The following is a 261,821-nucleotide window of genomic DNA, read 5'->3' on the forward strand; positions in this document are numbered from 1 at the left end:
AGGTAAACCTGACCTGCTGGAAAATAAGTGAAAAATACAGCAAATTTCCCCTCCAATGGTTGTCTTTTTTGTAATAAGAATCATGCTAACCACTGCTTTCTGTCATGGGACCATGGTCTGGGCCTAATTTTAACAGCTTCAGTCATTTAGATACAAGAAATGCAGAACACAGGGATGGGGAAGAATGCAAGCACTTCAGCAGACACAGGAGAGCAACACCTTCTTCTGTGAGCTCCCTTGGGGAAACTGCTGAAGGCACATCACCATGGCTACCTGCCTTAACAGACAACCCTTTTTTCCCAGTTATTTTGTGGCAGAAGAAGGGACCCCAGTGCCAGCTTCCTGCTTCTCCTCTCTTCCATGAGGCAATGCCAACAGTGGTTCCTGCTGGCCAGCCCACCTCCTCCCATGGTGTCTGCATTCACCAACCCTCTCAACATCTCCTGTGAGCCTGGGGCTGTCCTGCCTCTACTCTCTGGGAGCTGGCCTGCTGCAGATACCATGAGGATGAGCTGCCAAAACCCCTGCCACAATCCTAGGGGGCTGTCAGGGAAAGGGCCCTGCTGGGGGAAAGTTCAGAAGCGGGAAGCACCATGAGAAGAACCAGAGATAATGGAGGAAGAGCACAGGTTTACTGGGGAGGGGGTTTCTGGAAGGACCAGGGTGCATTTCATGACTGTCAAGTCTATTTTATGATAACCATTTTTTTTCCTTTCTGAACAGCTGTGGTTAGAGTACCATTATTGGCAGTAATGCTGCAGACTGGTCTGGAGCCCATGCAAAGAAATACAAAAATTCCCATTATCTTTGTCTCAGCTTCATGAGGAATAGCCAACTTACATTATTAAACACATCTACAGATTAATTTCTCTCCAGTCAAAATTTTTGCTTCCTCAAAATGTTGTGTCTAACCTCATCAGAAAGAAAAGAAGGAGAAGTAGAGGGTGAGCAGAGAAAGGAAAGGCATTGTATCATAAGCAGCTTGCAATGTTACAAACATGAGAATAATCTTTTTCTAAAAAAGAAAAAAAGCACCACTAACTTTTTCACATTTTAGCAAACTTTTCAATTAGGATTTCTTCCTGGCTATTTAAATATGCTTAAAGTAATGATTTGCTGTAATTTGTCTTTTTCCTTTGGAAACATACCGTGCTATTGTCAGCTTTAAAAAAGAAGCAATTTTCTGACTTTTGAGATTGAGTAGGTCACGGAAAAATTACTACTGTGGGAGCCTATAATTAAATCGAAAATGCAGCTGCACCTATGAAAAAAAAAATAAAATTAAGTTTATTCTATTAATACTTGAGTCTAGAATTGTATTTGAACTCTTCAGACACAGGTCAGCTCAAACTGTACTTTAACTGCAGAACTTCAGTTATCTGCACAGCCACTTTCAAAAGCAGACATGGAATAGTACATACAGACGTATTGTCAAGTATTTGCTGGTATCTGAATTAGAGTCAGTGTAGCATGATTGTCATTTTCACACACAGAGCCTCTCTTTCCTCTTTTCCTAGAAATGGCACTACATCTTTGGGTGTTGGTTTTGTGCTTTTTTTTTTTTTTTTTTTTCTCTTTAAGAAACTCAATTAAAATAAAATCACTAATGTTTATTGTCAATTTACCTAGAAGTACAGAAGGAGGCTTTTGAAGAAAATCATGTAGTACATCTGAATTGAATAAAGATCTTTTCCTAGAATTTGACTAGTCGTGAAATGAAGACAAGATTCTAGACAATACCATGACACAAAATTATTGTGTCATAGCTTTGTGTATTAACAAATAAATTTTATCATAGATCCTGGCTGAATGTTCACATGGTACCAGATACAGGCTTTGAATTAAGTATTAAGTGAAAATATTGAAAAAAAAAATTTTGTGACCCACAAGAGATTTTAAAATACCTAATATATACAAAATTAACAAAAGCCTCATGGAGAAAATAAGATACAGACGTTGTCTAACAACCCACAAGACTTATTCTGATATCTGATGATAAAAAATACTTCCACAGAAACCTTTAAATAAATATAAACAATCAGAAGAAGAACAAATCGGTCTAAAATAATGGTATTGATTTTATTTATTAATAGTAATAAAAATAACTTTTTTAAAATAATTGCAGTATTTTTTTTAAAGATGGTCACCTTTCATTATTTTCAACAGTATTAATAGGTGGGATTCTACAGCTCTTCCATATTGCATGATTTAATATATTACACTATCATTTGTAAAACTACATTTCCTTAGAACCTCCTCTAATTCACTAAGTTTAAGGGTTATTTTTTCCTTTCAACCAACAAGAAGGAAATTATTCTTCTTCTTTTCATCAGTCATACTCACATGTCCAGCTTTCTGTGCTATTATAAAGAACATACCTAAACCCATTCAGTTTATATAAATGTCTATACCCTATTTATTACATATAATAGGCTGAAACCCTTTCTTCGTGTGCAAACTCCACTATTCTAATACACTTACATATCACATCCAGTACAGCTATCCACAGCTACTGTGAGAATTAAAACAGCATATCAGAAAGGGTAAAAGAAAGAAAAACATTTATAAGGAAACATTATACACAACACAGGAAAGATCTCTTTAACCCGTTTCAGAAATGACTTGTGAGCCACAGCACTGTGGCAGAGAGAGCCCACAAAACCCATATCAGCGCATACATGACTTGATTAAGCCCAGAAGTGATCCTGAGAACCAGCAGTTTAATTATTTGATTTCACATCTACAGATCGCTTTCTCCCGGCTGCCTGTTTGGTCAGCAGCATGATTTCTATTTTTTTTTCCGCACTTTTTGTCGTGGAGCTGGATTTTTATTTTCCAGCTGCATATATTCCGTGGAGAAAAAGAAAACTGATCCATGAAGTTCCTATTTGCATAAAGTACAGAAACATCTGTCACAAGATTCTTGATGGTGGATTGAAGCATCAGGAGATAGTGCCACTGATCATCTGCCTTAATACTATTGAATTCAGTTTCTGTCGGCAGGAGCTCTGAGCAAGGGTGTTTGAGGAGGCAGAGAAAAGAGAGTTTGCTCAGAGAAGACATATTCTTACTATTACTTGAAATGAGTGATCGGTTACGTGACGCCGTCTCACACAAACACTCAGGAACGAGCTCTGCCCCAGGATCAGTAAATGCCCTGTTCCATCTGATATCAGGTTTTTTTGCAAATACAGATCTTGTAAAGGTATGTGATGATTTAATCAGCATCCTGCAGTTGCCTACAATACACAGCAGCTTTTTTTTGTTAAACCTCATGCAATGAATGATCCGTGTAGCAGGGCTAACATTAGAAAGTGCTCGCTCTGCAGTGCTGGTTTGAGTTTTGGTTTTGGTTTAGAGAATCAAATAAAAAATCTCAAGGAAAAATTATCTGTGTCTCAGATCAGGAAAAATTTCATTCTGTTTCTGTGTGTATATATAATGCATGACTACAATCATAAATATCAGGTGGAGCAGCCAATTCATTCATACAGAATACATAAATAGAATAGAATCTCAATGAAATATAATAGCAACAATTTAAAAAAACAGAATGACTGTTAGGTCAAGTGTTATTTCTAAAAACACTGAAAGTGCTTCTGTTAATATACAAATTTCATATTTTTACATTGCATTCTGCTCTTTATTATTACAGATGATTTTTAAAATTCACTAGCTCTGTTGATAAAATTGTACAGACAGATTTCAGGCTGGCCTCCTCTCTCGCCACTGAGAGTCAGAAATCAGTCTATGGTATGCAGTGCAAACAAAGTGCTCCTCTCAGCTCCTCTGTTTTGTGGAGTCTAACAGCCAATCTGAGAGGAAAATAAAGTTTCTTCACATTTACTTTCTACTTATGTCAGAAATAGCATTAAGGTGGTCAATACAACACTATTCGCTGTTTTCTGTCAAAAAGCTCGGAGACACTTGGCTTCCTAAGCTGGGTCAGCAGAGATTAATACCACATTAGTAAAATCTCATTTGTCATTGCAAAGCAAAAAGGCTTTAAATATTTCTTATTCATAGCTGATCTCTGTAACATGTATGTGTGCTGCTTTTTTTTTCCCCCTCACTCCTTTACACATTCACAGATACCTCATCTCAACTGCAAATGTCTGAGTGCAGGAAATACCTGCTCTGGAGCACAGCACAATAGACTCAATAGAGTCACAGGAAACTGTGAAACAAACAATTGTAAAAATAATAATAATACTCCAACAACTGCATCAGAAGGGATCTTTGCTCACATACATACATTTTTATTAAAAGTTTATCTGGCAGTGGTTCACCAGCAGGCAATAATCAGCTAAGATACTTCTTTGTAATTTTTTTGTTTCATAAATAATACAGGAGTTTACTAACAGGAAGTTTGTGGAAAGCAACAGTAAACAGTCTAGCAATCCATCTGTTATTGCGGAATGCAAGAAAGCTGAATCAGATTCTGTGCAAGTGGACTATTTTTGCTGTTTGTGCTAGCAAAGATGTGTGGGAAATGGGCATTTAGAGTCATTGTTAACATGAACTCTTGCGGACCTCCTTTCTCCCTCTCCTCGTGGAAAGGGATGCGTGCAATTTCAGCAAGAAGCCTGAGGACTTCCGTGGCTTTAGAGCAGCTCGTAATAAACCTGAGCAAAGCAGACAAGGCATTTGTATCAGATGTGAAATATTCAAGTGACAGTTACAAAGGGACTTCTGCTTCCTCGAAATCAATCTCAGAAAGAATGGCTCCTAAATTAAAACACTCACAAACTCCTGTTAGCGCCTTCCTCAGCATCAAGATATTTATCAGGAAGAAGTTGAAGGGTTGGAGGGAACTGGAGTAGGAGGAAAGGAAACAAGGAAAAATAAGGTAACGATGGAGGTTGTACTGACAGACTTTCTGTGCCAGCACAAGTAGAGAGTCAGGCAAGGGTGAAAAAAAAGCTAGTATCTTTCCTGAAGACAGACTGTTCTGCTGGCATTGGTCCACCCTTGATATATTGCTTATGAATAGAAGGCTAGAAAGAGAGCGGGGGCAGGCGTGTAAATTAGTCACTACTACTACAAAAGCAAGCTTTTCTTGCCAGCGGCAACGCGGTGTCTCACCTCAAAGATTAATTTGTAGCGCTGAAGTGTGTGTCCAAGACAAAAAGTTGTGCTGCGAAATAAATGAGAGCCAGGAGCCTAAGTATAGGATTATACCCTGTGCTTACTGGGAATCACTTAATTTTAACAAGCTAACAAATTCTGCTTATTCACGACGCGTCTGAATATTACGCATCGCACTGAATTCTGTAAATACGCACAAAACCTCAGTCCAAAACAAAACCTGCTAAAAAGATGCATGAAGTTGTCAAGAAGCAAAAACGTCAAATTGCGGGGCATGGTATCAGCTGATGCGCTGAACAACGCCGGGGCAGGGCGCACGGCTGCCCTGCGGGGGGGGGGGGGGGGGGGGGGGCAGTTCCAGCGGGAGGCTCTCCGGCGTTAACACCGGCAAAGCGGCGCTTTTGGCCGCCGGCCCGGCCCCTGGCGGCGCTGCCACACGCCGGGCGGGGCGCGGGGCCGCTGCGCTGGCTGGGGCGGGGGCGGCCGCTCCGGGCAGGGGCCGCCATCGGCCGCCGGCCGCGCTCTGGGGGAGCCGGGCCGCCTGAGGGCCCCGCGCGCCTCCCGCGGCGCTCTGCTCCCCCCTGGCGGCCGCCGCGCGCACCGCGGGCCCCGCGCCCTGAGGGGGCGGAGCGCGCGGCCCGGCCCGCCCGGGGAAAGCCGGGATTCCCCAGGGAAAACGGGAGCGACCCCGGCGGCCGCAGCCCTCCGGCACTCCCCGGGCACAGAGACGCTCCGGAGCGCGGCCCTCATGGACAAGCTGCCCCTTCTCCCCAGATTTACCCCAAGGAACGTCAGGACAGTCAGTGAGGGTTTCAAGGCTGCGCTGTGTGCGCTGGAGTGCAAACTTCGGCAGAAATGGTTTTACACGGCAGCACGGCACCCTTGCCATGGCAGCTGATACTGACGATTCCCTCATTATTCCTCAAAGCGGTAAAAGACATGACCGAACGACTGGCACTGCAGTCCCGGGCTGGAGCGGGGAGTTGGGGCCGGGTGACCCCCGCTGTGGGCCCTGCCAGCCTGACCCGTTCTGCCAGCGTGATTCTGTGAACTGCAGTAGCTGCAAATGCTGCATCCTCTACATCAATTACTCCGTTACAAAGGCCAGTCACCTAATTTTTTTTCAAAAAGGACTAAGTTTTTGATCATTTTCACTCAAACTGGTAAAAAAGCCAGAAAATCCTTGTTTTTAAAAGTCAGCATCTGTGTCTGTTTTGTCAGTGACTGTACAGTGCCCGTCCCTTCCTTGCACGAGCGCCCCAGGGGTAAATGACAAAGCACCACCACTCTACTGCAGGTTTCCTACAGGGGCACACCAAGGCTTTGGGCCACTGATGCAGCAGTAGAAGTGAACTTGTCAAAATGTATGTCAAAAAGCTGTGGCACTGCTTCCTGTGACTCCAGCTGCAGCCTAGCACTGGCAACACTTCTGGCTTCTTGATTTGTTTGGGTTTTGGTTTGGTTTTTTGGGTGTGGTAAAACCTACTGCTCCTGACTGGTTCCTGCCAGCATTCACCTCCAAGTGAGACAGCTCAACTGTATGACTTTTTTGCCTCAAAGACTGAGAAGGATACCTTTTATCTGATCATCTAAATCTCACCCACTTCTGCACAGTTTAAGAGATGCGCCACCGAGCCAGTTCTACACAAAAGAAAAAAAACAACAAAAAAAAACCCAAAAAAGCAAAGCAGCAAGTTGCATGGTAAGAATCAGCGTAATTTTGTAACTTTATTTTTTTTGTACTGCTTGTTTATCTCTGCATCCTGATAGGATTGATTTCAACACACTTCAGTGTACCAGCACAGCCCAGGTAATGAGTGGAGTAGTTATGATGGTCTGGGGCTCCACCTAGGCACACACAGCCTCTCCGCAGCAGCCGCAGCCGCAGCAGCTCACTTGAGCATGGCATGCACAGATGTGCAGTTTTCCTCTTTCTGTAGTCAGAATGAGACACGGCAAGCTTAGCAATCCAGTGTTCTCTGTCAGCAGAAACTGCCATGATGAAGGGTCCTGATGGTACTTCTGGGTATCCACTGATCTGCAATGCTTCTGCAACCCTGGCTACCCAGCAAAACCCATCCAGCAAGTGTTTGGTGTTCCAGACATTTGTGCACCACAGGAGTTACAAACGTGAACTAACTGCAGGCTGGCAAAAGGGTCCCAGCACTGACTAGTCTGGACACAAAGCCTTCCTTCCATCCCTCACTGCCTCCTTCCCAGCTGTGCCAGACACGTCTCCTGTCTGCCAACAGAAGGGTCTAGCATTGGGTACAACTTGTGCCATTACTGAAAGAGATCCAGCAAACCTCATCTCTTTCCCAGTGCTCTAAGGGAGAAAGTGCATGGCAAACCTTCACCTCCAAAGCACTGATCCCTTGGTTCACTGTGGCTGCAATGAGGTGCAATAAAACCAAGGCTGCAGTACTTGGTAGAAAACTGGGATTCTCACCACTTTTGGTTGGCCTGCCTTGACAACACTCTTGGGTCTTTCCTTAGGGCTTGCCTCCAGGTTGGCAAAAATAAGGCTACTTATGTTCTCCTTTTACATGGCAATCCTGTCTTTCATACACCTTTCCTCAAGCTGCCATTCCCCTTGAGAGTCTCTGCTCAGGTTTATTGCCCTGTTCTGAGCTCTCAGGACGCCTTCTCACACTTTCCATAGCAGTCAGTGCTCCTCCCAGCTGTAATTCCTGCAGTGCCTGAAAGCAGGGACTTTCCACAGGGGCCAGAAGCTGTGTTCAGGGCTTTTATGGAGCCCATGAGAGCCAAGCATTTCTCATTAAATGTTCAGAAGTAGATTGGATTCCCTGATGCAAGATCAGTTTGTCATCATAGTTACAGAAACAAATGGTCAAACTCCTCCTTGCCAGAGTTCCTACATCTGATGGAGCTACACTACAGGAGACAGCTTTCCCTAGAGAGATGAAGTTTTTTTCTACATCCAGTTACCTCATTTGGATGAATCAATCCATGTTTAATACCACCCCTGTTCCTGCTATTTCTCTTGCATTCAGAAGTGAACTCATGTTGAAAACCACCAGCCTGTCAATTAAAATTCTTATAGACAGCAACCTTAGAAATTGATCCTAGACTGGAACCTTTACCCAGATTTACTGAGTTGTGGTGGTAATTTATTTCCTCTTTACCAGGGGAGATCCCTGTCTCTATAGTTACCTTTTCTCTTCGCTCCAGTTTTGTGCCCAATGCAGTTACCTGATCCTTATTATTTTCTCTTCTCCTGTTCATGGTGACCAAACCCACTTTATGGGTGGAACAGTATCTCATATGACTTTAAAGCTAGTGAGGATAATTTAAAACATATTTAAAATCACTGGAATTTTTTAAGACATCAAAGACAAACAATCCCAGATAAAAGAACTGGGATGGACAAACTACTGACATACTTGCTGACAAAAAATAAATTTTCTTCAAAAAGAGGAATGCACTGCTTCCAGTTTGATTACTCACAGAAAGTGCTGCTGGGGATATATCAGAAATACACACCTACGTGTTCTTTACTCTCAAATAATGGCAAATACAATTAGCACTACAGGGGATGAGCACTGATGCGAATTTTCTCCTGCTGGTGATATAGCTCGGAAGTAGGAAAAATTACATTGTAAATACAAAGCATCTAAATAGGGGATGCATTCATAGAACTCAGTGCTTAAATGAAGACATTGTTTTTATTTAGAAGAAAAAAATCATTCCTAAAGAACAAGCTTAGGTCATGAGTGTAGTGTCCCTCTGTGTGGTGTGAACACAGTTAAGGACCTGCGATGTGCCCAAAATGTGCAGAACTACCCACAATCTACATGAAAATTGTATGTCCTCAAATAAAGAAAATTACCTAAAAGACTGAAACACAGTAACAATATTTTTAAATGTTCATCTAAGAAATACTTGTAACTAATTTTGCTTTAAAACACTGACATTTCTAATACAGTAGTCCCACACAGAACCTCAGAGCTAGGAGGGAAAAAAAATAAATAAAATTTGCCAGATCTTTACAACTCTGAGTTCTACAAAAGGCCATCATGAGGTCTGGTTTTGTGATGTTCTCTCTGGAGAATTTTTCCAGCCCTAGCACTCTAGACATGTTTTTCTGTCTTTGGATAGTTTTCCTTCACAGCCCCTCTCATTACATGCAATAATACATGCTCTGTGTCAATTTGAGACTATTGTGTAATGTTCCACAAATCACATCTTGGAACTAGAGTGCTCAGCTTTCTTCTTATGCCTATTTATTTATTTATTATGTTCCTGCCTTGCTTTGAGAATATCTCCCTCTGTCTGCAGTTGCAAGTCGTGTTCACCAATAGTTCTGGCATTTCTCGAAATAGTCCCGATTTCCACGTGCTTCATGTTTTCTCTCTCTACATAATAGCAGCAATACCTACATTTCTGGGTGCTGCCCCTCGCTGTACCATCTTACTTCTCCCAAACCTCTGGGAAGCACCAGGTACCAGCTGCTCCTGCGGGTGACCGTGCGTGTCGCTGTAAAACCGAGCGTGTCAGTAAAAGCACCTGTGCCGATGGCGAAAGAACAGCAGACATCCTTGCGCTTGAGAAACGAGTTGTGCGACTTGCCGACCCCGTTCCAGCCTGGAGCACGAGCGACTCCAGCGGGGTCCCCGCAGGGCGCAAGCGGCGGAGCGCGGCTGGGCCGGGCGCGGGGCGCTGCCGCCGCCTCCCGGCGCTCCCGGCACAGCGCGGGGGAAACGGCCCGCAGGAAGGTGCGAGTGACAGCTGGAGCAGCAGGGAGGCTTCCTCAGCAGGAAAAGAAATGAACGGGTGAAAAGGAGTGGACAAGCGGGTGTGCGCTGCACTTACAAATAATCCCCTACATGTTATGGGATGTCAACCGAAACGTGGGCCTTACAAGATGCTGTTCTTCATCTTCATCCCACACAATCCTTGAAAACTCCTGACTTTTCAAGGGACTGATTGAAAATTTTCTGTTAAGAGAACTGCAAGTTTTAAATAAGTCATATTCATTACTTGCAATCCAAATTCCTTTTTAGTATATATGTGGAATCTAGGTATGTGTTTTCTCATTGCTTCAGCCTAAAAAAATGCACCGAACAAATGCTCCAATATTAAAGCTTTATTCGTTCCAGCACTTGGCAATACTGCATAAACCTCAAGTCAATAGCTGTAAGTGAACTGCACATTTTTCTCACAGTACATTTAATCAAGCTCCCAAACATTTTAGTTTTAAAAGATTTCTTTAAAAAATTATATTCTCCTGTTTCTTTCTTAATATAGTCAGAAAGAGTTCTTTGTATGGTCTAATGGGAATATCTATAAGAAAGCATTAGAAACTGCATCTCCAAGCACCTTTCTTTCCCAGCTCAGTTACCAAATGTATTTCCTTCATTGGTGCTCTAACAGCTGCGAAGTCTGAGACATGTGTAATGCATTTTCACCAAAAGTGTCATCTGTGTGGATTTAAAAGTTGTGTGTGTATAAAAACAATAAAATTCAGTGATAATTTGAGGCAACCTAGACAAAAGAAAGTAGACAAGGAAGAATTCAGCAGCTCATCAATGATCCCACTAACTGTTCCCAAGGCTCAGTCACGCTATCGGGAACAGAGGAAACAAATCTACATGGCATGGATTGGTACCCACCACAACTCTGCTTAGTCCCATCACCAGACAAACAATCAGGCAACAGTTACATAGATTTTTATTTTTTTTATGCACAGCACATTTTCCTTCCCCAGGAAACTCATCAGCAGAAGGGACTAAAGCTGCCCCTGCTCCTTTACCTCTCCAGGACCCAGGCTGCAGACGGGGAAAGCAAAAGAACCACTCTGTGGGGTGTGACACAAGCACAAATTGCCTCAATGGGAAACTGATGCAGCTGGGAGATTTCAAAATAATCACAAACATCCACTACTTTCTTGAGGTTGTATTTTCCCAAGGTCACCATGATCAGTGTTTTGCCTCTTAGATTGAAATTTCTTGAGAAAGTACTTAACTTTCAAAGGGCCAAGTTAGCTGTTACTGTTACAGTAACATACAGTGTCATTTTGTAAATAATGATAAATTATTTTGGAATAATTTTTGTGTGAGTAAAAAGCAGCCAGAATGCATGGAATTTGGCTCCTCTGGAAAAGTAGCAAACATTTATTTTATGTTCCACTTTCTTGAGGGGGAGGGGGAAGCCCATTTTGAAAAGGTCAAAATTTACAGGAGGAAAAGGAAGGCTTAAATCCCTAAAATGCAACAGGTTTAACTCTGTCCTTTTGAATCATCCAGGCTGTATAAGATTGATCTTGGCTGACACCAAATTAAGGAAAACTGAAACCAGACGGTGTAGCTGAATATTTCTATACTGATCTTTTAAAGCAGCACTGACACACTTGAAGAGAGATAAAACACAATTATGTGAGGAAAGCACCAACAAACTGCAACCTGTAAGTGAGAAATTTCAAAGCACTGAGGTCTTTGGTGGCTGCATGATAACAGTGGCTGGCAAACACAACATACTCTGAAAATAAATTCCTTTCTCCATTAAATTATCTTGGAGTTTTTCATTCCCATCTCTTCACCTTTCCACCAGCAGGGGTCTCACAGACATCAAGGCACAGTAAGAACTCACAAAGCCATGTTAGGTTGGGTTTCTCTTTCTAGGCAGAGTTAATGAAAAATCTTCTATTGCAAGGCATCATAAAGTTATTCCAGAGATATTTCTCTATCAATAGCAAGTTGGCCCTATTTAATGGAGGCTTGGAAAGTACACTGTCAAGTTAAATTTGTACCCGCATTAAAAAAAAGAAAAAGGAAAAAAGAAAAAAGAAAAAAGTTTAGCAACCCATAAAACTAGTAGAAATGTTTACACAGTTTAAAAACATTCCAGTCAGGACTGTAGCTATTAAACAAATCAGTCTGTTCCAGAGTGTTTGAAGCCCAAGCACTGAAACACTATGTACTCAGTAGTATAATTTGCCTTTAAACACTTCTTTGAAAGGAGATGCTCTTTATTATTAACAGAAGTTCCAGTAAAAATAGTTGGGGGCAAATAGAATACTGAGTGACTACTATAGATAGGGGGTTACAGGTTTGCAGGGCAAGATCCTAAGCAGGAATGGTGCTGGTTGTCATGTCAGCTGAGGACTCAGATTACGATTTGCAGCCACTCCTTTAAGGGCACTTTAGCCCTTTAGGATATGGATCTGGTAAGGAGCCATGGCTCCAGTGAAGTCAACAGCAAAAATTCTTCGGTGCAAATGAAGCAGCCCTACTTCTTTCATTTCAAAACCTGCCACTACTCCTACAGAAAGAGTTTATTAAATTGCTTGCATAGTACAGCCAAACTATGTTCTAATAGGTGATAAATTCCTCTCCTTTTTTGGCAAAATCCCTTTAGAGGGACTTAGCAACTCAGGACTGGCCTGACATGCATGACACTTCTAAGTATTCCTAGCTGCAGGGCACCAAATCCCTCAGCACTGGGCTGATGGTGAGGAATACTTTGAAAAGTGTCTCTCATGCAGTGTCCCTTTTCTTTCTAAAGAAGGAAGCAGGAAGGTTTGCATGGCCATCCTACTGGAGCCTCAAAGTCAGCTTAGATAATTTTTGGGAGCTATTTTAGAGGGAAAATGTGATACCAGTTCTTTTAATGGTACACTGTAAGAGAAGAATACACCTCAGCTTCTCTTAATGTTGTTATAAGATTTATTAAATAGGGCCTTTAAAAGCTTGATTATCCATGTTGCTACCTTAGCCAGCAATCAAGACTTAAGATACATCAGAAGATCATGAAAGAGAGCAAGAGGGTGTCATCTTTAGAGGGGCTTTCATCTATCATAAATATAACCAGCACAGCAGAAATTTTCTTTATCATCTTTCCCAACACAGTGCCAATCCAGAAGGAATGTGGAAAATTGTGCTGTGTCCATTTGTGTTACAAACTCACTTCAATGCAGTTACCAGATTTAATGATTTTCTTTCTGGCTCTTCACAAGTAACTTCTTCAGAGGACAGGGCTCCCATCCAGTTGAAGCTCCTTGTCTTTCTGTCCCTGTATGTAAACTGTATGCAGAGGTAAACTGCCCCACCTCTTCCAGTGCACCACATATAGGGAGGACATCAGCAAGAATGTGAAGGTGCCCTGTAGTAACTTAGAAGAGCCTGTGTATATAAAATAGTAGGTATCATCTGATTAATTGAGACTGATTAATGCAGTCTTGTCATATTGATTTGTTTTGCTAAATGCCAGTGTGGGGTGCGCAGAGGGCTAAAGTACTTCCTACTGATCCCCTGTGGGTACTTAAGGGTAGCTCCAGTGGACACAGCATTTGGAAAGTGGAACTGGAGACATGTGGAGACCACAGGAGTGCACTGAGTTCTATAACCATGGCAGAGGCCGCAAACACCATGAAATGACCACACAAAACATTCTTCTCGTGGGAATTTCAGTTCAAATCTGCAACTGGAAAGTCTGCAGGTGGAACTCCATCCTGGCTGTCCATGAATTCTCCCAATAATTCCACTCCTTCCTTGTCAGAAACATCTTCGATGTCCTTTAAAAAAAAAAGAAAAAGTTGAGAAGAATGGTATTTTCACCACTCCAGAGAGATAAACCATGACAGCAGCCCCAATGGCCATTGCAGGCCCAGTCACAAGTCTCAGGGCTCTGACTGGGTATACAAGCAAAAGGAACCAGCAGTCAAACTAAAGAGGACCAAAAAAGGAGCCTTTCCAAGTGACTCACTTTAAAGGATAAAAAAGGAACTTGCATAGATAGCTAAGCTCTTTGGAGCAGTAATGATCTCCTCTGTGTGCATCCCTGCTTTGGAAATGTGAGCCAGCACCACAGCATGTGGGCAGAGGACTCTGGACAGCTTTCTCATGACATATCCCTGGCAATCCATCCATGTCTCAGCAGTTTCCTTGGTCATTATCCCACTGAAACAAGGCACAACAGGGAACATTGAACCATGTTGCAGATAACAAAATCCAGACTGTATGCAAACTGCTTTGCAACATAAAAATTTTAGGATCCAAGGCCACCAACTAAACGGGAAAGAGACTCCTTGTTTGGCAACCAGATCTTGCCTGGGTTTCGGTGTGGAGGACACAAATCAGATTGAACATGTTCCGGTGCTCTTTAAGACAAAAGCTGTGGAACAGTGCTAGAAATGTGCTCAATGTCCACATAAGAACCTTCATCATGGATATATTTAACACCAGATTAGCATTAGAGGGATTTTTTCCCTACATAATTTTGCTCCTTAGTGGAGATACAGCCAAATAGGGTGAGTCCACAGATCTTTAGCATTCCATACAGATTGTCTCAGATCTTCTGCACATCTAGTGGGCATAACAACCTGTGCCTTTCTGGTAGAGGTATGACCTGGGATCTCCAGTCATACAGCCCATAGCTTTGCAGGCATTAATAGAGGCAAAGCAGCTGTTACAATTCCAGGCTTGAGTTCAGCTGGAGTCCCCACTTGAGCTTGTTCCATCTGCTGCAGAGATGCATTTGTTTCTGGGTAACTCAAGTACACACCCGTCCATCTTGTGCAGTGTGAATGAAATCAAACAGGCCTGCACAAGAGTTCATATTGGCTGGGTCTCAACTACTCAATACTCAAATAATAACCAATTTAAAAAGCAGAGTTCTCATTTTAACATGCAACATAAATAAAATGTCAGCTAATGCTACTAAAAGACAAAAATGTGATTTTCATAACTTCAAAAATCTCAAGCACCTAAAAGTCATAAAATTAATGTCTGAAAACATCAGTTCTCACAAACCCCACATTTTTAAAAGCTATAAAATCACATACTTCGTCAGAACAGTAATGGTATTTGCACACCATTTTACCAAAACTCAGCACTACCTACTTTCTTTGATGTGAAACACCAGCAAACTTTCTCAAGAGGCAGCAATCAGCACTTTCTGAAAAATCATTGGTCAGAGGGTATCACATCCCTAAAAAGTAGCTTGTTAAATCCACTGATCAGAACTGAAGTTGTCAGTAGTCTTATGTCTGAATGATAAGTTTAAGCTGCATGTGAAGTTACACGTCTTGCACTTGATCCCCTATGATTATTTTCTGTGGGGAATATAATAGGGACCACACTGTCTCTTTAGCAGGTAAATTGTTTGGTTTGGAATTATTGATCTACCTCAATTTTGTTCCAATTCAAAGTTGTTCTGGAATTTGTTTCAGCCTTCCTTTTTGACCCCCAAAAGAGCAAGATATTTTCTCTTTATACCTAGCTGCCAAGATCCAAATCTGTAGTTTCTGTGTTTCCCTGGTAACAGCTGGTGATGTCATAAATTTACTAAATGGCAGAGGGAGATGCTAAGCTCTGTGCAGCCATGAAAGTCTGGAAGAGAACAGCACGCTGGCTGCCTGCCCTGCTGCCAGCAGCATTCACCTTCTCTGCCTCTCCAGCTCTGTATCTGGATCAATTCAGAGTTCTCCAGAAGCCTTGATTCCTCTTGGCAATGGGAGTGGAAGTCAGAGAAATTATTTCTACTGTCTAAATCTTGAGTGCTTTGTGAGCTCAACTTGCTGAGAATTGTTTTCTAAGCAGGGTTGGTATCCGAAATGACACTTTGAGTTTTTCGTTTGTCACCAAGGCAGCTCAGAACTGGCAGTGACCTCTTCTGCCACAGTGCCCTGCTGTGAATGGCCACTCCTGAGCCCCTCTGAAGGGCAGAGCAGAGGTTGGCAACTGGTTCCTGATCAGCCCGGGTCACTCAGCCCACTGCTATGTCAGGATGCAGTTGGGAAATGGAGGAACAAAGAGAGTAAGTACAACATTCTGGTGTCTTACCTGGAGAATGACTTCCAGAAAATGTGCTTATTTCCAGCAGAATCCATAACATATACAAATGTACTCCTTCACTGGAAGTTTCATGCTATTTTACAAAGGAGGCAGCTGAAAGCACTATAGCATATGCATGACAGAAAAAAGGCTTTCCCATCATTAAATACTAGGAGGTAAAAGCAACAATCACAGAATGAGATGCATAAAAATTCTGTTCTTTGTGTACTGCAGTCACTTACCTCCTAGTGTGTACAGGCAATGAAACTGGAATTCCAGTCCTGAGATACGGCTTACGACTACATTGGAAAGAAACAGGACTGCATGTTATTGTTACAGATAAAATAAAGCACTATGGATTCTTATTCAGGGCATTTCTCTTTGAGGAAGAGGCCAAAGGATGATAAAGTTAGGTTTGTTACAGAGCTATCAGTGTGATTTGAATCTGATTTATCTAATGCTTTCAAAGCAAGATCCTTCTTGATCCTTCTAGGCACAGTCCCTCATCATGCTTCTTCTGGACACTTTGGAGAAGATAGGAGATAAGGAAATCCCGTACATAAAAAATCAGGAGGCAGCTAGTTGCCCAGGACTGAGAGACAAAAGAGATTTTGTATTTTTTAAGGTCTGTACTCCTTGTAAGCTAAAAACAAATCTACCAAGAGCAGATACAGAATTCCTACGGCAGTTTCACCAGCACTTGACAATGATAATGTGTCTCTCTAGTTTCTGCCTGATTTGGAGTTCTGATGTATCTAGAGTGAGGAAACACCTGTGCCCTGCATTGCAGAGCTCTATGGCCCAGGCACCAGAGCCAAACCCAGCTCAGGTGTCTGTACACAGCTGTGTGACCTCAAAGTTAATCTTGTCATCCAGGGTTTTACTGTGGGAGTTCAGTGTGTGGATAATTGTTCCTGATGTTATTTCCAGAGTCAATGCACTGCCCTTCTTCAGACAAAGCACAGATGTTTCACTGGTGATCCCAGCTCAGCCAGAGCACAAGAGTTACAGGAAAGAGGTGTAGATGAGCAGGAAAATAATGAGAGCTTTTCCTTCTCCATTTCATTGTTCAGATCCAGTTTTGACAACAGCAGAGTAGTGTCTCACAGACTCTTGTCACAGGGGACATCCCAGGAAAGATGAAAGAGCTGCATCTACTCAGAAATACTGTTCTTGTCTACACTGAGTGTTCCTTGAAGTTTGGTCCAAAGGATTTTGGAAAGGCTCTCCATCCGACAGCTGGTGTCTCTTCTTGACCTCCTCCTTCTCCTAAACTGACCAAATAAGGAGTTTGCTTGGGATTTCTTCAGCACAAAAATTATTAAAGAAAAATTACTTTGAGAGAGAAGATCCCCGTAATTTCTGGTTTTGTTTATATATCTTTAGCCTAGGGCTTAGTTCTTGCATGAACCATAAGGAAAACAAAACCCCACAAAACCCAAAGTCCCTAGACAAATAAGAGGAACTTGGAGCACAGTGATGAACTCAACAGCAGTCCCTAAAAAAGATACCTAGGAAGAATACTACTACTAGAAAAGCAATAATCTTCACTACTTGTGCAGAAGGAGAGAAAAGAAAGCTTGAGGCTGAAATCAGTATCAAGCTTATTTTATTAATTTATTTTATTAAATCACAAAATATTTGAAATAATTAAGATGCCAAAGTGGACAGCTGAGACCAATTATTCAGGAAAATAGGACTCTTGGAGAGGAAACCTCTCCTAAATATTAGCAAGAAACATGGGGAACTGCCCAGTTTCAGTCTCAATGGGGATATGGAAGTATTGTCGGTAATTTTAGTGTTTTCAGCAGAAATGGCTAATGGACATCTGCTAACAGAAAGCAATTAAGTATTTAATGCTCCACCAAAATGTTTTGTTAGCTTCTATAATAAACATCAAAGTATACCTGCACCTTAGACCCCAAGGGCCAAATAAATATATAATGATTTTATTATGTCTATGAACAGATAAATTGTATCTGCTAATACAGCATTAAGAGCAATAAAGCATGAAGTGCATCATCACACTAGGCTTAGAACAAGCTAACATCATATTTTAACACCAAGTGTCCTTACAAAAGGTTAATGAAGTCAGATTGTGCTTTTCAAAATAATTGTTAATAGTTTAAATTTTAATGTTTAAATTGTTAATGTTTAACAGTGTGACACTGGTGACACTGGAATGCAAGAACAAAGGGTCACATAACATTAAATAGCTGACTAAGACATGTTAGTTCTAGCATAAGATGTGTGAGCAATGCATAAAATATACAAGCAAGAATTCATATTTTATGTTTTAAGGTGATACTGGCATGGCCCATGGTTTACAGGGAACAAAAGCTGTTAGAAAAATAGATCTCTGTAACTAATTTAGGCTTTTTGCTTCCATCAAGCACAGGAGATTTTAATGATAAGACAGTGAAGAGTGTTATCCTTGAGAAGAAACTTCAGAATAGTTGTATGATTTTAGTATAAATTTAAAGCTTGTGGTTTTACTTGTGCAAACTGCTGGATTTCCAGTGATAACTGCAACTGATGTCTTATGGCTTTTTAGGACACAAGCCTGTCCAAAAATCCCAGATATTAAAGTGTACTGTCTTCACCTTTATGTAAAAGGTAACAGCTTGATAGATGGGGCTGGCTGTATCTTCCTTATCAGCTTCAATATTTGCAGAATATGCAGAACACAGATGTGCTCTTCAATGGCCACAGAGTTTCCAAATGTATTTTTACCTTAGGGGCTCTTTATTTTTCAGCTGTTCTCAGTGAAAGAGATTTTAAAGCTTCACTGGTACTCAAAAAAATGACACTGTTCCTCTGTCCCAAGTAACAGTGAGAAGTGGATGGAGGTCCACTGAAAAATACCATCTTGGTGAATTTCTGAATTGGTCTCTTGAGGTTTCTGAAGCTGAGAGATGCTTCAGATATCCTCTAATCCAAGGGATAAGTGCCAGATGTACTTAAGTTTGAGTTTTCTCATTTTTGCATTTTTCTTCAGTAAGCAGAACTTAACTATTTGCTTTGCCAGCATAAACTAGCTTTTTTCATGCATTGAGCTTGTTATGAAGACTGATACCAGGATGACATATCCTGCCCTCCAGAAGCAGCTGTTCCATACAAAGAGATGCCATTAACAGAGCCAAATGCTGGGATATGAATGGAAATCGGTTCCTGAAGAGGTAGTGCTTGAAGTGACACCACTCCCATTGGGAGCCTCATAGCATCACAAGATCTTTACTCGAAAGAGACTTTGTTATCACCCTCTTATGGTTTGTCTCCTTTTTCCCTCTCTCCGTTCCTTCATCTCAATCACATATCACAATTCTTGATACTTTGAGATCATTTTGTCAGGCACACAATTACCCCATTGTCTATGGGCAGCATGTGCAAGCTCACCTTGCAGGGAACCCCAGGTCCTGCTGCTATGCAGATCAACAGCCAAGTTCACACATGCAGGCAGCGTGAGGCTTTCCATCCTTCAGTGACCTACAAATGAATGCCCATTACTGTAACTCTCATTCATACTCTCTCTCTCACTTAAAATAGCATTAGCCAATGGCAACTCTAAGTGCATTGTAATGTTTTGACATCAAAAGGCTCACTACTACATTGCCAATCCGCTCATGAGCTCACACAGCAACAGGGCAAGTTTATTATATACTTGGAAAAAGATGTTGACTAAGGACAGCACAATTCCCAAAGCAAACTTTTCTTTTTCATTGTGGTCCCAGAAATGGTATCCACATCCAGCAGTTTTTAGAAGAATTGACAGCTGGATCTCTGAGTAAGCATATTTACCACTTCTGTCCAATACTGCATTTCAGCATGATCACATTGTCTAAACTCTGCTGAGATCTCAGATCTCAAATCCACCCCCCAAAATGAAACTGAGACGATTACATCAAATACCACAACAGATTTCCTATATACCTGCGAGTGAAAGCCAGGCAACTGCAGGTACCTCTGCTCCAGGGCAGTAGGTGCACACTGCAGATGTGCAGGAGATTTGGAGTCACCAGCACCAGCAAAAAAATTCAGCTGCTCTCAGCACTGCATTACACAAGCTAACCTTGAAGAACATCTGATAAAGAAGAGGTTAGCCATGGAAATTTTTAAAAACCAAAAATCAAAACAACAGTTAAAACTCAATAATTCCCATTTGTGTCTGAGAAAGTTAATTTTGTTAATTAGCAAATAGCAACTGAGTTACAATGGGAGCCTGTACTTTACCATGTGCTAATACACTGGTTTTTATAAGGTCATGTTACATTTCCCGATATCATCAGTATTTACAGCCACAAGAACATTAATAAACTATGAGTTTGCCCTTATATGTAGATACACAGCTCTGTGTGTATGTATGACATACACACCAACATACATACATTTCTTTAAAACTTGTAAAGTTCCACTCTGAAGCCTCAAAAGTGAAGCCAAATTGCTTTTATTGCACAGAGTAGAAGATACTAGCAGCTCTCTGCTGTAGGGTCATTCATGCTCCAGAAGAGACACTTAACAAACACCAATAGGAAAATGCCAGTAAAGCAAAGCAGGACATTTTTTCTGCTGGAGGAAAGAGTGACTTTCTTCACTAATTGTCAAGTGTGCAAGAAGGAACCAACTCTCAATTATTTCATTTTTAGGTGTTGGGATGCATTCTGCCTTGGATTGTTGCCTGGGATTCTTGTCCTCTCATACCTGCCACCACAAATTGGGATTTACTCCACTCAAGAAAAAACAGGGAAAGAAACTTAAGCCCTCCATTTGGTTTTCATAAAGAATATTTGCAGTCACTCCTTACCCTTTTATGATGATAAAGCAATCTTGGAATTTAACTTGATCAGCTCCTTTATGTTCTTCAAAGAGTGACATTTGGCACAATTACTGTAAGGAAGTTTAAAAAAGAACAGGAGCACCAATAACAACCACACTCTGAACTCACTTCTTTTGATTAGGAAAATGTCTTGTAGCTGTCAACAGCTAAGAATGTCTTGTAGCTTTAACACTTCTTTTAACTGGAGACCTCAAAAGGCCACATACATCACAAAATGAGTCTGACAAACACTTTTGGTAGCAAGGGGCTGAGCAGACTGCCGGCAGAAATACCACCAGTAATACTCTTGAGTGCAGCAGAGTAACTCTCAGGAGCTCACAGCAATATCATGAATATGCCTGTACTGAATGAGATGCTGTCAAGATCCTAAGGCTGTTTTGCAGCAGACAAGGAATGTTATTAAGTCCTGTTTTCAGTTTTATCTTAAATATTATTCACATTACTTTTCCCACAATGATCAAATGATATTGGGATAAAGCTCTAACACTGGCTAAATTATATAAATAGAATATATAATATGAATTGTTGACCCTTGCAGAACAACTTGTGTCTTTTCTAGGTTGCTGGAACTACTGTATGGAAGAGTTTGTTTAAAATAAGTAACAAACCTCTGAGCAACAATGCATTCATGTAACTGGGGGAAAACAAAAAACAAAGTAGGAAAGCAAAAATTGCAAAGTGATAGGTTTGATCAGGTTGCCAGCAATACCCCATCCCAAGATTTCTTACCAGAGACATGTCTATTTTTAACAGCAGCCAGTATCTGACAGGGGCAGATTTCATCCTCCCCTTTCACATACAATAAGGATGAGATGAAGTAAGAGAATAGAAAAAGAATAATAAATAAATAAATAAATAAATAAATAAATAAATAAAAATAAAAATAGCAGCTGATACATCTAGTGTTCTTTTTACCATAGGAAAACTTATCTTAATAGGGTTTGACTGAATTGTCCAGGAAATGATGCATGAGGGGAGGTTTCCAGCCAGTTCTGTTAAGGAACTCAAGATTTCCTGGAGTGTGATGATAAGCTGAAATGATGGGCTATGATAGGAGGCATTGCATATACAGACAGGAAGAACAACCAGCTTCAGCTAAAGACATCCAAAACATATAAGCCTGAAAGTGCACTTAGAAACTATTAGCCTGGAAACACGCCTGCTTCAGCAGGAATGACTTGTCAGGGGAAAGCAGCCACTTTAGGACTTCTTAATCAGTATTTCACAACTGCTGTACTGTAGGCATTCCTCCTGGCAGTATTACTCACTTGGCTGCCCCTACACCTGATTATAATGGTTGTTTCCTGGCTATATTACTTATTACTTCTGTAAGGCAGCTGCCTTCCAGCTGTATGACATATGGAGCCCACAGGCATACACTTTCAGCATATGCTGCATCTTGTCCTTTACACTGTTCCTTATTAAGCCAAGACAAAATGAGGAGGCTGGGACAGCTCTGTCCTCTTAGCAGTCAGTAGGTCCAGGAGCAAGAACTGAGAAGTTCCCAGTGTTGCAAGCCTGGCCTGAAGGGTTAGGAACAGTAAGGATTAAACACTACCATGTGTCTAACCAGACCTTCATGCTGAGTGTTTTTTCCTTGACTTTTCCTTGTAAAATACCTTTTTTATTTTTTTTAACCTACTTTCTCCTTTCAAATAGAGTACTCTGGTAAAACTCATTCTGAATAAATTCTCAAGAACATTTTAAATTAGATCATATCACCATTGAGCCTATGAGACTTACCAGAAAGTGAAGTATAGATGTAAGATTTACGTGAGTTATTTCTGATTTATTCCCATTTAAGTGACAATTAAATCAAAACAGCATTTTCACTACAGTCCGAGTTCAAAGGCTGTGCCTTACCTGGCTGGCTAAAGAACTTGTATCATTCCCTTTGTCATTCATAGTCAGTCTTGAATTTGCAGTTAATCCAGGAGACTTGTATTCTGCTGGATACTGGAAATAAGCGTTTGATTTTGGAAAAACTCTTTGCTACTCCTCCAGTAGTGAGTTGTATAGAAAGCTTCTAATGCCACCAATCCTAGCTTGAGGATAAGCAGTGATACAGATGTCTGTCTAGTTCATAGAAATGAGAAGTGGAGGCAGGTAGATAGTCACCCTTAGCTCCTCTCACTTACATATGCACCATATATATATGTGTAACTACACAACAGAACCTGCTGCATTCAAAACACAGATGGCACAGTGAGACATAGTCCTGTACTGAAACATTTAAAATAAACCATCCCTTTCTGAAAGAGCAGGTCATGAAACATTACTTTGTGCTGGGCATTAAATGGGACGTGGGCAACCTGGCTCTCATGCTACAATGTGTTTCCAAACAGTTTGGGTTTATGGATTAGGTGGGTTTCCACTCATATCTACACATAGTCTGCACAGGAAAGGAAGCAATATCTAGAAGGGGAAATTGCTCTCCTATCTCCTCAACTGTCTTCCCCACAAAGGTGTATGCTCTGATTCTCCATTACATGATAACTTACTCTTGACAGTGTACACAGGCTCAGCATTATTGAGGAGAATCAATCTTGGTAAAAGGGAAGAAAAAAACAGGCTTTCAATAACAAATATTTTTAGCAACTTCAGAAGTTCTGGGAACAAAAAGATCCAGCCTGGCAATACAATTGTAAAACTAGAATGCAGTTTATGAAAGTCTGCTCTCATCAGGAGCTCAGAATCTCCTCTTGAAAGGCTAAAGTCCTCTAAGTGCTGGTGACAAGCAGCTCTTTTACTTTTCCCAATGTCTTTTGGCAGTCTTTACTTCCTATTTGAACCTGGGAGTAATGCCAGGCTGTTTCTGAAATATTCAGACCTGTGGACCATTTATCAAACCTCTAAACCAGAGTACAGCAGAGCGCAGAGAACAGGATAAATTTAGCCCATGCTGAGTCTCACAGCTGGATTCCTCTGTGATATCCACTGCATTTCATTTAAATCTAATTCAGGAACATCTATATTCCACCATGACAGAGGCTGCTTCCCAGAGACACACTGCCTCTGTAAAGGGGAGTCCTGTGCTCCTGGTGAAAAATCATAAAGCAGGAACTATAGATGGCCTTTGCATACACTTTAGCCCAAGTCCTTTCTGGATTAATATTTCTTAGCTGAGGTGGTGGAAGGGGTCATTCTGTGGTGGTGTTTGGAAGGTTGGATACTGTGAATGACAGAGGCAGTGGGTGTTCCCAGGGGGACTGTGGCCAAGGAGCAGGGAAGCCTGTGAGCAGTTCCAGCAACTCCCTGGGCATGGGAACAGGACAAGTCCAGGCCAGGAGGTACCCCCAGGGGTGGGGGTCAGGTTCAGGCTTGGTGCAAGAAATCAGGATCAGCCACAGTCCCAGAATGGCTGGGCAGGGCCTTGGGGATGGAACTGGGCTTGGCAGAGCCATGACTGCACGAAGCTGGGATCAGCTTCCTATGGCAGCACTGGTGCAGGGACTCAGGTGGGGTTCTGGCCCATGGCAGGGCTGAGGAGAGGCCCCAGGGGGGAGCCTGTGTTAGTGCCCCATGGCCCATGGTGGAAGTCACACCGTGTTCTTGGGGCTGTCACAGAGCAGCTGCCTCACACAAGGCTGTAACCAGGTCTGAAAGTTTTCAAACACAAGGAGGAAACAACTGTATGTAAGTCTCCAGCAGGAAATGAAGAGGCACTAGGGTTTGGATTTTTTGCATTTGGCAGGCAGAGGGCATACTCAGCCTAGACCTAAATATAGCCTTCTGTCTGCTTAGAGGCTATTTATTCTTTCTGTCTCCTGACACCAGTACACACAACATTAATCTCACATACAGCAGATGCAGCACTCATACAAAATCATACAACCTGTTTTGGAGAAATCAGTGTGCTGGGAGTGCAGGACTGGTCAGCAAGAAGTCACAGTTCTCCCCCAGAAACCTGGAACTGGTACTGGGTATTGGGAAATAAGATATTCAGAACCAGTTGAGGCAACTGGGATGACTGATCAAGAGTTTTCCACCTGACTGATTTTTCCAATAAAAAGTCACAGACTCTGCTCCTCTCCAAAATTACTTTTCTTTTTCCTGTCAGAAAGTCAGTACCACAGCTCCCTGCCCATCTTCCTCTAAAGCTTTTGCAGTTTTATTCCTGCCTCCAGAAAAATGGTGGTTTTTTGATCTTTGCATGTAAAGTAACTGCATAGAAAAATTAGCAACAATTAATGTGTCAATGCAAAAGCATTATTTTCCACACTGAGAGACTCTGCTGTCAGTGATTAAATTAGCAGCCTTAATCTTAGCTCACATATTCATTAAAAGAATTTTATTATGTATTAAATAGTACAGGACATATATCCTCAATTAAATAACTGTTCATCTGGTGGAAATCTGACAGATCCTTAATTGTTAGAACTGAATTTCACACAAAGACTGTCCATTTGCTGGCAAACCCTGTTACTGAATACAGTGAGCCAATTTAAATATATACTGTATGTGGCACTCAGATAAATATTTACTAAGATGACTTTTTTCTGTGCAATATTGTTTGTCTATAAGCAGACACACATTGAGCCCCCAGAGGTGGATGCCCCAGGGAGTGGGATCCTTAACATCCCCAAATGACTTGGTCCTGGGAGTCTCTGCGGGTCCTCAGTACCCAAGCTGTCAGGGTCCTCACCCTTCCCAGATCCCAGGGCCCTTGCCTGTGGGATGCAGTGGTGGTGCTGGAGATGCTGCCTCAGCCATGGCTGCAGGATGAACCCAGCCCTGATGTCACCTGGCTGTCACTTTGGCTGCACAGGTCACAGAGACACAGAGAGATGGCGGGGTTGGGGCACCAGGTGATGCTGCAGCAATGGCACGAGCGTATCATGAAGGACTCGGGAGATGGGGAGAGAGAGGAACACAGGGACACATAGTGTCTACAGGACCCCTACGTGATTTGTTCTTCCCAAAGCACTACAGTCCTGGAAGATTCCAGGATAGGTTGATGAGTGCAAGCCCAGGTGATTCAAGTGTCTGTCTAATATGCATGGTAACAAAAGGAAAGAAGGAAGATCAGCACAAGCATAGTTTTAGGAGAGTATGCCAGGAACTGTGTGTTTCTCCAACAGAAACATGTCTCTTGTCATGATTTGTGCCAACGTAGGCACAATTCTGAATTAAAACAGAAATCTTCCAGGCTTGTCTGAAACCAGTGGCGTGAGCTGACCTAGCAGACAACACCCTCCAAAGCAAGGAGTCATCAATGGCACATGGGGCATTTTCATTCTACATCAACTTTAAACATGGTTACAGAAGAGCACTAAGCACCAAAAGTGTTACTGTCTGGTGTTACTGGGGAAAATGCAGTAATGGGTACACCTCTGATGGTATACCCAGCTGCATAAATCCCAGATCAAGTCTGCAGGCACTTCTTCAAGAGCCCAAACTACCTATGTTGTCCCTCAAGTAGCTGCTTTTTGCCTGCCAAAAATTAAATCAATTGGTATTTTTAGTCCAAATCTATTCCTAAATCAACGCTTGAATCTGGAGATGGCGTGACTCTGGAAAGCACCCATGCACTTTTCTTATTCCACCCAATAGTTTTAAGATGGTTCCTTTCCAGGAAAAATGTTGTGTTACCTTGAACAGAAGTATAAATATGGAGAGGAAATTCAGATGTGGTGTTTCTTTTTACATGACTGCTCTCTGCTCCAGTAGCAGCACACAGTGGGTGTGTTTCAAGGACTGGGGTCTGCTCCCAACACAGCACTGATACGGGAGTAGCTTTGTGTGCTGCTGCTGAGCAGCAGGTGCACTGATTCTTGAGCAGCATTCACGGCTGGTTGGCACTCATTAATCACATTCCTTCTTTGCTGTTTTCCCAGGTTCCCTCTGTCCATTCGGTAGATGAGTTTGGACTTCACATTGCTGAGTTTGGGTCTATTTGGCTGCAGCTCCTGAAGAGACTGTGGTCTAAGTGCACGGGCTGCACCATGGCATGTGCCTTCTCAACCTCTTCCCCTTCCATTTAAGATCTCAAAACATATCCATGGCAACTGCAGCTTTTGCTTGCAAGAAAATAGAGACATTAAGAAATGCCTAGGCTCTTCCAGAGTTTGCCATCAAAACATAGGACGCAAATTCAATGTCCCTCAGTTCCCTGGGAACCATGACCTTGGTCTCCATGGCCTTCTACAGGGAGTCTGGGCCACAAGAGCACTATAGCTACCCTAAATACACAGCAGCAATCAAGCACAGCACTTGGCTTGAAGAGATCCATTTCCTGCTTAAAGAATTCTACAGAGATGTAGAAAAGGTGAGACAGTAGGAGGAAGACAGTGTAGGAAAAGAATTACCTCATTATAAAGGACGATGATATGAAATAGCAAGCAGCTTGCATTTCATATGGGCAGAAAGGTGAGGTCTAGGAGAAAAAACCCCCACGTGTTGGAACAGACTGTTCCAGCAAAGCACAAAGCTAAATGTGGCACACAGACACGTTATTCACCCACAAGCTCTAAACCTACAGAGCAAGCATACGCCTGTCAACATTTTGACTTACAAAAGAATTAGCATCACATTACAGCAAAACCAAAACAAGGCTTAAAAAGAAGACCCTAAAATGGAAAAGAGAAAATAAGGTATCGAAAGGGCTCGTTATACTCTGCTGAGCATGGCTGATGAGGTACCAAGAACAAAGAGGTGAGAGAGGCTGTATTTCTAAGAGTCTGCCAATCCCCAATATTTGTGTACATCTACAAACCACACCGATCCTTTGGAGGGACAACAGTGACATTGGAATGATGCACACCAGGCAAGAGAGACTCTGCTCTCTGCTGTTTGACTAGTCATCAAAATATCTGCTGTGCCTTTTTCTTTCTTTTTGCTATTCTCTTTTTTTTTGTTGTTTTTTTAAACTGTTGCTCAATCAATGATTCATTTGTAAATGAAGGTCATGTTTCTTTCTTCCCAGGGATACTACATATAAACAAAGAAAAGGGTGTTTCAACACATCCTACTGTAATATGTGTCTTGTTCTGTAAGGTTGCAGTGATTCTATCCAAGGCTGGGGTTTTAGAGAAATTATGTTTCTTATAAAACAAGCTAATATTATGGAGAAGAAACAAAGTTTTCTCAGCCTTCTTGTGTATTCTGTTTTCTTTCACCCAATACCATGCAATTTTGTCTTTACTTTTAATTACATCTCTCTACAAAGCTAGGTAGATCATGCTAGTTATAGCATGTTATGCAGTAGTCATGCTGCTAAATCACAGCAAATTCTGCATGAAAAGACACCACAGGCATTAAAGTTAAATAGAAGGTTTCTGAAAATATTTTATCCCTTTGTGCAGATTTTGGATCAAGCCGTAAGAGCTCAGCATAGATGCTGTAAATTCAGCTGAGAAAAAGGACTCACCAAGAAAAATATAATCCTTCGGTGCCTGAGTTCAGGTAGGAGACAGAAAAAGTATCAACAACATCCCACACAAACAAAATGGTGTCTTTCTTTTTATCCTCACAAATTTGGAATATTTAGCTTTGGTATCTAAAGGATGAAATCATCACTCTTGTTGGATCTTAGCCTCACACTTGGGTCTGATAAGATTGAACACGTATCACAGCTCAGCTTTACCTCCAGCCAAGCGATTCTCTATTGTCATTTCAGTAACAACCAGGCAATAGCTGCTATGGCACAAAAATTGTGACATGCACAGGAACTAAGTATTCCTGCTAAGATATGAGGGAAATACAGAGGGTGACCCCTTGGTATTAACCTTCAGACCATGATTAAGGACTTTGAAATGTGATTTTACTTGTAATTCTCATCACAGAAACATAAAACAGCAGGTAAAGGAGGCCCCAAATGAGGCTGCTCTTCCAAGTGCTACATCACTTTTGGAAGATTAAAAATCAAACTGCTGTTTAAGAAAAATGTATTACGGAGCAAGTCAGAAAAGCACCTGGGATCATTTTTTTCTCTAAAATTAGGTGTCTAGTGTGTATTAGACTGGCAAAATAGGTTGTTTGAAAACAGCTGATGGAAGAACCAAGGGCCAGGAGTAGGAGAACAAACACAAAGCAGGATGCACAAGGCCTCCTAGCAATACACTGCAAGAGCATGCCAAGAGGGAGGGAGGGAGGGAGGGAGGGAGGGAGGGAGGGAGGGAGGGAGGGAGGGAGGGAGGGAGGGAGGGAGGGAGGGAGGGAGGGAGGGAGGGAGGGAGGGAGGGAGGGAGGGAGGAAGGAAGGAAGGAAGGAAGGAAGGAAGGAAGGAAGGAAGGAAGGAAGGAAGGAAGGAAGGAAGGAAGGAAGGAAGGAAGGAAGGAAGGAAGGAAGGAAGGAAGGAAGGAAGGAAGGAAGGAAGGAAGGAAGGAAGGAAGGAAGGAAGGAAGGAAGGAAGGAAGGAAGGAAGGAAGGAAGGAAGGAAGGAAGGAAGGAAGGAAGGAAGGAAGGAAGGAAGGAAGGAAGGAAGGAAGGAAGGAAGGAAGGAAGGAAGGAAGGAAGGAAGGAAGGAAGGAAGGAAGGAAGGAAGGAAGGAAGGAAGGAAGGAAGGAAGGAAGGAAGGAAGGAAGGAAGGAAGGAAGGAAGGAAGGAAGGAAGGAAGGAAGGAAGGAAGGAAGGAAGGAAGGAAGGAAGGAAGGAAGGAAGGAAGGAAGGAAGGAAGGAAGGAAGGAAGGAAGGAAGGAAGGAAGGAAGGAAGGAAGGAAGGAAGGAAGGAAGGAAGGAAGGAAGGAAGGAAGGAAGGAGTTCTTGAAAGCTAGTAGAGGTTCTGAAGAGTTTTTCCACACCACCATAATGACATAGCCTGTTTGTAATGAGCATTCCCAGCTGCACTGTTGCTATAGCTAAGCCTTTGTCACTGGCCTTGGTTTTCATTTCCAAGCAGCAGAAATAGCTCTGGGAAACTCAGCTATCCCAATCCTAAAGGGAAAAGCAAGCAACATTATCTTTCCTGTCTCCCCACATCGTCTGATATCTCTTTACACATCTCTGAAAACAATGACATTTAACAAAGGTGGGCATATTCTCATTTTCACAGGGACCAGTAAAACTCTGCAATCAGTGCACAACAGCATATCACCACAGAGGGACACCAGGGGCATTTGCAGTGGATCCTTCTGTTCCAAAGACAGTTAAGACTGCCAGAGAAGAGTGCCTTTTTGCAGTGATGAGGCTCTGAAGAGGCTGGGGCCTTGACAATTTTCAGACCAGAAATGGGAGGCAAAGAGCAAGAAATGCCAATGATCCTCCACGGTTTATAGATCTTCTGCTCCTATTGAGTGCTGAGAGATTATTTTGCCCTTCACACATCCTGGTCTAGCCTTGTCAGAGCCTAATGGAAACTTGTTAGAGTCTCTGTTTAGCTTGGAATTCCTTCAAGTTAGTCTGGCCTTTTGCTAAGTACATTACACCCCTCTTGTGTGTGCCCCAGCATTGTGAAAGCACTGCATTGCTGATTTATAGATGGCTTTTATTAGGCTTGAGGAACAGAGGGGGATCTGAGCAATGAAAATGTACCTCTGTTACATCAAGTTCTGAGAAAGCCAAAACATAGCATGCACGTGAATAATATAAGATAGTCTATAAACCTAATGAAACCAAGCATGTTTCAGAAAGGAGCTACAGTCCATCTGTATTTACATCAGGAATGGGGGACAGGTGAGTAGTGTGAACCTCTTTGGGTAGCTCCAAATATCTACAGAAGCACAGATACACACAGTGCCTGTGCAAAGGCTCCAGCACTGGTGGGAAAACACTGCAGAACTGCAAGGAGTGCCAGCATGTGCATGGCTCCATTTCAAATCAAACAGGGACAATATTTGTTGTTCTTAGCTCATTTCTTAGCACTCAGGAAATCAAATGCCATGCTATTCTTCCCTTTTATGCTGGGCATTTAGGAGGCTAGCTCTCATTGGACTGCTATCTGTTAGGAAAGTTTAAGAGGGTTTCTTTTCTTAACAAATTTTATCTATTCCAAGAAATAACTTCAATGGTTTAGAATGAGTTGCTGTAAAAGCTTATCTGCTTGATAAATATTTGTGAAGTTTGATAGACCCTGGAAAACTGACAAGCCTATGGAAGCCTTTAGACTGGGTTTCAGTGGGAACATGCTCTGATCCAACACACACTGCCAGATTTCACACCAGACAGCTAAGACTGGATAGAGAAAAACAAAAGTAAAAGAAAAAACTCTCTAATGAAAATAAGCAGCTGTTTGTAACATACAGATGAACTCTGGATTTACCCCTAATCTGCCATCGCTCCTTTAAACTCTTAAATCACAACTAAAATTACTGTGTCATCCCTGTAACCCTTCCATATGTCATGCAGGTCCATTGCCTCTGTGCTGTTTATTTAAGCCTGCTTTGGCATGTCTTTTCCCATGATACAATTTTTATTGAGTGAGCCCAGCATAGCAGGAGTTTTGATTTCCTCGTGCCAGTTACATAATTCCTCTCCCCTTACCAGGAATTTGGGACACAGGCACACACTGCCCCAGATCGGCTTCACAAAGGAGTAACTTGATTCCCTATAGAAAAATGAAAAAACTCCAGTGTTACTGAAGATAAAACATGCAGATGGTTCTGTTCCTCTGAGGATGCTTGACTAGCATCATTAAGGCCCCTTTACTTCGCAACATATAATTAAAATAGACTGGAGGTGAGCAAGTTTCTTTCCTACCCACTGCCTTTCACTGCCTCTGTTGATTTGTGGTTAGACTTTCCTCATGAAACTTTATTTTTGCTAGAGAATTTGCACAGAAGTTTGAGATAGCACTAAGAACAGATGCTGCCTCTGAAGAACCAGCCTCGTATTCAAATCCCAGTGGCCTCAAGACTGAGATTACCCAGCCCTGAGTGGCGAGGCAGGTGCAACATGCCCTTTGCAACTGCAGCCTCCCAGGCCACACCTCTACCCAGCCACCCACCTGGCTGAGAACAAATACTCTCGGGCCTCCAGAGGTCCAGACCTCAGGACAAGGCTTCTCCCTGCTTTAGTGAGGAAGTCTGCCTGAGAGAGAAGGCTTAGACATTGCAGTGACCAACAGACGGCATTGCAAAGCCTAGTGTCAGACATCAAGATTTTATGGATCACTATAATTAAAATAGGTTAATTTCCAGGTACCTTATTGCAATATGCCATTAGAAACTGATAATCCAAACATCTCGGCTTTTGTGGTTAGGTCATACCTCAAGGTGACCAACACCTTGCCTTGGATCTTTTCTGGGAAAAAAGTGCTGACCAGAGCTCCTGAAACAGCGCCAGAACCTACTTATGTAGTGGACATCCAGCTGCTGAGCACATTCCTGTGTGAAAGAAACCACTTCTGACTCAGTGGTCTCAAAATAAGTAAAGGTGTAAGCAATCAGGTCCAAGAGATGACTTGATCCAGCATCTTATTCAGTATGTTTGTTGCAGGAAGCAAGTTATTGTTACAATCAGCATTTGATTACACAGTCTTTTGGGACACAAAACATTGGGCATAAAGGGTCCATTTAACATGAATGCTGAGCCTTGGACACCTGGTCATACAAACCCTTTTATGGGACCTTACATGATACAGAAGCATCACAACTTTTGTGCCCAAGGCAGCCCAGCTCATACTCCTTGGAGTATGACCCAATCTTTTTATTAAAGATGGCTCATTGAGACTCCCTTTGAAGACACTGCAACACAGGCTTTTGCTACAATAGCTTCAATAAAATGGCCTGTGAGATCTGGGAGCAAGTTCAGCGCAAGGGAAGCATCCAAGCTCTTTTTGGGTTTGTCTGCAAAATGCGATGATCTGCTTTCTGGCAGGCAAGCCGAAAGGATTCAGTCATTGTCCAGTAAAGCTTTCAAGCAGAAACAGACAGGAAATCCGTGCAAGAAGGAACAAACAAACACAAAAACTTCCGGGATTCTCCAACCCTAAAGCAAGGCCGACTTTATGCTCAAACCACAACTCTTTATTTTTGGCAAACAGTATCTTGGCAAAGAAGAAGTGGACATTTACAAGCACCTTTGGCTTCACTCAGATGACTTCCACTGAAGTCACCACCTTCTTTCCTTTGTATGTTTGGTTACATACATGTGTTAATATGGGACACATTCATCTCCTTTGCTTTCTGATCTGTCTCTGGAAGAAGCAGATGCTGTGCATGCTAATGCAGCCAGGACAACAGTACCACAGGGCTGTGCTGAGCCCTGTCCATAAACACCACACAGTGGGGACAGTGACACCACAGGCATGACAGCCTACAAAGGCAAGATCATGATGAGTTTCCCAAAACAAGCCCTCAACAAGCTGGTGCTCAGGCTACCCCAGAGACTTCCTAATGCTCATGGCAAGCCAGGTGAGCAGGCAGTGCCTTTGGTATGAGAAGTGAAAAATGCAGTGTCTGCTCCTGACACAGATATACACAGACAGACCTTCATGTGCTCAGACTAGATTTCCCCTTAGGACTGGGGTGTACTGGAGCTGCTGCCCACCTCTGTCTCCTGCTGCTGCCCTGCAGCTTTTTTCAGAATACTGTGGGAGAAGAAATGCAGATGTATTTCTGGAAATTACACAGTGATCAGGACATCTGGAACATCTTTCACAGCCTCTGGCTTCAGCCACTTCAGTTTTATTTCAGCTCCAGCAACATCATTCAGCAGTGCTGTAACAACATTAAACCTGTCACTCCCACCATGGCGCTGCTGCAGCCACCTGGGGAACCAAACAGGCTCTGGAGTCAATGGCTGCTTCCCTGGGAGAACAGGTCAGCCACACCGGAGGGGACGTGCACATGTGCAGCTGCTGGGACCATAAACACAGGGTTTGAGGTTCTGGGGAAAACATCCACATCTGGCTCATCTCAAAACTGTTATCTGTTGGATCTATTTTCTCTAGTCAGCAGGGAGAGAAAGTAGTGACTTGTTTTTTTCACTATTTCATAGTTAAAATCCTGTGGCTCAGAAGTGCTGCTGGGACAGCTTTGAGCCCCAAAACACTCATCCATCAGCCACAGGACAAGCAGCAATCTTCAAAAGCAATAACAGCCTGAAAATCCCGAGGCAGTGACAGTTGTCACGTAGCTGAATAGCCTTGACCCACAATCCAATGTCCTAGAGAGTAATGACAGAAGCCATTTTTATATGAACTACTGTTGTACTTTCCACATCCCACATTTCAATTTTTATAGGTATCCTAGAGGTAAAGCAAGAATTCTCCAGAAAATATCAAGGTATTGTTGTGGCAGGACCTCAAACATACAGTACTGTCACTGCCAGGAAGAACTTGCAACAGCCCAGCCTCGCTAGAAAAATACCATTCAGACTTTTTAAAGAAGAGGACAAGGATTAGGCATGTCCCCAAAACAAGGTGAGATTTCTCAAACTCAGCTTTAGGCTTCAGAGGGCCGAATCAGCGTGCTCTCTACAGGCAATGCTTCCTCTTTTGAAGGACAGAGTCAGATTTTACAAAGTTGAAGCAAAATTTTCTTAGGGTTCTGACTGATTGGTAAAATTGCCCTTCTAGGGGCTGCTCAGCAGGAAAGCAAACATCGCAAATGGGCTGTTTTCCATCCCTTCTGATCTTTTAACATTTTAGTAGCGATGTCAGTAGGGAACAGGAAATCTCAGAAGTACTGAAAATAAAAACCCTACAATTCCTTCACTGCAACACACAACTCTGAGTCATCAGCAGAGTTTGCCCTTAGCTCAGAGTTTTCCCATTCAAATAAGCCCATTGAAACCAGCTGTGATCAGAAGGTCTTTGTCCTGCATCTAATTTACCCTGTCAAAGTGTCTCTTCCATTTGAGTCTCTGCAGGGAAGACAGTCATCTCTCTGTGATTCCACCTCTAGTCAAATCTCCTGTGCCCTACTGAAGGTGACAAAGAGAATATTTTCTGTAACATCCAACAATTAACTGTTGCTGCACATTAGGGGTATCACTCAGTTCATAATCTCCCCCCTTTATTCCAGTGTAGGTGGAAGCAGGATGGGATTTGTCCTGCAGTGCTTGAGAAACTGTTCAAATACACTCCTCCTTCTGTGCTTTTCAAGGTTCTCTGCTGTTCTGTTCATTTTTGCCCTATAAAGACACATTTCCTCTAAATGTCTGCAAACACAGGAGGAAAATACAGGCTCTTCCATACATCTATCTGCACCTGATCAAATCTAGACTCAGTTTGGAGTGGCCATGTTGCTTTTTGTACTGCACTACAAAAGAACAAAACTTCTCTTCTGTCAGAAAATCATCTAGAGGAAGTGTAAGGCAAAATTCCTATCTTGCATACTGCATTCCCAGCAGCCAAGCTTTTGAACAGGAGAAAGTTTAAGGTTTCAGTATAGCTTGAGTGCTCAAATTACTTCAATAATTTGTCAGAATTACTTAGGATAAGCTTCTTGAAGGCATATTGATAATTTTGAACCCAGAACAGCATGCACAAATCTGCCAAGTAAAAGTTATCCTTTCAGATAATCATATTCATGAGGTCAGCAGAGGACACTAACTCTCAGCACTTTGTTTCCACATGATCTCTTCTCCCTGGGGTGTGAGATTAGACTGGGAGAAAAACCAGTTACCTCTCATCTTTCAGCCAGTCATCAGCACTGAATCTCTCAGTGCTGCTATGAGTCAGCTACAGATTGCAGCAACCTGAAGTCATAGCCAGGGCACTGCAAGAGGGAAATGAAAGGACTGACCCTGATCAAGTCCCTTTTCCTTCTTTGCCTCTCTCCTGCATACCCCACCCAACTGGGGTTTATGACACTCCACTACTGTTCACAGACACTGGCACTCTGCTCTGGCCATTGCACACAAGGAGATCAGGGCCCCTGGCAGCTTCAAGGTAGAAAGTGGACTGAGGTTTTTTTTCCATGGAAAATGGCCACAGTTTGTGTCCAGTCCCATGTGGCCAACAATCTCTGCACAAGATTTCAAGGCCCGGAACTGGGAAGAGCCAGTAGAACTCTGGGTCCAGTCCTGCCATGGCACTACTTGGGAGACTCAGTGTCCATCACTACACTGCACCAATCAGTGCAACTTCCTGGGATCCTGAAGTACTATATAGTGGCTCAGGCATCCATCTGGGACAGGGGTACTCAGCTCATCATTCTGCATCACAGCCTGCTCATGTGGCTGGGAACAGGGCAGGCTGGCACGTTTGGGATGATGCAACTGGCTATGCTAGAGGGGCAGAAGAGAAAAGCAGAGGTAAGAGTTTTGTCTCTATGGCAACTGCCAGGGAGCAGCACCGTGCTCACAGTGGAGAAGGGAAAAAAGGGACAGGGGAGAATAAAATGCAGAAAGCAGAGTCAGGAAATTGCTAACTAGGGGAATATGGTGGTGGAAGAGGAGCAGCAAAGCCCACTGTTCTGAAGGGGAAAGCAAAGGGCTCACAGTTTTTGTTTAAGGAGAAGGCTCTTAACTTCCCTGCACAGGTCAGCTCTGCCAGCCTCTCCCTCTGCATCCTACAGGACACATCTGCTGCAGTCAGGCACAACCTTCTGGCAGCCCAGCAAAGTTCCTCATCATCTACTAGGAAATACCAAAAAAGGAGACCCAGGTAACTGCACAGGTCTTTGAACCTGAGGTGCCTTGTGTGAGCCTGTAGGAGGATGGCAAATGGCCTTAATGACGTGTAGCCCAGCTCACAGCACACCACTGCCAGTGCAGAGCCCTTTGCAGGGATGTCCTACCCATGGTGGGAATGTGCTTCAGTTGCAGGAAGCCTTTGTGCTCCCCTTCAGCACAAAACTCCCACCATCAGTGTGATACACAGGCAGTTTTACTGAAGCAAAGTGTAGTCATTGGTCCGCACAGACTCCGCTGACCTGCAGCCTGTGCTCAGGCTATGCAGACTGGGGTTTCCATGTAAAACAATCTCTGAGGAAAAAAAAGTATGTGATCTAGTCCTAAAGGATGAACTCAGATACCATTATATGAAGGGACCAGGAAAATTCTGTAACTGAAGCATTTTTGGGCAACTCTCCATGTAAGCATCAGCACGGCACAAGAGGAGATTTCTCTGTGGCTTCCTCTGAGACAACAGTATGGGCTCCCTTAAATGGTGGAAGCAGTTTAGGCACTGGAAACAGCTCTAAATCCTTCCACATGATAAGTGAAACTCTTGAACTCTCTTGTATAACCTATATTTTTTCCTTCCTAAAAGAAAATTCATTGACTTGAAAGAAGGATTACTAACTGAAAGACTTTAGATTTAGGCTACCAGGCAGAAATCCTTACTAATCTTGGCTAATCTTATGCCTGCTTAAATTCTGCTTTCAGAAGTTTCTTCCAATCGCTCACAAAACAACCTGTATTTGAAAGACAGAGTGATAGCATTAATTACCTTTATCCGTCATCATCTCTCTGTCATCTGTCTTAAAGAAAAGCTTAACCCTGAGGTTAAAAGTTTATCTTGTACTTGGTAGTACACAGAGGACAGGCCTGCATGGGAAAGGCAAAGAGCTGCACTGCATTCCTGGGGAGAAGTTTGGTTCCCTGCTCTGCTACAGACCTCAGGTCCCCATCAGCCAAATTCTGCACTGTCTCCATGTCCCTCGTGTGTCCAGCACACACTGCCCCAACTGATGGATGCAGGATGCACAAACATTGCAGGATACAATACTGTTAAAATAATGACAGTCTCAGCCACAGAAGTCCAGAAGTCCCACAGGAGCTCTTCCAGGAAAAGAGGGCAAAATCTCCCCTCCTTGAATGGGCACTACAAAAATGGTGCTTTTATGGCCTATTCCACTGCCATCTGGCACAAACCAGGCACTCAGCAGGGACCTCACGGGATTGAGGTGCCTTTTCCAAGATGAAGACATTCACTTGCTGAAGTACATGCAAGCTCAGAGGCTGCTCACCCCCCTCTGGCATCCCCCCGGTGCCCGTGCATCATCCCCAGTGCTGAGCAGGGCAGGTGCCAGGCCCCACTGCCCCACTCTGTCTGTGCTCCAGGGCTGACCCTGCACCCTGGCAGGAGGCAGAGGCAGGGCTATGCTCCACACTGAGTCTCTCTGGCAGACATAATCACACAGGCAACGGCCTTAAATCCCTGTCTGACGTCTCAGCCATTCTGGATGCCATTAGAGGCAATTTTCTGTCCAGCCGCCGGTTTTAATGGGATGTGCAGTTAAACAGATTCATCCTTTCAGCTTCACTCTGCAGAGCCTTCACTCTCCAGCTGCTGCTGCTCCTGTCCCAGGGAATTTGAGTGCTCTTGGTGTTTCACTTTTGCAGGCAGGCACATTGCTCAGAGAAGCAGTTCTTGCCAAGAAAAGTGTATAATCTAGGAAGCCACCTGCTTAGCTTTTGTTCTTTGAACTCGTTACAATCAATTTCCCTTTCCCAGGAGAAGGTACAACTGTTTTCAGTGAAGCAGGAAAAATAGAGGATTCATGATATGCTATAAAAGGGAAAAGGTTAATTTGCCTCACTGTGGGGGCTGAAACAAGTTACGTGGGAAAGCAGAGACACCCTAGGACTCCCAGTGCTGACCTCACAAATTTCAGGAAACTGTCCTTGTGCCTACTGCAGTATCTTGCAGGTTATTGTCATGTTCCCATCAGGCCACGTTGCAATGTTAGTACCATACAAAACAAGATGTGGCACTTTAGCTTCCTGACAGGTCTCCATTTCCTCCCTGCGACGTTCTCTGTGATTTGCTACACAGGGTTCTCTCAGCTGGTCACCCCATGGCAGAGCCACAGTCCACCTCAGGCCCCAGTGCCCGAGACAGAGAGTACAAGGGCTGTGGGACTGAAAGCCACCCTTTTTCCCTGTCCTTTGGTTTTGCAGATGTGCAAATTCATTTAATGATTCAATAATTTATAATGACAAAACTGTTCTTTGCAAACAGCAGCCACATGCAGACATCTGCCCCTATGTCTGCAGGGTAACCTGAATCCCCACCAGCTTCCCTGGATTTTCTTGTTCAAAGAACCTGACAAATGACCATAGAGATACACCACCTGACCTTGTACGAGAGTACACCTTGTGGCAAGTTGTCACAGCCAGCTGTCTTTTATGCAGATTAAAGTTTGGTTTCCCTTTAAGGGTTTCCACTATAAATACTTGTAAGATATAGAATGAAACAGGCACTGTTGGGATAAAACTATTCCTCTCCTGAAGTGCACAGCTGAAACAGGTGGGACAAATGGCTGCCTAAAGATATCTATTTCAATAGAGAGGGTTCAGCTGCCCAGGAAAACCTGCCTTGCACATGGCTGCCAGCCTCATGCCCAGAACTGCAGCTCCAGGCAGTGCTCAGGAGACCCCCTGCTCACCCCATCAGGCTGAGATGCTGCTGTTTGTGCAGATTCTCCAAGCAGGAGAAATTGCACAAGCTTGGCCCCCTCTTGAGGAGCTCCCAGTGTTTGGAGGGTATCACACAGGGATGCACCTGAGCCTCTCCAGGACATGGCTCTGAGTATTCTCTGCGCCCTGCTCACCTACCAGAAAAAAGGACAGGTCTTAGAGCTATCTGCTCCCTTAGAAACTAGGGACACATGAGCAGTATTTTCCTTGCTGAACAGCTGGGATCCCAGAGGCTCCAAGATGTAAAGCTACCCCATAAAAATTCCACACCAGGCCTAAGCCTCTTTTCCATACACATCATTAATAAATACTATTCAGTCAATTTTCACATCCAAATTCACACAAATAATAAGAGAAATCAAAACTGATACCATTTTGTCTTCATTAATGCTGTCATCTGACTCCACACTGGAGACTTTCATCTGTCCTTGATTTGATGCCTGGTAGAAACATTTTTCCTGTGGATATTTGTGCTCCTTTGATGGTAATTATGACCTTTAAGCATTAACAAAAAAAAATCTCCAGGCAACAGCCTCCGTGCACACAGTGTGTCACAGACCACGGTGTGAGTTTTCACATATCTCCTCAAGACCTGGAGGGGGCAATTCCAACTGAATCACAGCTACTGGTTAATTGCAATCACCTTGTTAAGAAATATCAAGTTAGAATCAGTAACCAAAAAAGACACACCTGGGTTTGCTGATTCCCCCAGCATGCTGGATTGCAGGCAGTTACACACATGCTGCCTCTGCTCAGACCCTAAACACCAAAGCAGGCTTTTCAGAAACAAAGGATCATCTTCTGCTTGCCCTAAGGGGCATGAGCCTCGAAGGAAGTCCAAGCCAACTTAAACACAGTTTGCAAACCAGTCTCACGGAGTCGGCATTTTTGGTTTACTCTGATGACGATTCAATTCTGTAGTCAATTGCTTCCAAAATGTTTCAGCTGATCTGACAAAGGGGTACCGTGACACATCATCAGCTGCCCGTTTCTGTACACCCCTAGATGGTTTTCTTGGTCAATGCATCAAATCCTTCAGAGTAAGTCTGTTTCCACACCAAAGTCTAAGGGCAGTCCTGAAACAGTGCTGCCACCCCGTCCCTCAGGAGTTGGGACAACATACTGCTTGCCATGGCAAGGCAGTGGGAAGCTGGGATGGGTCTCACCAGGAATCAGCAGAGCAGTTTGCGTGGATAACCAGCTACTTACAGACAAGATACCAGCAAAATGTAGTCACAGCATCAGCAGGTGAAATTAAAGCTTGGCTTTGTAGGAGCTGAGCCCCCTCTTGCTATGGTTGATCTGAGCCTCCTAAAAACAGCCTCACCAGGCAGTCTCTGAGGGAGCAGCCCCACACATCCCAGAGAAGGGCACCTGTGGCCACACACTGGGTTCCCAAAAGCATTTCCTTCTTGCTGCTCAGATTCCATAAAAACTAGAGTCCACAAGGAACACAAAGAGAAGGAGCAAACTAGATGTCCAATGGCTTTGAAAACACCTTGTGGGAGGAAGACTGCTGCAAACCAGCAAAGCATGGCTGAGTAAGGGCTGGTGAATCCTGAAGGCAGAGTAATCAACACCAGCAAGCAATGCACTTGCCAATACCGGTATGCTCTTCAATGCTGTTTCTGCTCCTCCAGCACAATGACTTTCCCCCTTGTGAGGACCCAGCAATGAAGCACAGCAGCAATCCATACTCTGCCCTCTTTGCCAGGTACAGGAGGCAGCAGCAGCACTCGGCTTTTCCCCCATGCAGGGCACACTAATGCTGCAACTGCAAAACTCCCCTCTCCATCCATCAGCATCATAAATAATCACAGCAGTTCCTGCTCTCTGAACCATAATTTCTATCTTGTTTTTAATTGCATTATGTGTAGCTGGTTCACCAGACGCTATCTGAGGAAGCATACAAATAATTCATCTCTATTCTCCATTCTCCCCATATGTGCTTCCAAACAAACCAGATTAATCCTCTTTCTCCTACCTTAGTAGGAGTAATCCTTATAAAAATCCAAGTAATCCTTGGGTCAGGGATGGGACAAATTGCCATCGCACCTCCAGCCCTCACTGAGGTCTGTGCAAACTTCTGCTGGTGCAAACCAACTCTGCCGGTTACCAAATGCTCCCTGGCCAAACAGCCTCTCCTGCCACTGCAGGGGGGCTGATGGCTCCTCCTGGGCTCCCAGTGCTCCCCCATGCACAGCCCCACACTCAACATGCCACCTCCTCTCCAAGCACGCTTTTGGCCTCAAGTATCACATTTGCTTCCCAATTCTACTATATTCATGTCTTTCTAAATGAGTGAGTCTCTGCAGTGAAACTTAACAGGAAAAAGAACTTCTAACATCATCTATAACTCAAACTTGCCTTTGGAATAATTAATTTTTCTTCCAGTTCCCAGAGGAGGATGGTGTGGACTGCGCACAGCAAACAGCTGTCAAACACAACACTGTCTCCCGCTCAAGATTTGTCTGCTGAGAATTTGATGTCTGCACGTTTTCTTGGAATTACTCCATGAATATTTTCTGCAAAAGCAATTTATTCATAAAGTGTTTCAAATAATCAAAAATAGTGTAACATCCTCATTTAGAACATGACCTGTTTGATCAGGGGCATGTTCACACAGTACTCTCTGTTGCGGAGGAACAGCTGGTGAGACGGCACTTGCATCACATTTCTGGCCGGGTCAGTGACATCTTGGTTACTGAACTCACAAAGCCCTCAAGATGATTTCAAAAAGGAAACATTTTTTCAGGGACTTGCTGTGGAAAGCAAATGCAAGACTGCTCTGCCTGAGAATGTTGCAAAGGCAACCTGCCAGGACTGTGGCAGAACAGTCTCAAAGAGCACTCGCACTTTGGACCCATGAAACGCATCCCAGCAGTGCTCCCCAGCTGCCTTTTGCTTGGTGTGGCAATTTGGAGACAGCTTCACTGGTACAATGTTATAGAAACCGATGGATTTGCACGCTTACCTGGGTAGTGAGAGGGGCCAAAAAGAACCAAATCCTGGTTTTATTGGAGGTGTGTTTCATATCTGTATTCCAGACTCCAACACTGTTGAGATATGGGCCAGGGCCATCATGCCCAGCCCCACAGTGAGTGGTGGAGCCTGAAGATCCTGCTCCTGTGACCCCCTCACCTTTTTCTTCTGAAGCTTCCTGAGTTAGTCCCCTGCCCGAGGCTGCTGTTGCCCTGTAGGACTGGGACCGATGCCAAGAAGGCTATGACCTAATGTTTTAGTCTGAACAGAGAGATGGAATATCACACAGGAAAGAGCTCTCTATGCATGCAATTATCTGATAATCTATTTTGGGAGATGAAGCTCAGAAAGAGGAACAAAACTTTCACCTTTTTTGCACTGGGAAGCTGCACTATCCCTTTAAAAACAGGGAACTAAATACATGAAAAATTATACAGAAAGCAGCGGAACAGCACGATGCTTTAAGTCATGCCGAGTTCAGGAAAGGGAGGAGAAAGGGGTCAAGTCCTGCTGGTCATGCCAGCTCATGAAATTTGGTAAAAACTAATCCTGCTGATTTAAGACTAATCAGGTCTGTGAAGAGCTGGACTAATTCAGCCTCTTCCCATGCCTCATGGCTGGATTCCTTCATGCATGTACATAAGCAGCAAAATCCAAGTGAAACCTCTGCATCCATCTTTTTCTCATGGCCCCCAATGTCCCACTCACAAGTACAGGTCACACTGCAGTCCTGTGCTCCATGGAAAGTGCTGCTGGGGCCTCTCTGAGCTGCCTGTCCCATCCTTGCTTGGGAAATCTGCAGGAATTCAACACCTTTGCGGTGGTTGCCCCTCTTCCACCCTTGACCAAAGGTGCACTTTGGTAGGAGTGAGACACAAGCACATGGAATAGACATCCCTGGAGGGACCGAGGCCCTTGGGAGTGGCGATTTCCACTCGTGCTGCCTCACCTCTGCTCACCAGCAGTGGAAGGATTTGGCAGACACTGGTGCTACAGTGCCTGGTTGTTCTCCTGACAGCAAGAGCAAACTCAAAGGTTTTCCAGGAATGTGTAATTAATCTGTGCCTGGGAAGGAAAACATCATCAGTCTTATCTTACAGTTGAGAGAATGACAGAGAGAAAACTAATACTGTAAAGATGAAGGCAGAGAGAACCCCGGTACTCCTGTGCTCCCTTAGGGCAGACAGCTCCCCACACCAGTCCCTGAGAACTTCTCCAATTTCTAGCTGTTCAACTACACTGTAAATAACTACAAATACCTGTAACACCTTCCTGACATAACTTCCATAGATGTGATACAGATAATATCCACCCATTCGCATAGGATATAATGCAAATTGTACCAGCAGAGGGCCCAGAGAAGGAGGCTGTGCCCCTGCAAGAAGCCAGGCACACCATGAAACACTTTCCAAAAAGGCCAGGCACTCAGTCCCGTCTATGTTTGTTGCTGATGCTGGATATGATTTTTCCATGTGTTCTCACTCAAGGCTGAACTTTTATGACACCAGCTGCCACTTTATCATTCACTTCCACTCCCATTGACTTCAAAGGAGCTCAGAGGAAGTCCAGATTAGCTTTTGCTGCCAGCCTCTCTCTTGGTGCAGGAGGAAGGGTGGAGCTGCTTCAGATGCAGGGTTCTGGGTGCCAGCATCACGAACTGTCCCAACTGCCTGGGGCAGTCCAGGGTGCCCCAAACTCTCTACTCCTGTATTTTGGCACAGAATGCATGACCTTGGCATAGGACATGACATGAATGCTAAACATGGCATGAAAGGTGTGTGTGCATGCTATGGGATTTCCATCCAGCCACTCTGGATGCATCCAGAGTGAGAGCTGTGCAGTACCCCCTGTACACAGAGCACAGAAAGAAAGCCCTTCTCTCTGTAATTTCATGTTTGTTTGTTCCTAACATCAGAGAAGGTATTTTGCCAGCAGTTCCTGTTCAGACATTAGGACAGGCTCTTTGACCAAGAAAATCAAGGTATTTCTAGACTTAAATGAAGCACCAAGAGGTAAGCCACCCACCCTTCCTGAAGCAACCTCTCCCTTCCGAGAGGGATCCTTCCAACGGCTGATCCTTCGCAGCTGATGGTGCTGGGGTTATGGTTTCCATCATCCCTAACTGTAACTAGTGAAGGCCAAGTGTTGTTTTTGTACAAACATAATCCAAGAGGGCAAAATTTGAACATGCACACTCTCACCATTTTTGTGGGCTTTATGCCTTGCCTGAAACATGAAAGACACTTCTCCAGACCTCAGTGAAGTCTGAATGCACACTCACAATCTAATTGAGAGATAAACAGAATGTTTAGGGATGAATCTGAACAATACCTTAAATGTATTTAAGGCACCTGAGTTACAACCTTCGCAATAACACAGCTGCTGTTAGAGCAGGACCTTCTCTCAAGAAACTTACCCATTCTAACCAAACTTCATCCAGGATCATGTGTTAAATCACTGCAAAATCATGGGTCAAAGTTGTTTCATAGCTTTACTCTCTCAGTAATGTGCAACATGAACATAATAGTGTTATTAAGAAGTCAAAAATAACTTAACACAATAGCTATATAAGATTTTCCAACAATCAAACTTTCAGCAATTACTTTTTGTTAAGTTCAGAAAATTAGCATATTTGTTAATCAAATTAATTTAAAAAGTAGCTTTTAAAAATAAAAGCAATGCTTTAAATAAATATAGTCTTTTTTATAACCATGAAACACTTAGTCCTGTTAAAGGTAACACAAATACTCCACTCAAGCACAGTACTTAAACGATTGAAATGAATGTTGTGAGCACACGTGGGCCGGACACCGGGAGGGACGAGGATGCATTGCTTCGGGACATTCTCTGTCTCCTTCCCACAGTGGCACAAAGAGGCAGCCAGTTCTCAGAACCACCCCAAACACATGACATGCGTTAGGATATTTGTAGCTGCTGCACAAAAACTCTGGCACCCTGTTTTTCCCCAAGCTATTTCTCTACACTACACCTGTAGCAGATCTTCAGCCCTGCTTTTACATCTCTAGCACAGCATGATTTTAACCACAAAAACATAAGGCCAGAGCCTGCTTGCTTCATCCAGCTGACTCCAACATCTATGCAGAAGGTGGCAAGCTAAGTCTGACCTCTCACACGTCTTGTGCTAAAGCTCACATTTTGTGAAATCTGGAAAATCTTCCTTTTAATACTGGCACCACTGGGTGTTTCAGAACAGCGTGAAGGTCACCTTCAGAGTTCATGACCACCAAAGGGTATTCACAGCTCTCCCCATAATTACAGGGCTGACTAGCTATGATAGTTACTACTCAGGTTAATGCCTATCAGCAAAGACTGTAGCTGTCTTGCAGACCTACAAGGTAGCAATGTTTTTCTGGAATAAACTAAATTAGCTAGTTCTTACGTTAGTATGTGTTGTCTGGGTGTACCCTGAAGAGTAGTTTGCTAATTTCAGCAAAAAATACACCTCAAATCTACTGATAATCTACCTAGCAACTCTGACCATTTAATATACTGTTTACTTGGCTGTAATTGTTTCACTAAAAATCACCTTCAGGGTCTGCAGCAAACCACCGGTTTTATCCTCACAAGAGCAGCTGTCAGTGATATTTGTTGTGTTTTGTTTGTTTGTTTAAACAGCATAACAGTAATGTAACCTGCAAGTAAAATTATAAAAGCTGGAGAGTAAAATAAAGCCCAAAACTGATAGAAGTGCTCTCAATTTGTTTTGATCTTAAGAATGAACAGGCCTATTCAAAGATGACAAAGGAATAAATTAGCAAATGGCTAATGTAATGCATGAAAGGGTGTCAACAGGATTTGCACGTGCGCACACACGCGCACTTGCATACAGACAGCTTGGCTTCATTAGAAATCTCACTACCAGAGTTTAACTTGGATAAATTAACTGCATTGAAATACTGACATTGTGAGGATTTTAATACTATCACACCCTGTAGAGGGCACTCCTGTGTGAATTTTTAAATGCTTTAAAAAAATAGTTTTAGAGTTATTGAAATCTGTGACAAATGCAACAGCTCTGCCTCCCCTCACAGCCTCCCGTTCTCATCTCCAGTATCCTTCTCCTGTATTGCCTCCAGGCACCGTTTTGCCTTGGCATCCGCCTGCCCGCTCCCAGCTTTGCTCAGTCCGCACGACAGGCACGCCAGCTGGATCTGCTTCATGTTCTCCAGGGCTTCATTCTTGGCGTTCTTCAGGAGATCTCCTTGGCCCTGGGGATGCACAGACATGCAGGACAGAGTCAGGGATTGCACACATAGCTAAGGGCCAAAAGCAGCAATACTGCTCTCATGTCCCTACACGTCCCAGGTCCCGTCTCAAATCATCTCTGCCCCCTGGAAATGTGACAAGCCCCTCCTGCAGCTTGGTGCCAGCACAGTGAGGAAGGCCGCAGCCAGCACTGCACAGGGTGGGACAAGTTTCATGACTTCAATGTCACCACCCTTGGGAGATAATTTTAGCCTGAATTGAAGGAGGCAGTGAGAGAAGGCATTTCTTCTTCCACAGTCAACAGCAAGGTCCTGCCAGGGCCAAGGCATGATGGCACATGGCACCCCTCTCCCCATGCCACTGTTCCCTCCCTGCTCCCTGGCACCAGATCCCACATGGCCATGGCTGTGTGTTCCCAGACAGGGGGGGCCCCTTAGGAGCTGAGAGACCCTGATAACCCACCCCTCCCTGCACCTGGATTTGATACCCAGCCTTGGGGCCTCCTTGAGCAGAGCAGGCCAAGCTGTGCCCATATGAAACACATCATCCCATAGCACTCCAGTGAATCCTTCTGAACCGTTTTGTTTGGCACCTTTGGCAAGGCAAACAGGAATGAGACTTCATGAACAACATGCTGCTTCTGTATCTTCTGAGAGCATGTAAACATGAGGTGACTAACAGGATGTCAATCCAATTTGTAACAATCAGGAAAAATGTGTTACATGAAATTTGTATTAAGGAGTTGGGGTTCATAAATACCAAAATGAATATTTATGCAATATTGATATCTCAAGTGCCATGAAGCGACAAGATTCTGGAGCTACAGGATACAAATAAATAAAAGCCAGGAGATGCATCTGATTGCTAAAATTCAGTATTAGTAAGAACTTGAGCTCCTCTTCTCCTAATGTCACCCCAAGTACAGCTTGAAGTACAGCACATGCTGCAGCTGGTTACACTCATAAGGAATACCTTCACTAACTGAAATGTCACATTCAGATGTCTGCAAGCCAACCTGATCTCCTGCAAATCACAGGTACTCTGATGGGCCCCACAGGGTACAAAAGCAGGACACTGGGCTCACTGGAGGGGACTGATCACTTGCCCCTCCTTGGGTTCTCAAAACAGATCAGATGTGTTGGATGAGTCACAGTGTGACACCTTCCAGCAGTGGGAGCATCTCTGCTCTCCCTTTTCCCAGAGCTAAGAGGAAGCATTTATCCTACACTGATGAGCACAGTTCCCTTTTTGCCAGTGCCTGGCACTGGACTCACAGGGCCTGAACCCCTGTACACAATGTTCACAACCAAGAAACAATGGTGGCTTGCAAGGCTGCAGCATTGGTAAACACCACGTGGGTCACCACGTCATCCAGGGACGGCAGCCTGTGCCTGAGAACGTGATTGCCTCATCTCCTGGTGTCATGAATTTGTCCCTGCTGAACGATGCAAATCACCATCCAGATGCTGGGAATACAACTCAGTGTGAGAATAACAAAAAGCACTGGGACTGCGTGAGCAGCTCTGTGCTATTTGCTATGAAGCTCTTTAGAGGGATTTGTGTCTCGGCAGCGTGACAGTTATGGGAATACACAGACAAAGAGCTTGGGATCCAGTCAGCAGGCACGGTGTAAAAAAACAAAACAAGAATAATTTATGCAGCGGATATTTCTCGTAGCTGTGAGCTTGCTTTTATGTCAGAGGCTTTGTTTATGGTTAAAGATAGCAGGCAGGAATTCAAGAGCCCCAGAGCTGCCTGGAGCACCGAGCCCACCTTGGTGTCCCTCCCTGTCTGCAAATGGTACAGGAATAGAGCCAGTGCTGTAGTGACAGGGACAACACCGCTACATAAGCAAAATATGTATCATTAATGACATGATAATGTTATCAGAAAGGGTGTATCTCCTCCATACATCTTCCTTCCCTTCAAACTGCACAAAGGCAGTTTTAAATAGTTTGGGTTTAGAATTAAATACCCCGGCTGCTACTTCTTATGCACACAGGACCAACGACACTAAAGACTTCACCATCAAACAGGGAAAAATCAGTGTGACCATGCTTTGCAGCCTTAACTTCTCCAAGCCAACCTGGCACTGTGTGCTCATGTGCAAGAACAGAAAAATCCCCTTTGTGCAAGAAACAACCCCTCTCCAGGGTGAGGGCAAAGCTTGGAAATGTTTCTCAGGGCAGCCCACAAACCGTGTGTTTGTCCAGGGACTGAGACACACATGGACAGACACTATTTGGGATTAGATGCACCACCTGGAGGATGGCAGCCTGACTCTGCCCTTCCAAGACTCACATCTGAAGCCCCCAGAAGCCAAGGGACTTCACATCCCACGTGAAAATGCCAAGCCACCCGCTCTCCCATATACATATTCTGATTTCACATTTGAGTAACCAGGAAATTCAGATTACAGATTTTGTCTGAGGCAATGAACAACATGTCTTCAGGTTCCAAGAAGAAACACATGCCTCCTGAGCATACTTCCAATATTTTAAAGACATTCTTATTTTACAGTGATCTAAAAACAGAAGTGGACTTACCAAAATAGTGCAATTCCATTCATGTACAGACAAACTGATTTGTCTTAGTCTCCTTGTGGTTTTTATTTTTAAACAGCTGGTTCATTTGAGCAAGACGAAAAAGCAAAAATTATTTTGAATCATCTGTCATGAGAAAATTAACGACAAACTAGCCCTCACTGACAGAGCTGTCACAATTCTAGAGACACCATTAAAAAAAATCTGTGTGCATGCTCCGTTTGAAAAGCCATCTGTTTGCTTTGAAAAACTGGCTGTGAGCATAATCCACTTAAGAAGAATGTCGGTAAAATTGTGTCAACACCTTAACAAACTAAATACTGGATAGAATCTAGAGTAAACTTTACAAGCATGATTGCATTGAAACAACCTTCACAAACCAGTCATTGTGATCATCTCTGTGCACAGAACCATCCTGCTTGCCCTTACAAACAAAGCATCTCTCTTTCAGACAAGGGGAGACCATGAGAGTCCACTTCAGCATCTATCCATCTATCTCCCTTCTGCCACTGGTATCATCGGCCTTTCTGAAAATAAATACTCATGAGAAAGTTTGAACTCAGCATTTGGCAGGACAGTGAATTAAGCCAGAAGAGACCCATCAAGTATTCTAACAAAAACTGATCAAGGGGTCCATTTTCAGTTAGCCTTAGGGAACATTAAAAGTCAGGTTTCATACACCTAACTACACTGAACTGCAGAGCCTCAGCACAAATTAACGTTACAGGACAAATAATGCAGCTTGTCAAGCAACTGCAAGATTATAAGCCTTTACCTTGACAGGTTAATACTGCTAAGAAAACTCATAATCTGACATGGTTTTAAATATTGTTCAGTTCCCGTGACTAGCCATGAAAGGCGTTAAGAAGCACAAGGAGCTCTAGACAGACACTGGCAATGGCTGTAAATGGGAGAAATTCCATATAATTGTAGGTTCAGTTGTTTTTTTCCATATCAAATACCAAAGTTTTTATGAGTCAAGATGACAGCTCTATATCAAACAGCAACCTGCTCTGGGGCTGGGGAAATGAAAGCTGGGTTAGGTGAATGGCACCATTTTGTTTTCAATGTCACAATATTATTTCTTTTATACACACTGCATGTATATTTCACCTAAATATAAATATATGGGCATGTACACTAATAATTACTATTTCTATGCTTTCTAGGAAACACCCTGCAGCACACAGGCCAGGAGGTGGGCACCCCCAGCCCTGGGGACCCCAGTCATGGCACTGGCAGCACCCTCAGCCTCTGTGTTGGCAGCTCCCACGCCGGCACCAGGGGCTGCAGGAGGACCCTGAAGGCCCAGCAGGAGTGAACAGCAGTGACCGGTGCCCCACACGAGCACCTTGCACTGCTCTGGGTGAAGCAGAAAATCCCATGCTGAGCAATGGGGCTTTCCTGGCGTTCCAAACTGGCCGTGTTTCCAGGGAGGCTGAAGCAGTAGCTGTGAAAGCCATTTTCTAATCTACTGCCTGCTAAAGCAGACAGTTGCTTATCTCCTGAGCAGACACATTCTCTGATAGCACATTATGGGAGCTTTTCTTGCCAGTCCTCAAGGGCTGAGTAAATACAAACAAATAACGGAGGTCTTAACACCATCCCACATCATGCTCGTGATATTATTGTTATTTTTTAACTTATTCTCAAGGAATCAAGCTCTCTCATTGCTATTTAATCACAAAGTAAAATCTCCAGAGGCTGCCAGTGGATGCCAGCGGGTGGTTGAAAAAGCCAGACACAGTCAAATAAAACAGCCGCAAGCACCGCGCCACTCCACATTTCAGAGGCAACACAGGCACGGTAACAGCACTGAAAATCTGTGCCAAGGGACTCCAAATGCTGGAGAGCTGCTCTCACATTGGGATACTCTGCATGGAGGCAGCATTTATTGCAAGGGGTGCATTTTCAAAGTAGGACTAATTGTGTTTAATATTAATAAGGAGGCACACAATTAAATGACTGCATATGGCTTTGAAAATGTAATCTTGGGTAGGAAATCATTAATGAAAAGATTACACTGTTATGTTAAACTTATTACAAAAAGCAGGTATTTTTCCATCCCTCCTTCAAAGTTAAATGTGGGAACAATTGATTTGAATTTGATTATGATACATTCACATTTCAGAACAGACAACTCCAAAAACACAGTGTTGCTGAATCAATGCAGACTGTAAAAACCCACCCTTTTCATTATTATTGCAGATAGCTTGTCAACAGTTTTGCTTTATTGTCTGTGACAGAGATCATAATGCACATGTTGGCATGAAAAATTACTGTACACAAAGATTAGACACAAAGCTATAATCACTCCTCACACACTGAAAAATAAAGGATTACAAAAATGATTACACTACAGGAAAAGCAGGGTCCAAATGTTACTTGCCAGTTTATCTTTAAACCCTTGCACAGCAGAAATTCACTTCCTGACAGCAAAATAAAAAGGCCACAAATATAAAAGATGGCACTTATATGGCATTCCTTGTACTACTGGTGTATCATTTAAGGGGCACAGCTTCTCACTTACCCATTGTAAACCAAACACAAGAGCTTGTTTCTACCTGGCTGAAACCAACAATAACTTTGACATTGAGTAAATCAGGCGATCTGACTGAGTGCTCGCTGGGGCCTGAGTCATCACATTTTGCAGGGTGTGCTGGTGATTTCAGATATCAAACTGAGCATCTCCTTTAGGTATATCAGCATGTTACTGACAGCCAGAGACCTTCTCTCCCATTTCCCAAAGTAGGGTCTAGCAAAAATTTGCAAGGAAACAACTGAGAATCAATTATATCACATAGAGAACAGATGCGAGATGTATGGGAAACATCCAGCTAGGGAAAGGCAGTCACCATTATACATAAAGTGCTGAATCTCTGTAAGCAAGAGCAGCAAAGCATAACTACTGCAGAACAGATCATTGTGTGCAGTTTTGATAGAAAAACCAAATGAAATGATTGAAGGTTGTGTCAAGCAACAAGGTCAGAGCTCTAGGGCTGATCTGCTCAGTGCACTGTAGCCAGCAGCTAGAATGCCTAGGAGAACAAGGCTGAGGATGATGACAAAGAGGAGAAGCTGGATAGTTAACAGGAACAGTCTCTTACAAATTCTGTATCTAACCCAAATTATTCCTCAAGTCATCTTTTCTTCATTTACTTCATGAATCAGCCACATGGATGCTGGCTCCAGGCTTTCCTGCCTGTCTCTCACTGCACTGGGGGCTGAGCAAGTAGAAACCCAAGCTTTTCCAGGAAAAGCACTGGGAAGCACATAACCAGTCCTGACTGCTCTGTATGTCCCAACTCCTTACTCAGGGAAAAGAAAAATCCTGTTTGCACCTGATACTTGCATGAGTCTCAAAACCAAAACCACACCTGCAAGAAGCACTCAAGGCCTTGAGGGCATTCACTTCCTTGCCAAGACACTCAGCCCTAAGGTGATGCATCCCAGCCAGCAGCCTCCTGGCAGCAGCAGCTAACCTAAGGACAACTGCTGGGACAAGAGCTAAGGAGCAACCATCTCTGCAGATACCATTTACAAAGCACAGCATCTTCTTCAGTGCATCCAGTTGTAAGGGACAAGAGGACAACATCAGCATTACTTCAGGTGGCTGGGAAAATTCACAAGGCAACTCCAAAACAATCTGGTCCCATATCAAAGCAGGTCTCTTAGTAATTCAAGGGAAAGTGGGCAGGAATCTGGATTATGGCACTTGCACAAAGCCCATTCAGCCATGAATGGCTTGTTCCAGTGGATCAGCCTGGTCCTCTTTGAGACACAAATCTCTCTAGGGGTTCAGATACCATAGCAAAGGGACACAGAGAAAGTTAATAAAAATTAGTAAATACATTATAATAAATAGACTAAATGAATAAATTAACAATGAGCAAAGTCAGCAGAAATTAGAATGGCCCCAAAGTTGTAACTCAGACCAAATGTTCACCTCACTTGTGGCTCAAATGGCATTACACACCATGTGCTGTGCACACCCAGTGGATACGTGACTGCAGGTGGGTAGCCAGACCCAGGGATGGAGCCTGATGTTAACCATGTAAATGTGGTGTGTTAAAAACAACATTCACGTTACCTGAAAACCACTTCTCTCTGATTCAAATTACTTTTATTTAAACTCCTGAACTAGGCCAATCTGACAGTTGTTCAATATTAGGCCATCCCACACAAAACCCAAAACTTTTACTCTGATTTAATTTGCCATTTGCATCCCGCCCCACAGGTCTGCATTGGAGAGGATGACTTAAAGGGATTTACAGAGCTGTTCTGCATGAGCCTGGTTAGTTTTCTAGGAGGCTGGTGACAGTTCACTGAGCAGCCAAGCAGTCAATCCCAGAGCACATGGCATGACAAATGGTTGGGAAGAGGGAACACTGTCCTATCTCTGCTGGTATGGCACTCCCTATTATAAATGCCCACACCATTTCTTGCCTTCTTTTCCAGCTGTTGGAAGGGTGCAGTTAAAATCTAAATGGTTGTGCTGGGTACCAAGAGACAGCCACCACTCCACCACACTGGGCAAGGCTGCCCAGTTATTACAAAACTGCTGGTCCACCACTTTTTATATTCCCAAATTATGTGACACAGCCAAACACAACCCTGAGAGCAGCCTGGGAGGTGGAAATGAACAAACAAGGACAACCTCAATGAGAACAATCAGGCAATTACCAAAGAAGCAAATAGTCAGAAAACCCTCTGATTCTGGCCTTGCCAGCACAAGGATATCACTGCTTTGTGAAGCCATGGCAACTTAGGAAGGAGGGTCTGTATTTGTAATTCTCTTACAGGATTTGCCTAACAAGACAAAGGTGAAGGACATACATGGCTAGCTTGCTCTCAAACTCAGTTGAGTGCCCCACCAAACCCTCGATCAAAGCCTGACAAGGAATTAACACCAAGCACTTGTTTGAACACCTAAGTAGCAAAAGCACTCATGCTACAGCCTTCCCTATTGATCTTTAAAAAGAGCTCTTCACTGAAATCCAGGGGCTCTTGCAAGTCAATTGCACTGTATGGCTACTAATTTATTGCTTTGAGAAGTAATTTTATGTATAAAAAGAGTGGGCTTTTGGTTTTATTTTTTAAATAAATGCCTATGCTTCCATCTCACATGGGCATTTAAATTATATTATGTTATATCAGGCTGTCAAAAGCAATGAATGTGAGCATTGACTGTAACTGTGCTGCAGCAGGAATTTGCTTTCAGAAATAATGCCATTAATTTGATGTTAGCCATGTGCTGAGCAGTTCAGCTGCCTGTGTGTCTCTCAGGCACTACATCAGACAGTTCACAAGCACAGCCACACATGTATGGACTCTTGCTGCCAAACCCTCCATGCTAGAAACCTTTTTTTTCTGGTGATAAGTTTAAAATCACAGGATTGGCTGGAAGCCCAGGAGTGCACAACTAATACTACGGAAACCCCACATCTCTGAAGAAATTTGGGCACTGTTTATTTTTGATACACAGCCATTAAATGAAAATTTAAGCTGTATGTCCGGGCACTCATGTTTTAGTTCTCTTTTCATCACAAAACCCAATTTCTCACACGTACCAGTACCAGCACTAACTGGTAACTCCAGTAAGGTCTAGAGTCCCAGGAAAAGAAAACAAGTGGAAGAAACATGAGGCAGAAAGTGCACAATTTTTTTTGCATTTGATTTTTCTGAGTAAAAGGACCAGCTGCAGGAAAAAAGATGTTTTGCACCTAATGAAAGACCTGTGAAAGGCAGCCCCCAAGCAAAACATTCGGCTGGCACCCCTTGCTCCCTTAGTGCCCTCTGTGCTGGCTCTCAGATCCACAGGCTGCAAGTACACAGTTAACATCAAAATCATGCCTTTCATCGCAGTGCAGCCAGCAAAACATCCCTTAAGTTCATCAGAACCTGGAAAGGGTTTAGTGGCCAACTCTGAGCTGACTCTGCTCTGACTGAAGACAACGTGTACATGTGCTGGTTTGGGTTTTTTTGGAGGGAGGGAGCATTGCCGCAATGTCACACAGTCACTGCTCTCCTTTGAAGTGCTGAAGATACACCAGATAAAAAAAATACCTACAGCTGTGCTTAACGCTAACTGAAATAATCTAATCAGGGTGAAATCAAATTGTGCCAGTCAGAGCAGAGTGTTTGTGGACAGAGCACGCTCAGCATTGCTGCCACATGCAGCTCCTAAGGCTCTGCTCCTTTCTGCCTGCCACAAGCACTAGTGCCTTAGCAAATATATGGTTTGCAAATCCTGCTGCTGCAGTGGCTGCTGGCCAACACCACCAGCTGACTGCACCATGGGAATCTGCAGAAGCCACCCAAGCTCCCTATTCCTACTCCCCCAGGCGGGACATGACACCCCCCTCCCTTCATGCTGGGAGCTGTGGGCAGCCAGTTTCTAACATGTTCACAAGCAGCACAGGCCACAAACAACTTTATGCTGAAGCAGAAAGCTTTAAGCTGAGACCAAAGCCTCCAAATCACACAAAGGGTTAAGTCCCAAAAGGAAAAAATAGCACAAACCGCTATCTAACTAATAGGAGGGAACAGGTTTTTATAGGATCTCTGAGCAAATGCTCTGATTCTCCTCGCTCCTGTCCAGGGATCAGCCCTGTGCATTCTGGTGCCCTGCAGCCAAAGGCAGGTTTTGCTGGTGGGACTGGACAGTGAGCTCAGTAAAAGCAGAGCTGAGCCACCCTGTCTGCTCATGCTCTGCCAGCCAGTGGTCAGAGAGGCTCCTGTGGGCCACGGGGCTCACATGCTAACAGGGATTGTTTCTCCTGGGAGAATCCCAGCCCTGCCTTCCCAGTGCAGATGCAAAATCAAGTACAAGCAGGAGTGGATAGGGTTATTTTTGTAAGCAGAACACTGACTGACCCAGCAGGCAGAGAGCTACTGAAAGGAAGCAACTGAGAGGGGAGGAGAAAATCAGCAGGGGCCAGAAACAGGCCTGGGTGGAAGTGAGAAATCTCTTTTTCTGTTTTTTAGAAGGATGGGAATGGAAATACACAGCAAACTGAGTGAGCCAAGCACAAAAATTAGTGGTGCAGGATAGGGGTAGTGTTCATTTACAAATTCATTGCCCCAAAATGTCAGTGGGGGAAACTGAGCAAGCATAACTTACAACCCATTACAATACTATTCCACAGAAAATACAAGGTTTTTCAGCCAAACTGAACTCAATTTTTATGCCATTATTACAGATGGCTGCAGTAATACCTCCACAGTTAGTGGGGAGGGTTGGAGAAGATGAGTTTAGACTACCCAGCATCACAGCACTGAGCTACCCTCTGAAGGAAACTGTCCTGCTGCTGCTGGCAGCCTCCAGTCTCAGCCCATTTATCCCAGACTGCTAAATTGGGCCGCTCGGGCTGTCCAACTACCACCACCAATGCCTGAAAAGGTAAAAACACTTTTTGGAGTGCTTTTCTGTGCCTACGTGTGGCTCAGCTCCTCCCCACTGCTACATACACCAGCATCCCTAGGTCACCACCCGATGGAGTAGGAACCCAGGGAACAGAGAGAGAACTTAACTGCAATTATCACCTCTATTATTACTATTCAGAGCAATCACAGCCTATCAGTCAGGTTCTTTCTGCCAATACCAGACCTAGGTCTTATCTGTGACACAGAGGGTACTGGAGAAAAGAGCTACTAAATAGGCGTTTTTAACTAACTTCTCTAAGTCCGACTGCTGTCATGTAATAGCCTTTCTGACGTCAGAAATGCCATCTTTTTCTTTTTGTGATCTAAAAATAAATAGCAGCTGCCTCAGCACATGAATCACTGGTTTTGTCTCCACTTTTCTGCACAAATGGATCCCACCTGTACCTGAGACAATGACCCGTAAGAAAGAGTCCTTTATCTCAGGCAGGTTTCATCACCTGACACTTGAATTCATACGACCCAGGTAAAAGAAGGCTGCAGCTGTTAAAAATACAAGACTGCAGTTTCCCAATCCATTGTTCCTACAGTAAAGCTTACTTCCACCCACAAGTACTTGGGCCTCTGATTTCCCTAGCTCCTGTCCAAGGTTTTTGAAATGCCTGCCACATTTAGGGCTTATGGGGTCTGCCATAAGATCCAGGGGAGAATAACTGCAGAGCATATGCCTGGTCTTCCTGAACACCCACAACTTTCACTTAATGCAGTTTGTGGCTTTTCGCTGTTCTAGCCCTCCCTGCAGACCCATATTTCCAATAATCACACATGTAAACACAGAAGTCTTTACTCAACAGCCTTCTACTGCTAGTGGCTCCAGACATCAAAAATGAATCAATACCACCATTGAGTTAAAGAGCATTTTACTTTAACCACAACCCTCAGAATATGCAGTAGTGTGGATGAACACTTTTCAGTGTCAGGAGGCAGTAATGGAATCTAGACTGGCACAATGAAACAGGGAAGGTCGTGCCAGCAAATCACTCCCTGCTGGATTCAGAGTTCGGCTCCCATGACTCATATACTCACACAAGTACAGAAGAAGTCAAAGGTCTCAGCTATTATGCACATTCTGACATGGGGAGAGAGGATTTCTATCAATGCTTGGGAGGGAGAAGGTGAGGACTTGGCATTCACACAGACACACGCCAGCCCCCAGCTTCGACCAAGCACAAGGGCCAGGTACTGCTCCATTATAAAATATATGCCTGGATTTCACCGAGGGCACTGACTGCACCAGGGAAAATCCAAGCACCATCCTAGCAACTGCAGAGGAGGAAGTTCCAATCCAACCAGCAGCTTTCATCGCCTCCTGAGCTCCCCTGAGGAACTATCTTAAATTAGATACCCGTTCCCCGACAGGGAGCAGGTTTTGTATATGCTGGCACATAATTCACACAACAAAAGGGGCAGTCAGCTTGTCATCATTTGTAAGCTCTGGGACATTGTATGTGATCTGCTGACAGGAGCTGTAAGGAGCTCCAAATATACCACAGGAGTAATTTTTAAGATGTTAAACATCTTACCACACACCATTCAAACACAACTGTTTCAGCTGAGTACCAGCTACAGCTCCCAGGGAATGGCACAGCACAGATTTAACAATAAGCAAATGCTGGTAAAAAGTAATATACAAGCAATTCTCTCAAGGTTCTTGCCATGTGCAAATCAATGCCCTGGTCTCTCCCTGACACTCAGCAAATTCAGGAAGTAGCTGTGGATGGAGGCTCCCTCGTGGAAACCCACCATGGATGCCTTAGAAGCGGAGCCCTCTGCTCCCTGAGGCCTTCAGTGGCATGAACAAACATCCAGGCAAGGTAATGTGGGCCACTCACCCAGTGCCACCCAAGGGAGCAAAGGCTCCCAGCCCCACAGCACTGCCTCACTGCCTGAGCCATGTGGGCAGGGCTGGCAGCTTGGCTTGGGTTACACTGCAATCCAGAACACCTGACAGAGGGAACTGGTCCTTTTCTCTTGTTCTTTGTTAGTACAGCCATTGACAGACAGAAGCAAGAAATGTGTGAATTTCTGCAGAAACTCATACTTTCATTACAGCCTTCTTCATTCCTCTGAACAAGGTCATACTGTCAGATTGGCACAAACTAGATTCCCAATTTCCATGTCTTTCAGGTTGTGTTAATTAACTCCGCTGCAAGTACAGCAGCCTTTTGATATCCATGTCTCAGATAAAAACGTCACTGCTGCAGGGGAGGGAGGGCATGGTGGCAGAAGTTGCCCAAGTTCCTATGCCACCTGCAGTTTCTGCCTGCACTGTCTCTTCCTGAGAGAGGTCAGTAAAAACTGACCCAGTTTTTATACTCAAGCAAGCCTTCTTGTTTTGGGGTACCACTTATATCCATCCATGTTTCCTTCACGCCACCCCTCCTCTTTCTGCTGCCTCCCCTTAACAGTGCCAACTTTCCAGCACAGGTCTGCAGTTTTGCCCAAGCACATATATGCAGGAGTAACTACTTTTCCTCAGAAGATGAGGATCTTCAAGAAACTTGTAACCCTATGTGCTGATTTTTCAAATAACCTCTTAGATGATAATCTTGTTGCTGCCCGAAACAGCTTTCAGAGAACAAACTCTCTTTGTATTCCACCTGAACATTAATTACTTTCTAGTTGCAGAGTCTTTGGATGGAATGACACACCCCCTCAGGAGAAGTTGGCCTTTAAACTCTCTTGACAAAATCCCTGCCAGGCTGGTAGAGAAGAGTGATGTGAGCAGCACAGATGGGGCTCAGGCTGTGATGGGTCTGCCCCAAAGGCACAAGCACAGCAGTGCCAGGTCACAAACAGCCACCCCAGGGCAAAGGTGGCACAAAATATGGAGGAATAACTCACAGGAACTGCATCTTGAAGGACAACATTGGAGCCATGCAAAGCTTAGTCTAAATCAAGGTGGGGGGTCACAAGTGGCTTGCTCCCCACACTGGCATGATTTAGATGATACAACTGGGACAATGCAGAGAGAATGGGATTTGAGGCTGAGGAGAAGAAACAGTAAAGACTGAGATGACATGAGGCACAGAGAGGCAATGGAGTTAGGACAGACAACCAAACAGAGGGCGTCACTGAGGTGCCAGCCGACACGAGAGAGAGAGCTGGGCATCTGTTTTGCCCTTCAAACATCCTGACAAGCCTCCACTTGTGAAGTGACACTAAAAGTGGTTTTCTATGCACAGCACCTCAGTGTGCCAAGCCCTTGGCTGGGCTCAAAGCCCATGCTGCTGCGTGGCCCTGGCACAAGGGGTACCAGGCACAGTGACCCCTGTGGGTCACAGACTCTGCCTGATCTGAATGTCTGGACAATCATTCCTTGCCAGTCAGTGAAACCAGTGAGTGAAACACTCCTGCTGTGACACTATTCAACAAAAGCCCAGCAATAAATGATTAACAGGGAACAAAGTCTCTTTTCTTTGTCAGGCTATCCTGGGACTTCATGCCCTTCAGAAACTCACAGGATCATGAAGGAGATCATCAAGATCTGTGAACCCTGGTAATCTTTGCTCTCTACTTATTTGCTGCTATTGCCAGCAGTTGGTACTTGAAGACTTAAGATTGCCTGGGTGGCCTTCATGTGTATTTTAAACACACGCAAATATTTAGCTTGTTCTAAATCCAACTCGTGTCTCAGAATTTTCCTTGGCCGAGAAAACAGAGACCTTGTCAGAAACATCATCAGGGCTTCAAAAACTCGCAGGGAATAGCCAGGTACCCAGAAGGTTATGCTGTACTTGTTGAGACCTCTCACTACATCCTCCCTGGAGCAATGCTCTGGCAGCATGGCTGAGGGCCAAGAATAACAGGATATTCCAGCTGATTAACTAGTACTCCTGATGGACTGGGATTACACTCCTTTTACCCTAATACACAGTGGTGAAGCAACTTGAGAAGTTTCCACGACCAGATACAACTGACCAAATCTACAGAGACTGTTAAAGAGCTCTGGTTCTTGCCATTGGGCTTGGGGAAAACAAACAAAAACCAGTGCATTCACCATTTATGGAAGAGGCCTTTATCAACCAAAGATTGAGTTGAGTATTGAGTTGAGATTGAGTAGAGAACAGCACTCTGCTAGGTACAAGAAAGATCTGCCTATCCTGTCTAATAATCACATGGTTTGGTTCCCTTGGTTTACAAAATAACTAATCAAAACAGCTTGGCATGTGAAGCACAACACTACCACCTTGTTTTGTAACTCAAGATCATTCAAAGGACTCTAAATCCCCTATCCCAGAAAAATCTTGCAACACCTCCACATACAGAAGAGCCCTGGAGCATGTCCTGAGAGCCAGGAGCACAGCCTTTGCCCTGGAACCAGCCCCGAAGCTTGGAGCCTCCACTGTGCTCACCACTGTATTCAGAGTACACAAAGGGTCTGGGAACAAGCTGTGCTTCCATGTGCTCCTCCAGACTCTCAGATTCAATAAAGAAAAACCTAAATCTACCTCCTCTCTCATCTTTCCTTCTACTTTTAAATTAACTGCTTCAAAGTAAGCAGGTTGGTATTTAGGACTAAATGGATGTTGACCTTGATGGCCCCCGTCACCTTGTCTCTAGCACTCTCAGAAAGACAACAATTTTTTATTAATTTTCTCCTTTCTGTCCTTCAGTTCATGTGTAAGAGACCAAGCTGATCTAGTCACTGTGTGAATCATTAGAACAGCTCTGCATTTCCTCACATGTTTGTAAAATCTGCCACTCAATCACAGACTGACTGGCTCAGACAATCTCCACTGTAGCTCAGCACATCTTGACACAAGGCAGCAGATCCTTCAGAAGTAGCCAGGGCACACAGACTGAAGAGGTTTAAAACCTGCTCTTAGTTCGAAAGTTTGAACTGCATTAGCAAAGCAAATGCAAACAATGTGAGAACTCGAGAGCAGGAAAGACATTTAGTCTCTCTGGAAAAAAAGCTTTTGGGGTTAAACACATTCAAAACACATTTATCTAGATCTGGGTATGAGTAGCCACAGGTGAGTTGACAGAGAATAACACAGTGAGCCCAGCACTGAAAGGCAGGCATGAAAACTCCAAGCCACACAAACCACTTCTGCCTACTGCTCTTACTGGACTATCACTGTCAGGAGATGACAGCAAATCACAAGAATTTCTTTCTGTGAATTTCACACTATGGCTTAAATTCCATCTATTTTTGAAGTTTCACAAATTGAGCACCAATGTGCTTATGTCCACAGTGGTATGCTGGGAAGAGGAGGGAAGATATGGTATCAGGAATTTTTGGGTGTCAGAGGAAAGCCTGACACTTACAGTGAATAAAATACATGGTACATAGAATACAGCAGCTTTGTGGGGACACATGAATCCATCATACTCTCACTTGAGATCTAGATAGTGTAAATTGTCATGCAAATCCTTTAGCAACAATCATATAATATGTGGCAGAATATACTGTTACCATTGTGCTTAACTACAAATAAGATTCCTAAGATTCTGTTGTGGTACTCTGTTGTCCACTCTGCAGCATGCCAAGGAACAAAGCCATGCCTCTTGCATGCTTCTAACTGCAGGAAAAAGGACTAATATGAAAAGACCCATATAAATGTCTCGAGATTTTATGATACTGCAGAGTATCCATTCAAAAACACCTCCATAGTGTACTATAATTATCCTCAAATTAAGGCTGGGAATGGACCTAGTTCTTCCAAAGATCATCAGAAACTCTATGTTTAAGGTGCTTTAGAATATCAATCACAGTCTGACAGGCAGTTTTTCTTCATAAAGAAAACTGATACCTTATAGTGATGATAAATTTGTCTCAGTTTAGGTGAGGGCAGGTAGTCTGTATGTACATCTGTCAGAAATCTTGCTTTCATCTGTGCAAGTAGCCTCAAAATGTGCATTTGGGGCTCTGCCACTCGAGTGAGGGGTCTGGATGCTGCAGGTTTCCCAAGCAACTGGAGGCTGATTGTCACAAATGACTATGGTGAAGAAAGAGGTCATTTGTGGACATCATCCTGCAGAAGTGCTATTTCTGCACAGTTTTGCTGCATAAAATCATTTACACCAGAGCTAACATTATGCCCACTGATCACAACCCCATCATAAAATTGTGGATGCCTCCCACAAAGAGAGAACTGCATTAGCAATTTAATAATTGTATGCCTTCTGCATTCAGCAAACTTCTCTTGATATATCTAATCAGCATTAATTTAAATGCAGGATAATTAACAGATACACTCATGGATGAGAGCTGAAATGATCCCTGAAAATGTAACCACTTGATGTCTTGTGGCATGCATTAATAGTTGGAGTCCTAGTAAGACAGAATAGACAGACTTGGGGGAGCAGAGGCAAAATCTTATCATGGGCAGCAAAAACAGATTTAAAAATCCATGTGCATTTCAGAACAGACTAGACTCAAACATTTGAGTGTTTTGCCCTTCAGCAGAAGAACAAAACAGTAAATAACACTTTTATCTTCATTTCCCATATTTTGTCTATAAATAAGCCAGCATGTTGGCATATTAACTCTCCGGATATTTGCCATCAACATACAAGTACCTCTTGGTATTGCTTCTAGACTTCGCATGTGCTGACCCACCAAAACACAAACAGTCCAGAAAAATCTGTCTGCAGACTGTCAAAGCATGTCCACATGAGAGCAACAAATCTGAATCACAGTCAATATACTCAAACTTTGTTTCACTTACTTGCCAGGCTCTTGGGACTCAAGCAGATCCTAACTTCTTTGCTCAAGTAAACACCTCCCGGAAATCTGTGACAGTTTTTCCCCAGAAAGGAGGGTAGGTTTGCAGGCTACAACTTTTTTTCCCCCAAACATTCTCAAAAACTCATATAGCAGTCATTGAATCAGTGGTTTGCACATGTGACAGATGCTAAGAGCACCTCTAAGCTAAGAGCTTAGAGTTACTGCAAAATACTTGGTGTACAAGATCCCATGGGAGAGGCAGATGCAGTGGGCTGAAGAGCCCCAGGAGAGGTGGCAGCTGGCTCTGTCCTGAGCAGAGAAAGCCAGGAGCAGACCTGAGCTGGCTCTGCAAGACATCACCCACATGCAAGCGCACCTGACCTGAAAACCAGCCAGTGCTCTACAGCAGCATCGAGGGCAGGGGTTATGTCCCAGCTCTCAGGACTCATCAGCTCCAGGTCAGAACTGCCCCAAGGAGGCTTCTCAGCTTCTGCCTTCCAGGCTCTGGTGCTCCTCTCTCCCCCAGAGCAGACAGAAGGAGCTCACTGCAAAAGCAGCCACAGGAACCGGAGCAGAGGTGGCCTCGCCAGCCTGGCAGGAGAAGCACCAGCATGTGGGGAGAGACAAGCATGAGGCTACAAAACTACATAAAAGCCTCTGCTCTGGGAAAGGGGGAGTCACCTGCTTTAAAAACAAGAAATACCTCATGAAAATGAATCATGACCTTCTGTGACAAGGGAAGGTGACACCAGAACAATTGACTCAGCTGAGCTGAGCAGCCTTGCGTGCCTGGGAGGGTGAAATGAAGGGTTCCTAACACCATGCCCCCTGTGAGGGGGTTAACACATAATTTCTTTTGCCACCTTTGCATTCTACTGGCACTTAATTAAGTACAGAGAGGAAAACAAAGACACAGGGCTGGTGCTGCATGGAAATAAAAATTGAAGTGACATTAAATTTGGGATCATAGCCATTCCTGTAATCTTGCTGTAAGAGCATAAGTCTTCTGTTTAGTGTACTTAAGTTATGCCTCTCAGTATTATTCTCTGTGAACTTGACAGTGTTCTACACAACATGGAACCAAAGAGGAAGATGTGACATTTCATAAATATTGATGTCAAAGCTGACTTGTTAGACAGTCACCAAGTTATAACATCCATGTTCTTAGTGACATTTTTACCTTCTGGCAAACAGTTTGTCCTTAGAGTGGGTACTTCTAATATGTAATTAGGTTTATATAAACTAAGGAAGAAAATGACATACTATTTTGATTCACCTCTTAAAAATACCCCAGGGCATTTTTAAACATGAAGAATGTCCACAGTTAGGATTATTATAAAATACTTTAATCTTTAATCTTGCACTCTGCAGCTATTCAATGATTTTGCCACTAGCAATTTCTTATTGCATCTCCTCTTTTATTCAAAGCTTACCTACTGCAATGAGTTTTTATAAAGAAACACATTAATTAAATAAGTCTTGGCTTCACTAGCCTAGGAAAAGACTATTAATCATTTCACAGCACAAGAACAACGTAATACCTGCTATTGCTCTCGGGCATCTCTCACAAACTGACTCCCGCCACATGAGGTAATTGCCTCCCACAACCCTGAGCACACAAAGAGGCTTTCTCTCATCAGCTATTCACTCACCTCACCTCATTGTAAAGCAGCTGATGCATTTGTAAGATGTTATAGGATATTTCTGTCCTTTTCTTACAACACTGTAACAACATCTAGTGAAATAAATTTGCAGTGTCCACTGGACACAGGGAAGACACCTATGCCTTGAGTGGGGCGGGGCTGTCGGTCTCTTCCCACCAAATCCTCCTGAGCAGCTCTCACCAGCACTGAGAGGACAGCACTGAAGAGGAGATGGAGGTTTGTTATGGGCAGGGTCACTGAAAGACAGTATTTTTAAGGGGCGAAAAAAAAAAAGACGACAAATTAGAACAGTTAGTCATGATTTCATATCACACAGCCGAGGCACAACTTCATTCCCAGCTTTCTAATGTCATTCCTGAGTTGGACTTCAGTCAGAATGAAAAGATGTTTCATGTGCATTTCATGGACAGTTGTCACAAGCTCTGTTAATATTTTATTGTGTGAGAAAGGTAGAAAATAAATTGTGGCTTACAAATGAAAGAAGTAAATTATTCCTTGACCTTGACTAGATTTTTTAGAATTTCTCCAGTATGTTGACAATATGTGCTAGGCAGCAATTATTTTCCAGGGAAAATGTTCCTTTGATCCCCTACTTGTATGTTCATTAATCATGGGACACCCTCAGATGTGTAAACTTCATATTTGACTAACATCTAAAAAATCAAAACATTTAGAGTGACTCTGATCATTACACATTTATTTTACCTAACACAGCTAAAGGTATTCAGATTAATGTTCAGACCTGCCTAGTGTGCTTTTGGGTGGGACTCTGGCTACTAATCTCAATTGCTCTGTGTGGAATTGGTTATCTATTTAAGTCTGTAACTTTGAACTGGTTGACTTTTCTCCTCATCAGAGGTCCAATTAACTGAGCTGACACTGACTCCATTCCTCACTTTTCCACTCCCTCATGGTGAATCGAGGTATGCAGGAAACCACAGGCATCCCAGGTCTTCTCTAACCCTTCTTTACCACCAATGGCCTCTGCCACACACTTCTGCCATTCAGCCTCTCTGATCCCAACTCCTTTTCCTTCTGCTCAAGACACGTTAAGTGCTCTTTCCAGCACCACAATGCTGACATGTACCTGTCCTACTGCTGTTGCATGCTACATTTAGGGGTGTATTTGATGAAGAACTTAGTAAAAATTCCTATTCATCAACTGGCTTGCTCTGGGATTTCAGAAAGGGAAAAGCACTTTGAGGTCACCGGGAGATGTTGCCAGACAGGGCAACCTGGGAGCTGGAGCAAGGGAGCAGCTGGGACAGAGCGAAGGGAAGTGTGATATATCAGAGCAAGGTGGGAAATGCGCCTGTGAAATGTGTGAGTTGAATGCTAACAACTTGATTGCTTGGCTCAGACCCTCTCCTTGTCTTCTGCTGGGACACCACCAAATCCTCTCCTCTTCCTATCCTTGGTTGTCCCTAGCTGTTTTCACCCTGGCTCAGTCACATAGCTACCATGAAAATTTGTGGCTGGTTGATGCTAAGCCAGTGGCTAAAGCCCAGTGAGTAACAACTTCACCATGTGGTATGTCCCTGCACAGCCACCATAAAGGGCTGAAAATCCCCTTTTAGCTGTTTGGACAGCACTCCACTTTGCAAACATAGTCCTGCAGGATCTACAATATCCCTCATGTGTTTTCTTGACAGCCCCTCCTGCCCCCTGTCCCTTCCCAAAGAGATGCTCCAGTTCTTATTTTACAGAACAAGTACTTGAGACACAGTGACCTCAAACAGGTCACTTTTTTTTTCACAAGAGGCAGAACAGACAACCAAACCCATATCCCTAATCATACAAACCACAACCCACCCATCTTTCCTCTTCTGTTCAAGGCTTAGATAAATTCCCTTCACAGCTCGCAAATCAGAGGTGTAATTGATATATTTGAGAAATATCAGTAAGCAGGGGTAATTGATACATGCCATTAAAAAAGAATGACATGTTTCTTCAGAATTAGTAAGATGTACAAACAGAGGAGCTAAAAGAGCAAAGGTTTACTTATAAAGTTAATATGAGACAGGAAGTGGTACTTTCTGTGCTTACCTTCAGCACTGTGATATTCCATGCAAAACTCTCAATTGCTTTGCTTAATTTTCTTCCTTTCAAACCTTCTTTTGTCCCAAGGTTATGGAGCTCTTCATGGAATTCCATTCCTAAAAACAGATTGCCATATCACTCAATGCACAATTGATTTTCCCTATAAAAATGTTGAGTGAGCATTTTCAGTCTTGCAGGTGGGACTTTCTACAACCTCCTATGTGCTTTCCCCACTTCCTTTTCTTTTTTATCACTCCATCCTGGGAAAAGATTTTCCAGAATAAAGGTGCTGTGTACAGTTTTGGGGCTGTGCTTCCACGTGGTTTGTGGCTCTACTTGCCAGTGCTGGGGTTCCACACAGGCACTCCTCCAGCACTTCTGCCTGTAGCCTGCACTGCTGCCAATACTGCGACAAAAGGCAATGGCTTGTCACTCTCCTTGAGTTGATGACTTTGCACCTTGAAAGTCTGTCTGACACATGTGGAAGATACCTGTTCAGCACAGCAAATGCAGGCTCCAATGCACATCTCCTCATTAATCTTAATCAGTCATACAGAAAAGCCCTTGTACTACTCCACAATGATAAATTACATCAGAAGCACATAATTCTAATCACAGGACTGTGACTCCTGCAGCATGAAGAACAGACTTCCAACCACAGCCCTGTTGCATTTCATTGCTCGTTTCTGTGGCAAACATCTGCAAATCTGTTGTTGGATACAAAAACTCAGGAAATCTGGGAGCAGATTAAAAATCTCCAGGTATACCAATTAACCCATCAATTTCACAAGATCTGCACATTGTACGCACCCATTTCTCTGAGTCTGGTGTGGATTGAGAGACAAAATGCAAAAGAGCTGCCTGTGCTCCCTTAACTTGTACCTTACAAAGGCCAAACTGGCACTAAGTAACTCCAAAGCATCTGAAGCCTATGCTGGTTGAACAAACCAAGCTCCATCTCCAGTTGCTTCATAGCTCTCCCTCCCTTAACACTTTAGGGTAAATGTCACTCACAAATTTGAGCTTCATTGAAATGACATCAAAGAAATGCCAATGGAGAGAACATGTGTGCAGTGTAGGTGCAGAGGCTACTTGGCAGGCTGCTGAAGGACAGTCCAAGGCAGGCTTGTACTCAGCACAGCTCGCCCAAAGCACTCCTGGAAGATTAAAATTGGTTTTCCTTCCTGTGCACCAGCTCCAGGAGCTCAATAACGCTGAGGTATTCAACCCCATACAATGCAAGATTTCTCCCTCTACTCTTTATATTCCAAAACTTCATCCACTCACAGGCTTTGCTTGTCAAGGCTAACAGAGTTCCTGCAGTACATCCTTTGGAAAACTGTCTAAATAACTGCACCCAAGGCAAGATTTCCTTGCAGGTGTGCTTCATCCCAACTGACTCACAAATCATTTCACTTCAATTAGGAAAAGAATATCTTCAAATTACTTGCTTTGTCCTGGAAAAAAATTGGAAGGCTAATGGATCTCAGCTCTACATGGACAGACCTGCCTTCATGCAGCATCCTTTTAGTTATTTTTCCCTCACTTCTCCATCTGCAACTTGGATACAGCACTGCTCCAGAAAGAAGGAGCCACAAGCATTTGTTAGGCTGCAGGTAGCAACACCAGTGAAAGCATTTAGCAGGGTCAGTCCTCCAAGCTGCTGCTGACCTCTGTGCATTGGGCTCAGCCTGCACATTTGAAAAAAAACAACAACAAAACCAGTCACACAAGAACCAGCCTGGGAGAGCCAGCAAGACCCTGAGGCATCTGGAACCTGCACTGAAACAGGCTATGAAGCAGAGGTCTGGTGGAACACACGTTCAAAGGAAGCAGCACTGGGGTGAGGTAAAGGACAATGTCACAGGCAATTGTACCTCTGACACCTCTTAATTCTGAGTGCTTCATCTTGCCACATTAAAAGTGTTACATAAAAATTTGCCTGGGTAACATTTGCAACAAACCAATTGGCAAATGAGCACAGGGAGGGATACCTTACAGTCTTTTCCTCTCTCTAAATCCCATGGCTTCAGAGAAGCAATCGCTTCATACCTCTTCTGATTGAGTTTCCTTCCACAACCAGAAATTTTAAGGCTAATAAAGCAAACAAAAATGAAAATACAAGAGGATGCAGCAGCAAACTGAACATGCTTGAAAAATTTCTCTTTTTCCAGGGGGAAGGAAGGAGAAGGGAACTGCATGAAACTCTGGACATCAGTGTGTTGGCATAATACTGCATGGTATTTCCCATACACGTCTCCTGCGCACAGACTCCAGTGCCCAGGCAAATGCTGTGGGTTCTTCTCTCTGCACAGACCAAGCTGGGCAGAAAGGTGGCTGATGCTGCTGAGAGTTGGCATAGTTTAGAGCAAAGTACTGTTCTTAAATTAGACCTTCTGGACACGCTCCTGGGGATGCATTTCATTGTTATGTTCCTTTCCTAAACCCTCTGTACATGATGAAGGCCTTGGGCAGAGGAATTTTGTGCTGCTTATGCAGATACAAAGAACCCAAGGCATGGCACAACGATGAGGCCCCACAGCCTCCAGCCAGACATGGCCATTTGCCTCTCGTCCCTTTGCTAACCACAATGACAACATGGGCAAAGAGCAGAGACTAGATTCCATCCTGTTCTTGTACCACATGGAATCAGTTAAATGCTACTTTTGAAAAGGCTTCCAGTTTCTCCTAATTAAAAAGATGAACTGAAGTATTTACAAAACAGCAGTTTCATTCATTATTTACATTTAATAGAAGCAAATAACTGTAGCCTGTATCACTTGCCAAATCCAAAAATGCCTATCAGAAACAATAATATTTATAATTGTTGTGGTCCTGTGGGTATAGAAACCTTATGCCTACTCTGTGTTCAAAGGAACAACTGAGCTAGAGAATGCACTCAGCAAAGGCACCATACCTTCTCAACCCCCTCTTTTTAATGCCTTTTAGGTTCATTTGACTAATTTAAATGCTGTCAGACAGTTCAGAGCTGTAGAGCAGATGGAGAAACAACTTCTAAGGTGAAAGCTGAGTATTTTTGTCTGATCCCACACCTGCATTTCTACTGGAAGATGAGCCTTCAGGAGGGTAGAGCATGCCAGAGAAAGATCAGAATGCTCGCTTACATCCAGGTGAAAAAATGCTACATTAGTCACAAACTCTAAGTAAATTATGGCACGTTATTTCCCGTCTTCCACCCAGAACTGCTCAGTATAGATGGATTACCTGCTTTCTGGCACTGAACAATCTTGTCGTGAGTGGTGTCTGCCGTCTCAATAAGAACCCTGCTCTCTTGAATCATCTGTCAAAAAAAAAAAAAAAAAAAGAAAAAATTAGCATTACAAGGGTTTCCTGCAACATCTAACACACAGAAAGTACATAGGTTGAAACTAGAGAGGATGTTTGTCCTGAGAGCAGTATGATAAAAACTGAATCCATCCTTCCTTCCTTCCTTCCTTCCTTCCTTCCTCCCTTCCTCCCTTCCTTCCCTCCTTCCCCAGATCTGTATCAAGCTAAGTATCAGTTGCTCTGAAAATGTTTTGTTCCAAAAGTTAATGAACAGCTGCTTTACAACTGTGAGACAGCAATGCAACCAATATGAAGGAAACACAAGTGATTTAAGAAGAAAACAGATTTATCAGACAAACTTCATCCTATGTTCAGCAAAGCCCTTTCTAACTGCTGTTTTCTTAAAAGGAGAAGTTAGTCCTCAGCATAGGTAGTTATTAAAAATGTTATCAAGTGATGAATAGAGCTAATTTCCAGAGGTATTTAAACCTGGATTTTATTCTATACAACAGCTCAGACACTTATAGTAGTTCTTGAATTTCTCCTCTGAGAAATTAAGATCCAAATCCTATCTTCATTATTTCTGTTGAAGGTTACTAGAAAATGCAACAACACAAAAAAACAAAACAAAACAAAAAATCCACCTAAAAGCAACCAAACCAAAAGCAGTAGTTTCAACAAGCCTACTCACAAGTTTCAAGAGACCTCCCTTAGACATCTTCCTATAATAGCCCATTAATAACAAACAAAGGGTCCATTACCTGCCAGGTTCCTGAGCTTCCCTACATGCAAATACTGTTCTCCTTTGATGGTAACTAACCTCCAAAACCTCTCAGAAGCCCAGGCAAGAAAGAATATTGTTCCATTGTTCTCTTTTGTGAAATTGCAAAAGGTGGTACATACCTCTGTCAGGGAAGGCAAGAACATGCTGTAGAACAAACTGTGCCTGACAATAACTTCACTGTCCTGGGATGTTCACCACAAACCTCAATCAAACAGCACCAAAGCAGTGCCAGCTAGAAATGAAGGAAACTGAAGAGTGACTGCCTAATGTTACACCCTGAAAGTACAGAAGTCACCACCTGAAAGCTTTGCCAAAACTCTGCAACTGCTAAAAGCCTCCCTACTTTCAAGTATGCTAAATATGAAAACCCAAGTAGTAGGTTCTGATGATTTTAGTGGAAGACAGCATAACAGTAATAAATTAACACTTGCAAATTAGCACATCTTATACTGTTTTAATTAGACAGAAGGAATGAGAGACGCTTCCACTTGTCACACTCAAACTTCTAAATTCTGGAGGAATTTAGATCCAAATTTTGCTCCTCATCCCATCTTTATTTCTAATTAAATATACTAAGGCTGTATTTAATAAAAATACTTATGCCTTTCCTTTGATATAAAGAACAACACATGGAAAACAAAATCCATTATCAGCTTCACAGGCAGAGTGAAAAAAGCCTGATATACCTAGAAAGTGGAAAATTATTTTTTAACAGAACATACCCAGTGGATATGCCTGAGATTTAAATTACTTTTGATAGTGTCCTTTGCCTTTCATTCTTATTACTTACTCGTTCATGCATCACATTGATTCTTTTCCTCTTTGATATTTTTACTTGTCATCTAGACACACCCAGTCTCTGGCTTTTCTGTACCCCAGCACATTATCTTTTTGTGCTGAAGGAGCCATTCCGCTGACAACTACAAACGCTGAAGGTTGCTCTGAGCAGCGAAGACAGTCCCAAAAATCCTGCAAGTCACTGAAGAGGCAGCCAGAGGCCAAATGTGCACATGCAGAGCTGGGGCCCATCAGGCCAGCCAGCCCAGCCAGGTGATCCCAGCATCTCTGTGGCTCCTGCACCCCATGTAACCAGCACCCTGGGCTTGGATCCCCACTGAGTCTGTGCCCACACTTCCTACCCAGCAGCAAGGTCTGCCCCGTGAGGTCAGCTGCAGCTAAACTGGTCCAGGACATCCAATGTGTCAGACTCTCCTGTGCTCAGATCCCTCAAGCAGAACATCACTTGTGAGGTTTATATATACACACACATACATACATATATATATATATATTTATACAGCCACAGGAAATTATCCCACCATGCACAAAAAAAAGCAGGCTTGAGAATCATGCAACTACTGGACCCACTCCCAGGAGTTTCTGGTATGCCTGTTTAAAGATTCTCAGACATGAAGGTATTGCATCCATTTTTTAAGAGCAAACTAGCACTAGGATGTCAATTTTCCCTTACTGCAGAGCAGGTAGAGCAACCCTCCATTCCTTTGATGCTGACATCAAAGTCTCACTGCTCCCAGCTCAGCAAGAACAAACAATTAAAACCAGATCATCTAGAAGAATTTAACCTGTTCCCATCTTCTTGCTCAGTAGTAATCTTGACAAAAATAAGCAGCTTTTGTTCCATGACAAATCCTGAGAGTGGTTTCAGAGTTCCTCAGCTCAGTGACTGAGGTTAAGGGACAACCTCAGTTCATCACCTGGCATGCTCCCTCACATGTTCTTCTAGGAAATAGTGCACTAGGCAGAAATAATGAGACCCAAGCCAGTTATGAGATATGATTTTAGCTGGCTTATGGCACCTTTACCATCTCTGATAACACAGTGTGCACAACCCTACACGACAGGCCAGACTCTGCCCCCAACAAGAGCTGCATGTGCAGTTTCAGAGGGCACACGGTCCTGCTTCCTAATGCTGCTGTAAAAGATGGCAACAGGATAGGGCAAGGACAAAGCCTGGGTGTTCACTGGGAAGAGACTGATTCAAACAGACAAGAGTACAACAGGCAAGTAAATGCTATCCGGGAATAAAGTTACAGCATAGGGTCATGGTATTTAGATACACTTTTTCTTTTTTGTCACTAGTTTTAAAATGAGACCATGATTTCCCAGTCTGAATCATTCCCTGCTTTTCCAGCTGCCATCACATCTGAAACCCTGCTGGAGGATGTCACCTACTTCTTCTAGAAGCGACAAGAACCAGAATTCCTAAAAACACAATGTGGAAGGCTGTGAGATTTTCTGCTGGGAAGGTAAATCCATAAATCACAGCACAGCCTGAGATTTTCAAGCCCACTTTTGTAAGTAATATATCAAAACCCACCAACCTATCTCAAAAGTGAAGACTGAGCTTTCTGATGTTTGCAGCACAATTTTCCATGCACCTTTCCTCTGCTCAGATCCACAGTGAGCAGCCCTCCAGGCAGCTGTATAGTCCCAGCCATCTGGCTGGAGCCCATCAGGATGCTGTTTAATGTCATCTCCCAAAGGGCAGCTTGCTTCTGTGAGTGACTCCTGCAGAGCAGGAGATGTCCTGCTCCCTCAGGACTCCTGTGTTCCACCAGAGTGTGTTAACTCCTCAGTGCTGAGCTGCAAGGGATTAAGGTCCAAGTGACATTTACTAAAAAGAAACCTTTAGAGGATGGATGTTGGTATCTGGGTCCACTCAGAGGGAGGAAATTTTTACCAGCTGCTGAAGCTGGAAGGATTTCCTGGGGCAACTTGCATTTCCCATGTCAGAAAGAAAGTGATAAACTCTGCCGATCGATGTGTTTAACATAAGTGGAGGGGTGAGGGGGAAACTGGACAAAAACAAGAATGAAAGCACACAAAACCCAATTCCAGTATAGAGAAGAAGTATAAACTTGATTCTTATCAATCCACCTAAAGCTCTCTGTAACAATCATGGTGGATTCCCAAAAAAAAAAGCATAGGAAGCAGGAGGTGGCCCAAAGCCAGGAGTTCTCGCCTTACCCAGTATATGAGACCCAGAAAGTAAAACAGACCAAGGGTTGAAAACACAACTGACCTATCTCACTTCAGTGTCTAAGAATAGCATGGAATATCAAATTTAAAGAACAATGCTTTACTTTGTCACTTCTGTTAAACTAAATAAATTTTAAGTGAAATTTAAAATATCTTAATACTGATGGCATCATATTATTCACATGAAATTAACAGTGCTATTTATTGCCTGTACTAAGGGCAGTTTAATCACAGGATAAGTACAAACTGAACAAAAGAATGTTCTTTTTACTTTAATGAACTCTTGTGCTAAAGACCAATTTCTTCTTTTCATTGTGAATTATTCTATAAACTGAAGAGAGGAAATTAACACAGCAGTCTCATCAAAAAAAAAGACAAAAAAAGAGAGGAAAAGCTCCTGATGGCAAATTAAAGTACTGCTCCTGCTGGAAAGATAAATGAGAAAAAAGGGACAATTCAAGGAAATCTCTCACAAATATTCCAAAGTTTAGAACAGAAATTGATTGAACATCAGGCTAAAGGGAAGCTTTCTCTTAAGTGTCTCCTCATGGACATTATCCCAACCTTCTCTGCCTTTCATTGACAAGGAAGAGTTTTGCCCGGTTACAAAAACAAAACCACAAAAAAACCTCAAAAACAATCCAAACCCACCATCAATCAAAAATATGAGTTTACAAAAACAAGCCAATTAAAAAAAAACAGCTGAAGAGCAAACTGAGCTCATGAAAATTTGAAGAGCATTGAGTATTTGTTGTACACACCTGGGACAAGAAATAACCAGGCCATCAATTGTGTGTCAGCAAGTTTTGCAAGAAAAGGAAGATGGGTATGCAGTGCCAGGACATATGATGGAATGCTGTGGCCACCATTCTATCCCTCACCTCGTCTCTATCCCAGTGTAGCTCAAGCTGGAATTCAGTATCTGAGTCTTTTCCTGCAACATCCCAGCATCAAAAACAGCTATCAAGGATAGTTACATGAGTTGGAAACATCTGAAATACCTTACTGACACAAACTGGAGAAGAAACTGCACAAAATTCACCTTAAATTTCAACTTCATGTTTTCAGTTAGAAATATTTCTGGGAGAATATGGAATCATTGTGGCAGAATGTGATCTGTGAAGATCAGTCCTCTACAGGACAACACGAGTAATGGAAGAAGAGAGAGAGAGAGAGAGAGAGAGAGAGAGAGAGAGAGAGAGAGAGAGAGAGAGAGAGCGAGAGCGAGAGCGAGAGCGAGAGCGAGAGAGGTCAGTTTTCTATATGCTTATGCTAAAACAGCCTGAAGTATCCAACTGGAACTTCCCTCTCTAAGGGAAGTTCTGATTTGACTCTTTTTCTGGTGCTGTTCTAGAAGTGACTAATGGATATAGACAAACAGAGCAAGAAACTTTGAGAGCAGTGGGTGAGAGAATTGTAAGAAGCAGAGAAAGAAATGGGACTTTCATTAATAAGAAGTGGAAAAATAAACTGACTTTCCCAGTCTATGTCCAATTTTGGATGGAAAATTATTTAAAACAAATACAAATGCAAGACAATGTCCATGGGCTGGACTGTGTTTGACGTCAGTGCATTATGACACTTCTTTGGCAGAGGATGCTCTGCTCTGCAATATCCCTTGTCTTCAGCTGCTTAGAGAATTGTGAAAAATGTTCCTCTGGGGACGACTTGATCCCAGCTGAGGTATGAATTTCAGTGAAAAAGCTCACAAAAATCTACTTAGTCATTTTGCATTTACATAATAACTGGGGAAAAGGACTTGATTCTTGGGAATGTAGTCATGCCTGCACCAAGACAAGCCCAAAATGACTGCACATGAAAGAACACCAGACAAAGAGAAGCTAACCTCACACACACTTCAGCAGACCTCTGCTGGCACGCATGGACCGATAGCCATGTCAACAAAACCACTGCCATTCAACAGCTCTACTTATTTCCCAGCAACCTCACCAATGCTTCTTCTCTTCTCAAAAATCCCCAATCTACCTCCATGTTAGCCAAGATGTTCTTAACTACCCTGCAGTACCTGCAGCCACCCTGTCCTTCCATGTCTGCTTCAACATAGCAAGATCAGGCCTGTATACCGAGAAAAACATTTATGACAACGTGAGTTTATATAACAAATAGCTTCATTCTTCAATCCTTTTTACACTTCTTTTTATTTATGATTTGAAAAGACATAGATAACTTGGACTTCTCATATTTCTTAGAAAAATTTCTGTATGCACATGAACCAGGAGATTGGGTAAAAGCAAGAACATTTATTATCACTTGTTTATTGCTTTTGATTTTCAAATTATTCAATCATTTGAACTTGGAGGAAAATAATGTTTAACCAATAGCTGAAATGCAAAGTGCGCAAGTGTCCCTGAGATCACACATGCTTGCATCACCACATGAATATATCGTGCAGACACAGTAACCACAATCTGTTTCCAAACAATTCTCAACCAAAAAAAAAAATAAAAATCCTAACTTCACAGGATTACTGTTTGCAATGAATAATTCAACCATCTGCCTGGTCCAGCTGGGCCCCATCCCCTCTCTTCATATGGAGTAACTCCTTTTTTTAGGTGTGATCAAAGAACACCAGCGTTAATTTGACAGGTTGTGAGGCACACTGCATGTGCTGCCCACCTGAGCAACCACTGACAAGAGGGAGCACACAGGTAGAGAGGCAGAGTGAGAGCCCTAACTCACAGGAAAGAAAGCTCTGAAGAGCAACTCCAAAAGTGACAGGGTACACTATCCTAGGAGGTGTGTGTGGGAAGCAATGACAGCATGATCGGAATCCATTCATCACGCTCTATGTATGGAATCAACTAAAGCTGTAAATTGAAATTAGCCATTCTACACTGCATTTCTGATCATTGACACACTTTTCAAAAACGTCTGTGTATTGTCAATAGGCCACCTTATTTTTTTGATTTTGGCAAATCCTATTCCCTGCTCTCCTCTGCAGAAACTCCGATACAACCCAGTATTTTCAATGAAGCCTCCTCCTATATGAGATGTGGCCAAGAGTGCAGCTCCACTAAACTGCTGCAATGCCACCATAAAATGAGAAACACAGTCCTGACAAATTGTTCCGGTTCCTTAAACAAAGCACATTAAATTTTATTCTAATAAGGTCTCTCTCAAAAGAAGATATTTAACACAGCAGACAATAGTAAAATTAATTTCCCAGGAAATAAAACAAACAAACTGCACAAACGGGTCTTTGTCTGTCTCACAGCTGACAAAGGCTGAGCAGGAGGGAACAGACAGTTAATTGTTTTCCAGATCATTGTGGCACGTTTCTGAGCATTCACACCTCCATTTCCCTGGACCCTCAGCCCTGTTTATGCCCCATTAAGCAACACAGGCAGAGTCTATTTTACTACTTTCCGTGGTAAAATAAAAAGGTATATATTCCATCGGCAATTTTCTGTAAGGGGAAAAATTCTAACACACTAGGGCTGTTTTTATCAGAAATTATTTTCAAAGCAGGCTTTTTAAAGAATGCGGCACATGTTGTGTTTTCAGAAGTGGTGAGGAAGTGTTTGCCCAGCACTCAAGTTCCCTGTGCTGTGGGGCCCAGTGAGTGAGGCAGAGCTGCAGTCCCACTATGAGATTTAGGGTCAAACATTTTTCCATTTTACTGTAAAAGGAATTAAGAAGTATAGCCTGTTCATACAAGAGACAGGCCAATATAAACAGATTTAATTTTATGCATTTAAAAATGCTCTTAGGCCATTTCATTCGAAAAGTACTTTGAAGTAAAGACACATGCAGCAAGCATAGTGGATCCAGTTCCTTGAAGCCATTATATTTATCAACAATATAAAAGGCTGAACTGTAGTATATCTTGAATTAAAATCAATAAATAAGCTAAAATATTTTATATTGCTTTCCAACAACATCTTCTTGTGCTCCCATTTGCACAAAAAAAAGTATCTAAAATAAATATACCCTGGATTATATGAAGTCATTATACAGCAAGGAGAATCCCCTTGTCAACATTCAAAATGCAAACCCCTTCCCATACTGTGATTTTTAAGTATCAAGATTAATAGAGACAGTTCATTTATTCAAACATAGAAAAGGTGAAAGAGATTTCAATATTCTGCTGCTGGCATTGTCTCAAAAGGCAAACATCCAAAATGCAGCAAAACCACTTATTAAATCCAGCTTTTTTTTTTCAGAGGCGAATAGTTTTAGCAAAGTAAGAGGCATTCACAGCCAAAGTGGGTAAAAAAAATAGTATCACGTTCTCCTTAACAGAATTATATCTCAAGTCAATCCTTATGTAGGCAAGGCACAACTCCTTTCTCTGTCTCTCTGATTTTAAACCATTTACACGCTCTCTTGACATTCAAGTTACATCTTCCCCCACTGGAGACAAATGTGAGAACAACCATTATTTAAAACAGTTATACAAGTGTTTCTGCCTACATCCAAAAGAGGCCTTTCACCTATTCAAATTGAAAAACTGTTTCCAAAGTACAAGGAGGCCTTGAAAAGTCCCATGTGTACTCTTCAGTATATAATTACAAAGATAAGAGATGACACATTCATTTTGGTAAAACTCCATTAAGCAGGCCTCCAAAGACAGAAAAATCTCTTATTTATGTGCTATTTGCTCCTTCAGGAAGACATGGGACCATGTAACAAATCTACCCCAGAAAGGTTCCATCTAAAATAAGGCAATCAACTGGATTTGCAAATCCTTGTTCTGGTACCGTTACAGCTGGCATTTTATTACCATAATTTAATCACTTCCAAGTAATAGAAACTATTCTGGAAGGAACCCGGGGGTTATTTCAGAGTACTTTTACTATTCCTGTTTTAATCAACATCAGTGTCTTCCCCCACCCTACAAGCTGATTTTCCCCTGAAAAGTGTGTTATAAAGGCAAAATTGAGATGGGAAGGAGGTGGGCATTTGGCACATTGAACAGCAGGTCAAAGCTTCAATCACCCTTTGCAACACATCAGGGTCTCTGGAAGCAATTCCATACTCCCAGATTGTTCACCATTTTATTCCTTATGAACTCAAGTTGCAAAAAAACCTGCTGTCCTCTGAACATGAGTCGTGATTCAGTCTGGCTGCCACAGTGCAGTGTTTAAGTCAGGCTTGGCAGAACTGTGCCCCCTGCTATCGGTTGCTGCAGACCGCCAGAAAAGTCGGGAAGCAGCGGGGCACCCCCACGGCCCAAGAGGCACAGTGTGACAGCACCTTCTGCTGCTGGAAGCCACGCACAGCTGTTGCTCAGTCACCCACAGCAGTGACATATGTCATACAATGAGCAGCAGCACTCATCTGGAACGCTTCCAGTTCGTGTCTCTACATTTGTGTAAGCATTCCGGTACCACACTGACCTCTCCTTCCCCAGGCCAGAAGGTGGGCATTTTAACCTTCTCTTCCAACCCTGCCATGCCCGCCCCAAGAGCAACACTTCATCTGACCGGGGCACTGTTTAACAGTGCTGCTGCAAAGCATAGGGACAGGGAGGGCTCAGCTTTGCCTGGGAACTCCCATGCTGCAGCTCCCTACCTACTGTCCTTGTGCTCTGCCGCGGGGAGGCCAGCAAAGGGCAGCACACAAATCCTGCTGCTTCCCAAGGACAAGGACTAACAGTGCCAGACTGAATTGCCACTAGTTTTGTAAATAAAGTCCTTTTCAAATGCCAACCTGCGCTAGCCACGACCATGTTTAAAAAAGGAAACAACAACAAAAAGCCCAGTGTGGAATTGTGGTGATTCAAGGGCAACTTTGCAGAGCCCAAGTCATTTGAAGAGCCTTGTTTATTTAACTGGAACATTTGGGCGTGTGAAAGCCAGCGGGCACAGCCTGTCCCCACTCCCAACAGCGGGGAAAAGCAGAGGTAGCAGTGTGAAGCACTTACCAGGTCATATGCTGCCAGCACCTTTTTCTGCACATCGGGCACGGTCCCCAGAGGCTCCAGGTAAGGAAAGGTGTCCTTCATGCAGAGGGCCACCGAGGGCGTGTTGTCGCTGCTCACGAGGCGCGAGGACAGGGTCAGGATGCACTGCTTGAGGCTGGCGATGGGCGGCAGCCCACATAGCTCCTTCACCGACACCATGGCGTTCTGGGGAAGCGACACAAACACCTCAGCATGTGTGGCCACTCACCACTCAGTCCCCCCTGCCTGCCATTGCCTTGACAGCTCTTTCTTCTTCTCCCCTCTGATGGGAGGCAGTGTTATCTTGCTGTTCACCATCCCCAGGCCCTCCACGGACCACAGGATTCCATCTCCCACAGGAATTCCCCGCTAGTCCCATTCTCTGTCCCGAAGCCTACTGCCAGCTCCAGCTTTCTCCCAGGCTCAGGCATCCCAACTGCTAGCTCTTCAACTACTTTGTATTGCAATTCCAGCCCTAACAGGGACAAGTTCTGGTCCCCAGCATATTAAACCATCAGCTTAAAATGCTATTTCTCTTCCCAACTGCTTAGACTCCAGTCACTTTTGATGCTCTAATCACTTTGTTCTCCCATCATTATCATCTTCCAAGAACAAGTTTGACAGACCTTGCCTTTCCCATGGGAAAGGCAAGCAGGAAAAACCCACTTTGTTTTCAGCCTTACATTATCACATCATAAAGAAACACAAACACTCTCTCCCCTTCATAGGTCACATGTAAGAAAATCAATACCGGATATACAGGTCAAACCAAACTGACATGCCAGGATTTATTTATCAGGTCAGAGGACATACAGTTGACATGCACCCATCGTTTAACTTCTTGAGTTGTACAAGGTGTGACCAAGATGCACAAAACCCAAAGTAAGAGTATTGTAACAACCCATACATTGCAAATGTTCCTCCCACAACTTGCTGTAAAAAAAACAATAATCAGACAACGCCTGGCTAAGTTTTTTTCTCATTAATTAAATATGAGAGCATGCAGTTAAATCCAAAACTGTGTCTTTATACAGCATTCCCCAGAATGTGATTTTTTACTGAACTTTTGCTAGGAAGGCACATTAATACTGTTCCTGAGTCAAATTCAGAGTATTTTCATTTATGCAGTTCATATATAGTGCCTGACCTAGACAGAAGATGGAGTCAGCAGTTCAAACTAGTTACTTTCAAGGCATGAAGGAAAAGGAAAGGCTGGGAAGAGTTTCCCATTCTTAAAAATATGCTGAGACTATTCCTTTGAGAGTGATTTAAAGCTTATGTCATTTTGTAAACTTTTCCAGCTGTCAACATTTCATTTACTTTAGACTCCATCCAGAAGAGTGGGGTCAGTGAAGTGCTGCACGTTTTTCTCCTGTTTTTGAGAGACAAAAATGAACTGTTTCTGTATCTTTACCAAGGAGATAGCTACAGCTGATTCCAGCTATTTATTAAGAAAAACCTCATTGTTTAATGCTACTCAGTTTTGTTTCTAGGCAGTGCCTGAAGCTCTGAGTTGAGCTGTCCTTTAATCAACCTCCAGTCACTCCCACCACAGAGGAGAGCGTTGGGGACGTTCTTGTTTGGTTTTGGTGCCACTTCACACCCTGCCAACCACCAAGATCTAACCCAAGCACTTGTCACAGTGCTGTGCACCTGGGCCCTGATGCTGCTGGCCACATGCAGCAGCACGGGTGCAGGGACAGACTGCCAGGAGACCCTCTGAGCCAAGACATGGCACTGGTATCTGTGCCAGCCCACAACCAGCCAAGACAAAACAGCTATTCAGCAGAGAGGAAACTGCAATCCAAGTGGCATTCAGTGCCTATGTTGAACATCTGCAGCCCCGGGGCAAACAGTGGCAGCACACACTTGGGAAAACATGCTGCTCTTTGCACAGTGGGTTTCTTTGGTGTACACAAGATCTTAATGATACATCCACTGACTGCTTCTTATACTCAACCAAAGAAAATTCAGAGCATAACCCTCACTCAGTTAGCAAACCAAAACCTTGTTGATGTTTTCTAGAACCAATGAGAAAATACAGTACTTAAGACCAGAGGCAGAAGACACAAATGTACCCTCAAATTCTGCTTTCTCAGGAAAAAAAAATCAACCAGTAAAACATATTTGGAGGGAGCATACTGATTTTTAAAACATTTCTGCCTACTGCTATGTTTGCTTGCTAATTAGAACCTGTGACTATCGGCCTGCCAATGTCCATTTAAAGGTTGGCAAGAGCTGTGGGTCTGGAGTTTCACCAGCTTCAGCAAGGCTGCCCTAGCAGCAGCTCACACCAGGATTTTCACTTCCACGTTCAGGACAAAGCAACACACACTATGGAAGTTTCATACCTGCATATTTTCTCTCATGTCAGTAGCCTCTCGCAATGGATGCACTGCCAGCTTGAAGATGTCATCAATAGTCTTGAGACCAGTGTTCCTCAGCATGGTGTACTCCCTTGCTTTCTTCCCTATCCTCACTGAGAGGCTGCGCTTTTGTGCCTTCCCGCCTCCACTTCGGTTGGTTATTGCAATGTGAACAAAGAGGGTTACGTGCTCCATGATATCACCAACAAAAGAGCGCAGTGGGATGTGCCTGTACCCGGGCTGTAAGCACTCCAGTGGGATGGTGTACTGTCCTATGAACTCATCCCCAATGTAGTCATCATCTAAAACAACAAAGCGGATCATGGCCAGTTCCGGTAGATTGATCTGGAACTCAAAGCTTTCATCAAAAATGGGGTTATCACTGTTTTGCTGCACAGTTTTAGTTCTTTGTTCGGTGCAGTCTGCAGGAATCCCATGTATTTCTATGCAGACATAGGGGTCTATGACATCCCCTTTTGCACAAGCACCCTTGGGCTTTGGAAAATTCTGACCACTGATAATTTTGACGTGTAGGACCTGGGGGGAGACCCCCGGAACAATACCCTTGGTATTTGCGCTGAAGTAAGACACTTCGTCACGCATCACTGAAGGCCTGAGAACGTACCCGCATCCCCCGTTCTGTAGAAACCAACCAGTGTGTAGGTCCATCATGGGCCCCGGGGTCTGATAGTTCATTGCCACTATCTGGCAACCACAGTTCCAAAAATCTTGAGGATTTAAGTTACTGGAGTCTATCCTCATAGCACTCGGGTACACCCTGGACAGAAACTTTTTGTTGTAGTTAACAAAATCTTCAGGGTATTCATTTGCAATCCGACTGGCTTCTGCCTCACTGAAGGAGCACATTTCCCAGTAATTCTGAGATTTCATGGAGGTCTCAAAGTCTTTGTACTGGATAGATTTGCATAGGGACACCAAGTCAGACAACTCCCTGCAAAGCCAGATCAGCTTTGGTTCCCTTGAGAAGTCCTCTGACAGTCTTCGGGATATTTCAGCCTCTTCATCTTCATCTGTGACCTCTCCTTCTGATACATCCTGGTCACAGGGCAGTTTCTTCCCCTTCACAATGATCTTCATTTTCAGTTTCTCAGGTGATGGGAGGTAGGCTTCTGAGGATAAAGGTGCCTCTGTGTACAGTTTGTTTCCAAAGATCCTTTTCATGTGTTGCACCACCACCTTCTGCTGCTGTACAGAGCAGTGGTTCCCCAAGCACAGAATGAGAGGGTATTCTGAGGCAAAGAAGGCCAGTTTGTTTATTACTTCGATGACATTTCGAAAGGCAAGTGGCGATGTCACGTTGTTGCGGTTACAAATAATGGGTTCGTTATCTGGGCCGTCACAGACGTCCAGTTCAATACTCCGGCAGCTCATCTTTAAAGCTCTGACATAACCATTGATATCAGCTGGGCCCCTGAGCTGGTCTTCTATTAGATATGTATTGTGGGATGCATTGATGTAGTAATGTGACAAAGGCTGTGTCATGTCTTGGACTACTTTTTTGTGCTCTGGGTCAAAAATATCACATTCTGAGGACAGTAAGTATTGAGTAAATCCATCAATCGCAAGAAAACCTTTCAATCGTCCTTCCTCAGAAAGCTCATACCTGCGAATAATATCTAGACACATATCTTCTGTTATGTGGGTCACTCCTTGCTCAGCCTCTAAAAACAGCATGAGGTCATTGGCATCCAGGTACTCTTTGTTCTTGGAGATCTGCACAAGTAAGAAATACACTTCAGGTCTTGTGCAAAGTTCACTGAACGCTTCACAAAACTCTTCTTTTGTTACTCGTGTTGTCAGTTTCTCCTTGCTCTTCTGAATTTCTTTAAATTTTAATCTAATCTTTGATTCCTTTAAGGTGGGGTTAAGCTTCTTTATTAGCTCCACAGCTGTATCTTCTAACATTATGCCATTGCCATCAACATCTGCTGCTTCAAATACAGTTTTTAACCAGGCAAACCGTGGGGTATTATGGCTGTTTTCCATCAAGTCCAGGGGTTGTTTGCTACGAGAAACTAAGTACCTTAATCCTGATACCCAAATATTGGCCACATCAGCTGAATTGGCAACCAAGTCAAGGGACTCATAGTTCTCACCATGAATGACTGACAGCGCACAGTCCTCAGAAATCTGATCTGCAAGTCCATTATTCCTGAATGTTTCTGTGTTCTTCCCAAGTCTGATTTCTTTTATAGCAGAAATATCAAGCTTGGCTTTGTCCAGATCCTTCTTGGAAGGCTCCCAACGAAGAGCCTGCAGGTCAGGATCCAGAGTAAAAAAACGGTTATAAATCCGAGAATTTGGACGAACTTTCTTCAGTTCACACCCAGCCTGCATAAAGCTGATACAGTCGCTGGCACTGCTTATTTTCTTCTCTGATGGCATGCTGCTGAAGGACACTGTCTTCTTTCTTCCACATTTTTGGTTTGAAGGATCCTGTGGAATAATCACATTTAAAAAAATTAGCATGCTTTTTTTGGCCATTCCACAAGTGCATAAACAATTGAAAAGGTACATTTATGTAAAGATAATTAATGTTCTTCTGAACTTTGAAACACAACATTCTTCTTCCTTCCCATGATTCAGTTCCCTACTGGGCTATAAAGCAACTTGATTGACTGTGGCCATTAGAGAAAGCAAGTTTTCATGAGTGACATTTGTAGCTATTAAACTGTCTTCCAGATCTCAGCAACTTGCTACAACTATGAGGAGGCAGTATCCAGTTGTATATGTTGTGTCCAGTTTCAAAGCAGATATATCACACTCTTGTGTCCCCACTTGACTGGAAAAATAGTTTTTCTGGTCATTTCTGTGTACAACAACTACAAAGCACTGCAGGAAAATGGACAGCCAGACAAGAAATCCAAAGCCTTTGTCTTTAGGATATCTATTCTAACTCCTCTTGAGAAAATACTCAGCCAGACACGTGACTGTCTTTTCAGTATCAACTACTTCTTGCTGCTGGATGTAAACCCAGCTCCCTGCAAAGCTGTCCGTAATGTTAGTGCAGCAACTAAATTTGAACCTTTCCCTGCATATTATCCATTCAAAATATCTCACAATAATTATAAAGTATAAATCATTCTTTTCTCTGCATGATTTACATCTACCCTATTAGTATGTAAACTATCAAACAGCTACCAAAAACACTTTTGAAACATCACTCAAGACTGCAATCAATTGTGAAAGACTTGTTAAAATTTCCCTCCTATTTCCCTAGCCACTAGCAATACTTCCTTAGTTTTCTGCCTTCTGTTCTTGAAGGTACCTCAGCTGCCTGGAATTTGAATGGAAAAGGAGCCCCAAGGCAAGGAAATGCTGGGTCTAAGCACTCAGCCTTCCACCCTGCTGCCTCAGGCCCAGACATCAGATGTGCACCAGGCACCAGCTTCCCCAACAGGCTCTGGGGATCTGCTTTGAGACACCGAAACTCCAGCTCCTAAACCCTCTGCAGCCTGGACCTCCCATCCCTAGCCCAGCAGCTGGCTCCTCTCAGCTGCACTTCATCTGCTGTGTCATTCAGACCCCCCTACCTGATCATATTCCTCTGCAAATCCTACCTATAAGCCCTGCTCTAGCAGGGCCCTCCATCCACCCACCTGTGTGCTTTGATGCTCTGCACTGTCCGAACAGGACCTTGTGTAGCTCCCCAAGCCACAGAGCATCAGTTTTGGTGCTCCTAACCATCTCCACTCCTCATCTGCATGTCTGCATAGATGCTTTCAGCAAATTATTCAGTATGAATGTTTCTACAAAATTGCTGTTGTCATCCACTCACTTCATTTAATAACATCCAAAATATTTCCAAAGCCCCAGGCCCCTAACTACTGAATTTAAAGGCATGGGATCTACTGGGAAGAACAAAATTAAGACCTCTAAACTTCTTATGACAAAGATTTCTCATTAAACTAGTACAGAGGCTTCCACTGACAAAAATAATTACTCTTGCCATTTATTTAGTACTTATTGTGAGAATGGGTCTCAAAGAAACAGGAAGAAAGTCAACAAAGCAAGTGCCTCAGGTCAGCTACTTTTTTAATTACAGTTTTATGCTAAAATATTATGTTCCTGCATTAACATATTGTGTTTTAATACACAGCTTTGGCTAAGAAAATCTTCAGGCAGTAGATGCTAATGAATACAAACAAATGTAGCAGATTACTCCATGGGTTTTAGAAGAGCCTCTTTTTTATTTCCTTATGTTTACAGGGGCAAAATTTAGATTTAAGATTGATGATTAATTAGGATTATTTTTCTCATATAGTTAGGTGTATTAATGGCCTTGGAATCTGCAGTGAATCATTCCTTGACAGAGGTTCCTCAGGGCCAGACCTGGAAATTTCATCAGAGCAGCCTATCTGAGTTATCTACAGGTCTGACATTTTGTCTTAACTAGGGAGGCACAAATGTTATGGAAATACTTTATTTTCTGAAATAAAATAAAGATATTTATTTTTAGCTCCAAGATGCCCATGTCTTTTGATCAAAGTAAGACAGGGAATTAATCAGCCATTTTTCAGGTATTCAGGTGGGAAGAAAATTGACCTCATGGACAAACAACAAAAGTTTCCTTTTAACACTCAGTCTTAACCCCTCAGGGATTTTGGTGGTGATTAGATTATCCTCTGTGTCATCTTTACCTGCTTCTATTTTTGATGGATACTTCTGGTTTTGTATTTAGTGGTATGTAAGGAACATCCAAGAATTGTACAACCTTACTGCATGTCAGAGTAGAACTTCCCCCCTATCTTTCAATCAATTGAAGAGAATTCAAGCCTAATCCACAGACTAATTGCCTACAATTAACAAGATTTATGTAATATTGACACTGATAGGATTACTTTAACTGGTACTAACAATGTCCTCCATCTAATGTATAATACACACAAAGCCCACAAAATTGCAATTCCTAACTGAGCTTATTACTGCATCGGCTTTTCCCCTCTTGGTCTCTCCAGACTAGGAGCTCCATACTCAGTCTTTCAAAGTGAGAGTTTTACTTTAGCTATAATGTGAAAGTTTTCATAATAATCATGAAGCTAATTATCCCAGTCTTGCAAAAAGTCAAAAGGTGTTTCTGTAAGCTCCAATGTTGTCTTCTCAGCCTGACAGCCCAGGCACTTGCCTTTGCATTACCACACTCCTAATGCTTGAACCAGCAATTCTGGATCCTGTCACCATGGTTTAGCCAGGCCACACACCGCCAGATCCCCAGCAACCACTGTAGGGAGCAGAGGAGTATTTTCTTCAAGAATTGTCCTCCCACCACTGAGCCCCACTCACATCAATGCCTGGAGAGGACAATTTGGATACCCTGTGTCTCCCCACTGATCCTATGTTTTTTCAGCTGAGACTCCAGACTTTGTGTTCTAATTTTAGAGCAGCTATTGCTTTCTTTAAATCTCTACCTTAATCAAATTTCAACAGATTCATCTTCTAAAACAAGATATCCAACCAAGAATACTGTGCTGCAGTGTCTCCAGTGGCTAAACTGCTGTTCCATTTTACTGAATACAGTAACAAGTACAGTCACCTGGCAAACTAAAAGCTGCCAACATCTTACATGGATAAATAAGAAACCTGCTCTCTTGTGCTACCTGCCAAAAACATTCCCACTGCAAGTTATCAAAAAACTTCTCCTCAGTGTTCACCCACACAAGAGCACTAGTTCCTCTTCATTAACCAAAGCAATCAGAAAGCACAATGAGATGCAGCCCTGAATCTTGGAGCTGAAAAGACTATCTCCAAGATGCCTTGCCTAGATAACAGGACAGTAACTGGCCTAGGACTGCCCTTTACCCTCAGTCACCTGTACTGATGGAACTGAAGTTATAGTGGCAGTGAAATATGGAAGAAAAAAAAAAAGGATGATATTTGCTAAAAAAGAGAAATCTACATCAATGTGAAAACGAGAAACTAACTTGTAGATTTTCCACTCCAAGATCTTTCCTACCAGAGACACTCAAACTCTTTACAAAGCACTCTTCCTAGAAAAAAACACAATCAGTTTGCATGCAATGTGAAAGTACAAAAAGGAAATGCCCACTTACATGGGAAACCTTGTGTTTCCAAGGTAAGACACTTTTTTCAAAGTGACTCAAAACTAGGGTTTCCTTCAGTTGTTTGATTATCCCCTGTAAGGTGATCTAACAGGATGACTCCATCTCCCTCCTGCTCCTAAGCCTGCATAATATCACTTATATAAAATACCTCAAGTACAAGACCACATCAATATGCACTTAGATTTCAGCATAGGCACCACTGCTCTGAAATCATTAAGGACCAAGGAGGCTTATCTGTGTGCTGGCCTGACTGCATGCTAGCATTTTCTAAATGTTTCTAAAGGAGGGATTCAGAACACCAGTCTAAGCACACTCCCAAAATAGGAGAAGCTCTCCTGTTGAACACATCATCTTCGTCAGAGAGACTGGATACATAAACAGTAGGATCACTATGCCATCAGCAGTTGTGGGAAAACTCCACCCCATTCACCCTGACCTTTGACTGCTCAAACTTCTGCTGTTTAAATCAAAGAGCTAACAGAAATAAATAAGTGGGATTTAAAAAAAAAATTAGTAAACACGCTCTCCACCTCATCCCACCCTCTTTGTCAAAACTATAGGCCATAAATTGCCGATCTAAAGTTAGGAACCAGGGCAGTAATAAGAGTAGATAGCAAACCCGCACACAAAGGTCAAGTTCATGAATTATTATTTGTCTGAAATTAAGCTACCTGAAGGCTCTCTAAAGCATTGACAGTCTTCCAGGATTCTGATGAAGAGGATAAAAAACGCAAAAACCATCACCTACCCAAAGACACCAAAAACCTGTAAAGACCTGCAGAGCTCCTGTGAAAGGATGTGAAATTCAGTAATAAACATGAGAATATACTCTTTAAGTGTGATTAAGAGCTATTTCCCAAAAAAACAATTCGCATTTTCACCAGTTTGATTCTAAACTTTGATATTTCTCCTGAACCTAGCACTAAGTTATCAGTAATCCACAGCTTTGTCTGTCCTCACAAATAGACTGTAATAAACAGTTCTAAAAGCTCTCTGCTCTGGAAACTCTAGATGATCCAATTAAATGGCCAACTGACCACCTGATTTTTTTGTTTTCTAAGAGAAACTAATTAGCTCTATAGGATAATTTTTGGGGGGATGCTTCTGGGTATTTCAGTTACACAAAGAGAGAATCCCGGTCTCTGAATATCTTAAGGCTTTACTGTACTTGCGGTGGGAAAATATACCTTTAAACAAGAAGTAAAGAAGTCAGTGAGTCACTAATGGCACTCAAAGCACTGTGTAGAAGGTTGAAAAATGATAGTGTAATTTCTCTATAATGAAGTAAGCCAGAGCAGGGAAGATTTATATAAACCATCCAAAAAACCACAAAGTCAAAGCCTGAGTCAGGGCTGCAACTGGAGCTCATACACAGGTGAGGCTCAGCCCACTTGATCATATTTGTATCAAGGCTTGAGCACACAGTACCAGCACATGATTAGAACAGGTACCAATGATCACTGGAAGCCAAGGCTCATCATTAGCACACAAAGCTTTCTTATGTAAATCTCAGCCATGTTCTGGCCATCCTCAGAGAGTATCCTTGGACTGCCCATTTTACAGATTTTATCAACTTTGCTCACAGCTCCTGCTATCACACCAAATTAAGGAGCTGAACTCCCTCTAATCTTCTTTGGCAAGACCTGTAGGATCTAAGTATCAGATAGATACCCACTGTGACAACTCACATGTCAACGAAGAAAAGGTTGCCTTACAAATTTCATCCAGACTCACAGCTCACGGCACGAAGCAGGCACGTCTGCACAGGGGCTGAACAGCCAAAACACCTTACTGATGTGAGCAGCTGTGGGGATGCTGCCAGTCAAACCTGGGCTAACACCCCTCTCAGAAGACTGCAAGAGCAGACATTACTGCTGTGAGATCAACCTTGGGCAGCCTCTTCAAGGCAAAATTCCTACTAATTTAGGGATTTTTGTGCACTTGGAGAACAAAGACCAGATCCAAAATTTAACACAAGCGCTGTTAAAAGCTGAGCTATACGTGTAATGGAATAAACAGAAAACTTAAGGCCAACCAAAAATAAAACATGGACACATACATGAGAAACAGCTTCAGAACACAGTGTCCAACAATTCTCCAAATACCAAAACAGTCCCACTGGCATGTCTGCAAATCCAGCAAGTTGTCACTAACCAGCAGCTTAACTCAAGCACAAGCTCCATGTAGAAGCCTCAGCACTACCATAATTCACAGAGAGCAAGGAGTAAGGGAGCTCAGACACAGGAAAGAAGAGTGTCCTGGGGAACAGTGAGTAATATCTGTATTTACAGCAGCCTTTCCTCAACTCCCCAGGATTGCCAGGGCACTGGGTATGGGCACTGGACTGTCACCAAGACCTATAATAATAACTATGGTCAGCTTCTCATGAAAAAGCCACCCTGCAAAATGGGTACTGCAAGGGCAGGAAGACTGAGTGAAGACAATAGCTTAACTATTCTGGGATGCTGAAGAATCCCCACTGGAGAAGCTCAAGAGGAGGCACGACCATAATGGCTTGTCTGATTTCCTCTTTTGCTCCATTACTAAAAAACTCTTTCAAGTACTATTGTGTAAGGCTGGAAGGAGATACAAAAGAATGCCTGGAGCAGATCTTCAGGAAACCAAAATGATTTGCTGCTTAAAAAATGCTTTGTTGTGTACTTCCTTTTTACCTTTTCTTTTTTAAACGACTACCAAATTTATTCAATTTTACCTTGAAGAAGATTTACCTTTGCTGTCTAAATGACAAATTAGAGCAAAAGAAAAAATCAGCAGCACATAAAGACTCCATCTGGAAATGCTTTTTGGAAATGAAAAGCACACAATGCAAGAAGGGTTTCTTTTCTGGCATGATACCATGCTGAAGTTACTACTTTTCCTTTCTTTTTATAAGTAGAGCCATGAAGCCAAGGTTGAAAAGCTTCCAAGAACACAAGAACATGAGAGGCTATAATGAGGCTACCACTTCACAGAGCTTTCTGCCATTGTTGTTAGAGTTTCATCCAACTGTTTCCCACAATTTCAAGTAGCTATCCCTTTATGCATTAAGCAACATCTACAGTGAGAAACAGATTCCTGTATGACACCAATACATAGACACAATGTCTCCATATAAGCCTACAGAAGACACCACCTGATAAAGGTTTTTCATGGATACCGTCCATTCTCCCTGAGGAAAAAGCCCCTTCACTAAGGACACCCCAAGTACCAGATCTACTACCAGCTGGAAGGAGGCTTGTAGTTTGTCAGGGACTGACCTAGCTCACTGGATGTAATATCTCCAACCACTACCACTCCCAAATATTCTGTTATCTTCTAGTGCTTGGGTTGCTCACAGGCTCTAATACTTCTTAGCCTGCAACAGCACCCTGGACATGGATTGAACTCATCTTGCAGGGAATATAAATCTGAGAAAGATGGAAAGACGCTTTCTGTCTTCAAGCAGAAGTAGTAGCAGCAAGGTCTGGAAAAAGGGGAACTCAGCTGCAGCATTCCAGGAGAACTCCACTCTAAAAATCCTCATTCTGTTACATCCTTAAAGGATGTTATCTGAACATCCTTTGAATGCATCTGAGATAAAAATTAAGAGAAAAAAAGAATGCCAGTAGCAACTCAGGAGGAAAAGCCAAATAAGTTTAGAAAGACCTGGCTAAGGAAAAACATGCCCAACTGGTCTCCTCTTCATTACACCTTCAAATACTTGATTGGCACTGCTCTGTGAGTGGGTAATTTTCACTGCCAAAATCATGGAAAAGCTAAAACAATATTTGATTAATACTAAAAAGATGATTAGCATTACCTGTTTCCAACATTATGGAACACAGAGCTTGTCAGACTAACCTGATATTTGTGCTTTTATGATATTAAAAGTTTGGTTGATACTCATGAAGTCATTGTAATAGACTCTAATGTATTATGGTTTCTGCCATGTATTTGACTTGGTAGTAAATAACATTTTGATTAAGAAGATACAGCAATAAAAATAAACTCAGAAGACATTAAATGGACCAAACACAAGATAAATTATAACTTTCAAATGCAATAGTAAATGGGAAACACTTATCAAGAAGCAATGCTTCAAATGGGATCCTGCAGGGACCCATTCTTTAGTCCAGTGCTATTTAGCATTTTTAGAGTGACCTGGAAGAAAGCATAAAATCAATACACATGGAGTCTGGAGATGATAAAAAGCCAAGTTTCAACAGTGATGAATAACAGAATGTGAGTCAGCAGTCAAAAGACTGCTTGACAGGCAATACATTAAAAATTAAGTATTTTCCAAATAAGGACCAAAATACAAGGTCATAATTCTAAAAACACAAGGGCCAGCCCTTATTTACAGGACTCTGATGCAAGAGAATAATTTTGGGTAAAAAAAGCCAACTTTGTCATCGCAGATGATCAGCACAGAACATAACAAAAAGATCACACACAAAAATATACTTGGTTGTATAAACATAGTATCTACTCAGGATAAAAATTTCTCATATCATTGTATTTGTGCATCATGCAATGCTCTCCATTTAGAAATTACCTTGAAAATTAGAAAATTCACAAGTACCACAAGAATCAGGAAGATTTTGGAAAACACATTCAAGTAAGGGATTACAAATTATTTTAGTTTAATACACATATTGTATGTATTAATAATTATTATATTAGTATTAATAAAAATGTGCATTACTATAAGGAAAAACTTAACAGACACCCTATGCCCTAATTAAGGGGTATCTGGGCACTTCTATTCAGAATGTAATGCTTTCAATTGAGTAGCTTAATTAAATCCTTAATCAAAGTACTTTAAGAAGTCTTTCAAATTACATTTCTGTAAAAATTTCCCCTAGAAAATCAAAATGTGGATTAATGTCACAGATTTTTGATTACAGAATATTCTGTGCTGGAAGGGATCCACAAGGATCATTGATTATGAAGATGATTATATAAAGATTATCTGAAGGTCAGTACTATCTGGTGGTACATTCTTTTAAATCCTGGAAATAAACACATTCATAATCAAACCAAACTTTAAACAAGAAAAGCAAAACTGACAATGGTCTCAATCTCCCAAGGATAGCTGGAGAGTCTTCAGCATTTTTTTCATCAGTACCTGACTCCTTCCAAAACGATGTCTCATGAGATGAAAAATTATTTCATTTAAGCCCTATTTAATGGAGAGCAGATGAGACTTCAGTGCTATTTTCTGGACTGATTATTTAAGTATTAACTCAAAAATTAAATCCTGTGTTTTCTCCCAAAAAAATGGTTGAATGGGACTGTGCCTTCTGGTCTGGTATCATGCCACTAGAGATTACCAAACACTGAGGGCCCAAAATAGGGTGACCAATTTAATTTCGTTCTGAATCTTACAGCAGTCCTCCAGGAATAAAATGAGTAATCCAATAAGCCACACAAATCTCAAGAGGCTAATCACATTATTTTAAACCCTTTTTAATCAACTTAAATTATTTCTTCATTAATCACATTTATGCCAATTCAGATCAGCCCCTATACCTAAAATTAGCAATGAAGTTACAAAAATCAATAAAATTAGGTAATGAAACTAGTTTAACGGGTTTTTTCTTAAAAATTCCAACTGTCGGTCATAATTTAATTATTAAATAGGTTGAGATAAAATACATCAAGCAGAATATGAAGTATATGGGCAAGACAGGGCAGTGTTTTATCTGACCTATGATAAAGGGGTAAAATTTTGCTTTGTGCTATCTAAAGGCCCTCATTTTCACTGCTAAAGGAGTTGGCAGGGCTGAGAACAACATACAAGTGAAACAATGATTTCAGTGGTGCACTTAGCAACGGTATGACAAATTAAGCACCTCCCTTACAAGCAAAACACAGATTTCTCCATTAGTAGAAAGGAAAGAAGTATTCAAGAAACAGCTGTGCTAGCCTCATTAAATCTTATTATGTGACTCCCATCAGTAGGCATATTCCAAATTTTTACCAATGCAGACACAGACTGTTTTCATTACTCATCAAAATAAACAGTAAATTAGGCAGGTTACAAGCACCTTGATAAGCTGCAAACTGCAGCATCATAAACATCCAATTTATTTAAAGAATAACTGATTTGCTATGGAGATGTGCTACAGTTTTTAATCACATTCCTTCAAAATTATCCACCTTGAAGGGCAAAATTCTCCTATTTCCCAGAGCCCATATCTTAGGGAGAAAAAAGCCCAGTTGCTCACTGGGTTTTGTGTTTGGTTTTTTGTAACAAATAAAGGAATGTAATTATAATGTAGTTTTATCCTGGTCATATAAATATGTATTTGCTAAATAATAATAAATCTTTTATCTTAGAATTAAACTATGTGCATGCCTGGGTATTACAAATCCTTGGGTTTTATACATGCATTTTTACAGTTTATGTAGATCACCCACCTGGTATAATTGCCACCATCCAGTTAATATTTAAATGTTATGATTTAGTGGCTATAGGGGTTTTAGAAAAAATTTGAACTCTAACCACAGTATAACTACACTTCAGCTGCAACATAACTTAGCACTTATGTGGAGAAAGCAACAGCTCAAATCTCCAATAGTTTCAGACATTTGCAACATTTAGAAAACGTTGAGCAAGAAGAAAAATGTTGGATTAGCAGCCAGAAGAGTGGGAACCTCCTGGCATTCCAGTTCAGCTCAGAAACCCAGGAAGACCCTGAGGAAACACTATCTGATCTGGATTTGTCTCATGGTTTCCACAAGACTCAAAAACGTTTCTGACACACAAATCTCAGTACCTTGGGAGAAAAGGCAGCTTCTGGCAGGGTCTTCATCCAGCCTCTCACCTGGGGTGGACACATGGCAGAAATGGGGGTCTAGCAGTGGGGACAGGAGCAGCTGGGCCAGGGGTTTGGGGGAGCTTTTTGTGTTAAGAGGTCCAAATTTGGTATTTGCTTTCTCGAGGCCAGAATGCCACAGGCCCCATTGCTAAACCACAAGGTTCCCTCATCTTGCACAGTTGTCATTAGCACAGTTTTCATTAACACCAACACGCTCTGCCCAGAACAATTTGAGAGGGTGCTTAATGACCAATAAATACAGGCCACATTTAGTTTTGCAAGCGTGAACAAGTGATAGCAGAAGAGTGACATTAGTGAGCACTGGGAACCACTTTTGTATGGACAAAAATCACCGGTTGCTCATTTTAAGCTTTAATCTTACAAACTGTTATACACATTTAGTCCCCAAGTTCACATTGTTTATTTGTTAATATTCTATTTAGATTAAAATAGGCACGACTATAATAGTGCATTTGTTCATCCAACAGCTCAACTCCTTTTTAAACCACAGCGCTCTACCTTTTCGAGACTTTTAAAGGTAATTCCTCCCACCAGGGAAACAGATTCTAAATTTAGTGGTGTGTTTTTTACATAAGTGGATACAGTGAAAAGACAAATGTTGAAAAAAAGTTCGTTTCTTCTTGAAATATTAACTCCCTCCTTTCTTCTTTCTTGTTATTTTTCATCAGTTCCTTTGGCTGGATTTATGAACAGTGAATGCTCCCGAACCCTTTCCCCCTTTATTCACCTTGGCTGCAGGCGTTGCTAACTCTTGGAAAGAAGAGGCCAAAGGTAAGCAGGAAAGCAGCCTGGCAGAAGGCAGCAGCAGTGAGTGCCCCAGACCCAGGGGAGCACACACCCATTCTCAGGCTGGACTGCTCCGAACCCAGCGTGCTGGGAGAAGCCACTGTCTGAGCTCCATTTTTACAGATGACACTAGTTTTTGGTTGCCTAAGGAAAAATAATATTGCTGTAAATACACCGCTTAAGATTATTTTTTTTTTTAAGTGTCTGACTTTAAATAGAAGACTAAAAAGGACAAAAATTCAAAAATTATAGAAAATTACGGAAATAATTTGCTTTGCTTGTCAGCTTTCCATTTCAAAGCTCTTGATGAAATTTCTCATCTTAACCCTAAAGCAAAGCTTTATGCAATGAAGGGCCAACATATTTTATATCTGTTTAATTATAATAATGAAGACTTTGGTAATGCATTTAGAAGAACTACAGTCTAATCAGGGCTGTAACCAGAGAACTGCTTTGTTATACCCAGGAGAATTTGTCTGTCTTAATTAAGTCTCCTCTCTCAGACACAGAACACAGAGGCCCTTTCATGTGAACTACCTTATGTAATTGCAGAACAGCTCTACTTGCTGCATACAGCATGCATTGTTTGCAGGGCAGTTTCTAACACTATCATCGTGCATCCTAAAGCAAAAATATAGAAAAGATAGAAAATAGTCTAGACAATGTCCTTGGATGTGGTAAATGCTGCACATGCTTCTGTCTTGTAGTTCAGCAGCAGAGGCTGCAGTAAAATATGAATGCACTAATGCTCACATTGATTCCAATCACACTGAATTCCCTTAGTTCACAAAAGGCAAATGTTCTTTACTTAGCTCAATTTAATGAATGCAGAACCTAGCCCACAGGAGCAATGTATAAGATTTGTGGAAATCCCATTCTTAACTGTACCATGTTTTCTGGATATACTATTTTAAGGCATGTTTGGAGTCAGAAGATGAGTACAAAACACTGTAACAGTACCAGGTATTTTACAAATAACACAGATTAACAAAAATTAAATCTTTTTAGAATTACCATAGACACTAAACTCCATACCTTATTAACTTCAGTGGGTTTTGTCTCTGCTCTTTTCTCACCTTGAATCAATATTGAAGCTTATTAAAAATATGTTCCTCCTTATGCCTATACATAAGCCAAATCAATTCCTTTTTCTTCCCCATAGGGTGTTTTCATCTGGGATCATTAGTAAGAGAAAAATATTCAACTCCTTGTATGCAGTAAAGTGGCAAATGTGTTTTTTAATTATGTACTTTGGGAAACAATACATTTCTAACTCATTTTCCAAAGGCAAAAATGACACATTACCTTTCATTGAATTCCTCAGCTCCTAGGTAAATTGAGGCACATCAAATACTCTATAATTGCTAAATTGCTCTGTTGAGCAAAGCACACTCTTGTAGCTCAGCAAACTGAAATAGCATTACTGCCCTCATGAAAAATGAATGCTCTACCCTGCAACCATTTGCTGGTATTTTAAAACTCAAACACTGGTTTCAGAGTTCCTTGTGAAATGTGGTAATTCAACAAGCACTGCACTGTGCACCATCACACCAGGACAGATTTTGGTTGTAAAGTTGGCATAACCCAACCTCAATCTGTGGTTCCTTCCTAAACTCTCACAGAAAACTGTTTTCTCCTATCAATAACACCATGCCCCAGAATAAACTCATGTGCAACACTGGGAAAGTGTATGTAACTATGGAAACTGCACCATCCAGAAAGCACACAAAATACTAAATTACAAAGGACAAATTTTGAAGGGGTCTGAATGTATCCTTTGATTTCAGGGTCAGCATGGCTATCAGAAGTGGGATAAGTGATGTAACTAAACCTGCGAAGAACTTAAGGGTAGAACACTTGTCGAGTGTTCTAGAGTTGAGCTGGGCTGTTACCTTGCACAGTTTAGAGTTTACTTTTGGTGACACACTCATTCTTTATGCTGAGCTTGGAGCAACCTCCTTCTCTGCTGCCTGAAAACACAGCGCTTGAAATCGAATTCTGAAATCTCGTAGGCAAATATACAAGACTACGTATGAAGCAGGTTTTCCTTGCATCCTATTTCAGAAAAACTCAAGTACAGATGTCCCATATATTATACACAGAATGAGAGGTACTTACTGGTATCAACCACTGAAGCTACAGATGTGACTCCAGAGTAGTATCTACATAAGTGCAAGTTCCATTACTTTGTTTTGCATCATCATTGCACTCATCTGATGATACATCCCCAGCTCTTGCTGAGTCAACGAAGCGTTTAGACAGAGATCTACTGTATTCAGTGAACTTAAGAGATATTTTAGTGCTTGCTAATCTCTGAGGCACCCACAATCATGCAGGAAACAGAAGGCAGACAGGCTGTGAATGCTGCTGACATGTTGTAATACCGAGCCGCAAAACCACCCCTCTGTTTTCAGAAACTGCTCGAGCTCTGTATCAAACCTACATGTTTTGTGAATCATATCTTCATGGTAGGAATGTAGCAGCATGCAGCAGAAATAAGTCAAACAGCTGTCTTGGTAAAATAAAATGTTTCTTTGCGAGTGCAGAAAAGACACCACACATCACTCCCAAGTGTTTTTTTAACATGATTGCTTGGAATATCTTCCAGAACAAAGACAGACTACATACCTGAAAAACAACCCTTTTCATTTCTGACCATAATCTGAGGGCAGGTAGCAGACATGGACTTGAAGCCTCTTAACCTAAACTATACTGCTTTCACCATGTTTCCCAGTATTTAGGGTCTAATAAATGGCTCAGTTTGGATAATACCATATACTGGCTTTTTAAAGGTTTCATTTTAATTGTTTTCCTTCTTGTATTTGAGAGCTCTTATTCATGTAATATAGAAAATATACACAAAAGTGCACCACTACCTTCTGCCATTTACTTTTTATAGACTTTTACAGCGCCAACATGAAAAAACATTCATTTCAGCAGACCTTGCATAGAGCTGTTCCTGCACAAACCCAAAATCAGGTTCCGAAGCAGTCCATATGCACAGCCTCACCAAGAAAATTACATGCTGCCCATAGCTTAATCAGAATTTTCAGAAATAGAAAACATTTCTTAAATTCATTAGATGCAGGTGTTTATTCTACAGGGGAAAAAGGTACTTAAGGCCTGGAAAATCATCTTGTGTTTTCTATTTAAGCCTTTGCAAACAGACAATGTTTGGCAAATAGATGTATTTTAAATACACATCCTGGACATGTTTATATTCCATTTGTGACTAGCACATGGAATTGAGAGTAAAGCTGTGCTAAGTCCTGTGGCTTGACACATGAGCATGAGCACACAGGCACACACAACCACCAGCATGCAGCTGTGTAAGAACACATCACACACTGACACACAGCTAAGACAGAGCTATGAAGGGATTCCACCAACACCTTTCTAAATGCAACCTACATATAATAATAAAAACACTTGGCATGTTCTGAGGCGTTGCAAGAGCAAACATTTTCTCCACAAAAATCTCTCCTTGAAGCCTAGAGGGCAATCATGTCTTGCAGGGATGATTACACAGCATCCAGAAGGACACAGAGAAGCAGAACAAGGGAAGAACTCCATCAGGGAGAAACTGGGAAAACCAGCACAAAGCTTCTCTCTCTATAATTATCGTGGTAGAATAATGGCAGAATTATACAAAAAGAGAAACTAGAGCTCCTTCCAGCAAACATTGCTACTGCCTGGATTAATCAGACAGAGCTGTTCTGAAACTGATACATGAATTGACATTAGTTCAGTCTGCATGTATAATACCAATTCAATCTCATTTTTCATACCAAATTATCTTGGATTTTAATTAAAATCTTTTAACTGAAAATTAATATGTCAGTGGTGATGCACAGATGCTGCTGAACAGATTTATCTTCCCCCTAATGCAAAGAAAAGAAAACAATAAGAAGAAACACCTAAGAGCAAGAGTTTCAAGCAAGTCTGCTCAGCCAACATCAGGGACTGGCACCACTAAATTAAGTTTCAGGGGTCTATTTTCTTTCTTAACTCACCTTTCACTGCCAGTAAACATGCCAGCAGGATCAGTGACTGCCCAGCTGAACTCTATTAGTCAAACAGCAGGAAAACAAAAGCAAATAGATCCTAAATGCAGTATAGCAGTAATAATACATGACTCAGGAAACTCCCAACAGCTTTTTCACTCACCAGGCGAAAAATGGCCCCTTAGCAAAAGAGAAGCCTTGAACTCCCCCAGCACCCCACACAAACACACAGTGTGTGCTCATCGGCCTCAGTTTCCCCCAGCATTTGGGTGGGACTCAAATGCAGTGGCTGAACACCACCTTCCAACTCTCCATAAACATTCACCAGGGGAGAAGTGGTGACAGGGGAGCCGTGTGTGCAACACCCATTTTCCAGAGCCACTACTCTAGTGAAAGCTAACCCCATTTCTTCCCTCTGTGAATCGCTTCAAATGGTTTGATACACCAGCATTCACCTATCAATAGCTCCCAGGGAGTGCTCCCCAAAATCCATTTGGGACCTACTCCTAACTTCAAACTCACGATTTTAATCAGACTGTTCAACCTGCATCCAAGATCCACAGGATCACTGTCAGAAGTGAGACCTGCAGCTCTTCTCTCCAAAGCTATGGTTTCTGATGTTTCCAGAGGTTTATCTGTTGGGTTTAAACAAGCCAAAGTAATAAACTTTGCTCTCCTCAAACTAGTCACCAGCTTCAGCCTGAATTTCTAAGCTCACACATGTTTTGGGCCCAGCACCATACACAACCAGGCTCTACTAGATGCTGCTGGTCATTTGCTGAAGCACTTTCTCTGATTCCACAAACAAAGCCCATTCATGACTTAATTTCATTTGCTAGCTATGAAATAAATAAGAGACAATGAAATGTTGCTTACAGCATACTCTTTACAGTGATTGGGGAGCCTTTAAGGGGAGTGGGAACATAAACAAAAATTAAGGAATGAGTCACAGAGTTCAAGTCAAAGAAAAAAAGGGAAAAAGACCAGTGAGAATAGCAATACATGAAGAGGGTGAAAAAATTACAAACAAAGGACAGAAGTAATAAACAAGGGCCCATGTAGAAGTGGCTGTCAGGCAACAGCAGCACACTTCAGAAGGGGACAAGCTAGAGCTTTTGACACCTTGCTCAGTTCAGCTTTCCTCATTAAAAAAGCATCTGAAAAAGAAAACCTTGGTTCTCCTGGAAGCACATTTCCTTCTCAACAAATGTTACTGAGAGTTGCACTATTGACGTCAATAAAAGGAGGGTAGTTTAATCACTAGAGCTGGTTTTGGGTTGCTGATTTGATGATCTGCTGCTCAAGCTGCTAATGGTTTGAGGCTAATTTTGTGGTAATCTGACTGTAATCATCCTTGCTGCTGAGGTATCTAATACCACTCTACCTCTGTCAGGGAGCTGAAAATTATTTCTCTGCAATATTAAAACAGCTGAAAAAAGAAAATTCATATTACTAATGGGCAGCACCAGCACTGATATTCAAAGAAAATATGTCACTTCCACAGAGCTGAATTACATTACATATTGCACAGGGCAATTTGTACAGGAAATGCTCTTCACCTTAACTGAGTCTTGCTGTTAAAACAGACCAGTCTGAAAAAAAGAAATAATAGAGGTCAGAATGGCAGAAAAGCCAGCCTGATCTTTTCAGCTGACTGCAGTGTACCAACACACCCCCATGCAGCCCAGCACAGCAGTCTGGGGATGCAGAAGGCAACCAGCCGTTCTCATCCATATGATTAAAGGTCAAATTGAGCCATCCCTCCCGTGGCAGCAAAGGCACGTGCTTCCAGTGCATGCCCAAAGGTAGAGACGCACCAGGGGCAGCCAGAGACACTCAACATGCCACCACTTTACCAGCAGTGGCTCTGCCCTAACTTGGCAACAAACACAAGCATTTTGTGCGTGACTGTTCCAAGGGCTGGTTTTCCTTCTGCTCATCCTTTGCAGACCTGAGGCAGGTTGGCCAGCTGGGTAAACCCATCAGCCAGCACAGAGGCAGCAAATGCCTGAGACATGCAAGGCACCCCACACTCAGGCATGCACATGGTGACTGACTCACAGCATCCATTTCAGTTGCCCAAACTGTTTAATAAACTACTAGTAGACTTGAGGCTTGAAATTTCACAGGGCTGTTTAGACTGAGAGCTTATACAGCAACAAACTTCTGGCTTTGAAAAAGGCTGTTAAAACCTATCTTTGGTCGCTTACACATCCTCTCCTAGTGCGAGACCTGCCATCTGCCTACTGTGATTTGCCAGTTACGCTGCCGTACCCGCAGCCACCACGCTGCTAAAACACGCAGGCAAAAACCTCTCCTGGTCCTCTTACCCACACACTGCTTTTAGACTCTTGCCTGAGAAGGAGCAAGTGACTTAGGGTAGAGGTAGAGGGACTTGTCATTTCTACCCTAAGCCCTACAGAGAGGCTTTTTCTCTTCAGAAGCAGTGAGAAGCAGTACCACCCCCAAAGTCCATGCAAGGAATCCCAGTGAGCTGACAGCCCTCTACTGCCGGTGCATTGCACTGCCTGACAGCAGCCCCTCCATCACAACTGCACCCACCCCTACAACTCCACCGCCCTGCTTTTTGGACACTAAGCAATGAATGCCAAAAGCTAATAAACTTGCCAGCCCTCCCACAGACCATTCATTCAACCTTAGACACAGTCAAATCCTTCCCTTTTGGATCAGTTCACCTGCAAGATCAAAATCACTCACGTAATTTCCATTCCAGCTCCATCCCACAGCAACTGACCTGAGGGACCAGCACACGGAGCAGCAGCAGTTGTGTGTTCAAACAGGGGACTCATCCACCTGGCATACAGTAAATTCATGTGCCCTGTTCCTTCCTCACCTGCCTGAACCCAAATGCACACAGCACACTGTTTAAGAGACAGGTAATTTGAGTTAAATAGTAGTCCTAGCACATTCCAGGAGCATTCCTGAAAACCAAACATTTGGATGAATTTTCTTCAAAAGCCAATTAACAAACATCCAGCTCTGCTGTAACACTGCTGCTTTCCCCTTACCTTAGTAACTGTGGGAGGTTATTTATCTCATTCCCCTTGCAACATAAAAGCCATTTCTCCAGTCTAGCCTCTGCATTATAGATGGTTGTTTTTTCCTTTATCATGAGCCCACTGATAGTCTGTTTCATAGGGAGGCAAAGCACCCAGCTGAATGATGAAGGTGGCGGCAGAGAAGCAATCATGCTCGCGCAAGGGATCTCTCCCAGGGTTTTATGCTGTTTGCGACGGCCTGACTCCAGTGCCCTGCTGGCTGTATATCACTGTGATTACACTGACTAGGTTATTCTGATTTACAGCAGAGACAGAGAGGCAGGAAATTGGCCCAGCAATGATGTACTAATATCTACTCTTCTCCAGAAGCTCAGTGTCTCAAAATACAAAAATGTTTAAACCACGTTTTTGATAAGCATGACAAGTCATGTAAAGTCATTACAATTTTATTAGAGGAAACATTTTCAAATGCATTGATTAAATTAGGAATAATGACTTGGACCTGAAGTTATAAATCTCTAACCTCATCAGCACTAATGACCTCCTGAAATAAAACGGAGGAAGCCAGCATCCTCATGGCTGAGACAAAGAACGCACAGCATGCGACAACAGCTCTTTATCAGCCACGCTACAATAGATAAAGAGAAGACAAAGACTAAGGAGAGCCAAATCACAACCTATATATTAAAAATAGCTTCAGCTATCTCTGATTTTAAACCCTCTTTCAAACTATTTAATTCTTAAGCTCCAACACCACTGAAACACTGTAGTCAAAAAGCAGTCTGTATAAAAGCAATATCACTCTGTACATATTCACAATAAAGCATATGGAAAAATATGGAATATGTTTGACCTATAATTGTCTTCCCAATGCAAATGGCTTCTAACATGCATATTCCAAAGTGTAAGTTGCATGCAAATATCTCACGCACCAAACTGCTGACTCTGAAGTACATGCAGCAAGGAGCTAGTCACAAGACGACATTCACCTTCCCACTCTTCTCTTCCTCAAAGTCCCCCTCCTCCTTGATACTGACACTGATCTCCCTCCACAGTCTACTGAGACAAGAAAGAAAAGAGAAGGTGTAGACTTCCACTGCACGTAGAGACTGAAGATAGATCCAATTGTCCCTTACCTTCCTGGTGCTGACTGACAAAGTATCATCACTGAACAGGCCTAACCCCCAACCTGTATTTCAAGTGGCCATTGTCAAGATTAGGGAGACACGAGCTTGATAAAGAGCAAGGAAAATGACAGTGCAATTTCTTAAATCTTCCCCTGGGTCCTGGAGGTGTCAGGACTTGCTCTCATCCCTTATGTGATTGAGACTCTCGGGGTCATGTGAAACCTTAATGCGACTCCAAATGCCTGCACACACTCAGCAAAGCAGGGGGAAAGCAAAACAAGGTCATCACGTCCTGCTCCTAGGGTTGCTGCAAAACCTGACAAGTCTCCTCCCTGAGAAGTCTCTTCACACTGAGGGTACCCCCTCCTGGGGTACACAACCAGCTCCAGTTCAGTTTAGCTTCTAGCTAAACTGCTAGTTCACTAGTGTGTGCCTAATTGAGGCCTCCTATGTTGAATCCTCATTTTATCCTCCTCAACAGCAAACTTTATAAAGGATGTTTATCCATCTTCTTTTTTCCCCCCTCAAGTGTTTAGCCCTTTCTCTCTCACTATGAAAATTGGAAGCAAAAGGAAAGATTGGAATGAATGCATGCTATATATGTCAAAATATAATATATGGGGAGAAGGCAAACTGGTCTTCCCTATATTCAACTATTATTAGCTCACATGTCTTCTGAAACACCAGCAAATATAAGAAACTGGTTATGGAAGAAGGATTGTTTCAATGAAGTTTGCGCCTCAAAATTTTACCAGGATAAGAAGAATAAAATCATAAATAAAATAAGAAAAATAAAATAGCAAATAATGCAATGTTGTGGAAAACCAGCAGAATTATCTGAGTGCTTTTCCTCATCTCCACTCATTTATGCAGACTTTAGATTCATATACTTCTCTTTCTTGTAAGGACTACATCACAAGATAATGCATGATTACTTAATTTGTTCATTAAACTTCATCAGCATTGTTTCATCTGGCAGATAAATAGAAAATACTGGTAATGCATAGCTGTACATTAACACTACTTTGCCTGTCTCACCATGAGATGAAATCGAAGATAAGAGCCTCACCTCAGACAGGAAACAATTTGGTTTAACTTCCCTTCAAGACCCTAAAAACTCCTCTTGCCCCTTCTCCCCCCCACCAAAGCAGCCTACATAGTGGAAAACCAAATTTTAGAGCTTTGGATCTGAACCTCTGGGACCTTGCTGGCTATAGACACATTGCTGATTGGTAGAAGCTAGAAAGATGCTCTTTGGTGCACCTTTGGAATTTCCAGGAACACAACACAGAAATAATCTCACTCATGAATCCAGGAACAGGAGGCAATGACTCACCTTGCACATTGTATGCAAATTTGGTCTAAGAGTGCACACAACTAATTACTAGAAGTGGATCACTATGATCAGATTTTTTTCCTTAAACTGAAATTCCAGATTCAAGGTATGAGTTTGCTTGTCTTTTTTTTTACCTTTCCCTTATTACAGGAATAAACTTTCTATTATTAGTCTGTCTCTGTCATTAAATATGTAGTGTGTGGAAACACTGATGAGTGTTTCTTTACCAAATTGTTCTGTTCTAACAATTGAGAACAACATCTTTTACTGCATTACACATAGGAAATATTTAGAACAAACAAAAAGAGAACATTGGCTACTGACATGCATTAAATATCTGATAGTAAAGTGAAAACAATACATGTGGTAGTGCAGCTGCACAACATTAGGATAATTGAGTCTGTTCTCTATCTCTCCAACCACTGAGTTGTGAGCCTTTTTTCAGTATTCTTATCTTTTTTCATTGTAAATAGACTTCATTTCCAAACTCTTCCCATCTTTATTTCTTCCCTTGAACTCACCTCTGAGAGACTTAATGAGGACAGAAAATTGATCAGCAAGTACATTTTATTCCTTATTTGAAAGCACATAATGTTTCTCACAAATCTTCTTCGTAGGAAGATGTGTCTGGAAGTACTTCTCTTCTATAAATATATTAAGAAAGATGAAAGAGGGAGACACAGTAAAACCTAATGACTTGGTTAGCACAGATGTGCTCTTGAGATACCAAGACTGCAATACCCCTTCCAGCTATGCACTGCCAGCCCAGACGGTTTTAGGATTATTTGAGAGATTTTGCTTACTCAGGTCATGAATCTCCAGTACCCCAAGTAATTCACCTATGCTGAAACTTGGATCCCTTTGAGCAGTATGAAGCTCAATCCTATTCTGTCTTTTCTTCTTAATTAAAAAATATTTTTATTAAAAATATAGTCACAAACAATGGTTGGTGTTCAAACACGAAGTTTCATCTGTTTATGGACCATCTTTTATATGTGGGAGTTTTGTCTCCCAGAGCTATCCAATTCAAAATTAATTTATAGCCCTGTCATCAGAAAAATAACAACCACAGCCTGACAAGACCTCAGCATGGGTGATGTAAACAACTTTCAGCAGAACACACTGGGGTGCAAGTTAGCTAACATGCAAGTACAAGAGTAGTAGGAAATAAAACTAGCTAGTTACCCTTAAGAATACCAACACAGTATGCCCACAACATTTTCTTTTCCATTGTTGAGTGCTATAATTAGTGGTTAGTAAACAGTTGATGGCAGCAACCAGATGTTGCAATAGCACGTTGCACAGCACTGGTAGGTGTCTGAAAAAAAGAGGCAACAGTTGGCCTAAAGGACTGACTGTTAACATTGCTTGCATTATTCTAATTTCTAAAAAAAAAATCTTAGAAGGAAATTTAAGACACTCAGAAAATACACTGGCTCATCAGTCAGGCTATTAAAACAGAATAAGTGTGCTAATAATAATTAAAAATAAATACTGTGTTAGCAATAAAGAGAATTACACAGAGCAATAACAATAAGTTATATTGTTTGAGATAAAACCTAACAAGAGCAGTGATGTTCTTCTCTACGTTACTATATATGTTCTGTGCGGTGGAGGGTTTAAGACATTTCCCATGTTATAAAAGAGTAATTTTAAAATTGAAGTGGAAAAGAGTTTGTGAAAAATTAAAGTATATTTAATTGCAGAATGGACTCAAGACCTGCATTAAATGAACTGACTTTATTAGTCTCCATTAATCTACATTCTTCACCCTCAACAAAAATGGAAAGTGGGTGGGGAGGCGTTTCAAGTGCTGTTAAGCTTCCCACTGATGTGAGCAGCTTACTTTAAACAAAAAGTTCAAGGTTTCTGTGGAAAGAGTAACAAACCCATCAGGATTTCAAGGGTGCATTTTCCCATGAATCCCTCTCTGTGCACAGTGCTGTGGGAACACAGTGGCCTGTCTCAGTCATGGCTCCTGTGTTTAACATGACCACATGTAGCACTCTCCCCATTCTCCCCCAGTTCATGCTAAATTTAACACTTGTACTACATTGTTCAAAATCTCCTTTCTAAATGGAAATTTTTATATTCATTTCCAGGATAAGAAAACTAGGGGTTTAAAATGGTTATGACCATTAGCCTGCCGTTGACTTTGCATTTAAATCTTCTCATGCACCTGTTACATTATAGACTAAAACCAAGTCTCGAGCAAGCCGAGCGTGCCCACAGTCAGTCTCTCAGGCAGACAGAAAGTTTTCCCCCAGCCACACAGGGAGGTCAAACAGCACAGCTTAGGCACACACTGTAAATAGGTGCTCAGGGTCAAGGTCAACAAGGTGAATATTTCAAGGAAGGAGATCCAAGCCTCTTTCCCTGCCTGAAGGAGGCCAGGGAAGGAGAAGGGAGCCTATGGACGCAGTGAGGCTAGGGAAGGGAAGGAAGGTCCTTGCTAGCTCATCATGCTGCAGCTCTATAGGGATAAGGGAGCAATTGCAGGAGGACACAGGAAGGTGAAAGGTAAACAAGGATGCACCGTTTCCTTTTATACAAATTAAATGCAGCCAACATGGAAAGCAGTTTCACCAGGCACACTGCCAGCGTGCAGTGAGGGGAAGGCAGCCCACGGCCCACACAAGGGCCTGTGGAACTGAACCTTCAGGAAACACAGGCACAGCTCCCACCCATCTGCCATGGAGTGCACAGGCCTTTCCAAGAGCAGAAGGGGAAGCAGGAGCCCAGCCCCGGCACAGTGCAGCACTCGGGGAACAGCTGCTGCTGGCCTTCCCGGGGGCTGCATCCAGCTGCACACACCGAGACACCCTGCCCTCGGTTCTGCTCGCAGGGAGATTTGCCAAGGGGAAGGCAGCTGGCAAAAGCCAGTAAATCCCTCAGCTCAAACTAGCAGAGATCCTGCTGTGCCCCTGCCAGCTCTGATGGTGGGTCAAATAAAGGCCTCTGCACTCCAGGTAGCTCATAAAAAAAGATTAAAGCTTCACAGTCAATGAGACGGTTTCCTACTATTTGCCCACTCAGGCAGAATGATTTTCCCTCCAGACTAATTTCTGCCTTCCTCCATTCAGTGGAGACACCAGGGTACACAGGTGGGAGACAGAGGAAAGATGCACCAGAAGAGAGAGCGGCACAGCCGGGAGGAGGCCCTGTGTTCCTCCTCACCACTGACTCTCCCAGCAGTGGACCATTCCTATGGGATGAGTGTGCTTCCTCCTGGGGCAGCAACACAGACCCACATAAGCTGCAATGCAAATTAAAGTAAGCCATTACAAAAATCGTTTTAAAAGCATTTAGTTGTCACACAACTAAACAATCATTTCCGTGGCACTTAGAAAGTCCATCCGGACTGACTGGTCTGGGATGGTCCATCAGACTGGGATGCACTCTCTGCTCCTTGCAAATGTGGCTTTAACTGATGAGAAATCACAAGACAAGCATTAGTAACATGCCTTGTTAAAAACTCCAATAATGCAACAAGGAAACCAAAATACGCAGCTAAGGTATGAAAACAACACATGGATAGTCTGCCAAAGCAATACTGCTTTCCTCCAAGGACAGCCATGACCTACCCACAAACTCTGGGGATGGTCATCTATCGTATCAGCATTTCCAGAAAGAGAAAATGTAGCTTCCCCAAGGCTCGAAATCCCTTAAACCTCTCCATCACAAGGGATAAAAGAGAATAAAGCAATTAATGAGTGTACATCAAGTCCATATGAGCTATTCTTTTCCATAAAATTTGCAGAGCACCACCCAAACTGAAGTCTGTATCAACAAAAAGCACTTGGCCATCTGAAGGGAATTCACTGACCAAGTCTCAGGTATGGACCTGCACAAATATTTTTAAAAGATGTCTACACAGGAATATACACATACTTTCACTTCCATGTGCCTAACACCTATTACAGCAGGACAAACACCAACACCCTAGGTTACTGACTGCTTAATAAATCAAAATTTTGTGGTTGTTACATTTCTTGGAAAAGGCAGTGTACTATTGAAAAAGAGTGTTACAGAACGCTCTTCAAAAGCATTTGGTTTGTTCTTCCAAGCTGACTGACATGTTAATACCTCTAATGCACTGAAAATATCTCCTGCATAGTCCCCAAGAACCCCTGCCCCCATCAGCAGAGACTGAGGTTTCTGTTACCGCACCAGGAGCCTCAAGAGAAGAGCAAGATGAAGAATCCACGTTCACCTATCTGCAGCATCTCTACTGTAACTGCTGCTTACCACACCCGGCATGGTGCCTCAACATTCTTACACCTGGGCTTGCATTTACTGTAAGTTCTTCACAGACAGTAAAACTGAACTTTGCTCCCTGTATAGTAACTTTAATCTCTCGATCTGATTCAGGCTTCTACTAATCAACAGTTAAGTACAACATTTGAGGTTTAAGGTCAGATATATTAAAAGCTGTTTCAAAATTGTGTATAACAGAAAGCATCAGCTTTCAACGGGAGCCTATGTGAACAAATAAAAAGACAAAAGAGCCTTTCTCAGCTGTCAAGTGACTATTCACATTTTACTTAGTCTGTTAAGCATATTGCTGTTGTTTTGAAATTGAGATCAACACAATTTGCAGACAAATGTACTTTTATAAAAAATAACTCCTGCTGAGCTGCACAGGTGTGCCAATATTTCTGGCCTCAACCCACAATAATAATGGTCTGCTTTACACTAAGCTCTGCCTAACACCATGGTCTTCTGGTGTGCACTTAATTCAGCTGCACCTTCTGGAAAGAGCCATGGCATTTTTAATATATTCTATATGCTTCAGACTCATTGAAACCAGCCACAGCACCTCCCAAATGGTGCATCTTTCAGGGCTCCACTCCTGTGAGAGACAAAAGCGTTGTGTAAGCTCCCTCTGCCCCAGGTTTGTCTTGAGATACTGCAGTGTTCTCATGGCCACACAATATCCTGGGTACAAGAAGGTCACTTTAATTAGTGGATTACACTGAGATGATTTCAGAAATGGAGAAGTCTTGCTCTCTCATTTTCTATTTCACAGCCTGTCCCCAAGTCTCTAATTATATATATTCACACCTCTACACAGAATTTAATAGGAGTAAAAAGAGATTGGTCATCTGAAGGCAGCACATTTTTCTCCAAAATGTAGAAAGTAAACTGTCACAAGGAAAGAAATTCCATGTGACTTCAGCTTATTTAAATGTCCAGAAAAAGTTTTTGCACATACCTTGAAATGAAAGGTTTCTTTTTATTAAAAAATTACTTTTAAGAGTTTGAAATGAAAAATGCATCAAGAAAATGTTCTGTCTCCAAGCTGGTGCAAATCTGTATAGGTCTGATGATTTCAACACACTGGAGTACAACAAAAATATTTTTAATTGGAAAAAGTCAGCTAAAAATATATGTTCAAGTCCTTTATTTCAAGTTGAGAGAGAATTACTCTTCTCACACTTATCTCTCAGGAGTTTGACTAAAAAAACCCAAAGCAAACACCCAACAAAAAACCAAAACTAAACCAAGGCACGAGGGCAGCACCAGCTCTGGAAAGCCAAAGACAGTCAAAGTTAATCAGAATTGTCTGTTTTGCCTCTAACAAAATAAAATCCATCACTCATTCCTCTAACAAATAATTCTGGTCGGGTTACACACTGATGTTTCTACAACTCAGTACAAATTTATTTTTTCATCTAGAAACACTTAAGGGATGGGACACTCAATGAACTTCCATTTCTTGGTAATCTGCTAAAGAGATCATTTCAGCCAGTTACAGAAGACTAAAGTTCACTTTCTAAACACTTTTCAAATTGGACAGTTTTATGCACATCTGCCATTGCGAGGGAACAAGGCAAGCAAACATCAACATTGCGAGGGAACATCAAGCAAAACAGGAAGTTTTCTTGACCACAAACAAGGTTCTGACATAGGCTATTGAAGAAAAGGGTACAAAGTGGGAAGACTCCGCTGACAAATTTCATTAGTAGGAATTCCCTGAAAGAGAAAAAACCAAGGCTCCAACATCAAACACCAGCATGTTTGAACCTCAAGCTCCACCCGGGACTGGGGAAAGGACGGTCTGAGGGCACTCAGTGAAGCAGGACTCATGGTAGGAGCACTGCCCCGTGTACTTCTCCTACAGCCAGCAGCACCCACTGCCAGACAGGAGCCATCTGCACCCCACTGTGACCCTGCAGCTTCCCATGGGCCATTCCCCACCATGCTCAAGGGTCTGCTTTGGTTTGTAGGACCACAAGCCGCTTCTTCTTCACACAGATGCTCCGGACTGTGTCCAGCCCACTGTGTTTCCTTGGAAAAGGCCACCACAGCCTTGTGAGAAGGATGGTTTCAGCCCACAGCTGAGAATGGCAGGTCCCAGACACCTGCACAGGGTGGATGCAAAACTAACACTTGCCCCCAACCACTTCAACGCTGGGACATTCAAGTGTGATGCATCAACTTCGCAAGTACTGCTTTGTTGATTCTTTGGTTGTGTTTTTTGTTGCAACAGCAGGTTCTGTAGGTCCAGCTTCCCTCAAAAGCTTTTCTAAAAAGAACATGTCTACAATTGAAAGCTGAAAAACAACTGCAGTTACTGTGACTGTTAGGCTATTCAAGTGAATGCATGTTCTAGATGGGACATTCTGAACCCTGCAAGCCAGAAATACATTTCTAGTGCTTTTAGCTTATTTAAAGAAGGTCAACTGCAGTTCTGTACACAGAGTATACCTCCAGCACCAAAGGTCTGAAGTCACAAGCTGAGCTGGAATATCCATCTCCTTACTGCAAATCCCTTAGCAATCTCAAAAACAGGAAGTGAAACAAAAGCCCACAAATAAATTGTATTTTATTTGCTGATCAAAATACCGGACATTTCTTCCCAGAACCTCTGACCCTTCCTCAATATCTCATGGAAAATAAAGATTCAACAGATCTTAGGATCACATTTTCCTCTCCTATGTGTATCTTCAGCCTTCAGGTCAAAGCAACCTTAGGAGCCAGAAAGAAAAGAAACTGAAGTTCCCTCCAGAGCTCAGCTCGCTCACACTGCTCCTCAGCTGCATGGGAAGTGACTCCTTCTCCTACTCTCTCATCAGGGAAGCACCATGTCCTGACCCTGGGGGCTTCTACTCAGCAGGCTGCTGCTGCTCCCCTTCCTCTCCTGATGCTGGCTCAGCAGGATGAAGGCAAAAGGTCACCCAGACACCTGAATCTTCTACCATGTTCATGTCCAGCCACTCCACACCCATATGGCAGACAACAGGGATACCACATCAACTGGAACCTTCTCCAACCAAGTAACATAAACTATTAGAATTATTTCACTTAATTCTTGCCAACATCTACACTGCAAGATGTCACCATACTACTATCAATCCATAGGATCATTTTCCAGATGTTCAGTGATTAAACTGATCTTGCCCCACTAGCCTCCTTAACTGGAGGAGAACACTTCAGCTGAACTTAGTTTGGGCTGTGTCCTCCCTACTCCTTTGACACGTTCTTCCTCTCTTTTAGTTTTTACAGCAAACAACAACCACCAAGTGCTTCCTCTGTGTCAGAACAGTCTCTCTAAATGCTATTAATACTCCAGGTTCCTTCTGTTCATGGCAAGTGCCTTCCAGGACATGTCTGTAGAAGTGAGAGACAAAAGCTTTTCTTTGTGCTAACAGGGTTGGCACCTACTCTTCATGCCACCACTTGCTCACAGCTACACTTCTCAGATTCAGCTCTCTTGCTCTCTTATTCCTTCCCACCATTGCTGACTCTGAGACACATTCCCCTACTTAAATTCTGCTTGAGCTCAAGTTGTGAAGCATTAAAATGTTTTTAATTTCCCAGGAATTGAAGATTTAGACAGACTGTTCTCACTTTTCCAAATCACAAGCACACACAGAGCCTTCCCCTGCTCAGTACATCATTAGTATTTCTTTCCAGGAATTCCACTGCTTGCCAAATATACTATTTTCAGGAAAATGTGCTTGGTGTAAAATCTTGCAGGGAGGTGTTATTAGCCAAATGCTACTCATTTTGCATAGTCTTTTTTTCTAGTTTGGATCCTTAGGAACATCCTGGAAGGCTAACGGATGGATAGGAAAGATTTGTGCAAAATGAGCCACGCATTTGCTATGAAATATAGACAAACGGGCATAAGCACCAGCTGCCAGGGATGGGTGCAGGCAAACATGGACAGGCAGCACATGGAATAAACACGAGGGAAGTGCAGCTCTGAGCAAAAGGTGTATTCAGGAACACCAATCAATGTCCTGCCAGTCACACCCTCCTATGGATGGGACCTCCAGGACAGCTCTCCTTCAGCAGATGAGGAGAAAACAGTCTGTTAGTGGGCAGCTTCTGAAACCAATTAACTCACAGGCACAGGAAAAGAAGATAACTTGAAGAAGCTTTTTCTGCCCTGCTCATTCACATTACCTTCTAAGAAGAAAATAAACTCTCAACCCCATCCATTTAAAAATAAGAAGGAATAAACCCCATGTTTCAAGAAAAGCTATAGTGTTGGCCACAAAGACTCACCTAACTCTTCCTCTGCAGTACTCATATGTAGGTAAGTTGGTAGTTCATTACACAGAACACTGCAGCTTTGGGGGTAAAGATAACAACCCCAAACAACACAACAGGATTAGTTCAGTTTTGCTTTGGTTTTATACAAATGCAAGGGGAAAAGTTAACGTAGATATTTTTGCATTTGGAAAGCCACAGCCATACATCTTAGAGTCCATGTTATATCCCCATATTAAAACCACAGGCTACAGCGGGTGCTGCAAATACCTGAAGCCTTAAAAAAAAATCAGGTCACTTACTCAAATTTTCATGTTCTAAGACTCTTTTTTAAGTGGTTTACCAAACTCACACGACACTTGAGAATTTGTTTTAAAAAACTGCTTGTTTCAGCCAAGATTAGATTTGACTTCAGAATCTGCTCACATACCTAAGACTACAGAACGATTCAAAATTTGTGCATACCATGGCCAATCCACCCACAAACCTGGAATTATCACACTCCAGCATAACACATTTCTTCCAATTTATAAGCCTTATCTGAGATAACATGGTGACTGATGCTAGAATAAACAAGTTCTTCCAAATTTTATTTGAGGTTAAATATCTGATTTTCAGTATATGCAAAAGGGGGAAGAAAAGTGTTCTGGTTGGAACATGAAGCTGACATTTCTGAAATGCCAGCGGACTGGTTTCTAATTTTTGCCAGAGGAAAGACTACTAATATGTCTTTGCTTCTTTCTGCAAAAATTCCTAAATTTTCCTTGTCATGATCTTGAAATGGTGGGAGTCATCCCTCACAGTATAGCAACCCCCAAGTCTCTCTGATACCAAAACTGATAGCTACATAGCAGAAGCTGTGAAAATTGTTTTCTCTCAGGCTAAAAGCAGAACACAGATTCTTAAAGCAGGGCAAAAATCCAGAGATGTTGAAAAGAATTTTGAGCGTCTTGAAAAACACCTGAACCAAACCTTTGAGAACAGCCAACAAATATGCTAGTTCAGATACACTGAGCATGTGACTGAAAATTGAACCTAACCTATAAATCCTCTGAAAATGAATAGCTGCTGTGCTTCACATCCACAGACAGCAGCAGCAAAAAGGCCACACATGTGCCTACAAACCACAACAAGCTGGATGCAATACCAAAGGCAAGGAAAGCCCTCAGTGGAGCTCAGGGAGTCGATGTGACCTATCTTTTCAGTTTACCCAGCTGACAAGTAGTAAGGGCAAACTGTTCATCTCCTGCAGAAATTACATGAAACTGCAGTGTACAAAAGCACTTGAGTTGGATTAAGAGTAACTGAAAGAATCTGGCTGATTAGGAGTGTATGGTGTATTAAGCATGGAGGTATTTAAACAAAGATTAAGAAAGAGTACATGTGTTTCAGTTGGGAGAACTGAAATAATTAAACATCACTAATCCCATTGTGTGGTGCAGCACAGGGAGCAGTGCTGGAACATCAGGCCACAAATGGAGACTGTACTGGGACTAACTGGCACAGAATATAAGCTACTTTCAGGGCAACACAATATATCTGAAATTTTACCTGAAAAAACAGATTAACAGATATTGTGCACAGGTTGAAGAAAATAACCTTCAGGGAACTCTCTTGGGCATTTTTCCATACACACTGGATGAAGTTTAAAACATAAGGTCTCAACAGGTTCCACTGGCTGATATTCCATTTCCTGCTCTAGCACACGAGGTACCTAACACTGCAGCTCCACTCCCCCACATCCATCCCAGCAGCAACCCAGGGCCTTCAGTGGAGGGAGGGAGGTGAAGAAGCAGCAGGGAGAGAAGTGAAGGCAGAATTGGAAGACTGGAAGGAGAGCCACAGTGACACCAGAGAGCCACTGAAGGGCTGCAGTAAAAGGAGAGCGAGCAAGGGAAAAGGACAACCAGCCACTAACTGCATTAAAACACACAAGAATCTCCAGGTTACCAAAAAGGAACATGCAAGTAAAGGAACAATGCTGTGGAGGTTCACCCCATAGCTCCATCTGAGGCTGTCACTTGGGGAAGCCTGACATCTCTGCCAGTATCAGAGACGTGGAAAATACCAAGAGGTTGGAAAACAGCAGGGGTTTTGTTTGTTTGTTTTTCTGAAGGTCAAAATTTACAGTATTTCCATTTATTTGTCCCACAGAAATTTCTCTTTTGTTTTCACCATCAGTATGGAAGATGAGAAAAAACTGAATTTGGAAAAGAAGGAAGATTTAAAAACAAATATATATCAGAGACAGCTAAGGAGCTTAACTTATGAAAACAACAACAGGAAGGCATCTTTCCTATGACCCAAAGCACATCCCTAAAAAGACCTCTTCCATAGGCACAGTGAAGCAACAGTATGCTTTCCAGCATGGAAGCAAAGCTGCTGCCCAGTCTGTTCTAACAGCATAATCACTCTGTTAACCAAAAATCCCTATTGCAACTCTTTGCTGCATAAGCTCTCTTTTTGGGGGGGAGGAAAAAAACAAAAAAGCTTTAGAAATAAAGACCTTTTCCCTTTATCCACATGGTATTCAGCTGAACTGATGAGTTTAGTATTGTAATTCCGACACTCATTAATGCAGCCTACATTCAGAACCAAGACCTCCTCTGGAAGCCATGGTTCCTGTACATCTAGGAGCTGTGTTTGCCACAAGGAAGATGAAAATAAGAAGAAATTCAAACCCTTCTGTGTTCATTAAAACACCTAATGAGAAAATTGTTGCCTAGAGCAGTTAATGGTAACTTGTTATTGCTGACAAAGACAGCAGAGCTCCTTTGTAAATACAGTAAATGCTATTTCAGTTACTCTGGCCCGGAATAAAACAGCCAGCATATTGTATATTCCCAAAGAAAAGTGATGGGATGAGTGTATTGTCTGCAAGTACCTGAACATTGTACTTATTCCACTGAAGTGCAAAGCTGTACAGAACAGGATCCTCTTCGCACTGAAGGCTTCTAGCTTAACTGGGAGCAAATTAAAATTTGGCACCACTAAGCTGGTAGAACCGTCAAGAGGACCTATCATGTCCAGAGATTTAGGAGCAAAGATGAATCAACCTGGCTTGAAAAAGCTTGAGTGAATCACTACCTTGTGAAAGAGCACAGAAAGGAGATGTGTGCCACCATGGCTGAAATGCATCAAATTCAGCTATCAAACTCAGACAGACTTACAGCCTGGCACCATTTTTATTGGTCTCAACTGCTTGAACCAGCTAAACCTCTAAGACAACAGGGAAGTCATGCAGATTTCAATCACAGTTATTTCTGGAACTGCCAAACCCAGAAGGGACTATTCGCTCCGGCACGTTTTTAATCAACTTAGAAGTAAAACACTTGAGTGTTTTCTTAACATCTCATATCACTGAACAGTAACACCTTCATCCCAAAACAAATGATGCTACAGGAAGCTATTCGCCGGGGTGATGGAAAGAAAATATTGCTAAGCTGCTCCTTACTCTATCAGTAGAGCCTGTATGATCGCATTTGGGCTCCACGACACTACACCAGTCCCCCAGGCAGACACAGCACGCATTCACACTATGCCAGTACCCACTCTTGAACAAAACACTCAATACCATATGATGCTTCTTTGTAATTTATGGAACATAAACTTCAACATCTGTGAATGCCGTTACTGCCATGCAAACCACTACAGGCAGTAAAACTGGAACTACCAAGCCCTAACTGGAACTTCAATCTGCTATTCTTTTTGTACAGAAACTTTTCTAGCAAAAAATCTGTTATAACCAGTATGGATAAACTGCAAGTGACAGCAAAGCAAGCTCTGAGGAACATTCATATAAACCTGCTTTAAGACAAAGACATCTATTTCACCATGCTGAGTTTAATACATTGTATTTTATCTGTTACATTAAGCAAGGGCAAGGCAGTTTCCTATACTTGCAGCAGTGGAATTAAATTAAGCCTTCAGAGCTAATTATGTGATGTGCTGTTTAAAGTCAGTCATTATATATCTCAAATAAGGAGAATGCAAAAATGTAACTCCCAGGCAAATAGGAGAGACATGGGACATGTGTGCAAGACAAAGTTCCCCTAAAGGACTGTAATGCCCAGGACACCAGCTGTCTATGTGCACCATCTGGACAGAACTCAGGTGTATGGCAGGGACAATGAAATCCTGATTGTTTTGGCCTCCCAGCTGAGGGTGAGGTATTTTGGCAGATGTGGCTGCCTGATCTCTCCAATTCCAGGTGCTTTCTTAAAGGAGGCATGACTAATGAACCATCTTGCAAGGCAGCATGGCAGGCAGTTTTTCTCCTCTGGTTTTCCTTATTATGCACAGTTTAGTCTGAAAGAACTGCAAAGTTTTGAAATCATGCAGCCCCAAACTTTCAGGGAGACTTACTCTGACACATACCAGGAACAATTATCAGTGACCGATTTGGTTCCCAGCCACCCTCCTGCTCCCCAGGGGCAGCAGGAGCATCCCCACGCAGCCTCTGGAAGCAGCACAGGGAGTCTGCCTGGCAGCCTGCCGGCAGCTGCCACTCCTCTTCCACAAAAGGCTGGCAGGGCTGCGGAGAGCTCTGCTGGGAGGAGCCGGCAAGGAGGAAGTTTTCTATCATAAATACAGCTGTTTCCACAGATGTGTGCCTTTAAACCCACTGCGTCATTCCTCACTCAGACGGGAGTGCAAAATCTGGCTGGTCTTGCACATGCGACCCCTGTGGGTAACCAAGGCCAGAAATTTCAATCAAAGAATGATTCTTTTTTGACCTGGAAGTTTGTCAAGAAGCGATGGCAAAATCAGGCTTCATCTGTATACAAGGGTCATGACTAGCAAAGACTAAATCATAGGATATCCCGAGTTAGAAGGGATCCATGAGGATCATCAAAATCCAACTCCTAAATGAGAATAAAAAAACTCAGGAAAGCCCCCAGGAGCAAGCAGGGACGTGAAGCACAGGACTATCCCTCATGAAAATAGGATTCTGGCAGATAATGCTGTCATGGCTCCTGCTGATGGTTGCTCCTGTCAGACTCCTTGCTGCTCCACCCTAAGCCTCCCAGTCAGCTCACAGTCAGCTGCCCCTCCCCTTCCAGAAACAAGGGAAAGCTGCTCCTGTGGCACAGTGAGCCTGCACCCCCCCAAGAGCCCAGCCTGGAGGCAGGCTTGTCCATCTGCAATGAAGCCACTGCAGCTCCCCTTATTTGCATTAGGACTGACACCAGGCTAAAAAATTGAAGGAAGCCTCAGGATAACAACAAACAAATGGTGTCCTTCAGGGGGATGAAGTTGAACTCCAAAACTCATTTCATCCAAGATAATACCAGTAATTTGTAACAGTCCAAAGGATGTTGTACCTCCAAATCCAGCCTTTTAAAGTTATTTTTAAAAACCGGAAAATGTCTGCTTCTTTGTCACAGTGGATATGAAATGTACTTGATTAAAAAGCTGAGCCACCAGCAGGACACCAGAACTGTTTGCTTTGTGTCCTGGTTTGTGCTGTGGATCCAAACAGCCACAGCCAGTGTGATTATGGATAGCCCAGAGGGTAACAGGCACCATGCAGAGGTAAAACTGCCAAGCAGCAAAAGTAGCCAAGTTCCATTCATCACTGACAAAGTGTCCTGATGCTAAATCCTTCACATCCATCTTTTCCTGAGCTTTCCACTTTGCAGTTTATTACAAACAGAGCTTGGCTCCAGAACTTCAGTACCACACCCCCCCACCCCAAGCCACATTCTTCAAACTGTCATCCCAAGCTGTCCTGCGACTCTCCTGATCGCCCACGAACATTACTCCATATTTACATTAAGAACATTTTTAGTTATTCTTCCAGCCCAACAAATGAGCATTCACAGTAATTTGGACACTGACACTGTCTGCCTGCAGCAGGCAGATGCTACTGTTCTCAGTAGAAGAGGAAGCTATTTCTATTTTAGCATGAGAGCAGTAAAAGCTTCTCAGAACAAGCAGACACAAGTGAAACTGCTGCTTTTTTATTTTTTTTTTGCTGCTCCTTGGCCCTTGCTCTTTGGGAGAACAGCACTGCTCCTGTTCACAGCAGGGAGCTCTCATGGGAAGTTGTAGTGCCAAAGGACAGATGCCTTTTGATGGTCCACACATGTTTATATGAGAAGTATGTATTCCTTATTACATGTGGAAAGCCAGCCAGACTGTACATGTTGTACATTTCAGTATTTTGAAAGCAGCAGTTTTAAAGGATGTCAGGATCCTTTGCTTCTATTAAAGTGTTAGCTATCCTGCAGATCAGCTGCAATTATCTTATGATTCACCTTCCAGTGGTGGTGTGAATTTTGAACAATTACATATTTTAACTAAGTAAGAAGATAAGAAACTTTTCATTTTCCACAGAGCACTATCATTACAACAAAAGCTTAATAGGTTTTTTTATCTTCCTTTCCTCCTCATCACATGATTTGTACCACCCTTTTCCTTAGATCTTACTACTAGATCATTAGGAGATAGACACCAACAAGAACTTAATTCTCTTTGTTCTTCTATCCATGTCTCTCAGTACTCCTCTGCCTTTCCCACATCCATTGGCCTACAGTTACACAGCCTGGCACTCACAGGATTTCACAGAAGGGACCACAGCTTAACATACAGAATCTCCTGTGGGTCCTTGTCAATCACAAATAATGAATGCTCAGACCATTCACCTCACCTGCTTGGGGTTTTCATGTCTGCAAAATGCTCAGCAATTGCTTATATCCAAAGGAACATGCCCAGGAAAACAGGTTTTAAGCTGCTACCAGGGAAAGGGGACCTGGAAAGACCCATGGATGGGATACAAACACCTTGCAGCCCAGATCCCTGGGGCAGATACAAGATGCATTCACCAGCTACTCCTTAAAGGGTATGAAGACAGCCCAGGTGGTCTATACAATAAAAACCCCCCATAACTACAGCACTGCTCAATCAGCTGAGCCATGCAAAGAGGGTTCTTCAAAAGCCACTCAGGTTCCCCATCACCATGTCATTTCTCAGCTCCATACACAGGCTTTACTGAATTACTGTTATTGAATTAACTGGCACAGCCCAACAAGGGCCAAAGATGGCAGATACCCGAGTTGTCAGTAAATGTGGAACTGTAGCCCAGGTGTATCTCTGTTCATTGGAAGTCCTTTCCAATTTGTGATCAATAGGCATGGTAAAATTGGTCCCCAAGGCCCCTGACCTCAAGGAAAAGCTTCCCATTGATACTGGACATATTAAGCCAGATTCCTCCTTTGGGTAACTCTGAACTGCAAAGTGAGAATGAACCAGAGAGAGCCTTACTGTTATCATCCAATTATCTTTATTTTTAGCTACACTTCTCCTTATCCTCTTCCCAAAACTTCATCTCCTCAGTACAGGAGAAGGATGTGAGAGCTGAGAGAACATGAAGTACCTCATGACACATCTGTCTGTACATCTTCACGATGAGAAAGTCTTAAATGCTGGCTGTAACATCAAGAAATTACCAGGGCAGTTCAAAAGAAAAGACATATTCTTGTGCCAGCATTCAGAGGCTGATAGGATGCTGAAAGGTCTCACAATTTTCTTGCCATTCAAATGGAAGCCTCAGCTGTGCAAATTCAAAATCAGCAGACTGCAGCAACTACGGATAAGAGTCAATGTACCTTGGTTTCCAAGTCAGGGCTATTTAAATTCTAACTCAATAAACTACTTGTGCACTCAGCATTTTGAGATTCAGTGGGCTGTTTGCACTCCTAAAAGTTAGTGCTTCCCCAGAAACAGCCTCTGACTTACAGAGTAAAGGGGGAGAAAATCTGTTTGCTCAGCTCCATAGAGGCCAAAAACTTTGTCAGGAGAAGACTCTCCAATAAAAAGACACTGTAACAAGCAACAAAAAAAAATCCCTTTTGAGGACTTCTTATGCCCTAGGGCAGAAATCACCACTGTGCAGAAAAACCTACTGCAAGGCATGTGTAAGTCCCCAGGGACTTAGGTGGTTCTGGTTCACTGTGTTTCTCTACTCTGCCCACAATCAGCAAAGCCTAAAAACCTCTTCAAATAACCAGTATATCTTTATAAAAGTCTTCTTCCAGGCTAAAATACAACCTAAGGCCTTTTAATTGCTCTCTGAACAAACACCACAGGGCAAAGTCCAATGATCGTCTGCTAAAACTCCCAACTGCAGACCACAGACACCTTCCATCAGGGACCACTGAACCCTTCTGCTGGGCTCTGAAGAGACAGTGCATACACTGAATACCTGGGCATTCACGATGCAAAGCGTTTCTCCAGGCTGGAGCTTTAGTGTGTAGTAACAAGCTGTAAAAACATGTCAGCAGAATTTGAGCGGACGTTGCCAAGCGTCAAAATAGGATAGCATTTAAGCATTTGCAAATTTCGGTTATGATACAGCAGCACAAGGCAAACACACCATCATTAGCATTTCAAAAATAGTTTCTGTATAAAAGGAAGCTTTAAAAATAACTTTGCTTTCTCTTGGCATCCCTATGCTAATGGATTCTTCTTTTAATTAAAAAAGTCTCTTGCATGCAAGCACCAGGCGTCATCATCTACTTAGGCAATTCCAAATCCTCTAGCAAAACAAATCAGAATGCGATGCACCTCTTACTTTCCCCCAGCCAACCTGGGAGGTTCTGTGCATAGGCTGGTGTCTCATCCTGCTCCAAATGTCCACGTTCCACTCACGGGTGCCAGCAAACTTGTGGTGATCCCACCAAGAGAGCGCTTTCAAGTAAGCTACATCTCAGCACTGAGAAACATGATTAACATCTCCTACATCCTACATCAGCTGAGCCAGAGACAGGTGGATTTGTTTATCCAAAGCCACCAGATTAATGATTGTACTATCATTAGTATCACAGCAGACAGTAAAGTATTAAAGCAACAGAAATCAACAAAAAATATACGGTTAAAAGTACAAAAAAGTGAGATTTATTCTGAAAGGAAGAGTGAAAGTATGTAAGAAACAAAAGTACCATATTGCCTAACAGCAGAGGTGGTGAGCTCCAGTTACACAGGCCTTCCTTCCCTGGAAAGGATGCTTTGCTGGGCAGTGACAACATTTTTCCAGACCATTTTATGCAAGTGTTGCAAAACACACTGAACTGTTTAATCTACCTTTTGGTACATTGTTTTTCCACTTTGCTCTCATCACCTTCTCAAGTACTGAGTCCAGGTCTGGGGTTTGCAAACACTGGTAACTAATCCAAGAATTATCTACCTGGAAATCTCATTAGCTAAGATACAGAAAGCATTGCTAAAATAAAGATGATTCATTTTGTTTCTGTTAGCTGAAAGGATGCGACAAACAGCTGAGAAAATCTAAAATTACACACTTGAAACAAGACTAAATCTGAGTACAGTACTGAAACAAAAACCATGAACAAGCAAGAATTCTGCAAGCAAGGTCCTCTGGAAAGCAAATTACTAACCTGGATTTTTAATCTGTTTAATCCAGTACAGCTTTGGTGGTAAATATACTCTGTCACTGTTTTCATTCAGGAATTTTATAGACTTCATCATTCCTTTTCCTTAATAGTTATTTGCTATAGATGAAAAGACCCCCATCTTACTAAACAACCCATTACTTCCCAGCTCAAAACAAGCAGACAGACAAAAGCACTGGTAGTAGCCACAGGTAGAGAAGAGACTGCAAAATTTCAGAGTATTTTGGAGCTGGTTGTTTTACAGACTTCTGTGCAACAAAGTTAATCCATCAGATTTCACAGCTGCAGGAAGGAAGTATTTTTCTCTTAATATCTGAAGAAAGTAAGTTGACCAGCAGGAAAGGAAGAGGACTCCGCTGTAAAACCAGAATTAAGCTATCCCCAGGTGACAAGGCACAGCCCTTCCAGGCTATCATTCACCAATTAGCACTACAAACATTGTGCCTAGTTTTATTTTAGCTTTAAGGCTTCTCGTAACAATATATTTATACAGATGTTTAAACATTTTAAGAAGTGGGTCCAAATTAATGTATGCTGATTAAATTCCTTAACTTCAAAAGTGATGGGCAAGTTTGGGCCTTCTATTTCAAGATAGCCTCCCTGCCACACCCTTTTGGGGGGACCTGATTTTCATGAAGCAGCACTCACCCTCTCTCCAGGAGATCCCTTCCTGCCATGACTCAGAAGAGCCAGCCAGAAGTGCAGGTCATGCTGGAGAGCTCAGGGTGAACGATGTAAAACATCACATGCATCCAACACTCATCCTCACATCCTGGCCAACTCCTTTCCTTCTCAAGTGTCTGTTCCAGAGCACAGAGGCTGAATCTCTGTACCATATGACACATATGCCTTGCGCTCCAGAGTGTGGCATTTAGAGTGGTCTCTGCTTTTTGCTGGAGCACTGACACTAAATCCTCAGTGTTCACAAGAAGACATTCCCTTTCCAGGCTGCAGTCTTTTACAGCCGATATCCTGTAGAAAATCCACACCCTGACACAGCACATCTCCAGGTGTTGCAACTCCAGTGCAAAGAGCACTCACCCTGCCCAAGAGTGTATGCTTCTAAAGGAATTGGCTGTACAGATTTGAAACCCTAAGGTTTTATGTTAAATCAAGTGCCTAAGGAAGAAAAACCCAAAAACAAAATAAACAGACAAACAAAACAACAACAAACAAAAAACCCACACAAAGGAAAAAAATCCTCACAAACCCAAAAACAGTCCCAGGAAAGAAACATAACATAAGCAGGAAAACATGACCTTTAGTCAAATCACATGAGCAGACTGTACAGACACAGAGAGGTAAGGAAAACCTACATTTTAGGTACAGTAGGGAAATAGGTCTGGACAGTGGCACCATAGACAGTGCTGGCTGAAGATACAGTATACACCTCAAAACAAGCAGATTAGATTGTACCAGTTCAGGTAATGGAGTAAGCTATGGTAGGAGCAAGACAACTATTTTTTTTCTTGGAAAATATAGCTCCATTCCAGCTAAACTTCTTTTTCTTTAGACAGTTTTGACACTCAAAAAATATCCAAACTAAAACTAAAATAATCACATGCCACCAACAGCTGCAATACAGCAAATCAGTACAGCTTGGGTTTGTACGTCTATATCTTATATAACCAGACTCACATAGTCAAAATCACACAAAGAAATACATCAGCACATACTGCCACTTTTCTATTTCACTCTTAACCTGGGAGCAAGGCAATCAGTTTCAGCTGCCTGTGGTGCTCTGAACTCCAAAGCTGTTCTAGACTCTCCCCAGGCTCTGAACAGCTGGTGGTACCTGACAGAAGTGGTCTCACTGTAGAGGCAGAAGGTGAAATTTCAAGTGTGGCTTAAATCACGTCCCAACCCAAACTCCTCCTGCAGAGCACGTTCTAAACCCCAAACCAAACATTTCCACACATTCACTCTCTTGTGTCAGCAGTACAATCCTAAAACCACACACAGTGATGCAGGAAACTGATCCAGGTGTGTGCTAAAATATATGTAAATATGGATGGTGCATACCTGTACCTAAGAGTCAGCAACATCCCTGAAGGAGTATCAGGGGACTCTTTACCCCCCAAAGCGCACAGAATTTCTCTAGAAGTTTCAGAAATTGTTCATCTGTATTTAAGTTATCTTCCTACATGTTAATACTCACAAAACACCCTGTCAGTATTTACCTATAGATTAGACAGCCCTTCTCTAGAAGTGCCAAATATTGCTGTTGTCATTTTTTAGGAATTAGCAGTGAGGACTATAAAAGCAATTCTGTATAGCACTCTGCACTGTGGCCCTCATTTCAGCAGAACCAGTAGAGAAAGTGCAGGGGGAATGACTTACACTGTTACACAGAGTAAGTGTAACACTATACAGTACTTACATCACACTGCACAACTATTACATAGTAATATATTAGATATTGTTAGAAAATTTATATAGAAATATTGAATAATTGGTACCCTCAACCACAGCCCACCACAGGCTAGGTAAGAAAGTGGGGAAGACAAGGAGAATTTATATGGAAAATACTCTCCATAAAGAAAAAGTCCACTCTGAGCTATATAAAAGATTGATCTTTTTCCTCCTCTCTTTTGCCCAAGAACTGGCCCTGTTGGTCAGGTCAACCACCATCCACCCAGAAAGACACACAGCCAGCTCAAGAGAAGCCTTGGAGGCTGCAGTGCTGAGCCCTGCCAGGCTGGCAGCTTTTAGAAGGACCTGCTGTCTTTAGCCACAGGTCCCGGGCACTGTGCCTGAAGAACCAGCCCAAACAGGGGGCTGCAGTCTTGGCTGGTGCCTTGCAACATGCCCTGTTCAGGAAGCCACAGCCTCAACCCTTCTCCTCCACAGCAGCCTCTCCCCTGGATGGGTGACCAGCACACACCGGCCTCAGAAGCCCCCAGCCAAGCTGCCAGACCGAGCACGAGCTGCTCCCATGGGCAGCAAGGGGCAAAGGGGGTTCTTGGATCCTCACCCTCCACACACTGGATGCGCTGCACCACGAGACAGCGCAGTAACAACAGATGAGATCCAACGTGAGCATTACGGCTCTGCTTTCATGTCTGGTTTTTAAAGGTCCCCAGACAACACCGTAGCAGTGCTGAATTGAGCTCATAAATGTAACTGCTGAACGCATTTTATGGGCATAATTCCCAGGGTCTGTGAAAACAATGTGTTCTGTCTCAATAGCATCTAAACGAAACAGGCTCTTTAACCACCCAACAAAGGCCTGTTTGATGTGCCACATTCCAGGAAGCACAGCTCAGTATGATTTTATCTGTGCCTTGTCAGGCCCCTTGTGCCTTTTGTTGAAAAACTAATACAGCTCCGCAACAGGGGAGAAAATATTCCTCTCAGAGTATGCAGCCAGAACAATAACAACAAAAAAGTTCATATTAAAAAAAAGAACCACCATACCAACTTTCTCTAGTGTCACACTGTTTTCTTCCTCGAATGGTCAAATGCTCACCTCCTAGACGAGGGCCTTTTCTCAGGCCACCTGTAGTGACCAAAACATTTGTACTAGCCCAGCCAGTAAGACAAAAACATAAATGTGTTTTGTTTACAGGCATCCTCTTCAACCCCCAGTATCTGTGCATCACCTAGTTTGCTTGTAAGTCATTAGTCATGATGATCATCTTACTAAAGTCAATGGGAGGGTTCAGCAGAGAGCTGAAAGCTTGCTTTCTCCTGAGGGCAGGATACTTACTGAGGATAAATTTCATTTTTTATATCCATGTAGGCCTACACAAGCAAATAAGCTATGTCCTTCTCTAATGACAATGCATATCCAGGAATGAAAAGTCAATACCAAAGAAAAAGAAGTCCTACCCAACCTCTCAAGCACTCAGAAATCTCTGAATCATCACAATACAATGGCTGAAATAGGTGAACCAGGAACCTGCTATGCCTTCTTTGACAGTTGTGAACATGGGAGACCTACAGGAGAGCATTAGGTGGTGGACACTTTTCTAGTACAGGTCCGCTGGATAAACTTTAAGTATCTGTGACTAAGAGACCTCCCAGGACAGCAGTGACATTTCTAATAACTCCCAAAAAATTTTTTCATTATGATTTTGCTTTTTTGAAACCAGCTCTGCTTTTAACATTCCCATCAAAATATGTCTGACTTAGTATCTAAGTCAGACATGACTAAGCTTAGATATTTCTTGTATAAAAAGAAGTATACTCTTTGAGCCTGAAAGTGCCACCTGACAGTTTCACTCAAGGTATCTTCACTCTATTATGAGCAAAAACAAGCATTTGTTTTCAATCTGTTTTATTCTTACTGCTTCAAGTTCACAGAGTCTGTATCTCCTTTCTGTAGTATTTTTCTGGGATGAAGAACCTTCACCTTGAAAGTCTGTAGTCATTTAGAAGACAACCCATACCTGGGACCATTCCTGTCACCTCACACTGCCCTTCCAGTACCATTTGGACTAGTCCAACCTGAGATGAGCAGCTCTGCTCACTGAGTCACTGCTTCAGTAGATTTTAAAGCATGGTGAGAGCTGACAACTCATTTAACATTTCTCAAGGCAATGTTTACCAAATGCTTTGGGGTTATTACTAATAGCTAAAGGCAATCGGCATCCACCAGCACCTGCCACCCACATTCTCTACCAATTTTAAGTTCCAGCTCAATTAATTAAGACACACCCCTGACAGCCTTGCTTGTTCCTTTTAATGATTTCATAGGAAGGTATTGACTAAAGCTTCATTCCTGCAAACAGTGTGCACTCAGAGCATTTACACATCTCAGCACTTCGATGCCCAATAAAGGTGTCACAAGAGAGTAAAATCATCCTTCTTTTATTTGGCTTTTTTCTTTTTTTTTTTTTTTTAAATTTTAATTTTTATGTCTGGACTGAGTCCAGGAATGGAAAATTGAATTTGCCACTGAGGCTTCCACTGAGCTGCAGCTGCATTCATGGCAGCCCAGCAGCATGCAGGGCTTTGCAGTGTTAAACATGATGAAGCCCCATTGCTGTTGCTGGTGGCATCCAGCTGTGAAAGCAGGCAGACGAGATGGAGGACTGCCGAACGTTTCCCCACTGCCCTGCTGCTGACTGGCACACAGAGCTGTTTTGGAGCAGATGCTGACACAGCCCCTTCACAAACGTGCCCAGCAAATGAGGAGAGCAGATTAAAAAAAAAAAAGGAAAAAAAAGAAAGAAAACATCCAAGACAGTTGTGACCATTTTGTTCCAGGGCAGCAAGCTGAAAATCCCTCATAAGAGAGGCAGAAAATGGGAAAAGAGGGGAAAGGCTGAATTAAAGCTGGCACAAAAGGATGCTGCTCCTTCCAAAAAGCTTAGTACAGCTATCAGGACCTCAGAAATGGCCATTTAAAATAAAAATTCTTTTTTAAACACCTTCCCTCGAGTTTGTGCACAAAAAGAAGCCATTCAACCCATGGGCACGGAATCTGTTGAGCTAAGTAACAGCATGACAACAATTCTGCACTCCCACGTATCTATTTTCTTCACAAAACATGTACATATTAGTCAGCATGCCTTTGGAGCCATGGTGGGGTTGTGAAGCAATCCTGACCTTGTCAGCCACTACTGCACTTCCAACCATTTACTTCTGCCCACAGTGAGACCCCAGTGCCTGCACTGCTCTACCCTTGGCAATTCAGTGGCTGCTCTGACAAGGGAATACAAAATGAAGCCATCTGAACATTAGAATTGACTTTCATGGTTCTCTACACTATTTCATTTCTCTGTGGTAGTGATGTGATCTCTTTTCAAACTCAGCACCTCTCTCCCTGCATTTCAGGTTGCACTTCAGGCTTCACTTGCTAGATTGCTTAGAGCAGATTTTTTATAATAGCTCAAGCTAGGCTTGGTTATGATAGCTAAAACTGGCTTGGTTAATATTACCATTTAACAAATACGTAATTTCTTACCTTATTTTTGTTAAGTGGGGCTCTTAGTTCCTTGCTATATTACCTGATTTTTGGTTGAATGAAAGCAAAAGTGATTTACATCATTCTGTAAGCTGATTTCCTCTCTACTAGCTTGCACTTCCATGTGCAAACTCTACCAACAAAACCTCCACTGTCAACAATAGCTGTGGGAAAGCAGGAACAGGTCTCACTGTTCATGTGTACATGCTAAATTAATTTCAAAAATATTAAGTTTTAAATCCACCTAGCAGGTTAATTCAATATGATGTGAGATCTCTGGATTTTGCTTTTAATCAAAAAGATACATGAATAGGAGTGGTTCAAATGATTTAGAGAAATCCAAGCATATTACATAAAGGCTGCTTTTTTATCATGGAAGTATATAACCCTATCAAAAGAAAAAAAAGAGTTGACAAATCTACCAGTGGTTAAACCATAGGAATTATATTTTTAGCCTTTAATACTTTGGAGTATTAAATTAATATGGAGTCCCAAACAAGCTGGCCCCTTTCAGCCTGTAGCTCATACTAAGCCAACCTGACCTGTGCTGAAGGGTTATGCTTTTCAGCCCTTTTTGCAATACCAGAAGAGCCTTAGAGTCCCATAGGCCTTTGGAATCTTCCAAGTTTTTTCAGATTTTTTGAGGATCAATATTGTTTCAGAGACTGCTGGAACCAGCCTCCCAGACTCTCCTGGACATTACTTCTCAGCACTGAAGGATTTCAAAACACCTGAGCAGACACTGCCTTGTCACCTCTGCTCCCATACAGAATCCCTTTCCATGCACCCCCACAGCACAAGAGGAGACACCCTGACCTTCAGCCTGGCTGATGCTTACACTAAGCACCTTCCCTTACACAGTAATTAGCTCTCTGGAAAGTGACATTTAGCCCATTCTCTCCTGAGGCTGAATGGCTTATAACAAATTCCCACCTCCATCTTGCATTTACTTAAATATACAGCAGACAAAATAGTTTTCAATATGTAATTTTTATAAACACTACCTCAAGATACAGCCACTTGTGTACTGGCACATTATCTTCTTGTGTAGGCACAGTGCATAAATGAACAGGCAATTGTGGCTTCTCACATAAGGATTTGGAAGGAGAGAGAGAAAGCCAGTGCTCGTTAAGGAGGGGACTGCTTTGAAGTACTTCATGAACACACTTAGCATAATGCAGTTTGCTGACTGGGGCTTCCAGCAACAACCAGAATATAAGCAAATTATAAAGATAATGTTTCCAGAAATTATTGCAAGACTCATGTTTTCTGTTTTACACAGCACCAGTATTTTAACCCAATCACTTGGTACCTAATCTTTCCAATATGACATTTAATTAACATTGCTTCCACGCATCACTTCCTCTTGCCACCACATCAGCAAGCTGCTCCCTGCATAAGAGAGCTTTAACCTTCCAGCGTGTGTTGTTTGCATGCAGGATTTGCATGCATTATCCAGGAGCTTGATAAAGGACACTGAGCCACTGCACTTTGATGATGTCTCCCATAGCTGTGGTCTCTTCCTGCTGGCTTGCCAGGTGCTTGGCTAGGGCCCCATGGAGCAGAGCTGACCCAGCGTGGGCAGGGGACTGATGTGCCCTGTGTCACAGGAGACCTTGCCCTGCTAAGTGGGAGCTGTCTGGTCAACTATTATGATTATGCCTCCTCCCCCTGGGTATGGCTGCACCAGCTACTGCAATCTACGCTCACAGATGTTTCTGCCTGATGCCTTTAATGGTTATTTGTGGTCTAAACAAATTTTAAAGGCCACTATAAGGGGCAACAGACATTTGTTAGTTCTACAGAGGAATGGGAATGAATAGGAAATAATGTATCATATTCCAGACCCATCTTTTCCATTATGCAAACATCAAGACTCTTTTCTGGCTCCACAGAACTTTCAGTCCCTCTTCCATGCTCCAAAATAGCAACGAGTCTACAATAAATTTGAAGAGTTGCAGAACAAACGTAAGGATATTTCTATCTATCATTTCCAAGATGGCAAGCAGGCTGCCCCTACTGTTATCATTAGCTAAATCTGTGCCTTCTACTACTTCCCTTCTACAACTACCCTTTCCATCCTCTTTATTATTTTCCTTCCCCTGACTTGGAGAGGCACACTGAAACTCCCTCATGTACTAAAGTAAAGCTGAAAAACAGTCACTATTTAATAAGCAAAACCTTGCCTGTTTTATGTATTTAGGCAGCTTTTGTGAACTCACTGGCTGTATTTGCATGAGTACGCTTCATCTTGACTAGCTGGATTCTATAGGAAAAACCCTCATAAAAAAGTGATATTTCCTGAAAAACATACACTTTGAACTATTCTTCTCCTAGAGACCTTTCCTCTATTTCAATTCTCTTCTTCTTTATTATGAAGGACATTTCTGAGTAACAAGATCAGGGCTTCTTAGTGAACATCTGCTATTAAAAGCTATCCCCCAAGAGAGCCAAATCTTGCTTGCCTTGGCCACACAAATAGTTTTATCAACTTCAATAGAACTATGTGTGCAAAGCAGACAGGACTGACCTCTGCCAAGAACTATGTGCCATGTCCCTGAAGGTTGCTGCTGCTACTTCGGGGAGCTCGCACCCCAAAGTTTTAAACTACAAGTAGTTTAAACAGAAAGACATTAAAGAAAACAATTTCCTGCTATCATATGCAGTTGAAGAGAAGATAATAAAGCGTAAGACCTTTTTCTTACCAAAATGTTTCTATCACATTTCAGTGCCTGCTTCACACAGATAAATTTCTCCCGATGTTTTTCTCCCCAGTGCTTAAAATAGGGAAATGCTACAAACTCAACCCTCCTGTGTGGGGTTTCTGATATCAGTTTGGGGATTAGTGAATTAGTCATCATTGTGCTGTGCTGGGACAGAGTGGAAAGTTACTGCAAAAGGGAAACTAAGGTGAGCCAAATCACAGCTGGCAAATCTGCAGTGTCTTGAAGGCTGCTACAAAACCAGGTTTTACACCAAACCCCCCTGACACTGTGCCTTGCACACATACATGACTTCATACATAGAAGTAACACAAGGCAATTTTTTAAATAACTCAGTTTAAAGCTACACATGTACAACATCTTCCTACAGGCAGCTCAGGCTGCTGCAATGAGCATGCTTGGATGACACTGAATAAATGCAAAGGAAGCGGTAACAATTGGTAAGTGATAAACAGAATGCTTAGGAGCAAAGATTAACCATGCAGTAAAAAGTGCTGAACTACTCCATTCAGCCATTAACCACAGCAGTCCTACATTGACATCTCAGCTGTAATAACACATAATGTCAGTGCTGGACTCCTTTCTATGAATATTTTAAGTCAAAGCCTGCATTTTCTTTAAAGTACTATTGCAAAATGACGCACTACTGCCTATATGGGTCCATACAACATATATATTTCACCTCTGAAAGCCCCCTTCTTGCATGACTGATTCATCCAGAAATTATCCCACGATTCAAGTGTGCTCCAGTCACGAAGAGAGCGGGCTAATTCCTCACAAACTGACAGCAAATCCACTAAACAGCACAGTCTCGTGCTCAGCCTTTCTGTGAAGGAGTGAATCTGTTGCTAATCCTTTTAAGACTATCCATCACACACTGACTAGTAAGGACCAGTGTCAGTGCAATAAAAAGTGTTGTAATCTGCAAAGTATTAGCTGCTTTATTTCTGATAATAATAGCTGTCTTCATACGTGACACATAAAATACACCTTATCTAGGTTTTTAAACCATTCAGAGTTTTCTTTCAAATATGGAAGTTAACACTTACTCTAGAGCCCTTTTTTCTGGTAGTTAAAGCATCTTCAATTTAATTTCCTTAACTGATGAACTGTGTCAGAAAGAGCTATTTAGGACACACAATTTACATTAGGACCCTAATTTGATTGTGTTCTCCCTGGGGACTATTGCACTGACACGACTTGAAAGATGCTGCAACGACAGCAGCAGCATCTTTTACCTACACCCATACATCTTCAGCAATCCACCCATAATAACCCCTGGAGGAACAGGGAAAAACCCTTTCATTCCTAGGATGAGATATCTTATGTGTAAAATCACCACAAGAAGTGGGCTGGGCTCTAGTGGGGCTTCCAAGTGTCACATACCTCCAGCTGCCGGGCTCAGCAGGGCTGTATGGAATTCCCTGGACAAGGGGAGCAGTGGTGGCACCCAGCTCTCCGCAGGCAGCGGCCCAGGCACCTAATGAGAGGAGTTGCAGGAGTTCCAATTATCTCTGCAATCAGTTGACTGCATCTCTCCCAGCTCCTTTTATGGCATTCTACTGTCCAGCTGGTACCAAAAACAGAAAATGAAATAGAAATATCTGGAATACACAAGATATGATGCTGCTAGTGGGAAATAATCAACTCACTGACTGGAATTCCCTATACATCTTTAAGGGGATTACCAGTAGTTCTGCTGGAGTCTAAAAACTGACTAGACATTTGGCTCAGAAAACACGTACTTCCTTGGGAAAAAAATACTATTTATCACTTTCTCATCCATGTCTTTTTTTTCCATATTACTAAGACAGAGAGGCAACATAGCTGCCTGACAATTCAGTTGCTCTACTTTATTGATTTCTCATATGAAGCCATGTTCCCCAGACAGTGATGTCATTTATTTCCATAGCAACTGTATAACATCAGAGGACTACACCTAAGCAGGTGGAGGAAAACCTTTAGGGAACAAGAATATATTATGTCCCTGCAAATCTGCCTACACCACAAAAGAGCTTTTAGAAGATGTCTGAAAGCTGGCTCTGAATGGTCTTGCTTTAAAAGAGTGAGCAGTAACAGTAACAATTATTACCAATGCTTCATTCGCAGTGGTCAAATCAAATTCAGATGGGCAAAGCCTACTATGCTCTGCTCTGCAGAGCACTGTTCTGTATGTGCCACATTCAGAGAAGAGGCAGAAAGACACAGCTTTTCAGCATCCCATTCCCACCACCAAAATTCCCTTTCCTCCTGCTCAGAAAGGCAGTGCTCACCAAGTTACCAATGAACTCAGGCTGGTTACCAGCTTTTCAGATCAATACTTAAAACTCAAGTCATTCAGTGTGTGCCAGCCATCTCTACTGCTCTACGACTTACAGCACAAACTTGTGCAGCAGCTGGCTCCAGCCACACAGTGGGCACTGAAGTGTCTCATTCAGCAGACAAGATAGGGACAGCACCTTTTGATTAAATGAATCACTAATTATACTCATGACCTCTCTCAGAAAGTAATTTTACCCAAAGTACCACCAGGGGTTCTGGTCATCAAAGCCTCCGTGGCTGAACAAAGTCCTAGATCTGGTATTGGCTCATGTTCAGCAGTCACAGTATTTGAGCAAAATCTGACTTTTTCCCTACTAAGTTGGCCCATTTCTCCCAAAAAGGCCCAGCAGCCTCACTCAGAAGCACAAGAAAACAACCCTGCCGGAGCCCTTTCTTCAGCAGCTGCTGCAGTGTGCTGGGGTCAAGAGGAGGCACCTGTCCCAAGGTCAGGGGGCAGAAGCACAGGGCCCTGCCACTCCTGCGAGTTAGCGGTGTACGAAGGAAGAAGGGACACAAAGGGGCTCAGAGATTACCAGAAGGTGACAGCAGCTGCAAAATGCAGAAGCTTCTCAGCAACACTGGGTTGGGCACAAACCTGTTCCCTTCCAGTTTTTCCATGGCAGACACAGGACTTAGGACACTCACACAAATGACTGGATGTCATCAACTCTTCCTAGTATCAGTAAACATCATGTAAGAGACTCTACTTCCTCCACTGTAAAATGCTTCTATAATCTATACTGATCACATATTCCAGGCTGATTTCTGCTTTGTACAGAAAAAGTGAAGCAAGCTGCTTCACATGGAAAATAAAAAGTAAAAAACAACTGCTGTTACACCATTTTTTATCTGTGAAAATCAAGAGATAAACACCTGAAACAACACTCAGCTAATGAATCCCCCGTACAACAAAAGCACTCCATGGTTAACAGCTGCCTATTCAGCAGGTTGCTAAATCTGTTACTGTGAACTCCTGATCCAGTTCATTTCAGCAGAGGATATACCGAGGCTTTTGCTTTTAAAAAATTGCAACAAGAAGCTGGTCCTCTCTTTTCCCATTAGCAAAGCAGATAAACTGAAAAGAGATGCTTTGGGTAAATTCAAGAGTTGAATTATTCATTAGCTTGACTAATTAATCTGCAGTTCAGTACAGTTAATATTTTCTTTAAAGCAGCCTCAGAACTCAGGGAGTTGCAGAGCAACAAATGACAGTGCAAACAGATTTTTCTTTTTTCCTATTACCACCACATTAGACTGTGCATAAAGCTCTCTTTTAACATGCAAATACTTTCCCATTGAGGTAACACAGTGTGGGTTTAGATTATTGCTGCCAGTAACCAGTATTTTCCGTTTTTATGATCTCCATATCCTTCAGAGACTTCCCTCTGCTTTATCGTTCCATTGCCCATCCATTGTCAGTTCTCTCCCGCATCTGCAACCTGTTGTCAACCGTGATTTGATTTACTTTGTCAGTTATGCATCTTCTTGTGCCCTTTGGTCTGTGCTTACACATAAACTATATTGACAGCCAGAAAGACGTGACTGACAGCTCTGTGTGTTTCCCTTTCAGAGTTTAGTCTATACATGCTGGGTATGGTCTGATGAAGGCACAGAGATGAGGGGCTGACATCACTGAAGATGCCTCAGTGGCAGGCAGCCTCTCTCAAATACCCTGTGTATATTCCCCCACTCTCAGATGGACCCCAAAGACAACATGAATATTATTCAGCTGATGGTCCCTGCATGATTGCATTAGGGAACATATAAAAAAAAATTAAATCAACTACTAACTAGTGATACTGTAAAATTCTTCCTGCCGAATAGCTAATTCTCCAGATATACACACGGATCAATTTAATGAGTTGACTGACAGTTTCCTACATTAACTCCTTCTTTTGTATTGAATTATACCAGACATCCCGCACACTGAGGTGTTCAGCCTGTGCTGTACAGCCTTATTGCTACTGTACAGCTACTGCAAGAAGGTTGATGGAAAAGCTTGCAGGGCTGCATCCCCTTCCTCCCTTTTCTGCATACCCCAAGAAGGAGCTGCTCATCTGGGAGCAGAGACTGAGAGAAAGAATATCTTTCTGTAATCTGGAATCTCCTTCTAACCACAACTAATATTGGTATGCACCACCATTACCACTACCACATAATAGTAGTGTCTGCCCAGGTGTTCCAAGGGCAATAATGAATTTTGCAGTCTGATATTTGCTGATAATACCTAGAACTGGAAAGTGGAGCATTTGAGAAGTATTTCCAGTTCTCCATTTAAACTTCATACATGGAAAACTATTTTTGTTCATGCCATAAGCTACTATCCAAATGTTTTCCTACCGAATTCACTGAGCAACAGGGAGAGCTCAGCCCAAAAGGAGCAAAAACAAAGCAAGCTGAAGCAAAACCATTTATGTCTAGTTCTGTTCCTTTGGCTTTTGTGAGCAGAAGGACCACATATGATGGACAGCTACCAGCCTCTTGAAATCAAATCAGTTTCTTTCAAAGAACATTTGTATTTTGTAAACCAATTAAACCACATGAATAGTACAAGCATGAATAGGCTTTTGTTTTATTCAAATTAAGATATTTTGGATTTGTGAAGCTGCAAATAGATATGACAAAAAAGGTAACAAGGATACAATAGAAAATTATGGAGCAGGGAGAAATTTAATTACATGCCTCTTTGATTGAAAGTTCAAGGTTCTTTCTGTATTGTTTCATATTTATAAATTCACAGATCCTGTCTCACTGTTTTCCAAATATGTTCAGGAAAATATGCTGGTTGAGACTGTCCTTCCATGGCTTTTAATTTCAGTTGCATGCTGTTTAGATCCTTTCATTTCTATAAAAATTCAAAAGCAGTTCCATGCCATGAACTAACACGCTTCCTTTTAATGAAGGCTGGATCAAAATCTGCAGTCTTCCCATAAGGGAAAAATCCTGAAGAATTTAACAGTACACAATAACTCTTCTAAACAGAAAGTTAAAAGAAAATCAAAGCCATCCAGGCAGAGTTCTACATCACTGTATTCAGCAACTGAAAGAGAAAGGCACTCAATCAAATAGCTTTTTAGCAAGTTTTTAGAAGAGTATTTAATTTCCATAAGTAAAACCTTCTCACGATACTTAAAAGAGAAACTCCTACTGACACAAGCAATGTGTTCTGTTTACAGCTCAGTTACAGCCTGACCCTGTGGAGCTGACCACCTTCACTTCATCACCTCCCAGTCTCCTTCAGCATCACCCACTCATTCCCATGCATTTGAATTTACTGGGATGTTTGTTTTTTTCTGGATTAAAAAAAAAACTAAACTAAACTAAACCAAGAGGCCAATTTACAAAAATATATGCATGATAATATCCTTCCTCATTTCAGAGATCATACTCAGAATGATGGGAGTAGTCCAGATACGTGAGTTCTGCTGTATGAGTCTTGAACAAGGATTTCAATCATCTGGGCCTAATCATATTCCCATGAAAACCAAGACTTCAGTCAGTTTTACCTGGAGCTGTGTGATGTGCATGGCACTGACAAGGGAACAGGACACCTATAGAAAAAAAAGGATTGATATGGGTCTTTATTAACTTGTATGAAATGCATGGGGTGACTGCTGAGCCCTGTGGGGTAAGTGAGAACAAACATTAGGAACATGACTCCAAAGAATAACCTGGTGTCATGAAACACAGAAAACTGCCCCTTTCTTTCAGCAAAGAAAAACAGACTTTAGCCTTTGGGAGTATCTGTTATCATTCTGCCATCCTTCTGAATTCAATCCACTGCTCTTTGTGGTCCCAGCTGTATAAACAAGCTGCCAGATGACCTAAAGGGATCTGCAGAAGTGGTGGCTCTATCCCTAAAGGTAAACAGCCAAAACATACAGTTTGTCCTGTGCAAGAGGTAAAAAAATCCTGACTGTTACAGGACACGAGCCAAAGAACCCAACAGTGAAAGGTGCCAAATATCTCCAGAAAATTAACTCCCCATGTTATCAGTCCTAAAAAAGGACACAGCAATACAGACTGCGGCTACTCAAGGAAAGTCACATAACACAATTTTTTATCCCTGCACAGGACAGAAAAAAAGTTGTGCAGAGAATTACTTCTATCAAATTATTTACATGAGGCTGATCTGACTGAGAATTCTGCAGAGGTTGCAGGTGACCTGTCTGTACAGTGTACTTGAGTCCAGCTGGCAGCAAGGACACAGTCCTGGTATGCTACCATGTCATCTGGACAGAGATGTTTTCCAGAGAAAAGCTGCACTTGAAATAAACTAAACTAAAGGCAAAGCAAAAGCACTGGGAAGTTATTCCAGCCTGTTGGCCTGCACAAAACAGTAGCTTTATAAGAGCTCCTTCAGGGCAATAAATGTGCTGCAATTAATACAAATAAACCCAGGAGTATAAGCAAAGCACATGTGGAATGAATTGAAGCTGGTGGCACCTATACAGAAGAAAAGATTCAAATAAAGAGAAAATATGTCATAAAAGAAGTGAGGTGAAGTTTGTGTTTTTGGAGCATTTTTTATGGATTGCAGGGTCAGGTTTGAGGGCACTGCTGGCAGTAGTGCATTTGCTTGTGCACAGACCTTATGCTGGGTTTGAGCTGACTGAACAGAGATAGCTGGAGTAAAGCTTAGGATTAGGAGAAGATTGCATGAAAGTCATGTAAATTATATGATTAATTTTCTTCTGGGTTTTCTTTCGCCTATTTAATGGGAAAGCAACAGAGCCCATAATGAAGTCCCAATTTTTAAACTATACCAATCTCATTGTTCACTGCACATTATAAATGGGATTTCATCAGTTTTAGAAGACCTGAAAAGATACAAGCTTCTATGAAAGAGTATCAAATGTAATATAAGCTTTACTAACTGTAGATTAGAGGTCCCAGAACTATGAGGAATTACAATTAAACTCTAGCAGATTCATGTTTCATGAATTCATGATTCATGAATTGTTGTTCATACAGCCTGATATGCATGAAGCCCTACATTTCACATAAACTTTTGCTATAAATTACCTTTTCGTAAACAGTTTCATTCCTGGCAACTGAGGATACAACAGAAGTTTTCTCATAAAAACAATGTTATTACTTATCATATTGCTGTATTGGTTTAAAGTGATTAAAAAGTGAACACATGACATGATTAACTATTTAATTGAGTGTAAAAGACAGCCTGAGCTCTCTAGTTCCCAGCCTCATTGCTGCTTGCTCTTGTGTTTTACAAGGCTTTTTAGCTATTATTACAAAAATCAAATCACCCTATTGTTTTAGCAGCATCCATTAATTTTGCTTTTATGAAAGCTTGAAAAACATCTTGGAGCTTTAATGAATGTGTTTTAAGTGCAATACTGTGAACTGCTTTTACACCAGTATTAAATGTATTAGTCATCCCGGGTTTTTTAAACAAAGCAGATTTTTTTTTAGCATTATTGCACAATGGCTTGAATTCTGTTTATGTAGATACAATATTTATGTGTACATGGTGTCTTATATTCAGCAGGTACCAATGCTTACTTTGAAGGCCTTTTCTTTAACATCTAAGGTATTCAATATCCACAGTGGTGGAAGGTTTCAGAAACAGAAAAGTTGGACCTTCCCCTAACCTTTTATGTCCTTCAGAAACTCTCCTTCAGTGATAACTAGTCTCCTTTCCCAGTTTCTTTGAAAAACTCATGTTGATTTGCGGCAAATGAATTAAGCTCAAAATACTAGAAAAACTGTTTTGGCAAGCGTTTCAAAAATGTCTTACTAACCTGATAAGCTGGGAGTTCCAGTCTTCTTCCCTCAGCTTGGGGAATTCTCTGCTTTATGGTGAACTCAACTGCAGCACCCACGCTTCCTCAGTGTGCTCAGGAAGTTCTTCTGAAACCCACAGATGATGAGAAACCCTACTTGAGCTAAGCTGCAGTGAAACCTGCCAATGCACCTGCCTATGCATTCTCATGCCGTTTTCCAACAGGGAGGGACAACGTTTGTCTCACTTGATGTGGCCAGAACAACGGTTCTCTTTTCCTTCTTTCCCTCACACAAAGTGGGTTTGTAAAATTCAAGACCTTGGTCTGCTTTACAATGTAAATATGTGAAATGGCCTTTCAGCATTCCAGTCTTACAGCATGATACACAGCACAGTACAGAATAAGGGGGACTTTGTCTCTATAGAGCCTTTGGCACCTTTTTTATAATGTAACAGAATCTATGCACTGAATCTGAAAACTGCTAAGCATGATGGCAGTTTTTCCTCTGGCTCTGAGCCATGCCTTTTGGCATCTTCATTGTGAAGGGATATGCAAGTGCTGGCTGAAAATGCAGGAAGATTATCACAACTTATCTTGACAAAATGTGCGAAACCAGAGACTTTCTGGCGGATTCCAGCTGCAGAGTTGAAAGTTCACATGTTCCTGCAGAGCGCAAATATAGTGCCAAAGGTTTATGCCCAGGCATATGGGCTCTTTTGTATATTCAAATTGGTCTGTACAGCAACAGCAGAGCAGGGAAGGTGGGTGTGTACGTGTGCTAGTGCAGCAGATTGGATCGTGACTGCAGGGAGGTAAATTGGATTACTTTGCATCTTCCATGAAGCAATCTATTCTATTCTCTTGCTTGCAAATCTTCTTTCACACGATTTTTGGTAGACATGCTTCAATTTTTGTCTTAGGTGAGATGAAAGAACCAAAGGAGTGTCTGCTCTTGTCACAGCCAAGGCAGAAGAACATTTTTCTAACAGGATGCTGGATTTTGCTGTTGCAGAGTCTGGTGGGCAGAGTCAACTCCAGCAGGACCCTTTATACTCCTCTGCCACTGCTGAGGCGCTGACAGGAAATGAACATCTGTTCATCCAGCAGCTCTTGAAGGTCAGCATGAAGTAACGGGAGAAGAGAGCTATGGGCAGGTGCTTTCTCAAAGAGGCTTAGGCTTTCTGTAGTGGAAGGTGTTAGGTATTTGCCCCTGTGCACACAGCACCCACTGCCTTTCTGCAGCGCCTGCCCCTTAATTCCAGAGAAGCACTAATATATTTTTGCCCATCATTAGTCTCCAAAACAGTAACTGGCAGTCAGAATTTTTGAAAAGGAAGCTTTGGAAGGTCCTTTTGTTCTAGGAAGTATGCATTAGCATTTCTTCTCCTATTAAAGTAGTCTAGGATTGGGGGATCACAATAACACAGCACAGTGTGAATCGATACTTCTTTCTAAACTTTTCTTTGATTGTGAGTCCTCTTCCACAGAGTGGCTCAGCTCTTATATTTGCAAGTTTGTTTTATAAAGCTGGGGGGGGGGGGGGGGGGGGTATGGTATCTTCCTGAAGATACTCTGCTCTCCTACAGTGTGTATGTTTTGGGGCTGTTTTTAAAGAGGATTGTGGATTTTGGAATTTATGGCGTCCAAGTGATGTCTGCTTCTCAGAGGTAAGATAAGCTACTGGCAAATCGGACTGTTACATCTGGCTTCTTAAAAGTCAAGTGTGCTGGAGGCCATAGAAAGAGTTACAGTGTTTAAAAATGGGAATGACTATAAAATGCCAGAGGTACTGGAATGACATGTCATGCTCAGCTTGGGAAGGTCTTTGTCATAATAATTAAAATTTCCAGCCTTCTGTACAAATTATAAATTTGAGCAGTTTTCTGGGGCTGGTGTAGAAGATTTGACTTTAATTGTCTGTTTGAATTCAACAAGCAACAGTGATTGACATTTTCCTAATAAATTCAGCAGGCAAACTGTGAGCACATGAACCATTTGAAGGACTGAAATTCCCTTACAGTGTTGCAAATGCTAATCTTGTTACTGCTTTATTGAATTTCTTCAGCTGGTGTCAGTACTGATGAAAATAGTTATTGTAGGTGTTCCTGAATTATATTTTACCTAAATTATGGTATCTTTTTAAGATACATCCAAGAGATGGCTTAAATGAGGGAAACAGCTGTGTGTGTGACTGGAGACTATAAGAATATGAACAATATGGAAGGTGAAAATGTGTTATGAAATCTGCTTTGGTGCAGGGAAGTCACATAATTTCACTCATTTCCTAGATTATAAATGACAAAATAAAGTAGAAGAAATAATCAATATTTTGCTGACTACCCAGGTATAACAATTCTTATCGAGTGGAAGTGTGTAAAGTCACTGAGCTGGAAACCATACGAAAGTGACAGTGATACCAGAGTTGTCATTATTAGTAAAACTGTTGACTACAACTGCTCTTTTTGATCAGCTGCTCCTTTATCTGAAGAGAAGCTTTTAACTGGGAAGAGTGAAAAGAACTGGAATTTATATGCACAGAAAGCAGAATATCAACAACTTTTGGGCTGGCAGCACTGCCTGTTGCACACACAGCCTGTTTGGGGAATGTAAAGCCATTAAATTCTGCAGTTTCTGCAGAGATTGTTTTGCAGAAGTAATGTTCAGCTTCTACTAGGCATCCATCATGACTAAATTAAATAGGGAAGAAAAAAAAAATTAAAAAGCCATGTTGTCTCCAAGTTATCATGGAAATTGGGTAGGGGAGGGGTTGTGCTGCTGACAAGAGAGCACTAGCCCTTGCTGGACCAAGTCCTGCAGCATTCACTTGGGCAAAGATTACTCCCAAAACAGGATCCCATTGGAGCCAGTGGCAGATTCCCCACTGATGTTGGTGAAGGTAAGATTCCAGTCTGGGGCTACGGGAGAACTACTTAGATATTTCTGCAGGGAAATGTAGGAAGAAGGAAGGAAGGAGCAATGCTTGCAAATATGAAGTTGTACTGTATGGGAAATAGTAAATCTACCCTTTGTCTGTGCAGAAAGTCTGCGGATGTAATTGTAATAAAGGGTTTTTTCAAAACCCTAACAATAATACTTATGTAATAAATGCACAAACTACTAATTGTAGCTGACTTCACAGCAAAGTTTAGCACAACTCTTCTTCTCAATTCAACCTGGATCCTAAAGCCACAGAATAGTTCGCAAGAAACACAAAACCTCACTCATGTTTTCAAAACTTAACCTAAGCAAACTAACTGCAGCCTGAAAGTACTCAGAGCACCAGAAGTTATGTTGAAGATAAACTGGTGCATTCACCTGCCAGCACCAGCTCCCATCCCACCTCAGCAGCTCCTTCAAGATACAGGAAGGGGCTTCTGTTCTTTTCTCACTCTTCTGCTCACCACCACTGCCTCAGTACCCACACCTACAGGAAATCAAAACACCCTCTAGTCCCTCCTGCCAAAATAGCTGTCATGCCACACTAACTGCTCCCAGAGGGATTCAGCAAGAAACCAATTGTTGCCTTCTCCAGGGGAGATAAGGTGGCAGCTCTGACACCAGCCCAGATGGAAAAAGGGGTCCTCACAGAGACTTTGATCAATCTGTCAGTATTTCAGACCTAAAGCAGGCAGCAACCAAGGGATCCTGCCGTGTTGACTGTTCAGAAATGATGTCAATTCTCTGTGCACTTCCACACGCTCCCAGGCCGTAGGAAGGATGATTAATAGCCCTCTCTCACAGCTCTGTGAGCAGAAAGATAACGACAGTGACAGATCTCTGTGGCTCAGACTGTTCCAGCTGCTGCTGGCCTCTGGAAAGTTATAAAATGCTGTGATTTCTTTAACCCGTGGGGGAGGTGTGTCAGCAAACCTCACCCTAGTTAAAACCCACAATTACAGCTTCATGCAGGTAACTCTCAGTTGAGAAAAAAAATCTTTTAACAGTCTAGCAAAGCACTGATCAGGGTGAGACAGCTAAAAGGTCAATCCCCAACTAAGTTATAAATGTTTCATTTAAATTTGAAAAAGTTTAAACAGTTTTTTTTTAAACTCATTTTTAATTTTTCCTTTTTTAACTCTCAAGCCAGGTGGACAGATCTGCCATTTATGAAAGGACGAAGAGTCTGTCACTTTGTCCTGGCACTTTGCCTTCCTGATTATAAAAAGCACTGAACACTACTAAATCTAAGCTCCTAGAGGCATCTTGATAAGCAGTAAAGGCAAATCATTCATGCTATCCTCTAGAAAAATCAACCCTGCTTTTAGATGTCTTCCCTGCTCGGAAATCCTTGCAAATTCAATTTGTACGCTTAATTAGCATCTATGCCCTCATGCCACTCTGTTTACAAGAAGCAGTCCTCATTACACAGCTGTGAATCTGTATTTCCTCTCCTTCTGAGTATACATTGTGCATTTTTATTCTTTAATATGTTCATCGGCTGCTTTGGGTGTGAGACACATTTCAGCACTGAAGTGCCAGCCTACCACCTTTGTATTTGTTTTGCTCAGTTACATTTATGATCCAGTTCTTGAAATTCCTCTCCATAAAGCTTTTCTAAAATACCTGAAATCCATCACAGTTTCACCTGTGAAAAGCCTTTTGATCTTAGAAGTAGAAATTATCCTGGAAGTTCACACAAACTTGAAAAGTAACTCATCAAAAGATGAAGGGCAGGGAAGTTGGAATCTAAGAGCTGTATCAAAATAATAACTTTTTAATGAGCATTTGTACCTGTTGTATATCCTTTTTTTGGGCATGGATTTAGAGCACCTGTCTACTGCAGCTCTGCTCATCTTCCAGTGCCCTTTCTTTCACATGAAGAGGTTCAGCCATGCAAGGCAAATGCCGCCTTACAGACAAGGAATGGGGCAGACACCCACAAAGGTGCTGGAAGAATTAGATATCACATTAGTATTGCAGTAACCTATTGCAAGAAGCAATTAAGAACACCATGAGCATATCCTCCCAGGTACGTATTAGCTGTTTATTTGTGTCCATGATGGATCAACAGAAGTTGTTTGGGAAAGTAATTTAACACAACCTGCAAATAGCCCAGATGCTGCTGCTGAAACACCACTAGAAAATCTTTATGGCAAAATCATCTGAACAAGACTGGCCAAATAAAAAATAATCCTATCCAGTTTATAACCTATGCCTAATAGTTAGCTAATAAGAGACAGTATCATTTTAAGTCTGGGAACAACAGGTTTATGTTCCATCATGATACAGTCCTTGGGTAAAAAAAACTTGGAAAACATTGTGTTAAACTGTATTAAAAATATATTCATTCTTCATCTTCCAATACACAAAGCCACAATATGTGGTTATTTGTGCACTGGAGTGTAAAGTGCATGCTGCTACAGTAAGGGTGAGCTCCATCAGAAATGACCAACCTCAAAATTCTTTGGTGATTAAGCCCAAGTCATGAAGCTGTTTAAAAAAAACGTACAGTATACAAAGCTTGCACTGAACACTCTGTAGTCACTGAAAAAGGGAAATGCCATGGAGGGAGGAGGTTTTCTGGCATTTCCCTTGCCAGAAGAAACACAAGCTCTGTCCGTGGGACACAGCATCAGGGCAATGAATGGGTCAGACTGAATGCCCATCCAGCCCAGACAGTGGGCAGTCAGCAGCACAGAGCTTTGTCTTTCTCTAGTGTACACTTTCAATTTTTAGAAATCCAGGAGTTACAGGCTCCCACACAGATTGGGAAAAATGCTATAGAGACTTAGAGAATTTTATATGCAAAGGTCTATTACCGATGCTCTTGTTCCTCTAGCAACCAACAAAATATATTCCTCACAAGTAGCAGCACTTCATAGACAAATAAAAGGCATGACCTCTGCCTCCAGCAGTTTTCAGTGGATAGAGGAAAACATGGTAAAAGACAGGGAAGTGGAACAAGAGACTTGATACAGCATAGTGTCAGGAGGGCACCTGCTTTCATGGTTCAAGCATCCTGCTGTTTCTAGCTTTTAAAACACTGGCACAAGCCTTCAGGACCATGCCCTACTAGCACTAACATGCCAGCATGGCAAGCCTAACTTTCACAGGAATGATTCTCTTCTCTAAATTCTTTTTCCTTTGCTTGCAATGCTATTGTTCCCATAAGATCTCATTACATATTAATAACCATTCACCCATTCATTCTGATTCCAGAAGGGAAATACCAGCAACATAGCAGCTGAGAGAATGAGATTTTATTAACAGGTTTTAACATTTCACTCATGTTTCCAACTTCACCATGGTTTTTGAAACACTGAGGAAAGAAATTCTGGCACTCAGCCATGCTAACAATCTACTTGACTTTTTCCAGAACTACAATCTAATGCTGTGCCTGCTTAAGTCAACCAAGAGCTTGACTCTTCAACTGTCATTTTGTCCCTTTGCCACCTATGTTTTTCAGCCAGCTATCCTTTCATGCCTTTTTATCTCCACCTGTTTGGTGCTAAAGAGAAAACCACTGCAGTGGGTTTAATCACAACGCAGCCTTCTGAGATGTACAGTCACGAATCTCAAATAAGGATACTGATAGGAAGCATATTAACCACCATGTGAGAATTTTAATCGTTTCATAGTCCTCTGCACCAGAGCTCTGCTTCGCATCTCTCAGTAAAACATAATGACCTCAGACTGCAGCTTTGCAGCCCTGCTGACTTCAGCTGCTTGCAAGAAATGCAAACGTATCCCTGCAATTCTGCATTTTTGCTGCCACCACCCTGCATTGTCACCCTGGTAGTGAATGAAAAGAAACAGTATTTAGAGCTCCAACTCTTTGACCTGAGCATTTTTTATCTGTTGGTAAAATCTCATACTGCCTCATTTCTCTACTCTTTCTACTGTTCTCTCTTTGGAAATGCAATAGTAGTCTATCTTCAACAACACCAAATGTAAATCTGTGTAAAAACAAACAGCCATCTCCATGTCACAAGGCAATTATGGCAGTTTACTGTCTCAGGTCCCCAGGCAAGTTACCCATCCAGTAATAAGCTAATTACTACCCAAGATTTGTCCATACATATATACCTTATCTGCACAAAATGATCATTCTGATTTGGAATGTCCTATTAAAAACCCCTACCCTTTTAAACTTGAAAAAAGTAGTTACTGAGACAAAAGGGTATGTAGCAAATCACACCTTCAATATTATTTTTGTTAAATCTTTTGTTGCTGTGATTTAAAATGGCATCAGGTATACGTGCAAAGAGATCCCACTTATCAGTAAGTGAGATGCACGTGTGGAAACACTGATATAATAAAAAGAAGATTCGGTTACAGATAAATATATTTTCCACATATGATTCACTTTTATCAGCATCTTTTAAAGCTTGAATAGAATGTACTTTGTAAATAAAAGTTAGCACATCCTTTACAACTATTTCCATCCTTTAATGGCCTGCAAGGTTTATTTAACATTTTGTTATTAGGGCGACCACAAAAGCCACCTTCATTCTCACAGGCACTGAACCCACATGGTTCATTCGTTCCCAGAACTGAGTTTGGTTTTTTTGTTGTGCCTCTTGCACACCCCACCTTCAGTCCCAGTAAAGAGGCTGCTTATTCCCCATTTCTTAAAGGCCTGACCAAACTCTTTGCCTTGATATCCAAAGATGCTGATCCATTCGCAAAGCTGTGGGACCAACTCCATTTCATCTGGGAGTCACCGGCATTCAAAACTTACCCTTCTGTACTCAAAGAACTTAATTTCCCACACATACTGTACTGCCTACTGATTTTTTCATAATGCCTTTTCACTCTCCCTGCTCCAAATCAGACCATTTTTTCTGCAACTGGAAGGCAAAACATCTCTCTACCATTGTTTCCAGCTTCCTCTGTATACTTGCCTTGAACCAGGAGAATATGAGAGAATACTGTAGTCGCTATCAAGAAACCAGTTGCCTACATGCTCATACATGCACAGAACAACTTGACAATAAGCAAGCACATCTCTAGAGGTTATCAGTATTTGCAGTTCTAAAGAAATTATTTTCTATCTTTAGGCACCACTAGATCATGCTTTCATGCTTCAGTTCATGAAGATGCCCAGAAAGACAAGGACAATCAATACAGTTATTGACAGGTGATTTCAATTACTGAAACTGTCACTGCCAAGCAACAGTTTGCTGTTAAACTGCAAATATATCTCACACTGAAAATCACACAAGTGCACTACAAAGAAAGAAGTGTTCAAGAAAGCTCCCCTTGAATAGAAGCATTCCTTCGTCATGAAAAAAACCCCAACCAAATAAAACCCACTTTCTCAATTACCTATGCCTGGGAAGTTTCCTTTGGCAAGCCCAAATTCTTTTTTTTATTCCTGCAGAATTTAAACTCTGCCTGCAATCCGTGAGTTAATTATCTTGGGTGGGTAAATGACACGCAGTTTTAAATTGATATCAAATGCAGGGATTCCTCCAGAAACTGATGGTATTTCTGGTACCTCCAAGCACTGCTATCACCCTGTCCATAGAGTAAAAGTGGAATGTCTACAATTCAACCCAGCAGGATCCAGCAACACTGCAGGGGGACCAGAAACACAAAAATAAACACAAACCACATCAACCTGTGAGAACACAGAGCAGCAGCTGAGGGCAGACACACGAAAAATAAAATGTAGGAAGAGCAGGAAGAGCAGCATGTTCTACCAAACCCTAGGACTCTAAACCCACTCCCACTGAAATCAGCACTGCTGTCAGTGTCAGGAGGGGAAGAAGCAAAGTATCTCTGCTTTCCCTCCAGCTCTCTAGCAGAATATTCCCACCCCCTGCACTCTTCCAGCACAAGCATTTATGTAACTGTACAATGAGCCAGAAATAACTCAAATACACAATAACTATGGATGGAGTCCCCAAGGTCAATGAGTAAGAGCAGAAGAAAAAGGGATCATTTCCTCCTCCTCTCCAGTAGCTGAAAGAGGAACTTGAAATGCCTAGGGTGCAATCCCAGGGTGTTCACACTTGGCTAACACATGCCATTTCTCCCTAGAGCTGTAATTCCACAGCATCCTAAGCACTGCTACTCATGAACAGGGGTTATTCATCAACCCTAACAATGCCAAAAATATTGACTAGCCCTTTACATTTAAAGGTTCCGATCTTCAATGCTTTGCATGCAAACATCCTGCTTTCAGCTGAGGTTTCAGTTAAGACTCCTTTGCATTACAATGCATATAAACAGTGATTGCATTTTGAAAGGAGCTGTAAGCAAGCTGGAGATACCCCCCTCTCTCCTGGGGATAACCGAGTTGCCACCAATGGAAAGAAAAAAGCAATGAAAATTCAAAGTGTAATAACATATGTTATTACAGAGGTGAGCTCTTTAACCTCTTTCTGACCAGTCCGTTCCTTCTGACACTTAGCAGGCTGCCAAAGCTTTTAATAGAGGATTAGTGGAAAACAGCTTTTCAGCAGGTATTGACCAACAGGGTTCTGGCACATCAACTTCCATTGCTGTCTCACAAAACAGACAAGCAGGTTTTATACTTAATTCTACTTTATATCATCTGTTTAAACATATCTTCATGTAAAAACTAATAGGTACAGGCAATTTGTGTCTGCTAGTCCCAACAACAGCTTCAAGGTTTCTTCTAAAATATTGTTTCCTTTCAATCACCATTTGTGCTTCTCCCCCACTATGTTACACTTTTCAGAAACTCAAGTCCAGTCATTTACAAGCTTCTACTAAAAATCTACTCTAAGACTAAAATCCACTTTATCTACTTAAAAAAAAAAAATCCAGCTTTAATGACGTGTGCCCAGTCTTCTGTACACTCATGCCAACTTTAAAAAACGGAAGCTGTTTAATACTTAGGTCCATTGGGACTCGTATACAAATAAATCCATCAAAAAGCATCATCCTTATTTTCCTTCTTCCTTATGCTAGGCCATCTGTGCAATCCATTGCACAGCTACAGGGAAAAAAAAGAAAAACCAAACAGCAAGGAGATGCTCTAACATTAAAGGGAAACAGTTATTTGAGAGAAGAGCACTTTTGCTGGTGGCAGTGTCTTCAGCAGATAGCACTTTGGAATTGGAGAAAATAACACTTGTTTTGAGAGAGATTTGTCTTTATCCATAGCCTGATGTAAACCCCCAGCACACATCCAGCTTCAAAACGTTTTCATCACATTTGGCTCTTAACCATCCTAACAGATGTTTAGACCGCTGCTTTGTTTAGAGGGGTTAGACCATGGCCTTGAATCTTCTCTGCACACAGAGCATTGTTTTATATAGAGCACAAGATTTCTCTGCACAACTCACCACTGTAAATCAGCTCCACTTTCTGCCTCAGTTTTGGTGAAACACAGTAAATTGGAGACCATCTTCTCTCTCAGTTAATAAATACTAAATCCAGTTGTTGGGAGACAGCACAGAACATTAAGCTTTATAAGGGTCAGTGAGTCATTCCTGCAAAGGCAGTTTGGGTCCCTCTTCCTCATATCAGTTTTTTTAGGTAATTGTATTTTGGAAGGGAAATAGCATCCTTTAAAATCTTAGCAAATGCACTACAGGAGACAGCCTGCTTGCACTACCTCTCAGGACAGGACAAGGCAGACTTTGCTTGCAGAAGCACATCTCTCCTTTTAAGGAATAACATTGGCATTAACCTGTCCCTCACCCTTCCAGATAGAAAAGTCATCCAGCCCTCCAGCAACCATTTGCTTCAGCTCCCCAGCCCAGCTGTGAGAGAGGCAGAGGCATAAAAGGAACCTGATCCCTGTCTGTTTTGCAGGGAGGAATGGGGTGGAAGAAGAACAACACCCGTTCTCCCTGACACCTCTAGGCTTGGAGGTCAGACACGCACTGAAGATGTGGAGCCTCACTGCAGGATGGAAAATAACTGAACTGCCCAGTGATCAAACAAGGATTTTCTCATCCCTCTCTGCTCATTACATATGGATATACCATAAATATCAAGGATGCCTTATTGGAACTCTTAAAAGATTAGACTCCACATGCTTAATTAAGTGCTTGATAGATCTACACTGTGCCTAAATCACTACATGTGGTATGACAAATAAATTAAATGTAAGAGTAGTATAAATAAGATGGTCCAGGCATTTAAGCCCCTGCTTCCACTTGCAAGCAAAACTGGGACTCTTCAGTCTTGCAGGAATATAAACTGCCACTGTAGAAGCAGTATCTTTTCCACATAAAACAAAACAGCCTTGTTATACACATAAATTATTCCAAGTTTCCACATTGTGTCACATTTGTGAAAGCTTCCACTGAACACATCTTCATTTCAGTATTTAAAGCCACAGAAAATCTGAGAACAGTTTTATATTATTCAAAAGCCAGAAATTTGTGTTTCTTTAGTTTGTAATAAAAGTAAAATTGTTTTTCACTTCTCACTGTCATCAAATTGAGTTGCAGGCTTTATTGGAGTTAGCCCATACCTTATCAGTCTGTTTCAGCTGTTCTGTGTAATAAACACAGATTTCAATTGCCACACAGTCCAGTCTAACAGACTGTGGATCTTGCCCAAGTAACATAGGGCAACGAATAGACAAACTAAAGTGTGTGAGAGAGGCAACTCAGAGGTGACAAAGTCTCCCTGTCAATCTTTATAACCATGCCATTAAATCACTGCTGTTTCTGTGCTCTTTCCCATAGGACACTCCTGCAGTAGATGGGCAGCACTGCAGCCTAAGAAGGGCAACCAGCTCTCCATATGCTCTATTGTGATCCATCCCTAAAAGACATGAAGTGGGCATGAAGCCCAACAGGGGAGTCACCTGCACACACCTGTGGCTTGTGCTCACTGACTCTATTCAACCTTTGTTTGCCACTCTCCCCTGTTTCTTCCCTCCCTGCTTGTCAGCTCAAAAAGACATCTGGAGTTCCATGCCATTTGCAGGTTATGATCAATTATTATGGGACTTGCAATCCAGAAGCATTTGATATGACTTGTACATCCTGCAGAAAGATGAATGTCTCAAGGATTCCACAAGACAACCTGATTCCAGCCTTTCCACTGATATGATAAATGAATCCTGCACATGAAGGTCAGAGCAGCAAACATTTTTGCCTATAGCAAGGTTCTGGCATCTGGCACCACTGTATTCTTTTTATCTGTTGCAACCTCCTCTATCTTTAACAGAAAATTGAAAACAAATTTTAAATCCTGCTTTTAAGAGTTACATGCAACAAAAATGTGCTAGACAGTTCCACATTTCAACTCTAAAATTAAAGCCCAAAGCAGTTAGTTTGATAAGACCCATACTTTACGTTACAGCATGCCAAGGGTCCAGACCTTCACTGTGCCCTGGGAAGACAGGGCTGGCACTCCCAAAACCTGGGAGGCTTCCAGAAAATATAAAAGAACATAAACAGGCCAAGATTTCATCTTTTAAAAATAAATCACAGAGAAGGGGGGAGGAACATTCCCCATACTTTGTAACAGATGGAAATTTTCTCCCATGAACATCTACTCAAACAAAAGGTTATTTGTCTTCTAAAGATGTTCACCCAAAGATTCCCAACCATCTTTCTCAGTCTGTGACCCAGACAGCTTCGCAGATCTTTAGTTCAGTGGTAGCAGTGGTTTACTGAGTCAAAACCAGGTATCTATTGATTTTAAATATCTTACTAGAAAGATATTTCCTTTTTTCATCGTAATTTTTTTTTCAGTTTCATTGTATCCTCTTCCTAATTAATCATCTCATTTACCATGTTTTATTATCCTTAAGTCTTTTAGTAAGTATCCACCAGCTAGACCTACAAGTACTCCCCACGGACAGCTCTCCCTAGAACATTTGCTGACTACCCCTTAATTAATCTCTAGTTCAGTGGCTCAGCAGACATTTTCAGCCTCTACAGAAACAGCCTGCTTTCTATGTTTGGCTCATTCTTCTCAGTACCACTCATAAGAAATAAACAAAAAAACCCCTAAAACTACAACATCTAAACAACATGCAACCTTTTGCACTTCTGATTTCAAACAACAATTAACTTAAGGCATTCCAACAACAAATGCTGTCCTCTTTATACTAAGATGAAAAAAGGAACAGCAGAGCTTTATGTTTTGGCCCATATTTTTCAAACTGCTTTTCAAAACAAGCCAACCATATGGATGCCATTTTAAAAAACTTGAGTCATACTGCCACACGCTCCTCAGCATGACCTACCATTATAAATGAAAATTGCTGTCAATTGAACATGAATTAGCTCTTTTGTTCTAAAAAGTGAGATGACAAATTGTTTGCTCCTAAACTAACATTACTCAAATATCCTCTAGATTGAAATATGGCTATCCCCACTTATCATTACCTAGTAGTGCAAACCCATTATAAAATCATTTTAATTGAGATCTAAAGGGTTCAGGAACAGTAAATAGTAAATTTAAAAAAAACTTATTTGAATAATTACATGAAGTTCATAGATTGTACAATTTTTTCAGCACTTGCAGACTAAACACTGAATGAACATCTGTGCTTTTATGTAGCCTGCCAACCCTGAAGGACCTACGGGCTCAATAAGGCTACTGAACAAGGACTGTCAACCTTGGAATCCGAAAAAAACTTACATCGGCTTCAAAGGAAACCAGACTCAGGTTTGACTTTCAAGAACACAGATCTTCACCCCAGTTGGTGCTACTTTCATTCCCTGGTCAGTGAGAATACATTGACTGGGTCCTCAAGAGCAGCCACATTCTCATGAATGAACTTCTGTAAAACAATTGCCTGCAAATACATCACAGCAAGTCCTTCCAAGCACCCAGGTTCAAAGATGTGGGCAGTTAACCAGCCATCAAGCATCTGTGGGATTAACACTGTGTAAAATATTTATGACTGTTAACCAGATTCTGCAAACCTTCCACAGCATTTTACTTCATGTCCTTTACTACACTGATACTGCATTCATCAACACTTTTTTTTTTTTTTACTTTTAATAGTGGCAAGAAAGGAAAAGTTTCATGCATATCCTCATAAGACGGGTATCATGCAAAAGGGAGTCTTGCTTTCTGAGGCAAGAAAACAAGCCCCTGTATCCTTATCAGTGGTACAGCTGGATGAAATAGTTCAGGTCCTAAGGTACCCAGAAGGTAAAAAATTCAGAGTGAAAATTATCTCCCTGTATTTTAGTATGAGGTACAAGGGACAAAATACAGCACAGCAATAGCAGCTTTTATCAGGGCATATCTGAGGCAGTGCAGTATTTTTGTACACTAGGAGCAAAGTAATTACAATATGCCAGACTTTGCAGTCTGCTCTCTGCTGACACGGTAAACATGGCCTTTTCAAACAGTCTGAGGTTATTCAATCCATTTTACTACTAGTGCTCAATTGCTCTTGACAGGGTTTTTTCCAGTACTTCATCCAGTTTCGTTTCAGATGCCCCTAAATGGAATGTGATTATTTTACTTGGGAGATAATCCCCAAACTGAAAGGGTCTCAGTGTCTAAGAAAAAATTAAGCCCCATGAACCCTAAGAGAAATTCAACTTGGCTTTCCTTTTTTTTTTTTCAATTTCACCTAATCAGTCTTAGTCAGAGCCCCTCATAAGTATAAAGCAATTGTACCTGATGCTTTCATGATAAAAGCCTGTAATCCATTAGAAAGTCATCTGCAACCTCAAAATTTAATTTACGTATGACCTTTTAAGCCATCTGATCAAAATTATTCCAAGTCACTTTGGTTAATGTCAGGTCTGACCTGCAGACTTAGGAAGCTCATTAAGTGCCATACTCAACTGTACATGCTGATGTTTCTCTCTGCAAAGGGAGCACATTTCTCAGAGGTTCCTCTTCAATTCCTATGCGAGTCATGAGCCGTGTCATACGTTTTATCTGGAGCTGTCATCTGCTTTTGAGTTACAGGATCAGAAGAGACAGTCAGGGATACAGGCACAGATGCATTAAAACATTCCCTTAAGCCAATTTGTGGGAAGATCTAAGTCTTCTCTTAAAACTAGCACTTACGGCTTATTGTGAAATGCAAGAATATAATGAGAGGGTGTTGCAAACTAAGTGTGGGATTCATCACAGAAAAAATCCTCAGGACTGGTTTATTACCATCACTGTAAAATTATACACCATCCTACTTACCATCTTTATTTACTTAACTTTACATCAAATACATCAGAGTAATCAATTACCTAACAGTGTTTCTAGATTAATCTCTTTGAAAGATGTAACTGGTCTTCTGAGAGCTCTGGCTCACAACATAATGATTTATACTTCTTTCCCTCAGATAAGAGTCCAAAGCAAACTGCCTTCATATAGCTCAGTTACATAACTGCCTAAAATATTAGCAACTTAAGTGTTTACAGAGGCCATAGGATTCATAACACAACACTATATGTTCTGAGAATGGGTCACTATTTAGCCTGGAAAGAAAGTTATTGCCATTCTGAGGCATTTGCTAAGGAGGGCTCTTCTTTCTGCTTGGCTAGAATCTCTATTGACTCCACTGGACTGCCTAGGAAGAGTCTTACCTCATACAGACACATGCAAGGGACTTCATTATTCTTCAAAGAAAAAAAACCCTCCCAATTAACCAAAAATATCTTCTCAATCAAAGTAAGGATTAAATTCCCAAGGGGAGGTTTTGGTTCTGAAAAACTCACAGCTGGGTTGGAAGCCTAGAGGGGAGCCACAGTCCCCCAGATCCAGATCACCTCCTGCAAGCACAACACCTGAATGAAAATAAAGAACATAAAAGCCTCCACCAGGAAGCCCTGCCCATGCTGTGAGATGAGGAGCCCATGACAATAACCCAAATAGACAGAAAGGTAGGTAACAGGATCTTTGTGCAGACTCTCATTTCTGTTTATCCCTACCTTTGTAAAAGTTAAAACTGAGGCTGAACTATCCTCTCAGTGCCCAGAGCTCACATGTTCTTCTCTGAAGTGCTGTTCACACCCTCAGTTAAGCTGCACTTTCCAGCAGGGTGACACTGGCTCCTGGCCTATACCAGTACAGTCTCAGGTGAGCTGGGTGGGCTGGGCACACCCTGCTACAGTACAGAGGGAAGGGAGTGCTTGCATCCTGAACAGGCATTTTGAACAGGCAAGCTGAAACAGAAGACTGTATGCCCCTGTAGATGTGGAATTGCCAATCTGTACAGCCAGGCCACAAGAGGTAAAGCATAGATTGAATACAACACAAAAATGTGTTTTGCCACACCGGGACTGAAGCACTGCAATCACACACAGCTGCTGATAAAGTCCACTTCACAGCTAAGGACCTCACAAAGGCACTAGAAAACACAAAGTCAGCAGGCTGGAGTGAACTTTGTACACTGCCACTAAACATAAAGAGGAGCCTGCACCATATTCAGTTTTCAAAGAACTGTGAATATTAAAACACAACAGAGCACTTACTTGTAGTTTATGTTAAAAAAAAACCCCACATATTAAATGCAAAGTATTCACATCTCATACTGAGATGGGAATGCAGCAGGCTTTAAACTTGCCAACAGAGTAAGTGTCAATTTGGGTAAAGCACAAGAGGGTACTTTTGATGCTCCCCAGTGTCTGTGGCATCCCTCTCCTGCAGTCCTGCTCTAATAGTCTTCCTGCCACTTATAACTACCTATTTTAAGGCTACAAGGTCAGTCAGAGAGCTGGCCTGAAAAAGGAAGATGTCATCACACCCATCCTCTTTCCAGGTTCCTTTGCCCACAGCCCCTCTGCATGAAGAATGACTTATGTGGCCGAGGATGTAAGGATGTACTGAGCTCAACACAGCAGCTATCATAAGGCAGCTCATCTTTATTAACCAAGAACCTTTTCTCCCTGTTTCCTACCCCACAGTGCTCTGTGCAGCAGCCTTCCACCTCTTTCTAGCACAGGACAAGACAACCTGTCTCAAAAGCCAGAGCCAGCAGACAAGCTCAGCACTGAACTGCCCTGAAACACAGCAACCAGAACCCAAGCTGCAATAGAGATCACTTTCTGCTCTATGTCCCCAGGCAGCTGGGGCCACACTGCAAAATTCAAGGCAGAAAGAGACCAGTGTTGCCAAATGATTGTCCCTACATAGGGGTGTAGATTAACCATAACCAACTAACAACCAGTAGAGTCATGTGTCATGAAAATAGGAAAATGAGGGACACGTATGAGCCAGAAAGAGAAAGAAACTAGGACACAGGAGATAATTAGCAAAACAGTCAGAAAAGCTGGGCTATGGGAAGTCTAATGGCAGAATAGGAATGATCCCTCTCCAACCTGTCTGGGAAGCACCTCCCCTCTCAGTGTAGCATTTGCAGTACTCTTATCTAATTATCACCAACAGGCAGAGCTGGCTGCTGCTTGCATCCTCGCTCTAATGAGCAAACGCAGCAGCCAGCTCTGGCTGGAGCTGGAGAGTCGTATTGTGACTACAGAGATTCTTTTTTCCCCAAGTTCATCAGAAGTACCTGCTCCTCAAGGAGAATCCAGAACTTCTCAAAACTGGGAAAAGGAACATGAAGAAAATGCACCAAAGATATTAAAAAGGAAGAGTTTTAAAAGGAGGCAGTGAGTGAAACATTGACAGATATGCCGAGGGCTAAATGCTAACCACCATTGCTCAAACCACAGAGATACTTTGTAAGGGATCAAAACCAGCAGTTGCCTTTTATTAAGGCTGCCAAATTCAAGCTCAGGGAAATCCATGCACAATACAATCTGAGGTTGTTTTTTCTAGTACTCCACAAGGGAGCTGTATCCTATTTCCAACATAAACATGGGACATGGTGCTCCAATTAGAGGTGTCTCTAGCTCATAATATGACTCTTAAGTGACATTTCTGGTTTACCAGCTTCAACGAAGTCTATTTTAAAAAGCATCACAATGCACAAGGTGCTCTGGGAATAATCTCTCAGTACAGAAGCAAAGAAAAGATGGTAAGATTTGCTCATTCAAAAAATTAGATTTTTAACTTCTTACAAACATGCCTTTTAAAAAATGCAACTGCCTCATGATCTTGTTCAAAATGTACATTGGCACAAGGTTACTTACATCGCTGGAAAAACCAAGTCGTCTCAAAAAAAAAATACTTAGGAGAAACTATTACTGACCCTGACAGAAAGGCACAGATGGTGAATTTAGTTCCAATAAGTCTGATAAAATCCTGCACAGTCAAGAGATGGAATTTCTCTTTCTCCCTTTCATGTCATTTTGGACATCAGCCCTAGACAATAGATATAAAACATTTGTCTCAAAAGAATCACTTGTAAAACACGTTTGCCAATAGTACACAGACTGAGATTTTAGAGTAGGAGAAAAGTATGGGGATTTTATCTTTTATTTCATTATAATAACCTGAGGTATTTCCTCTATGTTTTGAGAAGCTCCTACAGGCCTTCTTAGTAGGAGTTTTAGTCATTCAGTTACCTTGGGTAGGATTTATTCCCGTGCTTATGGGAATTGTCAGTCTCCCTCCAGTAAAATAAATGTTTTCCATGTAATACTTACTAAGTCCTTCATTACCTTCTTTGTGCAAGAGCCTTACAAAACTTGAGCACAAGCACCAATCTGCAATGCTTTGCCTGTATTTATCCCCTTCTAATCATATAACCTAGGGGTACAAAGGTCCACCAACAACGTCAAGGCAGAGCCCTTGGCAGACACACAGAATCTAAACTCTGCAGGTATGAAACTGGGGGAATTGCAGGGCTCTAACAGCTACAGAAGCATCACTACAACACCTGCTCCTACCAAATATAAAAGTATCAAAGGAGACCTCTGGCTGCCCCTTAGCTGGATTTTCACAAATCTTTTTCTCTAAAATTGGAACATGCTGAAGTAGTAGCTATACTTCAGGTACTACTTCCAGTAGTAGGTCCAGTTCCACAGTTACGTGTTTCCATGACTTTGTTGCCAGGAGTAAAATTGCAATGTATTTCCAGCATCAGCACACTGGTTAGCAAAACTGTCATTCATCGATACTTTAGGACACCTTCCTTCTTTGCACCAGCAAGTACAAATGAAAAGCACTCAAAATGCCTCCCTCAGAATGTAACAACCCTCACCCTGCTGTACTGCAGAGCTGTCTAAGTTTAAAAAACCAAACTGACAATATCATACTCACATTGGTAACAGACTTTCCTGTTCTTTTTTTTCTAGTCTGTTCTACCTCCCCAAAATAGAAAAAAAGACTTCTTTTCATTGCTGTGTCTAAAAATGTAGCCTGAAGATGTTTTATACCTTGACTGGAATGTTTGCATAGCATTTCCCTAAAAATGCTCTCAGACTGCATACTCACTCATAAAAGCTGTCAGAGCACGATGAAATAGTTCTAAGTGACAATTCAAGAAAATGCAGAGATATTATCCTTCTTGGGCTGAACCATTCTTTTTCCAAAAACAGATCATGGGGAAGGGACAGATTCTTTCCTGTGAGAAAGAAATGGGGAAAGATTATCCCTCTCTATTCCCAAACGAGGGTGCTTAGGAAGAGCTGGTTCTGTGAGGAAGACCCCTCGCACTCTCTCAGCAGAGCACCAGGCAGTAACTGGTGCAAATATTTGATTTTAGGCTGCTGAACAGAAGTCCTCATCAGTACCAACTTCAAACTTGAACCAATCATACCAGCATGTTGAGAAGGAAGTCTCGCCAAACACTATAAAAATTATGAAAGAAGTACAGGTATTAGCCACTCTCCAGGGACACAACCTGCTTCATAAGCTGAATGAGACTTGAGGAGACTGAAGCAGAAAGAACAGCGTTTTCTGCACAGAGATGCTGGGAGATCAGCACCGCCCCTGCCTCCAAGGACCTGATCCTTGGAAATGCTTTCTGCCAAACACTGGGTAGTAAAGTTACTTACAAAGTGAGGTGCTCATTAAAAGCCTGGGTCCACAAAAATAGTCCTTCCTTGAACAGTGAATACATTCATTGCTTCCCAGTGGCAACAGTTGTGATTGCAGGATTTAAGAAGCGTTCACAATTACAGCTGGATTGCAGCCATGCCCTTTGGATATATTCTTCTCTGTGAAGGGCAAGTCTGCTAATTAGAATGCTACAGCTCTTAAGTAACAAATGTCTTTTAAGAAGAAACTTCTGATGTTTTTAACTTCTTCAAGCTTTTATTTTAATGCCTGTTAACCACTAACCATATAGTATGCAATTTGGGAGCAAAATCACAAGTATTTACTTTTAACCTAGCTGAGACCCTTCTCTCCTCAGACGTTTGAACTCTATAAACCATACATTTCTCCAAATGAAATATTATCTAGTTTAAAAATAAAAACCTAGAAAGTGCTCTGTACTTCATTTGCTAATGGGTCAGCATCTGAACTTTAAAGACCTTAACCACACAGCTCCTCAAACCTACTTACTTGACCAGGATAAAGTTTGGCTGGCGTGCACCAGCTACAGCATCGAAGAGAGTCCACTTAAGACATCTACATTTCCAGCTGCCCAAGTCTGCCTAGTTTCAGCACATATGCTCTACCATTCCTGACATTTTGATTCTGCAACCTAGACACTATCACTTAGAAAACCAAACCAAAACTTTTCATTTTTTAAAAAGTGCTTCTAACAGAGCCAGTTGACATTTTTTTACCAACAGCTCACTCCTTTTAAAAAACACTTTGAAATACACAAAATCCTTATTTTAAAATCATTCCTCCTTGCTAATTTTGGAAAAAGTGTCTGGCTCAGAGGAGGGTCACCCAGAGTCCTGTAAGCAATGTGGCAGAGATGCTGGCATGTCTATTCTATTGCACACTAAGCTCCTACTGCTGTTCCTTCCCATGATCAGTCTCAGGTCTGTATAAATGCATAGAACCTCGTTTTTCACAGGTCCTTTCCAGCACTTACTGTTTTCCAAGGGTCTACTTTCACAGAGTATCTGCATTTTTAATTATTTCCCAAAAAATGTGCCAACTTACATTTTTCTACTCTAACCCTAATTTTATTTCTTGAGTATGTCTTTAAGCTTCCAGAAATTTTCTCCCATTTACATTATTTCTCTGACTTGCCAAGCAGCATGAGCAAATAAATTCCACTGTTGAGTTCAACCACCTCTGCATCTCACTTCTGCCTTTACAGAAGAACAGTGTTAAACAGCACATGCCATTTTATGAAATCACCCTCAGCCCGGGTCAGGACACTCACTGCACACAACACCAGCTACTCAGGCTGGGAAGAAGACCCAAGTCCACATGTCTGACAGCCTCAGTGAAAAATCTGCTTTTGTTCTCCTCAGCTGAGCCCTTACGCAAAACCTGATCCCCGGATACTCCTGCCAGTACCGCTTACTGCTGTTCCCCACTCTTTCCCTGGGCTGCCCTGTTCATCCCACAGCTCAGCAAGAAGCTTCTGCAAGACTAATCCCTTCATTAAAAAGCAGTTTCATCCTTTCCTAGATAGAGCAAGTACTTCATCACCTACTTGTGTAATTTGATCTAAAGTTTTGATCAAATCTGCCTGGCAGAATTTGTCCTTTATAACCTGATGTTGCTTATTGCTCCTTGATCTTCTCCAGACTTCCCTTCCTAGATCAGAGCCAAAAAACTGTCTCATGTTCTACACAGCTATACATAATTTTGTGACTTTGAGGCCTGCTAGTTTTATTTGCCCCAAGATCCTCCTTTTTTGGGGCACCTCTTCCTTTTTTTCATCCAGAAAAGAAGGCTGTGGGTTTACACAGCTTATCTGCCTGCGTATATTAACTTTATATTGTACTTACTAAATTTATATTATACTTATTTTTGTAATTTGGCAGCATAAAGGAATTTTGTTTTCAGATTTCTGAAAGGAGGTGATCCCTAGTCTGTTAGCATTATTGGATTATAGATCATTTAAAAGCCTGTTAACAGCTGCTTTGAAACTCCCTGCATTTAAGGGACAAAACTGACCTTGGCATGTGTCAAGAAGTGAGCAAATGCAGGTTATTATAAATAAAGCTCACTCGAGCTATCTATGCTAAGCCATTGCCAGGCCATGCCCCACTTCTGGGGCTGCCCTTCAGCCCCAGTGGGGACCCATAAAAAGTGCCTGCAGGGCGAAGGATGGCAGCTATCTCCACCAGACCCTCAAGACAGAAGCAATGACCCCAGCCCTGCCTCCCCACCTCATCTCTGTGCCTCCATGCAGGGCAACACCGTGAGCTGCTGCTGGCTCCTGTGGCAGCTAATGACTTTTGTAGGTATTTTTCCACAGCTAGCCCAAATTTCTGTAGAAACACCACTGAAATAGTCCAGAGACTTCTTCCCAACAGTGGGCATCCTTTAAAAACAGACTCATACACTGTTGGCAAAAGGGGGTTTTCTGGTACAGATAAGTTTTTCCCTGGAGTTTTTCTGAGATCAGTTCACAGTGTAGCTGTATCTGGAGACAGTGAAAACTTTTATGATGTTCCACTGCACTGGGGATTTTTTTTTTAAAAAGACACTAAAATGTAAACTTTTACACTCTACAAATTCTGTTCTCTCTGTGCACATAAATCCTCCTGATGATAATGACTGTTATTTTTTTCACATATTTAAAGGAAAAGTGGCCTTGTTTAGAGGGTTAAAAGTGCTCTTATAAAAAAGGACATTAAGCCAATTTAGGCTTAATTAGGCAAATTAGGAACACTGCTAAGGACAATTCCTAAGGAGTAATGTCACAAAATCACAACTTTAGCACTAATTGTGTCTCATTCTGAGTGTCAGGTTAGTATGATATTTTAATCATATTTTTATTTTTCCTGACTAACAAGGTTGATAAAGACTGTTCAATGTCAGTAATACTTTGTGTAAACCACAGGAAGCACCAGTCCATTCTTTCCTTGTCAGTTGTAGCTCTGTTGAAAACAAGAGCCATTTGCATGTGTCTGAGCTCAGCCCCGAATGCTTCCTCTTGCCAAGATTCATTTATCAGTTTAAGTAAACGATAATGTAATTTCAAACAAAAGTTATTTGAACTAGTAGCTGGAATATTTCAACAAATAGCTGTACTGCTTTCCATGAGTATCTTGTAGCAGCTTTCAGGACCAAAATCAGTACAGCATATGTATTTTCTTCATAAAATAGTCATCTTTAAGGAGCTCTACTTTTTTTTTCTGAAATTATTGGCCACATACTCCAGTGCAGAAAGTTGGCATCTTCCCAGTAAAAGCCAGTGGAGCTATACAACTTTACTCCAACTAAAATTCCCACATTAGCTGTGCTGTATGTTTCATTTGTCAGCATACGGTTTTGGATTAATCATACTAGAACAGGATGAACAAATGCATTACCACTGCTAAAAAGAATCACATGCCTTAACTATCTCCTCAATCCTCTCCCATAGCCCTATTGATCATGTTGCTTTCTCTGAGCTTATGTACAGCATCTGTAAGGGTAATTTTCTTCTAAAACTGTGAAAACTACATTTCTTATACTATTCAGCGAAGGGGATCATGTGAAATGTTGCAACTTCCACATAAATACAGTTCTTCCCATATTTTTCCTAGAATATTAACTTTTTCTAATACACACTTATATGAATCACAAGATTCCATCTAACAATTTATGCCTGGTAGCAGTTACTTGGAAAGGAATTATTTCAGCAAAGCCAGCATAATTACTAATGATCTCATGACTAGTTACTCTTTTTAGATGCCCAGTAAACCATCCGTAAATTCATTCCACCTACTATCTGTTTAACTTGTCAGGCAAGCTTACTGACAAGGGAGCAAGAACAGCATTTAAAAGGAAGGAACCAAACCAAACACATACGCCTTTGCCCTGAGGGATAAGTGCAACTACTGAGGCAAACTCCCAAAAAACCATCTTTTAATCTGCTGTTGTAAATGCCTGTCCCAACATCAAACATCAGTCCAAATAAGCGGGCGGCCGCATGCAACGACCACATGACCAGCAGCTTAAGTTCGTGGGTTTTTTCTTTTTTTTTTTTTTCCCCCCACACTTTAATCTCTTCCGACTTTCTGGCCTCTAAGCCACTCCTTGCCCTTTGCAACCTCTTTTTGCTTTACTGTGGCTCAGCAGAGCTGGCAGCAGCTTGGTTCCTCCAGAGCAGAGAACCAGAAGTCACCTGCAATTACGAGCTGCAAGAGCAGCTACTCCCCAGCTTCTGCCGCATGGAGTGGATGAAGCAGACAAAGCAGTTAACAGGGATCTGCTCTTTCCTGATCCATTTAAACATTTTGTCATCTCCTTTAAACTTTCCCACAGCTCTGCTAGAAGATAAAACCCACTTGGACAAATGCAAGGCTGAGGCAGTATTGCTGTCTGCTCAAAAAGCACTGTGAGGTGGCAGAGCAAAGCTCATTCTTCACCAGCCGGGTGCTTCCAGGTTCTGCCCTTCTGACTGGCTCCAGAAGCGTTCAGTGCCGCTGGCTGCCCTTCCAAACACAAGCTTATATACACAAACTAAATTCATCTCCACAGGAGCATGCAGGTTCTGGTAGCAAACAGAAGCTCTTGAACAAGTGTGTTTGCAGTTCAGCTAAGTGAGTATGAGCTAGACTTCTCCACCTCAAAATCAATCCCATGGTAATCATGTTTGCTTTTAAATAGATTTAAGTTTAAGGTTGTATATACTCTTCTCAGCAGAGCTACAACCATCACTTTTCTAATTATTCCATACTCCTCCAGGTTGCCCAAGTTGTAGAGCTATCAAAAGGCCCCTAATCTTTTACTTGTTTAGTTTCCATATTCTTTTGTGTTTGCTTTTTAATAATTCAAAGGAAAATTCTATGGGGTTGGTTTTTGTTTTATTGTTTTGGCTTTTTTTTAAATAACCAATGGTCTTGGGTCCAAGAGTTAGTCACAATGGACTGGTCATTTTTTGGCATGTCTTCTGAGTATTTTTCAGCACATTCTCAATGGCATTATGCAATCCTTTCGTTAGTCTCCACTGTTTCACTTGGCAGTAAGGTGAGTTTTAAAATTATGTCAACTCTTGGAAAAATAGAAAACCCAGGAGTTTCAGGGGTACACAAACCATGAAACCACATCCACCTGGAATTCAGAAATCTCCACTTGTATACCTGTGATCTCTAGTTTTCACTAATAAGCCACATCATCATGTCACAGTTATCCAACACATATGGAGCTACACAGCTACTCCCATCACCACTCCACTACCCACCCCACCCCAACAAAAAAGGGCACATTTGGTCACATTTTTAGAGAACCTTTTGGACAACCAAACGTGAATTCACACCCAGTTCAGTGCACAAGACAAAGCAATGATGTAAAGCCTCCCTCTCTGTGCTCTTCACTGTTGAGGTTTGGTATTATAAGTGTGACTTGAGTCAGCACAAGGTAACAAAGAATAATTTGTCATCACCTTGCCACCTGACAACCCTGCTGAGCAGTTCTTACTCCAGAAATAAAGATGTAACTAGATCTTCCAGACACCTGAATACAGGCAGTCTCTCACAGAAGAGACACAGCATGTTCTTCCCTCAAGTCAGTCAGTGGCTTCTAGCAAGCCAAATGCTTCCAGAACAAACAAAAACAAACATGGAAATGGTGCTGACAGAAAAAAGCTGTTTCTTGAGCAAGGAATCTCCTTCCCCCTGCATCTTCCCAGGACACTGTATGTCAGGTAGAATCATCTCTTCAAGGGCTAGGGAGTTGAAAACTCTGAATGCTCACAATTAAAAACTGTGAAAAACTTGATTTTATGGAAGTGCCATTATCTGAAGACTCTTGGCAAATGCAAGACATGGGAATGGACATGTTTTGCCTCTTATCTCTAGACATCTACAATTAATCAAGTAACACAGTAAAGCTTCCCTCACACATAGACCCCAAAACAATCCAATATTAGTGCTGTTGTTGCAAAACAGGCTGTTCTGAGCATTTGGATCTTTTCCCAACTCCAAAGCAGCTGGCACTGCAGTCTGGGGATCACGTTGCTTCAGTCAGCATCAGGGCTTGTCATTAGCTGTTAGTGCACCAGAGGGGACAGGGTAATCTTCACAGGAGGTAAGGAAAAAAAAGGGCCACTTCAGCCCTCTCAACACAGCCTGACATAATATGGCAAAAGGAAGATGAGGAAAAAGCCTATTGTGAGGGAAACAGTCACCAACTGACAGCCCCCACAAATGCATTGTGCTTTCTGATACAGCAGAGCATGCAATTCTATAAGGAACAATTAGAGCAATGCATAACACCCAGTGGAGCAAAGAACTGCTGACAAAAGCTATTGCACCTACGCATGTTAATATTTTCTAACCAATACCTAGAGAAGTCTCTGTAAACTCCTGTCAGAATGAAATATGCCATAAACAAGAATTCACATTTTTAAACAGTGTCACTGAAATGAAATACCATATATCAAGTGAACAAATAAGAGTCTACAAGTAAAATCTGTGGGGTAAAGGCAGAACAACCAAAACCCTAGCCTCATTTTTTGTAGCTAGAAGAAACTATAGTTCTTTTTTTGGTGACTGCATTCCATTCTTAACACGTGTGAGACCTGAAGAAATGATCCTGAAAGCCTTTAAAAATAAAATTGAGCTAATATTTGTACTTTTCCTCTAAGCCAAGCTCTCCTCTGCCAAGCACTCATGTAAGTATTTAATTGCAGTCTCACATACTAATCAACATCATTGGGAGCACTGAGAAAAAAATCCACAAGTATCTGCAAGGACCTCAAAGTTTCAAACGCACCTTTAAATACCATCAACATGAATACAAAATTTAAAAAAAAGGTTAACTGCATGAAAAGCCAAGAAGATGTAGAAGTTATTTATGGCACTACAATAGTATTCTTTTTTTCTTATTTTAAATACAGAAACAGCACTGGATGAATAGTTTGTGATTACAGTGTCTAGTGCACCATACAAGTCCCTGCCGAATCTGCTATAGCAATGCATTCAGCACATATATGCTGACCCGGATTTTCTTCCTCAAACTTTATCATTTTGCCTTCAGGGCATTTCAATTCAAACACACTTCAGAAAATCACTACTCAGGTAAGCATCTTTCCCTATGTTTTATGTAATACACACTCAAAGGAGAGCAAAATAAGGTCCTGAGCAAGAATAGCCAACAACTTGTACATGCTTAGAGAATCTCAAAAAGAGCCATGATTTGGTGCTTGTAGCACAATTTCAGGGATCACTGTTGCATTAACCAACAAACTTTGCTAGTTTAGAGGCTCTCACTGACTAAATCTACAGGGGATGCCCAACTAAGAGAGACTCAAGTCAGATTGCTCACATGGTGAAGTGCTAAATTCATGGTCCCACTCTAAATTATGGGATTGTGTTTGCTTTATCATGGCATGCCAGTTTCTGTGATGGGCCTCCCACAAAGGTCACAGACAGCTGCAATGCAGGAAGAGGAGACAACAGCCTGAAAAGGAAGCAAAGTGATGATTTGGGGTAAAGCAGAAGTAAGGGAAGGAGGAAACCCCAAAATACTTCTCAGAGACCTTGCTCCTCAGAGCTTTCCAAGCTAGGATTCATCTAAATGGAGTCAGCAGACACTTCTCTGCACCCACAGCTTTGATAAGCTCTCACAGTCTGGTAGCTTCACTAAAGCAGAAACAAAGACTGAGTTTGCCTTTATTATGGCACTATGTGGTACACCACAAGTAACTGCTTAGAAAGAATAACTAGACAAACACTTCAAACTGCATTTGTCAGATAAACTGGGTAGAAAACATTTGGTGATCATATCAGCATTGTTTTTGTACTTACTAATTTGCTTTTAAGTCCAACAAGCAATAGCATCAACAGCATGTCTCTTAGTCATTCATGACGTCTCGTTCTTTTTACTCCTCATCTCCCAGAGGGCTCACTAAAAAGAATGGGGCATTAGAGAGGAAGGCTTGGTTACCCTGCCAAATCCAGGGAATACAGCCCAGCCATCAGAGCTTCATCTCCAGGCCAGGGTAGCAGTGTGCTGGGGGTTCTGGTGCACAGGTACATCTCTGCCTGGCAGAGAGGAGATACCTCCCCCCACCCAACACTCTGCAACTCCTCTGCAAGCACCACCAGGCAAAGCTGGGACTGTGGGGACAGCAGCCACAGGAGGACTTGAACACCCATTGGTAACTTAAGCCCTGGACAGGATTCACCATCTATCAAGAGCAACAGCACAGCCTGTAAAAACTTCAACAAATATAACTACCTGGATGGAGTTGCTGCTTAAAATTATCGGAAAACGTGCAAAAAAAGACTTTCTAACAATCATGTGTGCATAGCTAGGAGTTTATAGGGAATATTCTATGAACAAGACAGCTGTGAACATCTCAAAATTTGATGAGTCCTTTGCATATCAGTTAGCACCACAGTAGTTCTGCACTTCAGCATGAAGTTCACTCAGTATCTACTGGTTTTAAATGTTCTCGTAAGTTTCTGAAAATCATTTTTATAACTTACGCCTTTTTAGAAGAAGTTCAAGAAAACTAAACTTAAGCACCATCACTTTCTAGTAGAAACTCCCCCACCACTTTTGGGTTACCCTGGTAGAGGGGAGGAAAAAAAATGTTTTTCCTAAAATCTGATCCACAATTCTTGATTTTTAAGAGTAGACGTACCCTTGGAAATATGAATAAGGTAACATTCCACCTTTTATCCAAGCAGCCTAGAAAAATTCTCCTTTCCAAAGGAAAAACATAAGCCAAGTCATCTATTACCCCGTATTTCTGAGGTCTCATCTCAGATGGATCTAAGCATTACCTCCTTCCTTTCTGTAGGCTTGCATTTTCCACCCATTCCTGTCAAAACACCATCCCAGCGTGACAGTTTCCAGTCAGTGGCGTTACTTCTTGTGACTGCCTCCTGTTGGTCACAAGTCACCTGGAAAGTAGGGGAAAGAGCTCTTCTCTCTAATTGCTTTTCTATAACTGCCTGGATATAGATCCCTGAGCATAAAAGTGTTCAAAAAAGTGATCAGACAAGTTTATAGAAGAAGTATCTACCACATGATATTGAACATGATGAGAAAGGCTGTGTTTAGCTTAGAGAATCAGAATGCCACAAGAAGACTCATTCCCATCTTATACTTTTTTGACTTGTGAAGTTGTTGCTGTTTCCTGTTCCCACAATCTTCTGGGTAGTGAGTGCACGTTTCTTTCTTTCATACTGCTTAAGTTGCCACATAAGAGAACTGTGCTATCAACAAAACAGACATGTTGTAGCACCATTTTTAAGCTATGTGGCAAATGTGCTGTGCATGTCTAGGATTTTCTTCTATAGTAAAAAGCAGTATTAAACAGGAGGGTGCAAGGGGTTTCCTTTCCACACCAGTGTTTACATAAAAGCAAACGATTTAAGTGACTTATTTAAACATGGAAGTTGCAACCTGATTTAAAGCCTCAGCACTGTTAATTTTTTTTTCTATTGGCATACCCTAACATCTGAAAGTGTGCCAGAGCAAATTGCAATAGAAACTGTCAAACACTCTCTCAAACCTATGCAGTTTAGAAAAAAACATTTCATTACCGTGCATTACTCTCTTTCATGCTAATTTTGTGGGTGAAAAAACTGGTTAACACATCCTCTTCTATGCTGAAAGCAACCCAACTGGATTTTCTCTACTGAGGGAGCAAGGGGCACCCAGAGGACAAGCGGCAGTGTCAGGAGCTGGCACTCCTGGGGTGCAGCTCCCCTGCACAACTGCAGCTCTTAAATGGGTTCAGCTGCACTTGTTTCCACTTTGAAGCCGCTCCTCCATCACTGCGCCACAGCCTGCTTGGAGTAGCAAACAGGCTAAAAAATTAAGCCTCTTCTCACAAAGATGGGATTTCTCCAATACAGGAGAAAATGATGATATTTTCTGATTTTAATGATGGTATTAACAAAGTAACATCTAACCATAGCAATGCCTTGAATGAAAGGGGACATTTGTTTGCTGAGTTTACTCTCTATCAACTGAGTGAGTTTTCAGCCATAGTAACTATTTACTTAGCACCAATCCTTTATATGACTGAAGTCATATTTCTTTTTCAATAATAACTTTGTACTTCATATCCATCTTGTGGAAGGAGTCACCTAACTACACTGAAAGCTCTAATGCTTGGAACAGCTTTACTACCCCCTACACAGCTTTTCTCAAAGCTTAACTAAAGAGATTAGAGCCTCTGTAAACCATCCCAGAGGCATTAATTTTAGTCACTTGAATCTTTTTAAAGGCTCATCAGTACTAATGAGCATCTTTATTACATTTTCAGCAGTAAGTAACTCAAGCAATGGCTCTCAGTTAACTAATTGTATGTGCACTGAGAAAGTAACACTTGAGTTTCTTTTAATAATGCATCGGGGTATTCATTACTAGTAGCCTAATAACTCCATGACTATTATATTCAAAAAAGTTCTTCCTGTCATAAGAGACAACCCGCCTGCATAAAAGAAAATTATCTGGTAACCTCTCTCTTCTAATGGGACTCACAGAAAATCGTATGTCTCCCTGCAAATTCCTACAACTACTTTATTGCTCCCGAAAGAGGAAAACAAAAAATCGCTCACAAAGTTAAACAGCTATCATTTCTGCTTGGCATTTTCAAAACAATAAATATATGAAATAACTGCTCATGCCTTCAGGCCACTGAGCTCTGACTTGATACCACTAACTAAAGCAAACCTGTATCGTAATAAACATCTCAGCAACAAGCTGAAAAATCCAAAATGTGAACTAACAAATTCCCTTTTTTTAAAAAAGGTGCTAATAAATTATCCTTTTATAAAGAAATAGTGCTAATAAATTATCCTTTCTAATCTGGCACTGCAAGCAAGAGATTTTTTGGTGATTTTTAATGCTAACAGTCTGAGCTGAAGGATGGGAAGGGCTAATCCTTAAGCAAATGTTGGAGTTGTCTTGGCCGCTTCCAAGAGCTCCAGAGCATTTAGTGGCATTTAGCCACAGTAAAAACCCTGACAGAGTGCAATGTACTTGGATCCTGCAAATGCCATGGAAAACCTGATCGCCGCTTGGGAGTTCTCTACCCTCAAATGCAGAGTGGTGGGTGGGCTACACTCCATGTGGCTGCATTCAAATAATCTCCTGGGTTGGCACCAATCCCCAGTCCAGCAGATTCCCTCAGCATATGCGTAATTTTAAAACACATTACAACAACATTTAAACTATTGACATGCTTAGTTTATTGGATCAAGGCACGACTATCTGTGCCTGTGGGATTTGCTTTGGGTAAAATTCCTAAGCTTTGGCATTGAAGGGTCTTTTTCCTGCGCTGTCTAAAAACAGTATAAGCAACTGTGAAACAGAGTACATAAACCATTTCGTCCTCATTCCCTTCAATCACCTTGCAAGTCCCAAAAAAGGCCTGAACATAGTCTGTTCCAACAGGCACAAGTTTGGGTTCTTTCCATTATAAATATTTGTTTCGGCAGCCTATCCTGATTTGGTGTAATTTTGATGTGATACAATCCTGTTTACTTCTGGTCTCTGCCAACATTATCTTCCTTTTCTATTTTGGTTCCACTAAACAAAACATTTAAATGAAAAGCACACTAATTTTTTTGTGTTCTAAAATACACACATCTGTTATAAATACCTAAGCTTTCCAGAACCCTCAAAACACACACTTCACACACTCCAACATCCCTAGATTTCCCCTTGGCAATATGCACCAAACCAAATTGAACAAAGCTGATCCTAACATGGGAAGCTGCAGCAAACAAAAATGTTCCAGTTCTTGAATTTATTGTCGGCAGTTTCATCAGTATGAAGTTTTTACACCCACTAAACAAGTTAGAGATTGCCAAGCAGCAACATACAGTGGAAGTCTCAACAGTGTCTTTCAGGGTAAAACAACATCCTGAGGTCATCTAACTGCTCCATTTTTGAGGAATGTGAGGGAAGTTTATGAGCAAGCAACACGAGTATCTCCTGTATAGCACACATATCCTACTTATCTTAAAAATAAAGAAGCAGGGGGGAGGGGGGAACCCAACTCAAACCAATGGTAACTACAATATGAACTCCTTTAACCTGAGCCATTAATAATTCATCTTTTATCAGCACAAATGATATGCAGTTCTGCAAGCTCCTAGTTGTTGAATCTCTGTGTACATCACCATGACTGCAACTGTTAGTTCAAAATAAAGAAACCAAAGAAGTGTTAGACCTTGAGGTCAGAAAAACAAGCAACTTGCAAAAAAGGCCAACTGAGTTCTCCTCTATGCATAAAGGACAAGTAATACCCCAGTGAACTTTATGAACTACAATGACATGCTACATCCAAGACTTCTGCTGGTTTATAAGGACCTAATCCAGCCCAACTCAGAAGTGTTGGCTCTGTTGTGAATCATGAAATGCTGGCAGCAAATGCCACATTCTTAAGATTTTGCCAGTGTTTCCACAAGCAGACTGGAGATGCATGAGACTGACAGCAGCTCCATCCCAATATCCTCAAGGTGCCCTTCCCTTCACTATATTAATCAGAGACGCAGAACAATTCACAGGTTACCTACAGGTGGTTCCCCACAAAACATTCTACAGATCCAAACCACAGCCAGCTGTCCTCAGTAGCTAGTGGCATTTAAATCAATGCAGAGTTCTCAAGGCAGCCCCACTTTTATGATCTGAGGAGGGGGCATTTTGGATCATGACAATCGCTGGGAAGCCTTTCAAAGAGGGTGGGTCTTGAGGCACCATAAATTTTAGGCATAGGTCAGGTTTCCCACAAGCATAGAACCAGCATCTCCTTCACAACCACAGCAATGGAACAGATGTTTGATCCAAGTCAGTAATTCTGCTCCCTTCTTTCCTCAGCCAAATATCCAGAAAAGTCCAGGCAGCAGTAGATTGCACTTCATTTAGTTGAACTGGTAAATATACCATATAAGGTCTCATCTCTACATAAATCTGACAGCCAGTGCATACAGAATCTCAGACTGTGCAGCTGAAGACCCAGTATGGGTGTTCAGATTGATACAGTGCTTCTCTCTGCTTTCCCAAAATGTGTTTTTCCCCATTTCCCTTTATTCTTTACAGATGACAACAGTGCAGGGGCTGTGGCAGACAGACAGACAGGTGTTAGAGTTTGCCCCAAAAATGGAATGGCTTTGATTCAATCTTAGCTAGTAGAGTAGCTTAGCCAAGAGTCATTCCTTTTGATACGAAAGCACTTCAGGCTCTGCTTTCATCAGCTCCATTCCAGCTTTCCTAAGACTTCTTCAAGCCAAGCCACTCATTGTCTTGACCTTGACTCCAAGGGAAGAGATGACTTCTCAGAGCTTCCAATATCGTTCTGGGGAGCAGATCACAGGAGTCTCCATGTGGGGCAGCATTACTCAAGCCCTGTACAGCATTACCAGACCAAAGACTACTGCACTGGTTTAGTTTCTCTGTACAATCAGATAATCAGAAAGAGCCTTGTGTACCATAAACCACAGGTTATCTGAAGATCATGGAGATCTTGCTTCCTCCTCTTTCTCCTCCTGAAGCTGCAGATGCCTTTGCCATATGGGTACAGTGTTAGGGGCTCTGCCAGCCCTGTGCCTTGAGGAAGGATGTATGATGTAGCTGTAACCCAGCTCCATGAAAGGCAGGCAGTCTCGGGGGACCACTGGGTGGATGCAGGCAGAGCCCTGCAGGATTCCCCAGATGCAGCACCAGAAGCCCTTGGCCGTATCCTAGATAAACATCAGCAGCCAACGCAGAGTCTTTGGAGCCAGCAGAAAAGCTTGTTTGCTCTTGAGTTGGATTTCTTAATTTCATTGTTTTGTTAGGAAACAAATAAAACCTTACCAGTGGCAAACTATGCAGAACAGAGGAAACCTCTTGGACGGCCTCAAGACTCACAGTCTCCACAGCAGGAGTTCTAACATCAAAATTACTTGTATTGCTAATTTAAATCAAGATACACTGCAACATAAAACTTTAAAAAAAATATTTAAATCAGTGTGCTATTTTATCAAGTCTGTTTCGTTCCTTAATTACTTTCCTAAGGAAAAGCCCATTCAATCTATGAGAGCACAGCTCAGTTCAGTAATGAAATTGCAGCTCTGTACATCCAATCTAACCCTGTCCATTTTCCAGCTTGTAAATAAAAACAAAACAAAATCAAACAAAAAAACCCCACAAGACAAAACTTTGAAACATTAAAACAACACCAAGTAATATTTTCTATAGCACCATAAGCCATACCTGCTAATGTCTTCATGCAAAAGAATAAAAAGCTAAAGTCTAATCTCCTGCATTTCCAAGTTTCTGCTTTTGGGGGGGGTTTAATCCTCATCTCCTCCATGTAATTTGTCTCTATATTTGGTATATGATCATGCTCCTCTAGCCTAATTCTAAAGCTAAACCATTTTAAACAGTAGAATTACTCTCATTTCAGTCTCTAGCAGCTGGTATTCCCTGAGCTTTGCATCTTGTTTGTTGCCTTCATGACTGTTTGGACTTTGGCTTCATGCAGGCCCTGCTCCTGCAGTTTGATTTCTTCAGGCAGAGCCCTGCAGAGCCAGGCTTACATAGTTCTATCACAGCCACTGGCCAGAACAATGTGCTCACACATACCCAGCAGCAATGATGCACTCCCTTCCTTGCTATTGCACTCAAATGGGTGTAGATTTATAGCTGTCCACAGTCTACACTTTGCCAAACTTAATCTGTACTTGCTTCATTCTTCAGACTCTCCTACAACATTTTAATTATTTATTGCTTTCTTATCTAAACTCCTTCCAGTTCATCTGTGTCTTTCTGACACTGAAAAAGCATAGAAATAAAACAGCATTTTAAATGCAGATACCACAGCTTTATAAAGCAGGCCTATAAGTTTACAAGCAGGCTCTCATTTAACTTTGACCCAAGTCTCCTTCATCACGGTTGCATGTCAAATGTCTCGCCCCATTGAAATGTCTGCTTCAGCTTTCTTCTGTAGAGAACCACACAATACACTTGATTATGTACAAGGCTGAATTTCATTGTGTCTTATTCACATTCCTCATGTCTCAAGCTGTCATATTTTGCTATTTTGCCCATCTTTAAGTGCACTTGCAATACCTGTCAATAGGCTATGATCTGCAAGCTGTCTTGTATCAGCCTGGAAGCCAGGTCTCCATACTTGCCTGGGACTGTGGAAACCTCAGCCAAAGTGAGGACCTGGACAAAGTACACAACAGCTCTCTCCCGCTGCAGATGTCTGTACTTCCAACACAGACCAAGCATCAAATTTGAAGGCTGACAGTCATTATCCATTCAAAACATTTCTCTTGTTATTCCCCCATCAGGCCACCCCGAGTCCAACTGACTGACTTTTGCACAAGTCCTGTACAACAGTAACACTCCTCAGTGGCATCTGTATGATTTACCAAGGAACAGTAGTATTCCAACAATTGGGATTCATCTGCCCTCACCATGATGCTCTTGTATTACTACAGAGAGCTCTGCGCAAGTGCAAGCAGATGAATTCTTCACAACACCGTTACCCAGAAGTCATTAAATCCCCCACAGTCATTCTGCTATGCTTTTCCAGACTTCCTCATTTACCAGTGTTGAAAATCTCAGCCCACACTCAGCACCCATCACTCTGTAGCTCTGCCAGTGCAAGTGAACACCACGGAAGAAAATTTGATGCCTGGAATTCACTGCTGCTCCACACACAGTGCTTCTCAGACCTTCGAGGAGAGAGCCCACATCTACTTCCTGCTAAGACACAGCAATCTCCACAGCCTTTGTTCAGTATCGCTTGCTGGACACTAATCTTGTGTCTGCCACCATCACTCTTCCTCACTTCTTTCAGCATAGCCAGAAATCCCAACCTTCCTCCTGCATGCTCTAAATAATTAGCAACCCATGTGTCACACAATATAACCGGCATTACTTTTCCTCCTCTTTTCTACCATCACTCTTTACTACAGTAGTTGAGTATCTTCCTGTAAAAATCAATGCTAGGGAAGTCCCTAATGTATTGGTGGAAGCCTCTGGCACTTCTGTTTTTGGCAAAAATTACTTCCCAATGTAGGATGCAAAACATCTATATTTTAATAACAGCAGTTTCTCATATCTTGGTTACATTTTATGGGGTTTTTTTGGGTTTTGTTGGGTTTTTTTTCTTCTTAACTCCACAGCGTACTTTTTTAATAAACTTAATGGCAATCCTATGATTTTAATTTCAGTTGGAATATAGCCAAACCACCAAATCTACTCTGAAGGCCTACTAATTTATGGTCATCTTTTAATAAGTTGTATTTGCTCTATTGAAGCACCTCTGGGTGCTATTGCAATGGAGCTATTTGCAACTGCAAATGAACAGTGAGGCAGATTATCTAAGCAGAAGAAATCCAGAGGGCTGCAGAAAATACACACAAGAGATAGAGCTGCGCCTACATGATTGCACGCAATTCAGTGAAATGCTAAATTGCTACATACTGTGATTGAACTAAACTACAACAGCCCTTAGAAAGAAATGTGGTTTTTTTGATTGCTTCTGTAGGTAAACCTGGACAAACCTGCGTCACACAAGATGTATAACAGAATTATAATACATTAATATTTTAACCCCTTAAGATATTTTCAAACAAAAAAGGGATTCAGTACAGCTTTTGAAACTAAATCAGCAGTGCCAGAAAATGAGGCAAACTTCCAAAAACCACTAAAACTAACAAAGAGATGGTGGGTACTCAAGTTTGCATAAAATATACCACAGGTGCTGGCCATGCTATATTTACACCTGCCTTGCAACAATTTAGAGGCAGCTGATAGACCTCTATCAAAGTTGGATCCTTCCTATCCTAGCATCTTCTGTCAAACCACAAGGAGACAATAATAAAGGAAAGAGGAAATAAACCCAGAAAAAATTAGCAAATAAAAAATACACTGCAAATTGATTTGGCCAATTGGGTGTTCCATGGCTTTTGGTTTTGCCTCCTCCTTCACATGATTAATTCTTCTGCAGACATTATTGCATTTTATGTTACAATGGGGAATTTAGAATCGATGACAAACTGTTGTTATAACCAAGTAAACATTGCGTGGGATAACACAATACATTTCATTGTATTTTGAAACTGCAAAATCAAGACTGCAACCAAACTGGCAAGATGATGAGGAGGTCAAACAAATAAGTAGGAAGTAAAAGCTGCAAGCTGTACTATAAACTAACCACCTCAACTAATTTAATTTTCATCCTTCTCTGAAAAGGTTCTGCTTCTCACTTCCCCATTCCTGAAAAAAAGCACTCCAAAATCAAAAGACAAAACTACCAGTCAGCTATAGATGCCTTCAGCTCTTCTGGTACTATGCAGAGAAGGCACTAAAGAAAATTCAGCTTTGCCTTGGGATTCAGGAATGTTACTCAGGATGACAAGAGGGTATTTCAAAAACTTGAAGTAGGATTCCATACAAACAAGCTGCTTCTCAGGAATACTGCTCACTTAAGAGCTACTGGATAATTTCCACCTGCCAATATAAGAAGCCAGGAACTACCTCCAGTGTGACGAGCTGTGCCAGAATCTGTCTCACGAGGATCAAGAGAATTCTCAAAGTAGCTGGCAAATAATTATGACTCCTAGCAAAACTGGAATCTCAAAGGGCATGGAATGTGGGAGAGGGAAATCTATCAGGAACCAAGCTTCAGGTTTTTCAACATTTACTGCAGCATTTGAATGACCTCTCCTGTCCCGCAGGGAAACAAAAACCGTATCAGCAGCTACAACCACATCCACAATCAAGTCACTCTCAGCCTGTGGAACAAGTTAATGCTTGACACAGGTCTTAAAAAATATCCTGAATGCTAAATTAAACAGCACAGAGATTAAGTCTAAATACAAGCTATCACACTGCTTAGAGCATAAACCAGGTGCCTGAAGAGGACAGAGAGTGCAAGCACATCATTAGAAACAAAAGTGCTGAGTCAGACCGATCCCTTATTCCTTTAAGCAAAACCTGATTGCATCTTGGCCTTTGCCCCACTAAAACCTCAGAAGAGTTTTACTCAGATGATCAGCAGGAGAGAGCAGCACAAATGTTATATTCACTTCTCTCCCACAGATGAACGTCTCATGGAAGCAGAATAGAATGATTTTTGGATTGTGATAGTGAAACAGCTATGCATAAATAATGGTTTTCAAGCTTCTTTTAACATCTAGGCTCCTGTATTTTTTCCAGTGGCAGTCTGAAGTGTAAGTCTAACAAAAAAAACCTGCTTTCCTCTCAACAAATCCCATAAAAGTCCATGAACTGGGTGTCTGCACCCATAGACACAGGCTGAAATCAGCTGGCAGGCTCCAACTCCCTGCCCTGCTCAGCTCTAATCACTGCCAACCCCTCAGATCCCTTTTTGCCCCATGGTGCTACTGCCATCACACAAGTTGCAGCCCAGGCTGCTTTTTAGAGGCAGCGAAGCCAGGAAGACTTGCTTTATCCTAAATAGATAATGTTTGACTGTTTCTCTCCTGAGATACATTTACAATGTTTTTAAACAGTCAAGACAAACAAGCACTTGCTCCCCGCAGTAATTTCAGCCAATTCACTCCTGCTTTCCACCAGACCCTGCTCTAGCACTTCTTGCTCACTGCCTAGGACAAAATAAAATAGCTCAGTAATGAGAAAATTTAAAAGCATGATCCATCTCCAGCTAATGAATACATGCCCTACTCACTCTGGGACAACATTTAGAAATGTGTTCTATATAGTTCTCATGAGTTTTATAGCCCTAGGGGTGCTCATCACAGACCTGGCCCCTTTGGATTCATCCAAATTGACAGCATCTCACCAAGCACAACAATGCTGACAGTAAAAGCCTATTTTCTTATTTAAAAGAATAACTTCAGTGGATACAGCACGTTACATAAAGGATTTTAATTTTTATTATAGCTCTTGTAGAAAGGCTTTGAATAATTGCTGCATTCTAATCTTCATAATCTTTAATTTTTGTTTCATAGCAGACTGACTGTTTTGTGGGTAAGGCAGAGAAAGAAGGAGAATGAATAGGAATAAAGAACAAATCAAAATCAAACTGGAAAAGAGACACAAGCAAATCCTACTCTTTCCTATCAGCAGAAGTATTTAAACAGAAACAGAGCTTCCCTTACAGGAAGGGCAAACAAAAAATGAAGTGAAAGAACATAGTAAGATTGTTTAAAAATCCTTTAAGAATTGGTCCCTTCTGATTCAGCATATTCTATGATTCTATGAGCTGACTTGAGTAGTGGCTTGCCCTAGAAAGTGAGACTATCCATTTTTAAGAACTAAAAAACACAATGTAATGTGTCTATATGAGATGTTCCAGAGATGTAAAGCCAGAATGAGACATGCAGATTTCTCCTCAGTCTCCCAGATGAAATGGATCCTAGGTGACAGCTCAGTCTTTATAAGAAAATTCACACATGCCCCAGGCCCTAGGAAAGACTTAAGATACATAGGACTCTGAGTATAACGGTGATTACAAGAGAGTAAACGTGATTTACAATGAGGAGTTAAACCTTTCTTACTTTGTACTGATTTTTATACATCAATCTCCAAGCAGCAAATATTCTAATTAGCTTTTTCTTTTTAGTGCAAAACAAAAGCTAAGTTTATTTTGGAGTGTTCCTGTACCTATTTGTTTGCATAACATTAGCTCAACTTTAAGCCAACTGAACACAGTTTACAGAACACAGGTACAGAGGCAATGCTCCAACAACGTGCTCTGAAAAACAGACATTTCCTCTATTGCTGCTAAGAGAGGAGTTCGAACATGCTCTTAGGCTCAGTGGGAATTGTGGTCTGACAAGCAGGGATAAGTACAAAAATCATGCAGTGCCTGAGGTTATAAACACAGTGTGCAACCCCTGCTTGCAAAGCTTCAGATACACAGGACACTGGCCATTATCACTGTGCTTTATTTTCCCCATATGTCATCTGTGAAGCCAGATAAAACAGTACCAGGCTATAAGAGGAGTGGTATCTTCAAGGACAGGTTAAATCAAACTGTGCCATGAAAACACCGTTTTCACACATGTATTTTTAGCATAATCCCAAGGATACAATTTTATCTTGCTCCCACACAGTGTCTTCTTATCAAGTCCCGCAGTCTGTGTTATAATTCAGGGCAAACAGCCCCAACTGCTGCATGCTGCTGTTGCAAAGAAAAGCCAGGACTGTTTATTGGCTTTCAAGCACCACAAAGTGAGCTGCATTGCTTGCATGAAAAATGTTACAGAAATATTCTTAAACTATTGCCCTTTTATTCCAAACGGGAAAGAAGTCACCTCAAAGAACTATAAATTCAGAGGAGGAGGACCAGATCTAAGCACAGCTCATTAAGTGATGTGATGATGTAAAAAATTAATCATATAGTCACAGAAAGGTTTGGTCTGAAAGAGACCTGAAAAATTATCTAATCCCAACCTCCCTGCCACAGACAGCGACACCTCCCACTAGATCAGGTTGCTTAAAGCCCCATCCAACCTGGCCTTAAAAACTTCCAGGGATAGGGCACCCACAACTTCTCCGGGCAACTTGTTTCAGCACCTTCCCACTCCCATAATTGCAAGTTTTAGTTAGAAAAATAAGGTTGTAGCCCTCAAACTGTGAGATTTGAAAACGTGAACTATTTGAAATATCTACACAATTGTTAGTGCAAGTCCACAGTCACTCCGAAGTTGTTCCAAATAGAGTGAAAGGCGTTGTGTAATTGTACTTCTTTAAGTCAGTAGTCTTGGTGACACAGTGGGAGGGAGTCTCAAAAAACATTAACACTTTTTTTTTTTAATAAACCAAAATTTTACTGGGTAGAATTGCACATCCATTTCTTTCCCTTATGTTTTGGTTTCTACAACTGATAATGAAGTCGGGCCTTTGTGCTAAGCTTGTATAAACCCTTTTACATTGCAAATTCAGAATTACATTGCAAGTGTGACAGATCCAGGACACAAATCACTGTAGCAGAAGGCATTAGTAACATCTGCCTCCCCCCACTTTATTTTTTTAACCAAACGTGAGAAATTTGGATATTTCCATAGTTCTCTCACTGTGGGGAAGTCCCTGCCATTGAAAAAGTAAATAAAAATTGTAATACTTTACAATGAGGTACTGTAATGAACAATCTCAAGGTTAAAACCTTGAAGAAGGAACTGGATGCAAGCTGTGGATTCACTATGACAAGTGACAACTACAGTGCCAGTATTCTCTAGGAAAAAATCTAAAACTTGCTATCATATTTCCTAAGTAAGTTCTATTCCTCTGGAGCGAACTGATGGGACCACAGCACTTTCACTGCTGATTAAAGGTAAAACAGTCTTCTCCCTTAAAACATTAAATATAAAAGCAATTAATAAGCACGTGGGAATAAAAATGACTGGTACATCTGGAGATCAAAGAAGAAAGCAACAGCAATGGAACTTCAAAGTGTTTCCTAACTGCTGAAGTTTTTACAAGGACATTTCCTTTCTCTTTTAATCCCCGATTAAACGTGTGCCAAACGGTCTGGCAGAAACTCCATCACCAAAAATGGAAAAACCATTTGATGCAGGTCTCTGTATACACAAGTGAGTGCACACACATTTCTCAGAAATGTCTCAGTTTTATCTTCTCCCAGAACCAGCAGGGCCGGTCTCACACACGACAAGTTGGCAGATAAAGCACAACAATAATATTGCTTGCAAAACTTCTGTTCTAAGGTCCTCTCCTAGCCGTGCTCCATGGTATTTCAGAGTCCTGGGGCAGCATCAGCAGGGCGTGCACCTTCTCCTGAAGAGGCAGCTCATGGGGCCAGAGAGCTGTAGCTGCAAATCAAGGCTGTCATCCTGCAAAGCAGACTACTGCCTTTGCCTCTAACTGCTTCATCAAAATGGGCAAAGGAATTCTCAGAAATACTTTCCTAACATGATTTTTTGCTAAAGCGGACTTATCCAAGGGATGCTGATGGCCAAGCCCATTTCTGTACTTAGAATAACCAGGCTCTGTGCCAGTCTGTGGGGGGCTGCTGACTGAGACTAGCACTTGAACAGCTTTGCCTGGGCTCTGCACTGAGAGGCCCCTCCAGAAGCTCATCAGCATGGCAATAAATTAAAAAGCAAACGAACACTTATTTGATGTCTGTGAAAAGTCAATAAACCCTTCACTGCAAAACCAGCAGTAGGTAAACTCCTTTTATCTCAACACTACAATTTTACTTCTCTACAACACAGAAAGCCATAGAGCTTTTCTACTTAACAGGCCTCTTGATCTGTGTAAATCCCCGACTCCTTCATTCTCAGTTACTTTAATAGGTACATGCAATTCTAAAGCATCCAAGCCTACACTCTGTGTGTATGGCTCAAGCCACATCTTTTGACTAATCTGGTTTAAAAAAAGCACAAGATACAAGGCTAACATTTTCATTTCATGTTCAAGATATGGGTCTTCTTAAAGTGTTACCAACTACTTTCCTTTTCTCTGGTCTCCACAGCAGAAGTCTCTGGAAACTTTTTGGGGTTTTTGTTCACTTTGGGGTGTTAAGTTGGGTTTTAAGAGTTGAGTGAATGTTTTAGTCTGTCTTGCCCTTTTTGTGCAAAAGCAGAACATAAAGAATGAACACTTTCTATCAATCTGGCACTTCACATTTTTAAAATTTAATATAAATACAAGTATAATGCATTTGGGGGTTTTTTGTTTTGGGTTTTTTTGGGTTTTTTTGTTTGTTTGGTTTAGGTTTTTTTAACAAAATTACTGATTTAGGGGGTATTACTTTTAAAGCAGTTCTCCAGCAGTAAATCCTAGCATGCCTGGTTTCAACAAGATAAACAATAAGATACTCATTAACACTCATAGCATCACATTCACAAAGCATGCATGAATGGAAACCAGTATGTGTTGCATCGGCTATAAAATCTGAAGAAGTTAATTCATTTCTACATGTCAAACTGGTAGTGAAGTGGTACAGGACACGACTGGACTGGTGTCCCAGCATTACTTGAATTAAGTTTTATTTTGAAGGAGATCCTTTGCAAGGGGGAAAAAAAAAAAAGATACTGAACCCTGTAATCACAAGTGTATCACCAAATTTTTGATGGCTCTTATACTTGAGAGACCTAGATTAAAATCTATCAGATGGCAAAACATTCTGAGAAACAACAAAGACTTTCCTTGACCACTGTTTAAGGTCTGAATACTGTAGTATTCTCCATGGCTTGATACTGCTTTATCTTGTCATAATTTGAAGGAAAGTAAGTGTTTATTTCAAATGGCTCTCCCCACTGTTTTAACTATTAATCTGAAAATTAATACTAACAGTGATTTTCTGCCACCTCTAAGTATACTCTTTGCTTCCACACAGATTAATAAATAAATTTGTACCAAAAAACCCAAATATGAGTGGGATCACCACACATACACAAAAAAAAACTTTATCTGGGGAAAAACTAAAAGCATCACGTATGAACATCATACTCTGCCGATTTACTTGAAGAAGGAGGCCCTTAGAAGATTTCATATTTAGACTTTACTTGAAAAATACTTTTTAAATCCTAAAATTAACCTGCAGACTGAAAAGTAGAGCAGTGTAACTGGGAAGGTAAAAGCTATTTTCAGTTATATTTAAAATATCATTTTCCTACTTTATCAAAACAAGGATTGGTGTTTGTCACAACAGAGCCTTTCTCCTCCAGCCACTGTGCTCTGAACTGACAGCCAAGTCACACAGCTACAGCAGTAGGAATTGTTCAAAATGCCATCCCAGTCTCATTTCCAATTCAATATACCCCAAACACAAAGAGGAGCAAAGTATTCAGTGCTCCAGCCACCCTCAGCCCTCACCTGGATGCCTGAGAGCCCTGCTGTAAGTCTAAACCTTAGCCAAATGACAGCATTGGCTTTCTGGTACACCAAATGCTAAAACAGCCTTACAAACTGGTTGAACTTTCAACCTAGAGATAAAAGACTCGCTTCTGAGCTACACTGTCCCTAGGGTTTTCCTCTTTTAAGTAATTCAGTCATGCATACCGTAAGTGGATCGTGAAATCATTAAACAGTGAATTAAACCAAAAGAACAAGCAGTTATGGCTTTTTTTTATACCCTGGCCAAACCAGGAATTACCTACCTGTTGCACAATAGTTTATTCACATTTACCTCTACCTGGCTTCCATTTTCGTGCTAAGATGGTGTTCTGAGAGAAATAAGCTTTCTAAACAGCTATATTCAAATATATTGCATCCAGATTTCAGTGGATGTAGAAGGGGGAGCAAAACCAGAAAAAAACTAATATCCTAAACAAAATTACATCAAGTTCAGCATTCATTCAAAGCATGTGATAAAGAAATGCAACAAACGGCTTGCTGGAGCAGACTCTTTTCACATTTCTACAAAGTTCTTTTTTGGAACAACAAGTCAAGGAGCAAAGTAGGCAGTGCTGGGATTCCTGATCCTGCAGTAACTTTTGTTCCTTAGTGTTTTCAGAGATCACTAGCTCTCACTGCCAGGATATGCACAGGGGACCAGCCAACTACGGTTCACGGTTGAGAGGAGCATGTGTCAGGCTCATTTTTTTCCTCAAAACACAACTAAACTAGTTCTAAAACTCTTTCTTCCTCTCCTAAATGAAAACATCATGAAATTTTATCATCAAATGGAAACCATCTTAAGCCCTTCTCCCACACTGGTAACAAAAAATACCATCCTCAGGGGTGAAGGGGCAACAGCACCCAGAACTGCAACGACCTTGGTGTTGCAGTACATCATACTGGGCTCTGCAGTAGAGGAACTGATCACTGCCCTTCACTGGCAACAAAGGTGTGTTTCTCTGCAAGGTGATGCTGTGTAGATGAGTCACATTAGTTTTATTCAAAGTCAACTAAATAAGGAGCATGTTCAGAACTAGCTCATTAGCTGCCTTCAATAGTACATAAATGGTTTGCCTTTAACTGCAGTTTCACAGTGAAGCTCCTATCATTGCATTTCTTACCTTTTCAGAGGAATTTTTTTTGCAGAAAACCAACTTTTTCCAACTGTTATGCATCAGATATCAAAATTATTACAAATTCACAAGCTAAAAAGGACTGTCTTTGTAGAATACCCCTCCAGGCATTCCCATCATACTAGAATTGTCCTTGGATAGCTGGAAGGATTTTTCTCATGGAGCGATCTTGCAGCTGTTACCTCACTTCCACATTCTCACAAGGTTGAGCTATTTTAGTTGGGACTAGCAATAAAATCTTTTTGTAAATGTCTTTGGCCCAGCAAGAAGAAATTGAACCCCAGGGACTGAAGTCCAGAAATAAAAAATAAAATCTATACGATGAAAGCACAATAAGCAAGCAGTGAATTTTCAGACAAACCGAAGTCCTGCCGGACCCAAGCTTTGTTTGCCTTTACAACAAACAAGCTCCTCATATGAAAACAAGTTCAAACCATTTATCTACAGCAACAGGATCCACTGCACCTTGCCCTAGTAAGAGGTTATGGGACAAGCCAGTACTGGCAGTACCGAGTGTGCAGGTTCAGCTGAAGTGACCCCAGTCCCCATGCTTGCTTCAAACATCTGCTTTGTCTGTTCTCTTGGACTACAAGCTCTCGAGAATAAAATACAATTATCTGCTTTATATAAATACCAGCTTTAAAGGGATGTGGAGGCCTTTGGGCTATAATTAAAACATCAAACCAAAATAGCTACACTAAGGAACACTGCAGGAACATTTTAACGTTTTAGTATTTTTAGGGGTTTGGGTTGGCTTGGGTTTTTGGGGGGGTTTTTTGCTTCTTTTCTCTTTAAAGGACATGTGCCTTCAAAAAAGTACTCATGGCTGTAGAATAGAAAAGTTAACAACAGCTTGATACAGTCTTAACCTTTTTATATCAAAACCCCAAAATCTCCCTAAGATAAGAGTCTAGTTTTTATTTGAGGACTTATCGTGTGTACAAGTTTCCTGCCAAGAAGGACTACCTATCAACAATTTGATCTACTTTCTTTTCCTGCTGTCAAAAAATTAAGTTTTATTATTTTACAAAGATGAGTATCATCACTATGACAACAAACCTATGACCCAGAGGATGCCATGAAATAACATGGCAAGAAAAATAACAAACAGAAAGAAAAAAAAACAGAAGGAAACAAAGAATGAAGAACAGTTTTGGAAGCATTCCTCTCTCTGGGAATGTTCCTTTTGCAACATACTCACTTCAGGAAATGTGCAGGTCCACTTAACAAGGAAAGTTCTCTTCTGTCAAGTAACAAGTGATAGGCCAAGCTGTGTGTCAGAGGAGTTTTATATTGGATATTATGAAACGTATCTTCACCAAAAGGGCTGTCAAGCACTGGAACAGGCTTCCCAAGGAAGGGGGTGCGTTGCCATTCCCCAAGGTATTTAAAATATATAGATGTGGCACTTCTGGACATGGTTTAATGGTGGACTTGGCAGTGCTGGGTTAATGGCTGGACTCAATGATCTTAAAAATCTTTTCCAACCTAAAGGATTCTATGATTCCATAAATTGTCATTAAAGCAGTCAGGTCTTGAAGCAAAAGGTCACCTCCAAGTTATTTTGGTTTCTCAGTTAAAGCATTTTTACGTGTGCTACAGTGGAACAAAGCCTGTCCTTTGCACATGGACATTTTTAAACTCAGAGCACAGGTGCCTTGAAAACATGTGACAAATACGGAAAGAAAGACTTATTCCCATGTCATTCAGAATAGGCTTTGACTCCATTTATGTAAATTAAAAAGAAATATGTGACTCTGCTTTTTATGCTCTAAATACCAATTACCTTTATATTCAATCCTCTTTTACTTTTTATAACTTAAAATCTTTTCATATTTGTTTTATAACTTTTTTTTTAATGGCAGACAAATATTTCCTAAGGCTATCTAGATGTAATAAAGCATCTTTATCATCTTGAGTCATTCCACTTATTAAATCCTAAACCAATGTCAAATTAATATTTATGGAGAAGTAGATTTCCATGAGTATTTCACAGCCAACACTATAAATGTCATTCCTAGTCCATATTTCTAACTCCTCAGTCTCAGCTACTTTGTGAATGATAATCAGTTCACTGTTACTGTTCTATGACTGTTGTGCTGTGTGTACCACAAACAAGGAAAGGCAATGGAAATGAAAAGGTTTTCTTACATTATCACCAAGTTTTATGCTAGCAGACGGTCTTATTTTTAATTCATGTAACCACTGAATTAATTTACAAAATGCATAGCCAGTAGAAAATACAATTGGAATTTCTCTATAAAATGAAAACCAGACAGTATTTTTCAGCTTTTGTTTTAGACAGTTCACTTTGTCAAAATCTGCACTTCAGAGTAACTGAAATAACAGGGTGAATTTTCCCAAACACTTTGGCCATAACAAAAGAAAAAATGTTTTGAAAATGCTTGGCTTATTTGGTTCAGATTCAGCAAAACAGTACACCAAGAAAAAATACCACTTAACAGTTTATCCCAGCAGTTCCAGAATAAACTATAAATATTGCCACATTAAATTTTCCAAGCTCTTGTAATAAATGCTTGCCCACTAACAAATTAATGTTAGATTTGCAAGCCACTGTTCACTTACTGTCAACCCTGGTCCCACCCCAGCTGTGGAGGATCTACATGATCCTGTTTGCACTACTCTCATCCTATATGAAAAAGTTGTGGAAATCCCTGTTTCCATTCCCATTCTAAACCTGCTAAAGGATGATGGCTGTTCATGGCCTGCCATTGGAATGCTGGGAATTGGCTCCACAGCCCCTCCAGAAGGAATGAAAACCCTGAACGCTGCCCTTAGGTCAAGCTTGCAGAAAGGGGGAAGGTAACTTCTGGCCCTGATTTCCAAACTTCACTTTCCCTTGCAAGGGGAAACCAACACACATTTGAAAATGTCAACATAATTAGCTTCATGTACATCAGAATTAATTATTTTGACATATCAAAAACACTGCATATGACCCAAAATTAAAAATTCAGTTTCCCTTGATTTCAATAAAAATAACCTTTCAACTGCTGCTTTTTTCCTCCATCCTGCCATTTTGACCAACAACTAGAAGCATCAGGCATTTGGATAAGTAGATCTTTTTCTGATCCAAAATAAAGAGAAAAGCTGAACAAGAAGAATATCAGTAGTAAAGTAACAGCATAAACACGATGTTAGCGCTTTTCATGGTCAAAGCCATTCAACTAGAGAGGAAAAAAAATCCCTCTTTTTCATTTAGATTACAATAATACTTGGATGACACATCTAACACAAGCTTTCCATTGTGCTCAGTAAACGATACCATCCCAAATAAGAAAAAAACAAGGGCAAAGAGTAGGAGAGGAAACAAAAGCATGAAGATATTAAATAACTCACTCAAGGTCACCTGAACTTACTGGAAGAGTAAAGCCCATGATAAAGCCTGTGTGTCGTGCTTCCCATGCACCAGCGCTTACTGAGCCTAAAAGCCTTCTCTGGGAAGCCATTCTGGAAGAAACATGCCAGATGCTAAAACTACATACAAGAAATTTAGAGAAAAATAAATCAACAGTCCCCCTCCACCAGCACTGCTACCATGGGGCTTGCAGCTTCCAGCAAGGGGGAGCAATGCCAGCAAGTGCCAGGATGCCTTACACACCTCAGAAAAGTAGCTACAACCGAAAATGGTCTCTGTACATACAGCAGCTTCCTCTGCAGTCTCAAACCCATCCTAACATTCAAGTCCTAGATGGCTAAATCTCACCCAAACCCTTAAACCTAAACAACAAAAAAGTGATTTGTCTGTCCAGTTTTCAGAGTGCCTGTAATATAAATCCTGCCCTTCCAAGCTAAACCAGGAAGACATGCCTGGAGACACTTCTTTGGCAATCAGAGTGTATTTTGAGAAGCTAAGAAACATCAAAACATCATATTGTATTCATCAAGGCACTTCCTTCTCTTGCATAGAGCTGTGTTGCTTAAGTAATTACATTTAAATAAAAACTCATGGTCCCTTGGAGAGCAACCTAATTTTGATAATTGAAATGATAACTTTAGAATATCAGCTCAAAACAGGTACAACTTCATTCATTTTGTGTTGCACATTCAAATAAAATAAAGAAGTAGCAAGTCCAGAGTTCAGTTACATGAAAGAAACTAGTGTGCTATTCCAGGCGCCAGCAAAACACAGATCAGTGTTTGTCAGTCTATCACTACAGATCAACAAAACACTTGGAAAGGTGACTTAAAAGCAGTTTTTTATCTTCCTGAACTTTCTGCATGCTCATTTTCATCAAGCCATGATAAGGCTAAGAAAAACATGAATACAAACTGAATTCACTTACAGATAACTGAAGGAGACAATACAAAAAATTCCAGGTTCTCTTTCAGCTCTATTTATCTAGCTTTGAGAAACTGCCATAAATACATTTCACAAAATTAAAGTCATGTTGATTTTACAAGTAAACAGTGCTGCCTACTTACAAATACAACTCTGACTAAAGTAGCAATAACTTGATATTTAACAGGAAGCAACCAATTTTCTCCTCAGCCAGTAAATTCTAATATAGCAGTGAACTTCTTTTATATATAAAGAAATTGATGTTGCTATTAATCATTAGGCACTGACTCCCTAGATGATGAACACATTTTTCCTATTACACTAGTGTGGCATTATTAAGGTCTTCACTGACAACTGTCTTCTCTGAAGATTATAACCAAATGCATCTTGCATTTGTCTCTCTGAAGAGAAAATTGTTTAGAGAATGTGATGTGCATTTATTCATGCTCTTCCTTATGAGTCAATTTGCCTCTGGATTTCCATTTTGCAAGACCTGTGTAACTTAAAGGGACATGAGACAAAAACCTGGGAATCAAACTTCTAAATTCTGCAGTGCTTTCCTTCTATATTCCAAACCACCAAGAGCCCTCACTCTGCAGCTTTCTCCTGTTAGCTCCATCCCTCCAGACTCTCTTGCTATGTATCTTCCTGCATACCCTTTTCTAGGTAGTTCCTTCTTTTTTTTTGGACAGCAGCATCTATTTTCTGGGATTCTGCCTTTTTACCCTAGTCCTCAGATCTCTCTCTGAATCTCCTCTCTCACACTGACTCCGTATTGCAAGTGGTTTTTCCCTTCCAGCTGAACATCTCAGTATTTCAGAAGATAAATGTCTACAGTAAGAGACAAGTTATCCAAAAGTTCTATGTGCTACTCTAGTTGAACTTCTCAGTACATTAACAAAACAAATCCTTATTCAGTTTGCCTCCATTCCCCTGCTTTTCGAGCACCCTCTCAGCACCCTTCCTTCCCTTTTTTGCCCCTTCTTCTGAGGAAAAAAAAAAAAAATACTAAACGTAAGGGTGCTCTAAAATATGTGAAGACAGTTTCCTTGTGCATGGGAACACAGCATGCCTGGGTGGGTGACAGCAGTAGGGCAAAACACACTGCCCATCCTCACTGCTTTCCCACACTGAAAACATGACACATGGCACAGCAGTCTCAGGAATTTCAAACTTTTGCACTACACCGTGTATCTTTTGTGATTTGGGTTCTAGTCTAAAATAGAACAGAAGCAGTGCAAAAACAAGGACGCAAAATCACTCCAGCCAGATAAGCACATTAATCAAAATTTAACTGCAGAGCAATCACTTACCCACATGCAACACCTACAAACCCTAACTGCAAAGAACCGGGGTAATAGAGCAATGAATGAGGGTAATAAATGGCACAGCTACATGCTTTTTGGATCACTTGATTGAGCACACAAAACACTAAAAGCTTGAGGTGTATTATTCCTTACTAAAAAAAAACAAAAACAGAACAGTCTGCATCTCTACTGCATAAAAAGTAACTTAAGAGATTAATTACTGCAAATATTTCCATCTTTATTTCAAAAACACCAGAACGCCCAGCAACAGGACCAACTGTTGACCCACCTGATTAACACACGGTTCTTTAAGAACCAGTTGGTATGACTGAACATCCTTCCCATATACCAGTAGAGGACATTCTAAAAACAATTACAGCTCAAGCCACACTGGAAAACAAGGGTCTGTACTGCACTCACAGAGGGTTTTGATTTAAATCAGAAAAACAGTCAGAACATCTAGTGACTTGAACACCAGCAGGGCAGAGCAGATGTAAAGGCAGTGGGAAACAAGGTCATTTTGGCCTACAGCAGCCTTCCTCTTGAAGGAAGAGCAGCCCTGAGGAGTTTGGCAGAAGGAAGGAAGGACTGGCTGGGTGCATGGCAGGCACAGGGCAGCAGCTCCTGGTGCCTGGCTCCCTGTTAAGCCCATCCAGCCAGCCCTGCTGCCTCCCTGGCCTTCCCAGGGCACAGCATTTCAGAAGGGATTGCCTGGGTGAAGGACAAAGCACTCTTCTGTGTGTGCTTTGTTTTCACACTAGAACCACCAATTGTACTGCTGACATCTCTGGGTATCCTTACCAACAACACAATAAGTAATAAAAAGTGAAACTGAGAAATGGGGAAAAATAGCCTCCTTGGTAAGGGTTATTTTTTCCCTCTATGTAACAAAATATCAAATGAGGTCTAAAGAAGTATTCTTCCCCTACACAGCTACCCATCGGGCTTCAGTTTAAAAAGCATCCATATTCAGAATAGAAAAGGACAACCTGAAATTCAAACAAGGGATTAAATCCAGCTCTTACAGGGTTTAACACCAGGAAAATATTAAAAGGCTTGTCTTGAATAACAATATCCTTAAGATTAATATTGAAGTGCTTTCTTGAACTGGGGCCATGAGGGAACTGTAACCCTGATAATTGGGCAGGTGGAAGGGGGAGTTAGAATAAATAAAAAAATTTAAATTACTATTAACATCAGTAGCTGCAGGAGTCTATGTGTTTTGGTTCATTTTGTTCCATATTTATGTGTCTTGCGATCAGCAAGAGGAGATGGGTTCATGCAAATGAGTGGTTTGACTCACAAAGGTTTCAATCCTGCCTGCTAAGTTACACCATGCTGCAACCAAAAGGGAGCTTACAAAGGAATAGAAAGAATAAATGTCAATGAGTTACAAAAATTGGTACTGAATAAATATATGCTAAGTACACATCCAACACTGTTACACAGGCATGGGTGCTGTGAAATCTTGACACTCAAGCATATAAAGCAAGGAAAGCGGTGAAACAAAATACGTACACCTAATTCCTTTGCTCTCTGAACAGTCTCCCATACCCGCCCAGTCTACATGAAAAATTACACATACATACAAATACCCCCCAACACCCCACATCCTTTGTATTACTGCAATACACATCTCAATTTACTCCCAAGGACACATGCTAATAAACCAATACCACTTGCACTTGCTTTCACAACATGATTCACCGTGAACTATGATTTATGTTTCTGCACTGGACATGTATTATATTGTAGTCAGAAAGCATTCACAACCAGATGAGCTAGATCACTCTGGCCATCACTGTCCTTACACTAAAGCCCTTTATATTCTTCTGGCATCAAAAAATAAAAAAATTAAACCAACTATAAATCTAACTGGTCCCCATTTAACTGCTTTATATTAATATGCAAGCATCCATTTTCACAATGTCACAGACACAAAGATGGACTCAGACACACCCCTCCACTGAGTCCCTAGGCTCTTTTAAAAGAAAAAGCAAAACAAATAACTTCATAAGGAAAAATCCCACAGCCAAATATTATTACCATTTTACCTTGGGTTCCAGGAAAACAATGTAAAAATGCTGATTGGTTGACTGAACTGAGAAGTTAGTATCATATCCCATGGAATAAGATGCAAGTGGATTTCTCCTGCAATGCAATTCACTTCACAGGAACACCAGGCCATGGTGCCATCCCACATCACATGCAGGGACTCCCAAGGCTGCCCAAGAGCTGGGCACACACTCCCACAGCATGGGTTAGCCAGCCTCACTTGGTGTAATGCATTCAAAAAGTCCTGGCAGCTCCAGCAAACAACATGCAGAGGAGGAAAAGGGGGCAGCCTTCTGATGCCACCTGTTAGACTTCAATGCTGCAAGGATTGTAGCTGGTATGGAGGAGGTAGCAACCATCTGCCACTACCACAAGTGAGCGTGCAGAACGTCACTAGCTCAGAGCAGAAACAGCAGGGAAAGAGCAGGCATCTTCCTGATAAAACAGAGACTTAATTGTTGATGGGCCTGATTACTCCTAAGGTTACTTAACACCCTCCACCTTGTGCAAATTAAGTGTTATCTTTCACCAGCTGAATTTCAAATCAGACAGATCTGCAATTTACAAGAAGGACATTAGAGGGGGAAAAAGCCCAGCTCTTCTTCCTTGTCTTCATGTGTCAGAAAAACAAGATGACCCCCTCTTTGATCCATTCTTGCAGCTATATAATACTAAGGACTCTTCAAAACAAAAGTCTTTTAAATCAGCTTCTAAGTAACACTCTTTCTTCCATGTCCCAGTTACTATGCTTATAAAATTAAAGATATGCCCTCAGTTTGTATGCACAAGTAATCATTGCCTGAGCAACACTAATCTACTATACTAATGAGAACCAAGGGAAAGCTCATCAGTTAGTTAATAATCCTATCCTGAAAGCATCACTTCAGCAGCACGTAGGAAATACAGACAAGGATAAGCACACAACAATGACAAAAACAAGTAAGAGATGATCATTAGGTAAAGAGCCACTCCTGTGTACTGGTTAAATAAGAGTCTCAGAGAAAACATTCTGTGCAGCCAATGTAACCACCACAAAGCAGAGCACTAAAACACATATATACATGTGGTAAGCCATAGCATGACCACCCAGGCAATCATCTGCCATATTCTCCCTTCCAAGAGCTGACTTCACCACCACACTGATGATCTTTTGATGCAGGAAAAGCTGCTTGTTTATGGGAGATAAAGGAAAACACAACCCTGCTCAATTATTTAGGTGAGTTTTAAAGAGAAACACCACACATGGCAAAATGCCCCATGTCCAAGCCCTCACGAGGCTGAGAACTGCCTCCCCCAGCAAACAGGAGCTACAGCCCAGCTGGCTCCAAATACAGAGCAGCCCTGAAGGACCCCAGAGGCCAAAGAGAGGGCCTGCTCACAGGCTGGATCAAGGAGCAGTGCTGCTTCCCTGGCCCTCACAAAGCAAACAGAAATTATGTGGAAATAGCGAGGGGAGAAATATCCAGCATGTTCTTCCAAAACAAGTAGGAGAAGAGCCAGAGAAAGTGCATTTGTGGAGAGCTGGAAAGAAAGATGCCAAACAGCTCTGGCACAAGCTTCCAGTACTGCAAGACAGCAGTACCAGCACAGCTCCGGGTAAACAGAAAAATGCCTCGATACCCTATGGTCTGATGTCGGGGAACAGCATCAGACCTACACACCACTACAAGAATGATGGAATATGATCAACAACCAAACCCATTCTGCAAGATTTAAGAGCACACAATGCAGAACAGAGCAATTTTTCAGTGGATTAAACCTCATCTGTACAAAGAGGTCAGAATAAGCTTAGAAAAAAATTAAATTAATCTGAGCATCTAGCAATTCTGACGAGGCAAAAGCAAACCTTATGCAGTAATATTAACTTACTTTAGGCTTTCCCTAAATACTGCTTTTAATTCCTCTTTTTTAATACTTATTTTAAATACCGATAAATGCAAATAAAATAATCCATATTTATCTGCTCCTTCCTGAGAATCAATATTGTTAAATTATAGATTTTCATATTAATTAATAGCTAGGATGTTTAAGTGGTTTTGCCTCAGTCATACAAAACCACTATATAATCATGTTCATGAAACATCCAAGGAAAAAAGATCTACACCTTATAACAGAAATTTAAGGTAAAGTATCTAGGAAGAAGGAATTAATTAAAAATCCAGCCCAAATTAATTCCAGTAAGATTTTGCTGATTGACTTAAATGGACTTTGGATTACGTGTTTACTAGCTGTGCTCTCAGAAACCAGCAATGAACATTAATTAACAAACGTGTTTTGATTCAGAGTACTCTCATTTTCAGTGTACTGTTCGGCTCCATTGCACTCTTCCCCCACAAGTACTTACAACCAATTTTACACTTGAACTTGCCAACAATCAGCGCTTTCCCACTTAGGGGATTTCAAACCTAAGTCTTTTAGCAAGTTAAATATTTTAAATCCTGGGGGAAGGGGAGGGAGGGTAGAAATCAGGAAGCATGCAGTATTCAAATAGTCCATCCAATTTCAAGAGGCAAACAACACAACCACAACAGGATTCTCAGTTTTCCATTCATCTCCCTCACCACCAGGAACCGTCTGGGTCAGTGCCTGCTGACTGCCTCCGCAGCAATTTACAGCACAGTACAGGTTTGAATATGGTCCTTTGTATGCACAGGATGAAGGACTGCAGGGACTGCCGAAGTGACAGTACCACATGATTTGTTTCATTAAAGGCCAAGATAAGAAAGAAAAAGTGTTTACAAATGCTGTTTTCCTTACTCAAGATGAAAAGAAAAAAGTACAAAACAAAACCCAAAAAGCTCTCTGTCCATCATGACTCAAGTTAAATTGGAGAAACAAACAGCAGCTGACAAGGTATCCAGTGATTGCTTTTTTCCTCGGGAATATCAATGTGTGATAGCCACAGATGATGCTTCTTTAGAAGAGACTTGATCTTAAGAGCTACTTTAGTAAACAGGTTGACTATGACTGTACAGGTTCACACAGTGGGCACCCCAGAAGTCTGTTCCTTGTCTTCATCCCGCACCTGCAAATGCTGTGGTGCTTCCAACAGCCCACACAGACAGTAACCACTCCAAGGTGAATCTTTGTGCGGACACTAATGTGCAGCTTGAGGTACCCAGCCAGGTAGGCAGAAGTACAGAAGAAGCCATGATCTCACAGCTGCCTAAGCTTCCCAAGCCTTGGGGGCTCCAAGGTACATCCACAAATACCAGTCATTTGGTCGAGTACTTTGACTTATTTGCTGCTCTCAAGGAAAGGGAAAAAAAACCCAACTACTAGAATTGTAAAGGAACAGAATTGATTTAACAAACACAAAGCTGAAGATGCTTTTGATCTTCAGCTGGGTTTAAACTATGGTCTTACCTCCTGAGCAGAGACACAGTAACCATTTAGCAAGTTACTGCACTTGGTTTTGGAGGCTATACTTTGGTGTATAAACTCCTTCTGCCAGAGTACAAACAAACAAAATACCAATACTACAGTCTCCACAGCCAAGAAGGGTCCCAGAACCAAAACACAGCATGTGTGGTGCTCTCACCAAGTCCCAAAAGCTGGCAGAGCAAGCATCAAGGGCAGAGGAATACATTTGCACAGAACTCCCCATGGCTGTAAGGAGCAAATATCTCCACCTCCCTTCAGGATAATTGTCTCTTCCTACACTGAAAAAGGAAACCACTAAAAAGAGAAGAAAAAAAAGAAAAATAAAAGGGAAGAAAATTCCCTATAGTCTGCCTAAACAGCAGTCTGGATCCCTTCTCTATGCCCAGCCTACTAACCACAGCCAAAGCCTTATGGAGACATGAGGACACTCTCGTCATACAAAAGAAAGTGCTATGTCAGGCAGGAAGAGTTGAACACTGCTGTCCAGAGGGGAAAGCAGCCCCGCTTCCTGAGTAAATTCTCCCAGACCATGCTGCCTCCTACAAGCTTAAGGTGGAGGCTGTAAGAGTAAGAAAATGAAAGACAGGATGACAGTTCAGCACTGATAGGAGACAATGTTGTATTGGCTTTAAACTCCTGCCTCTTTGGGGAAAACTCTCACTTGCTATTATATGGTTTTTCTTCCAATGTTACCATCAAAACATGATTAAGCAGGTAGAAATACTAAATTTTCAGTTTGTTTACATTCTACATTTGACAACACTTTATTCATAGCCAGAACTATTCCCCTGAGGAGCATTAATCAATTTCCTTTGCTGCATATGTATTTTTCACAGTTTGCAGGCAGAGAAAAATATTTTCAAGAGAGAGAATGATTGCAAGAAAACCTACAAAAAAATCAAAGACAATGACTTAGATTTGAGACAGATTAGTCTTGCCTCTTTCTTTGTTTTTTGCCTAGCATTAGGAAAGAAACCTCTGAAAATACATTGCTATATACGATTTTGCTTCTATCCCAGTACTTTTTAAAGGATAAGAAAGTTGTAAAACAGGCTAAGAATAATTGAAGTATTATTTCAAAGGTCTTTTAAAAGCTTTTTTCCATCAAGGATACTCCGAAAGGACTTGATTGAATAGGTTACTTGCCCATGTGTACAATACAAATAACTCAAGAGAAAAAGAGCCTTTCTGCCACATTACTGTTTAACCCACTATAAGAAATTTTTATTTCAATTCTAATGTGATAGAAGCATCACAGAGCACATACACATATGTAATAGACAACTGATATCTGCATCATAGCAGTGAGCTATCTCCTCCCCTTACACACATCAGAACCAAGTTCTCTTCATTAGTTTTGGGATAGTTTTGCTCACTCCACCATCCATCTCTTTGCTCTCTTTGGCAAGTTGACTCAAGGTACCTGCAGGAGTTAACAGTTTCCTGACACTGAAATTAAAATTTCATTCTTTAGAGATCACAAAATAGATTATTGCAGCCATTAGATGAATCTCCTTATCAGTTAACTAGCCACTTCTCAAGAACCGGTCCAAAGACACAAAGCAGGGTAGTGGAGGTGGGACTACGAGGCATCAAAAGAAAAAATCAGCAGAAGAATAGATTGGTTTTTCCTTCTTATAAGAAAAGAAAAAGTAAGGAGAAAAGGGACACTCGGCCATGAACAACAACACTCTTGTACCCTATTCCTCTTTCTGTTTTCAGGGCTCCATGAGGCAGGCAGAGATACAGGCTGCAGCAGAGAAAGCTCTCAGTGCTCCCAGCTGCCTGGCAGGGCACAGCTCAGGAGCAGAATGGACAGCTGAAGTGCTGACTCAGCATGTTTTGGTGTACCCAGCTGCCCAGCCTTATTTCCAGCAAGACAGCCCAACATTGTCACAACTGAACATGCAAAATCCTGTTATACCTCAGCAGAGGAGGACGTGGCACCTATTTCCCCAGAGACCCAGCAGTGAGAACAGTAAACAAGATCAAACTTCTGATGCGCAAGAACTTCTCAAGTTCAGCTCACCCAGTTGCTCAAATTGAGACCTTGGTGACTGTCCAGGACCCAGGGATCAAAACACAGACCAGGAAAGTTGAGCATTTGATTACCCTTTCCCTACTGACTGGTATTTTGGCTTTCCTTCTGCTGCTTCTTTTCAAAACTCTTAACACACAACAGCCATACCCTGACAAGCACTAGAGTCCCCAAGGTATCCTTAACTTCATGCATATGGCTTGTCCAAGATCTCAAGCAATACTGCACTCCAGGATAATTTTATTTTCTATGTTAGCAATTTAATAACTGTTTAATTAGTTGTATTAAGCCAAAGTGAGCAAGCAAATATATTAACTAACACTATTTTAAACTCTGTATAGCTTAGGTTTCTTCATAAAACTTGAACACAACTGAAGAAGAAATTACATTTAAAAGACTCAGTTTGAAAAATGGGCTGTCCAGCAGCACTCCATAAGAAGTGCCTCAGATTTTCATGGTGAGCGAAAAGTGAGATTTAATACTTTAAACACTAGTGATTGTTATGGAGTATCTATGCTGAAAAACAGCCTCTTGCAAATAATCATGCACACATGATCAAAACCCTACCACAAACATCATTTGAAGATTTTGCTACATGTATTATACAGCACAATTCTGTGATGGTTCTGCCCATTTTTCAAACCCTTTCAACATGCAAACACAGGCTGTCCATCAGCAAAGCAGTACGGCCCAAGTGGAAGGGTAAAACTGTTGGCACTGTAGCCTTGCACTGTCCCCCTCCCATTTCCCCCTCACACACACACATCAAGGGCTTTTTGTTGGGACTAGCTCTAACCTGGTCCCAGGCTGGACACTCCGTAGGAAGCACAGCATCCTCATGTCCCTGTTCTCCACAGAGCCTGGCCATGCTCTCCCCCAAAGCCCTCTGCAGGGAGATCCAAGGCTCAGGAACAATCAGGGGCTCGATTCAAGGGCACGCTCTCTCTTCCTATCAGCTGAAACACCGAGACAAATGCACCCAGAAGATGCTGTTAATGGTTTCACCGAACTGCAACAAACTAAGTACATCTATGTGAAGAAATATTGACTAGTTGTCAGGGGGCGTGTAACCAAACCATTAGTGCTTTGGGAAGAAGTAAATGCATTATCCTTCATTTCTTAATCCAATTGCTTATATTTGTAACAAGGCATTAGCACTAAGAAGATGCATTATCTCTGTGTTAATTATCTTTACCACAGACTATGAAAAATTCTGTAAGAATTAATAATACCTCTAATTCACCTAAACAATACATGCTTGTGAAAACACGCTACCCCTGGGGTGTGCTGAGGGGCTAATGACAAGGTATTGTACATGCCATTTTTTTTTCCTGACAAACAATTAAAAAGAAACAGCTCTACAGTCGTTTCTCCTTAAGGGCAAGACAGGCACATGTACAGCATGAACTGCTCTGCTGCAGACAAAGAACTGAGCTTTGCCTTAGCCATCACCTGATTCCCAACAGCCTGCACCACCAGAGCTGCCCAGCTTAGCCCAGCGATGGCCAACCTTTGAGGGACGACACTCCTTTGATCCAGTAAGCCACAGTACACTGGTGACAGAGCCACAGTTCCCAGAAAAGGGCTGGAAGACTAAGATGACTTTACCAGCTCAGCAGAATGCTTTCTTTGAATTTTTCGCAGTTGCAATCTGTCTGCAGTTTGCTGCCTAGAGAATAGGAATCAAATAGCAAAGATTTGTGTGCATGTAAGCAAAATTACAGTCCTGCTCACCCGAAAACTTCAGTAGGAAACAGAATTTTTCAGAAACAATAGGATCGAATGAAGCCACAAATGCTCCCCTAATGCCGAGAAGATGGGAGGGGCTTTATGCATTCGAGTGTAGATGCTTTTTATTTTACCTTCTTTACACCCCATAAAAGCTTTATAATGTTAATGCAAATCCATTACTCGTGTAAGTGAGAATCCGAGGGTATCATCAGTGTGACCTACACAGGCTGTGAACAAACTGAAAAAGCAAAACTGATGCTGACTTTCTTGTGATCTTCAAATTTTTTTTGAAAAATCTTCAAGAGCTTTTCAGCAGATTAGACTGCTGTTAGGTAAACTATGACTAAACAGTGTTGAGAAAATATTTTTAGTTCTCTTTGAACCGTATGTTCAGAAGTCATTCACAGTGAAGGCCAAGCCAATGAAACTATCAATTGATAATTTTGCTCACTAGCAAGAGTTTGCCTTTTTTAGTTGCTTTTATGTTTGCCAGCTTTCAACTCTGAGCTTAAATTTTCCCTATCAGGTACTTGCCTTTAAAGAACAAAAAAATAAAAATACCAAAATAATTCAGCAGGAAAGCTAGGAAAAATAAGTTGCTTTGCAAACGTCTGGAGAAAGTATCTAAGGCATTATTGCACACAAGCACCTACATTCTGAATGCCTTACTACTTTGTGACCTTAGTCTAGGACTATTTGACAGAGATTTTTGTGTGTCATGTACTATTAGATGGGAAGTCATGTACCAGTTGAGCTCACCTCAACCTGTAGTTTAAAGCATATGTAGTGAAAAACATACAATGCTGTTGTTGGAAGTTGTGTTTTCCCAAGAAGGCAGAGATGAGGCAATCACCTGTAGAAAGCTTGTAAGAATCGGGCCATGGAACGTTTGTCTTTGCTCTCTGGAATCTGTTTCTGTTAAAAAAATTATTGTAAAATAGCCAGAGAGTTAATGAACTCCTTAGTCACTTACATTACACAGCTGATACCTACCCTCAACCAGGAAACAAAGCAGAGTCCATCTCTGATGTCAGCCTTCCAAGATAAACAAGATCATGTAACAATATTCAGATCAAGCATGAACAGCAATGCAAGAGACAAGGAAATGAAGAATCATCTCTTGTCATCTTTGTGCTGTAGCAAACCCAGCAGAAGCTGAGTGTGTCAAGAAACAGAATGACTAAGCAGTCAAGTGGGTGGTTCAATATGTTCATTTTCCTCCACTATTTCCATTTTAAGTGTCGGCTTCCCAAAATGTATTTAATTTGTACTATAAATTTTGATTTCCAAACTCTTACCATGCTGTTCAATGAAACAGTCTGTACATACACATGTAAAAGGAAATATTATGCAAAATCATAATGACAGTAAAGGCCTTTCTATGAAATCCATTGCAGCCACATTTCCTTCCAGACCTAAAAAAATGGTAAAAGGCTTTTTGGCTGGATGAATCTAAAGATAAATGAGAAGCAACCCCCTACCATCTCTCCTTCACTATGCAGTCTGCACTGAGCATTCATCCAACAACAGCAGCAGACTGCTGACAGTGTAATTAAAGAGGTTTCTGTAGACTCTTACTCACAATTGCAGCCTCTATTATAACAATATCCTTCTGACTCCTCATTAAAGCACAGCACTATGTTGGAATAGCCACATTCCATCACTCCAGTTATTTAACCTTTGGGATGTCCTGTAAATGCAACAGAATTAATGAAATTGCTATTCTCAAGATAGCTTCATTGTAACATGCAGAACCCAAAGAAGAAATGACCACAGCAGGCGAGTTTGCCCAACTGTGCCCCTGCCAGCCTCATGCCCACCTCAGCAGGCTTCCCAAGACCAGACAGCACCATACTCTAGGGTGCCTGCTGCAGTGCTGTCCTACATCTGAAAACCATAACTATCTGCCTACAGCAACGGAAGCAAACCCACTGCATCTGAATCCCTGCAAAAAATTGAGTATGGTAGGCATTTGCTTCTACCAAACCTCAGGAGGCTGAGGCTGGCGTGGCAGTCGATGAACTCCTTTGATCTCGTAGGTAGATAAAGACAGTTCCCAGACACTTCAGGATGAAGCAGTAAGCAGATTGTTCTCATCTGTGCACCACCTGTACTGACAGAACCACAGGGAGAACATAAAAAGCAGGTTCTCACAAGTAAGAATTCTAACAAGTAAAGAAATATTTAATGAAAGGTAGGAAAACTTACTCCATCTCTGCTTTCTTCCTACTTCTGAAAGGAACTGCACACAAAGTTGGGGGTCCTTTTACTCCTTGCCTATATACACAAAGGCTTTAGATCACAAGGAACACCCTTTATGAATCAGCAACAAAGCAATTTAACTGAATTCACAGATTTATCTGTTGCTCATGGCAAACATCAGAGCTGATTTTACCTGCTTCTAGAATTAGTGACACAAGATTTTACGAAGATGACATATCCAAACCAGGATTTTTGCACACATGAACAACAAATGCAGCACTCAAGAATGATATCTGTATTCAAATGTTGAGTGTGAAGACTGCAAAGATATATCTACTTCAGACATTCAGCAGGATACTGAGAAGGTTCTTCTTTTAACATTAACCGTCACTGGTGAGCCACAGACTTACCAGATGCTTCTAATCCAACATTACAATTGTCAGTAAAACTGCCCAAAGACACTTGAGATGTAAGCAAAGTTGATATTTAATGTGCATGTGGGAAATTGTTTCAATGCCCTCTCTCAGTCTTATTTTAAAAAATGCTTCCATTATTATCTATGAAGTCCCATCCACAAGTATGCAGTGGATTAAAAAAGGCAGTATCTGGCTTAGTCTACTTTTGTAGTGATTTACATCACAGATTCAGTGGGAGGTCATCTGGCTGCCACAGAGGGCAAAGAACAGAGCCAGGCATATAAAAGTGGTGCTTTACAAGTCCATTGCCATTATTAAAACGAATAATCCAAGAGATAAGCCTCTCATTTCTCCAAGTACTATAGTCCATACTGTATCACTCTGCAGCAGAACATACTAAGCTTCTGTTTACATTACATGAATTGCTGGGGTAGGAATAAAAACACTTGTTACTTTAGTATTTAGACTAAGACCTCTGTCTCAGTGACCATGTTTTCTTCTACACCTATCTCTGTGTGACAAATTCTTAACCTATGCAGTACCAACTTCTTCAGCAGAGCAATATCATTTAGGATAATTTTACCATCTTTTTTTTTTTTTCTAACATAGTTCTCTCCCCAAAAAGGTTTGTCTAGTCCAAATTTATCTTTTAAACTTGCTCTTATAGAAACTTACAGAAGAGCAACACAATTTAATAGCCCAATCTTAGTTTTCTTTCCAAGGGTGGACACTGCTGCTACAGCAGGTCCTACAGTCATCTGCAAAAGCAATGAGTACTTTGCTACTCTAGACTATTTCATTTCACACATTGGTAAAGTTGTCAGCTTTATCATTACCAAGAGGCTGCTGAGGACACCAGAAGTCAATCAGAAGCATGCTACAATGAGTACATGCAGCAGTTTAAGCAGCAAGGCTTCCTGAGATTGCTTCAGCACAGCAGCAATTATCTCTCATTGATGCCAGAAAAACCTATCCTTTAAACAATCTCTAATTCATCTTGATCAACATACATAAACATTTTGTAAAAACACTCATAAAGCCTAAATAATCATTTAAAGACCTTCCTAGGATTAACAGCCAAAACCCAAGGTTTTGCTAAATAAGAACATATTAGTACAAAAAATGTCCATAAAAAGCCTCAAGAATTTAATTTATATCCAAGCCTGCAGCTCTCTGCTTCCTACTTTCACAACAAAATTGAAAAAAAAATGAAGACAGGAAGAGGAAACAATAATTTATCCATCAGCTTGGAAAACCTTCTAGGCCTTGGAAGAATCACCAAGACAGTATTTAAAGGAAGGTCCCACCCAGCACAAGAAAAGCTGGCCTCATCAACCTCTCTAAAAACAGAGCTAAAAAAAAGTAGACAATTGGTTTCCATTTATAATTATAAGAAACCAAGAAATAAAACACTTTCTTCATGTTTTCAGTTAATTGGATCTTTGAAATATCTCACTATGAAATAATAAGCTAAATTTTTAGCTTATTACATCAGTTTGCATCTTGCCCAAATCATAACTGTGTAAGAGCTACATTACATCTAAATTAAATTGCATCTAGACCTTTTTTGACCCAATAGTTTCTACAGGAGAAAAAAATTACCAGTAAACTAACCCAAGGGAGGGGGTTTGTTCTACACCATCACATTCTGTTAATTTAATGGTCATGTTAGTCAGCGCATTGGTTTACCATGCTGCTTTAAGGTAGGACCTACATTCAACATCCAAAGTTTTGTAGCTCCCAGATTAAAAAAGGAAAGCTTGTGTCCTGGTTTAGGGCCCAAAACAGCATGTTAGCTTCCTTTATTTGGAACTGAAGGGCTGTCATAACATGCTCTGCAGTAATGTTGCTTAACAAAGATGAAATAAAAATATTTACAGATTCAACTATTACAAGGCTTGGATCTTCAGAAAATAGCTATCATAAAACAAAGCATCTGGAGGAACAGTGAGCAAAAGGACATTCAGTACATGAACTCTGTGGCAGGGCCAAACTTAGCGACTCCAGTGAGGAGAAAACAAGGCAGTTGGGATGGTCATTATAAGCCACTGCAAAACAAATTAACACGAGAAAGATAAGAAATTACACTTCTGAACAAACACCCTCTGAAAATTAGAGGCAGAATAATGTTCTATATGGCTTGTCCCATATCCCCTCAGCTGCACAGCAATATTCTCAGCCTCTGCAGCCTTCTTTGCTTACAATTCCCTACCTGTGAGAGCTTGAGGCTGCTCTTCACATACCTCCAACTCCCTAGCACATCCCCTCCGACTGAGCAGGGCTGACTATCCCAACTGCAGCAGGGAGAGCACCAACAGAGCTCCCTAGACAGTCTCCCCACCCAAACAGGGAGCTACAGGGACTCTGCCAGAAGATACAAACTCCATAGCATCCATCTCCCAGTCAGCAAGTTCAAAAGGATGGCTACAATCAGCATTAGCAACAGGAGCTTGGCAAGGAAATACTGCTTAGAATATTTTTCAATAAGCAAGATGCTTATTGAAATATGCAAGTATTTTTTACACAAACCAAGTATGGCAATTAGAAACAAGAAAACACTTCCCCCAGAAAATACATCCTACAGATTACCTGAAGAGTTGTAATGTCCATGTAAAAAAAATTAATAAATAAATCAACCAGAAATTGCAGAGAATTTCATGGCCTTAAATAACATTCTGATGACAGAAATTAGTAATAGGAAGTTAGTTATGAATAGCACGCTCTCATAAGAAGCACCATAGATACACCGCTGTAACTCAAAGTAACCGTTAAAACATTTTTTATATGCTCTAAAGCTCATACCTCCACCATTTGCTTCTTCAAAGGAAGAAAACTGAGAACTCTATTTGTATTTTTACTAGTTATGTATCATTACTAGAATAGATCTGGAGCAGCTTCTCTGTGGAGGGAGTTGTTTTAGCTGATATTTCTCCATCTTTGGAAAAAAAATTAGAGCTTTTATATGCAAAAATGTTCAGAATAACAAGCATCAGGAAGAAATTATACCAGACTCAACTGCAGCATTTTCAATTGTCACTAGTACCTACACTAAACTACACCTTCTAGAAATGGCTGCAGTAATGCAGATTCTTCCCAGTGCTCTTCATATACTTTGGAATTACATCTTTTAATGAGCTGATTTTTCAATGAGATCTTATTTTAGATTTTACAACCTGCTAAAATAAAGGTTTTTCCATTGAGCAGATCTTCTCATGGATAAAAAAAATCTTTGAAAAATTAACAGGTTACCAGTTCAGAATCTGTATATTCTTATTCTATATATATATGTCCAATACATAATGTGCAATATCCAGAATAACAGCTATTTGGTGCCTAACACCAAGCATGTTTCTCTTGGTAGGTCTCTCTTGTGGGAGAAGGAGGTTTCAACACCCTCAAAATCTAAAGAGTTTTGAGAATGCAATCTACCTTTCCTATAGAAACACAAGTCAAAATGTTTGGCAAAAGCTGCAGAAATAGATATTTTGTAGACAGCAGATTTCTGTTTGCATGGTTGTAACCTTATAAAGCAAGACATATTTGAAAAATAAAGTAGAACTATACAGATTTTAAGTAAAAATAATAACTGCTGACTCCTCGTAACAGTAGCCTCTAGTTTTGATTGGCTACAGAAGCGATCATTCTGAAATCCCTTTCAGTTTGTATCCAAAATAAATGATTAAGGAAAGCTTATTTCCCCTCCTAAAAAGTGCAGGTTGGGATTATTTTCTCCCTTCTCAAACACATGATTAAAGTAACTCATTATTCTGTTCCATCGCTGTAGTTCTTGCCATTGTTTCCTATTAAACTGGTTAGCATAATACTACTTGCATCCTTCAGTTATTTTCTTCATCCACTGAAGTATGGATAATTTCATTCTGAAAATATTTTCAATATAGTATTTTTCTTCATAGTAAAAACTTGTAATTTCTAGGAGCCATAGAATATAAAATTTGTGGGCTTCTTTCCAAAATAATGGAGTTTTAACAGTGCTGGCAAATTCCAAAGGCCATGTAGGATGACAACTGAATTCATCTTTGAGACTACGTTACGGGACAGAGCAGGAAAGAATGAAATATCAGACAGTTCTGATCTGACACTGCAGCAGGTCTTGATTTTAGGAACTGGCAATCAAGGATCCCCAAACAGCCAAGAAATTAAGTTTATAGCAAGGCCTCTGTCAAGAATTATTTATGACCTGCCTGAATTACCACACACTTCCACAACAGCTACAGGAGATGAGAACAAGTCCAAAGGGGAAGTATCCAATCTGGTGAGAACACACAGACTCCAAGAGAATGATCAAATACCAAGGTGAAATTGCCTTGAGCAATTGAAAAATTCAGAAAAATGGTAGAGAACAATGAAGCCAAGAGAATGTCATTATTGCACTGAAAATAAAAATTTCAGGGCTAAAGAGCCTCCATCAGTCTGGAAAAATATGAAGCCTAAATAGTTTCAGGACACATTCCAACAAAAGGTGAATGCTGAATACTAACTAGGACCAGCCTCCAAAAATCTTCAGCTTTTCATGTTGCTTGGGAGAGTAATGTACACAACCTCCACCCTTCTATGCAAAAAGGAAGAACCACGTGCAGAAAGTATGTTTTTGTCATGTTCCCTAAGATTTAAAGCAAACTGCTGCAGGAAGAGTACCTCACAACTTGTCACACAAAGCAGCATTTGTCATATTTGAGACAAAGGTGCCTACTTCAGTAAAAGCTGTTCCAAAGGGAACGGTGATTTCCCCACTTGTACAGCTGTGGTCAGCACGGAGACTGGCTGTGCAGGCTGGGGCTGCAGCCAAACAGCCCAGCACAAGAGATATTGTGTACTCTTTAACCTCACTGAAAACAAACACAAATTATGTACCTGACATCCTCAAAGCCCAATCAAGAAGAAATTAATTTAATTTCTGTTCTCATATAGTGGTTTAAAAGTTCCATCCTTCTACAGAGTGATCACAAGGACTAGCCTGATTTTGAATCAAATAACCTCTTTGCTGTGCTTTCTCATTCATCTCTCTAGCATATTCTTTTCAATCAGCACTGTAGATACACTGCTTTTGGGGAAGAAGCTTATTTAAAAAAACAAACAACCTTTTATTGTGCTGCATAGCATCCTTAGGGAGTGTCTGCCTTTCTTTTCTCTTGCTATCAATCTTAAACACGCATGAAGGATGGGGTTTTCATCTCAGAAACTATAGTTACACACATGAACTAGACTCACCACTATGTTATCATTGCAACAAAAATAGTAAAGCTTTTAACACTACTATGGAGGTAAAAAAATAAACACAGTAACTCCTACATGATCCAAAGTTAGTTTTCAAACAAAAATTATCTAGCTTATTCCATATTCTGTAGTCTTAGGACACTGCAAGGGTCTCCTACAAAAAGAGTAATAATCACAGCACCACACTTTTGTTAAATATAGCAAAAGTCTTTTAAAACATGAAAAAAAAAAACCAAACCCAGAACTTACTGGGATTTAACAAGTCTGCTGATAACCTGATATTGTCACTCTTAGTAGTTCCGTGCTGGCACCACAGCACAACACACTCCTGGGCAAGTCTTGGCAAACCGTACTGTTGTAAAGGTGCTGCAAGGTGATCTTGGGCAGAACTCCAAACACACTGAAAGAACTGGGTCAATACTTGGCTTTGATCTGCTCAGGGACAGCACAGATACAAGAGTGACTAGATAAATGCATCAAGTCAAAATATGTCTCTGAGTTAAGCCCACACGTAGCAGGGAATCATAGTGATAGTGGACTCAATTTTTTTTCCTGATAATCTGGACTTTTATGTGTAGTTTTTACACCTTTAGTCAAATTATCTCTCGTTTCCCAGTATAGGTAAGGCCACAGACCAAGATCAAGGAGCAGATTTTGAGCTGACAGTAACGTGGTTATGGTAGAGAGTGAGTGGAGGCAAAAATAAGAATCTGAGCAAATATTCACAGGTTGAGCACCATCACTGCGGCTTTTCCAGCCGTTTGGAAAACAGTGATCACATTGCAAATTGTTTCAAAGCAGAATACATTTAAATTCAACATACATGGCAAATACCATGATCACATGGAAAAAATATTGCTGATGTACAGTTTTTAACTTGACAATGTAATTAATGATCTTCACCATTAACTGATGACCAACTGCTCTGCAGTAAAACAAAGTGTTCTATTTTTAAGTGGCAAGATAAGATTAGAAAAAAAACCAAAACAGGAAAGAGCAAAGGTATTTAGCCATAAAATAAGGTAAAGTAGCTCTTTAAAAATGGCTAGCAGTCTCTGGCAAAGGCTAGAAATACTTCAGCCACATTAGGTCCTACTGCAAACATTCTGCACTGCTCCCCTGCTCTACACATTCAGCCTATTCCCCCAAGCTGCCAGACACATTCAGACATGCAAGGCTCCTGTGCTCCTGACTTCCAACACCAGGTACTGGCTTCACAGGATGGACAAAGTACAGCTAACCAGGATGAAGCTTTCACACATAAATTACTCTTGCTTACAGAGAAGAAATTACAGGAGAAATTGTGACTGGATTAATGGGACATTTCCCCCCCTTCCCTGCCCCAGTCAAAGGGAAGGATTTTGTAGGTCCATCACAGTCTTTGTTGTCTCTATGAATATATTTCCATACGTATGAATACACTTCCATACCATCTTATATCTCCCTGTATTTTGCCAGTAATAGATACTCCAACACCATCCTGAATATCCTTGTGTTTTGGCTCTAGGCATACAGTAATTAATACAAGCAACAATTTCTGCAGGAGATTCCTTATACAGGATTACATGGGAAAGGTCCTGCAAGCTCTGCTTGCTCTTTTGGCCAAACAGTCCTTCCCCTAAAAGCAACCATTTCACAAGACAGTGCATACTTTAAAGTGAGCAGGAGCGTGGAATTATTTCCTGAGCTGTTCTCTTCCAAGTCTCTGAATGCTCCTGCAGTTATTTGTATACAGTTATACTGTGTTATTTGTACATAGTGTAGTTATTTGGGAGTTAAACTTTTCTTCTTGCTTTTCACACCTCTCAGAACAAAGTACAGTAGTGTCCTCAGGGAAGGAGGCACTCAGACAGATTTGTAAAACCAACTACGAATCCATTACCGTAATGACTCCATTAATTAAGCAGTTAGGCATGGCTGGAAGTGACCTGCTGGGAGAGACAGTGCTAAACTTCTCGTTTAGTATATAAACTACCAAGAAACAAACCCTAGAGCAGTCAACAGCAAAGGAAGCATTAATCATTATTGCCACTGGAAACACCATGAAGCTTATCTTAAAAGTTAAAGAACCACTTGAGAAAAGCAGTATTTCTCCCTGGTGCATTGCCTGGATTATTTTACTGCTATTGAGCGGTAAATCCTCACAGAAAAGTGAGAAGCCTGCCATTCTTTGGTTCTTAGTGGCTCATCTGACACCATTAGAAGCTCATTTATCAGCTGTTATGAGTCCAGCCACCTCAGGTCTTTCCAGAAGGATGCCGAATACCTCCCTGATGTCTTGAGTCTTGAATGCTCCTGAAATTAGCCTCTCCAGCCCTTTTCAAAAGGGATTTAAAATTATAATTGCAATGGAACTGCCACTACCCATACAACTAAGAATGACAGGTACCCCAAACACCTTCCTGATGTAGCAAAATCATTTATACAGCAACCAAAGCATACATCATATATGCAGTAGTAAAACAGTAAAAGCTAAAATGTTAAACTAAAAAAAAAAAACAAAAACCAAACCACCAAAAGAACAAACCCCACAACCAACCAAAACAAAACAGCACCAAACAAAATGAAAAACAAAACTCACTGTATTTTCAGAAACATGAAAGAGGGAGGAAATCTGGTGTAGAGATTAATGAGTGGCCAAGTCACCTGAGAAGCTACTGATAATAAATATCGAGTTACACAAACATGCAGCATGTTTACATCTTTTCTACAACATTACTCTTTCATATAATTTAACTTAATATTTGCATTCATCCAGTAATTACTTTACTGCAGCATAATAAACCCAAAGGGGCAATACAAGGTTATACCCAAATGCTCCCCATGGATTCAGATATCAACTCCTAATTAGAAACATACAAAGTTCATTAAGAGAAAATGCATTTTTAACAACCAGTAAAATCCAGGTAGGCATGACAACCAGCCACAAAAAAAAAAACCCCAACCCAAGACAAACACAAACAAGAAAAAAACAGCACACAAACTATTTTATTAATTCAGCTGTATAGCTGACCTTTTCCATACACAGCCAGGAAGATCAAAGAACAATTTGCCCTGCCCAAACTGCAAGTAACTGCTATTTTTCCACTGGGGGGGCATTCATTGGTTCTACCCTGAAAGATGGCATTCATTCCTAATTCCCATTATTCAGCACTCACAAAGAGAGCACTCATTTGGGATACCAAGCTCTTTACCTGAGGCTCCCAATTAGTATTTTCTACCTAAATACCATACAGATCAAATCCTGCTTTGGATATGGAATCCTGAAGAGCACACAGAACCTCTGGCCTGCAACACCTCTGTTAAAGCAATTCTGTTGGCAGGAGGAGTGCTCAGTATCTCAGTCTGCTAAAGCAGCACAAGTCAGTCTGCACCTCTCTTCCTCCTACATCAGCTTTTTTGCAGAAACCAGCTCAGGCTGTAGGTAAGCACACCAGCTTTGCAGCACACACACTGGTCTATGGATGCCATGCTTGTTATTCTACAGTGTTTGGTTGTTCTCATTCTTATTTTCATCTCCATCTTAGAAGAAATGCACCCATTCCCTTTGTCCACACAGAAAATTGTTTCAGCTAAGACCTAATGCAAATCACTATATAGTCACTCTAGTACTCGCTTTACTTTTAGCTCCCTCCTGATGACGATCAGTTCAAAACCTGAGACTTGTCCATACACATTTTTTTAAAAAAACCTTCCAAATAAACCATTCCGACTTGTATTTATAGTATACCAGAAAGAGCAGGAGATGGAAAGAAATATTTCCAATATATATGCAAGTTATTTAGCAGTGTAAACCATAATTTACCTTCTTATTCATATACTTCTGCTGCAATACTGCATCAGCCTTATCCTCCTTCTGAAAAGAAGTTGTATCTTCCAGTAACTGCCACATTCAGTTCTTGGATTCATGCAAGGAAAAAACACTATAATTTCCCACTACTAAAATTATGCAATAATGCAAAATTTAGTGCATAAAAAGGTCAATTTAACACATTCTATGAATTTCTATTATCATGCAAAGTATGTACCAAAGTATTATATCCACAGATTAAGGGGAATATAACAAACTGAGCAAATGCGAACTATGTTTTTTAGAACATACAGATATCCAGACACAAGCACTTCAGTGTTTTCCTTGAGTAGTATTTGGAGAATTGTGCAATATGTGCTCCTGGCTGCAATATGCCACAACACAAGCTAGAGACATTCTGCAATCCTTGAGTAGGTGTACAGATAAATAAACAAACTAAATGGTATTTCAAATGAAGTATAAAGTACTAGACTATATCCTATCAATGGTGGATTTCAGCATGGTCATATCTTTTGCCTCACAACTGTTCAAAGCTGCTGGAGGCGGCCAAGGCAGAAAATGCTGCACCCTTCTTACGTTAGAAAGCTGATCTTTCTTCTCCTGGTGAACAGAACACTGTGCCCACACTGTTCCTTTCAAATCCTCAAATTTCTAAAAACTATGCCAAATGCACTTGCAGTAGGATATAGCTAGCTGTTTATTCAAGCTGAGAGCTGTGTATCATTGGAGAAGTTAAAAGCTTGTCTGAAGTGAGATAGTTTCCTCTGCAGAGTAGGGCTGTGTGGAAGCCAGGCAACAGCTTTATGCCAATTTTCTTAAGTAAGCTATAAAAAATGCGTTGTCCTCCATACTTGGAAGGCAAGGTACTGCTATACACGGTAAGAGTGTGCTCTTAAGCTCCAGGGTTTTTTATTTGTCATTTAAGTCTTAATAAGGATTTAAGTCCTGATATTTTCAAAAGGAACGAAATTGCTCTCCTCCCCAGACATCACAGGCACTGCCACAAGCAGGTACAAGGTGCAGTTTCCCAACATCTCAGTTCTCTGCTCTGTACTGCCCTGTTTAACATGCTGCCTGTTCCTCTCAGTGTCATCTCTTCTTGGTAAATGGGATCATCCAGCCAGTCCCAGGTCACATCTCAACATGATACTGGCCATTAGTCCTCAGAAAGGTGAGCTCTTTGGGCAAAGTCAGAAGATTTTATCACAAGTGCTTGTTATGTCAGCACTTCACAGCTCATGGGACATCCTTACAGTTTTTACGCTGATCAATGCAAATGAGGATGTTAACCTCATCTCATTAAATCAACTTTTTTTCCTATCACTTAAGCTTTCCCTTCTCCCCACACCCATGCCCCTCCCAGCAGAGCTGCTGAGCATAGGCAAAGCACGATGCTTAACTCACTCACATTTCACTCTCCCAAGTCAAACAATTTACTTATCCTCCCCCCATCTCCTACTGCAACCCAGCTTCTTTGGCAGAAAAAGATACCATTGTCCTTGGACTGGTCTATGTAATCTATGCTCAGCATGAGGATGTAGAATAATTTAAGTAGTTACAATGGTTAAAAAAAAAAAAAGTCTTCCAAGATGGAAGGTGTTGCTGCAGGGAATAACAAGCTTTGGCAACCAGGAGAATGCTCTGAAGTCCACAAATAAGCTCCAATTTGATCTCAAGATCAAACAGAGATTTGAATCAGTCCATTGAAATCACTCACTTCTAAGCACTAGCCCTGTCCATCAGAGCACTGTATCTCACTTATGTATGAGCGTACCCTCCCTTTCATCCATAAAGATATAGCAAAAAGAAGTATTAAATATGAACCAAATTGTAAATCTGCATTCAGCAGCACTGATGCCACAGCATCACTGCCACATACTGTGATGCCACAGCAGCACTGCCAAGCAAACAATAAACAAACGTATTTGCTGCGAGTTAAGTCATCTCTAATTTTTTCTCAGTTCTAATAACAACTTATTCTTTTTTGTGCTTCTAATGAGAACTTATCTAGAAATAATCCTTCAAAATTCATTTTTCAGCAGTATTAGTACTGATATTTAAAGTCATACAGTTTTGCCAAACAAACCTTGCCTAGCTCTAAGTAGAATCAGTGTAACATAATTAACCATATTTTAAGAGTCTGAGAAAGAAAACTATGCCGTAAAATAGCAGGGTTTAGTGATTGGGTATTTGTGTTCAATTCAATCCCTCCTCCATTGATGGCAATGGGAAAATTGCCACTGATTTCAGACTGCAGAAACTATGTTTACACTGAAAATCTGCATTGCTTTAGGGAGTAACTGCCACTGTGAATCATAACACCGAGCACGAAATTCACAAGCTATGTGAATACCATGACTTGCATTTCCAAACCACACACAAATACAACCAATTTTACATAACGCTAGAAGACAAGCCTTCCTTCAGGACACATCCATGTGTACATCCCAGAATGAGACTGTCCTTACTCCTGTGCCAAGGCTTGGGTGTCACCCACAGAGCAAGGCTGGCTCCAGCAGATGAAGGCTCCATCCCCAGTGAAGGCTGTGCAGCTTTCCAGGCAGTCTGGGGGACTGGGCTCCATCTACCACTGAACACAAAATGTTTGCAGGAAGTCTTTCTTCTTATGTTTCATGAATTCCAACATCTATTTTTTATCCAGTGCTCAGAGAATTTTTTATTACAGCATTTACATGAGGTAGCCTGGAGGTGTGTCATACACCACTGGAACACAGTACTTTTATTAAACTATTACATTCACTAAATTCATGTAATAACCTCCTACATAATCTCATTTGGAAAAAGAGGAAGGATCTTACAGTACTCCATTCACAGTGCTTTTTCCTGATAGGTCTTGCTCAAGTGTTCAGCAGACCCTGTAAGTGAGCAAATGCAACTTCTAACCAGATATTCATGGCAGTTGTTGTAAAGTCAACTTAGAAGAATAGCAACAAAAAAAAAAAAAAATCACAGGGGTCTTCCAAGCAAAACTACAGCTTACAGAAAATTAAATGCAAGAACCCAGAACTCATCTACATACAACTCATATGTACAACTCATAAGTGTTGCCCATAATGTATTTTGTGTCCCAAGAGAAAATCTAACATTAGGTAAAAATGATGCTTTTTGTTCTTCTATGCAAATAGGCTACAACTGAGAGAATACACCAAGACCATCTATTTCCTTAAAAAATCATCCCAACAACAAAAACAAAACTAAAACATCACTGCAATATTAATATACAATGGTAAACGTGCCTAAATGCTACCTACAGGGATACGGAAAGCTTAATAGGTGATGCCCAAACAGGCAGCAATCTTCACTTTAGAACAGAGAGATGCAAAGAATCACCACCAAGCTGACAAGAGCAGGACCAAGGCAGCCCTCAATCATCCTCCTCTTGTTCTCTCAACCAGAGCTGCACGTTTGTGGACAAAAAAAACCCCTCTGGCCTCCTGGCAGGCACCTTGTGCCCTTTTCCAGGTTCCTCCCTCCATCCCCAAACCTGACATCATTCAGCTTCCAGTCCCCTTAAACACCTACACACCTCTAGCACAGTACATGCCCAAAAGGCCACAAAACTAGAGCAACCCAGCTCAGGCAACAAACTTATTTTTCTGTCCTGTGTGACTTTCCCTGCAGGGGAGCTCAGCGCTGCATCTGCAGATTTTGAGCACTGAGATCCCCATGGCTGTGCTCAGAATTCTTCCCCAAGTCCTGGTCCTTCACTTCACCCCTGTCCTGCTTGTGCATTCTTGGCTGACTCTTGACCCCAGTGCCCAACCTCCCAGCCAGGCTCCCTGGTTTTATTTCAGCCTTGCCTGCTCCCCATGACAGCCTCCGCTCTCAGCAGCATTCTGATTACATATAATCCAATTTTCTGAATTTCACTGGAGCTTCTAGACACGCTCTCACCCTGCTCTGTCCTGTGGCTTCCCTGGTATACTCAAGCACTAGAATCTGATTCCTGATCGAGGAGTTTTAACTCCTATTGTTATTTACTTCCTGCCTTTTTCTCAAAAGCATGGTGTAGCTGTCATTCTCAGGCAGCCTCCAAAGCACACCTACTCCTCAAAATGCATTGACTGGAGTAGGATCCAATATAACAGAATTTCTTAAATTCATGGAATATTCTTCATCAATACTCCTGGCAGAAGTGTTTGTCTGGCTGCTTGTTCTTCTGGTTTGGCTTTTAAGCAGACACTGTCTCGGAGATGGATCAACACAAAATAGAGAAAAGTCCACCAGTACACATAAAAGCAAAATGGATATTGACACATTTCCATGAGCAGCAAGCATCTCATACCACAAGTGCAGCCTGCATTTTACTTAAACTCCCTTTTTTGTTGTATTTGCCCTCCAAACTATCTGAAAGCATGAAATAGCACAAAAAAATTTCATAGCCTACACTCAAAACAAATTTTTAATCCATCAAACCTATTGAATCGATTAAAAACATGCCGTGTCCACCTATAATACAATACAGGTGATCAGGTCCAAAGTACTCTGTGAGAGTCACCACTCAACTTTAGCTGAACAGACTTTGGGTCCATAAAATAATAAATGAGCACTGCATTTCACCTGATTCTAGACTTAGTCAAAAGGTATGCAATTGAGCAGCCAGCTTCATAATGAATAAATTTCCAACTGAGATTCTTATTGCCCATTCAGAAGTTGTATCCCAGTTACCAAAACAAGCATCCAGTGAACAATGATGATTTGAGTCCTAATTACCAACCACTCTGCTTCTTCTATAGCCATTTACACCCACAGAAATCAATGTATGACATGATAACTTTGAAGTGTTCAAACACATTTCCACTTTGAACAAATCTCTGAACAAGGAACTGGGCAGCAAATACATGCTCCTTTTACCCCTTCAAGAAGTACCAAAACAGCATTACATAGGTCAACCTGAAGGTCAGCCAGGATCCAGCAGGATGGAGAACCTTGGGAAAATTCAGTATGACTCAAATAAATGTTTTCTCTAACTGTTTCAGCTGGGATTATCTAAGACATGGTGTGTCAGTACTCCCCTGAGCAGGCTACTCAGGAAGAGAATCAAATCTTCACAGTTTACATTTACAGCTAGAATATATTTTTTTAATCTCCTTGGTACAGTAATACATTGGTGTCAGTTACCTTTTAGACTGTGATACACCTCTAAATAGGCATGCCACAGTAACATTACCGGATGCATGCTGCCTCAAACAATAATCCCACGGCTAATTTCATTGATATAAGTGGCTCTGGAAGAGAAGGAATATTTTACCTCATTTTGCTTCCAGTTCATTTCAGTTAGGGCCTGTAAAAAGTCTTAATGATCAGAGACTTTCAACTTGAAAAATACACATTCAACAGTGAACCACAACTAAATGACAGCATTACAATAATCTCAGAAATCTGAACACATTTCAGGAAGAGGGTTAGTAATCACTTAAAACTGCAAACTTCGGACATAAGACTCTTCCAGAAAGCAGGATTCTGCATAAGTAGGCTTCAAATCCCAGAATATTTATTATACAGAAAGATTTAAGAACAAGGCTTTGACTGTAAGTACATTTCCAAACTTATACATACAAAGATCTTTTTGAGTCTTCAGAACTCGTTAGTATTTAGTAAAGTTATCTAGCCATGTGAAGCACTTATTTTTTTAACCAAGTCTGAGTAGTTACTGAACTGTCATGCATGTCAAAACCTCCAAGTCACATTATATAAAAAAATAAAATACACATGTTATTAAAAGTAATCATCCTTCCTCATACCTTATAAAAATCCCCCAGTATTACCAGAAATTACACCTACCAGTCAATTATGTTGATTAAGTTTACAAGAATGACCAGCTAAACGTTTCACCACAGCAAATGTATTATTGGTTCTACAGTAACTGCCTGCATTTTCGCATCTACTGTAGGGAAGAACCGAAAAAAAAAATACCATTGACTCAATTAAAACATTTTTGTTACAGATGGTGATGATCTCAGTGGAACTCCAAAATGAATAAAATATTAGCATGAGAAACAGGATTTGCATCTCCACACAGATAGGAAAATTCAGTTTTATTGACAGCTACATATTTGGAAAGCAATAGAAAGCTCTCCTCCTCTGCTATTGCCCTGTCCACCATCCCCATTACTTCATCAGAATATTATTTTTAATCATTATTTACATACTTCTGCACAAAAGTCTTTATGCACATAATTTAAAAACAAATCAACCAGTATCACCAACTTCATCTCTTATTCCTGATCTTAACAGCTCCTACCTCTTACCTAGATAACCTAGCAAACAACTTCCTGAAAAGACCTGCCAGAACTTGTGTTTGCAGACCACTGGACGTGCTGTTATCCTATAGAAAGGTCACCTTTCAGTAATTTCAGTGCAAGACACTCAAATCACCTTGACTATTATGAACTGGTATGGAAAGACATGCCAAATACAATGCTTTATCCATCTGTACCCACATGTTTGCTGAGATCACTGATCATGTGTTACATTATGTGCCAAATGGAACCAAAGAACAAGAAACACGGACTACCAACTCTGGAGTAGTTAGCAGAAAGCTCACTATAAACTTCAAAGGAAGCAATAAGGCCTGGATGTAGGTTGACTGGGTTTGTTTAAAGTTTTTCAAGTAGTAAAGTTCAGACAAGACAGTGTAAAGGGACCCATTGACTTTTAGGAGACTTTTAGCCAGATGAGCCCTTAAGACAGCTTCACAAGACCTGAATGCCCAAATTTTGCACCTGAATCATTTTATATAGATTGGTCTCCATTGCTATGATAATTATTATTGATAGCTGGAAAAAAAAATTCCACAAGACATAAATCTTTCTCACTACAGTGTAACCAACTTAGATAGAGCCATACTGGACCTACTGATGTTGCTTTAAGAACAGAGGAAAGCGATGGAGGTTAAAGCCCAGCGTGAAATGCCTACTGCCCCCCATGAGAATGTATCTTGGTGATAAATTCAACAGTTCAAAGAAAAACTGTCCATCTTCACTGATACTAACTGTTGAATATAAGTCATTTGACACTGACATATAAGCCATTTGACTGGTCTACAACCAGTATTTGTTCTGCCCAAAATTGTCTTGAATATGTGCTTAAGAAAAAACAGTGGTGTATGGAATACAGTTGCAGTGTTATGAAAATATAAACAGCTACGCCACAGCAATCCAAAAAATATCTTCAAACTGCTTCTCTTCTGTAAAGCTGGCAAACATTAATTATAAATAACTAAATTTACAAAGAAGATTCTTTAATTTCTAAGGAAATTTTATACTAGCAATAATGGAAACCAGTTCCCTGGATCTCTTAACAAGTCCTTTAAGTTTTTTTAACAAACAGATACTGGATTAAATGAAGATTAACCAAGGCTGGCATCCCAAGACAAGAACATGCCTGGGGAGATAAGTACATGCACATAAGAAGCAAAGAAGTACAAAGTGATCAATTCTTTGCTGTGGCTTCCCAGAGTTCAAGCACTTGTAGTTTAGGAACTTTCTAAGCCAGATGCTTTTGGTGCATTGCGAAGCTCTCTTCGTCAATTTGTCATTTCAAACCTGCTTAAACCCATTTACATGTCTGACTGCACAGATTTCTGGGGCTGTAAAGTACATGATTTACTCAAATGCTGCCTCAGGAAATACTATCATTTAATTTACACCTGCTCCTAAAGAACTATCACTGGTTTGTTCCCTGACTTCATATTCTATGAAACAGAGCAAATTTCAGTTCCCTGTTTCCTCACAATGTTTGTGAATTTACATACATAAAAATATCTCCCTCCAATTACCTTTTTCCAAATCCATCTGATGAATTTCTCATTTTGAGGCAGTCTTTGCATGGCTAGACGCGTCATTCTTGCTTTCCTAAATACCTTTTTAGGCTCTACCGCATTATTTAACGTAACCTCAACTTAAATATTCTCCTTTTTTTCTCTGGTACATATATGTCAAAGAATGCAATAGTGATAAAATCACCAATGAACTATCAAGTAGTTAATCACCTTTAACAAATCTTACATAGTCAGTTTTAGATTCTAAAGCAGCAGGTGTCTAAATGCAACCTTACACACCAAAAAGCTACATAAAAGCTACTGGAGAGTCATTACAGTCCTGAAAAACCCTTCTTCTGAAAACAAAGTCTTAAATAGTTACATTGCATAGACAGATGTGGTATGTATTTAAAACACTTAAATTCTGTCACCACATATCAAAACACTAACTGAAAGAAACTAAGCCTCATTGCTTTTATTGCCGGTTTGTTTTTTTAAAGCTAAAAATGTCACCAGCAAAAATACAAATCTTGAAATAAGACAGCTGGCTGTCTTGATACACTTCCACTGATTATTGCAATTGCAAAACTCTGAAACTTGCAGTTCTTAGGCTAATAGTGTATTATAAGCAAGGACAACTCAACTGGTCTTTAAAGAAAAAAAAAACCCTCTGCTTGAAGCAGGCAAATAGCCACTGGAAGAACTTCAGTAAAAGGTCTCAGCTCTACTGTGACTGAAGTTAGTCTCTTGAATTAAAGAATCTGCAGCTGCTACTTCAAGTTCATTTCATGGGCACAGTCTGCTGCGTTATCTGCTACAGTATCTTAAAACAAATATCCAGAAAGAAAAACACATGATCCCAAAAGTTTGTCTTGCATGCAAACAAAGCAGAGAGGGAAGCTTGATAAGAACTGACAGAGAAATATTTTGGTAGAAAGTTACGAAGTATTTCAGTAGCATTACATAACAAATTACACAGACTTCCTACTCATTTATTAAAGTACTCATACATGGCAATGGCAGAAGGAACACACCAGAAGGAGAACAACATCCGTTAACTCTGTTTAGAGCCCCCCACACAGGAAGGCTTGCAAAACATCACATGTAAAGAATGCAGAAATCAAGTCTTCTGCTCTCCTGGCCTAAAAGTGGTTGCAATTATTATTTTATTTGTGAATAACTGGCCCTGGATTATTCACAAGCAAAAAGAAAAAAAAAAAGGAAACACTTCGCATATAATTTGGTCAATGCATAGATGCATAGTCCATCTCTAGGCCTCCTAGAAAACAGGCCAAGTTCTACAATCTCTTGGCATTTCTCTAGTTTTATCTCCAAGCATTCTTGTCTGCTGATTTCAGGTTCCTCATGGCAATGCCCCTTGCTTGTTCCAGTTCTGTAGTAAGACCATTTACCTCTTCCTTGCACTAGGGAAAAAAAAAAAAAATCCCACAAAACCAAAATCTAAAAAAAACCCAACTAATGCACATTAGTGAAACAATCTAATGCACAAGAACAGCTACAACTATTTCTCATTAATTTTTTCTTAAATTCACTTCAATCTACAAAGCTGTGAACATCAGCAAAGCAAAGTGGGAATAAATATATTCTGTCTAGACTTTGTTCTTTCTCTATAAATGAGTTTGCTTGTTACTGAAGCCAAATATAGAGCACATGAACGCACTGAAGATTATTTAGAAGGGTTCATATTTTACTTGCAATATATGACAAGTGGAATTCGTTACAGGAAAGGTTTCCAAAGCAAGTCCATGTTCAGTCTTTGTACTTCGCTATTATACTGCGGGTGCCAGAACACTCCAATGTAAGCAAGTCTGGCTTCCACTGGAATTGAACTCTCAGATGCTAACCTTGAGACTTGCAGAGATCCAGAAGATAGCTGGGGAAAAAATGCTGTTAGAAGTGTACTTTAACCATCTAAATTTACAGAATTTTAACTTTTTGCTTAATTGAGCAAGACCACTCATGTTTAAAGTACACGTTTAAATAGTTGGGAGAGAAAACAGAGCAAGTGTGTTCAACTCCTGCAGAGTAAGTGCTTGTCCTTGCTGCACAACTTCCTTTGCTTTCTTAAGTCACATTTTTCAGTAGATAAGATCAGCTCAGAGGAAGCAATAGAATACTATTTTGACTATAGATTTATATGAACATATGGACTTTTTGGAGTAAAATAAATATAATAAATCATTAGAAAATTCATTTCCCTGTAAAACATACAATGCTTGAGCAGAAATCTTACATGTTGAAGTCCTGAAAAATAAAAAAAAAGTAAAGTTGGAGGGTTTTATCTTAATTCCAAATAAAATTTGCATTTAACACCTGATGAATATGTCCTAGGACATTAGACATTCCTGAAAATGCAAGCAAATACATTGTTTAATTTGTACCCCAAGTTAATAGCATTTCCTAGTATAAAGCCAAAGGAAAAAATTTAAAACACTTTTATACACCACTGACACAGCCTTGTGGGAAAATAAATGCAATGCTCTGAATGGGGTCCCAACACTGTGCCTTAGAGATGCACAGCTTGTGAATCCTCAAGTTCAGACACCTGCTATCAGACACAGCCAAGTTATCTAATTTAATCCATCTATTTAAAAATTAAATTTACAATTAACAATGGTACTTTTCATTCCAATCCTATCATAAAACCATTCCAAACCCTTACAGGCCCTGGAATAAATTTCTAGTTTCCAGACTGAATCTATGCATAAGAATCCTTCGCTTTTGTCCAAGAAACCTGTAACTCCCCTCATACAGTACTCAATCCAGAGACCTTATCAGCCCATCCTAGTTATCCTTCTATGCATCTGCTCCAATTTGAATGCATTCCTAATGAATCATTCCTAAGTACAAGAAACTGAGCTTAGTCAGTATTTCAGAGGAGACCTTACCAGCTCCTTGTATAAGAATATTAATACTTTCTTACCTCCATCAGGAATCTTTTTCCTTCTAGACACCATCCTCGGATATGTTTCAAGAAACTTCCTCCAGTCAGAAGAGTGATCATTATCATTATGTGCTAATCATTATCTGATGTGCTAAATTATCATTATCAAGCTATCGACCTGTAGTGAAAATGCTGCTCAGTCATTAACAATTATACACTACTTACGACATGAAAACATATCTACCACATGGAACTGGTAGAGTCTGCAGAATTAATTATACATTTTTTTAACTGAAATCCAAGATCACATATTTTCAATTTTTGAAACCTTCACACTATTCTAAGAGAAAAATATCGTCTCCATACCAATACAGTTACAGAACTTTGGTCCTGATTTTGAAAAAGCATTTACAGTTTATGCAACTTCAGACTGGAAGCATTCCCATCACATTTAGTGGATGTCCTTAGAAAACTAAAACCACCCTTAACACTTTGCTGGACTTAATGAGTTAATATTTCAATGTGAAACCTGCAAAAAACCCTCAAGGCTCTTTTGCATTTAACTACCTCAGTCTCCTCTGAACACTGAAAGCTTTAAATTGCAAAAAATAAGTATTTTGCGTATTTGTTCTCTCTTTGAGTAGGCATACTAAGCTGCAAGAGCTAAGCATGCGTCCTGGGCTTCCGGCATTGAGGTAGAGCTCTGCCCAGTGCCTTCACACATTTACAGATGAGAAGTCTTATTTTCCGCTCTTCTCCCGATGCCTTCCAAGTGCAAATCACTAACAAGAGTGATCACGTGTGACCATATGCTAAATTAAGTTCGCCCAGGAGACTTCATTCATCGGTTCCCCGGAAACTGGCGATTAAGCCTACCTACTTGCAAGGAGATGCCGTTTAATTCAAAACCACAGAGTTTATTTTTAAAAAATGAAACCGGAAAAAAGAATTAACATAATCATAAAGCCATTTTTCTTAGTAGACTACAACAAAGGCGGAGGCTTTAAGATCACGCCCGACCTGTTAATTTCACATTAAAAGTGCTAAACACCCGGTGCTGCTCCGCAGCAACCTGTACTACAGTCCGTCTCCAAACACACCTTCTGTTAATTTGTGACACTGCATATTCTACTGCTCAAGACCTAAGAAAGCCACCGCTGTAGAAGCTATTTATTCTGCCTTCCAGGTACTTCATAAATATTAAATAAGAACAGATATGAGCTGCTACACAGAAACTTTACAACTCGGTGGGAAGCTGCCCCATAGGTCACGCAGGAGCGCGGAGGGGACCCCGATCCTTCTCAGCGGCGGCGGGAGCAGCACCCCATCCCGGATCCCGGAGAGCCGCTCGGCCCGGGCACACGCCTTGCCCCGGGGGCTCCGGCGAGGCAGCGCCGTGGGCCCCCCGTCCTTGCTCGCTGCAGGCAGGGCAGCAGCGCTGCACGGCGGAGCGGCCGCTTCACCTGCGCGGAGGGTGCGCGCAGCCCGACCCCGGAGGACTCCCACCACCGCTCTGCCCACCGCGGCCTCCTCCCACGGGCAGGGGAGCAGCGGAGGGCGGCCTCAGCCTGGGTAACACGGCGGCGGGACCCGCGCAAACTTCCCAGCGGCGCGGCACGCCCTTACCTTGATGATGCTGCTCCTCCGCGGGGTGGCCTTGGCCGCCTCCAGCAGGCAGGCGTCGGGGTCGGGCGCTGCCGCTGGCCCCAGGCTGCCGCCGGGGAAGCGCTCCGCGGTACCCACGGCCGAAACGCCGCTGCGGCGCTCCCGCCTCTTGCCCCCGGCTACCGCCGGAGCGTCCAGCGATGCCACCTCGGGCTCCTCTTCGGCACGGCAAGCGGCGTCGGGAGGAGCACGGCCCGCCGCTGGCTGCTCTCTGCTGCCGGCAGCCTCTGCCATCGCCCCGCTGAGCGGTGTCAACTTCTCCGGGGCGCTGGGAGGGCGGGGGAGTCACACGGACAGAGGAACGGACGGCGTCCCGCGGCGCTCCTCTCACGGCACGGCGGCGGCAGCGCCAACTTTCCCCGGAGGAGCCATGTCCGCCGCCGGGGCGGAAGGTACCACGCAGGGCCCCTCGGTGCTAGAGGAGCGGGGCGAGGGACGCGGAGAACGCGCAGGAAGTGCAGCCACAGCCCCGCGCTGTTGTGACAGGAGCCGGGCTTGTGTTGACGGGCGGCGCTGACGGACGGCGAGCTCGGCCAATCGGCGGCGCGACCGCCCCCCGGCGGCGCAGCGGCAGCCAATGGCCTTGCGGAGGGGCGTGCCCGCGGGACGCCTGGACGAGCGGTCGGGGCGGTGCGCGGGGGGCGGCTGGGGCGGTGTAGGAGGACTTGTAACACCTGGTTGACTACGCCACGACCTTGGCCAGGAGGGCCTGTGGGGGATCGTGCTGTCGGTCGAGAGCTTTCGTGTGCCGGGGCAGCCGCGGAATGCTTCCCCGCGCGTGTTTTAGGCAGGTGTGGGCTGCCGCTGTGCCAGGGTAAAAGCAGCGTGCGGAAGAGGTGACAGGTTAAACCCCCTGCAGCCCGCGTAGCCCTCAAGCGGATCACCGTGGTAGGAGCAGATACGCTGCCAGCGCCGGCCGTGGGCGCTGCGGGCGTAAGGGGTAGCAACCTTAAGTTTCCTGACGGCGGGCCAGCAGAGTGGGTGCGAGGAGTAAGGGAGAGCTTGCAAAAGACGGCGAAGACTCACGGTGGGATTCCTCCGCCTCTTAAAACCGAGCCGAAAGCGAAGAAGGTTGTGTGGGGCTGGGGCTCCGCCGCTCGCTCGGCTCTCGGCCGCCGGCCCGGGGCGGTCCCGCTCCCGCCCTGCCCTCACGGCCCCGGCCCGGCGGGCGCTGGCAGGGCCGACACCGCCCCCTGGCGGCGCGGCCGGGCCCCGCTCGGTGCCGGCGCGGGGCTCCAGCGGGGATCAGGAGCCGCCCGGGAACGGCCGGAGTCATTTGGAAGAGTTCGTGCGAGCGTGGTGCTGTCCCTTGCAATTCCTCAGAGGGTATTTAGTTATAATGAGATTATCCACGTGGAGATCTCGGGAAAGGTGGGGTGAAGGGGAGTGCAGCAAGGGTGAAAGCCCAGGAAAGAGATTATACAGTGAGATGGAAAATAGGACGGGTAGGGCTGGGCAAGCTGGGAGTCACTGGGGATCTAAGACTATTCAAAATTACAGTTAGCGGCTTTAGAGGCAGTAAGAGTCTGTGGGAATATTACTTTCTGATTATTATTCCCTAATTAATGTGTTTGGCAAGTATTGGCAGTCACTTATTATGGAAGAAAATACGAGAGAACTTCCTTACCTAAACCAGTTACTAGCTACTAGCAAATGCCTGGCTACAGGGCATAATTGCTACTTAAAGGATGTGAAATTTATATATGTATACACATAATCAATATATAAATTTAGAATTCCATGTTTAAAAAGGTCTAGAGCTTCTGTCAAGGGTATTGAGGCATTTATCATACCCAACACAAAGAAATCCTAAGTGAGGGACAGATCTAGATACCACCGAGCTTTTTTTCATTAACTTCTTTCTAAATCTTATGCAAAAAATGTCAAAATACATGTATACCACAGTTATTTTGCTTCATTTCGGTGAAAAATGTCACAAAATTAGCAACACTAAAAGCAGATAGAAAATATTCACCTCGAAGAAATGTTTATGTTAAACAATACTGGAGAGAAAAGACTGTAAGGGAATGAAGGGCTTAACCCCAGCCTGCACTGTACAAGAGAGAGAGCATCATACAAAGTCACTGCAACAAAGAGGGGGGAGAAAACCCCAAACCAACAAAAAAATACTTACTACATATCCCCATACTACCACACAGGCTTACCTAAGAAGACTAAATTAAAGACAACAGAGAAGAAAATTACCATGCAGTCTTTTAATAGAGGGAATTACTGCTCCATGTAGAAATATGTTCAAGATCTTTCTTGTATTTTGTAAAATCATACGAAGTTTAATCATTGGTTTAATTATTTGGGAACAACACAGTGCTGTCGTAGCTGAAGTCTATATCTGCCAGAAACTCTGCAGCATGTTGCAAAGACAGATGCGTTATAATGTATTAAAGAACTTTATCCTTTCTGGGATATGTTTTGCACATTTAACATTAGAGAGAGATTTATTGTTAAATGAATTGTCTTCTGACATCAAAGGTTTAAAACTTTTTAATTCTCTCCTTATGTTACAACCTTTGACACCTGAAGTTTTTAACTGGAAAAAGTCTATAGGGAACCTATAAATTTTAAGTTTCATAAACATCAAACCTACAGGGAACACTGAAGAAATTGTATTTTTGGTCTGTTTGTCCACAAGATGCAGAGGTTTTAGAATTATGTATGGTACAGCTAAGTGAGGGTTTAGTTAAGTTCTTCTCTAGAAGAGAATAAAAGGTTGTCTGTTTTTCTGACTGTGCATCTCTAGATGCTTCTGAGGCATATATCTGCTTTTCTTTCTGGAGAACCATGAATTATGAGGGAAAAGAGCAATTTGTTTTGATACTTCCTAATGTCTAACAAAAAAGAGTTGACAAAAGGAAGCTTTACAGTAAAAGTGCTTGCATAGAAAGTTTAAAAAAAAGCAAGATTGGTTGTGATAAGTGCATATAACAGGTTCTGTGTTCAGTTTCAAGAAGGTCTGATGCAGTCCCCTGTGGAAAGACACAGCTGTGTTGTCTGCACCTATTTCAGATAGGAACAGATTTTCGAGAAGTCAAGGAGTTCACTCAAACTAAGAAAGGTATGATAGATAAAAGCATCTCTGTTTGTCTGAACATAAGTCAGCAAGTGCCTGCAATATCTATTTTAATGTGGATTTTTTTTTTTTTTACACACATCTTACTCCATCTCCATCCGTAAGGCAAATGATTGTTCCTCAGTGGGCGTAGTTTGTATCATAAACCAGCTGAAAATACAGTTGTCTTGGAGCTGTGCTGAAGCATAGCTTACATAAGCCAGTACTTGCACCTAGACATTGCATTTTGGGAAGCTCTTAAAATTAAGTGTTCTGCTGGGAGCCAAAAGTGGTTCTCCTGTATCAATTGAACAGAGCTGATGAAGTGTGAAAACTGACGTATTTTCCTGTGTGATGAACATCTAATTCGCAAGGCAAGGAACGCAGTGGGGAAAAAAAGTTTTAATTTCTTCAAGTATGCATTCACACTGATAGCAAATCATAACTAATTTTAGCATTGATGAGACTAAGGCAAAGCTATTGATGAGAATATGTTTTGCTAGGTACATCTTAAAGAAGTAATTTTTTTAAGTCTTAGTGGTTATTGTGTCTGCATTAGTACATCATGAACCTGATATTATAAAACAATAAAAAAATAATTATTTATTTATAAAGATACATACTTGTTGCTAAGTTTCACTCATATTTTGGCAAAGCAACCCCAAGTCATATTTGGCTTTAAAACTATAATGAAGCTTTTAGGCTGGGAAATAAAATGCAAATTCAAATCAGTGTAAAGAAAATGTAGTTAAATCTTGATTTTAAAATATACTGCATATGCGTTCAATTTTGATTTATTTAAATATATTTACACACACATTGATTCAATGCCTCCTTTTGTTTTGTTAATTCTTGTTTTCTCTTACCTCCTACGTCTTTGAGAAAGTTTCACTATACTTACACATCATGTTGTATTTTCTAGGTAGTGTAAATGTTGTGTCTGCTCTAACTTAACAATAGGGACTTCTGTGATATGCCTCTATCTTAATGATGTTCTTGTTCAACTGAAGTCACTGATGAATTCTTTTCACTGTCTGCTGATACTTTCAGGCAAATCCAGTGTTTTTAATAATTAAAATGCTGTGGTTATAGACGATTCCTGCAAATTCCTAGTTCTGAGGAATAATCCTTTCTTTTAGGAGTATTGTTCTCCCTAAACAGATACGCTAATTAAGTGTGAGAAATGGTAAAATCAGGACCTCAAATTAGATCATATTTAATCCTATTTCACAGCCTCTGTTTACTATATAGACACAGGATCAAGCCTGAGTGAAGCCCAGGTTAGGTAAAGCCTAGAATGAAAAGGGGGGTAAAATCTGAGAGAGATTCTGTAAACAGTCACAGCAGGTAGCAACAATTTTGTCGATTTCCTGATATGAAAGTGATTCTTCCACCAAATTTGGCACCAGGTATAAAGAAGAAAGTAACATTAGAATCTTTTTAATGGAGAATGGTAAAATGTGTTATTTAGTTTTGTAAATAACTAAACTTTTTTTTTTCCAATCTGATTTTCAAAGGTAGACGTTTGCCAAGAATTCATTCCACTTACATGAAGATTCACATCGTAAGTACACTCATCTTCAGAATTTTGGCCAAAGTGATTGAAATTCGAGAAGTTAACAGGTAACTGAAAATGAGGTTTTTAATGGGCAGCCTGAGATAATTCCAGAATTCATGCTACAGTCTAGATAAAACAGAGTTTATTCATTTGTTCAACCAGTGAAGCTTTCTCAAGTTGCCCATGTTTAGTTGCTAGTTGCTTTGTTTTTAGGGAGGGAAGAGAAGGCATGTCATATACATTATATTGCAATTGGTTTGAGGATTTAAAGAAGTCTTAAAGATTAATTCTTATTCAAGTCTAATAATAATAATAATAATAATAATAATAATAATAATAATAATAATGACTCTTGTTTAAGGTAGGTGGTAATTCCACTTAATGAGAACATTTACCAATGTCTGTCTTTCACAGAGTTCTTTTTAATTCCTCTGATCATTGCTTTTAGTATTTCTTCAGCTGTGATACATACATAGAAATTTAATTGTAGTTGTTGCTAACTTTCAAGCTATGTGAACTTGTTAACTACTGTTAGAGTATGTTAGAGTTAACTACTAAAGAGTATAATCCAATAGATGTATTTCATTTCCTCCATTCTTTGGTAATTACTTAGGAATAGGTTCAAGTGTACTGTGTACCTTGCTAGCTCAATGGATATATTCAGTGTTAGAAAGGTACATGGCACCATGGCTCCCACACACTTACCTGCAATTTTTTGGGTTCATTTGGCTTATAATGAACTGCACAGTTGCTGGGGAAGCAGCATTAGTTTTAAATGATACCTATTAGCCAGAAATTCTTACTGAGGATGGAAAGTATTCTAGTTCAAAAGCTACTCTTACAGTCTCTAATCTGGCCACCTCAGAAGGAAATTGCTACCAACATCAGCAGGAGTCAAATATTCATATCTACTTTGTAGTTAAAGAGTTTGGAGAAAATCTGGTTGGTACGCCAAGAATGGAAGTTAGGCTATTCTTCTGCCTGTTAATCAGACATACAACCTTCCTCCTAACGTGCTCTGTGAAAGATTTTTGCATTGCTTAACTAGTTTTGGACCTAAATTAATCATGAGCCTCCTGGTCCACTGAGGTGCTATGCAGTAGCCTAACCACCAGGAGAAAAGAATTCATTTAAATTCTTTTTGAGGAGTCCTGACAAGGACGTGAGGGAAAGTATCAAATAATCCAATAGGAGTAGGTCTATGTGGGGAGAGTATTGGTGATGAGACTCGGAAATCCATTCCATTGGCACTTCTAGTGGAGGTACAGGTCCATTCCCATGGATAGAAAAGCTGCACATTGCAGAAGAGAACAATAGCTCATGGTTTCAACTGAGAGGCCAGTTTGCACTCAAAAACTACTCTGTGATGTGAACCAAGTAGGTAAGTTAGGATGATCAGGAGATTTGCTTCAAAACTGCCCCTTGATCAAAAAAAAATGCTAAACCAGATGCACCCAAAGCAAGTAAGTGTTAAAAGTACATTGCTGTCTTTACATTGCCTGTGCCTGACTGGCCTCACAAGGAAAGAGTGGAAAGAGCTATACCCACATTTGCCTCATTTCAAAGAAGGCTGGTTTCCTGTGAAAAAAAAGGCAAGACAGTGTTTCCCAGCAATATTTCTGGCAGCTTCTACACTGACTTAGAGTTAGTATATGCAGAGGACAAGATACCCTGTAAAGTTTTTCTTTTTAAACTGAAACTAAAATTATATGCAAGCTGGTCTAGTCCTTGATACCACTTCTAAGCACAGGGTTACATGAATTTGTAAACTGCTAAAAACATTAATGTTTGGTTCTTTTTCTTGTGTGCAAATTTGGCCCCTCTTTCTCAATTCATTAGAAAAAATAACCTCTAAAAAAAAAAAGCAATCTGATTATAAACACAAGCTAATTCTCAAAATAACTTAAATTCCTCTGGTATTAATTGAACAGGATTTAAAGAAGATGAAAAATATTTTCCATCGGGGATGAAGTATATTTAATCTTTTATTGCAAAAGCTCGTGTTCCTTAATGTCAGGTTAGAAGGATGTGGAAAAACAGTGCCTAATGACTAATCTAAGTAAGCATATTTTCCTGAAATTTGCCACTGTGGGAGTATAACATGCATAAATTGGAAGAATTGTTAACCACTGTTTTTCTGTGTCTTTTCTGAGTGGGGTTATATCATCTGTTGTTTAAAATCTATACCCTATCCTAACTCCCACTGTGCCTTACAGCAGGGTTAGCAAATCTGAAGCATTCTGCAAACACAAGTCCAGGAGTGTTTTATTCCCAAATACAGAAATTTACAGACTAATCAATAATAAAATATGTTGAGCAAACTTAGAAAGTCCCCTGTTTACTTTGTGGTTTGGAATAATCCTTTAATTCTAACCAGCTACTCTCTTTTTAGCTCATCTTACATGCTACAGTCAGACTTGGTAGCAAGATTTGGGAGATTCAAGTGTATAAACGCTTCAGGCTATGCAGATGTCAAAAGGCAGCAGACCTTTACTCATATATACCCTGCAAGTTTGATGTTCAAAGATGCCAAGAATGTTTTATGAGCATTTTATTATACTCAGTGAGCCATACTTGAACACTACACTTTTCAAAGGTTTGTGATTTCAGGGAGGATAGGAAAAAAATATAAGGAAGAATGGAAGAGTGATGTCTCTTGTTTTGTAAATCCCGAGGTCCATAGTGTAGGCCAAAATTTACACTGGATTATTTCCTATGAGCCATTGCAAATAAAACAAATTGAATTTAAATTACATATTTGTCCAAATACTTAAACCCCCTTGATCTGAATGGAAAGCAAAAGGTAAAAAACATTTCAGAGCTCACAGATGCTCTGACTGTATGCTACAAAATGCAGGAAAAAGAGTGAATTGCAAATTGAGCAAAATAAAAGAGAAACAAAGCATAAAAATCCTGTAATCACTCACATAGGCAAGATAAGTAATCTCATAAAGCTGGATTCTAACTGAAACATTAATATGTAAAAACCTCTTCAAATTCAGTGTTAAGTAGGGAAAGATTAGAAATCCATTTTAAAAATCAATGTTTTGAGTTCTTGTTTTTCCTATGTATCTAATAATTGTTTTTAAATAAGGGGGACAGAGACAAGAGGAGGTGAGCAGGAGTGTTGTTAGGGCAACTGGAAACAAAGTAGGAGCTAGAGACAAAGGTTAGAGAGAACAGTGGAAACTGGAGTGAGAAGTCACAGCTCATAGAGAAGAGAGAAGTGCCCAACCCAAGAAAGGAAATGTTGTGGGAAAAGGGTCTGCAATATGGAAATGTCATATAAGAGAATACACCCATTTGAATAAAGGGAAAACTTACCAGAAATTAGTCAATTCCTTCTGCATTTTTCACATAGCACTGACCATAACTCTACACTGAGGAACTTTTTAGGTGACCACCATCAGTGCTTCTAAGCATCGTTAACTCCCTCAAGAGGTCTCCTCCAAGTCCTTGAATACGTAAGAGCTCTTAGGTTTTTCAGTTTGGGCTCAGAGTGTAGAGAACACATTCACAAGCTCATAAGAAAAATTAGTGTGTACATCTTTTTAAGATAGAGATTTTTGTTTTTTCTTTCAATACAGTTGTGTGTGCAACAGAGACAGAAGCCAATCTTCTAGTAACATCCTAAGAGACATTTCTATGAACTTCAGAGCAGGAAGTAATCTTTCATCAGGTACACTTTCTGACAAGGATATATCAATGCATATATTTCCATGAATGGATATTAACAGGCTGGTGGGAAAACTAGCATTGTTTTCCACAGATAAAAATAATAGAAGAAGAAAAGGTAGCATGTCTTTTCAAGGTCAGTGAATCAGTGAAATAGCAATTTGTTTTAAGGCCCATGTATTACTCATAAAATCATACTTGTCTTTTTCTGCCTGGAGAATTCTTTTCCTCCTCCCAATTCATTTTTTCTTCCTATTTTTCTCTCTTGGTTTTTCTTCAGTTTATTTTTCCTCACTTAACCTCTGACTTTATCTGATGCTAAAAAAAGGACAAAAGGCAAAAGCCTACAGGAACCAGCATAGTCAGACTCTTGTCTTTTACTGGCATTTTACTGTCCAGCACTGCCTTTTAATTTGTGGGAGAGAGCAGCATTTCATGCTGTATATATTGCTGACATGTGGAATCAGGAAAAACAGTCACACTCCTGACTTCTTTGAGAGTGGCTCCCTCAGCCAGGAAACAATTCCCTTAATGAAGCAGACATGTAATACCATGGCAGCCCAGTAGCCTTTGTTGTATTCAAATCTTGTATGCATGGCAGTGTTTTTTACCTCTACTCATAACCTTGGTACATTTATAGGTGTGTTGAATTTTCAGGTTTTAAATCATCACAGTAAAAAATAGCTCAATCATTCTTATTTATTGCAAAAGTCCCATTTTTGTCACAGCAATCTTATTTTAAATGTAAATGTCCCAGATTTGGGTTTCTTAGGAAGGAGGAGGTATAATGTAGAAGATACAACAATTAAAACTATATAAAATAGACTTTCATGTCTCTGAGAGTTTGTTTACTCTTTCAGCTGTTCTCACTTTAAATTCACCAAATCAAGATATGAAGCACATGAAAGGCTTGGGCTATTCTGCCTTTCACATCATTAAAATGTAGTGCTGTTCTCAGGATAAGCTTTGTTGCTCTCTGATAAATATTCATAAAAGTCAGTGAATGCAATTCAGCAGAGTTCTGTAATCTCACAAAATAAGTACTTCGAAAAAATCCTATCAGCTCTGCTAAAATTGCCTGTACTTTTATACAGTTTCCTCAGGTAAAAAAAAACCAAAAACCAATAATAAGAGTTAAGCATTATATTACAGGCAATATATTACATTATATCACATATTACAGGCACAGAATTATTAGAGACCTTTCTAGGATTTGGTTTTTTATTCTCTGTGATAACAGTAACATTGCAGAAGCTGATAGGTGTTGAAGCAACACCAAAAAATTAAGGAGCAGTCTAGGGTCCCATAAGGACTGCAGCTCTGGGGTCTGCCTCAAGGAAGAGTTAGATGAGGTGAAGGGCTGTTTGGTTAGGTGGGATGGGTATAATTTGCATAAAGCAAAATACAAATATTTGAATTCAACTAAAATATAATGTAGACATTGTCAACATACTCTTCCTTGAAGTCTTTATTTTAAAGTACCGAAAAAACGCAAACCATGAGAGTAATGATAGTACTGATCCTGACAATTGAGCTGCAGTGACTTAGACTGTACATGTTTGATCACTTTGAAAAACAGTTTTCCCACTGGCATGGTTCTCTCAGCACACACATGCTGCATACCAGCTCCTGCTGTCATCAGTCAAGGATTTTTATCAGACTGTACCTTCATGCCTGCATTGATTATGAGTTTGGCATTTGAATCACTCTTTTTTCTAGACCTGTTTAATACCAGAGATATTCTAAGGGCAAAACGCTTTTGCAGACAGGATGAAATTATGGAACAAGAGAGCAGGTCGTAGTGTTGTTCAGTAAATGACCACAGAAGTACACTTGACACAAACATTATTATTGGTGCTTCTCCTCCAGTTCAGTAAGGGTGGAAAAAAGGGTATTTTGAGTTGGAGTATTTTGGGGAGTGGTCATCAAGGTATTCTTTTCTAGCTCTCTCCAGCAGCCCCCAAATATTATCTCTAAACTCATCTAGGACCCACGGCTGTTCTCAAGCTAATCTGCCTACTCAAGGGTCTTTTGGGAATCCTAGGAAGAGTCTTTGAGTTGAGAGAAGGACTTTTACTTCACATTGATAGCTGTTAAGTCTAAACTATGTTTTGACCCCCATCAAGTATAGCCTGGTGACACAGGTAAATGACTCCCCAGGCATTTTCGTATTTCTCCCACAGAGGCCAGATGAAATGCGTAACCCTATTTTCCTTCCTGTTTCACACCCTAGTTGGGAAGATAAAAACCCAGCTGGGATTTGCCTCCTGCCTCCCCAGGTGATGGGGAAATTGCTGGAGGGAGGTTCCTGGGCTGACTCAGAGCTTCAAAGCACGGTTCCGAAGGGTGGTACCAGCACACTCCTCAGAGCTACTACCCCGGGGAGCCAGCCAGGACCACCCGCTGTTGTTGCGCGGAGGCTGCTGGTGTCACGGTACCCGCGGTACCCCGGGGGAGCGCAGAGCAGTCGGGCCGCCCGACACCCGCTGGGGCATCCGCACAAGGGGCCGGGGCTCCGGGCACTGCAGCGGCCGCGAGCTGCCCGCTCCGGGAGGCGCGGGTGGACCGGCAGCCCCAGGGCCTTGAGGCGGGGAGGCGCCGGGTCAGAAGCACTCCCGGCCGCCCCGCCGCAGCGATCTAGTGAAAGTACTCGGGGGCTGCGGGGAGAGAGATTTCCAAAAGGGGTGATTTCTCCGGGGAAGGCGGGCCGAGGTGTGTGGGGGAAAGGAACGCGGCGGGGCGCTGGGGTCGAGGGAGGGCCTCTCCGTCGCGCTGACCCTTGCGTTCAGCGCCGCCGCCAGGCTGAGGCTCCCCCGCCCGTTGCAGGCCCCTCCCCGCTGGTGCGCGTCAGCCGGGCGCGAGGCGGAGCTGAGGAGCGGGACGCGTGCCGGGAACGTGCCGGGAACGAGGCGGCTGCGAGGACCGATGGATCCCGAGGGCGCGGTGAGGAGCCCGGCGGAGCCGCGGGGCCGGGCAGCCGCCCCGGAGGGCGGGAGGGCGGACGGGCAGCGGGGCCGTCCCGCCGGGGCGCCCCGGCTCGCGCCCGCCCGCGCGGGGCCGCCATTTTGTCTGTGGCGGCCTCAGGCTGTGGAGAAGCCGCTGGCGGCCCCGGGTGTGCGAGACACGGTGCCGGGGCAACGGGGCCTGACTCGGACCTTACAGCACACGGACTGTGAAAAGTAGAGGTGTTTAGGGAGTTAAATGCGCTTAATCGCCAGGCGATCGTGGAGTCAGGTTGTCTGACCGTGGCTGTGTTCAGTGTAAAAATGCACTAAGTAATCCATTAAAATAATGATGAATTTATATGTCCATAATTTTTAGGGAAATTGATAAAAACTAAGTTTTCAAAACAGTAGAAATGAATATTTAGGCAAATGATGTGCAGATGGCACATATTTGGGTTTTAAAATACTGTTATTGCCACACTGATGATAAAGAGGTGGTTATCATGGTACAGATTTTAACATGTAACACTTAAAACTCACTGGGATTTACTGTATTTAGTGTTGTGAGTTCATAAGTGGGGTGTTTAATTCCTTATTTCTTCCCTTGGGGCTTTTGCATTTGTGGCTTTTTTTAATATATCACCTCTTAAAGTGTGTATGGAGAAAATGCAATTTGGGCTCTTTGAGGTAAGGAATACATTTTGGCTGTGCTGTCACCTGTTAATTGTTACAGTTGAATCCAGAAGTTTTCTTACTGAATACAATTGTAAGATGATTGTACAGTTGGAGTGTTGTCTTTGGTGTGAGAGATGCAGAATGTAGCCAGTTTTGTCCCTCAGGAGTTTTTTGCTGCAAAATGAGTTCTCTTGGGGGCTGTAGTGACTGTGTTGGTTCCATGCTTACTAGAGGTGGGGTTTGTTCAGGTTATTACTCTAGGGTAGTATTCCCAGTAGGAGAGATGTGTACTAGATTCTCTTGAACAGATAACAGCCTCAGGTTTTCTTCTGCCCCAAGTGTGTGTGTTTTAGTACATTTGGAAAGGACTTGTATCTTCTCTAAAACTAAAATTGTGTGAATTAAGCTGGATTTATTGTCTTTAAGACATCCACAATAATAGCATTAACCCATTACTAGAATTAGTAGCAGTAACTCTTAGGTAGCTCAAGAAGAATCAAATAATCATTTTGGAGAAGTTAGTGACAATGCTATGTGGCTGCTCTCCAGCTATTATCTTCACAGTTAGGGTTGACTTTGTAAGACACTATTATTTTGTTTTGGAAAGAGTTAGCAATAAAATAGTTTCATGGTTCACAAGTGTAAGCATGCAGGAAGTTAGAAAAGGCAGGCTTCACCAAATAGTGATTTCCATGATATCCCATTGTGTTATGTTCTTTTACTGTGGCAAGAACAATCTGGTTGGTCTTCTGCAGAGGGAATTTCTGTTCAGACCACCATGTGCTGTGTTTGTAGGCCAAGAGGGTGCTGAATTAAAATACCAGTCTTCAATACCTGTTCTCATGAGGTGTATGGAGCTTGTTGATTCATGTGGTGGAACTATAGGTGCTTGGCACTTGGAAAATGAACCAGAGGCTGTTGCAGAGTTGTGTAGATGTGTGAGCACAGCTTGAGTTTAAAATGTCCATTCTATATAGGTTTAAAATAAGGTCTAGTAGATAGAAGATACTTTGTGTAATAGAATTCATAACATGAAATTTATGCAGCTGAACCAAGATTGGTGTCCAGTTTGGAAGAGTGTTTAACATTGGACTTCAAACCATGGTGTATTCACCAAGTTACTGAATTAATTAAGATCAAGCTTGTGTTAAGACACTGAGCTACGTTCTGAATAAAAAATACATGGTTAATGTTCAGTATCTGCTGTGCCTTCCAAAAAATTCTGTATGTATTGTCTGTTGAGAGTTGTTTCATTTACTGACAAATAATGTGTAAGATTTTGAAAATGTTTTCTTTCAATCAGCAGGCCACTGATCAGATGCAAACAGAATCTTTACCTTCATGTCCCAACACTGTGTCACCGGTGAGGTTAAATAATCTGATCGGTTCTCCAAGGTTTGGAACAGTTACTCCAAATCGTGTCTTTGTTGGAGGAATTGATTTTAAGGTATTCTTCCCTCTTTTTGATGCTAAATTATAGTTTGTAGCCATATAGAAATCAACAGAGGAAAAAAGAAAGACACAGTCATGTGTATTTGTTTAATTGGTAAATCCACTTCAATAGCCAAACCTACAGTAGAGAATAACACTTTAAGCCTTGATTTGCATAACTGTCCTACAGAGTTGGCTCTACACCTAGCTGCTAGAAGCTTTAGACACACCATTTATTTAGAGTTTTCTTTTTTCAAAGAAGATAGTTTTTTGCCATCATCTTTGCTGATGGCAGAAAAGCATGTGGAAGGTTTTGTTTATGTATACCATTTATTGTAATTTAATAAACTGTCACAATGTTTCATATGGCCGGTGGAGCAACCGTCAGTGGCTTTTGTTCCTCTAACACTTCTGGTTCACACAAAGGTGTGTGTATTCCTTGCCATAGTAATTTTCTTAAAGGCAAGTTTGTTTTTAAAATAAGTATGTAAGCTTCTCTGGGTATTTTACAGTATGGATCTTAATTCATAGAATGCTTGTGCCTTTGTGTATTCCCTAAAATCTTTAAATAGCAGTGAACACTGGGCCACTCTCACCTTGTTCAGTTGATTTTAACGTTTGTGACAAGGTTAAGGTTTTTTCTCTCTTCCCTCTTTAGATAATTAATTAAGCCATTGACTTTTGCAAAACGTGCTTGGTCTGCTTAGCTGTTGCTTTGTTCCCACCAAGAGTATCTTTCCTGCCTTAATCCTCCTAGGCTGAGACCTTGTGAGTAGTGACTCATTTGAAGAGGAGCAAGAATTGTCAGTTCATGCAGACTATTTTGCATAACAAATGCAAGAAATTCCAGAATCTTCTAGTTTATTTGGCTGAGATAATTCAAATAGAGGTGTTCATATTTTAAGATGTACAAGACCTGCAGTACATTTGGACTTTAATATTAAAGTGGCACAGTAGATTTTTGCACCAACAGTAAGCAAATTACTGAAGCTGTATAAAGACCTCTCTTGCTCTCTTCTGCCTTCTCTGCAGTTTCAAAAGTTAAAATACTTTTCTAACATCAATATTTTTATTAATTATCATACTTGCTGTTCATTTTAAAGGGTCTCTTGACTTGGTTCAGTTGCTGATACTTCAAAATTTATTATTAAATTGGCTTTTCAACAGCAGTTTAAGCATGTTTGTAATCATAAAGAGGATGAAATTATTTTTGAGCAGGGGAGAGGAAATTTAAGGGATGAAAACTCTATAGCCATTTTAGTTGCTCTTCCATTTGGTATTGTTCTTTATATCAAATACAACCTTAAATTTCTGATCTAATCCTTATTGGGTTTATGTGTCAGTCTTGAATTGGTTTCTATTGGCAATCTCATGGCAAAAAGTATGGGGTTTTTTGGGGTACTTTTTTTAAGCCAAAGGTCCATTTAAGTCACTTGGGGTGATGCAAAAGCTATTGACATTATTTTTCTGAAAAAGGGAGACAATTAACAAAATTTTACTTGCTTTCTAACAAGCTCTTTTATGATTTTGCCATTTTGTCTATCACCATGGCAGTGATTCCTGTTTGTAAGAGGAAACACCTCTCTCAAGTTTAGAGAAGCAATTCAATAAGGGAAGTTTCAGTTGGGAATATTTTCATCTTGGTCTCAAGAGCTCTTTCTTTAGTGGTGCAGGCCATGTGTCATTGACATAGGCTAATGATAAGCCTTTACCTTCCTTAAAAGAGTCTGACAAGTACCTTTGTCTTATCATAAGCAGGAAAAGGCAAGTCCTGAATGTGTTTCTCTTAAGTTTCTAAATACCATGTTTGCACAGATGCTTGCAGATTTCACTGTGATCTTAGAACAGCATTTCCTTCTTATTCCCCATCAATGCACTGCTCTGCACATAAACCTTTTTCTTTCCCAATTCATAGACTCATGTAGCAAGCCCTTAGTCCTTGGGTAATACTTAGAGCACCGATCAATTTCAGACTTGGATGAAGTACATAAACCTTTCATGTGCTGGAGAGGATTCCCTAAATTGTATACAAATAATCAAAGTCATTCACTTAGAAGTAAAACAGTACTTGATATACTTTAAATTAAGGAAAAGTATAGATGAATGATGCATGCACATAGCCATGCTTCTCACAGTGTTAGGTGTAGCATTAACTAAGGGCTATGTAGAACAAAACTTAAAATTCAAACGAGGTGGTTACAGCATCATGTGTGATATATACTTACATTGTAAAAAAAGATTGATAGAAGACAGAGGACTGTTCACAAAGCTTAGGTGAGCCTTTATATTAGCAAGTTATTTTATTCCCTGCATGCTTGGAAGGGGGCAGATCCTTACAAGTTGACTTAGACCATTCTAATTTCTCCATTGAAATAACATTTTTCTTACTTACAGTGGGGAGTTCCTATAGTGCACCTGTACCTATTTGCAGACTCTCGTGTTAATACCACTTCAGAAAGAAGGATCCCAGTATATGCAATGGATTTGACCACTAAATCACTGTGGTTTAGGGTTTGTTTTTTTTTGTTTATGTGACCTGTGAATATCTGTATGCTCTGCCATGTTGCAGTTGAAAGTATGGTGGTGATTTTTCATACTGTAAACTGCTCTAGCATGTAATTAACAGAAATTAAAATTCAGATCTAGTACACCTGCTTCAGTGATCTTAACTGTAAAAGGACAGTTGTTACATAAATATGCTAATGAGAAGTTTCTAGAATTATTGTTTAATAATTAATGCAGTAGTTAAATGGGCCCTGAGGCTCATACTTGCTCATTCTTCTGTCTTGATATGCAGGGTTATAATTTGTAGCAAACTTCATCCAAAGTATGTCCATTAGTAGTAGTAGTCCTGTGGTAAACATTGAGCTAATTAATTGAATAACAATGCAAACCAACTTTTCCTTTTTTTTTCCCCTCTTGATTTACTATACTAGACTAATGAAAATGACCTGAAGAAGTTTTTTGCTCAGTATGGCAGTGTGACAGAAGTGAAGATAATAAATGACAGAGCTGGAGTATCAAAGGGGTTGGTATAGTAGAAGTGTATTGTGAAAATTGAAAACAACAGAAAGCTAACCATAATAAATTGAATTGATTTTTATAGCTCATAATATTTTATAATTGATGTTTTATTATTCTATGTATGCAAAAATCTGTTCTTGTCCTTTAATATCTTTATATTAATGTCTCCAATTTGCATAACTAAAACTCTGTTAGTCATGTTTTTATGAGATGAAGCTGTGTGCAGCTAGGACGAAATCAATAGTTTCCATTTCTTCAGGTTTTCATAGTGACTATTACTTAACTATCATTACTTGACTATCAAGTTTATTTAGTTATTAAATATATTTATTCCTATTACTGAAAGCCAGTGTGGAAAGGAGCCTAAAGTCGAGGAAGAGCTGAGATACACCTGGTTGTGCTGGAGTAAATGGCAGTAACAGATTTTTGTGTGAAGATTTTTGGAACAGCAGCACAGGGGACAAGTCTGATAGTAAATCTTGATTGCATAAAATGGAGACTGGAAGTCACCAGTAGCAGAAATAACAACAAATATGGAGGAAGATTAAGATTGCATAGTAAAATTGTTGCTGTAACCCAAAGGATGGTGATGTAAATAAGGTACTGAATTCCACTGCCAGAGAAGAGGAGAGAGAGGGCTGAAGCGAGAAGGAATGTGCATGAGAGTTCAGCTCTAAAGTTCTCTCCTGAGCAGTAAGGACAGTTTTAATGCTGTCAGAGCTTAACATGTGCCAGCAAGTTATGTGCTGAGCTGCAGCTCTTAGCACAGAGAATGCCCTTGCATGACATCAGAGACTTGGTCCCAGATCTGTCAGCAAGCCTCTTGCTCTTTTAGTAAATTCCAAGAAATATCTGAGAACTGCAGTGTGTGTGCGTCCCTATAACCCATAATAATTATGCAGTTGTGATTGCAAGCATACATCTCACAGCAGATATGTTGGATAATAATTACTTTCCATGCTGTTAGGATTTCTATTGAACTCCAAGCAGCCTTCATTGCTTCTACTTCACAAATGATTTTAAAAACTTACCAGTTTGTGATTACATCTATTAGTTTCTTGTCCAGTCTACAGAATGAAAAGTCTGTGTAGGTGAAGTCCCAAGCAGGAAAACACTTTGTCGTCTTTTAACTTGGAACTGTTTCCAGGTTTGTTTAGAGAAGACAATACAAGAAAAGCCCATGAATTTGAAAGTACAGCTGGTCAGATTTACTGAACCTCTGTATTTAAGTTAGTATACAAATGCTCACAAAGAATGATAACCTTTTATTGCAAAATCTGATCTGCTGGCAGGAGGGGCAGAGGCTCGTACGTTCCGTAATCTGACCCTGAGAAATGAAACATGACCTTAACAAATCACGTGTACAGAAATACACATTTCACATTTCAAAGATTTCAGTAATACTTGAAATTTAGGAACTCAGGTTTAATGGAGTGGGGAAGAAGGTTCTTGGATTTTCCTATGTATATGTTGTATACATTCAGATAATTCCTTTGAACTGGCAGTGCCACCAAGATTGCTCTGGGAATGAATTGAGGGGGTTTGGAAAACCAAGAGTTCTGACTGGAAAGCCTGTTTGATTTATTGCAGCAGTTAGAAGAGGTACGGTAAAAGACATACTGTGTCACAAAGTATGAAAATTGCTTCATCCTTGATCTCCACAGAACTCTTTTTAATGCTAATCCCGTTAAGAATTATGAGAGAATTGACAAATAATGGCTGCTTCGCTGGTTTTTTTGAGAACTCAGTTTAAAATAGTGGATTGTGCTTGTGGCAGTGTGGAGCATTTATAGTTGTTGCTGAAGTAGGTGGGGGCTGTAGTATGAATTACAGTATAATATTAACTTTAAAAAAAATCCCAAGTGTTTCATCTTTGGTCACCACAAGTGAAAGGTTTAGATCAAAATCTTTGTTTAATAGCAATGAAGGAATTTAAGACATAGGCTGAGTAGCAAGATCACCATGGTCATTCATGGTGGTATATTTCCACATAATTGAATGTAATAAGGAAGATGCTAGGAGTACAGTTGTGAATTCAATCTTTATTTCTAGGGTTTTTTTTTACCCATTAATTTACCTTGTAATGTTACTTGTACTGTACATCAAGTAATTATGTGCTGTGTTTGTAATTACAAACTCTAGAGGCTTAGCCTCTGTCATTTTTGTTTAGGTATGGCTTTGTTACATTTGAAACCCAAGAAGAGGCACAGAAGATTTTACAAGATGTAAGTGATAGTCCCCATTGTGTTTGTCTCTTCAATGAATTTGTTCATTTTGTACTAGGCCTGAGTAATCTTGTCCTGTGTTTGCCAAGTTGCATTTGAAGTTAAATTTGGTCTGATAGTTAATAAAATGGTTTAAAGAGATCTAAGGTAAGATTTATACTGAGATATTCTGGAGCTGAGGAAGGAAGTTCTGGTTCATAGTGCTGTTTTTGACTTTGACATTGATCATTATTTTCTTAGTCTACAGTACATGTAGAGTTAGGAAAAAATTGTCCTTCACATTCCACTGCTGTCAAGATTTTTGTGTGAAAATTAGTAAGGTGACTGCTGTCATTTGTCATCTTTGTCAGACCTGATTTAATGCTTTTTAGAAACAATTGGGTTCCCTTGAAGCCTTGAGTGATGAAGCTCAAGTCATTTCATTTTTGCTTCTCTTAGCTATGTTACTGTCTTGACACTCCTCGTAGAGCCTCCTTTGAGACATGGTCAGCTCTTCAGTTCATTTGGTTTTGTTTAATTTGTGCTGTTGTATTTTGGTTGGAATGTATTGGAGACATCTGTCAGTCAGGAGTTACTCATTCGTGTGAGGGTATGAAGGTGCAGGAAAAAAAACCAAGTAAATGGCATCTGAGACTTGGCAAATTGCCTTCTCACAATTAGAATGCTGGTTAAAATGTTGTAAATTCCAAACCTTTGAAGTAAGTGGAGCTAAAAAATGCACAAGCAGCAACTTCTTGAGTCAGCTGGCTTTCCTGCCCTGGCTTTTTAAAAATCACTTTATTTCTCTGAGCTAAACACCAATACTGAGTACCTTTTTTCTCCTTTTGTAACTGAAAGGCTGCTCCATGTGAAGTCTTACTGAACTCTTACTTCACCTGCTCTAAGTTCTTTAATTTGGATGTCCTACAATTCTATCACCTTTCTCATCTTCGCACCTTTCTACTATCTCATATTCATCTGAAGCTCATATAGTATCTAGGTCTTTCTCCATCTTAAGCTGTTTCTAGGCTTCAATTTGTGTATGAAATTAATGGGGTTTTGTTTTATACTCTTGAATTTTTTTTGTATGAAACTCTGATCTTCCTCTGATTTTTTTTTATTTTTTTTATTTTTTTTTGTCCTATTTTGAGTAATGTCTCCAGAACTTCCTTTTATTTTGTCTACTAACCATGTGTTAGTATTAAAAACAGACCTTGAGGACTTTCAGCAGGTTCCAGACACATATCCTAGGGTCTGGTTTCACCATAACTTCTCTCAGTGCTAATGTATCTAAGCTACTAAGTTATTTTTCACTTCTCAGACATGTAGATCAGTGTAGAAAATAATGTCTTCTTTCTTTAAATCTAGGCTAAAAAACTCAACTATAAGGATAAGAAATTGAATATTGGACCAGCAATAAGAAAGCAAGTGCGAAGTCCTAATGCTCGTATGTATTTTTACTTGCATTTGTGTATTGTCAATATTGATATAAGTTTTTAACCAAGATGTACCTGGTCTGCACTAATGCTGTGTGTGGCATGTGCTCAGAATGGTTTGCAGTGGATGTAAATGCATGTGAGTGGAAGTGTTGAAATAAATAGATTTATGGTCTCTTGGTTCTTTTATCTCTCTCTATATAGTTTCTTTTACTTTATTAGAGACAGTTAACTATCTAGGAACAAACTGAATGGAAATTCAAGTTGTCTGGCAGAACCTTAAATCTAATTTAGTGTGTCCTTGCAGGTTCTACAGGATAAAGCAGGCTTTGCTGGTTAGTTGCATTGTTATTCATTGATTTATTTCTGTAACTAAAATCTGGATTGTTTCGTCTTGGTTTCTTTGGTAGAAACCATAAGGAATGGGTGGTTGCAGTCCCCACTCTCTTCTTGAGCTGTTTGTTCTAAGATATTGAATGGATACTATGAAAATGTAGGCTATAAATCACCAACTTTTAAGATGAGATCTGTCAGTTGTCTTCAGTAAGGGCTGCATGTCAGAGGTGTAAAACAGATTTCAAGTGCAGCAGACAATGAAGTGTACTTCAGGACTTGGCTGCATTATTTGTCATATGGTACCTTTTGGAAGAGTTAAGAAAAACCCACCCTTTTGCTCATCTTTGTTCTGAGGCCAGAATACAGAAGAATGTCAGTTTAATTCTGAAGCTTTCTTTAGTTTGTCATGCTCTGTTAGAAGTAGTTCATGTGTACAATAATGCTGTTGGTGCAGACACACTTGATGGAGGACAGGAGGTTGGCCTCTTCCTGGCTGTGTGCCTGCCTAAGTATGCCCTTTTCCCTTGTGTGTAAATGTATGGGTTATTATTTGCCATGGGGAATTGGAATACTTGTTCTAACTCTATGGTTTCTTTGCTCTACAAATTATTCATCATCAAGAGATTGCATGCCATTTTCTTGCTGTGCCTCTTTTTACTTTCCGTCTTTGACTTACACTTTCTCAGTTATGTTGTCTGACTTGTGGGGCTTCCTTCCTCTGACTCTTATAATGTGTATGTTGATAGAAAAGGGGTAAATCTCTGTCTTTTAATTGAGGCATGAGGCAACAGAGGGGTAAACCAAATATCTTGAAAAAAAAACCTTTTGAAGAAAGCTGCTTCCATCTTTTGAGATCTTTGTTTGTGGACCTGTTCAACTACCGGTTGTCTCTCATGCCTAGGATAGAGCTGTGCTACAAGATCATACTGTCATTCAGACACATCCTAGGGCCTGGTTTCAGTGTCTCTGCTCTCATGCTCAATGTACCTCAGACACCAGGATGCTCAGTCACCTCCTGCAGCTCATCTCATCAGTCATCATCAGGGTTCATCAAGCCAGAACACCTGGACTTACAATGTCATTGTAGAGCTGTGGCTCCGTTATATTTCGCAGAATTAAAGAGCTGGACAATATACTGCTGTGCTCTATGGCACACACATATAGTGCTTGTTTTTCGTACTGTAAAGCAAAATTATTTTTAGCTCTTCTGTCATCATAGGATCATTTGTGATAAGAGCTTTGAATGTAACTGGGAGAGCCACTTGGTTTGCTTTTCCTCAGCATCAAAATGTATTTTTTCATCAGTGAATTTTCTGCATTTGATGGAAAGGATTTAGTTTTTCTTTGCCAGAGATTAATTCAACACTGGCAGAAAGTTTGTGCAATGTACCTGGTTGCTAGTGGATAGGATTGTTGGCCATGGGATCATGTTGATCTCATCTGAGGTACCAGTAAGTGCTGTTCCAGATTTCTTACTGGATCTAAGACAGCCTTTAGTTTTCCTAAGCTGTGCTTAGCACCATCCTAACAAACATCTTAGCCTGTCTATAGGTAGTACTTCAGCTGTGTTGTTTCCAGATGTCTTCCTTTTCTAGGAATTAGTCAAACTCTTACTATCAATGAAAGCTCTTGAATGTCTGTGAGACCCTTTTTGATCTTCCACTGAGCATTCTGGTGATCTCTGCAGTGTTCTGTCTGTTCATAAAATGGCACTTCTTGGTGGCTTTTATCTTTGCAAGGCAAGATGAAAAACTAAAACTTACTTGGTGATATTGTTTATATTGTGTTCTTCCTGATTTTTTCTCTACTATGTTACTATTTTGTTACTACTATTCAGCTTCAGTTACAGAATTAATTTTCCGTTTTTTTTTTTCCCTCCAGAAATCTCCCCATATTATGTATTGTGTTTAATTATTTATATGGATGTCATCTTCTGCAGCCTTTCCCTTCTAGCTCTGGAGACATCCTGTAGCCATTTGCTTTCATCATTGTGTTTGAGAGGGAATTGAGATGGCATTAGACACACTGCTCCATGTTCTTTCCTTTGAATGTTTTCTTTCTGTGAAGATCAAAAATTATCTTCTCTTTTTTTCATGGTGTACACATCTAAGAAAAGTTACTCATAAATAACTTTTAAAATATATATTCCAGGTTCTGCTGTGACACCACAAACTGGTACAATGTATGCAACTACTGCTGTATCACCAGAAGCTGGTACAATGTACTTGACCACTTCCAGTGGATATCCATATGTTTACCATAATGGAGTGGCTTATTTTCATACATCTGAAGTCTCTCCTGTTCAGCAGCCATGGCCAGTAAGGAATTAATTTTGCTATTTATGCTTTTCTATGGAGCAGGATAACTGCAGTGTTTTCAAGTCCCTTCTGCTTCAGTTTCTTCAGCTATGCTAGATGTTTAGGTGGCTTCCTTATACTGGGCTGGTTTTGTGTTGTTTTGTTTGGTTTTTTTTAACTAACACTTCATTTTATTTTGCTTCTACAGAGGACTTTTCCTTTGGTGTGACCTATTGAACAGGATAGTTCATATTCAGTCTGGGCCTTGCCCCAGGAGTAACTTTTACTGTATCAAGGTAGTGATGGCCTAGTGCTTTCTAGAAGGGTGTAAGTGAATACGCCAGAGATTTTTGTTTGACGTAAGCCATTAGAGACACTGGATTTGAAGCACATTAAGTGTAGGTTAAAGTTTAGTGAATCATTTTCAAAAGGGAGGGGGTGGTTCAGCATTGCAGCTCCAGAGCTGTTTGTAATAGGAGTGATAGTTTACAAAATTGCTGCATTAAGATTTGCAACTTCTTTTCTTTTTAAGTCTCGATCTGTTTCCAGTTCACCTGTGATGGTTGCTCCACCTGTTTATCAGTCTCCTACATACCACTATCAGGTATCTGTTTGAAAATGACTTTCAGACCATGAGTAATCCGCCAGCCATGCAGTACTATTTGCAGCACTGTCCCAGGTCTCTTTATTCTTGGGAAATAAAAAGACTGTTCATAATAATAGTGTGAAACATTTTAACTTCATTGAAGACCTACTCACTAGAATACAGTTTATTTTGCTTATGTAACTACATGAAAGTTTAATAAATTACACTTTCTTTTGTGTTGCAGGACAACTAGCTTATCAGCTAAGCCAAACTCCTGCTCAGAGTAGGGCTGGTTAGATCAGGTTTCATGGGTACTTGTCCATTTGAGTTTTAAGTAGCTCTAATGATGAAGATTCCACACAACATTTCTGGAGAGCCTCTTCCTTTACTTGACCCTTCTCATTGTAAAAGACTTTTCCCTTAAAGCTACAGCATTTTTTGGTGGTCAGGCTTGGGTTCATTGATTCTTGTGCTCTGATCACCTCTGTTGAGAATCTGACTTAAGTATTTTTGATGTTTATGAAATGGTCAAGTTGGAACCTGAGTGGAAATAGACAAAACCATGTTCCTGAATAATTTGGGGCTTAATGAAAGTTGTGCTTCCTCTTTTTAGTTGAGAATTAATTACAGATTTGAGAATAATAGTGTTTTACGTGTATTTGTTCTCCACCACATTAGTGACATCTTATTCAATTTTAGGCACCAACACAGTGTCTTTCAAGTCAGTGGCAGTGGTCTGTTCCACAGGTAAATACAGTTCATAATTGCAGCATTTTACCATTATTTTTCACCTAGTTCATAGCTTGGTTGGAATTAGTATTAATTGCTGTATTTTAGTAATGTATTTACAACATTTACTGCTATAATGGAAGGTATAAAATTGCATCTGTTGAAACATTAAATATAAATCTGATGTAAAGAAAACATCTTCCCCTCCCCTTCCCTTTAGCAAAACATTTGTATCGCATTACCTAACAAATTCTTCAGAAGCAAGTAAAAACTGCCACATTTTGCCTGATTAAAGAAATGGGTTTTAACTTAGCAATTAACTGATAGTAACTGTGATATTTCATAGGAGTAGAGAGTTAGCAGAAACATGTTGACACACACAGGGTGAAATTTGACCCAGGCCCCTGAAGTAGGAAAAGATATTGTTAACTTACTCATTTTGGGGGGACAGTTTATCTGTTTTGTAAAAGAGCAGCTTAATATGGAAATTTAGACACTTGAGGAGCTCAATGTTTGAACCTGTAAGGAGGATCAAGTCCCTTAAGCTTGAGCTGTTACATTGCAGCCTCATTACTTTAATAGCAGCCAGCCTTGTCCAGTTATAGTCTGTTCCACTCTAATAGATCAATCCACTGCTGAATTAGAGATACTCTAAATATTTTAAAACAAAAAACTTGTTTGCTAGTGTAACAGTGTAGCAAGCGAAAATTTAACTGTAGTATGTTTCTGTGCTCTTAAGTCTGAATTTTACAAGTTTTAGGATTTTGCAATGCTCTCTAAAATGTAAATGAAATCTAAAAACCACATAAAATCGAAGGACTTTTTTATTCTACTACCTGACCCTTCTGTCTATTTCCCTCTCACTTAGTTTCTTTAGGTTATTAAAGATTAATTTAGCATTTTAAAATAAAGCTTTATCTTTCATTTATATGCAGGAAAGAAGACTGTAAAATAAGCTCTTTATCACGCTTAAATCATAAAATTTATTAGAATAATGTGTTTTATTTCAGTCTCCTACCTCTTCACCTCCACTCCTGTATCTGCAACCATCTGAAGTCTTCTATCAGCCAATAGGAATTAACCCGGAGGGTGGATGTATATCTCCACCTCTCCTAATGGAAGCTGCAGTTCCTGAGGTATTTTTAAAAATCCGAAAAAGTGTACTGAAAATTGAAATGCTTATTTGTGATTTGAAAATACAATCTTTTATTTTAAGCACTGGATGTTTAGAGCAGTTAGGTCAACAGCTCCAGTAGTTATGTTGATGTTAAATAATTTCAGGTGCCCTCAAGTTAGAATTTCTCTTCCTGTCTAGGAGAAAGCTTTGATTCTGAAATATTTTTGAGAGTCACAAATGTATTTCAGACAGCAATATATGGATTTGTCAATTGGTTTTGTTTGCAAGTAATGTTTAAGTAAAATGGAGTCCATTCTTTGGAATTTGGGTTTAATATCCCTGAACCACAACAGTTTATTGAAATAATCCTTCCATGAGTAGAAGCTTGTTTATAAATATTCTGATGATCTGGCTTAATTGAGAGTGCTTTATTGTACTTAAAAAATCAATTAATCATTAGAAATGTTACTGATACAGACTCGAAAAACTGTAAGCAAAAAATACTTCATCATTCAACTGGTCTCTTCATAATTGGATATTAAAGATGATAGTAAATGGCTACAGAAAAACTGAATTACACACATTTTCAATTTGGTATTAATTGGTACTTCTCAAATAGTCATTCCTCATGAATATGCCAAAATAGATGGTAGATTAGGACATCTAATACTAGTAAAACTGGTATTTCAGACATCTGAAGGGGAGAATTCTGACATGCTGAAGTAATTCAATTTCCCTACAAAGATACTGAATGATACAAGGCTTGGGTTATGGGGATTTTTCTTCCTTTTTCAAAGTGCATAAATCTTGGTATTTACTTTATAGTCATAATCTTATTAACAGTACTATTTTACCTTTACTATTTCATGATTTTGATATAAAGCTGTACAGAGATGTGAAATCCATGAGCACTAAGAAAATAGATGAAATTATTTAAGAAATATTTTGATATTATGTGCTCTCAGTTTACAGATAGGCAATTCATTCATGTTAAGGGAAGCAGTGTGTCAAATTTCAGAAGAATGGTGTAAAATTCCAAGAATAATCTGTATTACTTGTATGTAAATATTTTATAAGCCTGATACTGCTGGGAATTAAATTTTCAATGTACTAATCTACACATTTAAACACTGTTCCCATTAGAGCTGAGTGAAATGGATTTGCAATAGAGAAGCTGCTACTTCTGTCAAGGATCATGATTTGTGACACCGATTTAAGCTAAATTAAGTTTACTGAACTTTACCAGTCGGTGGGGAAAACATAGATTTAAATATTGACACCATGTTTTTAAAAAAGTCAGTAATTCAGGTAAACATCAAAAATTTGGAGTTTTACAGATTCTAAATTCATATGAAAGGGTTAAAAACTTAACATTGTGAAACAAGCTTTTGTGCTAATAATTTGTATTTTTTTTTTTTAATACCAGCTGTATTCTGATCATGGAGTTCAAACACTACATCACCAGCCCTATGTCCAGAGTCACATAGCCATGCCTGCAGCTGTGAGTATCAAACTAAGATAGCTGTAGTAAACATGGCAGTATTGCTGTCTCCTTTCTTGAAGCAGTGGCACTAAAACAAGAGGGAATGGATGAAAAAGTCTTTAATTAATGAATTGGGAAATAAGGAAATGGGAAATATTGGGAGAGAAACAGATTTTTCTTATCTTGAAGTTTTGTTACAGAGCCACAAAGATGTTATTTTGGAACTCTTTGGGGAAACTAAGAAGTTGAAACATGACTAGTTAAGAGTGAGCTACAAAGTAAACCACATATAAGAACCACTTGTGGAGAAAATGGTGAACCTCATTCAGACCTTTGAAGTGGTGATTACAAATCCTTGTTTCTTTCTCTGGGTCTTTACATTACATTCATTATTTTGGCTTTAATATAAAGCTCCTCATGTTGTGGAGAGGTGAGATTTTGAAACACAGAGAATGAAAAACTGTCCCAGTCAGACACCTCTGGGTGTTGTCCTGTGTAGTTCTGATTTAGGAAGGCCATATGAATATTATTCTGTGTCACCTGATGCAAGTTGTTGGATTTATTTTGGTTCCCGGTTTAAAGTACTCTTGCCTAAATTAATGAGGCTGTTCATACCATAGGTGAAATAATGTCAAGACTGATTTCCCTGATGACAGAGATCTGAAGTTGTCAGTAATTACACTTGATATTACAGCATTTATGCTTCTGTGACAGGTGCTTACTCAGCTGCAAGTGGAAGACTAAACATAAGTGAATAAAAGCCATGTTATAAGCTCTCTTTTCCACACATGTTAAATTTATTTTACTTTTCTTAGTATATTTCCAGACTGTTGTAAAACAGCATGTACTAGTTCTTTCCAGCAGAGGGAGGTGTAACCCAAGTGTTGTCTTGGCATGAAGTGCCCTGTATTTCTTGTTCATCCTTTCCTGTTTTCTCAGAAGCCTTGTTATCTAGAATTGAAACCCTGCTCTGTTCAGGTCTCGAGTAGATTCACAGATATTGAAACCTTTCCAAAGGCTTACTGAATTCTGATAATTTTATTTGTTACAGCTTGATGGTGAATTTGGGTTTTATTTATTTAGTTAGCTTCATTTACTAGTAATTAGTAGTTCTAAAATGTAGCTCTCCCTTTTAAATTTTCATATTACCTTTTCACACACCGACTTGGAGTTTGAATGTTTCCCAGGTAATGGATATGATCAGCTTGTATTGTGACTGTCAGTGGGGCTGAGCTCTCATCAATGATTGAAAAAGGCAAATGTTGTCAGCACTCTGCTATGCGTTAGGCAAATGGCTGTGGTATTAGCACCTGCTCCCCAGCTGCAGAAGGCGACTGCCTGGTGACTGTAGTCTTCTTAAAATACCCCAACAAATATGTCTGCTGCTTGAAAACTGCCAAGTAGTGGCCACGTAAGAGAAAGCAGGTGCCTGAAGTAATAACTATACCTTGGAGGAAATCTACTAATTGCCTCCACTGCACTGTGTATTCCCAGTGCAATTCCTGGGCTTCGTGCGAGGAGCTGTAAGTCAGGTGGTTAGAGTAGGATGCTACAGCTGGTATCCAGATCTGTTTGATAGTCATAGACTTCTTACAGATTTCAAATGCAGCTCACAGCACATCATTCTCTCTGTTCTATCATCAGTAGAACCACTAATAGCTATTGAGTTAGATCAAGAAAATACTATTTTTTAGTACAAAGTTTTTAATAGTGCTAAATGAAAATTCAAAGACAACGTTCTCCTACTTCCAACTGTAAATTATTTTGAGACCAAATTTGGTATTTAAGATCAAGTTTGAATCAAAAATGCTAATCCCCTCCCTGTGATCATGTGTTTGCTAACGAGGTTGAATATATTTACTTTAAGCTTAATTCTTTTGGCAATTAATAGAATGTCCGGTTTGTGAGCATGTGGGAGTGACTTCAGCTATTTACATTTATACAAATCGATAAGTTGAACATTGATTCTCAAAGGCCGCCAGGTGACACTTTTTTTTTTAGGAAGTGAGAAGATTTCTCATCTCTACTGTATGTGTCAGATCCTATGTAATCTCCTAATATGGAGATTAGTGTTTGGATGCTTCCAAAGGGATATGTTAAATAGTGTCTGGTAGTAAAAGTTACCTGGGCTATAGTAATAGTGGAAACTTGAGAGACGATTGGAATTTGATTTCAGGCCCAGGACAAATACCTGTATATTAAGTTTTGGTTTTGCTAAGTTATCTTAAGTTCTGAGGCATTGGCCTGGTAAATGTTTGCTGTTCATTTTATGTGTATATGAGGGAGACCCCCGAGGACCGAGGAGCTATGCACACAATTGCAGTCTACAGAGAGTGAGCAAGGTGTAAAAGGTTCTGGAACATAGACAGAGTGGGTGGGTTAAGTTTGTTTTGCTTCATGCTTTTAGTTTTTTTTTTTTTCCTTATTATCTACCTTTTTGAGCTGCAGTGTCCCCTTTGGGGGATAGGCATGGTTCTACTCTGTCACAGTTACTGTTTTTCCCATAGTTTCTGTCAAGCAGTGTTTTTGGGTGGTATCAACAGTACCAGACAATAAAGTGTCATTTGTCCTATAGTGCCTCGATGTTTGCATTCAGATCATAATGGTGCATGATGGCCTTTGAGTTGTGAGTATTCTGTAAATTTAACTGGACATAGCACACTGTCTTTCTCTGAAGTTAAGAGTAATCAGGGAAGATTTATGTTCAGTGTGCATAATACATATAAATATGTGTGTTTGTAAATGTTTGTGTAGATACACATGCAAGTAGATTGACTGAAATTGTGTCTTTTATAAGAGTTCTGGTGTAATCATTTGGGGAAAAGTTTAGTTATCTTGTACTTGTACAGCATGTTATTGTCTGATATTCCATCTAAAACAACAAAAAATATTGCTGTATATTTTCTTTATAGGTAAGTGAAATTGAAAGAGATTAAGCCTTTTGTTTATAGATATGTTAGTCTAAGAAACATGAATCTAAACTTCTAGTTATATGATTGACAAGAGACTTATCACCAGCTGCAGCTAGGTCTGTTGCCTCTAAAATGGCTATTTGAAACTCCACTTGCTAATTTAATATTAACATGGAAAGGTACAGGGGGGTGCATGCTTTTTCTCATTGTTACATTCTGTGTTCTCTTTACAAACTTCTCTCTTTCTTTTCTGTTAGTTTGCTCTTATTTCAGTTCAGTGGGTTTTGTTCTTTTGCTTTATCTTTACTTGATGATCCTATGGAATGTTCACTGTTAAAGCATTTGGGCCACTATAGTCCAGCTTTACTGATTAATTTTTTTGTTTTGTTTTGTTTTTTTGTGTGTGCGTCCAGTCCTTCCTGTGTGGCTGAGATCCATCATCAACATAACAGCTAGCAGCTGCCAGTTGTGGAATTTGGGTCAGTTGTTACATTGCAATGCTTGCTATTTATGAATTAGTGAATAATGAAACATGCTCAGATCTAACACAGTCTGCAGCATCACTTACCTGCTTCCTGCAGTTTGACACTTACTCATAATGCTCTTCATAAAACAAACTTTATATAATCAGTGTCATTCATTCCTGGGATGGTAATGTATATGTAAACTCCGTCATTTTAGTTTAACTACCTGAATTTTATATGGGTTTGGATTGTTTTCCTTCAACAAGAATGAAATTTTCAGTACTTCCTATGTATGATTTTTTTTTGTTTGTTTGTTTCTGAAAACTGTTTTAATTCCCTTTTGACAACTTTGCTTTTTTTCCCCTACTTTGTGCAATTTACAGTAGCTTGTGTTTATAGGGCTGTATTCTGGCAGGTGCTCAAGCATGCTTTTACTGTGAAAATGCTGCCTCTTATTGTTGCTTACATTTTTTTAAAAAACTAAGATTTTGATTAAAAGAGCCCCCTAGGGAAGAATGTGTGTTTTCAATGTCTTAAAATTCAAGTCAATTTCTTACTTGATAGCCTTCAAACAGCTCACTGATTTTAGGAGGGCCTTGCTGTATGTTAAGATGTGACTTCTCATCTGCATATGTGCCTGTATGATTTATCCCCAGCTGTGGCTTTTAAACAAATATTAGAAGCCTACCAGTGTAAAACTGGGGATAATTTTCTCAGTAGACAAAGAAGAATGTGTTTGTATCCTATCTATACTAATAGAAGTCAAACAAAAGAAAAAGAGAAGTACATTGGGGTTGAAATCCTGTAAAGCTGATATGAAAACTAAAGAGCATGGAACCTTGAAGTTTTGAAAAGCAGTGTAAAACATGATGGGGAGTTAGTAGATGATGGAAAGAGACTGATATCTTGAAATTATAGTGGGTTGGATATCCTGTATATACTGCAGCTGGTTGTATTAGGAAACTGTCAGAGCCAGAAGGAGGGCAAAAAGTTTACATTTAATGAAACAAAAAAGAAGTTAGTGCTGAAAAGGCCTGGGGTAAGAAATAAGGTTAGAAAGAAAGGACAGTTTGAGTCTATCATAGTTAAGTAAAGAGTAAAAGAGATGGTCAGTGCACGTTTCGGATGTAGAGCAGCTGAGATGGGGGACTGTAAGAGAATTTGATCTTTGGAAGAAGAAACAGAATAGTACAAGTATTCTAAAATTTGTTTGTGCTATTACCTAAAATGGTAGCTGTGTTTTCTGCATCTTGCCATCCTTTTGTCAGCAGCTAGTGGCATCCACTGACAAATAATGTAAGCACAGTCCACTGACTCTCAGTTTAAAAATAGAACAACTTCCAGTTGTTTAGTTCAGGTTTTATGTATCAGCTACTAAAAACTTAATGTAAACATTATTGTAAGTACCCATAGTAAAGCACTGCTCTAATCTACATTACAGAGAATGATAAAGTAAAAAAAAACCAGTTTTTCACTGTACACTTCGTAAAAAGAAATTTTCCCCATCCAATTATAAAGAGGATGCAATTGCTTTAATAACTTGACATACCTTCATAAGACTATATGATCAATGAACAAAACTTGGTTATTTTCTTTAGTAAAAGAATTCTGAACTCATTCTAAGATTCCATGCTTATAAATAAAGGAAGGTATTTCCTGCCACTGTGGGCTTCATGACCTAGGTGCATAATGAAAATCTGTTTTTCCTTCTTGAACCAAGTCTGTCCAGCTTATGCAATAGTGGACTGTAACTATTCATTGAAGCATTATTAATGCAGTAAATGGGACAACTTTGGAATGGAAGAAACAACACAGCATTTTCCCCTCTCTTTAGGAATTGAGGTCGCATTCTGTGAGAAGAAATGTTCTGCATCATTCATCTGTGAGTCTGAAACCTCAGTATGCATGAAGTCGCCAATTTCATCCTAGAAAAGATTACAGAATGGAAGATAAAATTTTACACTACCTTCTACAGATGCTGTAAAACACTGGGTTTTTAGCTGTGTATTTTGCTAAAATACCTATCACAGGGGAGGGTATGTTCTTCCTAACTTCTGACATTTCCCTATAGGTTCCCAGTTAAAATACCACCACTTTTTGTCAAATAATAACATGGAATTTTATAGTTTGGTCAGGTAAAACGCCGTGAAATAATAACTTTATCCCCGGACTTCCTTTCTTGATAGAAATCCTGTTACAGGACAATAGGTGATTTCTGAAACATAGCCTGCTGTATGTATTCCAGTTACTAACCCAGACTGAAAGCCAGCGTACTTCTACTAAAGAGATAATGTCACCTTTAATTTCTGGGCTACATAAACTTTAAAGATATGTTAGTTACAAAGTTGAAGCCATTTTGCCACATACCTGCCACATACAGCATTTTGGTACTGTGGATAAAATCTGATTATTTAAATCTATGTGAATTTCATTTCCATTCCAAAACAATTTGTCCAGCTTAATTCTTCTTGCTGTCAGTATTCTCTGCTTTTATAAGGTGTTGTACTTGTGTGTCATTTTAGTGTTTGCAGTTATAACTTTTTAAAATAAAATTTGGACCCCTAGTTTAATAATGAATTGTTCTCATCCTAATATTTTTCTCTCATATGCATTTGGTTTTATAGTACATTTTTAGCTATAGAAAAAGGTAAGAATTGACTACTTGAATTAGAAAAAACATTGAAAATTTATCTTCACTTCTTTGACATTTTCTGTTGTCTGTATGAAAATAAGGCAGTAACAGAAATTGAGATGAAATACTGTTTTTTTCCTTGATTCAGGAAAATAATTTGTTTTTTGGTAGTGGTGGGTTGTTTGTTTTTTGGTTTTTGTTTCTCCCCTCACCTCCTAGGGTTCCTTCTATTCATTACAAAAGTCAGATTCCCCAAAGGTTGAAAATGCAACCTCTCTATTAACAGGAGTGCATGGTATGGGTTATTGCTTCTTTAGCACTGAAATCTGTATTTTTTATATCTAAAATATCCTTGAGCTGTTCAATTTTATTTGTTTTGTGGTAATTTGGGGGTTTTCTTTCTGTGTGGATTTCTTTTGTTGGTGCCTTTTACCTTTTAATCATTCAGAGATCTTGCCAGGTGGACATTGTAGTCAGTGAATATTCCATGTATGATATGTAAATCTCTTTAAAGATTTTTCTAGTGTTCAATAGTGCCTTGTGTTGTCCCAGAAGAGAGTTGGAGTCTGGTTATGGTTTTGTGCTGTAATGAAATTGTTAGGAAGGGAGATGCCATGTACTAGGTTTTGGTTGCAAGTTTCCTCAAGTGACTTTGCACCTTCTACTAGGTAGGAAAATCTACATAAATATAATTGTAATAGCTTCACTTTTTAACAATTTATTGCTGTAGCAGCTGTAGTTGATTGTTTTACCAATAGGTGCCAAAAGAAGTATACAATTTTTTGGAGACATTTTGAGCTCAGCCTGTTTATGAAGGGGAAAATACTCATTTGTTTTAGGTTCTCATGTTTGAGCAAGTCTGTGCCACTAAATACCTCTGTCCAGTTCTGTTTAATTTTCACATTTTAGAGCTCATCAATACGAATATATCATAAAAAGATTGTCTCATCAAAGCCATAGTTCATTTACATGGAAAAATTTTTACATAGTAAATATTTTTTAATGAAGTTTTATCTCTGAAGGTACCAAAGAAAGATAGTGTTCTGGTAGAGCCTTGCTTCTTGTGTCAGGAAACACACATTTGACCCAGGATTCTGGAGATTTAGTCCCAAGCCCTTATTTTTGGAATCTGCACTTAGTTTACCAAATGTGGCTTGCCTGTTTTTGATAATGCTTCAGAGATTCAAGAATTAAATTTTATAGTGAGTACTAACTTAAAAGAAGAGTGCTTAGAGGGAAGTCTCTTGAACTAATTGCTTGTAAGTGTATGAATACTGTGCAGTCACATGTCATCAGATTGTGGCTCTACTCCAGACACTCACAAAATGTAGTTTATTTTCTCTTAATTGGTGCAGATGTTAAATTGTTGATAATGAGTTGATCCCATGGCCTTTGCTTCAGAGATCACTCACTGTCTTTTTCCTTGCATGTGAACTTGTTTGTAAGGATATTCAGTGTTAGGCACTTAACTATCCCTGCAGTGTACCCCTGTGGGGTGTGTAACATCAGTCTGGAGGTATTGTTAGTTAGGATTGTGTCTTCAGGTCTTAACAAAGCTTTGTTTTGATTTGAGAGACCGGGAAGAAACCAAGTAGCTCTGAATATTGGTTTTTCTCCAGGAACTGGCAGTCACTGTTGAAATACTGAGGCCTTTTCATTCTAGTGTAGCTCATCTTTCTTCAGAATGCTTGCCAAGAGTGATGGCATAACATCAGACAGCAGTGACTGAACCAACCTTTCAGGAGTTGAATCTCTCTGTAGGCACTGTTGAGACATAACTGACTTACCTTTGTGAATCCCTGTAGTTGAATTAAATATGTGCTAGTTGAAATAAGTATGTGCTGAGGAAGAACTGCATTTCCTTAGTGCCTAGAGTTGTCTGTTTTCATGTTCTAGAGTTCATGACTTCTTGTTCCTTTACACTGCACAGTCTTATTCTTATAGTTCAGCTTTCCAGAATGTGGAGATTCCAATGCTGTTAAATAAGTAATTTAGTTAACTGCAGATCTTGAGATGAGGATTATGGGGGTTGGAGAAAGGGTCATGTTCTCTTTGGCCTTCTGCAGTTTCCCACTGATAATTGAGGCTCCACACTCATGCTTGGAGGGAATGTATCCCCATGTGCCCTGAGGACATGCAGTAACTGATGATCATCTTAATGTGTTGGCTGCCACATTCCCATATTAGCAAACTACGTTAATTTTCTGGCTTCCAATCCTTAGGATTTAGGAGGACTGGTTGATATCTTCTGTTTTCTACTGAGCTGGCTGTACAGTTTTTAGCAACTGCTGTCTGCTTAATCATATATTTCATTGCAGTAGGTTAGTTCTAGCATTCTCTGTTTGATTAACACCAGATAAAAGCCTTAGACAAGCAGAAAGTTACTGATGTTGTCTCTCATGTATTTTTACATTTCTGGTTTTTGTTTTTTTTGTAAAATGTAGAATTTGCTAGTTCACTAGCATTTTTGGTTCCTGCTACTTCAGATCTTACGCATCAGAAGTCCATTTATTATCCCCAAAAAACTGTTTACAGTTTTTGTTTTAAATTTGCAATTCTTTATATTCTGAAACTGATTTTCCATAAGAGCTAGTAAGTCATTGAGTAAACTGCATTCCAGTAGTAACTGAGTAGAAACTAGCAGAACACATGGCTCTCTCGAAATGTTTTTCTCTGTTTAACATAGTTATAAAATGTGAAAAGTTGTATGGCTGCAAAATACCTTGGTTTTTTTTTGTAAAATGGGTTTGTGCCTTTGTAATGTTGAAGTACTACAGTAGGTTCAGTTCACCTGCTAACTTCCTACATTTCCTATTGAATTAAAAAATATTCAACTTAAATCCTTATTTTAAGGATCCAGAATACAGTGCCATCTGTGCAGTCCTGCACACTAATCCTTATATAGCTGTTATACAAAAAATCCAGATCTAGACCACCCAGTTTCCTTCTAGAATCCATGGGTTTAGTTGGTGGCTAACATATGGCTATAGCTGGTGGTTAACATATGGCTGTAGTGTTTGATTCTGTGTTAAAGAGATACAGATGATACACTTGGTGCTGCCATGGTCAGTGAGACACTGTGGATGCACAGAGAGAAAGGTTGAATAAATTTGCAGATCTCATTTTAGAGAACTGTTGACAATTTTAGAAATTAAAATTTCTTGATATTGAAACTGCTTGTAATACAGCAATAATAAACAAACTTTTGTAGTTTTGGATTTCTAGTAAAGTTCTGAGTTGGTAGCTACAAGTTTAATTCCAGCTGGTCTATATTTACTGTTTGGATTGTAACTTATGTTTATTGTAATATCAAAGTTTTAATATGGATTTAGATAAACGGGAAAAAATGAAACTTTGATCATTAAACTATGTTTTAATGACTGCAAAAGCAAACTATTGTTGTCATCTCTGTTCATTATTTTTAGAACATTAAGTTAAAACTTAGAGCAGAAAAGCTGGCTTTTCTGCTCAAATTAACATGTTTAACAAGACTGTTACTGTCACATTCACAAAACTCTTCCTTCAAAGGAAGAAAATTTAGGCTGAAGGAAAAAAAAAGCAAATTTCCAAACCTCAGAGCCTTTAGAATGGAACCATGCTTTGTTAGCATCTCTAAATTAAGTCATTCTAGAGAAAAAAGAAAGAAATGTCAGGGAATGGGGGTGTGAAAACTGAATGTTTCACAACTGAGTTGCAGAATTCTTCTGATGGAAGCTTTTTGTGTTTTCTGTCATTATCCTCTCCCAAGCAAGAACTTTACATTTGTTTTAAGTCATAAAACAAAGTAAGCCTGAAAAAAGGTTCAAAGAGGAACTGAAGTTCAAAAATGTTGCAATTTGAGGTTTTTAATATTTAGGGGGTTTTAAATGTTTTATTTCTGAGTCCTCAACTACCTCAGCTACCCTTGGGTTCCAAAAAAATCTGACAAATTAATCTTGTATTTGTAATATGCTGTCTTGTATCTTATTAATGTCTGTGTCCTCTGTTTACATTTTGTCAGTGATGACCAATCTATGGCCAAGAGTAATTCTGATTTCTTTAATTTATATTCATATGTCCTTTATAAGCCTGCAAACATTCCAGCCTGAATAGGAAATGCTCAGTCCAAATTATTTTGCATTTTGACTTTGTCAGAGCGAGTTACCCTTGTCCTTTTCATTGAGTCAGTTTTGGTCCCAGTGAAATCTTTCTTAATAGTAATAATAATAATAATACTTTAGGTAATTGATAGAGGTTTAAGGTATTTGTATTTCTGCTGTTCACTATATCAACCTTGAGAATAGGAATGGATCTCTACTGATTACAGTACATCTGTGAGAAGGCTATTCACTCACAACTTTTCACTGATGAGCTTACCTGGAATAAATTCACTGATACAAGCTGCCCAGACTAACGGTTTTGTCCCGGTGGTGGCCTAACAGGCTGGAAAGTGGGAGATGTTCTTCTTTTGGAATCTTAATCTAGTTCTAAATCATGGGATTGAGCAGGAGTTTTGTCATGGCTGTGATACACCTAAAATTCTATCAAATTCTATCAAAGTCTGTGATTTATATTTTGAAGTATAAAATTATAATACTGCTTCTTTTGCTTATTTTTCAAGTTAATGTAGTATTAAAGCAGTATGATTTCTGTTGCTTTTAACTCACTAGCCAGTGTCCTAACCAGAAGGAGACAGGGTTGTCTCTAATGTCTCCACAACATTTGGTGTGGATGCTGGTAAAGCTGACTGAACTGCAGATTCAGTAATTTAGGATCTTCCCTGAGTTTTGGTTTAGATATTGTTCGTACAGACAAGGAACATCTTTTGTGTACATGCGGTGTTTTTATAATTTTTCTTATATTTCATGATTTTAATCAAGAGGAAACTCTGATCAGGTACCATCTTCCATTCTTTATCTCCTAAGGTAATGAGGGAGGAAGTGTTTAAAATGTATTATTAAATGGTTTATGCAGATCATATTGGGTTTTGGAGGAGTAAATAGTTTTATTCCTGTAAATAAGCTCTGTGTTCAGATGGGTTTGTCACAGATGTTCCAGACCTCAAGAAGGGTTGTCCTTACAATTCTAACAAGAGAGATTTCATAAAAAAGGGATGCCAGTACCACTTGTTTGGCACCAAGACCATAGACAGAGCCTGCCCTGGCTGTCATATTGATTGCAGTTAAGCACAGAGTCAAAAATGGGGGACATCTATTTCCAGAATACAGTTTTAGGCATGGGGTGGTATCTTTTTGTTCAATAAGCCTGGTAATATAACAAGGCTTACATTGTTACATTAACAATGTAACAATGTTAATGTTACAATTAAGATTGTAATGTTAATTACATTACAATTTTTGTAATTGTACATTGCAATCTACAATTGCAAAAATGCCTCCCACACTAAAGTTTTCAAACCTCCCCCAGACAAGAGGGAACAAAACGGGGAATGAGCAAGGGGAGGAACAACCCTGAGATGTGTGTAGACAGCAAGGCTTATTTGCCTCACAGTCTGGTTAAAGCTGCTGCTTCTCATCCTGTGTTGCTAACAGACAGTCAGTAATCCAGCACAGGACACACATTCCTATTGATGTGCTACTCTTGCTATCTTGGTACCATTTTTCCATCTGATCAGAGTAGGAACTGTTGGGGGATCCTTAAAGCCTTCCACGGAGGCCAAGTTCCTTTGGAGTCATTGGTCCTTTGTTTGGCTGTCTTCGCCTATTTTAAAGTCTGAAAATTATATCAAGCTTCAATGAAGGACTCACATGCCCTTTCAGAGGGGGTGCTGTAAATGCAACATGCTGGTGAATCACAGTGTAGTTTTAGGGATTTACTCCTTCTCTCATACCAGTTCCCAGAGCCTTTGCATTTTGGGTCACTGGGAGTAGATTGTTTTGTAGTTTGTATCCACTGTGCAACAGGAAATTGCAGCTCTTTAAGCAGCTCTTGAATCTTAAGAATCTTGTGATCCTGTGTCTCTCCTGAGTCATTCAAGTGTTTTGATGCAGTTTTGAACTCCTGTGGGGGATGCTGCTC

The 261,821-nt window shown here is 41.1% G+C and overlaps 2 protein-coding genes and 1 long non-coding RNA gene across 3 annotated transcripts; 1 reads left to right on the top strand and 2 right to left on the bottom strand.

Annotated features, from left to right (window-relative positions):
* Positions 1-10,203: 10,203 nt before the first annotated feature.
* LOC131579838 (uncharacterized) lies at positions 10,204-21,516 on the bottom strand. The gene is made up of 3 exons (XR_009277778.1): positions 19,278-21,516; positions 16,124-16,180; positions 10,204-13,621 (listed from the first exon to the last, which is right to left on the bottom strand). It is a non-coding gene; the product is annotated as an uncharacterized LOC131579838 (long non-coding RNA).
* Positions 21,517-44,418: 22,902 nt separating this feature from the next.
* Positions 44,419-223,730, bottom strand: PLCL1 (phospholipase C like 1 (inactive)). Its single transcript, XM_058840106.1, has 6 exons — positions 223,194-223,730; positions 81,868-84,339; positions 79,499-79,702; positions 69,765-69,840; positions 66,546-66,655; positions 44,419-46,175 (listed from the first exon to the last, which is right to left on the bottom strand). Exons 1-6 carry the CDS (start codon positions 223,464-223,466, stop codon positions 45,993-45,995), a joined length of 3,318 nt encoding a protein of 1,105 aa, XP_058696089.1. The 5' UTR covers positions 223,467-223,730; the 3' UTR covers positions 44,419-45,992.
* Positions 223,731-234,457: 10,727 nt separating this feature from the next.
* On the top strand, positions 234,458-253,187 carry BOLL (boule homolog, RNA binding protein). The gene is made up of 12 exons (XM_058840083.1): positions 234,458-234,475; positions 236,459-236,599; positions 239,520-239,611; positions 241,778-241,832; positions 243,180-243,246; positions 245,179-245,208; positions 245,795-245,901; positions 246,413-246,484; positions 247,166-247,213; positions 248,206-248,331; positions 249,739-249,813; positions 253,121-253,187. The coding sequence occupies exons 1-12, from the start codon at positions 234,458-234,460 to the stop codon at positions 253,136-253,138; spliced, it is 849 nt and encodes a 282-aa protein (XP_058696066.1). The 3' UTR covers positions 253,139-253,187.
* Positions 253,188-261,821: the final 8,634 nt, after the last annotated feature.

The sequence above is a fragment of the Poecile atricapillus genome, chromosome 5, assembly GCF_030490865.1.
Source record: "Poecile atricapillus isolate bPoeAtr1 chromosome 5, bPoeAtr1.hap1, whole genome shotgun sequence".
NCBI lineage: Eukaryota > Metazoa > Chordata > Aves > Passeriformes > Paridae > Poecile > Poecile atricapillus.

Coding starts and splice junctions, on each gene's coding strand:
- PLCL1 (XM_058840106.1), bottom strand. CDS start 223,466: ATGGCAGAGGCTGCCGGCAGCAGAGAGCAGCCAGCGGCGGGCCGTGCT. Junction 66,656..69,764: donor TGTTCAGTGCCAGAAAGCAG/GTAATCCATCTA, acceptor ATCTGTTTTTAG/GAATGGAATTCCATGAAGAG. Junction 46,176..66,545: donor GGAATATCACAGTGCTGAAG/GTAAGCACAGAA, acceptor GTGCATCCCCAG/GGCCAAGGAGATCTCCTGAA.
- BOLL (XM_058840083.1), top strand. Junction 247,214..248,205: donor GGCAGTGGTCTGTTCCACAG/GTAAATACAGTT, acceptor GTTTTATTTCAG/TCTCCTACCTCTTCACCTCC. Junction 248,332..249,738: donor TGGAAGCTGCAGTTCCTGAG/GTATTTTTAAAA, acceptor TTTTAATACCAG/CTGTATTCTGATCATGGAGT.